This window comes from Misgurnus anguillicaudatus, chromosome 23 (genome assembly GCF_027580225.2).
Source record: "Misgurnus anguillicaudatus chromosome 23, ASM2758022v2, whole genome shotgun sequence".
Taxonomy (NCBI): Eukaryota; Metazoa; Chordata; class Actinopteri; order Cypriniformes; family Cobitidae; genus Misgurnus; species Misgurnus anguillicaudatus.
In genome coordinates this window covers 30,329,337-30,617,694 of record NC_073359.2, presented here as the reverse complement: position 1 = coordinate 30,617,694, position 288,358 = coordinate 30,329,337, and the positions used below count along the sequence as shown (strand labels likewise).

At 39.8% G+C, this 288,358-nt stretch overlaps 4 protein-coding genes and 5 long non-coding RNA genes across 14 annotated transcripts; 4 read left to right on the top strand and 5 right to left on the bottom strand.

Moving 5' to 3' along the window:
• The first annotated feature begins 40,592 nt into the window (after window positions 1–40,592).
• On the top strand, window positions 40,593–55,811 carry LOC129453499 (receptor-type tyrosine-protein phosphatase S). Of its 2 annotated transcripts, none has more exons than XM_073861393.1 (12): window positions 40,593–40,736; window positions 41,264–41,405; window positions 43,884–44,072; window positions 45,038–45,160; window positions 46,028–46,297; window positions 46,767–47,348; window positions 47,435–47,571; window positions 47,653–47,797; window positions 48,424–48,741; window positions 50,758–51,075; window positions 52,854–52,940; window positions 55,124–55,811. In XM_073861393.1, coding segments are annotated over exons 1-12 (2,427 nt in total). In that variant the 5' UTR covers window positions 40,593–40,622; the 3' UTR covers window positions 55,126–55,811. The 2 variants fall into 2 exon arrangements, with proteins under 2 accessions (XP_073717494.1, XP_073717493.1); XM_073861392.1 differs by having other exon boundaries at window positions 46,028–46,321.
• A 44,535-nt stretch (window positions 55,812–100,346) lies between these two features.
• Window positions 100,347–102,075, top strand: LOC129454093 (SLAM family member 9-like). The gene is made up of 3 exons (XM_055218583.2): window positions 100,347–100,695; window positions 101,157–101,432; window positions 101,915–102,075. The coding sequence occupies exons 1-3, from the start codon at window positions 100,347–100,349 to the stop codon at window positions 102,073–102,075; spliced, it is 786 nt and encodes a 261-aa protein (XP_055074558.2).
• A 17,823-nt stretch (window positions 102,076–119,898) lies between these two features.
• LOC141359438 (uncharacterized) lies at window positions 119,899–121,030 on the bottom strand. The gene is made up of 3 exons (XR_012365877.1): window positions 120,837–121,030; window positions 120,432–120,578; window positions 119,899–120,257 (listed from the first exon to the last, which is right to left on the bottom strand). It is a non-coding gene; the product is annotated as an uncharacterized lncRNA (long non-coding RNA).
• Window positions 121,031–127,217: 6,187 nt separating this feature from the next.
• LOC129453464 (uncharacterized) lies at window positions 127,218–254,970 on the top strand. Its single transcript, XM_073862359.1, has 15 exons — window positions 127,218–127,227; window positions 129,209–129,529; window positions 143,890–144,216; window positions 146,929–147,231; window positions 169,865–169,981; window positions 178,623–178,928; window positions 247,666–247,927; window positions 248,011–248,150; window positions 248,273–248,534; window positions 248,618–248,757; window positions 248,880–249,141; window positions 249,225–249,364; window positions 249,487–249,748; window positions 249,832–249,971; window positions 252,651–254,970. The coding sequence occupies exons 1-15, from the start codon at window positions 127,218–127,220 to the stop codon at window positions 252,782–252,784; spliced, it is 3,126 nt and encodes a 1,041-aa protein (XP_073718460.1). The 3' UTR covers window positions 252,785–254,970.
• On the bottom strand, window positions 195,169–196,215 carry LOC129426011 (uncharacterized). The gene is made up of 3 exons (XR_012366067.1): window positions 195,974–196,215; window positions 195,676–195,824; window positions 195,169–195,306 (listed from the first exon to the last, which is right to left on the bottom strand). It is a non-coding gene; the product is annotated as an uncharacterized lncRNA (long non-coding RNA).
• LOC129414971 (uncharacterized) lies at window positions 201,573–202,674 on the bottom strand. 2 transcript variants are annotated; one of them, XR_012365647.1, is made up of 3 exons: window positions 202,412–202,674; window positions 202,114–202,294; window positions 201,573–201,710 (listed from the first exon to the last, which is right to left on the bottom strand). It is a non-coding gene; the product is annotated as an uncharacterized lncRNA (long non-coding RNA). The 2 variants fall into 2 exon arrangements; XR_012365646.1 differs by having other exon boundaries at window positions 202,114–202,262; window positions 202,412–202,672.
• Window positions 225,880–227,758, bottom strand: LOC129438639 (uncharacterized). Its single transcript, XR_012365882.1, has 3 exons — window positions 227,578–227,758; window positions 226,995–227,138; window positions 225,880–226,695 (listed from the first exon to the last, which is right to left on the bottom strand). It is a non-coding gene; the product is annotated as an uncharacterized lncRNA (long non-coding RNA).
• Window positions 254,971–259,155: 4,185 nt separating the features above from the next.
• LOC129453471 (uncharacterized) lies at window positions 259,156–286,554 on the top strand. 2 transcript variants are annotated; one of them, XR_012365669.1, is made up of 4 exons: window positions 259,156–259,570; window positions 259,711–259,774; window positions 276,145–276,213; window positions 285,858–286,554. It is a non-coding gene; the product is annotated as an uncharacterized lncRNA (long non-coding RNA). The 2 variants fall into 2 exon arrangements; XR_012365668.1 differs by lacking the exons at window positions 259,156–259,570; window positions 259,711–259,774; window positions 276,145–276,213 and adding an exon at window positions 283,629–283,903.
• On the bottom strand, window positions 270,385–279,270 carry LOC129453470 (uncharacterized). Of its 3 annotated transcripts, XM_073861378.1 has the most exons (6): window positions 277,923–279,270; window positions 277,140–277,472; window positions 276,723–276,998; window positions 276,113–276,220; window positions 273,638–273,705; window positions 270,385–270,699 (listed from the first exon to the last, which is right to left on the bottom strand). In XM_073861378.1, exons 1-5 carry the CDS (start codon window positions 277,969–277,971, stop codon window positions 273,641–273,643), a joined length of 831 nt encoding a protein of 276 aa, XP_073717479.1. In that variant the 5' UTR covers window positions 277,972–279,270; the 3' UTR covers window positions 270,385–270,699; window positions 273,638–273,640. The 3 variants fall into 3 exon arrangements, with proteins under 3 accessions (XP_073717479.1, XP_055073715.2, XP_073717481.1); XM_055217740.2 differs by lacking the exon at window positions 273,638–273,705 and having other exon boundaries at window positions 270,385–270,733; XM_073861380.1 differs by lacking the exon at window positions 273,638–273,705.
• Window positions 286,555–288,358: the final 1,804 nt, after the last annotated feature.

The window sequence follows — 288,358 nt, the reverse complement described above, 5'->3', positions numbered from 1 at the left end:
CTGCACCACTAGTTGGCCTCATAATTGAACAAAACCTTTGACATTGAGTAAGCCCAATGGTCATACAACTGTTACTTTACTAAACTAAAGTGAATAGCCGTGATTCTAGCTACAAGTAACACAGTCATGACCTGAGGTTGCATGCACAAGTCTGTCATAGCGCCACCTAGTGGTTATTTGTTTTTTTCACTTAAAAATACTGCAACCTTACATCTAAAATCATGAGTCATCATGGATAATGTCTTTCATGGCTTTGAGTATAATCATTGGTGGATTGCAATTCAGTCACTAGCAACCAATGAGAATACCCTAGCAACCATTTAACAAGAGCTGTATCTCTGTATCAGAACATCGTAGAGACATGGGGTTCGGCTCTTTTGACTCATTAACACTATTTTAACATTTTGTGACCCAAGTTTTACCACTGCAAGCACCACAAAGAGGGAGACATTTCACTGAATGATAACACCTTTTTTTGCTGACAACTTTGAACACGTGAGTCTGGTAGCTGCGAATGACTTCACATTAAGGACGTGACATGTTTGTCCTATAGGTGCACGCGTGTTTAAGCATACATAGTCTGTATGAACCGTTTCTGACCACCTCTTTTGTTTTTGTGGATGCTGGATCAGCCTGGTCGACGATGTCTGACGTCTTTGACGTGCTTCAATGCTCGAAACCCGGTAAATGCTGCTTGCAGCTTTAATTATTATTATTTTTCCGCCATAAAACGCGTCGCCCAGCACAAACCGTAAGTCGTAGAAACTTGCCACTTGGTCAACTGGTTGTATATCAGCTCGCTACTCAGATACAGTGAATCAGCCAAATCGGCCCATAGGTGGCGCTATAGCAATGCCCGACGCATTGGGGCTCATAACTCCTAAACCGGACATCAGACACTCAAGTATTTGGTACCATTGTAATCCCTGGCTCCAAACTTAAAAAATGTATATCTCCGATTTCATTTCCGGTATGCAAATTTTTCGCTAATTTGCATAATATGCATTTCTAGCCAAAATGAACTAGTCCTAGGTTTTTCGCCCGATCGGAATCGTTCCAACGCAGGAGAAATCTGTGGAGTGAGTAGGTAAATAATTATCGAACAGAATTTGAAATTTTGCTTCAGGGTCACTAAGGGGCGCCAAAACTCCATACAGGAAGTAGCCTATCGTCACGTAAATGGATATAACTCGTGAACGGTTTGAGATATCTTAACGAGGTTTGGTACACATGTGTACCAGCTAACTCCGGTGTGACAGTAAAAAAGATGCAGATTTTGGCCACTAGGTGGCGCTATAACAGGCTTTAGCTCGGGAATGGCTATTACTACACAACCGTTAGCCCGATACACTTAATATTTGCTATGGTGTGTCTTTGTGCAATGTACCATGAGGGTCTGGAAGGACATTGGCGTATCTCCAAAAACATGGCCATCATCGGCCAATGAAATTTGAGGACTGATTTGACAGGGTTAACGAAGGTCGATCGGAACGAAACGCACTGTGCTTCTTCGTGTACTGCTCATGAAGGTCTGTAAGAATTACGGTGTCATTTGGCCACTAGGGGGCGTAATACCATATTTCGGTGCCTGTATCACGTGACGTTTGACATACACACACAAACATGACATCATATGATAGATCTGCCCATGGTGAACAACTTTGCCTCTTAAAGCATTGCTGTCAATCAAACGGTTCGTGAGTTATTGGTGATAACCTTCAAATCCTACTTTTGCGAACTACTCCTAGGTTTTTTGCCCGATCGGAATCGTTCCAATGCAGGAGAAATCTGTGGAGTGAGTAGGTAAATAATTATCGAACAGATTTTGAAATTTCGCTTCAGGGTCACTAAGGGGCGCCAAAGCTCCATACAGGAAGTAGCCTATCGTCCCTAAAATGGATATAACTCGTGAACCGTTTGAGATATCCTAACGAGGTTTTGTACACATATGTACCAGCTCACTCCGGGATCACAGTAAAAAAGATGCGGATTTTGGCCACTAGGTGGCGCTGTAACAGGCTTGAGATCGGGAATGGCTATTACTACACAACCGTTAGCCCGATACACTTAATATTTTGTATTGTATGTCTTTGTGCAATGTACCATGAGGGTCTAGAAGGACATTGGCGTATCTTCAAAAACATGTCCGTCATCAGCCAATGAAGGTTGAGGACTAATTTGACAGGGTTAACAAAGGTCGATCGGAACGAAACGCACTGTGCTTCTTTGTGTACTGCTCCTGAAGGTCTGTAAGAATTAAGGTGTCATTTGGCCACTAGGGGGCGTAATAACATATTTCGGTGCCTGTATCACGTGACGTTTGACATACAAACACAAACATGACATCATATGATAGATCTGCCCATGGTGAACAACTTTCCTCTTGAAGCGTTGCTGTCAATCAAACGGTTCGTGAGTTATTGGTGATAACTCCTATAGGTCCTATAGGTGCACGTGTGTTTAAGCATACATAGTCTGTATGAACCGTTTCTTACCATCTCTTTCGTTTTTGTGGATGCTGGATCAGCCTGGTCGACGACGTGTGACATCTTTGACGTGCCTTAATGCTCGAAACCCGGCAAATGCTGCTTGCAGCTTTAATTATTAGGGTTTCGAGCACGAAGTGCTGAAAACCTATTGTATTTGTCTGTTTTATTATTAGGGGTTCAAGCCCGAAGGGCTGAAACCCTATTGTATTTGTATGGATTTTTATTATTATTATTAGGGGTTCAAGCCCGTAGGGCTGAAACCCTATTGTATTTGTACTGATTTTTATTATTATTTTTCTTCTGCCGTAAAACGGATCGTGCAGACCAAACCGTAAGGCCTAGAGACTTGAGACTTGGCCAAATGATAGGTCTCATTCGTGCGCGAACTTGACAGAGTATGAACCCAATCGGCCTATGGGGGGCGCTACAGCGATGTCAAACACGTTTATGCTCATAACTCCCACAATTCTTGTCCAAATGTCAAGTGTCTTATTTCCCTGGATTCCTTGCGTCAAGACGAAAAAAATGTATATCTCCGATTTTATTTCCGTCATTAAAAATTTTCCGCTATTTTCGATTTTGTCGAAAAAAATAAAAACAAACTAGTCCTAGGTTTTTCGCTCAATCGGAATCATTCCAGTGCTAAAATGTTCCTTGGAGTTCGAATATCAATAATTATTGAAAAAAAGTTGAACTTTCGACTCACGGTCGACATACCACGCCCAAACGTCTGAAGTGTGCGCAGCCTCTTGGACTTTATTGGCTATAACTGGGGACAGAAATGAAGTATCAACACGATACTTGGTACTTGTGATGAGAGTCATGGCCTAAGGTTGCGTGCCTCGTTTCGTCACAGTGCCACCTAGTGGTCAGACGAATCATTTAAATGCTTATAACTTAGGCTGAGTTTGACGTATTTTCATGGGACTTTTTTCCTAAGAGTTTTGAATTGTTGCCGAGTCCAACGATACCAAACATGCCAGGTTTCGCCTTACGGTTAGCCCTGCGCAGCAAATTAGCGCTTAAAAAACATGCGCGAATAACTCCGCGAGGGTTATTCCGATCGACTCGAAACAACCATAGGAAGAAATTAACTTTACCTTCTGAACAAAAAACTCTATTGGCGTTATGTTAAAATTTCCATCAGAAATGGCCGAAAATTGCAAAAAACGAAAAATTACATTCATTTTTTGTGTTTTTTAGATATAAATGCTTATAATTCTACATCAAAATGACATTTTTTCACCAAATTTGATACGCTGATGTCTGAGCAGAGTCTGAGGCAATACAAAAAAAATGTATGCCTGCACCACTAGTTGGCCTCATAATTGAACAAAACCTTTGACATTGAGTGAGCCCAATAGTCATACAACTGTTTCTTCACTATACTAAAGTGAATAGCCGTGATACTAGCTACAAGTAACACAGTCATGACCTGAGGTTGCATGCACGATTTTGTCATAGCGCCACCTAGTGGTTATTTGTTATTTTCACTTAAAATTACTGCAACCTTACATCTAAAATCATGAGTCATCATGGATTATGCCTTTCATGGCTTTGAGTATAATAATTTATGATTTGCAATTCACTTCCTAGCAACTAATGAGAATACCCTAGCAACCATTTATCAAGAGCTGTATCTCTGTATCAGAACATCTTAGAGACATGGGGTTCGGCTCTTTTGACTCATTAACACGATTTTAACATTTTGTGACCCGAGTTTTGCCACTGCAAGCACCACAAACATTTCCTTCAGTGTTCTGTTTGTCAATGTTCTGTGAGAAGAGAGGGAGACATTTCACTGAATGATAGCCCCTTTTTGCTGATAACTTTGAACATGTGTGTCTGGCAGCTTATTTTTCATCATTTATTTTGTACAATGCAGCAAATCTACACAGGCATGCCCTTAAAGGTCTTAATGTCCCAAATCGCTTGAACCCCGGTAATCGCTGCTTGCAGCTATATTTATTATTATTTTTATTATTTTTCTTCTGCCGTAAAACGGATCGTGCAGACCAAACCGTAAGGCCTAGAGACTTGAGACTTGGCCAAATGGTAGGTCTCATTCGTGCGCGAAGTTGACAGAGTGTCACTCCAATCGGCCTATGGGGGGCGCTACAGCGATGGCAAACGCGTTGATGCTCATAACTTCCAGAATTCTTGTCCAAATGTCAAGTTTCTTATATCACTGGATTCCTTGCGTCAAGACGAACAAAATGTATATCTCCGATTTCATTTCCGTCATTAAAAATTTTCCGCTATTTTCGATTTTGTCGAAAAAAATAAAAACGAACTAGTCCTAGGTTTTTCGCTCGATCGGAATCGTTCCAGTGCTAAAATGTTCCTTGGAGTTCGAATATCAATAATCATTGAAAAAAAGTTGAACTTTCGACTCACGGTCGACATGCCACGCCCAAACGTCTGAAGTGTGCGCAGCCACTTGGACTTTATTGGCTATAACTGGGGACAGAAATTAAGTATCAACACGATACTTCGTAATTGTGATGAGAGTCATGGCATGAGGTTGCGTGCCTCGTCTCGTCACAGCGCCACCTAGTGGTCAGACGAATCATTTAAATGCTTATAACTTAGGCTGAGTTTGACGTATTTTCATGGGACTTTTTTCCATAGAGTTTTGAATTGTTGCCGAGTCCAACGATACCAAACATGCCAGGTTTCGCCTTACGGTTAGCCCTGCGCAGCAAAATAGCGCTTAAAAAACACGCGCGAATAACTCCGCGAGGGTTATTCCAATCGACTCGAAACAACCATAGGAAGAAATTAACTTTACCTTCTGAACAAAAAACTCTATTAGCGTTATGTTAAAATTTCCATCAGAAATGGCCGAAAATTGCAAAAAACGAAAAATTACCTCCAAATTTTGTGTTTTTTACACATAAATGGTTATAACTCTGCAACGAAATGACATTTTTTCACCAAATTTGATACGCTGATGTCTAAGCAGAGTCTGAGGCAATACAAAAAAAATGGTATGCCTGCACCACTAGTTGGCCTCATAATTGAACAAAACCTTTGACATCGAGTAAGCCCAATGGTCATACAACTGGTTCTTCACTATACTAAAGTGAATAGCCGTTATACTAGCTAGATGTAACACAGTCATGACCTGAGGTTGCATGCACGAGTTTGTCATAGCGCCACCTAGTGGTTATTTGTTATTTTCACTTAAAAATACTGCAACCTTACATCTAAAATCATGGGTCATCATGGATTATGCCTTTCATGGCTTTGAGTATAATAATTGGTGAATTGCAATTCACTTCCTAGCAACCAATGAGAATACCCTAGCAACCATTTATCAAGAGCTGTATCTCTGTATCAGAACATCGCAGAGATGTGGGGTTCGGCTCTTTTGACTCATTAACATGATTTTAACATTTTGTGACCCGAGTTTTGCCACTGCAAGCACCACAAACATTTCCTTCAGTGTTCTGTTTGTCAATGTTCCGTGAGAAGAGAGGGAGACATTTCACTGAATGATAGTAACTTTTTTGCTGATACTTTTGAACACGTGTGTCTGGTAGCTTAATTTTCATCATTTATTTTGTACAATGCAGCAAATCTACACAGGCATGCCCTTAAAGGTCTTAATGTCCCAAATCGCTTGAACCCCGGTAATCGCTGCTTGCAGCTATATTACCGATTGTTTTTGTTAGGATATTTATTTTTCTGCCATAAAACGGATCGTGCAGAACAAACGGTAAGGCCTAGAGACTTGAAATTTGGCCAAATGGTAGGTCCCAATTTGGGGTGAGGTTGACAGAGTATGACCCCAATCGGCCTATAGGTGGCGCTATAGTGATAACAAACGCGTTGATGCCCATAACTCCCACAATTCTTATCTAAATCTCAAGTGTCTTATATCAATGGAATCCTTGCGTCAAGACGAACAAAACGTATATCTCCGATTTCATTTCCGCCATGAATTTTTTTTCGCTATTTTCGATTTTGTCGAAAAAAATAAAAATGAACTAGTCCTAGGTTTTTCGTCTGATCGGAACCGTTCCAGTGCTGTAATATTCCTTGGAGTGGGAATATGAAAAGTTATCAAAAAAAATTTGAACTTTCGACTCACGGTCGCTATGCCACGCCCAAACGTCTGAAGTGTGAGCAGTCACTTGGACTTTATTGGCTATAACTGGGGACAGAAATGAAGTATCAACACGACACTTGGTATTTGTGATGAGAGTCATGTCCTGAGGTTGCATGCCTCGTTGCGTCACAGCGCCACCTTGTGGTCAGCCGAATCATTTAAATGCTTATAACTTAGGCTGAGTTTGACGTATTTTCATGGGACTTTTTTCCTTAGAGTTTTGAATTGTTGCCGAGTCCAACGATACCAAACATGCCAGGTTTCGCTTTACGGTTAGCCCTGCGCAGCAAAATAGCGCTTAAAAAACACGCGCGAATAACTCCGCGAGGGTTATTCCAATCGACTCGAAAAGACCATAGGAAGAAATTAACTTTACCTTCTGAACAAAAAACTCTATTGGCGTTATGTTAAAATTTCCATTAGAAATGGCCGAAAATTTCAAAAAACGAAAAATTACCTCCAAATTTTGTGTTTTTTACACATAAATGGTTATAACTCTGCAACGAAATGACATTTTTTCACCAAATTTGATACGCTGATGTCTGAGCAGAGTCTGAGGCAATACAATAAAAATTGTATGCCTGCACCACTAGTTGGCCTCAAATTGAACAAAACCTTTGACATCGAGTAAGCCCAAAGGACATACAACTGGTTCTTCACTATACTAAAGTGAATAGCCGTGATACTAGCTAGATGTAACACAGTCATGACCTGAGGTTGCATGCACGAGTTTGTCATAGCGCCACCTAGTGGTTATTTGTTATTTTCACTTAAAAATACTGCAACCTTACATCTAAAATCATGAGTCATCATGGATTATGCCTTTCATGGCTTTGAGTATAATAATTAGTGAATTGCAATTCACTTCCTAGCAACCAATGAGAATACCATAGCAACCATTTATCAAGAGATGTATCTCTGTATCAGAACATCGCAGAGATATGGGGTTCGGCTCTTTTGACTCATTAACACGATTTTAACATTTTGTGACCCAAGTTTTGCCACTGCAAGCACCACAAACATTTCCTTCAGTGTTCTGTTTGTCAATGTTCCGTGAGAAGAGAGGGAGACATTTCACTGAATGATAGCAACTTTTTTGCTGATAACTTTGAACACGTGTGTCTGGTAGCTGCGAATGACTTCACATTAAGGACGTGACATGTTTGTCCTATAGGTGCACGTGTGTTTAAGCATACATAGTCTGTATGAACCGTTTCTGACAATCTCTTTCGTTTTTGTGGATGCTGGATCAGCCTGGTCGACGACGTGTGACGTCTTTGACGCGTCGCCACGTAAGTCGTAGAAACTTGCTTGAAACAGCTCGGACATGAATCAGCTCGGCTAGGTGCAGCTTTAATCCTAGGGCTTTCGAGCACGAAGATTTCATTTCCGGTATGCATGCGCTAAAGCATAATATGCTCTATGAACTATTTGTCTGTCGTTTATTATTATTATTATTATTACTATATTATTATTATTTTTCCGCCATAAGCTCACGCGTCGCCAGCACAAACCGTAAGTCATAGAAACTTGCCACTTGGTCAACTGGTTGTATATCAGCTCGCTACTCAGATACAGTGAATCAGCCAAATCGGCCCATAGGTGGCGCTATAGCAATGCCCGACGCGTTGGGGTTTATAACTCTTGAACCGGACATCAGACACTCAAGTGTTTGGTATCATTGTAATCCCTGGCTCCAAACTTAAAAAATGTATATCTCCGATTTCATTTCCGGTATGCAAATGTTTCGCTAATTTGCATAATATGCATTTCTAGCCAAAATGAACTAGTCCTAGGTTTTTCGCCCGATCGGAATCGTTCCAACGCAGGAGAAATCTGTGGAGTGAGTAGGTAAATAATTATCGAACAGATTTTGAAATTTCGCTTCAGGGTCACTAAGGGGCGCCAAAACTCCATACAGAAAGTAGCCTATCGTCAGTAAAATGGCTATAACTCGTGAACGGTTTGAGATATCTAAACGAGGTTCGGTACACATATGTACCAGCTCACTCCGGGGTCAAAGTAAAAAAGATGCGGATTTTGGCAACTAGGTGGCGCTATAACAGGCTTGAGCTCGGGAATGGCTATTACTACACAACCGTTAGCCCGATACACTTAATATTTGGTATGGTGTGTCTTTGTGCAATGTACCATGAGGGTCTGGAAGGACATTGGCATATCTCCAAAAACATGGCCGTCATCGGCCAATGAAGGTTGAGGACTGATTTGACAGGGTTAACGAAGGTCGATCGGAACGAAACGCACTGTGCTTCTTTGTGTACTGCTCCTGAAGGTCTGTAAGAATTACGGTGTCATTTGGCCACTAGGGGGCGTAATACTATATTTCGGTGCGTGTATCACGTGACATTTGACATACACACACAAACATGACATCATATGATAGATCTGCCCATGGTGAACAACTTTGCCTCTTGAAGCGTTGCTGTCAATCAAACGGTTCGTGAGTTATTGGTGATAACCTTCAAAACCTACTTTTGCGAACTAGTCCTAGGTTTTTCGCCCCGATCGGAATCGTTCCAACGCAGGAGAAATCTCTGGAGTGAGTAGGTAAATAATTATCGAACAGATTTTGAAATTTCGCTTCAGTGTCACTAAGGGGCGCCAAAGCTCCATACAGGAAGTAGCCTATGGTCACTGAAATGGCTATAACTCGTGAACGGTTTGAGATATCTTAACGAGGTTTTGTACAGATATGTACCAGTTCACTCCGGGGACACAGTAAAAAAGATGCGGATTTTGGCCACTAGGTGGCGCTATAACAGGCTTGAGCTTGGGAATGGCTATTACTACACAACCGTTTGCCCGATACTCTCAATATTTGGTATGGTGTGTCTTTTTGCAATGTACCATGAGGGTCTGGAAGGACATTGGCGTATCTCCAAAAACATGGCCGTCATTGGCCAATGAAGGTTGAGGACTGATTTGACAGGGTTAACGAAGGTCGATCGGAACGAAACACACTGTGCTTCTTCGTGTACTGCTCCTGAAGGTCTGTAAGAATTACGGTGTCATTTGGCCACTAGGGGGCGTAATAACATATTTCGGTGCCTGTATCACGTGATGTTTGACATACACACACAAACATGACATCATATGAATAGATCTGCCCATGGTGAACAACTTTCCTCTTGAAGCGTTGCTGTCAATCAAACGGTTCGTGAGTTATTGGTGATAACTCCTATAGGTCCTATAGGTGCACATGTGTTTAAGCATACATAGTCTGTATGAACCGTTTCTGACCATCTCTTTCGTTTTTGTGGATGCTGGATCAGCCTGGTTGACGACGTGTGACGTCTTTGACGTGCCTTAATGCTCGAAACCCGGCAAATGCTGCTTGCAGCTTTAATTATTATTAGGGGTTCAAGCCCGAAGGGCTGAAACCCTATTGTATTTGTATGGATTTTTATTATTATTATTATTATTATTTTTATTATTTTTCTTCTGCCGTAAAACGGATCGTGCAGACCAAACCGTAAGGCCTAGAGACTTGAGACTTGGCCAAATGGTAGGTCTCATTCGTGCGCGAAGTTGACAGAGTGTCACCCCAATCGGCCTATGGGGGGCGCTACAGCGATGGCAAACGCGTTGATGCTCATAACTTCCAGAATTCTTGTCCAAACGTCAAGTGTCTTATATCCCTGGATTCCTTGCGTCAAGACGAACAAAATGTATATCTCCGATTTCATTTCCGTCATTAAAAATTTTCCGCTATTTTCGATTTTGTCGAAAAAAATAAAAATGAACTAGTCCTAGGTTTTTCGCTCGCTCGGAATCGTTCCAGTGCTAAAATGTTCCTTGGAGTTTGAATATCAATAATCATTGAAAAAAAGTTGAACTTTCGACTCACGGTCGACATGCCACGCCCAAACGTCTGAAGTGTGCGCAGCCACTTGGACTTTATTGGCTATAACTGGGGACAGAAATTAAGTATCAACACGATACTTCGTACTTGTGATGAGAGTCACGGCATGAGGTTGCGTGCTTCGTCTCGTCACAGCGCCACCTAGTGGTCAGACGAATCATTTAAATGCTTATAACTTAGGCTGAGTTTGACGTATTTTCATGGGACTTTTTTCCTTAGAGTTTTGAATTGTTGCCGAGTCCAACGATACCAAACATGCCAGGTTTCGCCTTACGGTTAGCCCTGCGCAGCAAAATAGCGCTTAAAAAACACGCGCGAATAACTCCGCGAGGGTTATTCCAATCGACTCGAAAAGACCATAGGAAGAAATTAACTTTACCTTCTGAACAAAAATCTCTATTGGCATTATGTTAAAATTTCCATCAGAAATGGCCGAAAATTGCAAAAAACAAAAAATTACCTCCAAATTTTGTGTTTTTTACACATAAATGGTTATAACTCTGCAACGAAATGACATTTTTTCACCAAATTTGATACGCTGATGTCTGAGCAGAGTCTGAGGCAATACAAAAAAAATGGTATGCCTGCACCACTAGTTGGCCTCATAATTGAACAAAACCTTTGACATCGAGTAAGCCCAATGGTCATACAACTGTTCTTCACTATACTAAAGTGAATAGCCGTGATACTAGCTAGATGTAACACAGTCATGACCTGAGGTTGCATGCACGAGTTTGTCATAGCGCCACCTAGTGGTTATTTGTTATTTTCACTTAAAAATACTGCAACCTTACATCTAAAATCATGAGTCATCATGGATTATGCCTTTCATGGCTTTGAGTATAATAATTGGTGAATTGCAATTCACTTCCTAGCAACCAATGAGAATACCCTAGCAACCATTTATCAAGAGCTGTATCTCTGTATCAGAACATCGCAGAGACATGGGGTTCGGCTCTTTTGACTCATTAACACGATTTTAACATTTTGTGACCCGAGTTTTGCCACTGCAAGCACCACAAACATTTCCTTAATTGTTCTGTTTGTCAATGTTCCGTGAGAAGAGAGGGAGACATTTCACTGAATGATAGCAACTTTTTTGCTGATAACTTTGAACACGTGTGTCTGGTAGCTTATTTTTCATCATTTATTTTGTACAATGCAGCAAATCTACACAGGCATGCCCTTAAATGTCTTAATGTCCCAAATCGCTTGAACCCCGGCAATCGCTGCTTGCAGCTATATTTATTATTATTATTTTTCCGCCATAAAACGCGTCGCCCAGCACAAACCGTAAGTCGTAGAAACTTGCCACTTGGTCAACTGGTTGTATATCAGCTCGCTACTCAGATACAGTGAATCAGCCAAATCGGCCCATAGGTGGCGCTATAGCAATGCCCGACGCGTTGGGGCTCATAACTCTTAAACCGGACATCAGACACTCAAGTGTTTGGTATCATTGTAATCCCTGGCTCCAAACTTAAAAAATGTATATCTCCGATTTCATTTCCGGTATGCAAATGTTTCGCTAATTTGCATAATATGCATTTCTAGCCAAAATGAACTAGTCCTAGGTTTTTCGCCCGATCGGAATCGTTCCAACGCAGGAGAAATCTGTGGAGTGAGTAGGTAAATAATTATCGAACAGATTTTGAAATTTCGCTTCAGGGTCACTAAGGGGCGCCAAAACTCCATACAGGAAGTAGCCTATCGTCAGTGAAATGGCTATAACTCGTGAACGGTTTGAGATATCTTAACGAGGTTCGGTACACATATGTACCAGCTCACTCCGGGGTCACAGTAAAAAAGATGCGGATTTTGGCCACTAGGTGGCGCTAAAACAGGCTTGAGCTCGGGAATGGCTATTACTACACAACCGTTAGCCTGATACACTTAATATTTGGTATGGTGTGTCTTTGTGCAATGTACCATGAGGGTCTGGAAGGACATTGGCGTATCTCCAAAAACATGGCCGTCATCGGCCAATGAAGGTTGAGGACCGATTTGACAGGGTTAACGAAGGTCGATCGGAACGAAACGCACTGTGCTTCTTTGTGTACTGCTCCTGAAGGTCTGTAAGAATTACGGTGTCATTTGGCCACTAGGGGGCGTAATACCATATTTCGGTGCGTGTATCACGTGACGTTTGAAATACACACACAAACATGACATCATATGATAGATCTGCCCCTGGTGAACAACTTTGCCTATTGAAGCGTTGCTGTCAATCAAACGGTTCGTGAGTTATTGGCGATAACCTTCAAAACCTACTTTTGCGAACTAGTCATAGGTTTTTCGCCCGATCCGAACCTAACCAAGGCTGATTGATTCTGTGGAGTGTGAATATGAATAATTATCAAAAAAAAGTTGACATTTGTATTCAAACACGCAAGGAGTGGCCAAGAACCGAACTGGGCGGAGCTTAAAACATTTAAACGGCCATAACTCGAGAGGCGTTTGAGATATCATCATGGGGCTTGAATCATATGTGTAGGCCATCGGTCTAAGGTCGTGATATAAAAAGCTCGCCGATCAGACACTAGATGGCGCTATAACTGGGAAAATGGCACTAAATACTGTGATTATGCAATGGTTACAACTTTCTTGCCTATAACTTTATCTGTGGTGAAGAGATTTTCATGGGAGTTGTTTTTTTAGCATCCTGAATTGTTTCCGAGTCCTACGATACCAATCATGCCAGATTTCGCCTTACCGTTAGTTCTGCACAGCAAAAATAGCGCTTACAAAACACGCGCGAATAACTCCGCGAGGGTTATTCCGATCGACTCGAAACGACCATAGGAAGAAATTAACTTTACCTTCTGAACAAAAAACTCTATTGGCGTTATGTTAAAATTTCCATCAGAAATGGCCAAAAATTGCAAAAAACGAAAAATTATCTCCAAATTATGTTTTTTACACATAAATGGTTATAACTCCGCAACGAAATGACATTTTTTTACCAGATTTGATACGCTGATGTCTGAGCAGAGTCTGAGGCAATACAAAAAAAATGTGTTTGCCTACACCACTAGTTGGCCTCATAATTGAACAAAACCTTTGACATTGAGTGAGCCCAATGGTCATACAATTGCTTCTTTACTAAAATAAAGTGAATAGCCATGATTCTAGCTACATGTAACACAGTCATGACCCGAGGTTGCATGCACGAGTTTGTCATAGCGCCACCTAGTGGTTATTTGTTATTTTCACTTAAAAATAGTGCAACCTTACATCTAAAATCATGAGTCATCATAGATTGTGCCTTTCATGGCTTTTGAGTATAATCATTGGTGGATTGCAGTTCACTCCCTAGCAACCAAAGAGAATACCCTAGCAACCATTTAGCAAGAGCTGTATCCCTGTATCAGAACATCTTAGAGACATGGGGTTCGGCTCTTTTGACTCATTAACACTATTTTAACATTTTGTGACCCGAGTTTTGCCACTGCAAGCACCACAAACATTTCCTTCAGTGTTCTGTTTGTCAATGTTCCGTGAGAAGAGAGGGAGACATTTCACTGAATGATAGCACCTTTTTTGCTGACAACTATGAACACGTGTGTCTGGTAGCTTACTTTTCATCATTTATTTTGTACAATGCAGCAAATCTACACACGCATGCCCTTAAAGCTCTTAAGGTCCCAAATCGCTTGAACCCAAGCGAATGACTTCACATTACGCAAGTGACATGTTTGTCCTATAGGTGCACGTGTGTTTAAGCATACATAGTCTGTATGAACTGTTTCTGACCATCTCTTTCGTTTTTGTGGATGCTGGATCAGCCTGGTCGACGACGTGTGACGTCTTTGACGTGCCTTAATGCTCGAAACCCGGCAAATGCTGCTTGCAGCTTTAATTATTATTATTATTATTATTATTATTATTATTATTATTATTTTTCCGCCATAAAACGCGTCGCCCAGCACAAACCGTAAGTCGTAGAAACTTGCCACTTGGTCAACTGGTTGTATATCAGCTCGCTACTCAGATACAGTGAATCAGCCAAATCGGCCCATAGGTGGCGCTATAGCAATGCCCGACGCGTTGGGGCTCATAACTCCTAAACCGGACATCAGACACTCAAGTATTTGGTACCATTGTAATCCCTGGCTCCAAACTTAAAAAATGTATATCTCCGATTTCATTTCCGGTATGCAAATTTTTCGCTAATTTGCATAATATGCATTTCTAGCCAAAATGAACTAGTCCTAGGTTTTTCGCCCGATCGGAATCGTTCCAACGCAGGAGAAATCTGTGGAGTGAGTAGGTAAATAATTATCGAACAGAATTTGAAATTTTGCTTCAGGGTCACTAAGGGGCGCCAAAACTCCATACAGGAAGTAGCCTATCGTCACTAAAATGGATATAACTCGTGAACGGTTTGAGATATCTTAACGAGGTTTGGTACACATGTGTACCAGCTCACTCCGGTGTGACAGTAAAAAAGATGCAGATTTTGGCCACTAGGTGGCGCTATAACAGGCTTTAGCTCGGGAATGGCTATTACTACACAACCGTTAGCCCGATACACTTAATATTTGCTATGGTGTGTCTTTGTGCAATGTACCATGAGGGTCTGGAAGGACATTGGCGTATCTCCAAAAACATGGCCGTCATCGGCCAATGAAAGTTGAGGACTGATTTGACAGGGTTAACGAAGGTCGATCGGAACGAAACGCACTGTGCTTCTTCGTGTACTGCTCATGAAGGTCTGTAAGAATTACGGTGTCATTTGGCCACTAGGGGGCGTAATACCATACTTCGGTGCCTGTATCACGTGACGTTTGACATACACACACAAACATGACATCATATGATAGATCTGCCCATGGTGAACAACTTTGCCTCTTGAAGCATTGCTGTCAATCAAACGGTTCGTGAGTTATTGGTGATAACCTTCAAATCCTACTTTTGCGAACTACTCCTAGGTTTTTTGCCCGATCGGAATCGTTCCAATGCAGGAGAAATCTGTGGAGTGAGGAGGTAAATAATTATCGAACAGATTTTGAAATTTCGCTTCAGGGTCACTAAGGGGCGCCAAAGCTCCATACAGGAAGTAGCCTATCGTCACTAAAATGGATATAACTCGTGAACCGTTTGAGATATCTTAACGAGGTTTTGTACACATATGTACCAGCTCACTCCGAGATCACAGTAAAAAAGATGCGGATTTTGGCCACTAGGTGGCGCTGTAACAGGCTTGAGATCGGGAATGGCTATTACTACACAACCGTTAGCCCGATAAACTTAATATTTTGTATTGTATGTCTTTGTGCAATGTACCATGAGGGTCTAGAAGGACATTGGCGTATCTTCAAAAACATGTCTGTCATCAGCCAATGAATGTTGAGGACTAATTTGACAGGGTTAACAAAGGTCGATCGGAACGAAACGCACTGTGCTTCTTCGGGTACTGCTCCTGAAGGTCTGTAAGAATTAAGGTGTCATTTGGCCACTAGGGGGCGTAATAACATATTTCGGTGCCTGTATCACGTGACGTTTGACATACACACACAAACATGACATCATATGATAGATCTGCCCATGGTGAACAACTTTCCTCTTGAAGCGTTGCTGTCAATCAAACGGTTCGTGAGTTATTGGCGATAACTCCTATAGGTCCTATCGGTGCACGTGTGTTTAAGCATACATAGTCTGTATGAACCGTTTCTTACCATCTCTTTCGTTTTTGTGGATGCTGGATCAGCCTGGTCGACGGCGTGTGACATCTTTGACGTGCCTTAATGCTCGAAACCCGGCAAATGCTGCTTGCAGCTTTAATTAGGGTTTCGAGCACGAAGTGCTGAAAACCTATTGTATTTGTCTGTTTTATTATTATTATTAGGGTTTCGAGCACGAAGTGCTGAAAACCTATTGTATTTGTCTGTTTTATTATTATTAGGGTTTCGAGCACGAAGTGCTGAAAACCTATTGTATTTGTCTGTTTTATTATTATTATTATTATTATTATTAGGGTTTCGAGCACGAAGTGCTGAAAACCTATTGTATTTGTCTGTTTTATTATTATTATTATTATTATTATTATTATTATTATTATTATTATTTTTCCGCCATAAAACACGTCGCCCAGCACAAACCGTAAGTCGTAGAAACTTGCCACTTGGTCAACTGGTTGTATATCAGCTCGCTACTCAGATACAGTGAATCAGCCAAATCGGCCCATAGGTGGCGCTATAGCAATGCCCGACGCGTTGGGGCTCATTACTCTTAAACCGGACATCAGACACTCAAGTGTTTGGTGTCATTGTAATCCTTAGCTCCACACTTAAAAAATGTATATCTCCGATTTCATTTCTGGTATGCAAATTTTTCGCTAATTTGCATATTATACATTTCAAGCCAAAATGAACTAGTCCTAGGTTTTTCACCCGATCGGAATCGTTCCAATGCAGGAGCAATCTGTGGAGTGAGTAGGTAAATAATTATCGAACAGATTTTGAAATTTCGCTTCAGGGTCACTAAGGGGCGCCAAAACTCCATACAGGAAGTAGCCTATCGTCAGTGAAATGGCTATAACTCGTGAACGGTTTGAGATATCTTAACGAGGTTCGGTACACATATGTACCAGCTCACTCCGGGGTCACAGTAAAAAAGATGCGGATTTTGGCCACTAGGTGGCGCTAAAACAGGCTTGAGCTCGGGAATGGCTATTACTACACAACCGTTAGCCTGATACACTTAATATTTGGTATGGTGTGTCTTTGTGCAATGTACCATGAGGGTCTGGAAGGACATTGGCGTATCTCCAAAAACATGGCCGTCATCGGCCAATGAAGGTTGAGGACCGATTTGACAGGGTTAACGAAGGTCGATCGGAACGAAACGCACTGTGCTTCTTTGTGTACTGCTCCTGAAGGTCTGTAAGAATTACGGTGTCATTTGGCCACTAGGGGGCGTAATACCATATTCCGGTGCGTGTATCACGTGACGTTTGAAATACACACACAAACATGACATCATATGATAGATCTGCCCCTGGTGAACAACTTTGCCTATTGAAGCGTTGCTGTCAATCAAACGGTTCGTGAGTTATTGGCGATAACCTTCAAAACCTACTTTTGCGAACTAGTCATAGGTTTTTCGCCCGATCCGAACCTAACCAAGGCTGATTGATTCTGTGGAGTGTGAATATGAATAATTATCAAAAAAAAGTTGACATTTGTATTCAAACACGCAAGGAGTGGCCAAGAACCGAACTGGGCGGAGCTTAAAACATTTAAACGGCCATAACTCGAGAGGCGTTTGAGATATCATCATGGGGCTTGAATCATATGTGTAGGCCATCGGTCTAAGGTCGTGATATAAAAAGCTCGCCGATCAGACACTAGATGGCGCTATAACTGGGAAAATGGCACTAAATACTGTGATTATGCAATGGTTACAACTTTCTTGCCTATAACTTTATCTGTGGTGAAGAGATTTTCATGGGAGTTGTTTTTTTAGCATCCTGAATTGTTTCCGAGTCCTACGATACCAATCATGCCAGATTTCGCCTTACCGTTACTTCTGCACAGCAAAAATAGCGCTTACAAAACACGCGCGAATAACTCCGCGAGGGTTATTCCGATCGACTCGAAACGACCATAGGAAGAAATTAACTTTACCTTCTGAACAAAAAACTCTATTGGCGTTATGTTAAAATTTCCATCAGAAATGGCCAAAAATTGCAAAAAACGAAAAATTATCTCCAAATTATATGCTTTTTACACATAAATGGTTATAACTCCGCAACGAAATGACATTTTTTTACCAGATTTGAAACGCTTATGTCTGAGCAGAGTCTGAGGCAATAAAAAAAATTGTTTGCCTACACCACTAGTTGGCCTCATAATTGAACAAAACCTTTGACATTGAGTGAGCCCAATGGTCATACAATTGCTTCTTTACTAAAATAAAGTGAATAGCCATGATTCTAGCTACATGTAACACAGTCATGACCCGAGGTTGCATGCACGAGTTTGTCATAGCGCCACCTAGTGGTTATTTGTTATTTTCACTTAAAAATAGTGCAACCTTACATCTAAAATCATGAGTCATCATAGATTGTGCCTTTCATGGCTTTTGAGTATAATCATTGGTGGATTGCAGTTCACTCCCTAGCAACCAAAGAGAATACCCTAGCAACCATTTAGCAAGAGCTGTATCCCTGTATCAGAACATCTTAGAGACATGGGGTTCGGCTATTTTGACTCATTAACACTATTTTAACATTTTGTGACCCGAGTTTTGCCACTGCAAGCACCACAAACATTTCCTTCAGTGTTCTGTTTGTCAATGTTCCGTGAGAAGAGAGGGAGACATTTCACTGAATGATAGCACCTTTTTTGCTGACAACTATGAACACGTGTGTCTGGTAGCTTACTTTTCATCATTTATTTTGTACAATGCAGCAAATCTACACACGCATGCCCTTAAAGCTCTTAAGGTCCCAAATCGCTTGAACCCAAGCGAATGACTTCACATTACGCAAGTGACATGTTTGTCCTATAGGTGCACGTGTGTTTAAGCATACATAGTCTGTATGAACTGTTTCTGACCATCTCTTTCGTTTTTGTGGATGCTGGATCAGCCTGGTCGACGACGTGTGACGTCTTTGACGTGCCTTAATGCTCGAAACCCGGCAAATGCTGCTTGCAGCTTTAATTAGGGTTTCGAGCACGAAGTGCTGAAAACCTATTGTATTTGTCTGTTTTATTATTATTATTATTATTATTATTATTATTATTATTATTTTTCCGCCATAAAACACGTCGCCCAGCACAAACCGTAAGTCGTAGAAACTTGCCACTTGGTCAACTGGTTGTATATCAGCTCGCTACTCAGATACAGTGAATCAGCCAAATCGGCCCATAGGTGGCGCTATAGCAATGCCCGACGCGTTGGGGCTCATTACTCTTAAACCGGACATCAGACACTCAAGTGTTTGGTGTCATTGTAATCCTTAGCTCCAAACTTAAAAAATGTATATCTCCGATTTCATTTCTGGTATGCAAATTTTTCGCTAATTTGCATACTATACATTTCAAGCCAAAATGAACTAGTCCTAGGTTTTTCACCTGATCGGAACCGTTCCAATGCAGGAGCAATCTGTGGAGTGAGTAGGTAAATAATTATCGAACAGAATTTGAAATTTCGCTTCAGGGTCACTAAGGGGAGCCAAAACTCTATACAGGAAGTAGCCTATCGTCAGTGAAATGGTTATAACTCGTGAACGGTTTGCGATATCTAAACGAGGTTCGGTACACATATGTACCAGCTCACTCCGGGGTCACAGTAAAAAAGATGTGGATTTTGGCCACTAGGTGGCGCTAAAACAGGCTTGAGCTCGGGAATGGCTATTACTATACAACCGTTAGCCTGATACACTTAATATTTGGTATGGTGTGTCTTTGTGCAATGTACCATGAGGGTCTGGAAGGACATTGGCGTATCTCCAAAAACATGGCCGTCATCGGCCAATGAAAGTTGAGGACTGATTTGACAGGGTTAACGAAGGTCGATCGGAATGAAACGCACTGTGCTTCCTCGTGTACTGCTCATGAAGGTCTGTAAGAATTATGGTGTCATTTGGCCACTAGGGGGCGTAATACCATATTTCGGTGCGTGTATCACGTGACGTTTGAAATACACACACAAACATGACATCATATTATAGATCTGCCCCTGGTGAACAACTTTGCCTATTGAAGCGTTGCTGTCAATCAAACAGTTTGTGAGTTATTGGCGATAACCTTCAAAACCTACTTTTGCGAACTAGTCCTAGGTTTTTCGCCCGATCCGAACCTAACCAAGGCTGATTGATTCTGTGGAGTGTGAATATGAATAATTATCAAAAAAAAGTTGACATTTGTATTCAAACACGCAAGGAGTGGCCAAGAACCGAACTGGGCGGAGCTTAAAACATTTAAACGGCCATAACTCGAGAGGCGTTTGAGATATCATCATGGGGCTTGAATCGTATGTGTAGGCAATCGGTCTAAGGTCGTGATATAAAAAGCTCGCCGATCAGACACTAGATGGCGCTATAACTTGCAAAATGGCACTAAATACTGTGATTATGCAATTGTTACAACTTTCATGCCTATAACTTTATCTGTGGTGAAGAGATTTTCATGGGAGTTGTTTTTTTAGCATCCTGAATTGTTTCCGAGTCCTACGATACCAATCATGCCAGATTTCGCCTTACTGTTAGTTCTGCACAGCAAAAATAGCGCTTACAAAACACGCGCGAATAACTCCGCGAGGGTTATTCCGATCGACTCGAAACGACCATAGGAAGAAATTAACTTTACCTTCTGAACAAAAAACTCTATTGGCGTTATGTAAAATTTCCATCAGAAATGGCCAAAAATTGCAAAAAACGAAAAATTATCTCCAAATTATATGTTTTTTACACATAAATGGTTATAACTCCGCAACGAAATGACATTTTTTTACCAGATTTGATACGCTGATGGCTGAGCAGAGTTTGAGGCAATACAAAAAAAATTGTATGCCTGCACCACTAGTTGGCCTCATAATTGAACAAAACCTTTGACATTGAGTAAGCCCAATGGTCATACAACTGTTGACTGTTGACAACTGTACTAAACTAAAGTGAATAGCCGTGATACTAGCTAGATGTAACACAGTCATGACCTGAGGTTGCATGCACGAGTCTGTCATAGCGCCACCTAGTGGTTATTTGTTTTTTCACTTAAAAATTCTGCAACCGTACATCTAAAATCATGAGTCATCATGGATTATGTCTTTCATGCCTTTGAGTATAATCATTGGTGGATTGCAATTCACTCCCTAGCACCCAATGAGAATACCCTAGCAACCATTTAACAAGAGCTGTATCTCTGTATCAGAACATTGTAGAGACATGGGGTTCGGCTCTTTTGACTCATTAACACTATTTTAACATTTTGTGACCCAAGTTTTGCCACTGCAAGCATCACAAACATATCCTTCAGTGTTCTGTTTGTCAATGTTCCGTGAGAAGAGAGGGAAACATTTCACTGAATGATAACACCTTTTTTGCTGAAAACTTTGAACACGTGTGTCTGGTAGCTGCGAATGACTTCACATTAAGGACGTGACATGTTTGTCTTATAGGCGCACGTGTGTTTAAGCATACATAGTCTGTGTGAACCGTTTCTGACCACCTCTTTTGTTTTTGTGGATGCTGGATCAGCCTGGTCGGCGATGTCTGACGTCTTTGACGTGCTTTAATGCTCGAAACCCGGTAAATGCTGCTTGCAGCTTTAATTATTATTATTATTATTATTATTATTATTTTTCCGCCATAAAACACGTCGCCCAGCACAAACCGTAAGTCGTAGAAACTTGCCACTTGGTCAACTGGTTGTATATCAGCTCGCTACTCAGATACAGTGAATCAGCCAAATCGGCCCATAGGTGGCGCTATAGCAATGCCCGACGCGTTGGGGCTCATTACTCTTAAACCGGACATCAGACACTCAAGTGTTTGGTGTCATTGTAATCCTTGGCTCCAAACTTAAACAATGTATATCTCCGATTTCATTTCTGGTATGCAAATTTTTTGCTAATTTGCATATTATACATTTCAAGCCAAAATGAACTAGTCCTAGGTTTTTCACCCGATCGGAACCGTTCCAATGCAGGAGAAATCTGTGGAGTGAGTAGGTAAATAATTATCGAACAGAATTTGAAATTTTGCTTCAGGGTCACTAAGGGGCGCCAAAACTCCATACAGGAAGTAGCCTATCGTCAGTGAAATGGCTATAACTCGTGAACGGTTTGAGATATCTTAACGAGGTTCGGTACACATATGTACCAGCTCACTCCGGGGTCACAGTAAAAAAGATGCGGATTTTGGCCACTAGGTGGCGCTAAAACAGGCTTGAGCTCGGGAATGGCTATTACTACACAACCGTTAGCCTGATACACTTAATATTTGGTATGGTGTGTCTTTGTGCAATGTACCATGAGGGTCTGGAAGGACATTGGCGTATCTCCAAAAACATGGCCGTCATCGGCCAATGAAGGTTGAGGACCGATTTGACAGGGTTAACGAAGGTCGATCGGAACGAAACGCACTGTGCTTCTTTGTGTACTGCTCCTGAAGGTCTGTAAGAATTACGGTGTCATTTGGCCACTAGGGGGCGTAATACCATATTTCGGTGCGTGTATCACGTGACGTTTGAAATACACACACAAACATGACATCATATGATAGATCTGCCCCTGGTGAACAACTTTGCCTATTGAAGCGTTGCTGTCAATCAAACGGTTCGTGAGTTATTGGCGATAACCTTCAAAACCTACTTTTGCGAACTAGTCATAGGTTTTTCGCCCGATCCGAACCTAACCAAGGCTGATTGATTCTGTGGAGTGTGAATATGAATAATTATCAAAAAAAAGTTGACATTTGTATTCAAACACGCAAGGAGTGGCCAAGAACCGAACTGGGCGGAGCTTAAAACATTTAAACGGCCATAACTCGAGAGGCGTTTGAGATATCATCATGGGGCTTGAATCATATGTGTAGGCCATCGGTCTAAGGTCGTGATATAAAAAGCTCGCCGATCAGACACTAGATGGCGCTATAACTGGGAAAATGGCACTAAATACTGTGATTATGCAATGGTTACAACTTTCTTGCCTATAACTTTATCTGTGGTGAAGAGATTTTCATGGGAGTTGTTTTTTTAGCATCCTGAATTGTTTCCGAGTCCTACGATACCAATCATGCCAGATTTCGCCTTACCGTTAGTTCTGCACAGCAAAAATAGCGCTTACAAAACACGCGCGAATAACTCCGCGAGGGTTATTCCGATCGACTCGAAACGACCATAGGAAGAAATTAACTTTACCTTCTGAACAAAAAACTCTATTGGCGTTATGTTAAAATTTCCATCAGAAATGGCCAAAAATTGCAAAAAACGAAAAATTATCTCCAAATTATATGTTTTTTACACATAAATGGTTATAACTCCGCAACGAAATGACATTTTTTTACCAGATTTGATACGCTGATGTCTGAGCAGAGTCTGAGGCAATAAAAAAAAATTTGTTTGCCTACACCACTAGTTGGCCTCATAATTGAACAAAACCTTTGACATTGAGTGAGCCCAATGGTCATACAATTGCTTCTTTACTAAAATAAAGTGAATAGCCATGATTCTAGCTACATGTAACACAGTCATGACCCGAGGTTGCATGCACGAGTTTGTCATAGCGCCACCTAGTGGTTATTTGTTATTTTCACTTAAAAATAGTGCAACCTTACATCTAAAATCATGAGTCATCATAGATTGTGCCTTTCATGGCTTTTGAGTATAATCATTGGTGGATTGCAGTTCACTCCCTAGCAACCAAAGAGAATACCCTAGCAACCATTTAGCAAGAGCTGTATCCCTGTATCAGAACATCTTAGAGACATGGGGTTCGGCTATTTTGACTCATTAACCCTATTTTAACATTTTGTGACCCGAGTTTTGCCACTGCAAGCACCACAAACATTTCCTTCAGTGTTCTGTTTGTCAATGTTCCGTGAGAAGAGAGGGAGACATTTCACTGAATGATAGCACCTTTTTTGCTGACAACTATGAACACGTGTGTCTGGTAGCTTACTTTTCATCATTTATTTTGTACAATGCAGCAAATCTACACACGCATGCCCTTAAAGCTCTTAAGGTCCCAAATCGCTTGAACCCAAGCGAATGACTTCACATTACGCAAGTGACATGTTTGTCCTATAGGTGCACGTGTGTTTAAGCATACATAGTCTGTATGAACTGTTTCTGACCATCTCTTTCGTTTTTGTGGATGCTGGATCAGCCTGGTCGACGACGTGTGACGTCTTTGACGTGCCTTAATGCTCGAAACCCGGCAAATGCTGCTTGCAGCTTTAATTATTATTATTATTATTTATTATTTTTCCGCCATAAAACGCGTCGCCCAGCACAAACCGTAAGTCGTAGAAACTTGCCACTTGGTCAACTGGTTGTATATCAGCTCGCTACTCAGATACAGTGAATCAGCCAAATCGGCCCATAGGTGGCGCTATAGCAATGCCCGACGCGTTTAGGCTCATAACTCCTAAACCGGACATCATACACTCAAGTGTTTGGTATCATTGTAATCTCTGGCTCCAAACTTAAAAAATGTATATCTCCGATTTCATTTCCGGTATGCAAATTTTTTCGCTAAATTGCATAATATGCATTTCAAGCCAAAATGAACTAGTCCTAGGTTTTTCGCCCAATCGGAATCGTTCCAACGCAGGAGAAATCTGTGGAGTGAGTAGGTAAATAATTATCGAACAGAATTTGAAATTCCGCTTCAGGGTCACTAAGGGGCGCCAAAACTCCATACAGGAAGTAGCCTATCGTCACTGAAATGGCTATAACTCGTGAACGGTTTGAGATATCTTAACGAGGTTTGGTACACATATGTACCAGCTCAGTCCGGAGTCACAGTAAAAAAGATGCGGATTTTGGGCACTAGGTGGCGCTATAACAGGCTTGAGCTCGGGAATGGCTATTACTACACAACCATTAGCCCGATACACTTAATATTTGGTATGGTGTGTCTTTGTGCAATGTACCATGAGGGTCTAGAAGGACATTGGCGTATCTTCAAAAACATGGCCGTCGTCGGCCAATGAAGGTTGAGTTCTGATTTGACAGGGTTAACGGAGGTCGATCGGAACGAAACGCATTGTGCTTCTTCGTGTACTGCTCCTGAAGGCCTGTAAGAATTATGGTGTCATTTGGCCTCTAGGGGGCGTAATACCGTATTTCGGTGCCTGTATCACGTGACGTTTGACGTACACAAACAAACATGACATCATATGATAGATCGGCTCATGACGAAAAACTTTGCCTCTGGAAGCGTTGCTGTCAATCAAACGGTTCGTGAGTTATTGGCGATAACGTTCAAACCTACTTTTGCGAACTAGTCCTTGGTTTTTCGCCCGATCTGAACCTAACCAAGGCTGATAGATTCTGTGGAGTGTGACTATAAATAATTATCAAAAAAAAATTGAAATTTACATTCAATCAGGCAAGGAGTGGCCAAAAACCGAACTGGGCGGAGCTTAAAACATTAAAACGGCCATAACTCGAGAGTCGTTTGAGATATCATCACGGGGCTTGAATCATATTTGTAGGCCATCGGTCTAAGGCCGTGATATAAAAAGCTCGCCGATCGGACACTAGATGGCGCTATAACGGGGAAAATGGCACTAAATACTGTGCTTATGCAATGGTTACAACTTTCACGCCTATAATTTTATCTGTGGTCAAGAGATTTTCATGGGAGTTGTTTTTTTTATCATCCTGAATTGTTTCCAAGTCCTACGATACCAAACATACCAGGTTTTGCCTTATGGTTAGTCCTGCACTGCAAAAACTGTGCTTACAAAACATGCGTGAATAACTCCGCGAGGGTTATTCCGATCGACTCGAAAACACCATAGGAAGAAATTAACTTTACCTTCTGAACAAAAAACTCTATTGGCGTTATGTTAAAATTTCCGTCAGAAATGGCCGAAAATTGCAAAAAACGAAAAATTACATTCATTTTTTGTGTTTTCTACACATAAATGGTTATAACTCCGCTATGAAATGACATTTTTCTACCAGATTTGATATGCTGATGTCTGAGCAGAGTCTGAGGCAATACAAAAAAAATTGTTTTCCTACACCAGTAGTTGGCCTCATAATTGAACAAAACCTTTGACATTGAGTAAGCCTTATGGTCATACAATTGTTTCTTCACTAAACTAAAGTGAATAGCCGTGATACTAGCTACATGTAACACAGTCATGACCCGAGGTTGCATGCACGAGTTTGACATAGCCCCACCTAGTGGTTATTTGTTATTTTCACTTAAAAATACTGCAACCTTACATCTAAAATCATGAGTCATCATAGATTGTGCCTTTCATGGCTTTGAGTATAATCATTGGTGGATTGCAGTTCACTCCCTAGCAACCAATGAGAATACCCTAGCAACCATTTAGCAGGAGCTGTTTCTCAGTATCAGAACATCTTAGAGACATGGGGTTCGGCTATGACAACCACTATGAACAAGTATGTCTGGTAGCTTACTTTTCATCATTTATTTTGTACAATGCAGCAAATCTACTCAGGCATGCCCTTAAAGGTCATAAGATCCCAAATCGCTTGAACCCAAGCGAATGACTTCACATTAAGCACGTGACATGTTTGTCCTATAGGTGCACGTGTGTTTAGGCATACATAGTCTGTATGAACTGTTTCTGACCATCTCTTTTGTTTTTGTGGATGCTGGATCAGCCTGGTCGACGACGTCTGACATCTTTGATGTGCTGTCCACTGTAAGTCTTTGCGGTCTGCTGCGCTGCTGTTTGTGTCGTATATGCACGTCCGCAGTCTGTTTGAACCATTGATGACCATACCACGACTCAATGGCCTTTTAGTTAAACTAAACACAGCCATTTCTGAATTGTATGTTTCCGTATAAATCTCAATAACTTATTCTCGTTAACAAATTATCCTTATAACTTCAAATTAAGGACATTACATGTTTGTCTTATAGGTGCACATGTGTGTAAGCATAAATAGTCTTTATGATCCGTTTTTGACCATCTCTTTCGTATTTCTGGAGCGAGGTGGTCTATCATTCATTGTGTCTGTATTCGGGTGCAACTCCTCAGCCTGGTAATCGACGTCTGACGTTTTTGACGTGCTTTAATGCTCGAAACCCGGCAATTGCTGCTTGCAGCTATATTTATTATTATTAGGGTTTCGAGCACGAAGTGCTGAAAACCTATTGTATTTGTCTGTTTTATTATTATTATTATTATTATTATTATTATTATTATTATTTTTCCGCCATAAAACGCGTCGCCCAGCACAAACCGTAAGTCGTAGAAACTTGCCACTTGGTCAACTGGTTGTATATCAGCTCGCTACTCAGATACAGTGAATCAGCCAAATCGGCCCATAGGTGGCGCTATAGCAATGCCCGACGCGTTGGGGTTTATAACTCTTAAACCGGACATCAGACACTCAAGTGTTTGGTATCATTGTAATCCCTGGCTCCAAACTTAAAAAATGTATATCTCCGATTTCATTTCCGGTATGCAAATGTTTCGCTAATTTGCATAATATGCATTTCTAGCCAAAATGAACTAGTCCTAGGTTTTTCGCCCGATCGGAATCGTTCCAAAGCAGGAGAAATCTGTGGAGTGAGTAGGTAAATAATTATCGAACAGATTTTGAAATTTCGCTTCAGGGTCACTAAGGGGCGCCAAAACTCCATACAGGAAGTAGCCTATCGTCAGTAAAATGGCTATAACTCGTGAACGGTTTGAGATATCTAAACGAGGTTCGGTACACATATGTACCAGCTCACTCCGGGGTCAAAGTAAAAAAGATGCGGATTTTGGCAACTAGGTGGCGCTATAACAGGCTTGAGCTCGGGAATGGCTATTACTACACAACCGTTAGCCCGATACACTTAATATTTGGTATGGTGTGTCTTTGTGCAATGTACCATGAGGGTCTGGAAGGACATTGGCATATCTCCAAAAACATGGCCGTCATCGGCCAATGAAGGTTGAGGACTGATTTGACAGGGTTAACGAAGGTCGATCGGAACGAAACGCACTGTGCTTCTTTGTGTACTGCTCCTGAAGGTCTGTAAGAATTACGGTGTCATTTGGCCACTAGGGGGCGTAATACTATATTTCGGTGCGTGTATCACGTGACGTTTGACATACACACACAAACATGACATCATATGATAGATCTGCCCATGGTGAACAACTTTATCTCTTGAAGCGTTGCTGTCAATAAAACGGTTCGTGAGTTATTGGTGATAACCTTCAAAACCTACTTTTGCGAACTAGTCCTAGGTTTTTCGCCCGATCGGAATCGTTCCAACGCAGGAGAAATCTCTGGAGTGAGTAGGTAAATAATTATCGAACAGATTTTGAAATTTCGCTTCAGGGTCACTAAGGGGTGCCAAAGCTCCATACAGGAAGTAGCCTATGGTCACTGAAATGGCTATAACTCGTGAACGGTTTGAGATATCTTAACGAGGTTTTGTACAGATATGTACCAGTTCACTCCGGGGACACAGTAAAAAAGATGCGGATTTTGGCCACTAGGTGGCGCTATAACAGGCTTGAGCTTGGGAATGGCTATTACTACACAACCGTTTGCCCGATACTCTCAATATTTGGTATGGTGTGTCTTTTTGCAATGTACCATGAGGGTCTGGAAGGACATTGGCGTATCTCCAAAAACATGGCCGTCATTGGCCAATGAAGGTTGAGGACTGATTTGACAGGGTTAACGAAGGTCGATCGGAACGAAACGCACTGTGCTTCTTCGTGTACTGCTCCTGAAGGTCTGTAAGAATTACGGTGTCATTTGGCCACTAGGGGGCGTAATAACATATTTCGGTGCCTGTACCACGTGATGTTTGACATACACACACAAACATGACATCATATGATAGATCTGCCCATGGTGAACAACTTTCCTCTTGAAGCGTTGCTGTCAATCAAACGGTTCGTGAGTTATTGGGGATAACTCCTATAGGTCCTATAGGTGCACGTGTGTTTAAGCATACATAGTCTGTATGAACCGTTTCTTACCATCTCTTTCGTTTTTGGGGATGCTGGATCAGCCTGGTCGACGACGTGTGACATCTTTGACGTGCCTTAATGCTCGAAACCCGGCAAATGCTGCTTGCAGCTTTAATTATTATTATTATTATTATTATTATTATTATTATTTTTCCGCCATAAAACACGTCGCCCAGCACAAACCGTAAGTCGTAGAAACTTGCCACTTGGTCAACTGGTTGTATATCAGCTCGCTACTCAGATACAGTGAATCAGCCCAATCGGCCCATAGGTGGCGCTATAGCAATGCCCGACGCGTTGGGGTTTATAACTCTTAAACCGGACATCAGACACTCAAGTGTTTGGTATCATTGTAATCCCTGGCTCCAAACTTAAAAAATGTATATCTCCGATTTCATTTCCGGTATGCAAATTTTTCGCTAATTTGCATAATATGCATTTCTAGCCAAAATGAACTAGTCCTAGGTTTTTCGCCCGATCGGAATCGTTCCAACGCAGGAGAAATCTGTGGAGTGAGTAGGTAAATAATTATCGAACAGAATTTGAAATTTCGCTTCAGGGTCACTAAGGGGCGCCAAAACTCAATACAGGAAGTAGCCTATCGTCACTGAAATGGCTATAACTCGTAAACGGTTTGAGATATCTTAACGAGGTTTTGTACAAATATGTACTAGCTCACTCCAGGGACACAGTAAAATAGATGCGGATGTTGGCCACTAGGTGGCACTAAAACAGGCTTGAGCTCGGGAATGGCTATTACTACACAACCGTTTGCCCAATACTCTCAATATTTGGTATGGTGTGTCTTTTTGCAATGTACCATGAGGGTCTGGAAGGACATTGGCATATCTCCAAAAACATGGCCGTCATTGGCCAATGAAGGTTGAGGACTGATTTGACAGGGTTAACGAAGGTCGATCGGCACGAAACGCACTGTGCTTCTTCGTGTACTGCTCCTGAAGGTCTGTAAGAATTAAGGTGTCATTTGGCCACTAGGGGGCGTAATAACATATTTCGGTGCCTGTATCACGTGACGTTTGACATACACACACAAACATGACATCATATGATAGATCTGCCCATGATGAACAACTTTCCTCTTGAAGCGTTGCTGTCAATCAAACGGTTCGTAAGTTATTGGTGATAACTCCTATAGGTCCTATAGGTGCACGTGTGTTTAAGCATACATAGTCTGTATGAACCGTTTCTTACCATCTCTTTCGTTTTTGTGGATGCTGGATCAGCCTGGTCGACGACGTGTGACATCTTTGACGTGCCTTAATGCTCGAAACCCGGCAAATGCTGCTTGCAGCTTTAATTATTATTATTTTTCCACGGTAAAACGCGTTGCCCAGCCCAAACCGTAAGTCATAGCAACTTGCCACTTGGTCAACTGGTTGTATATTAGCAGGCTACTCAGATACAGTGAATCAGCCAAATCGGCCCATAGGTGGCGCTATAGCAATGCCCGACGCGTTATGGCTCATAACTCCTAAACCGGACATCAGACACTCAAGTGTTTGGTATCATTGTAATCCCTGGCTTCAAACTTAAAATATGTATCACCTCTATTTCATTTCCGGTATGCAAATTTTTCCGCTAATTTGCATAATATACATTTCAAGCCAAAATGAACTAGTCCTAGGTTTTTCGCCCGATCGGAATCGTTCCAACGCAGGAGAAATCTGTGGAGTGAGTAGGTAAATAATTATCGAACAGAATTTGAAATTTCGCTTTAGGGTCACTAGGGGGCGCCAAAACTCCATACAGGAAGTAGCCTGTCGTCACTGAAATGGCTATAACTGGTGAACGGTTTTAGATATCTTAACAAGGTTTGGTACACATGTGTACAAGCTCACTCCGGGGTCACAGTACAAAAGATGCCGATTTTAACCACTAGGTGGCGCTATAATAGGCTTGAGTTCGGGAATGGCTATTATTACACAACCGTTAGCCTGATACACTTCATATTTGGTATGGTGTGTCTTTGTGCAATGTACCATGAGGGTCCAGAAGGACATTGGCATATCTCCAAAAACATGGTCGTCATCGGCCAAGGAAGGTTGAGGACTGATTTGACAGGGTTACCGGAGGTCGATCGGAACGAAACGCACTGTGCTTCTTTGTGTACTGCCCTTGAAGGCTTGTAAGAATTATGGTGTCATTTGACCACTAGGGGGGCGTTATATCGTATTTTGGTGCCTGTATCACGTGATGTTTGACATACACACACAAACATGACATCATATGATAGATCGTCTCATGACGAAAAACTTTTCCTCTTGAAGCATTGCTGTCAATCAAACGGTTCGTTAGTTATTGGCGATAACGTCCAAACATACTTTTGCGAACTAGTCCTAGGTTTTTCGCCCGATCCGAACCTAACCAAGGCTGATTGATTCTGTGGAGTGTGAATATGAATAATTATCAAAAAAAAGTTGACATTTGTATTGAAACACGCAAGGAGTGGCCAAAAACCCAACTGGGCGGAGCTTAAAACATTTAAACGGCCATAACTCAAGAGGCGTTTGAGATATCATCATGGGGCTTGAATCATATGTGTAGCCCTTCGATCTAAGGCCGTGATATAAAAAGCTTGCCGATCGGACACTAGATGGCGCTATAACGGGGAAAATGGCACTAAATACTGTGATTATGCAATGGTTACAGCTTTCACACATATAACTTTATCTGTGGTCAAGAGATTTTCATGGGAGTTGTTTTTTTTGCATCCTGAATTGTTTCCGAGTCCTACGATACCAAACATACCAGGTTTTGCCTTACGGTTAGTTCTGCACTGCAAAAACAGTGCTTTCAAAACATGCGTGAATAACTCCGCAAGGGTTATTCCGATCGACTCGAAAACACCATAGGAAGAACATTACATTACCTTCTGAACAAAAAACTCCATTAGCGTTATGTTAAAATTTCCATCAGAAATGGAAGAAAATTGCAAAAAACAAAAAATTACATTCAATTTTTGTGTTTTCTACACATAAATGGTTATAACTCCGCAATGAAATGAAATTTTTTCACCAGATTTGATACGCTGATGTCTGATCAGCGTCTGAGGCAATACCCAAAAAATAATATGCCTGCACCACTAGTTGGCCTCATAATTGAACAAAACCTGTGACATTGACTGTTTTTTCAATAAACTAAAGTGTTTAGCCATGATACTAGCTAAATGTAACAAAGTCATGACCTGACGTTGCATGCACAATTTTTTCGTAGCGCCACGCTGTGGTTATTTGTTATTTTCACTTAAAAGTGAGTAGAGAGCGGAGAGATTTCAGTGAATGAGAGCCGCTTTTTGCAGATAACTAATGTATTTAAGGTTGTATCTTCGCCAAACGTATGCGTAATGACATGGTACTTGACAATTTTGATGGCAGTCAGGACCTGAGGGAGCCTGCAGTTTCGTCGCAGTGCCACCTAGTGGTTGGACACATATTTTACACGCCTACAACTTTGGCTGCAGTCACCATATTTTCATGGGACTTTTTTCACAGGAGTCCTGAATTGTTGCAGAGTCCAAAGATACAAAACATGCCAGGTTTTGCCTTATGCTTAGTCCTGGGGTTATCAGAACACAATTCAGAAGGACATTAAATAAGTCAAGCATAATCTTTCCAGCTGTGTTTGCTGTCCACTGTAGGTCCTTGCGGTCTGCTGTGCTGCTGTGTGTGTGTGTGTGTGTTATGTGCACGTGTGCAGTCTGTTTGCACCATTGCACCATACCACGACTCAATGGCCTTGTAGTTCAACTAAACACGGCCATTTCTGAATTGTATGTTACGGTATAAATCTGAACATGTTTGTCCTATAGGTGCACCTGTGTGTAAGCATACATAGTCTGTATGATCCGTTTTGACCATCTCTTTCGTTTTTCTGGAGCGAGGTGGTCTCTCATTCATTGTGGCTGTGTTTGGGTGTAACTCCTCAGCCTGGTCAGCGACGTCTTGCGTTTTTGATGTGCTTTTATGCTCGAAACCCGGCAATTGCTGCTTGCAGCTATATTTATAACATTATAATTCATACATGTATCACAGTAACACTGCAAAAATAAAGACAGAAAAACAGATCCAACTAAAATCAAGTCTTATTTATATACAAACAATAAAGAACGCTTCAATAATTAAGGTTGTTGCAGTAGCAGATCAGCTCACCAATCGGGCTTTCTGCCCCCTGGATGCGCGCGCACCCTGCAATGTTTGTAAACTTGCAACCCCTCTATAGATAAAAACACAACATGGAATGTACTAATAGACGTGCCGTACTTCACCGCAGCTGGAGTTGAGCTCTGGAGCTCTGCGCGCTCTTGCAGTGCGTGCACGGATTTTGCTCCATGTCAACTGTGCATACTCCCAGCAAAAAAAAAAAAAGTACATCTAAGGGGTTTCTTAGCTATTATGCAATGGCCACTGATCTGTGACAGAACTTTTATGAAGACAAACTTTGTTTTAGTTTTCATATTAAACTAAATTGCTAGTCGGGATAGGGACCACAATATAAAAAAAATCATAATATACTTTAAGAAATGTTTTAAACTGAGGTCAGAGAGTTTGTTTTGCCGGTTGTTGATGAATAACGGCTGAGTTATCACAACGCAGTTAAAAGAAGTTACGTCACAGGAAAATAAGTGTATGTCATCTTCATCATCAGTGCCCGAACCTGCAAACACGAAATAGGCTACGGATTCACGAGCTCAGGATTGCGACACAACCATTCACATGAGGATTAATGCAGCTGCATCGATCCGGGCTACAATAACTTGGACGTGCGCTTGAAAAAGTATCGTAAGTGAATACAATCACATTTTTTTTTATCGTAAGATTTATTTTCGTGTATTCATATGGATGACTCGTTGTTTTGCCTTTAAACAAAAAACTTGTTGATGTATATTACCGAAGTAAAGGGACGTTTTTGGCTCATGCACATACCTTGACAGACTATGGTAACTTTTACGTGTGATATTCCTCTGATATTAAAATTCAAACCCATAAACTCTCTGTGCATTCCACGTTTTGAGCCCAAACTGGCAAAACCCCAGCTAACAATTTTTGGTTTCCATCCAAGACATTCTGGAAACGTTAGCGTTTGGTTCCCAGAACAGCTGGTTCTCCAGAAAAGTTTATTTTCCCTCTAGGTTTAGAGAACCTCGCCGTATTGTGCGAACGTTAGGAGAACGTTGCTTTAACGTTCTGATAACGTTGTTCCCCTTACCTCTATATTGTGATATGCCTTAATGCAAATAATCAGACAAAAATTATTTGTCAAACAGTGTTCATTTTTCAGAGAACACGAACTGGAGCTTATTTTTAAATAAAAAATTACTTTAGCATCACATATTGTATTTAGATTAAATTGTATTTTATAAAATATATAAATAATGACATTAACACATTATATAATAGTTCAAACAGACATTTATTGACAGATGAATAAACACTTTTTCTTACTGCAGTTTTAGATACCGTTAGATACCCTTACATCATATTCTCTTGTTGCAACCCAGTATCACGAAATTGCGTGACACTGACTACGTTTACATGCTGTCAATATTCGGGTTATGGTCGAGTTAAGGTCGGGTTTCGGGTTTCTGAAACATTCGGAATAACCCGTTTACATGCGTGAGCAGAGAGAGTTACCCCTGTATACATGGAATTGGCAATATCCCGATGTAAACTGTGATTGAAAGGTAAATGCGGTGATTTTGCGTGGCTCACTAGTGCGCTTTGCGGCTTTACTGCCTTCATTTACTAAAATAAAAGTATTATTTAAATCCAGAACAAGCTGCACCGATGTAGAAGCAGGGTAGGCTAAGTTACATGTCTTTCCTTTTTTTTATAAAAAGATTAACAAGCTATATACTACCCAGCTAGAAATAAAAAGTGCTAAGAACGTTCCCTGATAGTTCCCAATGTTCCCAAAAACATTCTGCCAACGTTAAAAGCGGCTAGCTTTTTTCAAGTTCTAGGAACGTTTCTGTTGTCTGAACGTTAGAGTAATGTTACATTTTACCATTTTTAAACGTTATGACAATGTCATGTTTTAATGTTCACACAATGTTTAAAACAACAGCTGTTTATTATATTGACTTGTTTGATTGTTATGTAAATGATATAGAAACATTGCATTTTATTATTTTAGAAAACATTATTTCTGAATGTTCAGTAAATATATTGCTGTAGAAAACTCAATTCACTTACTAGGTTTAGATGTTGATGTTTTGTTTCATTTTAAGTCACCCTTATTGTGATTCGTGTTTGTTTTAGTTGGTCTCTTGACACTTAACCCTCTAGGCGCCACGGTCGACTTTTGTCGACAAGATGCGTCACTGAATGTAACTGCCGATTTTGTCACATAGGGTGTCAAATTTCGTTCATCCCCCCCTCCACTAGATGGCAGACATGTCATACTTTATACCCGACTCAGAAAAACATCATGCTTCTATACAAACTATTAGAGCAAGAGCGCATTGAAGTGCGCAACAGCAAAGCTAGTGTGCAAGTGAGTCATTTTATCAGAGCGATAACCTCAGCGAGTTTTTTCAATACATGATCATATAATGGCATCAAAAAAGCTTACCTGCAATGAAGTATTGGGTCTTATATTCGCTGACAATGATTATGAAGGGGAATATCTGCCTTCAGAAGATGCTGGTGATTCATTTAGTGACCACGATTCAGACGCGCCCCTGCTTTGCAATCGTGCGGCTGGACAAAGTGAAAGTGTAGCTAAGTTATACACAAAGCACATGATGAATCCTTTGCCCAATGTCAGTGGTGGGAATGTTACACGGGGTCGGAGAATTCATCGGGTTAGCGGGCGTGTTACAGGTGTGGGGAATGAGGCTGGAGGTAATATGCGCGTCCAGTCTTTTTACCGTGCAAGCAATGTAGAGCGAGCTGCGTCTTCCCGACGGGCCCTGGGAGTCTGTCCGGCGAGCGGACGACTTCCAGTGCTCCGTCCCGTGCACACAATCACGGCGACAGTAAAGGCAATAGTCCAAGCTGTGCAAATTCTCTCCACTCGGGGCGCATGCGAGGAAGATCTGGCCATTAGTGATGGGTCGTTCGCGAACGAGCGGCTCTAAGAGCTGATTCTTTGTAGCGAACGAGCAGAGCCGAATCTTCAGACGCATGCAGGGGAGCCGGCTCTTCTAAGGGAGCCGAGCCAGAAGAGCCGAATCTATGAAAAGAGCCGGACTGCCATCACTAAAATGTAGAGCCAGTGCTTGAGCCGAAAGAGCCGAATCAAAGAACCGGACTGCCCATCACTACTGGCCATGCGGCTCGTAGCAGGAGCAGAGGCGGAGTTACATTACACGGGGCAGAGGAGCCATTATGCATAACGTTAGTCTATCGGCGCGCAGATCAGTTTGTTTACTACCTACTATTTACCTGAGCATTCAGTATTGTGCAATATAGCATACAGAAGGTGAGGGACATTTTGGGGGGAAAGAAGTGCTGCATTTTATCATTCAAACATGTGACTTTTCATGAAAATTCAAGATGGCTGCCACATATGACGTCATAATATGCAAATTTAATGATTAAATTTAATTAATTTTTATTTCCCTCCATAAAGTGTTTCATCCTTAATATTTCTCTTATTTACAGAAAGTCTCTATCTCTTATCACGTTTAAGATATAGCCTTTTGAAAGTAACATGTAAAAATTAAATGTTTTAGGAATAAACCTCTGGCGCCTAAAGGGTTAACTTTTTGCCTACTAGTTTTTTTTCTGGTTGTGTTAACTTTGTGGTAATGCACCACATTTGTTATGAAAAGTTAATAGTGTATTTCTGTGGTTGTTGGTACATAATGGTAAAGAACATCACCTAACTCATTTACTAATCAAAAGTTTATTTTCTGCCAATATTGTATATTAGATCCAGCACTTTCACAGCAGTTTGTCATTAAGGAGTTTTAGAAACTTTGGACAAAAAATATCCGCTGTATAGTTGGGATGCTTAAACACCAAGAATCAGACTATGAATCTCAACCATGGTGACAATTAAAATTGTTAAAAAAAATCCTTATTTATCCATGCCGCAGTGCATGCTGGGAGTCCTGAATGAGGTTTGTAATTTGTTAATACCCAGCATGCATTGCAGCATGAAGTTTTTCATTTGATTGTCACCATGATTGAGATTCATAGTCTGATTCTTGATGTTTGTGCATTCCAGTTATACAGCAGATATTTTTTGTCCAAAGTTTCTAAAACTCCTTAATGACAAACTGCTGTGAAAGTGCTGGATCTCATTTACATTATTGGCAGAAAATAAACTTTTGATTAGTAAATTAATTAGGTAATGATCTTTACCATTACATACCAACAACCGCTGAATTACACTATTAACTTGGCATGTTCATAACAAATGTGGTGCATTAACACAAAGTTATCACAACCAGGAAAAAAATAGCAAGCAAAAAGTCAAGTGTCAAGAGACCAACTAAAACAAACACTAATCACAATAAGGGTGACTTAACATGAAACAAACATCAACATATAAACCTAATAAGTGAATTTAGTTTTCTACAGCAATATATTTACTGCATACAGAAATAATGTTTTATAAAATAATAAAATGCAATGTTTCTCTATCATTTACATAACAATTAAACAAGTCAATATAATAAACAGCTGTTGTTTTAAACATTGTTTGAACATTAAAACATGACATTGTCATAACGTTTAAAATGGTAAAATGTAACATTACTCTAACGTTCAGACAACAGAAACGTTCCTAGAACTTAAAAAAAACTAGCCGCTTTTAACGTTGGCAGAATGTTTTTGGGAACATTCGGGAACTTTCAGGGAACGTTCTTAGAACTTTTTATTTCTAGCTGGGTAGCCTTCAGCTAAATATATTTTTGAAAAAAAAATTAATTGAAGAACAATTTTCTAACAAGAAGGTTTTTAAGTGCAAATTTACAGAGCATCGGTAAATAGAGAACACAACCGTCTTAAAGAAATTTAAATTAGACAGTATTTATGCACCTATAAATGTACAAAACGAATGCAATAGCTTACAGAAGGCAATGAATATTTTTTATGGCATTTTCAATAATGTATTAGTAGATAAATTAACATATATAAAGTATGAAAACGAATAAATCATTATTTTGGCTAAATTAAGCTGGAAAGATCGTTTTTATAATTGTCATCCTTTCAGAACAAGCTTTTATGCTATCTATAATAACTTACGTTATATCCTGAGTGTTACTTGGCCGAAAATATGTAGAAATACATGCAAGTAAAAAAGTACAGAACAAAAATGTTTAGCTCACGCGGATAGAACGAAAACCCGTTAATTAAGCGGACTGAGGACGTGCAGAAACAGTCGAGTCGGCAGATGATCATCAATGTTTAATGTTTCGCGCAAGTACTGTTGATGGTAAACTTTCATATCTAAATGTCAGGTATTCAGTCAAGAGTCAAGTATTCAGTCAGTTAATAATAAAGCCACCGGCGTTATTGCAACATCCTAATCCACAGAGCGGACTCTGCATACAAAGAAAAAACCTAAGGTTTTTATTTTAAGTGGTTTTAATGCTGGTAAGCAATCAGTTATATTATGCCGCTTTGTATTTGGGTGGATCAGTTAAATTAAAGTAATTTTAATCTTAGAAACTGCATCTATGCAGACGACGCTATGCAGTTATTCTGTCATCTTTCACTTTTTTCACACATTCACTGTATTTAACGAAATATGAATAGCATAGTATTACATTTTGAATTCAAATTCACAAAAAAAAAAACAGGTTACTCTCATAACTATTGACAATCTATTTGAACTTTATTATACATGTATGATGTGGAAAAACAAGAAGGGCATAGCAATATATTAATTTAACGTGCAAAGCGCGGTTGTTGCTATTGGTTTCCTCCTCGCTCTAAAAGTGTATAAAAGAAGTTCCTCTACTCAAAAGACCAAGATTCCTTGCGAATAGAACATGCGCAGAACACAAATCAATGTTCCTTTTGATGGGAATATCCCGATGCGCGTTTACATGACCAAAATTTCGGGCTAGAAAAGAGGTAACCCAGGGGTAATATTCGGGATTTTAAAAACAGGAATATTAGCATATTCGGGTTTTTGCCGGTGTTTACATGGACGTGCGCGACCGGGTTATTGCTAATATTCCGGATTTGAACGGGTTATTGGCTGCATGTAAACGCAGTCTATTTCACGCGCATGGACCAGCGTGACAATGTCACGCTTGGCCGCGTTTGAGCGTGAGCATGTCACGCTTTCTGTTTGTGTCGCTGTCACGTATTGGTTACTCAACTTTTTTGTCCTAATTTCTTACCATTGTCGCTTCGGTTTAGGGTTAGATTTACATAAAATGACACCCTTACCGAAACAAACTCTAACCCCAACGTCAGGTGACAATTGGTTAAAGTTTAGAAAATATAAAAGAATAAGTATTGTATCTTTTTATTTTATAAACCAATACTTAAAGTGACAAATACTTAAAGTGACATATAACACAAGCACCAAATCTAACCCTAAACCGAAGCGACAATGGTTTGAAAAAAAAGTTGAGTAACCAATACGTGACAGCGACACAAACAGAAAAGCGTGACATGCTCACGCTCAAACGCGGCCAAGCGTGACATTGTCACGCTGGTTAAAACAAAGAGACACCGTCTGAAATATTGATAAGTGTCTTCTTAATTACAAGATGGGCGGATAAGTGAATGACGAGATCCAGCAATAAAGCCTGATTAATTATGAGTTGTGTAAAATAGTTAATTACGAGTCGAGTCTGCAGGCAGGCTAAACTCGGGGGATGTGACGTGAGCGAAACCAGCAACGGAAAGACTTGAGAAGCGTTTCTGGAAAAATGTGTGAATGTACTTGATGGTTGACTGGGAAGCAATGTAAACATACAAGATTTTTTGCCTTGTCTATTGTTGAACCCAACGTGAACACTTTACTCAACGTGGTTTCTTTAGTTTTTCTAGATTGCCAAACGTCCAGCGTGCAGAACCCTCATCTCCAGCTTGCAAGGCCGCGACTGTCCAGTCAGGTCAATGGTCATCTGCAAAATGATGCCAGCCGGCCACCTGCCCTACGTGCCAACCCTGCTCTCCCTGAGCGCCCTGCTGCTGTCCCCGCTGCTCACCGGCACTATGGCCTTATGTAAGCTTGAACTTAGCCTAAACTTAAGCTTAAGGTTTAATGTACTTAACACCCCGAAAGACGTGGAGAGAGATTGCAGTATATTGGAATATTTACTCTCCTCAAGTGTATATCTCTTCATCAAACAGGAGTGCAGACATCCTCCAAAGTTTAGTGTCATTTACTGAAATGAACTAACCTTGTAACATAACCTGTTAATCGATTCAAACAATTATTGTGCCAATTATTGTGTGTGTGTGGCATTACATTTCATGACATATACAGTAAGTGGGGAATACTAACATGGCTTTGCTTGTTTTATCTTGTTTATCTCCACCAAAGTTTACGAAAGTACCTGTAGACATGATTGCCGTCTCTGGAGATGTCGTGTCCTTCGTATGCCAAGCCACAGGTGACCCTAAACCAAGAGTAACATGGGGCGAGAAAGGGAAGAGGGTCAACTCTCAGCGGACCGAGGTGAGACTTGACACTCAAAGGGCAAACGTATCATCAAATGTATTAATATTATTGGTTGTAAATGGAATTTCTCAAATAAACTCTTGAATTGCTGTTTACACAACAATGAGGAGCTTCTGGCTTCTAGCTTCTGTACCACTAAAATATCTGTGTTTTATTTAGCCTGGCTTGTCTTTAATATGTCTTAACACAGCTGGCAGCTAAGCACTCCTTAATTAAAACTAGTTTAATGTTAACCACTATTCAAATTCCCTAGTGTAACCTAGTGTAATTTCATCAGTGGCTTACAAGAACCTGTTCCTCTTTGTCATGCCCTATTAATTGCCCTGAACTGTTTCGCTACAATGACATCATCTGCGATGCCACAGCGGGAGCTTGATTAACTAGATATTACAGCCAGAAGGGTGGAAATGTCGAAGCTTAAAAGGGGCATGACAGTTTTTATAAACAAATAATTGTTGTCTGTACCCATCTAGCTGGTTGCTGGAATATTAAAGTTTGTAAATGCTGTTTGTCTTTTAACACAGACGATAGAGTTTGATGAAGGAGCAGGTGCAGTTTTGAGGATCCAGCCAATCGGAGTGCCTCGAGACGAGACCATCTACGAATGCGTGGCAGAGAACAGCGAGGGGAAAATCAGTGCCCAAGCTAAGCTGTCAATAATTACAGGTAATAAACATTAATTGGTGGATGTAATTTTCATTAAAAATGTAAATATTTCAAAATGTAATAACTGGAATTTTCAGCTGATGTCACGGGTTCCCTATTACCTGGCTCCAGTGTATAAGGGAGCATGTACACCAAAGCTAAGCGCTTTGGATGCTATGATACCTCTGTTTTGTTTATCAGTCTTGGTACGATGCACCGGTTAGTTTTTGTGCTTTTTGTCTCGCCCCTCTTCCACTGTGATTGAACAACTAAGTGAAAAGTGACATTGAAGAGCTGAACGTTTTTTTCAACTCTGGGTGCTAAATGCATAAAAAAGAGCTGAGCTCACAAAAAACATTCCATTCTGTTTCTTATAGAAAAAAATACCATGAATGGGTATTATGAGCCTTTCAGAATGGATTTGTTGGGTTTTCATATTGACTTCATTCAAATACTGCAAAAATAACCTTGCATGGCTGACACCGCTGTCGGTGTATTAATGAGTGAGCGAATGGGTGAATGTGAGGCAACTTGTAAAGCGCTTTTGATGGCCATGGATCTGTTTAAAGGGCTATATAAATGCAGTCCACCCTGCAAGTAAGCCTACGATGGCCCTTTATGGGCCCACTTAGGGCTAGTCTAAGGGCCCCGCGCAGGTTTGCTCATTGGTGAAACGGGCAGCCCTCACTTAGCCCCCAGGAAGCCCTCATACAGAAAAATCCCCACAGTTAAATGAACACCGCTGGATGTATACACCGTCCCATCCCACAGAGTGCCAAAAAGCAACAATGAAGCAGAATTAAAAGCTCTGTTATCCTCTTTCTCAACATCTCTGTCTGAAACCTAAAATTTCATTTCACATCTTACGTGTAGAGTCATTTTCTTAACCTATGTTAAGATGTTGGCTGTTTCATTTAAAGTCACCATCATTGTGATCAGTGGTTGCTTCAATCGGACTTTGACTCTTGACCGTTGGCTTGTTAGTGTTTTCTGGCTGCTATTTCTAAGTGTGTTTAAAACACATGTTATAGCAAAGAAAAGGCAATAGTAATTGAATATTGATGGTTGATACATAAACAATATCAAACATAATCATTTACTGAACAGATTTATTAATATAGTTTTCCCCCCCTCATCAGAAGCATCATTTTCTGTTTATAATGAAATACTCAGTGTAAGGTCCAGAACTCTCACAGCAGTTTATCATTCTGAAGGACTTTGATAGTTTGCACACAAACATTAACCATTGCACAATGTAGATGCACAGACATCAAGAATCAGAGTATGAATCTCAACAATGGTGACAAAGAAAATGGTAAAAAAAGGTCATTATTTATTCATGCCGCAGTGCATTCTGGGAGTTCTGGATGAGATTTGTAATTTGTTGATACCCAGCATGCATTGCAGCATGAAGCTTTTCATTTTATTGTCACCATCGTTGTGATTCATGCTCTGATTCTTGATGTTTGTGTGTCTACACTATACAGCGGTTGATTTTTTAATGTCAGTGTTTTAAAATTCTTCAGAAAGACAAACGGCTAAAAGAGAGCTGGATCTCACACCAGCATCACATTATTGTCAGAGAAAGATGCTTCTGATAAATGTGCAAACAATAAATTAATACATAAGTTTTTACATGATGATGTTTAGACTTTATTTACTGAACTGACCACCATCAAAGTATCGCACTTTGCTATAACAAAAATGTCTTAAACACACAAAGTTACAGCAATCAAACGATTGAACAAGGCAAGAGTCAAGAGTCAAGTTTAACTAAATCAAACACTGATCACAATAGTGGTGACTTTAAATGAAACAAAATCTCAACCTAAAGTAAGAAAATGACTCTACAAGTAAGATGTTAAATGCAATTTTAGATTTCAGACAGAGATGTTGAGAAAGAGGATAACAGAGCTTTTAATTCTGCTTCATTGTTACTTTTTAACACTCTGTAAGATGGGACAATATATACATCCAGCAGTGTTCATTTAACTCTGGGGATTTTTCTGTATGAGGGCTTCCTGGGGGCTAAGTGAGGGCTGCCCATGCAGGGCCAGCGCTAAAGGGCCAACGTTTCGCCAGTGAGCAAACCTGAGCGGGGCCCTTAGACTATGCCCATACAGGGCCATCGTAAGCTTACTTGCAGGGCATTTACCATTTACCAAATATGGCTCTGTGTAGTAAACGCCGCTCCATCTGAAAGCAGCTGATGCCGATTTACTACTGATCAATGAACTGGCTTTACTAATGAAACACGCATGAGAATCGAGGGTGTGGCTGGTCAGCGAGCCTAGAGCATTGCAGGATTCCAAGACTTAAGTCCCGCTTCCTGTCTTGGGTTTCCGGATCTCCGGCACTGTCTTGCCCTGTGGACTTTTTCCTTGTTATGCCTTGTCTTGTGTTGTGTACTCTTACCTGGGGACAGTTATATAATTATTAAATATAAATTATAAATCAATGTAAATTATAGCATAAACATCTGTGTGCTTGTCCTTACAGAGGACGTGCTTCCGGCAGGCTTCCCCAAAATCCACAAAGGTCCACAGCTCAAGGTAGTGCAGCTGACTGATATGGCCATTATGTGGTGCACCGCCAGCGGGAACCCAAAACCAGAAATCACCTGGTTTAAAGACTTCCTTCCCATCGACCTCAACACGAGCAACGGCCGGATCAAACAGCTTAAATCAGGTAAGACAAACTCATTGGCTTCCTGACAGTCTCTGGTTTCCCCCTACTGCTTTAATCAAATGTTTCTGAGGTAACGTTTCACCACAGGTAAAGCACACCTGTCACGTTAGCTCTACATGCAAAAGGTACTAGGAATGTTATAATAAGCTATGCTATTATAATAAAAATGGGTGTTGGGTTTCTTCCATTGAGGTCCATTCTATTCCAATGTCCACTTAGTTTCAAATTTCTGGCCGCGCCACTGATGTACAGATTATTGAAAAAGTGAGGGGAGGCCACTTGTTATGCTGCGTTCAGACCAACCACGGTAGAGGCGTCAAGCGCAAGTCATTTCAATGTTAAGTCAAGAATGAGGGCGAATGGAGCGAATTGCAGGAGTTAAAAAATTTGACATTTGGTGGAAAAACGTGCGGCGTTAACCAATCAGGAGCATGCTCTAGTAGTGAAGTGATTACAGGAAGCGAGCGGAGTCGCAGAAGCCTATGGAAGGCCCTCCCATGACACGAATTTCCGCATGAATGTCTCGATGACTAGAATTTCACGCGCGAATGAAACGAGTAAATTCAAAACGTTCAAGTGGCAAACTAGACGCGGTAGACACGAATTTGATGCCTCAAACGCGGCTGGTGTGAACCCACGGTTACAGCTTTCCACATTTATTAACACATTTAATAAAACATTGTTTCGGTTTCTAGTAAATTGCTTTCATTGTTAATTTGTAATCTAAAAATTACCCATCAGAATTAAATAATTATAACGTCTTGTATTTTTTAGTATATGTGTTATTGTGTGGATTTTGTTTTTGCATGGGGGGTATTGAGTTCCTTCCTTTTTTTGTCCTTGGCCAATCACATGCCTGAGACAGTCCAGTTACTTTTATATGTCTAACTGTTTGTCCTCTCTTTCTTTCTCTCACCCTCTCTCTCATCCCAAATATTGGGGTGTATTTTTGTTTTCTTTACCAGGTTTCCTTCAGATAAAAAATGCAGAAGAAACCGACCAGGGAAAGTACGAATGCGTGGCGTCTAACGTAGAAGGTGTCCAATACTCTAAAGCTTCCAACCTGTATGTGGCACCTCTGACCTTTGGTAAAAATTTGAAGTTCTCTTAACTCATGTTGTCATCCATGTATATAATTATGTTTGGACAGTTTACTGCATTGTTTAGCTAAAACGACAGAGATATATACTGAAGCGGCTGTGAGAAGCTGGCAGAGAGTTGTGAGGGTGCATCATTCGCAGTGTTGCCAGATCCAAATATTAAAATCCTCTTAAGATGTAGTGTTTAGTGTTTTAGCAATTAATGTGACACTTGGGGAAATGTATAAAGTGAAGAGATGAAGGATAGTGTTAGTGATGTCTTCGGTTTATTTCTGAAAGACAAGGTTTGAACTTGTTCTATTTTTTTTCCGTAACAATATCTGGCAACACAGGGTGAGCAGCACCTAAACTGCCAGTAATCAAATAAGGCACATCATTCAATGCAAGTTATTGCTGGATAAAATACTACATTCGGTAAGACAAACACAATAATCATCATAAGGTAACTTAGTGCAGAACTTTTTACATCATGTCTTACCTCAAGGGAGGGGTACCAATATTTAATATTTAATTTTATTTACTTTAGTCACAAAAAGTTGACATCTACAGTATGCTCAAAAAATGAGAAACTCGTAATAGATTTTTGTGTAATTAATTGTGCTGTGATGGCACAAATATTGATCAATTGAACCAAGTTGTTATGAATTTGTTGCTTTAATGTCAATCTATATTGGTAAGCAATCTGTTAATTTAGTCATTACTTTTACTTTCTATAGACGTTTGTGAAGTTTGTTTGTTTAGTTCATTTTTATAATTTGTTATCCTCTCTTTAGACATTTGCATTCTAAAGAAAGGCTCATTTTCATTGTCATTACCTTTCTTTCTTTATATTTACCATTCCTCCACTATCCGCAGCTCGCAATGTGCCACCTCGTTTCTCCATCCTGCCCACCAGCCACGAGATCATGCCAGGAGGAAGTGTCAACATCACTTGCGTTGCAGTGGGCTCGCCAATGCCCTACGTCAAGTGGATGCTAAGCTCGGAGGACCTGACGCCCGAGGAAGAGATGCCAGTGGGCAGGAATGTCCTAGAGCTACACGACGTCCAAAAGTCAGCCAACTATACCTGTGTGGCCATGAGCGGCTTGGCCATCATCGAAGCTGTGGCCCAGATCATTGTCATGTGTAAGACTCAATCAAGCCCTCAAGGTTACTCAAGGTTTTGTCTCCTAGAGGACCTTTTTGGATGTCTTATTAATTTAACATAAATAATGTCTTATTTATGATAGTGACATAAGGCATCTAAAATGTGTTTGTGTCTAAGCTAAAGTTTCCTTACAATATTTTGAACAAAAACCTGAGATAATTTCATTTTTGTAAAAGAAAATTGGTTAGAGATCAGATTCAGAACGATTATCAAAACATACACAGTTTTTAGTGTTTTTGAATAAGTGGATGCTTAAGAGTTTTATAATTTGGGTAAGATCCTCACCTACTGTATAATAGCAGAAATATAGATTGCCGTAAAAACTCGTCATTGGCAAGGTTTTCTCTTAATTGACAGGATAACTCTTCAATGGCGGGGAAAGAGTTATAAATCTAGCTTTAGTGCATGTAAGTTTAGTTGAATATTGAATGTTTGTATGCTCCGCAGCCTTGCCAAAACCTCCAGGTACACCTGTCGTAACGGAAACCACCTCAACCAGTATCACTATCACTTGGGACCGTGGCAACCCTGAGACAGTTTCCTATTACATGATCCAATATCGTGCCAAGTCTCCAGAGAGCAAATTTGAGACTGTGGAGTCCATCACCACCACTCGCTACAGTATCGGAGGACTTTCTCCAAACACAGACTATGAGATCCGTGTGTCAGCCTTCAACACCATTGGCCAAGGGCCACCCAGTGAACCAGTTGAGGCTAGAACTGGCGAGCAAGCTCCTGCTAGTCCCCCAAGAAATATCCAGGCCCGCATTATCTCGCAGAACACCATGATGGTGCGTTGGGATGAACCGGAGAAGCCCAACGGGCAGATTAAGGGTTATCGGGTGTACTACACCATGGACCCGTCAGAAGTTAAGAGCATGTGGCAAATCCATAATGTTCAGGACAGTGTGATCACCACCATACAGAGTCTGGAGCCCTTGAGGACTTGCACCATCAGAGTACTGGCCTTCACATCTGTTGGAGATGGACCCTTCTCGGATCCCATCCACGTCAAGGTGCTTCAAGGAGGTTAGTTGATCGATTCCAGTTGTTTTCCTTGACATTTTCATCACATAAACTGTGTTTAATCTATACATTGTCTTGCTCTCTTTTAGTTCCTGGACAGCCAAGCAACTTTCAGGTTGGGGAGGTGTCGGACACCAGCGTTCAGCTTACATGGGAACCTGCCTTTGAGAAAGAAGGGATCATCAGTTATGAACTTTATTACAAAGAGGGGATACAAGGACCTGAGGTGCCAGACCTTCTTTGACATTGTCCAGACCACAACATTTTTGTTCTACATGGTTGTCAGTCATTATTTTTCATCAAACAGGTAAAGACAACTTTCGGCCCACCCTCTTCCCACGTGGTGGAGGGCTTACGTGCGAATACAGAGTACTACTTCTCCCTGGCCGCTGTCTCCAACAAGGGGATCGGTGCCTTCACCAACGAAATATCCCAAAGGACATCCCAAGCCAGTGTGTAGTCCATTTACTTTCCCTATGGATGTGAGCAAAGGGTTGGGGGTCGGGTGTTGTATTTTGATTGAAAAACAGCAAGAAATCATATCTACTTTAAGCTTCAGATAGGGTCAAGACACTTTTTGGAAGGGTAGCTACAGTATTAAACTGTCTCCATGTATAGACAATTTGTCTAACTGTCGACTAGTGGATGTCTAAAAATGTTGTTTTGTATACCTTTTCAGCCTTATGGATTGCAGCAACTGTTTAGAGAGCTCCTTCTTGAGACATGGTTCATAAGAGCTGATGTTTCTTAAGGACAGCAATCTTAAAAGTGTCTTTTTATCAATCAAAGTATCACTAAACCACATCTTTAAACTCATTTTATTTCTGACACAAATTAACTTTCATTAAAGTAATTAGTCTATTGCTTTACTTAAATTTTCCTCCAGCTCCTTGAATGTTTAATGGGTGTTTTCAAAAAAGACACAAGAAACAAGAATTATTTGTGTGTTGTCATGCACATTGTGTTTGTCTATTGAGAATCAGATCACATTTTATCACTGTAGAAAACCATTTTTTTTAGTCTTTGCACTGACATTGTTATAGATGTGGGTTCAATCTCTCACTGTTTGTGTGTGCAGGTGTGTTTGGTGATAAAGTAAAGTCAGTGTCAGTGATGGAGGGAGATTCTGTTATTCTACACACTTATACCGACATACTGAGATATAATCTGATCGAGTGGTGGTTTGGAGATCAACAGTATCTCATAGCTAGAATCAACAGGGAAGCCAATTCACCCAGAATATATGATGATGTTCTTGATGGGAGATTCAAAGACAGACTGAAGCTGAACACTGAGACTGGAGATCTCACCATCAAAAACTTCAAAGCTCAACACATTGGAGATTATAAACTAGAGATGTTTAGCGAGAAGATTACAACAAAAACATTCAGCATTAGTGAGTATCTTAATCCTAACTTTAATAATTGTCTCATGTACATTAGGGCTGGGTATCGATCGATTCAGATGTTCCAGATCGATTCGATTTCGATTCAGAACTGACATTATGGTTTTTGATGCCGATTCTCGGGACGGTTATTTTACTCGATTCAACTCAATAAATATAGATTTAATACAAATACTATATTAATAAAAAGAACAGTGAACAGAAGTTTACAAGTGGGTAATTAATAAAAAGAAATTAAAAGCCACAATACTATCAGCGTCGTTGTGCTTGCGAGATCTAAAATAATTTCAACCCTGACTTTTTGTGTGAAGGTGGCATCAACGTCGACGAAGCACCTGAAACCACCATTTTAAGCACTGAATGAATGAATGACAGGCTCGCATCTCGCTCCTTGGTAACATTGCGCAAGGCAAAAAAGAGGGTGACATCTAGTCGAGAAGATTAACGTTAATCTTAAATTCAATGTTTGCGGTAATAAATATTACAACAAAATTGATTTGTGGCCTTTGAGAATCGATTTTGAATCGACCACGTAAAAAAAAGATTAATCGAAAAATCTATTTTTTGGCCCAGCCCTAATGTACATCATTATTTAACACTTTAAATGAAATTAACAATAATAGATGTTTGTAAATGTGATATTAACTCTTTCGCCGCCATTGACGAGATATCTCGTCAATCAAGAGAAAACGCTTCCCTGCCAATGACGAGATTTTCCGTATTTCCGCAATACCTTCCGCAACTTTTAAAACCCGGAAGTATTGCCCTATGGCAAGCGGCTGCATGTCCGTGTCTGTTTTAAAGATCGCTCTGAATGGGATCTCTATGAAAAGTCCGTCACAAAAATGGAATTATCTCTGCTTTTTGCTCAAAGTGTGGTGTTTTTGCAAAAACCCACCCATATTCAAAAGCTGATTACAAAAGAACCACTGAAGGTAGGATGAAACGTTTTTTTTGTTTGAAAGCAGAGAGTCTGTTCTTTCATTTGCTATATTGTATGTTTATATATTTAAAGAAAAACATTTTCTGAAAGGCATTAAACTTTGGTGAAAATCATGAAAAACGCTGGCGCTGGCTGGCAACTTTTTAAAAAAACGCTGGCGGTGGAAGAGTTAATGTTTGTCATCAGTACAGATAATGTGGAAATGAAGCAGTCAGACAAATTAAAACATTTTTGGTAAATGGACAAGGGGTTTTCCAGACTTAGGCTTTACATATTTGAATCAGAATTGTCAAATCTTGATATAGTCGAATCATCTATAAACATGTGTGCATTAGGGCTTTAGGATAAATCGATGTGTCTGTGATAATTAATGCAAAATTTCCCCAGTAAAACTACAGCTTTGAGTAGTAAATGCTGCTCCATCTGAAAGCAGGCAATGGCGATTTACTACTAATCAAGGAACCGGCTTTACTGATGAGATGAGCATGACAATCACATGCGATTTATGGTGCAGCCCTAGTGTGCATGGGTTGGTAGGGCGACCAGACCAGGCAGACAAAAAATTAACTTTTATATTCTTTCACAAGCAGCACACAAAAACAAATTTCTGATTAAGTGACCACAAGGGAATGTACAGTAACAATCACAAATGATATGTTGTTTGTATTTTTGGTCATGTGTGCGCTAAATCTCAAAATGAAATAAGGTGGGCCGACCTCCGTTCGCGAGAACTTTGCGAACCGGAAGCGTGCGTGCCTTACATGGGCAGGGCTTATATAAGGGGTTGGCATTCCTGGTCCTGGAGAACCACTGTCCTGCAACCCTAATCAAACACACCTGAATGTCATTTCCAAATCATGCTGAAGCTGTTGATTGGGATTTTAAGGTGTGTTTGATAGGGTTGGAGCTAAACTTTGCAGGACAGTGGCCCTCCATTAATGCCCACCCCTGGCTTATATGTCGATTGAGGATCAGATCACATTTTATGTAGATAAACCAGCTTTTAGTTTTTGCATTGACAGTGTTATAGATGTGAGTTTAATCTCTCTCTGTTTGTGTTTCAGGTGTGTTTGGTGATGAAGTGAAGTCAGTGTCAGTGATGGAGGGAGATTCTCTTACTCTACACACTGATACTAAAATACAGACAGATGATCTGATACTATGGAGGTTTGGAGATCAACAGGATCGCATAGTTAAACTCAACAAGGAGGCCAATACAATCAGAATATACGCTGATGTTCTTGATGGGAGATTCAGAAGCAGACTGAAGCTGAACACTGACACTGGAGATCTCACCATCATAAACATCACAACTCAACACACTGGGGATTATAAACTAGAGATCAACGGAGAGAAGATTATAAAAAAGACATTCAGTGTTCGTGAGTATCTCAAGCCTCATCTACATCATAATTTAACATTCTAAATGAAATGTACAGTATGAAGTAATAGATGTTTGTAAATGTGATATCAATGTTTTGTGTGATGTTAAAACATTCAGTGGTAAAATGATCACATCAGTACAGAGTTTACATACATTCTAAATCCAAAACATCTTGCAGACGTGTTCAATGTATATATGATTTTTTTTTGTAAATAAATGTATTATAAATGTAAATGTAAGAGGGCCCGTTGCTCTTAAAGAGCTCCAATTCAATTATCCAATGTAACATTTCCTTTGGTGTGTAAGTGTGAATTAGTATATTATGTTAACGATATGCAAAAGGTACAAATCACAAAGTAAACGATGATGCAAGTTATCCTTTCCAACTTGAATCTTTTTTCTTGGACTACAATAAACACAGATTATAGGCAACAGTTTACTTGGACATGTTGATGTGGACATGACAATTATTATCATAATTCCTCCTGCTTTTGATTCACAGCCTGTAAGTAGTCGATGTTTCATATTTAAAGAATTAACTAAATCATGATTCAAACAGGAGTTTTGTGCAGTGCAGAGTAGCGCTTGTTGTTTGTCGTTTCTATGATCACAAATGCAGACATGGTTTTAGTATCCTTATCTTACCAATCTGTTACGTTCTGCTCAAGCCGCGCCGGCAAAGTTGATCGATCAGCTTGTTCATCTGCATTTTTGGATCAGATTTGGATCAGATAGTAAAGACGATATTAACTCCTGTCAGTATTGCATTGGAAGCAAATTTCCAAACATGGTAAGGAGCGTCACATTTCCAGGTGACGACAAAGGTATTCAGGCCAATCACAACGTTTTGGTTAGCTGACCAATTGGAGGACACTGCGCTTATCAGAATGATGAGCTTTGTACAAAATCAATGCATTTTAGGGAGGCTGGCATAGAGGAGCATCAATAATATATATATTTTTTTTATTTATTTATTTATCAAGGACAATGCACAGACTAACATTAATCTCAGATAGAGAAAAGATGCTCTGCACCAGATTTAGCTACTAGCTAATTTCCATCTGTAGTCCTTGGGCAGGTCACTAAATAAACAATTTCTCCAAAAAAATCTAACATACATGAGCACTTCAGTTAAACACTAACTACAACAATTAATCAACTTATTCCATCAGTAAGACTCCCCACTATAAAAACAAAATTTTCAATTCAACGATAACATTAGACGCTAAAATATAAAATTAGCAATAAATAAATCTGTAAATAAAATTACACATATTATTTCATAAGCTTCATTCATCATAAAAATATAAACCATAATCACTTAATTTCAACAACAGGACTCTCTTCTACACATACCCAATTTCAATTCATCAATTTCAGTAGTCACTAGAAAAATAAATGTTAAATTACCATTATTACAATTATCTGTCCTCACTTTAAATGTACGCTTTGTGGAAAATGTGTTTTTCGAACCATAAAACATGCAAACACATTGTATTACACCAAATACACAAAATAACATTCTCGTAAATTCTAATAGATTCCCGTAAATTCCCATTGATTACCCTAAATTTCCATAAATTCAGTTTAAGTTTCCAATTTGTAATATTTCCTACATTTTCCAGATTAAGGTTCCATGGAAAGTTTCCAGAAATGTAATGGAAACTTTCCACCCCTTTGCAAACCTACCTTTTAATATTGAATGTGACATCTCTGTTCATCTTTCTATTGTTTGTTTACATCTATAGAGTTTTACTCGTTCTGTTTGTTTCTTAGGTGTGTCTGTAGATACAGATAAACGGAAGGCAGTGATGTTGGGAGATTCTGTCACTGCACACGATGTTGCCAATATAAAAGCCAATTGTGAGTAGATTGCTTCAATATAATAAAGATCATTTGATCAAAGTTGCATTGTAATTTACATGAAACATACTAAAAAAGATTTATGTCAAGTAAATCTGTCACAGTGATGATAAAAGTGCAGTCAGCGGGCACCACTTGACATTTAACAATCTAACGTAGAACACATATAGACCGCTAGTAGGCAGTATCCACACTTGTAACTTGTAAACTGGAATTTGTTTTTGGATGAGAGCAGATTTTTTTCAAGTTTTTTTCTGAGCCCAAATATAATTTTTTCACCACTGTTATCCTCATTGTGCTTTTAGACAATATAGACACGTTGTGTCTTCCTCCAGGCAGACTTGCATCTTAATTATTGCTCTAATGAGATATATATATATTAGGGGTGGAACGGTACACAGAAGTCCCGGTTCGTTTAGTACCTCGGTTCAGGGGATTCACTTTTGGTACAATGGAGGGAAAAGCAAAACAAAAATGAATAATCTTAAAAACATAGGTGTCCTTATCAGTGTTATTTTGAGATGTCATGAATATGAACTGAAATGCATTTAACATACTATCTTGTATTACAAAAATGTATACCACTTTAAGTAATCTTGTACTCATCTTTCATACAAATATGGGTTCAAATGTATTACAAGTGTTACCTAAATACATTTTAAAATTACATTTTGGCCTTATTTCATATTAATGTACGAAAGAACAAAAAAATAGGCTTGTAGGATGAATTAATAGGTGTGTACGACTTCACGAGGCGCTGCAAGAAACGACAAGTGATGACGTCAGAGTAATGCGAGAGCGATTTGAAATCAGCCTCCTCCGCAAGATTTCTGATGGCGCTGCGTAAAGTTGAGCACTTTAAAAAAGCAGCTGAACTCGACAGAACTGCGCCTCGTCCATTAATTGTATATTAGCAGGACAATTTATCTCCTACTTCTCAGCATGAGAAATACAAAGTGTGGCGTGTGAACTGACTGAAATGCGTGTGTGTCAAGGTGAATGCGTGAGACTTGAGAGCCCCGATTAGATGTATTTCCACTCAAATACATAACAACTGCTGAACAACGCCGACGCACAGTCCTTGTCTTTTCCACCACTCTCTCGCCTGTACTATTGTAACTGACTGGAAAACTGAAGTTTTGCCAAACTTGCGATCTTAACTCATTCACCGCCATTGACGAGTTATCTCGTCATTTATGAGTTCATATTTAACTAATAAGTATGCCTTTCTGGACGAATTTTAAAGTGAAAGTGTAATACCGCTTTTATCGATACCAAAACGAATTTATCAAAAACGGAAGTTAAAAAAATATACCGTTTTATTTTAACTCTCTTTATGTTTGATAGTCATTCTGAGTCTGATCGCTAACATAAATTTCTTTACAAAAACGCAATTTTTTAATCTTTTTGCTCAAAATGTTGTATTTTTGAAGAGAAATATCCATATTTCAGTGGTTAAATTAAGTAGAAAAAGTAAATATATAATGAAACGTTTTTCCCCCATTTTGTTTGTTTGTTTGTTTGTTTATTGCTTGTTTGAAAGCAGAGGGTGTGTTCTTTAATTTGATATAATTTGTATGTTTATATATTTATAGAAAATAATTTTTCCTGCAAGGAATTTTGTGAAAATTTTGTTAAAATCACAAAAATGCAGGTGGGCAACTTTTCTCAAAAAGGCTGGGGGTGAATGAGTTAAAGAGGCTGGCGGAGCGTCTAAGTCTTGTGGAACACCACTTGCCATCCTCGCTATCGCTGCTCACTAACTGACTGGACCGGCGTCGACCTGACAAAAAACTGCAGAGTGCCAGAATGTAGACGGGCTCTAATATAGCGCATACATAGGCGGAGCTCGGCTGCATTGGCGCCAATCAGAGCTTCAGAGCTAAAGCGGGGCAACAGATTAGCTGTCCCTAAAGAACCCGCGTATTTTAACAGTAGTTTCGCAATACATTAATTATTTTGCAACCAAGTTTTTTTATTTTCATACCGTGTATTCTCCGTTTAAATTCATGCACCGAACCGTGACCCCGTACTGATTCGGTTCGAAACGAATACATGTACCGTTCCACCCCTAATATATATATATATATATATATATATATATATATATGCGTTAAATGCATTTGTAGATGTTTGTCTTCTGTTCATCTTCTGATTTTATCTCTCATCTGTGTCCAACACAGGAAAAGAGTCAGAAGAGATGAACAAACCTTTGAGGACTTGAAGCCCTGCAGCAGTGATATTTCTTAAATGTTATGATCAACATTACAAACACATCAACATTATTAGCCACATTATAAAATGTATAGGTGATATGATTCACCATATAGAGTTTACAGCTTACTGTATTTATAAGCTATACAGTATATTACCCAAAAATGCCAATAGTATTATCATGTTGAGATCAAATCCAAGTTTTCTAAAGCAGTGATTCCCAACCTCTTTTAACCCTAAGTACCCCCACAGCCCTATCAGAAAGCTCAATGACTAAACTAAAGATGAATAATTAGCAATAATCAATTTGAAGCATTAAATTAAATTATCACTGACTGATGAAGCATGTTTATTTGTTTTGAGGTTTAAATCAATGATAGACCTTAAATAGATCAGAGCTCAGTCTGTGATGCGACAATGTTGAGAAAGTTGAATTTTATGCAAATCATAAGTGAAGCAGTGGACTTCACGTCATCCGTCTCTCATCATTTAAAGGTTATGACAGGTTTTGTCCTAAAATGCTGTTATGAGTGAGTAGCACTATTGTCTTACGCCTTTTTACAATAAGACGTAGAGAGAGAGAGCAAGCGGGAGGAATAAAGAGAGATTGTGAATAAAGAGACAATATTCACTTGTGCATGTTTTGATGTAAAGTGTGTCAAGGGCCTATCAATATTTCTATATTATTTTTACTTCAGTATTGATGTAGTTTTATATTATCAGTTTGTTGTATTCATGTTATATTTGCTAAATAAAAGCCTCTGCTAAAAGTCACCGTTTGGTTTATTTTCATGAGCCAATGAGTCGCTACAGGCCCGGAGTGGGTAATCGGGAGAACCGGGAGAATTCCCGGTGGGCCGCTTTACTTTTGGGCCGGTCGAGTTTTTTTTTTTTTACATTTGTCACGTTAAGTGAGTCTATCTTTTCTTAAATGACACTTCACACGTTTCGCATTGACACTGCAGCGCGCAGCCTCTGCATGGGTTGTACCATGTGAAGGAGTTTTCCCCTCCCCTCCCATAGAGTTGGTTCGGTCCATAGGACGTCTTTTTCAAAACTTTTCTCCGAGTCCGGTAGGCTGGGCCGGCCCTACCGTAACAATACGCGTCTGAGAGGAGGGGGTAAAAAAACAGGTTGAAGAAAAAAGCCCTTGGAGGATGATGCTGCCAAATGTGCCAAACTCACAGATTTAGTTTCAAGAGGACAAACAAAAGTGACAACAGGTAACTTAAAGAGAAATAAGCCTAGTAATGGTTAGCATTAGCAACGTAATTATTCGGCTAATACCGTTTTCAAACTATTTACAAGCCAACATTTTTTTTAGTTAAAATATTAGCCTTTTGTGTATACATCCGATTCATAGACTTTGCAAATATTATGCAAGCAGCTTCTGAGCTGCAGATAAGCAATGTAAAACGAGAAGGCAATGAGTAAACAATATGAATTAAAGTTATTTAACCCTCAGGTTGTGTTCAGAACCCTATAACACATTTTGTGTTCCCAGTCAAAAATGACCAGTCTAAAAAAAAGCTTATAAATCACTTTTTATGCTATATATTTACCCAATATTGGATTCAATATTTTTTGTCAAACTGTTTTCTTTTTTAATTAGGACTGGCTTTTATATTTCTATGTGCACCTGATTAATCATAGCCCTCATAGCATTAGCAATGCTAATAATGTATCAACCTTTTCTTGTGGAATAGACTCTAAAAAGGGCGGGGTTATTTTTGACCCATAGTGGGTGAATGTTGGACAGAACACACTGCTGGGTTGGGATTGACCCAATGCTGGGTTGTTTTAACCCGATTGTTGGGTTATTATAATCCATGGTTCCATAACAACAACCCAACATTGGGTTATTTTTGGCCCAGCATGTTTTCTGTCCAATATTATTTTTAACCCAGCATGTGTTCTGTCCAATATTTACCCATTATGACTAAAAAATAACCCAGCCTTTTTTAGAGTGTAGAGGAATATTTTTGTTAACTTCTCATCTTAAGTGAAATATTATTTAACTTTTACCTTATTTGTTGAACCATGATATTAATAAAAGCTATAGTAAGAGCTGAACTCAACTGTTGCTTTATTTATCCAATTTGAAAAAAGTGCTAATTTGGAATAACACTATGGAAAAAGTGGGCCGGTCTTGGGCCTGAAACTCCCGGGCTGAAAAGAGGTCCCACTCCGGCCCTGAGTCGCTATTAACATTTACTGTAGGACAGGAAAAGGAAACCATATTGCATCTGTTTTATCATTGTATCTACTCAAACAATTTCTACATAAAAGTAAATTTTCAAGTATTTCTATTTTATCAGTGTTTTTCTTTGGAAAACATACATTCCAAAGAATATTATCATAATTTTTACTCCACTACATTTCATAATTTCAGGTTTTTTTGTTTATATTTAATATTTAAGTACATTAAACATCTAGTACATTTGTTTTTACTTTTACTTAAATAAAAAGTACTTTTGTACTTTTACTCAAGAAAGTAATAGTACACAATATTTATGTAATTAGGTATTTCACGAGTTCGCATTAACATGTAATCGATAGGGAATGAGATAAAGCATATTTGGCGTGCTGTCCGAGGAGAGGGCTCCGAGCTCGGAATTTTAGCCCGAACCCAGAGTACTCCCCAAAAATGCCACATAAATGACAGACAGCAGCCAGAAAAAACATCCCCAAAAAGTGTAAGCGTAAAGACCTATAGAAAGCGGTGGGAAAACTAGTGGTTTGACTGGGAGGGCTCTCGCAGCATCCGACGGGGGCATTGTCTGAGATGCTCGCAGCATCGGACGGGAAAGCCCCGCCAGCAGTCAAACGGGGAGCGCATTTGCGAACTAGAACAAGGTGCGGAATTAAACGAGTTAAGGCCAATTCACTGGAAGGCCGCTGCAGTGTCCAACGAGAGCTTTGGTTGAGATGCTAGCAGCATCGAACGAGACGTCTCCACATGCAGAGGGGAAATGCTGGTGAGGACGGTGAGAAATTTAATAAGCGAGACAAGCAAAATTCGAATTAGGCGTTTGACCGGGAAGACCCTCGCAGCATCTGACGGGGGCTTTGGCTGAGGTGCTCACGGCATCAGACGGGAAGTTCCTGCCAGCAGTCAAACGGGAATGCTTTAAGATACATTTTTTAAATAAGCAAAATTAAGCGTCCAACCGGGAGGACCCTCGCTGCATCCGAAGGGAGCTTGAGCGAAGATGCTCGCTGCATCGGATGGGTAGGTCCCGCCTGTATTAAAAAGGAAATGCTTGATATAAGGTTTAAAAAGCAAAAATTTTGGTGTTCGACCGGGAGAACCCTCGCAGCGTCCGAAGGGAGCTTTAACGGAGATACTCACAGAATCGAACGGGTAGGTTCCGCCTGCAGTCAAACAGGAAGGCTCTAGAATAGGGTTAAAAAGGCAAAAAATTTGGTGTCCGACCAGGAGGACCCTCGCAGCATCCAAATGGAGCTTTTGCGGAGATGCTCACAGCATTGGATGGGTTGCAAATTCATCATGAAAATATAAAGGTAAGAAAATTATGAGTGATGAGTGATGGGGCTCGACCAGCGATTTGAAGGGGCGAAACTTAAATTGGTGAAAGAAAATCCCGCACTGCCTACAAACGGGGAGCCCATACAACGACGTGCACGGTAGAGTGCAACTGTGTGTGAAAAAATGCTGGGGAAAAATATATACGAATACTGTATACATACAGTGTATTCTCACAAGTATAAACGCACGCAGATAAATATACATATAATTATTTATTCATTTTAATGAATGTGCAGGTGAAGCAAACAAAACAAACTAGGCGTACACGAGATTTTCTGATATGCAAGTGGTTGAATCTAATGTAGAATTTGAATGATTGACATCCGGCAACTGAGGGCCTAAGTTTGTTGATTAGAGAGGCCGTTTGGAGCGGGAGTGGTTGGGGCACTGATGCTGAATGAATTAGCTGAATGAAAATTTAATTGCTTGGATATCAGACTGGATTAAAACAAATTTTACCAAAATCTCGTAGCGAATTAAATTCGGTTGTCGATGAAAAGAGGATCAAAACAAGTTTCGACCAGGATCGTCTGTACTGCAGGTAATTTATTAGCGAATTATATAATTGGATGGGGTTCGGTAAACTGAAAATAGAAAGTGCCCCTTCTTAAATTTGAAAGTCTTACTTTGTTTGAAGAAAAACGAGATTGTATCAAGGTTTTAGAACTTTTTAATCAGAAGTTGTAGGGTAGATGACTGGACTGAAATTTTAGATGACTGCAAATCCTGAACAGTGAAAAAAACAAAAAGCAAAAAACACAAAATGAACACTGCGTCCAGTGTGCGGGCAGTATGGATGGAGTGGTAGAGGGAGTGGTGACCCAGCCGAAAGGCGGAAAGGCACCTAGACATTAAGTCAATTGTAATGGGCGGCATGGAGTTTGGGCGAATGGGCTTATTTCTAAATATAGTTTTGATGACGGGTGAGAGTTTTAGAGTTGTTTATAGCTGATGAAGGTTTGCCGAAGATTAGATTATAAAAATTAATGCCACTTAATTAGCCTGAATGACTTAACTGTTGAATAAATGAGATGCCCAACAAAGAAAAATCCGGAAACGGAGCTGAAATGCCCATGGCATCGGAGAGGTAGACCCCATATGCAGTCGAAACAAGAGTGCATATATTAAAAGGCGTGAATTTTTTGGAGCAAAACTGGGCATCGAATTTAAGTGTTTGACAGGGAGGACCCTCGCAGCGTCTGCGGGAGCTTTAGCTGGAATGCTCACAGCACCAGACGGGTAGGTCCCACCTGCGGTCAAATGGGGCTCACCCAGCACTTTGAAGGGGCAAGACGAATAAACAGAAGAAAGAAACTTTGCATAGTTTCTGATTGGGGGAAATGTGCAGTAATGCAAATAGCAGAGCTTAAAAAGAAAACTATTGTTATTTAATGACAATATAATGAGGTTTAGACAAGCAGCAAATGCTGATAGAAATTTACGTGAAATAAGAGCTGATATGCAAGCGCTGAGCAATTAGAAAAAAAAAAAACACGATTGAATTGGCATGTGAACATGCGAATGTGATTGGTAACAGCGGAATGCTCAGGTGTTGGAAACGAGCAAATTAATTAGTTCCAGGTGTGGTTTCCTTACACTGTAAAAATCCAATTAATGAAATGTTGGACGGGCAAAATATATATATATAATAAGTTAAACCAATTTTCTTAGTTACTAAAAAATAATAAATTGGGCCAACAATTTGATTTTTTACAGTGTAGAGAAAAAAGAGTTCATGGTTAAATGATTTACCGTTGAATAATACCTTTGGAGGATAGGGTAAATGTCTCTGAATATAAATCGAGGTATCAAGATTTTACCTGGTGACTTTGTAAAAACGGTTTTGTATGATGACTTACTAGGGATGGACTTGCATCCAGTTCTGATGCCGGCAGGCTAACTACCGGTGATGGAAAAAAAAAAATTAATACGATTTTGCTCCCTGGCACATGCGTGGCAGTTAAATTTGATTCCGAAGACCATCGTAAAAGCATAGCGAGGGGGCGCGGTGTTTCGTTGACAAATTTAGAAAATTTGAGCGTTTTCAATTTTATTTAGAATGCTACCAGAGCAGCATGTAGGACAGAACAAAATTTTAGGTGAGAGGAGTTTACATTTAAAACAAAACTGGCTAAAGAGATTAAATACGACAACGCTATATGACCGAAATATAGCTTAAAACCCAGAAACCCGAAGGAGGTGGATGGGTCCCATGATTTGCACGCAGCGATGCCAAAATGCCAGGATCTTTAAAACTTTTTGAACTGTGAGGGAGATCTGCTGGAAAAGCATCGGGTGGTTAGATTGAGATTTTTCAGCGAATATGGGAATTGCATAGTTACATTAAATAAAACCGAAAACCCAACTTTTTTTGCGACTGATTTCCCCACAAGGTAAATAAACCGTGATGCGGAATTGAATGCGGTAGCCTATATTACGCCAGCGGGCGTTAAATGAATGCTGCGAATCAGGGTATTAGACTAACGTCAACTTTCCCATGGTCTATACTTGCAGGTTTTTATTTTACGGGCTGGTTAAAAATAGGAAAAAACGCTTAAAGGAAGATTAAGAGATTACCTTGTGCGGCATATGATTTAAACAGCTCGGGATCTGCAGAGGCAGATTGGAATAATATATTTCGAGTATGCAGGGATCCTGGGACAGAATTAAGCAATGATTAATGTCAGACATCATTTAAATGGTAAAATCAGTGTCATAGCTCCACCATCGACTACAAAAGAACGAATCGACTGGCAGGTGACAAATATAGAGATAGATTTTGAAATAAATAACCCCCTAACGTGAAGGAAACATGCGGAGCGCGCTGCTGCGGGTGCTGAAAAACCCTGGTAAGCTGTATATCCATCAGGGTATGACGCGAACAAGGAACAGCTTTTAACGTCGGCGGCAAGGATGGAGCTAGTACTTCTTAGGGAACAAAACACCGTCCTGTAGAAGGACATACGAGCCGACACTTTAACGCTGGGCACGATAGAGGCACGGTGTCGGCAGTAAATGATCGTCTTAATAGCGGGAAAAACCATTAAAGTAAGTTCGTATTGGGGGTCTGTGACGAGAAAACGCAATATATTCTAAAATAGTGTGTAATAAGCGAGTTAGGTCCGTATGGTAGCGTATCACCAGCAGCTGGAGACGCTGCCTCTAGATAACTTACATAATGGCAAATGTGAGATCGCACGACTTGAAAAACTACAGAACTGACTGACAGATTTGATTTAAAAGTATGATTCGGGCCGGTGGTGATAGCGCAAAAGTCTGCCGTTGTGATGAAAGCGTGAGCGGTTGCTTATTAGGTTTGCAACTAGAGGGAAAAGCAGAGCAAATTATTTCTGTACAGTAGCTAAATCAATACAAAACGAAGGTATAAGTACAATACTTTAAGAGTAACGTGGAAAGAAAAATCAACACGGTCTACATTGAGATCAAGAAGTCCGAGTTGCGGAGGAAAATATCGATAAAAAAGGGAAGCATATATTATATCGATTAAAAACCAATGACTATTTTGGGTCCCTGTGTTAATAATCCGTGCGTTTCAAAACGATTGCATGGGGAGGTACTGAATGAATAAGGATCGGTGGTCTGCGGAGGCAATCTCCCGTTATATTTAGTGATATTTAGAACAGGTTGAACTAAAAACAGAGGAATGAGAGATAATAGCGTCAGTGCTTGAGCCGCTAGCGGAGGCAGCCTCACGCTATGAAGCACCTGAAGTTAACATCCTATGGACAAAAATACAGATGAGGAAAACGGATTGCGACGCTGGCGAATATAACAGAAATATTTGGTGAAATGGAAGCGGGAGCCACTGTTATGCGGGCGAGGGAACTGATTGAAACCGGCGCTCTAGGACGCGGCCCGGACCTGCCGAGCGCCTGCCACCGGTGGTGAGAGGCATTAGGAAAAAACCCGGTACTCGGCGGAGTAGGGTGGAAGTTGGAGGGCGGGAAATTTGGGCCCGGTGGCCTTGCTTGCTAGATGAGTACGAGAGGCTCAATGGGAAATGGTTAGTAGTCTGAAAGGAGACATTTAGTCATAGCGTTAAACCTGCGCGAAAGATATAGTTCAATAGTGATCGTTTCGAGGCTTTTATCAGTCCCTGTGTAATGATTCGGCTCGATTGGGCCGGATAGGAACCGAGGCGAAAAAAATGGCGGACGTCTCGCTGGCAGGGGCGAGAGTAGGATTCGGCGTCCTGGTGTGAAGTGGAAAGTGTCGGTTAATATCCCCAAATTTTCAGGTAGAAAGAAATTAATCCTTGCTGAGTAAGTAGTGGCGGGCCGAGAAAGCATGTCGTCGCACAACAACGCTCGAAACCGGATGTGACGACACATGGACGGGGCCAAATGCTGCAAAAAATCTGTCACGGGACAGAGGTGAGGGACTGCCATTTATAGGCACCTCTTTGCACTGATTGGTTGGATCACATGACCATGCTCCTCCCGAACTTAGTTAAATAAACTTCATAAAGTGAGTTGTTTTTCACTAGTATTACTTTTCATTTAATGCAGAGTCATTAAATTCAAATCTTAAAACGCAGGCACGCCCACAGAAATATCCCTACCTTGCCTCCTTATTTGTTTTTGTTTCATCTAATCGTTCTAGGTCTGCTCAGCCGAATCTCCAAGACTGCCAGAGAGTCCTCCGTGTATCACAGACAGACATGCTGGACATCCACAGGAGGCTCTTGGATCAGCAGCATGTGGAAGAAGACCAGAGGACACTATTCCGGTACTTCTGTGAAGCCATCCTAGTCCTGAGATACTTCCAGCGACCAGAAGCAGTGATTGCATTGACATTAAGTACTTTTACTTTACAGTCTTACCTCAGTGTCTATAAAGTCAGTCAATCACTGTGTTCCTCATTTGTTTTGCAGGCTTCAGACTGGCTCAACAAGATAAATGTTGATGGACAAATCCACGTGGGGGTCAGTGAACTGAAAGAATCAACATCCACAAAGCAGAGAGCAACATTTTCCCTCACAGAGGAGGACTCTGTTGTAATTTCTCTAACAGTCTGATTATGATTGAAATACCCCAACAGCAAGCTATTCCTTGCATGTGTAGGAACCAGGGACATTGTTGTCTTAACATGTATGAATTACTGTAGCATCAGAATCAATCATTTCTCAAGTATCAACTTCCTATTCGATCTCCGCAGATGCTGGACACATACTTCCAGCAGATTCGTCCAGGATGTCTGCAGGACGGCGTGGATGACCAGGGCAGATTTTTCCTGTCCAAACAAGGAAAACCAGTTCGCAACGTCACGAGCGACCTCAGGCGTCTGCATGAACAGTAAGTTTTAGCAGCATCATGTATAATATTAAACGATTAAGTTGATAGTTTGACTTACGTAGTACATAAAGTTCAAATAATATTATTTTCTGTAATAAAAATACACTGGAAGAATTGAAGATTAATCTGTTTTGTTCTTCGTTGCAGGTACAACTTACCAAGCTTTTCGAGTCAACAAGCCATAAGTGCCCAAAGCACTATGCCATGGTATGTGTCATCATCCAAAACACACAACATTCATATATTTTCTGTTTGTCAGCTGCCTCCAAGGCCTAACTTTTTGAACAGAAAATCTTTCCAATTTTCAGCTCTTATTCTGATGAGCCTGCCGATGAGAGGAGACGTCAGAAAAAGAGGAGAGGCAGAGGCGAAGCTGACCAGGATGACAGGGACTTTGGAGCATTTCTCCTGCGCTTTCCGGTGACGTTGAGTAGTTCCCCACCCAGCAAACAACAGCGGATCGCTGCAGGGTTTCCATCTGACAGGGTATTTTATGACAGGTGGAGGGCTCTGCAGTTTGCCAAGTGTGAGGAGCACCTCTTGTGTAAGTTGATTTGCTTTACTATAAAAATGAATACACGTCTTTGTGTTCCAGAAAACATCCTAGGGGATTAGGCCAAAACTATTTCTAACATCAAAGTAACATAATTCCAACTTTGGACAATAATATTAATTTAACACTTGTCTTTGACAGCCCAGTGTTCAAGACGGCCCCCGTCTGTCAACAAGGTGTCACGGCAAATTGAAAGAGAGGGTTGGACCAGCAACTGTCCTCGACCTGAGGACATAGTGGCAAAATGGAGACCCGCCAGTAAGGTGCAGGTGGAGATGGATCCGTGGATCCTCACTTCGATCCAAAACCAAAAGTGGACAGGCTTGGCATTCAAGGACTTTGGCACGAAAGGACAAGGTATGTTAATGTGTCTTGTGGGCAGAAATGTGTATTCCTGGAGTGAAAACTAATTCCACCTTTTTTTGACCACAGGAGTTGTTGCTACCAAAGCCTTTGCCAAAGGTTCCATCATTTGTGATTACCATGGCAAGGTAATCACAGGAGCAGAGGGCCGGAAGATGATTGAGTCCATCCAGGGCGACATGGGCTACCTTTTCTTTTTTCGGGATGGTGAACAGGATCTCTGTGTGGACGCTGAGACTTTCCCTTGCGAGTGTCACCCAACAGAAAATGTCACAAGCCAGGGGCTGGCCGCTAAGGGTTAAGCCACGCCCCTTCTAACTTCCACCTCGAGGAGGTCCCCAAAACCAACCCAATGACCAGACAACAACGAGTACAGGTAAGTATAAAAATATTCTTTATTGATTTAAATATTTAAAATATATGGGGACTTGGGGAAAGGGGATTTAAAACTAAGATCAGGATCTGTCCTCCAGGGGGGGGGGGGTTTACGTCGGGGAACGGGCTCCCGCCTCTGGTTCCCTCTGCCCGTGGCGCGCTCCTCTTCCTTCCTGGAGGCAGAATAAAATCACAATGAATATGGGCATGTACTGTTTCCTGTCCGTGTACCTGCGTGCAGTTCGCGGCACTCCGCCGTCTTCCCACGCAGCTCCTTAGTTGTCGACTCACTCTCCTTCCCTGTTTCTCTTCCTCTCTACAGGCTACCACTGGGGCACGAAGACACAGCGGATCGTCCTCACGAGGGTCTCCACCGACTACAGCTGCTGGGTAAGTATGAATCTTCCTCCTCGACTCGTCACTTTAGTACTCACACTGTTCCTCTCTCTCTTCCTCCACAGACGACAGCTGGGACACAAAGGCACAGTGAATCGCTCTCAGCTCGTTCTCTCACCTCGTCGCTGATTACAACCTCTGGTACGTATGGTTCTCCTTCACAACGGGTCTCCTTAGAGCTCGCACTGTTTCTCTCTCTCTTCCTCCACAGACGACAGCTGGGACACAAAGGCACAGTGAATCGTTCTCAGTTAGTTCTCTCACCTCGTCGCTGATTACAGCTTCTGGTACGTATGGTTCTCCTTCACAACGGGTCTCCTTGGAGCTCACACTGTTTCTCTCTCTCTTCCTCCACAGACGACAGCTGGGACACAAAGGCACAGTGAATCGTTCTCAGTTAATTCTCTCACCTCGTCGCTGATTACAGCTTCTGGTACGTATGGTTCTCCTTCACAACGGGTCTCCTTGGAGCTCACACTGTTTCTCTCTCTCTTCCTCCACAGACGACAGCTGGGACACAAAGGCACAATGAATCGTTCTCAGTTGGTTTTCTCACCTCGTCGCTGATTACAGCTTCTGGTACGTATGGTTCTCCTTCACAACGGTCTCCTTAGAGCTCACACTGTTTCTCTCTCTCTTCCTCCACAGACGACAGCTGGGACACAAAGGCACAGTGAATCGTTCTCAGTTGGTTCTCTCACCTCGTCGCTGATTTCGGCTTCTGGTACGTATGGTTCTCCTTCACAACGGGTCTCCTTAGAGCTCACACTGTTTCTCTCTCTCTTCCTCCACAGACGACAGCTGGGACCCAAAGGCACAGTGGATCGTTCTCAGTTAGGTTTCTCACCTCGTCGCTGATTACAGCTTCTGGTACGTATGGTTCTCCTTCACAACGGTCTCCTTAGAGCTCACACTGTTTCTCTCTCTCTTCCTCCACAGACGACAGCTTTCTTCCCTGTTGATGGACAGACTGAACAGGTTATGTTATATTCTCTCAGGGTAGCGGACTCACGATAACGGCTAGGCGTACTGCATCGACCGGCAGTGGGTTCCAAGATAGCGCCGGGGACCAAACCCTCTCGGCTGACTCGTTGATTCAACAGAGGGGCGGAAGTGTCACGCCGTCACACCCGGGTCGAGCGCTGCCCTTTCCTCGACGCCTGTTGGCAATCGACAACCGGACCGGGGCGCCCCTTTGTAGAGACCTCGGGGCAGCGGATCTCCTTCGCCTCTGACTCTGTGATGATAGACAGCACACAGGTAAAGTAGCAATGTAACTGGTAATACTCACACCGCCAGCCGTACAGGTCTTCACCGCCACTCCTAACACAAGTCCGCCAAGCGTCTGGCTACGAAAATACTTCAGGAACTACTCCGCCATTTCCAATGCCGAAACACACTCACAGCATAATCATACACAGGATTATTCTAGGATCCGTCTTCCTCTTCAGCGCCCCTAGCGAGTGACTGGAGGCGGGGTACGTCTGACACGACACAGCAATCTCACTGCAATATACACAGCACCACTTCAAAGTGAAATTTCTACATCCAAGACTCACCCACCACGCTCAGTGCACACAATAGACGCCCGTCTTCCTTCGCCTCGCTCTGGGCAAGAATGTGGAGATGGTAACACGGCCTAGCAGTTGGTTTCCGTCGCTGTGGCTGTCTCACACAAAGATCCTGTGGCTCACCCACCACGCTGACTCAGGGGCGGGGCCACTCACTCTCGCTGGAAAGCACTTAAAAGATATCCAGGTAAAATACATGCAAGGTATATTCAATGAATGAGTTCGTTTACTCACAACTGCGGTGCTTCTGTCATCTCACGCTTCCTTAAGTTAGCTTCTCCTGCGATAATTCCAGCTACACAGATGGGTACTCACAATAGCACGTTCCTTCTTTCTTCACTTCGTTTATACAAAGTCAGTCTCCACTTACTTTCCAACCCGTAGGGTCTTCAATATCTGCATCCGCCGAAATCCCACAATGCACAAAGAGAGAGAGAGAGAGTCCAATAATCCGACTGGCGTACCCGGTGAGTTTAACTCAGCGCTACAGCACACACCAACACTGGTCATAACAACAACACAAACTGTGATTTAAACTGCTCTTAAGTATTCGCCCGGGTGTTGCCTTCGTCCAATCACCCGGCGTTCTTGTTAATTACCCGCAGCTGTCCGTAGTTTGGCTGATTACAGCCCTCGCGGTGCTACCGGATGTCCGGTGTTTTCTCTTCCCGGTCCGGGCGGAAACATCCGGGCGGAACCAAACTTTCCCAACTTTTGGTTCCGCCCAAAAGATCGTCACTCCTGTGACATCCTCCCCCGCCAATGCATTCTAGTCCCTAGAATGCCTCGGTGTCGTCCACTCACCGTACCGGGCCGGGGGGCGTCCTCGGTTCTCCCGTTGGGAGCGTCTCACGGGTGAATCGGGTTCAACGGGCTCGGGTGCTACCTCTGGTTGCATCTGGGCAGCTGGAGGTTCAGCCGGTTCGGGTGCTAGCTCTGGCTGCATCTGGGCAGCTGGAGGTTCGGCCGGTTCGGGTGCCAGCGCTGGTTGCATCTGGGCAGCTGGGGGCAGCGTCACCGCAGGTCGACCCGGTACCACAGCCCATCCCTCCGTCCAGGGGGCCGCCGGTACTGGTTCCATGGGCCTTTCCTTCACAGCCTCGGGGTAGTTCGGACAGGGGCGAAGCATGTTTCGGTGTACCACCCGTTCGGGGCCAGGTTTTCCCTCGGGCCGGATGGTGTACACTGGTTGTCCCGGCCTCTGCTGCTTACAGATCACATACGGGATAGCCTCCCAGCGGTCGCTCAGCTTTCCTTTTCCCTGTCGCCGGTTATCCCTCGCCAGGACCCTCTCACCTGGTAACAGGGGGGCATCTCGAGCAGTCCGATCGTACAACCGTTTGTTCCTTTCTCCCGCTGTCTGTATTTTCTTTGACACTTGCTCATATGCAAAATGTAAACGCTGGTGGTGGCGCCCCACCCACTCCGTCACACTCACTTCTTCCCGGTCTGCGGCCACTCCCAGGACCAGGTCAGTGGGCATCCGTACGTGCCTGCCGAACATCAGGTAAGTAGGGGCATACCCCGTTGTGCTATGGACACTGTTATTGTATGCTTGCAGAAGATTTGGTAAAGTACTCACCCAGTCGCTCTGCTGTCGTTGATCCAACGTCCCCAGTAGTCCCAATAGGGTCTGATTAAACCTCTCACAGCTCCCATTTCCCTGGGGATGATATGATGTCGTATGGGTTTTAGTGCATCAATACAACTGGCATAACTCACGGATTACTTTTGATTCGAAATTGGCCCCTTGGTCGGAGTGCAGAAACTCGGGACATCCAAATGTCTGGAACACATTTCGCCATAGAGCTGTGGCGGTGGTGTTGGCCGTCTGATCAAGCGTCGGGACCGCCCAGGCGTACTTAGTAAACAGGTCTGTGATCACCAGGATGTTCTGATAACGGTCCTGGGGGCGGCCCAGCGTCAGGAAATCCATTGCCATTATATGGAGGGGGGCCTTTGCATGGATGGGTACCATCGGCGCTCGGGCCTCTCGTCTAGATTTAAACAGTGTGCACCGGGGGCAGGCTTGAATTGAATCATGCACAGACGCCTCCAGCCCAGGCCAGTAAAAGAATCTCCGTAGTAGGGATACGGTCCTCTCCTGTCCCTGGTGTCCCAACTGGTCATGATAGGCTGTGACTAATGCGTTTACCTGGTCGGCGGGTACCACGATCTGGCTCACTTCCTCACCCGACTTCGGGTCGCGGGTCTTCCTACAAAGCACCCCTTCCTGCAGCTCCAACTTCTCCCACTGCCCCAGTAATCTTCTCCCAGTCTCCGTCTGGGCCAATCTTTCCGCCGACGTTGGCCGTGTCCTCTGCTCTACCCACATTTTCACCTGGCACACGTCCCGGTCCTGGGCCTGCCTCTCTATCCAGCGGCGGGGGTCCCACCCCCAGTTTCCTGGCACGGCCTCCCGCTGGCCTCCTGGCGCCTCCACGGCCCCGATCATGTAGCCTTCCTCCTGGCTATCTTCCTTCCAATACCCCCAGCGTCTGGGGCTCTTTCCCTCCGGTAGTCTCGAGAGAACATCTGCGTTCGTATGCTCTCGCCCGGGCCGATACTGCAGTTGATAATCGAAGTTAGCCAGCTGAGCCACCCACCGCTGTTCCACGGCCCCCAACTTCGCCGTCTGTAAATGCACCAGAGGGTTGTTATCTGTAATGACCGTTACCTTGGCTCCCCAAAGATAGTCTTTGAACTTCTCGCTCAAGGCCCACTTTAGGGCCAGCAGTTCCAGTTTAAAGGAGCTGTAGTTGGCATCATTCCTCTCTGCCGGGTGGAGGCTTCGGCTCGCATAAGCGATTACGCGCTCTGTTCCTTGTTGCCGTTGGGCCAGTACTGCTCCCAGTCCCAGGTTGCTCGCGTCTGTATACAAGACAAAAGGTTTAGAACAGTCGGCGTACGCCAAGATGGGAGCCTGTAGCAATTCCTGCTTCAGCCTCTGAAAAGCCAACTCACAATCATTATCCCAGTTAATAGATGGTGACCCTCGGCCCCGGCTTCGGCCCGTGCCAACCAGCATTTGGTTTAGGGGCTTGGCGATCTTCGAGATGTATTTAATGAATCGCCGATAATACCCCACGAACCCCAGAAAGGATCGTACTTGCCTTACAGTCTTCGGTGCGGCCCAATCCTTTACCGCAGAGACCTTCTCGGGGTCCACGGCCACCCCTGCTGCGCTGACCACATGTCCCAGGAACCTCACTTCTCGCCGCAGCAGATGGCATTTGTCCGGCTGTAGCTTCAGCCCATATCTCTCCATAGCTCGAAAGACTTCCTCTAGGTGTCGGAGGTGTGAGTCGAAATCTGGGGAATACACAATCACATCATCCAAATATACCAATACTGACTCCATCAACTGACCTCCAAGGCAGCGTTGCATCAAGCGTTGGAACGTGGCCGGAGCGTTGCAGAGCCCGAAAGGCATCCGGTCCCATTCAAATAGTCCGAACGGGGTCGTAAAGGCGGTCTTCTCCCTGTCTGCCTCGGCCACCTGCACCTGCCAATATCCGCTGGCCAGATCTAAGGTCGAGTACCAGGCTGACTGCGTGAGACTAGCAAGGGAGTCTTCAATTCGTGGTAGGGGGAATGCGTCCTTCTTTGTCACCAGGTTCAGCTTACGATAGTCTACACAGAACCTCCAGGCTCCCGTCTTCTTCTGCACGAGCACGATGGGGGCCGCCCAGGGGCTACTACTCTCCCTGACGATGCCCCTGCCCAACAGGCCCTGCAGAAGCGTGCGTACCTCCGCATACAAGGTGGGTGGGATGGGTCGGTACCTCTCCCTACTTGGCCCTGCGTCCCCAGTGGGGATGTGGTGCTCCACCACCCCGGTGCATCCGTAGTCCTCATCGTGCCTTGCAAACACATGTTGCCACGTCCGGAGGAGCGCCTGCAATTTCTGTGCCTGTACCTGTCCCAAGTCGTCCCCTTGTAATGACTCACCCGCTAGGTGGTTTGGCACACCTCTTCCGAGATTATTCGACGGGGCATCCATTTGAGTCAGGGCCACCTCGATCACAGTGGGGCACACCTGACGAAAGCTGACGTCCCTTTCCTCCCTCACCTGGTGGGGCGTGACCATCGTTAGCCGGGCCAGTCGTTGATGTCGGTATAGCTGTACTGCGTAGGGGTGCTCATTTCGTACCCTCACAGGAATCCTCCCCCGGCGGATCGCCGCTAGTCCCCGTGCTACCTCCACCTGCGGGCAGTCCGTGTGTGGTTCGACCAATACCCACTCCTCTGGGTTCGCTTCCCGAAGGGGCACTCTTGCCCACACGATAGCCTCACTCCTAGGGGGAATAGACAAAGCAAAACGACACGTTACTCTCCCCACTTCCTCCCGATCTCTACGCACCTGGTTCATTTGGACCCGGCGGCAGTCAGCCACTACGCGCTCCCACTTGGGCCTCTCAGCAGGTGAGATCCTTGGGCCAGGCCTAGCCTGGAATATTTCTTCCCAGCACTCGGAGAGGACATTCATGCCCAATAGGGCTCGGTGGGTGCCCAAACACTTATCTTCGACGATAATCACCCCTTTTTGGGGGACAACGACTCCATGTACTTCCAGATCCGTCAGGCGATAGCCAATGTAGGGGATTTCCAGGCCATTAGCGCCCTTCAACGTCAGCCAGGGGGCCTCCGCTCCTTGTGTTCCTCCTCGTCCGAATATCTCCTTGGAGAGGCTTTCTGCAAACATCGTTACCTGTGAGCCCGTATCTACCAGGCACCGAATCCACTTGCCACACACTTTTACCTCTGCCACCGGGCTGTGCCCGATCATCTGTTGCCTTGAACTATCCCTTCTTCCCGGGTCTTCTCGAGGGGCCCCGGCCACACGACCCACTGTGGCCGGTCGTCCTAAAAAACCCCTTCCGATGCCCTGCGGGGCCCACACTGACGGCTAATATGTCCTGGCTCACCACAACGGTTGCAAATCGGTCGCCCCTGGTCATCCCATTCGAACCGGGGCCGATTATAATGGTTTGGTCGTCCCGGCGGCTCTCGGCTCCTCTCCGAGTACACTCGCTCTCGGGGTGCCGGCCTTGGTTCCTCCCGCGCCCTACCTTGGCGCAGCTCTCCCAGGAGGGTTTTAGACATTTCTGACATCTGTTCTCGGACGTCTTTCAAGAGTTCTGCCTTCAGAGCCTGTTTCCAATCCGTGCGCTCAGGTGGTGGTGGCACGCTTTCGTTCACAGCCGCACACACTGGAGTCTCACTCACCTCAACCTCATCGCCCTCCAACGCTAGCGCCTCCTTCCTTAGATCTTCAAATGTGAGGTCGGGGTCTCTCCGAAACTGGACCCTCAGACTCTGTCTCACGGGGCCCTCTTTCATCCCCAAAAGGAATTGGTCGCGCAGCAAAGTCTCTCCATCTCCCAATCCATGATCACGGCGGGTCTGTAACCGGGTGAACTGCTCTCGCAGTCTCAGGGCAAAAGCTCTAATGGGTTGTCGGGGGCCTTGCTTACTATTAAAAAATTGGGAACGGAGGACGGCTACGGGGGTGTGATCACCATATTGCTCGGTGAGAAACTGGAATATAGTTTGGGCGCTGGTTCGGACAGCTTCAGGGGCGGCCTGTACCTCTCGCCGCGCTTCTCCCTCTAGGGAGTTCAGTACGAACTGGAGCCGCTGGGCTGCACTAAGGCCCTGCAGGTCGGCCAGATACTCCAACTGGGCTTTCCATTCTGTAAGTCGTACTCCCGACTCTGTCCCTCCATACTTTTGGACCCAAGGGCTGCCCATAAAGACAGGCACCGCACGGGGTTGGGCTGCGGGTCCCGCGTTGTCGGTCATTGGGCTAGTCTGGTTACTCAACTCGAGGTGGAACCCTGCCGACTACGCCAAAATCTGTCACAAGCCAGGGGCTGGCCGCTAAGGGTTAAGCCACGCCCCTTCTAACTTCCACCTCGAGGAGGTCCCCAAAACCAACCCAATGACCAGACAACAACGAGTACAGGTAAGTATAAAAATATTCTTTATTGATTTAAATATTTAAAATATATGGGGACTTGGGGAAAGGGGATTTAAAACTAAGATCAGGATCTGTCCTCCAGGGGGGGGGGGGTTTACGTCGGGGAACGGGCTCCCGCCTCTGGTTCCCTCTGCCCGTGGCGCGCTCCTCTTCCTTCCTGGAGGCAGAATAAAATCACAATGAATATGGGCATGTACTGTTTCCTGTCCGTGTACCTGCGTGCAGTTCGCGGCACTCCGCCGTCTTCCCACGCAGCTCCTTAGTTGTCGACTCACTCTCCTTCCCTGTTTCTCTTCCTCTCTACAGGCTACCACTGGGGCACGAAGACACAGCGGATCGTCCTCACGAGGGTCTCCACCGACTACAGCTGCTGGGTAAGTATGAATCTTCCTCCTCGACTCGTCACTTTAGTACTCACACTGTTCCTCTCTCTCTTCCTCCACAGACGACAGCTGGGACACAAAGGCACAGTGAATCGCTCTCAGCTCGTTCTCTCACCTCGTCGCTGATTACAACCTCTGGTACGTATGGTTCTCCTTCACAACGGGTCTCCTTAGAGCTCGCACTGTTTCTCTCTCTCTTTCTCCACAGACGACAGCTGGGACACAAAGGCACAGTGAATCGTTCTCAGTTAGTTCTCTCACCTCGTCGCTGATTACAGCTTCTGGTACGTATGGTTCTCCTTCACAACGGGTCTCCTTAGAGCTCACACTGTTTCTCTCTCTCTTCCTCCACAGACGACAGCTGGGACACAAAGGCACAGTGAAACGTTCTCAGTTAATTCTCTCACCTCGTCCCTGATTACAGCTTCTGGTACGTATGGTTCTCCTTCACAACGGGTCTCCTTGGAGCTCACACTGTTTCTCTCTCTCTTCCTCCACAGACGACAGCTGGGACACAAAGGCACAGTGAATCGTTCTCAGTTGGTTTTCTCACCTCGTCGCTGATTACAGCTTCTGGTACGTATGGTTCTCCTTCACAACGGTCTCCTTAGAGCTCACACTGTTTCTCTCTCTCTTCCTCCACAGACGACAGCTGGGACACAAAGGCACAGTGAATCGTTCTCAGTTGGTTCTCTCACCTCGTCGCTGATTTCGGCTTCTGGTACGTATGGTTCTCCTTCACAACGGGTCTCCTTAGAGCTCACACTGTTTCTCTCTCTCTTCCTCCACAGACGACAGCTGGGACCCAAAGGCACAGTGGATCGTTCTCAGTTAGGTTTCTCACCTCGTCGCTGATTACAGCTTCTGGTACGTATGGTTCTCCTTCACAACGGTCTCCTTAGAGCTCACACTGTTTCTCTCTCTCTTCCTCCACAGACGACAGCTTTCTTCCCTGTTGATGGACAGACTGAACAGGTTATGCTATATTCTCTCAGGGTAGCGGACTCACGATAACGGCTAGGCGTACTGCATCGACCGGCAGTGGTTTCCAAGATAGCGCCGGGGACCAAACCCTCTCGGCTGACTCGTTGATTCAACAGAGGGGCGGAAGTGTCACGCCGTCACACCCGGGTCGAGCGCTGCCCTTTCCTCGACGCCTGTTGGCAATCGACAACCGGACCGGAGCGTCCCTTTGTAGAGACCTCGGGGCAGCGGATCTCCTTCGCCTCTGACTCTGTGATGATAGACAGCACACAGGTAAAGTAGCAATGTAACTGGTAATACTCACACCGCCAGCCGTACAGGTCTTCACCGCCACTCCTAACACAAGTCCGCCAAGCGTCTGGCTACAAAAATACTTCAGGAACTACTCCGCCATTTCCAATGCCGAAACACACTCACAGCATAATCATACACAGGATTATTCTAGGATCCGTCTTCCTCTTCAGCGCCCCTAGCGAGTGACTGGAGGCGGGGTACGTCTGACACGACACAGCAATCTCACTGCAATATACACAGCACCACTTCAAAGTGAAATTTCTACATCCAAGACTCACCCACCACGCTCAGTGCACACAATAGACGCCCGTCTTCCTTCGCCTCGCTCTGGGTAAGAATGTGGAGATGGTAACACGGCCTAGCAGTTGGTTTCCGTCGCTGTGGCTGTCTCACACAAAGATCCTGTGGCTCACCCACCACGCTGACTCAGGGGCGGGGCCACTCACTCTCGCTGGAAAGCACTTAAAAGATATCCAGGTAAAATACATGCAAGGTATATTCAATGAATGAGTTCGTTTACTCACAACTGCGGTGCTTCTGTTATCTCACGCTTCCTTAGGTTAACTTCTCCTGCGATAATTCCAGCTACACAGATGGGTACTCACAATAGCACGTTCCTTCTTCCTTCACTTCGTTTATACAAAGTCAGTCTCCACTTACTTTCCAACCCGTAAGGTCTTCAATATCTGCATCCGCCGAAATCCCACGATACACAAAGAGAGAGAGAGAGAGTCCAATAATCCGACTGGCGTACCCGGTGAGTTTAACTCAGCGCTACAGCACACACCAACACTGGTCATAACAACAACACAAACTGTGATTTAAACTGCTCTTAAGTATTCGCCCGGGTGTTGCCTTCGTCCAATCACCCGGCGTTCTTGTTAATTACCCGCAGCTGTCCGTAGTTTGGCTGATTACAGCCCTCGCGGTGCTACCGGATGTCCGGTGTTTTCTCTTCCCGGTCCGGGCGGAAACATCCGGGCGGAACCAAACTTTCCCAACTTTTGGTTCCGCCCAAAAGATCGTCACTCCTGTGACAAAAACACCATGGGCCGAAGGATCAATCATTCCTCCAAGAGAGCAAACCTGATGCCAGTCCACTGCAGGATCAACTTCCCTGAAGGAAGGAAGTATGTCATCCTATTCAAGGCTATTAGAGACATTCGTATATGTGAGGAGCTGCTGTTTGATTACGGCGTCAAGCGCAGCTCTTTTCGAGGAGAAGGTCTGAACCTCGACTGGCTAGATGAGTGAACACATAATTTAATCTGCTACATCACATCAAGGCCAAGACTGTAAAGGAGCCATGCTGACCACAAACACCACTAGCCATATTGACCAAGTTCATTTCTTATGTAAATAGTTGTTGTGTTGTAGTGTTGATTTGTGTGAATCGTGTTTGAGTGTTCCTGTTAAAATTAACGTTCTTTTCGTGTCAAGTTCAATTGTAGTTAAATTATAGGCAAGGCAAGGCAAGGCAAGTTTATTTGTATAGCACATTTCATACACAGAAGTCATTCAAAGTGCTTTACATAGAAATGAGAAAACAAAAAATCATACATGAATTTTAAATATCAATTAAAAAAGAAAATAAATGTGATTTTAATAAAAACTGTTTAAATGTATGAAAAAGAATAAAACAGAAATACAAGTATAAAACTGTTAAAAATAAAAATAAGAATAAAAACAAGAGAAATAAAAACAATTAAAATTTATATATTCTAAACTGTTATGAGGCTTGTGTGTGTGTGTTTGTGTGAATAAACCAAGTTTTTGTTCCAAGTTTGGGCTTGTTCTTTAAATGTCATCTTTTCTTACATACGTGTAAATAAACGTATGTTTTCTGGCATAGGCATCATAAACTCAATTTATGGGGACAAAACAGGTAATTGCTTTATTGTAGGTTGATTTTTTATTTAAAAATATTTCTTGCCGAAATGGCTCGTCACGTCCCGGGACATCAAATGGCATGTTACACTGTGCCGAAATGGCTCGTCACGTCCCGGGACATTAAATGGCAGTTTACACCGTGTCGAAATGGCTCGTCACGTCCCGGGACATTAAATGGCATGTTACACCTTGCCGAAATGGCTCGTCACGTCCCGGAACATTTGCCGAAATGGCTCGTCACGTCCCTGAACGTTTAACAGTTGAAAAGGCTGCCCTTCGACTATTCCTATTAGATTAGACTAGGGTCATATCAAGATAAAATTCTCCACAGGTGTGAAGAATGGCTCCCAAGCGGTAATTTAAGATGACTTCATATACCTGACATAATGAACTGTAAATATTTGATTTTATCCTATGAATGTAATGTGACTTTTGTTTGTATTTTGTTTTGTCAAGCGGTACTCCGATGAGGCTTCCAGGCAGGCTCTTCTGGAAGACATTCGTAAAAGGCATTTTTAATCCTAAATGACCCCGTGGATGCACGAACATAAAAAATATATACACTGCATGTTGTTTGTTCATTTAGTTAACTTTTTTCAATTTTATTATGTACAATAAAGATTATATTCTAAAACCGTGGATCATTTCTTGGAAGCCTCTCGGGCTGAGACTGAAATGAAGCATTCTGCAATAAAAAGGGTGAAGGTCTGTCATGTTGCTTTTAATAGTTTGACTTTTTGTTTTTAGATATATTTGCAACATAAACAGTATACAGTAAAAGTCCATGGTCTTTCGGTTTAAACTTTAAATAATTCATAATAACTAATGCATTTTTTGGTTTGTACACATGCATGAAGATGTGTCTGATGTCATAAGGTAATTGGCATTTGTTTTAAAAGTTGAAAAGGCTGCCTTTCTACTATTCCTCTTAGATTAGACCAAGGTGAGATCAGGATAAAATTCTCCACATGGGATGCATCTTTACCCTGGTCTCACCTAATTTGAGTGAGATCAGGATAAAATTCTCCACAGGGGATGCATCTTTACCCTGGTATCACATAATTTGGGCGAGATCCCCCGGGTGTACGGTCGGTCTGAAATAGCACACATAGGTGTGACACGTTCCCCTGGGTCACATTTTTTATCATTTTTAATGTATAGTTCCGCCTGGCCATTCACTTCAATGGCAGACACTCAGAAACAGGCCCATTTTCATCCTAAAGCCCATTCACCTTTAAGAGCCTTAAAACGCATCCAGAGCCACCAAACGCGGGCGCCCGGGTCGGGGCCCGCAAAGTTACCACCTGCAAAGTTTTGGCATCCCGGGCCATTCTGATCCTGTTTTCTGGACGTTCCACCTGTAATTTATCCAATGTTTTTTAAAACTGGTTTCGTGGTCGGTCTCAAAAAAAGGGGTCAGAAAGTGCCCGCGACCCAAAGGCAACGTCTGTGGACGCTCGGGGCCCCCGGGAACGGGGTGTCAAAGTCCGGATGTCGTCGGTGTTCGGGAAGTGCCCGAAATAAAAACCTAAATGACATATTCCTGAAAAATAAAGTTTTGACCATTTTCTGACCATTTGACCCCCGAACAAAGGCGCAGGGTGGCGAAACTTCTCCGTCCGCCCGAGGGGCCACCGACGAGAGGATCACGACGTCCGCGGGTCGTTCGGGCCTTTCTGTGCCTCTTCCACGAATCCGCTAGGAAAATTCCATTCATATAAATTGAGGGTGGAATTTTTCAGGAAGGTGGGAGAGGCCCCAAATTCTATATTCTGGCCCTTCGGGGGGCCCCAGACAACATACCGAGACCGCGTGTCTCTAGAGCCCCGTGAAATTTTTTTCCCTCCTGGGGCCCCTGGAGGTGCGTGTACTTGCCTCACAGCACACAGAGTGCTTAAACCGGTTAAAACACTTGCGTCCACGAACACACTACACGTCGTCCACAAAATAGATTACAGGTGGTCACTTCCTGTATGACAGGATGATCGCGTCCACCAACAGCCTATTTTAGTCGCGTCGAATAAGTTGCAGCCGGACACGGGCAGGTGATCCACCTCCATGATTTAGGGTGCTCGACCCACCCAGCCCTTCCTAGCAGGGAGCCCCACGATCGTGTCAGACAACAGCATCCCATTCGTAACTTGTTTACATTGTCAAAATAAGCTGATACTGGGATTGACCAACGCTCCAAAACCTAAGTCGATTCGGGTGGAACAACCGCTGGAGATACGAGGGCTCCAAAACCTAAGTCGATTCGGGTTGACCAACCGCTGGAGATACGAGCGCTCCAAAACCTAAGTCGATTCGGGTTGACCAACCGCTGGAGAAACGAGCGCTCCAAAACCTAAGTCCAAAACAGCATCCCATTTGTAACTTTTTTACATTGTCAAAATAAGCTGATACTGGGATCGACCAACGCTCCAAAACCTAAGTCGATTTGGGTTGACCAACGGTTGTGGATCTTTTCGGGTTGACCAACGGTTTGGTTCTCCGTAAGGGCCGGGAGGACGGTGCTTAGCCCGGGGGGCGAGTGCTTAAGTTTGGGATGCCCGGGCCCAAATGGAGAGCCGGGTATGGTATCTCTGGAGCTCCAGGGTGTCCATGTCAGGGTCCAGGGTACCCCATGGTCGGGTACAATGGTGTCCATCAACAGCCTAGTCTGGTCCCTTCAAATAAATTGCAGGTGGGACACTATCAGAATATGTACCTCCATGATTCAGGGTGCTCGGCCCACCCGGCCCTTCCGACCAGGAAGCCCCATGGTCGGGTACAATGGTGTCCATCGACAGCCTAGTCTGGTCCCTTCAAATAAATTGCAGGTGGAACACGGGCAGGAGATGCACCTCCACGATTCAGGGTGCTCGTCCCACCCAGCCCTTCCTAGCAGGGAGCCCCACGATCGTGTCAGACAACAGCATCCCATTTGTAACTTTTTTACATTGCCAAAATAAGCTGATACTGGGATCGACCAACGCTCCAAAACCTAAGTCGATTTGGGTTGACCAACGGTTGTGGATCTTTTCGGGTTGACCAACGGTTTGGTTCTCCGTAAGGGCCGGGAGGACGGTGCTTAGCCCGGGGGGCGAGTGCTTAAGTTTGGGATGCCCGGGCCCAAATGGAGAGCCGGGTATGGTATCTCTGGAGCTCCAGGGTGTCCATGTCAGGGTCCAGGGTACCCCATGGTCGGGTACAATGGTGTCCATCAACAGCCTAGTCTGGTCCCTTCAAATAAATTGCAGGTGGGACACGATCAGAATATGTACCTCCATGATTCAGGGTGCTCGTCCCACTCGGCCCTTCCGACCAGGGTACCTCATGGTCGGGTACAATGGTGTCCATCGACAGCCTAGTCTGGTCCCTTCAAATAAATTGCAGGTGGAACACGGGCAGGAGATGCACCTCCATGATTCAGGGTGCTCGTCCCACCCGGCCCTTCCGACCAGGAAGCCCCATGGTCGGGTACAATGGTGTCCGTCGACAGCCTAGTCTGGTCCCTTCAAATAAATTGCAGGTGGAACACGGGCAGGAGATGCACCTCCATGATTCAGGGTGCTCGTCCCACCCGGCCCTTCCGACCAGGAAGCCCCATGGTCGGGTACAATGGTGTCCGTCGACAGCCTAGTCTGGTCCCTTCAAATAAATTGCAGGTGGAACACGGGCAGGAGATGCACCTCCATGATTCAGGGTGCTCGTGCCACCCGGCCCTTCCGACCAGGAAGCCCCATGGTCGGATGCGATCGTGTCCGACAACAGGTTACGCCGAGTCCGTCGAATAAGTTACAACCGGACAGGGTCAGCACCAACCCACTATTTGTCCTCCTAAACACTACGATGCCGGATTGGCTCCCCGGGCACAGGGGGTGGTCCTGGTCACGCCCCCAGGTCCATAAACCTCCTATCTGTCCTCCTAAACACTATGATCCCGGATTGTCTCCCCGGTCACAGGGGGTGGTCCTGGTCACGCCCCCAGGTCCATCAACCTACTAACTGTCCGCCTAAACACTACGATGCCGGATTGGCTCCCCGGGCACAGGGGGCGGTCCTGGTCATGCACCTTTAACCCGGTCTCACCTGGTTTGGGTGAGATCAGGATAAAATTCTCCACAGGGTATGCACCTTTAACCCAGTCGCACCTAATTCGGGTGAGATCAGGATAAAATTCTCCACAGGGGATGCGCCTTTAACCCGGTCTCACCTAATTTGGTTGAGACCAGGATAAAGTTCTCCACAGGGGATGCGTCTTTACCCCGGTCTCACCTGATTTGGGTGAGATCAGGATAAAATTCTCCACAGGGGTTACGTCTTTACCCTGGTCTCACCTAACACGCCCCCTGCCCATTAAACCAATGTAATCCTTATTAAAGGTTTTGAGGACACCCTCTCTTTTCGACCTTTTGACCATCGGACGAAGCCGCAGGGCCACGAAACCTCTCCGTCGGTCCCGGGGGCCAGCGACAAGAGCATCGGGACGTTCGCGGGTCGTTCGTGTCATTCTGAGCATTTTCCACGAATCCGCTAGGAAAATTCAATTCATTTAAATTGCCTGTGGAATTTTTTAAGAAGGTGGGAGGGGCCCCAAATTCTAGAATCCGGCCCTTCGGGGGGCCCCAGACGACATACCGAGGCCGCGTGTCTCTAGAACCCCGTGGAATTTTTTTCCTTCCTGGGGCCCCTGGAGGTGCATGTACTCGCCTCACAGCACCTAGAGGGCTTAAATGGTTCGAAACAAGCGTGTCCACGAACATACTACACGTGGTCCATCGAATAGATTGCAGGCGGTCACTTCCTGTATAACAGGAACCGTCCACCTGCAATTTATTCGGTGGACCGCATGTATGTTTTCCAAGGACACCATGTTACAGGATGACTCCCCGGCCTTAGAACGGTCATTTTTTACAAAGCTTGATGCATGTCACCCGGCATACCCTGTCGAGCACTCTCGTGTTGACAATTGGTGAGAAATCGCAAAAAAAAGCTGCACAAACACGTCCGTCCACGAACATGATACACATGGTCCACGAAACCGACTGGGGGTGGACGGTTTTTACGATGACCCTTGCGCCCTTTCCGTACGGCCCCCGCGTGTCCGGGTGGTCTGAAATCGCACGCAGGGTTGCGATGCGCCCCCCTGGGCGACGTACTCGAAGGGCCGAGGCCCAGGGCCGAGATAAATATTTTTTATCATTTTTAATGTGTGGCTCTGCCTGCCCATTCACTTCAATGGCAGACACTCAGAAACAGGCCCGATTTCATCCTAAAACCCATTCACCTTTAAGACCCTTAAAATGCATCCAGGGCCACCAAACACAGGTGCCCGGTTCGGGGGCCCGCCAAGGTGCCACCTGCAAAGTTTTGGCGTCCCCGGACCATTCTGACCGCATTTTCTGGATGTTCCACCTGCAATTTATCCAATGTTTTTTAATACTGGTTTCGTGGTCGGCCTCAAAAAAAGGGGTCAGAGAGGGCCCGCGAGCTAGGGGCCTCATCTGTGGACACTCGGGGACCCCAGCAACGGGGTGTCAAAGCCCGGATGCCGTCGGTGTTCGGGAAGTGCCCTAAATAAAACCTAAATGACATATTCCTGAAAAATAAAGTTTTGACCATTTTCTGACCATTTGACCCCCGAACAAAGGCGCAGGGTCGCGAAACTCCTCCGTCAGCCCGAGGGGCCACCGACGAGAGGATCGCCACGTCCGCGGGTCGTTCTGGCCTTTCTGAGCCCTTTCCACGAATCCGCTAGGAAAATTCCATTCATATAAATTGAGGGTGGAATTTTCCAGGAAGGTGGGAGGGGCCCCAAATTCTAAATTCTGGCCCTTCGGGGGGGCCCGGACGACATACCGAGACCGCGCGTCTCTAGAGCCTTGGAAATTTTTTTCACTCTCCTTCAAAGAAATGCCACACACTGTCCTCTCTGTCTGAAAGCTTCCAAGAGCTCTGTCAGCATCTGGGTGGTGAAAGAGGGTCACGTGTTTGAAAACTTCCAGGGGCGTCCACGTCACGAGGGCAGACAGACGGGGCCCTAGTGACCCGGGGCCTCGATCGTCGAGGTCCTACGCCGTGCCGTTTCCGTACGGAAGCCGTTCCTCCTGCCCATTAAACCAATGTAATTCTTATTAAAGGTTTCGAGGAATCCCTCTCTTTTTTGAACTTTTGACCACCGAACAAAGCCGCAGGGTCGCGAAACTTCTCCGTCTTTCCCAGGGGCCGGTGACGAGAGCACAGCGACGTTTGCGGGTAGTTCGGGGCATCCTGAGCATGTTCCACGAATCCGTTAGGAAAATCCCATTCATTTAAATTGCAGGTGGAATTTTCTAGGAAGGGGGGAGGGGCACCAAATTTCAGATTCCGACCCTTCGGGGGGCCCCGGACGACATACAGGGATGAGGGGGTGCTTTTGAAAAAATAGTGTTTAAATGGACAAATAGCTGGCTTGTGGGCCTAGGGGCTTGGGCGGGACCGTCCCCTGTGCCCGGGGAGCAAAATCCAGCAACGTAGTGTTTAGGCGGACAGATAGTGGGTCTATGGGCCTGGGGGCGTGGCCAGGACCCCCAATTGCCTGGGGGGCCGATCCGACGTAATAGTGTTTAGGAGGACTAATAGTGGGTTGATGGGCCTGGGGGCGTGGCCAGGACCCCCCCAATTGGCTGGGGGGCCAATCCGGCGTGATAGTGTTTAAGAGGACATATAGTGGGTTGGTGGACCTGGGGGGCACGGCCAGGACGCCCCCACCCAGGGGTGACCCCCCCAGCCTGATCCCAATGCACATAATGGACAGGGCACACTTTTAGAGGGTCAGCGGTCACGCAAGCAATGAGATCGATCAGCTGTGGACGACTAACGGCTTCGTGGAAACCTCCGTGGAACGAGGGCGCCCCCGGTGGCGTCCACACAGGGCATATGGTGGGGGGGTGCATTAACAGGGCGACTTACCCCGGGTAAGCTCTAGGTGCCATCCTGTAGATTATCCTACTGACAGGAGGGATCCAAATCGGTAGTACAATCCCTCGCACCAACTATCCGTCCTATGGCACTTTTTTTGAATGGGCAAATTTCCACCAACCCTTTAAAGTTACTTCCTCTCAATAGAATATTTTTAGTTCGACTGTTAGGGGTAGGAAAGAGGTTAAGGCTAGTAGAAGTTGACATGTTGTTGCTAAGTTACTTTTAGTAAGTCAGTTAAATGTCTGTTGGGGTAACAACAGCAATAAAGTGTTAGTAGATGTTACGCAGACAATCTACTAATAATGAAAAATTCCTTATAATGAGTACATTTTATAAGGTGTAACCATGAAATATATTTTGTTCTGTTTACGCCAGGACCTATTCAATGTATTCAATGACATGTGATTTACAGCTGCTGTCATACTACTATATAATCAAGTTAACAGCATCACTACTGAAAAATTAAGCAATAACCATGTTGCACGGTGCTAAAAATATTACAACTTGCAGAGTGTTTTTCTGTGAAAGGGTATAGGACAGCACAGAACGTGTGGTTGAGGTGTGATTTCAAGAAAAATTTTCGTATCTCTTGGTAAAGCTGAAATTAACATTGCGTACTTGCAAGATCAAATGCATTACATTTATTCACTATCCAAATAGTCTTACAGTGCATTACATTGCTGTACCTTTTATCAGTATGTGTGTTACCTGGGATCAGACCCATGACCTTTGCAATGTTAACAAAATCCCCACTAGTTTTAGGAAATGAATTAAAGACTATAACTATAAAGAGCAGTGCAACTCAACCTTCAGATGACTGAAGACATTAACCAAAGGCCCTGTATTTTAATTTTTTATTACAACTCTATTTTCACAAATAGAACCATAGTTTAACTGTTATATTTGTAGTAAGCAGTACTGTATGTCTCTCAATGTGTGTTTCTTTTTTTGTTGATAATTTTGTAGGCTTATTTTGAGGGAAGACGTTTATGTATGTATGTATATATAAACAAATAGTTTGAAAAGCATAGATATACAACATAAATCATATGCATGTCTTTGAATATGAGTCTTAACGTAATACATCAAAGTAATATCACTTTGATTGAAGTATTTATTTATCAAACTTTATTATTGATTGGTTCAATAGTTTATTTTGGTGTAAAGCTGTTTTGTGTAGTGCCAGGAAAAGAAGAACCACACGATATTCACACAATCACGCAAACCAACACACACTTATCACACCCTTCACTTACACACACACACTGATCACACATCTCACATACACACGCTGATCACACCTCTCTCTCCCTCACACAAGTTCACACCTAAACATATATACACAATAACCACAAACAGCCTCTAATAGTCTAACACAAGCACATCTCTCATGTCCACCAACAGAACAAAACCACATTTCTTTCCACACCAAGTTTAAAGTCAACTCAGAAATGAAGCTGTTAAAGTGTTGCATGCATTCAGTGACAAAAATAAAAAATAGATATACAGGTGCTGGTCATGTAATTAGAGTATCATCAAAAATTGATTTATTTAACTAATTCCATTCAAAAAGTGAAACTTGTATATTATATTCATTCATTACACACAGACAGATATATTTCAAATGTTTATTTCTTTAATTTTGATTATTACAACTGACAACTAAGCATGACCTGTTGACTCTGTTACCTCACCTCCTAATATAAGACTTGCCATCTTTCTCTTTTCCTTTATTTTTTCTTGATCTACATCTGTACATTCTTACAAAAAATACTAACCCTTGGCTATGCATACTGTGTTAGATTTGATGAGACTATTTCCAGACTATTGCTGTTCTTGTGTTGCCATAACTGCTTCTATTGTTTAGCTCATTTGTACGTCGCTTTGGACAAAAGCGTTTGCTAAATGACTAAATGTAAATGTTATGAGAGCCCAGGTTGCTCTGATAGTGGCCTTCAGTTCTTCTGCATTGTTGGGTTTGGCATATCACATCTTCCTCTTCACAATACCCCATAGATTTTCTATGAGGTTAATGTCAGGCGAGTTTGCTGGCCAATTAAGAACAGGGATACCGTGGTCCTTAAACCAGGTACTAGTAGCTTTGGCACTTTGTTTTCAAGTCCTGTCGAAAAATGAAATCTGCATCTCCATAAAGTTGGTCAGCAGCAGGAAGCATGAAGTGCTCTAAAACTTTCTGGTATATGGCTGCGTTGATCTTGGACCTCAGAAAACAAGGTGGACCAACACCAGCAGATGACATGGCACCCCAAACCATCACTGACTGTTGAAACTTTACACTGGACCTCAAGCAATGAACATAAATTTGGACCACATAGCAGCAGTCCAGTCCTTTTTGTCTTAAGCCCAGGCGAGCCGCTTCTGACGATGTCTGTTGTTCAAGAGTGGCTTGACACAAGGACCAACTTTATGGAGAGGCAGATTTCATTGTCCAACAGGACTTGGCACCTGCACACAGTGCATAGAAAATCTATGGGATATTGTGAAGAGGAAGATGTGATATGATTGACCCAACAATGGAGAAGAGCTGAAGACCACTATCAGAGCAACCTGGGCTCTCATAACACCTGAGCAGTGTCACAGACTGATCGACTCCATGACACGCCGCATTGCTGCAGTAATTCAAGCAAAAGGAGCCCCAACTAAGTATTGAGTGCTGTACATGCTCATACTTATCATGTTCATGCTTTTTAGTTGGCCCAGATTTCTAAAAATCCTTTCTTTGGATTGGTCTTAAGTAATATTCTAATTCTCTGAGATACTGAATTTGGGATGTAGTTAAAGTTATCAAAAGTTAAAGAAATAAACATTTGAAATGTATCAGTCTTTGTGTAATGAATTAATATAATATACAAGTTTCACCTTTTTAATGAAATTAGTGAATCAAAACCAACTTTTTGATGATATTTTAATTATATGACCAGCACCTGTATATTACTTTTTGGTCATACCCACTCAGTTAATAATTTATAATTTGATTACACTGTTTCTGATAATGTTTTACAGTTCAATCTTTCTTTAAACTGCTGTCTATCAATGGTATTTAATTGTCCTATAGTTATAGTCCGTACATTTTACGGCTGTTAAAATAAGGTTTATGATTGTGAATGTGATGGTAACAATTCTTTGAGAAAGACAGAAAACATACGTCTCAAATGTAATAAGCGCTTCATGTGATTTTATGCACAAACTTTGTTCAGGACAAACATTAAATTCACAAACACTGAGAATCTGAAGTTATAACAGAGACTGAAGATGATTACAGAGCTGAATGTTGATCTTAGAATCACAGAGAGTTTGTTTATCGTCTCTTGACTCCTGCATACACCACATCATCCTTTACTGAAGATCCCTGTAAACATAAACACACACACACACACACACACACACACACACACACACACACACACACACACACACACACACACACACACACACACACACACACACACACACACACACACACACACAACACACATTTAAAGACAATTAAAGACAATGTATTGGGTCGTAGATAACCAGTGGCCAGTTGCATAAAACTTTAAGACTAGTCTTAAAAGTTAGTCATGAATTTTTTTTTTCAAGACTGATCATAACTCTTTTAAGTATGTTACATAGAAAGCTAGATTGGTCTAATTTAAATCCAAATAATAAGACTGATTAGCCCTAACTAATTGCTAGTTAGTCAGCTAGCTAGTCAGAATCATACTTAAGACACAGTCTTGTCACGGCTATGTTTATGCAACCGGCCACTGAAATCAGTTTATATTTATAAGTCAGGCTTAGTTATAAGTAGGTTTGTTTCTCACTTTTCTCAAACACACTAACAAATTTAAAGCAAAAGCCTCTCAACTTTGTCTCACTTTTGGTTCCAGAAAGCATTTGAAGGCCTCAGGTTGATTTAACACTGACTTTTCCAGTGTACAAAAACTGTGTGCATTCTGAATTGCTTAAACACTAAACCCAATTCTCTGAAGCAGGGGGCTCATTTATAAAGCATGCATATGCACCAAAGTATGTGAGCGGAGCGAGGAGTGGAGTGGCGATTTTGCCAGGAGCGAGGAGCAGATTTTTGAATGTCGGAGCGTCGTGATTTTCTCTCGCTCCAAAAATGCTCCACTATCACTCAATCACGAGCAAGAACCAAAAACACTGTGAGACAAGGGAGGGGAGTTATTATTAAATGCTTTGAGCACGGAGCGCAAATTCTTTCCACTCCGCTTACATACTCTGATATGCACAGATTTGATCGTAAAGTGTGCCTACACAAAAATCCATGGCAATTTCCATATTTAGGGCTGAAACCCTATTGTAATTGTTAAGATTTTTAGTATTTTTTTATTCTGCCGTAAAACGGAACGTGCAGACCAAACCGTAAGGCCTAGAGACTTGAAACTTGGCCAAATGGTAGGACCCAATTTGGGGAGAGGTTGACAGAGTATCAACCCGATTGGCCTATAGGTGGCGCAATAATGATGGCAAACGTGTTGATGCTCATAACTCCCTCAATTCTTGTCTAAATGTCAAGTGTCTTATATCCCTCGAATCCTTGCGTCAAGACGAACAAAACGTTTATCTCCGATTTTATTTGCGCCAGGACAATTTTTTCGGTATTTTTCAATTTTGTCTGAAAAAATAAAAACGAACTAGTCCTATGTTTTTCGTCCGATCGGAACCGTTCCAGTGCTGTAATATTCCCTGGAGTGTGAATATCAAAAGTTATCAAAAAATTGAACTTTCGACTCACGGTCGACATGCCACGCCCAAACGTCTGAAGTGTGCGCAGCCACTTGGACTTTATTGGCTATAACTGGGGAAAGAAATGAAGTATCAACACGAAACTTGGTACTTGTGATGAGAGTCATGGCCTGAGGTTGCGTGCCTCGTTTCGTCACAGCGCCAACTAGTGGTCAGACGAATCATTTGAATGCTTATAACTTAGGCTGAGTTTGGTGTATTTTCATGTGACTTTTTTCCTTAGATTTTTTAATTGTTGCCGAGTCCAACGATACCAAACATGCCAGGTTTTGCCGTACGGTTAGCCCTGCGCAGCAAAATAGCGTTTAAAAAACACGCGCAAATAACTCCGCATGTGCTGGATGAATATGATGAAGAGGGGGTGGATGAGGAGTACAGTAAGTTTATGTTCTCGTTTATGTGTGGCATGGTGAAGCACATGAAAGGAATTTTGATCCCCACACAGCAAAATCCCCGGTGTTAAATTAACACCGGCTTGGTGTTTATATGGGTACCACCAGCAGGGTGTTAAAAGTAACACCGAAGCAGTGTTACAGTTAATTAGATAATTAAGCAATCATTTGAGTGATTATTTGATTATTGAAGACACCTGATGATAATGAGCAGAACTACAACTTCAACTTCCAGTCACTGCCTTAGATAAAATCAACTGAAAAGACATCACTCTTATTACAAACCAGACTGACTTTTGTCTACTTTGAAATTGTTTGGTCACCATTATGGTGATCAGTGGTGCCTTTAATTGGGTGGGTTGACTCTTGTTTCTGTCTTCGAGGTCTTTGCAACAGTGTTTACTGAACACATTATTTGTTGTAAAGGTTGTTAAAACAAAGTTTATGCAGCTTTTATAATGGTGATTATAGATTTAAGCAAGTTGTTTACACAGTCAAAAAATTCAGCGCTCCTAGAAAATTAGACGCCGATCATATGTATATTATTCTCTATTGGACTTCAGTAACAGCTTTCCTCGGATCAAGCTTTTCAAATTTTATTATCAAACACTTGCTGGAAATACTTTTTTGCCTCACGTGCAGACATCACGAACCACCCCACCAATCGGAATCATGGCGACAAACATAATGTTGCAAAGCATGCTGGGATCCACCATGGTATAAAACTCATGACTCCCATCATGCATTGCAACATAAATTATGTCACCCTTGTTGCGATTAATGGGGTGATTCATGATATCTGCACATGAGGCACAATACAAACTTTCCGGGAAGTATTGTTAACAATAAAATTTGAAAAGCTCTAAGTTAAAACCATTAGAGCACATATATTTGGTCAACATTTTATTTTCCATGAATACTGAATTTTTTGACTGTGTAAACAATTTACTTCAATCTACAATCTCTGTTATAAAAACTTTATAAACTTTGCTTTAACAACCTTTACAACAAATAATGTGTTCAGTAAACACTGTTGCAAAGACATCAAAAGGAAAACAAGAGTCAAACTGCCCAACTAAAGGAACCACAGATCACCATAATGGTGACCAAACAATTTCAAAGTAGATAAAAGTCAGTCTGGTGTGTAATAAGAGTGATGTCTTTTCAGTTGATTTTATATAAGGCAGTGACTGGAAGTTGTAGTTGTAGTTCTGCTCATTATCACCAGGTGTCTTCAATAATCAAATAATCACTCAAATGATTGCTAAAGTATCTAATTAACTCTAACACTGCTTTGGTGTTACTTTTAACACCCTGCTGGTGGTACCCATATAAACACCGAGCCGGTGTTAATTTAACACCGGGGATTTTGCAGTGCAGACAACGTATCCCACTTTACCACAATAAAACAAAATACAATCAAAACAAGCTAACGAATATCATAAAAAAGGCAATAATAACTAAAACAAAAGAAACAAAATAATGATCAAGACGATTTAGTAAAATGGCAAACAACTATAAACGGACAACTGAAGTTCAGTTCATGTGCACCCCCAGAGCGACCAGAGAGAAAATACTTACACTTTAACAGCAGTGGGCATAAAAATCAATTCAGACCCTCATAATCACAGTCCCATAGTCGAATGAAGTGAAGACATAGTCAATGCCGTCAGAACCCCACTTCAATCCTAGAGACATGCAGCAGCCTAATTAAATGCCAATATAGACCATGGTCGCAGATTTGTGAATGTCGAACTACCAACTGTAGGAAATGAAACCCAAGCAAGGCAGCAGTGCAGTCATCTCAGACGATTAACATTCTGTCCCATTTAATTTGGTTACGGGCACCGTGAAGGGGTAGGCTATGTGTCACCAAGGGGGATTCATCCCAGAGGTTACAAACATATACTCAGTGATGAGAAACCCGATGGAACGACTATTATCTGTTCATTCATAAAACCTGTGTCCGCCAAGTGGGCGGTACCACTGGGTGACGTATGTCGCTCACTAACCTATCAGAGCTTTTATACCCTCTGAAGTATCCTCTAATTAGTCCGTAGGTTTACCCCACATCAACCAATAACTTATACGTCATCCTGCTACATTTGTTTTTTTTTTGTTTTTGTTTTTTTCTATTCATTCATAACTTTTTTTTTTTTTTTTGCAAACAGAAAAAAACAATATTTACAGATGAGAAAAAAAAAATACAAGTACAAAGACCAACAAAACACATAACATAACAGTCAGTAGAGTGTGTGTGTGTGTGTGTGTGTGTGTGTGTGTGTGTGTGTGTGTGTGTGTGTGTGTGTGTGTGTGTGTGTGTGTGTGTAACTATAATAGATATGACAGTTGAAATTGTTGAATAAAGGAGCAGAAGTATAACAGACATAATTAGGAGTAAATAAATAAATAAATAAACAAAATGGATAAGGAAAGTGATAATAGCAATAATAACAATAATAATAATAATAATAGTATCAATATTAATAATAATGACAAATCTATTAATATGAAATGGCAGATAGTAGTAATAGTAATAATAAACAAATTAATTAATAAATATACAAATTTCATCTGGACTTAGAGGGAGGATCAGGAAGAGGATTATAAATAATAGTAGAGATAATAACAATAATAATACAAAAAAAAAAAAAAAAAAAAAAAATAATAACCAAAATAATAGTAATATTGATACATCCAATAGTAGTAATGATAATAGTAGTTATAATATATGATGATAGTTATAATAATATCAATAATAGTAATAATGATAATATTTGATAAGGATATTAATAATGATATATTAATGATAATATTGATACAGATATTAATAATAAGGTGTTATAAAACTTTACATTTGTTTTTCTATTTATCTGATTTGATTTCAGCTGCATTTGTCTTGTCATGAATATCTTTGTGTCTTATCTTTGTAGGCTATACTAGCAGCTTGTTTAAGGACTCAGTACAGTACTACACACAACTATACAACAAGTAAAACACATTTATTTTATGCGCTTGTGTATGTGCACAATAAAATAAAATAAATTAAATCAGTGAGATTTCAGGTAGTCATGTAAAAAGTCATAAATGATCTTACCGGTTTATGTGCTGCTCTTTTACAAAATGTTGGATCTGCATAAATGATTTCAGCTTCTCTGGTTTGAACTGTATCAGAAACAATAAAAATGTCATTATTGGTTAATAATAGTTATTTTTGTACAGCTATATTAGTACTAGTTGACATTTACCCTGTTGTTTTGTGTTTTTGTGTTTCCTGTGGATCCGGAAAATTAGAACTACAGCTACAATTATCAGAGATCCAACAACAACAACAACACCAAAACAGATCTGAATGATGGTGAGATCTGTAATGAATAATAACATACATCAATGAATCTGATAACGCAGTGCTTCTCAATCTTAAAATTTAAATTAAACAAAACATATTAAATGATACAATGTAGTGCTCGCCAGGGGAGCCTAACATATGTTTTCAAGAATTCAGCTAAAGAAGGGTTACATCAGACGCTTGGACATGTCTGACTGCCGAGGACATTGGAGGAAGTGTCAAATTCTAAAATAAACGATTTTTGGCGCTGATGTAGTGCTATAATGGCGCTGCAAGCCAACAAACAAGCCACCAGACATCTTGACATCTTGAAAAAGACGCAGACACACCTGTGAACATGGGAGAAATATTGTCTTTAAAAAGACACAAATCAGCTTGTGCAAACACACCTGCACACACAAACAGATTCTCGGTCACACCAAAGTTTATTAAAGTTTTTGCGTAAGGCTTATTTGGTCATTTCTATCTTTAACAAAAGCACAAAGATAAACTTGGAAAGACAGACATATTTCCAGTAAAGCAGACAACTGCTCTGCACCGAAACAAAAAGCTACTGATTCAGCGCACCTGCTGCCTGAATTTATACTCGCCCCACCAGACGTCGCCAACAGATGCAAATACTGCATGCCAATATTTATTGTCTCTTTCTAGATACACACATAGCAGATTATCTCTAAGCGAATTCCTAATTTGTTGATTTTCCTCGGATGTCGAACTGACCGACTGAAAGGGAACCACTGCTGTAACTAAACCTGTTGGTTCAACTCACTGAATAAGCAGTAATAATCACAGCTGTTGTACCTGAACGCGTTTGACAGAGATCCTTGATGTTGTAGAGATGTTGAGTTTGGTTTGTGATGGTATTGTTGAGTACACATCTGTATGTGTCTGTATCCTGATATTCAACCTCCAGAGGTAGAGAGAGTCTGATGTTGAGATCAGACACACTGATGCTGGACAATAAACTGTTTCCTTTGTACCAGGACAGACTCACATCTCTCATATTCAACACTGAACACAATAACACACATTTTGAGCTTGATGAAAATATAGAGTATTGTGTACAGTCTCTGTTGATATCAGGATCAGGCAGACGACCTGAAAAATATTTGAGAACAGAAACAAAAATATAAATCATATCAGTATAAAGCAAGAGACACTTTTGCAAGTAATTATGAAAGTTAATATTTCAAACGCTAATATATGTAATAGAGAAGACAAACATAAATATTTACTCACCATAGACAGTAACACTGAATCTGTATGAGATCTCTGTAGTGCTGCTGATGATTATTTGATAAAGTCCAGTGTGTTGAGTTGTGATGTTTGTGATGGTGAGATCTCCAGTCTGATTATTCACCTGCAGTCTGTCTCTGAATCTCCCATCAAGAACATCAGCATAGATTGAGATCTTATCAGCAGCTGCTTTATTGAATCTAACAAGAGACTCATTAGTTACACCAAACATCCACTGTATCACATCATCTCTCTGTAGTTCACTAATATTACTGTGTAGAGTAACATTATCTCCATCCGTCACTGACACTGACTTCACTTCATCACCAAACACACCTGAAGAACACAAACACATTCACTGTCACACCAAAATCATTTTTGAATGATTTTCATTTGATCTTTTCAATCTTTAACAGAAGCACAAAGACAAACTTGAAAAGAGTTTTGGAAATATAAGCTTTGGAAGAAACTATAGAAAGTGACAAAAAAGATTTAAATAGCAAAAAAAGGGATCTCTAAATTAGTAAAACAGGTTCATATTTTTATCCTCATGCTTTGGTTTGGTAAATATTTATTTATGTATTAAAACAAAAGATTTTTATTGACATTTTTATTAGTACTAAACTTTACTTACAGAATTAAAGTTAATTTGACTTTTACCTAAATAATAACAAATCTTAGGAGACAAAAAACATTTTACCTTCAAATATAAAGAAATTAAGGTTCTTATTTGAACTTTAAATCTATAAAAAATTCAATAGAGAATAAAATGAATATTTAGATTATGTAAGTTTATAGACATCCAAATTAGATTTCAAGGGGTGTATTACAGAAACGTATCTTAGGTCTTAATTTAAGGTATGATGTGTTAAATTAATATTGTTCGCAAATTCATATTACAGAGGCAAAGCTTAAGTTGATTTAGGATTCTCCTCTTTTCTCACCAAATCTTATCTCATCAACTCTCAGGTCTGTTAAGAAGCAACCAACAATGCCTGAGCAGCTGCTGTACATTTAACAAAATAATTGTCCTTTATATTTCAATGAGGCAGAAAATTATTTTTTAAATTCATTGTAATCATAGTCTTTTTATTGTTCATTTAGTGCCAATGCGCTGCACACCATCTGTGAGTTACCTTACAATCAAACATTTAGCAAATGTAACTTACAAAAATGAGAATCTAGGATACTGTATTTCAACATTTGATAGAGACATTAGAAGAAATAGATGCTGAATCAAGTGTATACTGTATTCATCATGAAAATGATCCCATCAAGATAACTGTTTTTAATAATGAAGGATGCTTCTGAAATATCCATGATTAACAAACAGTTAAGATTTGAAAGTTACAATCTTTCTGTAATACGCCCACTGGATAATACCTGTTTTTATGAAAATCAAATTAAGTGCATCTTCAGACAAAAATAAATATTTTAAAAACATTTATAACTTACCAACCAGAGAAGTGAAGCAGAAAGAGAGAAAAACAAACATGAGAAACATTTTCTTCAACAGTTCAGATGTCTGAAATAACAACACAACAACAATCTGACAGTGTTGTGATGTCTAGTAAAGTTGTATAGAGATGAACACAACATCAGTTTGTGAGGTCTGTCTGAGCATGCGTGTTGACTTCCAGGTTTAAAGCAGGGCTGGTTTTCAATATAATGATCTGTTTGAATGTCAGTGGGTTTGAAATATCTCTGTAGGTAACATGGTCTCATAGTTTACATGTATTGATATGTAGTCATATTAAAGCAATAAACAAATAAGTTTGCTTAGTATCCAAACAAGACTTTAAAAACCATCTTTTTGCATTTAACAACTACAACTATTCTCCCTATTTTCTCTTTATGAAGCTCTTTGAATAAGCATGTATATAATATGCTATATAAATAAACATGGCTTGTGTTTTGCGGATAGAGATCAGTAAAACATTTTTAAGGGTGGGGTTAAGAGAGCTTGTGGTTAATTCATCTGGTGGGAGTCTATGAGACGACTGCTTTAACATCATATACAATATTAACAGAGTTTCGGTACCTGACTTTACATCACAACACTGTCAGATTGTTGTTGTGTTGTTATTTCATTTAATTTGTTGAAGAAAATGTTTCTCATGTTTGTTTTTCTCTCTTTCTGCTTCACTTCTCTGGTCGGTAAGTTATAAAAGATTCACTTGATTTAATTCTCATATAAATACAGGTATTATCCTGAGGGCGTATTACAGAAAGATTGTAACTTTAAAATCTTTTTTTATTACAGTTATATGAGTTATGATGTTTTATTTTAGTCTCAAGGTGCACTGAAAACACTTACAATGTTGTATTTGTCAATATTATTAAATTGATTAATTAACTTAAATATAATAATGAGCAATATTTGTAGCATTTATTTTTATTTTTTGTAGTGTTAATTAATGTCAACACGGTTATTCATGTTAGTTTATCATGCATTAACTAATGTGAACAGTTAACATTTAATTTTTAAAATGTATAAAATGTTAAATTAGTAAATGCAGAAATTAACATAATGTAAGATTAATAAATGCTGTAGAAATATTGTTCATTGACAGTTCATGTTAGCTATACTAATTGTTAACAAATTGTAAAGTGTTACAGATGACCTTGATTTAATTCTCATGTAAAAACTCAGATATTATCATGAAATCCAGTTTGGATATCTATGATCTTACACTCAGTGCCGTGCATAGGGGGTTGGCCCGGTGGCTAGAGCCACTGCCCCTCTGCCCTAATAGGCTGAGGTGCCCCTCTCACCAACCGTCAACCCCAGTCAAATTCTGTTACCGGTTGTCTAAAGAAACACTGTTTCTTGTAATCCCAGGGGTGCAAACTCATCAGAGGTGAAAAAGGTGACAAGACACAAGCGCTCTTATATAAGCGGATACGCGGCTTGCACGCTCCTCTTAAACAGAAACAGATATATAGCGCATATAGCACTGTTGTCAACGGCTTAAAATAACTTAACTTAAAACTGCGGTTGAACAAATGTTAAGCTTTATGACCACGCGCACAGCAACGTGACGTGGGCGCGTAACCTCAAATGAGAAAATACTACGAGTTAAGTATGTGCACTCAATCTGCAGACTGCTTAAACTTCGGCAGCAAATGAGGTGGCTATAAATTGTAAAACCTAACCCGCCAAACTGGCTAGTAATTTGACATCGTTACCACAATAGCTGGACATGATTTTCATAATTGAATTTACTGCTACCATGTCGCAGACCCCCCTCACCCCTCATTTTCAAGAACTCATCGGATCAAGACGAATCACAAGAATGACCTATTTTGTATCACAAAACGGCGAATTTCACCGAAAGGTGACAAGTTTGCACCCCTGAATCCACTTCGTGATTTCCCGCCAGCTCCCCAGCATCTCTCAATCTGTGTCCACTCTTTGAACAGTGGTGGAGACGACAGTTTATTAACAAGTAGATTCATTACATTTCCTCAGTTGTTGAGCTGCTGAATTAGTAATTTGGTAGTTTGAAGCCGTGAGAGTTTGTGTACTATATTTATTTTTGCTTGCTTGTGTTCTCGTGATCACGACTTAATTTTCTCGTTATCTCAAGATAACAACAGTTGTTTTCTTGTGATCGCGACATAACAAAAATTGTATTCTTGTGATGTGATTACAGTTTTTTACAATTGCTATGACACTTTTTTCAATACGTTTGGCACATTTTCTAAACTCTTAACACAGTTAGCACTACATCCACCTATGTAAGCTATACTATTAACACATTTCTTGTTGGTTTAACACAAAATGCATACAATTAACACAAATTTAAGATGCTTTAACTTCTTTTACAGACAAGCTCAAACAAGACCAAAACAGTAGATTTTAAATGTCAAATTTACAAATGCTTTCACACAGCATGTCAAAACAGATAACATCATGTGCTAAACCTCACTTATAGTCAAAGTAAACAGCTGTTTATATGATGAATTGAAACATAAATATATCCCCTGTATTTTATTCCATTGGGATTGAAAAACAATTTATTGTACCAATGCAAATATATAAATCACAGCTGATTCCCACCTTGGAAACACACTCAGGTTCTTTCAATTGCATGCCTATATGGTATACAATAGAGTAAAGGAGGGCCTCTATAGGTTGATCTTGTGTGGAAAAGGAACAATATGAGCAACACAAAAATAAGATATATGTCTGCACGAGCCAGAGGAAGACCACCAGGACAAGGGAGAGGTTTTTCTCTAGTCCCACCTGGATGCAATAGATGGTGCATTCCCAGACATCACACTTGAACACTGTCAGAGGTGGATAAGACATGGCAAAAGGTTCTTCACAAGATGCCTTGCCAGAGAAAAATCAGGTGTAATGTGAATGAGAACATGTGGCCAAATAGAAACACAATAGATTAGATGATGAGCTTTTCTTTTTTGCTTTATTCTTCAGTGGCTTTTTCTGTTTGTATTTGTTTGTTTTTACTTTTTTACTGTAAATGGAAGTAATATTGAATATCTTGCAGTAATGTCGTAAATAGCCTACTGTAAGTTCTTTACTGCAGCAATTATGTCTACTTTTTTTGTTAGGGTTAGGGTTAGGTAACGTACTCTAAGATGGATGATCTATTTTTGTCTTGAATTGCTGCAGCAAAACAATCATAATACATGCATTTACTAAACCCAACTAAACAAAAATATAAAAAAAGTTTTCAAAAAAACTATAATCTATAGTCTATAATCTACTACAGTCTATAAGGACAGATTTACACATAAACTTATGCAGTTTTTGTTTTTCCACCTTATGTTTGTGTTTTTCATGACATTGTGTTATGATTGACTAAATGTTTTTGTTGGAAGAGAACATGTGTTGGTGATCTGGTATAGTAGTTGATTCTGAAACATGTTTACAGTGTTTTTGTAAAAAGTGTGAGAGTTTAGTTTACAATGTGTGATTTTGAGGATAAAATTAACTATTTTGCCAGTTGTGTGTTTTAGGTGTGTTGGTGCGTTAAGAGTTTAGAAAACTTGCCAAAAGTATTGAAAAAAGTGTCATAGCAAACGTAAAAAACTGTAAAGCTTACGTGTACTCAATAGAATGTGTTGTTTTGTTTGTAGACAGCAAAATCATATTTTGCTAAATTAGCATGGATGAACAAATGAGATTTTACTTGGATCAGGGATTCGCTCAAGATGAAATAGATTTGTCAATAATTGACAATTTGATAGTGGTGAATTTACGGACTGTGTTTAAAGTAACTAATATATACGTTTCTACTTTAACATGCATTTAAATTGAATGACTTAAAGTCAACAATCAGTCACAAAACCAACTGTAAAGTGTTCATGTGGTTGTCAACTAATGAACACTTTTTAGATTTTTGATAGTTATTAAAATAAACTGTTAAATACTATTGAATATAGAAACGTGACGTGTACATTATTACTTTAGAGATGGTCCCTAAATTCACGAACATCAAACATCCAACTTCATTTATTTATTAGGTTTATCAGCAATTAGCTACACGTGTGGAAACGGCAAAGACCCCAACTCATAGGCTCATCAGCAGTCTACTTCAAAATAAACTAAATATTATGGAAAGGACGTTACATTATGTCATTTGATTTATCATGTCAGGATAACGAGAAAACAACTGTTGTTATCTCGAGATCATGAGAAAATTAAGTCGTAATCATAAGAAAACAACTTTTGTTATGTTGAGATCACAAGAAATTAGTCGTGATCACAAGAAAACAAGCAAGCAAAAATAAAAATATGGATGACCTCTCGGCTTCCGTAGCCTATGTTTTTGTAATTCTGTCGGTAATGATTTGCTCTCGGTCTTCTAAAAGTGCTAACAACTTAGCAAGTAAGTAACGACAAAATATGCACATTCTTAGAATTACAGTGATTGTCTAACCAAAGGAATGTACCCGATGAAAGCTAATATAAATAACACCAAAGCTGTTGTTGGCACACTTTGTAGACAAAAATATATATAAAAAAACATGTTTTCAAAAAAAAGAAGACAGAGTTGAAAGGGAGGCTGAAAAGACAGTTCAACATTGCAAACATGAATTCAAAGCTCTAGCATATAAATCCTATAGAATATTAAGCAGTTTGTCACACTTAAATTCTTGTTATTAACTATATTTTCCATTATAATCACTTCTCTTATTTGATACTAATCTATAACACATCATTTATAATATTTTGTTAAAACCATATAAATTGTGTCCCATTTTTGGTTTGGGCCACTGCCCTTCAAAATGTCTGTGCACTGCCCTGTCTTACACAATCTAAAGTATGTCACAAAAGTGAGCACTTTTGAGACATACTGTAAATATTCATCAAATATTATTTGTTTTAATACTCTGTTATGAGTAAATGGATTTATAGTTAAAACAAGCAGCTTTTTATATTTGACAGGTAGAAAAGATTCGTTTTTCTGTCGGTTTCTGTTTGTATTATGTCAGTACACATGTAAGTGTGAATTCAAAGATTTCTTCTTTTTAATGCTGTTAAAGCTTTTTGTAATTTTCTGTAGTTAATTTTGTGTACCTTTGTAGTTTGTGTTCTTATTTTTCATATTTTGTAGGCTGCTATTGTTTTCACAGAGTAAGGATTTTATTGTATTGTGCAACATAATGTATCCTGTGACAATAAAACTCTTGAATCTTAATCACGAAAGCACTTAAAGTCACTTTAAATAAAGGTTTCTGTAAGATGATCAGATGTAATGTAGATGTAAAAAACATTTCCTCCAAAGCTCACATTTCCCAATTTGTTAAAAAATGAAAAGATCAAACTTTATTTAAAAACTTTGATAAGCTTTGGTGTGACAGTGAATGTGTTTGTGTTCTTCGGGTGTGTTTGGTGATGAAGTGAAGTCAGTGTCAGTGATGGAGGGAGATTCTGTTACTCTACCCAGTAATATTACTGAAATACTGAGAGATGATGTGATACAGTGGATGTTTGTTGTAACTAATGAGTCTCTTGTTAGATTCAATAAAGCAGCTAATAAGACAACAATATATGCTAATGTTTTTGATGGGAGATTCAGAGACAGACTGCAGGTGAATAATCTGACTGGAGATCTCATCATCACAAACATCACAACTCAACACACTGGACTTTATCGAGTAATCATCACCAGCGCTACAGAGATCTCATACAGATTCAATGTTATTGTTTATGGTGAGTAAAGATTTATTGTTTGCCCTTTCGATTATATATTTTAGTATATAAAACTGATAGTTTTTAGATTATGATTGGTGGTTTTTGTAAATGATTGTAGTGATCTCATGATATTAGTAATAATGCATTGTTTTTCAGTCATTCTCCCTCTGACGATCTACACTGCTTATATGTTTATGAATATCTTTACATTGTTATTGCTGTGGTGCTTTAATGAATCATTGTCAGCTATATGATAAACCATATAATAAAATCAATAATCTCTGTGAAGCTGCTCTGTGTTGTGTTTAACATCATCTCTTATTTGTTTTATATTCACTGTAATCCTTAAATCCCTTCTTAGGGCTTATTGCTTTAGTTGATATATTAACTATCATACAGTCATTCATATTAATAATGTCTCTTGCTTTATATTGATAATAAACTCTCTTAATTTTTGTTTATTCTTAAATGTTTTCCAGCTCGTCTGCCCGTTCCTGTTATCACCACACAAAACTCTTCATCATCAGAAAGAGCATCTTGTGTCTTTGAGTGTTCAGTAATGAATGTGACAGATGTGAGTCTGTCCTGGTACAAAGGAAACAGTTTATTGTCCAGCATCAGTGTGTCTGATCTCAACATCAGCAGCATCTCTCTTCATCTGAAGTGTCTGGATGATTCTTACAGCTGTGTGGTGAACAATCCCATCAGTAATCAAACTCAACATCTCAATACTGATCTCTGTCAGACGTGTTCAGGTACGGTGTGAGTTTTTTATGAGTTAATTTGTTCCCACTTATTAAAATATTATGACTTATGAATTCGGACTAATGTAAATAATATCATATGTTTTAATGTGATACGGTAAATAATGTATTTCATGAATGTTAATTTAAATAATGTGCTTGTCACAGTAATATCAAAAAAGAAACTTTGATGGTCTGAAGTTTGAAACAGTTTTGAAAGGGTCTGCCCGCAGAAGTGTCAGAAGAGTCAGTCTTACACATGCCTTCATGGGTTTTTATTATTTGTAGTATTGTGGTGCAGAGATATAGCAGTGTTTGTTTCACCTGCAGTCATGTTGTGGGTTAATAAGACAGACAGATTCATGTTTTGTTCTGATAGGTTGAGTAGTCACTATGGTTGGATATTTGGCCAAGATGATCTGGACAAGATTGTTTTTTTTTCTTTTCACATAAAACGCTGGTAAATCATGTTCTTGTTAATTTTATTTCCTCAGGTTGTGTTTGCTGTTGTAATGGACCTGAAGCTGTGATCCGATTGGTCATCTCTACTCTGGTGGGTGTGGCTACTGTTACTGTTCTGGTTTATGACATTTACAGCAACTCTGGTGGAGATGCGCAGAAGAAAAGATCAAAGACACCATCAGACCATCACTAAGAAATTGTAGTTTAATAATAAACATAATTTAAAAAGAAATTTCCACTATCTTTGACTTTTCACTGTAATATATTTTAATATATTGCATATGTTGTAGCAATCAATAATGTAATGTAGCACATAATGTAATAAGTATTACATTATTAATGTAATTAAATTATCATAATTGTGGCGATACAAAAAGACCAAATATGGGAGGTCAGTTTTAAAGAGAACCTACCCCAAGAACACTTACTACACCACCCTGGGACTTTCACCCAGAGAATACTTTTAGTTATTTTCTAATTGTGATATTCTTAATACATATAAGGGCATCCAGGTACAAGTTCAATTTAAGAGAAAGACAACACTTTATTTCAATAATAAAAACACACTTTAGAACAGTGGTTCCCAAACTTTTTCAGTGTGCGGCCCCCCTTGTGTACGGTGCATTCCTTCGCGGCCCCCCAAAGAAAATTTGTGACAAAAAACTGTTCTAAAACTCAACATTTTAATAAAAAACACATTGAATTATACAAAAGTAGTGCTTTTGGTTAGTAGCCTTATTTTTTTAGGTTTAAATACACAAACTTCATGATAAATTAATGTATTTCATAAAATGTCATAAAACTGGGGGGCCCCCTGGCACCATCTCGCGGCCCCCCAGTTTGAAAACCACTGCTTTAGAACACATTCATACTAGGGAAGGGGAGCAAGTTATAATTGCTGCTGAGGCTTACTGGTGGAGGAGAAAGGAGTCACAAGAGCGGAGGGAAATCCATACAAAAGAAATCATCCACGTGAACACACACACGGGGCAAAACAAAACAGTGAATATGGATAAAACGGGGTAAATGCCACAGCACGCAGGCAAGGGACACCACCACCCGGGACACCAACACCACCACCTTCGTTCACATAAAGACAGAATGACCCGGTCCGTGTATCTTTTGGTCATTTGAAATCTAATCTGAAATCAAATAACGAGAAAGGAAAAATGGCTCGTGTTTTATTTTTCCGTTTTATTTAACAAACGAAAAACTAGATTACGGCTCAATTTTTCATTTTTTATTTGTGGTATAAAAGTCAGTTCATGGTTTCTATATTTAATTTACAGCAGTGGTCGGCACTAAAACGCCCCTTTCATCTGATTGGCCAAACCACGGCCTGGATTTTTTCTGTCAGGCAGAATAAGAGTCTGCAGGGTGCTGTTAAAGTTTCTGACGTGAAGCAGCAGTTAATGTTTACCCCGCATGATAAGTGATGCAGAAATATTTCTGAACACATAGTGCTGCGAAGCTTCGCCTCTGCGACATTTGAGAGATCAGAAGCAGTGGCGGTTCTACACGGAGGCCAAGGGTGGCCCGTGCCTCTGTAGACATGTCCCTGGCCACCCTGTTTTGACCAAATAAAAAAGTATAAATTTATTTAGATTTAACACGCGAGCGCCAAAAGTGGAACTAATGCGACGCATCGTTCTACACGGGCAAATTAGAGGGGCGCACCCAATCACTGTAACCGGCTGCGGGTGATGCTCGGCGAATTTGTTCCCAATCTCCCGATGTTGAGAATGACTGTTTCTTAATATGCGTTCTTCAGCGATCTTGCGTTCTCGTGTCCTTGCTCTACGTCATCATTAACAGTCGAAGTTCATTCCAATTCTCAAGAACGCAAGTACAGAGGACGCATGAAAATACACGGATGTGTTCTTGATATTGAGGATGCATCGAATGCAGACTTGGGTCCTGTCCCAAATGGCACACTCCGGACTTGTGGTCCTCCTCAGAGTCCACACTTTGATGACATCACGTAGTCCAGACTTTAGGGACCCTTAATGAGAGTCCACGTGGATGCAATGGACTCGAGCGTCACACTGGAAATAGGTAGAGAAGTTGCCCGTCAGTGTGAGCTCCTCCCTACCGTCGTCTGATTGGTCTTATTGCTCTTTCGCAAGGACTTATGGGTTGGTAAAGTGTGCGAAGCCTGCTGCAGTGCGGGCTTCGCCACATCAAGGGGGCAAAGGAGGCGCTGATGAGCACACTTCAAAGCGTAAAAATGACAGATGGGACACCCTACGTACTCGTAGACTAAGCGAGCACGCGCAATTTAAAGGCACACAAGGCAAGTCTGAGTATTATTTCTCTACTAGCTCCCCCTAGTGTCTGGGAGTAAATGCGTTCTATATCTGAGACTATACGAGACTGAAGGACACCGGGTCGGATACAGCAAACTTGCAAGTGGGGTATTCTTCCTACAGACGGTAGGGGCGGGCGAGAGAGTCTTCATTCGTCATGTAATGAGTCATTTAACCATATACCGACGTACGAAGATGATTTATTAACATAAAAATGCTGCCTTGTATCCCTTTAAGGCCACGAGACCGAAAGTCCACATGAAGTGCGCCATTTGGGACAGGGCCTTGCGCGCTGAAATCGCTTCACGCCCCAGAAGTCATTGCGGCAAAACAATGGCGGAGGTCAGGTGACCAACAGGAAGATCGCACACATCTCAATTCTCATAAGTGCGTTCTTTGTTCTCGCAACCTTCTGAGTTCGTTCTTCCGAGGTCGCCCGGCAACTTTGATCTCCACGAGGACGCAAGTCCGTTCTTTGCGTTCTTGGAATTGAGAAACCTATGTGTATGCAGGTTTGGGCACTGGTAAGGACTCTAGCTGACTTGACATTGGGACACTGTTCACTTGTTCTCCTGTGACGTGACTGCTTAAGTACGTTGTGATCATTCACAGCTGTTACTCATCAACAACCGGTAAAACCAACATCTCGCTAACTTTTTAAAGTTTACACATTGTAAAAAGCGCTGTTATTATGCTCTTACATATACGTGCATACAATTGGAGAAATATAATTAAATGTTACTTATAAAAATGTTTACAATTTAAAATAAATATTATTTTAAATACTAATTAGATTGTAACTGTCTAGCAATGTGTGTTTATATGTAAACTAAAACAAACGTTTGTCTTTATAAAAGTTTGCATTTCATAAAGTTTATTGAGTAGGCTCGCATGATTATCGGTTGGGGGGCTTTAGAAAAGAGCCAAGCTCCCCTCACTCTTGTATTAAATAAATATTTATATGATTGTAAAGTAAAATAACGTTTACAGGGCAGTTTCCCGAAAAGGGATTATTCCTAGACTAAAATAAATGTAAGAGCTGTCCAAACTGAAAACAACTTTTAATGCCATATCTTAAAATACACCAGTGGCTTTTGTTTTGCTTCAAAATGCACACAAGTAATGTTTTTAGTAAGGCATGTTTGTTAAAACTAGTTATATTTCCTAATTAAACTATAAGGCCTCGTCCTGTCTTAAACTAATTCCTGTAACCACCCCTATTATCTTTAAATATAATTTCTTGCCATTTTTTATGTGCCCCTCTGGTAAAACACTGGCCCCTCCTTGGCCCCCCTAGTGAAATTTGTCTAGAACTGCCACTGTTAGCAAGGTTCAATTAATCTTCTAGAAATCACAAAGGGCTCTGGCATATTTATGTGTAGAAAAGTTTGTGTTTTCCAATTCCTGCAGTATTTTTGTATGAGCATCATTAACATCTTTGTGAGGTCAAATTAAGCTCAGTTATGTGCATGCATTTTTGTGAAATTGAAATAAATCATCAGATTATGTTTCTTTTTATGTTATGCCTATTTTTCTTTATATGTGATAGCCTATTTGTTATTTAAAATGTGTTATTAGTTGTATATTTGTTCAACAGTGGTTATGTTAAAGCGATAAAATTATCAGGTAAATGGCCCAGAACAAAATCAGTTGAAAATCTAAATAAAACATTAAACAATTTATGTAATATTCTCAATGTTTTTTAATTATTACGTTATGCGACGATCGGCAGGATCATGCCGCTTCTGGACGGTAACTACTCAATTTTTTCTAATTTTTAAACCATTGTCGCTTGGGGTTGGTGTTAGACTTGGGGTTTGGATGTCAGTTTAAGTATTGATTTATACTTTTTGTCTTCTGATTTTTAAGCCATTGTTGCTTGGGGTTGGGGTTAGATAAGGGGAATGAAGGCCTTTTCAGGCAGCACTGGCACAGATATACTTAAAAACATTCACTCTGGGAAAATTAAAATACCTAACAACATACAGATAATGTGTCAAACTGTCAAAGGTGGTTCAGTCCAAAGTTATAAAGTTTTTTTCCAATGTGTGTAATAAAAAATAAAAAACAATCTAAAACCTGGAGAGGATGTTATTTAAATAAAAAACAATCTAAAACCAGGAGAGGATGTTATTTAAATGAAAAGAATGTTTTTAACAGAGGAACACAGAAAACAGAATTGCCAATAATACACATTTTAGAATTAGGTTTAGAATAATAAAAAATATGTAAAATGAACAAAGACAATTAAGAGAGGAGAAAAAAAAACTGGGTTTTGGAAATACTAGGGTTACTTAGTTACTTAGTCATTCCTCTCTCCAGCATCCCCACTTTTGACCTTCTCCGGAAAAATGGAGGAACTGGTTTATGCTGGAACTAAACTATCCCACTCTATTGCTGCGAGCCCCCAGCTTTCGACCAGAAAACGGCAAGCCCCACAACCACCAAAACCAGTGGGCCCAGCTCCCCCTCCTCGTCCTGTGAGAGCTCTTCGGTTTCAGACACAACGCCAAGACACACACCCTCCTCCATCTGCTGTAGGTGAACCAAAAACAACTGATAACGGCTCTCAGTGATGTGTGTCGAGTTTCTGCTATGAAAATACTAATACTTTCAATTGTATACATAAAAAGCAGGAACTCAGTGTACCTATATATTTCTCTATTTCTGTTTTAGTACATGATAGAAAGCCTAAGGCTGTATCAAACCGTGTGGCAAATCAATCTAATCTGCTGCCTGTGATATATCAAACTAAGATCTCTGTTAGGGAAAAAAATAGTACTGTTAAGTTAGCACTTTTAAACATCTGTTCACTTAAAAATAAATCACTTCTAGTCAGCGACCTAATAACCACAAACAACCTGGATTTTATGTTTCTAAATGAAACATGGCTAGAAGAAAGCTACAGTGCAACAGTCCTTAATGAAACAGCCCCTCCTAACTTTACTTTTATGAATGTCTGCAGAAATGCTAGGAGAGGGGGAGGCGTAGCTTCTCTTTTTAAAGATGTCTATCAATGTAAGCAAGTGTCATTTGGGAATTACCCGTCTTTTGAATATCTAGGTATTGTGTTGAAAGGTACCCCACGCATTCTACTGATCATTATTTACAGGTCCCCAAAATACTCTCCAGCATTTGTTGAGGACTTTACAGAACTGTTATCAATGATTTCCTCAGAGTTTGACTGTTTTGCTATTGCTGGAGATTTTAACATTCACATAGATAAGCCAGACAGTATTATGGCAAAAGATGTCACAGCTGTTTTAAATACTTTTGATTTGACTCAACATGTACATGGACCCACACACAATCGTGGACACACTCTAGATTTAATTATCAGTAAGGGTGTAAACATTTCATCAGTTGTTATTAAGGATGTAGCACTGTCTGATCATTTCTGTATTTTCTTTGATTTATTAATCTCTCCTACTATTGAAACTAAATCTGTGTCTGTCAAAAAGAGATGCTTAAATGAGAACACCAGTGTGCTATTTATGAAGGCTATATCTTTAACACCAAGCATATCTGCAGACTCTGTTGATTTTCTCCTTGATTCCTTTAATTCGAAAGTTAAGAGTGCAATTGATGATATTTCTCCTGTGAAAGTCAGGAAGAAGAATGGCAGGCAAAAATCACCTTGGAGAAACTCAACAGAGGTGCAGAATATGAAGAGACAATGCAGAAAAGCTGAGCGCATGTGGCGGAAGACAAAACTTGTAGTCCATTATCATATCTATAAAGACAGCCTTCATGCTTTCAGTGTGGAACTAGGCAAAGCTAGACAGACTTTCTTTTCAAATATAATAAACAACAACATAAATAACACACGCACTCTTTTTGCTACTATAGAGAGACTAACAACCCCACCAAGTCACATTCCAAGTGAAATGCTCTCAGACAGCAAATGTAGTGAGTTTGCTAACTTCTTCTCTGAGAAAATCAATAATATCAGAAAGGTGATCAGCACATCCTTGAGCTGCGCCGGGGTCGGACAAGTCAGATCACAACATCAGAAAGTAGTTACGATGTCTGATTTCGAAGCAGTTGATGGTAAAATTCTGGAAGAAACAGTACAGCATCTTAAAACATCAACCTGCGCCCTTGACACAATCCCAACAACTTTTTTCAAAAGTGTCTTTAACTGTTTAGAAGCAGATTTCCTAGAAGTGGTAAATTCATCACTTATCTCTGGGACTTTTCCAAGGTCCCTTAAAACTGCAGTTGTTAAGCCCCTCCTGAAAAAGAGCAACCTAGATAACACTGTATTGAGCAACTACAGACCAATCTCAAATCTTCCTTTCCGTGTGTTTGATCAGGGTTGGAGCTAAACTCTGCAGTGCTCTGGCCCTCCAGGGTAAGATTTGAATAGTCCTGGGCTAGTATAATGTTCAAAGCACACGTGTGCACTGTGCACAAGGAGCAATCCAGGGCGAGCGTGCGGCAGTCACATAAAGCGATTAGTAAAATGTTCACAGCACGAACATGCACGCACGACAATCCAGAGCAAGCGTGCAACAATCGAATAAAGTGGCAAGTAAAATGTTCAAAGGGTGCACATTTACACAACCAGCTATCCAGGACAGATGTGCAACCATCGAATAGAACAGCTAACGTTATTATAACATTCAAAGTATGCACGTTACACAGACAATAATCCAGGCAAAACAGCAGTTAGTGAATAAATGCTCTGCAGCTGAAGTCAATCTCCAGTTGAACCAGCCTGGTCCTTGTTATTTATAACAAAAAAAATAATAATAATAATTAACGCCAATTCAACCATAAATAAATCTGGCACCAGGTGCCTACATACCGATCAGGCAATGTTTTGCATCACCCAGGAGAAGGCAGCTCAAAGGGTACAAACAGTAGCTTTCAGTAACATCCGCTTTTTATTGCGTTGAGCGTGTAGATTAGCCAGCCAACTGGTGATCTACGAATTTTCAATACATAGTAAACATAATGGCTGATAACAGCGAGATACATACAGAGACAGCAGAGCCGCTACCCTACCTGTTGTGCAGCAGCGAAACAACACGGAGCAAGTGACCCGGAAGTATGACACACTTTCTTCACCAGTGAGCAACAGAGCAGTCCGAAGGACTACGACGTGTATTTATGGGGGAAGCCAGGGACAGTGATTGGCCAAAAAACGCAAAGTAATTACGAGTTCAACTCGTACTGCCACATAATGTATATGTCAGATTCCCAGTCTGTCTGCCTGCTTGGTTTTCCTTTTGTTTTCTCCCGTCATCTCCCCATGGACTCCAGTTCTAAGAACCCCTCACTCTCCCGCACTTGTTCCTCATCTTGTCATCATCATCTTCACCTGCCAGCCATTACCCTCGTCAACTCCAATGTATAGAGGGTATGCATTGATGTCACTTTTCCATGTGACCACACCAGAGCTTGCCCTAAACCATTCAACAAAATGGCTGGTTTTCGTAGCGCCGTCTGCGAAAAACGCTGGTAAAACGGACTATTATCAGCTTAAATTGAATTTAGTTGGACTTAACAGTGACCCTAACAACTTTCCAAACAACCGGACATTGGCATATGGTCAGACATTGCTTTTCCTGACATATTGTATATTTAACACTATTAAACCATCCCACCTTTGTAGAACCAAGGCTCATCATAATGGATGTTTTTTAATGAAGGCTCACTGAAAAAAAAACTTTGCAATTACACAGAATAAGAGTATTCATTTATGTGTATTTCATGTATTTTTTATCCCACATTTTTACATACCTGACATATGGCTACTGCTACTGATTTACTTCTCCTTTGAGGGGCAAGACATTCAACAAAATGGCTGGCTGTTCTAGCGGCGGCCGCGAAAATGTCAGTATAACTGACAATTATCAGCAAAAATTAAATTTAGTTGCACTTGATAGTGACCTTAGTAACTTGTCAACCTACCTGTGGTCAGTGGACGTTGGCATGGATGATCCATTTATACTTCTCCTTTTAGGTTTCTTCTGTAAAAAGATAGCTCTGAATTCTTGTTAAATCTGTTAGTACAGTCTATCACACAACAGCTTTTTCCAATTTATACATGTTTTCCCGGTGTTTTCGCTGATTTTACGACGTACACAATTTCTGCCGCTCTGTCTTTTGCAACTCTGTGAGCGTAACTGCAGTCACTTTCACCGAAGGTGATGTCGTGTGCATACCCTCTATAAGTTCTCCTGTTTCCCCCTGACCTTTGTCTGGTTTTGTTTATTGTCGACTGTGGTGTGTTGTTTCTGTGTTTATAGTAAATAAATGTTCTTTGTATCTGATTCTCCTGGTTCCCTCATCTCCTTCCAGCACACAGCATGACTGAATACCTGACCCAAAAAAGGATTATCCAGAGGACTTCAGGCTCCTCTTTCTAAAACAGAATGGGTGGCCTCTGGGGAACTACACTAAGGAGTTTGTGGAACTGATACACAAGGTGAGCTGGGATGACACTAAGCTGAATACATGCTTTTGGTTGGGACTGGATAATCCTTTGCTTCACCTCACTACACATGAGATGTTTGTTTGCCCCTTGTGGATTTTTTAATTCTGTCCTCCAGTTTTCTGGCTCTAATTTTGAAGACAATGTTGTCAAGGAGTTAATTAGTAGTAATTCAACACAAAACCTGTTCAGTTCCCCTGCTCACCCTAAGACTGTCCCTGTGTCTTTCACCTCTCCTGATCGTCACGAGTGCCACGCTCACTCTCTGGATTTTTCAGATTTTACATAATCACCAGGTTCCCAGCGCACTCTCCCACAAGGATCACAATCACCAGACTACTGAAACCTGTCCCTCATTACCACTCCTTACTATATGCAGAACTCAACCTTTGTCTGATCTTGTTTAAACATATCGCTCTCATGTGTGTTTGTTTCTACTCACATGACCATAATTACCTGTTATCACTATTCATCCTCTTTAGTATTCATCATTACTGCCTCCTATAGACCGTTTCAGCAGTAACAACATAAACAAGCGGCTGTCGCGGTCCGCCCGTAACTTCTGGTAAACTCCGCTAAGAATAAATAACAACAAAGTTATTTAAACGTAGTTTATTAATATAACAAGCAAAAAAACAACACATAGATTACCTAGGAAACCAAAACATTTGTTATTTTCGACGATGCATTTGTTCAAGAGATCAGTTTAGCAACTAGTCAGACCATTAAAAAAACGAAACCGGAAGTAAGGTTCGGATCCAGACGTGTATCACGTGCGTTCACGTCACAGGCACTTCCCACTGCCCATGTTGGGGTCAGAAACGTCATTACAGCAGATTGAGTTGCGTGTTACTCTGTTTCGTTGCGTGGTGGGCAGAGGTGGAAAGTAACGAATAACATTCGTTCGGAATCACAAGTAGAGAAAGACGCAGGGGTGTCGCGACGGTCACATTTCGATCCTCTGTTGTACTCAGCGCCCAACGAATCCCAGGATGAGTCCCAGTCAGCCGTGGTTGTGACCTTATTTCACTTACGAGTGTGTGGAGTGCAGTGGGTGAGTCCTTGTCCTTGCCGTGAGTGTGTACACTTGAAAACTTGCAGTGTTATGCTCTGCTTGTGTCGTCAGTAGCCACCTCTAGGCTGGATGAGTCTTGGTGAAGCAAGTGGACGTCTAGGCTGGTGAGGTGACATCTTTATTCACATGCCATTCGCGACATCCTGTATGGATACCCTGCATCGACACCCTGCATCGATATCCTGGATCTTCCTGTCGCTGTGGAGGCGGTGGTGAAGTAACCAAGCAAGAAAGACCAGTGTGAGTAAAACGGAAAGTAGATATATATGCAAGGAGAAAGCTTGGCTACTGTGAGAGGAAAACTAGCTGTGTGTATAACATTACCTGTTGTGGAGCCCCTTCAAAGGTTCGCCCCTGTCTAGATCTCTTGTCCCGCCAGCTGGAGGAGAGGAGAGGGAAGCGTTTGGCTCAGCACAGCAGTTTCCAGCTTCAACCGCCGTCCTTTGGAGCCTCAACGTAGGCCAGTGTCAAGATGTTTTTGCCGCTAAAGGTCTGTAAGCTCCATCTAATTACTGTTTCGCAGTCTACTTATCATAAGTCCACCGCCCGGGAAGAGTTATGTTATGTGAAGTACCCGCCTGCTGTTGAGAAGTCATAGAGCAGAAGTAGAGCCCCAGTCGTCTGTAAAATACGTACCTTCTGCCTAAAGCTAAGAGCCAGCAGATTAAGTTGTACATTACCTGAAGCAACAGTAAAGCCCCAGTCATCTGTACATTACTTACCTTCTGCCTAAAGCTAAGCGCCAGCAGATTGAGTTGTACATTACCTGAAGCAATAGTAAAGTCCCAGTCACCTGTAAAATACTAACCTCCTGCCTAAAAGCTGAGAGCCAACAGATTGAGTTGTGCGCTATCTGAAGCAACAGAAAAGCCCCACTCGTTGGTGTTATACTTACCTTCTGCCTAAAGCTAAGAGCCAGCCGCTTGGGCTGTACGCCGCCCGAGGGGAAAGCAAAGCCCCAGTTACCTGTGAAGTGCTTACTTACCTGTGTTTCCACCGCAGATAGAGTGACCTTCCTCTGCAGTACTTACCTGTGCCACCATCCAGGGAAATGGCGAAACAGTCACATAAGCAACCTCTCACATTTCCACCTGACAGGCGGAGCTGAGCCCGGCAGCAGGAGTGCTGCTCCCCTGGGTGTAGGGTGAGTAGGAACACCCCTACTGGACCGACTTGGAGTTGGGAATATACAAACTCGGGTATCGATCCACCATCCTTTAAATACTCACCCTCTGTTTCTCCTAACACCCAGGAAGAGGAGAGTGCCCCGGACCAGTTTGCTGAAAGCAGAACAGAGAGAAGTCCAGTGAATAAACTGTTTGTTGTCGCAAGGAATCAGAAGATAAGGAAAGGAAGGACCCACCTGGGATTGGCCTGCTACGTAGTCAAGTAGACTCGAGACTGTGCTTCTCCAACCGGAGATTTGGATTTTAGCCTCCCCTTTCCCTTCCCCATACCCTTTTTAAATAATTTAATAAAGTTTGTTTTAATATTTACTTACGCTCTCTGTGTGTCTGGTCATTGGGGTGCTCTTGGGACCTCCTTGAGGTGGAAACTAGGAAGGGGCGAGACCCACGACATCTGTGGTCCGCTCCGACCTGTGACATCAGCATTGGAAGAATGTAAAGGTTTAAGTAGAGAAAATAATAAAGCATGAAGTTATGGCAGTATTTGTAAATCAGCAGATCAAAGCATAAAACGAACCAGCAGTTACTTAATTTGAATGCACCTTAGTTAAAAGGGAATAATGATGCGTGATGCATCAGTGGAGAAGACTAAGTATGATACTTGCATGTCTTGCCCATTAAAAGAAAGTGTCCTGATGTAGTTTGGTGAGGCTTCCGTTGATCTCGGCTGAAAGGATTGATGAGATGATCCTTGGTAAAATGAAAAAGACAAGGCCGAAGGCCTGGCACAAACATTGAGGTAAGCTGGAAACGTCTAGTTTCGCATCCTTATCCTGATGAGAGTCCTGAAAGGACTCAAATGTATCCAGAAATAAAACTTAAGAGATAAACACAACTCAGATAAGAACTCAGATAACAACTCCCACTTCAGAACTCCATCTCGCATAAGACCTCAGAACTCAACTCAAAACTCGGCAGAACCCATGACTCCTGGTGTTATAGCGATTCAGCGGAAGGAGGGGAATAATGTTATTTCAAACACTATGAACCTCCGACCGACACACTACGGGGATTCCCGAGGGAATCTTAGATCTTAGCTCAAAAGGGAATATTATGTATAATTAACTGTAATTAACTATACAAATTAATCAGGTTTTACCTGGCGTAGCAGAATTAATAATAACAATTAATTAATATGTTCGTCCACCGAAGACATATATCCATAATCGTATATTAACGTTAAGAAATTTTAATTTCATGGCCTTTAAAATTAACCTTCTCACTGATATAAAGTACTACTCGCAGCTTGACTTTAATTTCATGAGCATTGAACACAGAAACAATTCAATATTGAAAATGCAAAACCGGTTTATTAACTACAAACGAAGTATACACAACTACTAACTAAACATACACACATACAATAACATAAAACATAGATGAGAAAGAAAAGATTGGAAAAGCGGAGAGAGATTAAAAGATTGGCAATAGCACTATTGCTTAACATCTGCACAAACCATCGGAAAATCTCTAAGGATCGCCTTAATTTTCCATAAGGGGTAAAGCTTAAACATCAGCGAGTAAAACGAGCGTATACTTGCATTTGGCTCTCTTTGTGCGAAGTTTCTGGTGCGCGCGGATGCGAGCAGGGAGAGAGAGAGAGAGAGTCCGTGGGGTTCGTAAGATGAAGGAGTCCGTTAAGTTGTTTCGTAGGGCGGATTGGTCCGCGTGGTTTTCCGAACTCTAGCGCAAAGCCAGGAAAGACTGTCCCGAAGAGTAAGACAGGGCTCAGAGAAAAGATGCTGAATCCGAGGGACTCCGGGTGAGTCTCAGCGAGTTTCCAAACTGCCCTAACGGGTTACCTGAGTAACCGAGCGACTGAGCGCTCCTGAGCTACTGAGCAATGATGGCTTGGGCGATAGGCCGTTTGGACCTTTCACACGCCCAGCCCATTTTAGGTGAATGACCAATGTGCGAAGTGTTTGATTGCGCGCTGTGATGTTATGAGTACGTTATGTTAAGAACTCCATTACCCAGCATGCCACAGCAGTTGTGAGCATGGGCAGAAGCCTCGGGATGGGAGGGGTTTGTTGTGCTTATGCAGTTGTGAAGTAAAGATGAAAAAGCAGCTATCACGCCTTGTCTGATTATTAAAAGTTAAATAAAACAACACACGCGGGAAACAAGCCTTTGTTCTTTAAGACTTCACATTTGCGTAATTGCATAATGATAAAAGTTTGTTTCCATAACTCTTCAAATCAATATTAAATGAAATTGATGCGGCTTATGGTAATATGATACATAGCAATGATTAGGAAATAAAAAGTAGATTAATTTGATACTAGACAAGACATGGGTTTACGATCACGTTGAATAATAATTTCATACCTAAGATATGAACCACGCTACAGTGAACAAAACTAAAGTGTTAACACACAGTTGCGTCACATATACACCATCATGCAGTAAAGAGATATAATATATATATACATTTAAACAGCTCATTGTGATCTTTAAATGTGGTTTCATCAGAGACCTATAGTCTGTGCCCCCTGCTGTGTCTCTGGCGATTGTCGTTCGATCGGGTCTCAGTTTTCTCTGGTGGAATTCCTTTAAACCTCCTTTGAAGACTGCATTTGTTTTAATTGTCGTCCATTTTACAACCTTGATAGGTGATAGAGATCTCGACAATTGTCACAAAAGGAGACAGGGTTATCTAATTATCACAATTTTAGGGCTGTTACGATCCAGACGCCAAATGGCCTCAATCTGACTCCGAGCCATTTGCCACAGTGTTCTTAGGTAGGGATTTTTAAGCTGTGAAGAGGTCACACCTTTAAGATGTGTCTGACCCAATCAGAGGTCACACTTTCAGAGGGAAAGTTAACTGTCTTTGTCTTCCAACATGCTGTTTTGCATATGGAATTTGATTTGAAGTTAAGGTGGAAATGTTATAGAGTTTCATAATATTATTATGAAGAAGAGTTTCCTAAACATAAAGAATATTATCATTCAGGAAATCAAAAATGTAACACATAGATACCAAACAAGGTCTAGATATGATTTGGATTAAGCAAGTAATACTAAACATTAATTTAAACTAGTTTGGGTTAATATACTGATATAACATAAACACCAAGAACATAATCCATGATGAGATTAGAAATAGTTAAGACAATTCCCTTATACATTTATAAGTGAAAACATGTGTAAAGTTTAGAAGTGAATTTCATATTTCATATTTATAATGCTTATTTAATATGAGGCATATTTGAGTTAATTTAATGAAAGTATATTTACAATGTTTAGTTAATTATTTACATATGTTTAAGTATTTAATGCAGTTAGGATATTCTGCCGAATCTGCCTCTCTGATTCCTTTACTGATTTATATCAGTCTACGTTCTAGCCTCTGATTGGTTAGTGGGGGTGATGTAAGGGGTTGAGGAGGAAGTGTTGTTGTTGTGATGGTGTTCAGTAAAGAGGTACCGTTTGAGAAAGTTTTCCGTCTCCATTCTGCTGTTTATTATCATAAAGAGTGATCTACCACCACATACCGAACCCTCATGTTACACATGCATGACTAATTAGAAAGTTTCTCTGTCTGTTACAAAATCTCCCACATTCTTTTGTGGTCGTAAAACTTTAATCTTGATGTGTTGGCATAGTCACGAGAGATCTGTTCTGCTTTGAAGTGTTAAAGCAGTTTGGGGGGGTAGTGTTACGGACCCCTGGGCTTAGCCTGCTTTTTGAGTGAGGGTCTGCACTTATATTTATGAAATATAAGAAGTTATTGTGTGTCTGATCTGGCTCAGTTTTTACATTGCTGACCCAAGGGCGACATCTTGTGGCCTGAATATGTCACTAGTTTACATCTGGATTTTTTCATGCCATTTCTGTCGATTTTCAATGCACCCAGTTCTTGCACTGAAATTACATTACAGTCTGCACCTGTGTCTAACTTAACAATCAGTTTCTGGTTGTTTACCTTAAGGGTTTCAGTCCACTGTTTTACAACAGTTTGCAGTTCTTTTTCACTTGATCCTTTTCATTGATTTGGTACAGTTCAGTCTCCTTCACTTCAATTGTTCCAAGAAACATTTCATCATCTTGATCGATTCCATGAATTCTTCGTTGTTTCTCTGTTTGTGTGCGACTCATGCCCTTCTTTGCATAATGATTCTTTTTGTGACGGGCTTTGTATTTCTGTCCGTATGCAGAATATTTCTTTGGTTCATGCTTGTAGCCACATCTTGTGCATTCTTTGGCTGAACATATTCTTTTTCCCTTTTTCCAATCTTTTGCTTGTGAATTTTTTGCATAAGAATTTCTGTTTCCTCTTGCAGTGATTTTAACTGGTTTTGACTCACACCTCACTGGCACGGCAAATATCCACTGCCCATCGTAGGGTTAAATCAGGTTCCCGCAACAGCCTGCCTCTGATCTGGTTATTTGTGATGACACAAATTATTCGGTTTCTTATCAGTGACTGGGTAAGTTCTCCGAATTCACAGTCCTTCGCTTTGTTCTTTAAATCTGTAGCATAAGCATCAATAGACTCTGCTTGGCCTTGTGCTCTAATAAAGAACAAATGTCTTATGTATTTCAGGTTCTTTTGTGGTTCGCAGTATTTGGCAAACAACTCTTTTAATGTCTCGAAGTCGTCAACATCGTCATCAAACGTAAACGTGTTGAATACCTTGATTGCATCGTCTCCTGCAACGTGCAGAAAAGTGGCATATTTCTTACGACTTCTCTGAGATTTCACTCGCGATAAGATAAAGTTCAAATCGCTGGATCCAACCTCTCCAGGGGCCTCATTTATCAACATTGCGTAGAAAATGTTCTATATTTGTACCTACGAATGAAATTTAGAATGTGCCTAAGTACAAAAAAATCGGGATTTATCAAACGTGCGCACGTGGTTCGTACGCACATCAGTAAGTAATCCTTGATGATAAATCCCATTTGTTCTTAAGGACCATGCTCGTGCACGTTCATAGTCATTTGCATTCCGAAACGCCTTCAATGAACCATATATGGTGACAACACCTCCCGTTATATGTCACATGGTTGTGCTTTTTCCCTCACCGCAAAAATGGCAAAGAGCGAAAAAGAGGAACTTTACAGACACAGAAATTGAGTTACTGGTGGATGAGTTTGAATCCAAATAACACATACTGTTTGGTTCACTTAGTGCGGGAGGAATGACTAACAAAAGAAAACAAATCTGCATGGGAATATGTTACCAGTTAGTTTAATTCCGTTGTGTATAAGAACACTTCTAGAAATAAAAAGTGGTTTGACATTAAAGAGCAATTTGAAAGTTAAACCACCCATTCACTCAAAGTACAGAAAAATACTGTAGGAAATAGATTTAAAAAAAAATATTTTTCTAAATGCACTAATTAGGCTTCTGGGGTCAATTTTGTAAGAAAATTTTAGACCCGCCTCTAAAAATCGCCAAACCGGAAGTGACATCACGAGAGGCGCACGATGGATTGCAATGACAGTTCTTCGGATGCTGAGGAACGAGTAAATGTTTATTCATACTCGTATGGCGAACTACAGCCATACAATTATGAGTTTGCTATGCAGCCAAGAGTGCAGGGACTGGTCAGGATTAAACAGAACGGTCAGAAGAGACAAATTGAAGTGTTATGTGAGGAGAAAAGGACAGATGTGTGGGTGAGATCAGTGATCTGGCGAGATGTAATACTGTGCTCAGATCACAAGATTGTACAGATTATTATCATATATCATGCAATAGCAAAGATAGTATTGATACTTTATGTCTTTTTAATGCTTATAAGTTATGTTAATATCCATCCACACTTACGTTACGTGATACAGATGTTGCTCATAACCGCAGGAGAGGTGAGCTGTCTGAACCCATATGTGCTACAGGCCAGGCCAGTAGAAATAGAGTATGTTTATGGCAGAGATTATTTATTACTAATTTATTTAATATCCATGTATAAATGAACAGTAAACTAAAGATTTGAATGTTAAAACAATCTTAATAAATTTGTTTTTAAACAATCTTAATGAATTTGTTTTATTTACAAGTTGCCTATAGGTCATGACTAAGTTACAATTTTTGCTGGCACTAGTCAATATTCAAATTAACAATATTAATAGTTTTCCCATCTCCAAACAATACCACTAAATACAGCATAGACAAGTTATCCGCTGGGCGTCTAAGGAACTCTGTGCAGGCGCCCTTACCTGCATGTGTCAGCCATTCGAGGACAGGTTCCAGAGGAAGGAGGACTTTATAAATGGTTTGAATACCCCCATTTTGTGACAATCAATAAACAATAATCACAAATTGTCTTACCGTATAAAAACTGGTTTATAAAGTTTAGATCAGATATATACCAAGTAGATCTGCATTTGTAATTCGATTTAGTTTTATTTATGTAGCACCGAAAAAAAGATATACAATCTGACCCATTTAAAAACATTTAACAATCTTTCCCATCATATGTGCGGGTATTATAATAATGTGTTGAAGTGTGTTAAATTGTGAATGATGTGATTAATAGATCCCAACAGCTTCATCCTTGTTGATCCTCTGGATGGATCTGGAGAGGGGAGCAGGTGTAGTGGAAGACAGGACAGTGGTGCATTCTCGTAGAGCCTGTGGTGAACTGGAGTATTCCAGAACAGAATATTTAAATAGATTAAATTTATTTGTCCCTGTTAACAGTGTGCACCAAAGTAATACAGTTCTGATAAAAAAATTATAGTCAAAGTGGTTTTGATGGTTTTGGTGATGAGTCAGCTTTATATTATTTTTTGAAAGTGATATAAAATGCTATTGTTCAAACATTCACAATCTTTTAACAAAAAACAACCGCTTACTGCAAATCTCTCATTCTGCCACGATGGTAGAAATTGTGTACATGGTGGAAGAAGGTGCTGACAAGATGCTCTGAAGCCCAAACAGCTTTAACATCTTGATGATCTGGGTCAGTGTCGGCCGGTGACTTCTTTTTCGAGGGTGCACGTTGCGAAGCTGGTCACATGCATTGAGCTCGTCATGTGCATGGCTCGTCGTTTCAAAATATGTGTTCAGCGCGTCATGTAAACTTATGTGCATCACACGTGATGTCAAAATCTGCTGCATACGCATGTAAAGGGCTCATGACAAATGATATGCTCACGTTTGCCTGATACTCACTTAATCTCCTGTGTAATTACAGTTTAGTGTCAAGTTAGTGTCTTGCGAGTATTTTGTGAACATGAGTGCTTCCTTTATCATAAACCCCCCCAACGCGTGTGCAGCAGGCACGTATTGTGACAAGAGGCATGATGCACATGGTTCACACACGTCACAACAAACACACATTTGGAATTCACGTCCCTCAGAAGAGAAGTCACTGGTCACCAAAAATGCTGATACATGCATGCTGCACAGACCTAAGAGATGTATATAAAAAGCAGAAAATTACTATACCATAGCATATAAAACAAAAAATACAGGTTATGGTACAACAGACATCAGCTGGCTTTAGCAAACAATGAACTTGCCAACAGCCCTGAATAAAAAGAAAAACATTATTTTTGACTTTGACAGACATGAATAAGTCTTACTTGTGTGAACAGGATGAGATTCTTGCAGTGGTTTCTCATCAGATGAGTCTTTTTTGTTTTTTCCTCCTCCATAACACATCGCCAGGTTCGTCCATGACAACAGAGGATGATTCATCATACTAAGCATCTTCATCTGTAGCTGGACAACTAGAATTAAAACAGATTCACCTTTATATAATTGTATAACAGCATGTCACTTCTTAGGTACATACATGAACACACCACATGACAAAAAACGAATTACGAATTAGCTATGCAAACAAAGTAAATAAGATGTAACTCGATTTGATGGTTATACTATTTGCAGGTTATCAGTTAGTTGATTTCCATATTTATAAGAAACTTGAATGAAATCATTATGTTAAATGATTTGGTAGTAGCAATTGTTTAAAAAACAAGACTTACTGTGCATAGTTCACGTTATCTTCGAGCTGCATCTCAGACGGACCGTGATCGATTCATGTTTTCTCGTGGCGGCAAAAACACAGGCCTCACGTGGTTCTTGCTTCGGCATCCAATGTTTAACTCCATCATATTGCCGGGATGATAATCCTCCGATCTAACGTGAACGCTATACACCACCACGTTTTTCTGAAGCACATGCTGAACTGAAGTCGCGTCTCTTTCCTCGTGCTGCGCTAAACACACACAGACACGGAAGATAGCGCGGTCTTTATTCTTCAAAAGAAACCTGTGGACTCATTGTCCTGACAGGCTGGAGTTTGTAAAACCTCCACTAACACAGTTATTAACCATGACGATGCTAAATTGAAACTACGGAGAATCACATCAATTTGCGACTGCTTTTGCTGAATACAACCGCAGCACTGCCAATGTAGAGCCTGTCAGACGAGCGCCTCTGACTACGTAATATGACGCGTTGTTAAAAAAAACAGGGATTTTGAGAGCGGTCTTAGAAAATTTCAGCTTTTTTACTAAATTTATGCGCTTAGAGTTTTGTAAATGTTTTTTGCTTTCGCATTTAATTTTCATATGGTACTTTCATACAAGGTTATATATTTATCTCACAAAAAAATGTAACCTGAAAGTTGCACTTTAAATTATCAGCCAAAAAAATAAAAAAAATAACGCGTCACAGCACACCGACGTGAAATCGGTGCAACTGGAGGAGGACAGACAACTTTCCACCTTGGACAGCAGCATATATAACCAGCATCATTGGCGCGATCTTTGAAAACGCGCTACTGGCGGAATGGATTATTTGCCAAGTCTTCCAATAACGCAAGGATAAGCCATTGCACTGTGTCAAGCATTTGTCGGAGACTTCATTTATACAAATCACATGTAGAGCTTTCACAGATACAGATACATATCACAAATAAATCATTATACTTATTTGCTGTTACCATACTGACATTAATCATTTTTAACACCTGCTTGTGGATAAAAAATAGACACTTCTTTACTCACTGGAACAGGGTCGTGTAGTATCGCTATTCTACCACTAGATGCTCTGCGTACGCATACTCAGAGGTGTGCGTATATTTACACACATTTCTACGTATAAGTGCAATTTGATAAATTCCATACTTTGCGTAAAACTGTTCCTACGCACACTTTACACACACTTCTGTGCGTACACACATTTGATAAATAAGGCCCCAGTTCTCGGCTAGGTTTCCTTCCAAGCACAGATCGAGCTCCCGGGGGCTTTAGCTGATCCATAATTTATCATAGACTTTCTGACACCATGTAATGTATTGATGACAAGAGACCGCATGTGGTTGAACTGAACATTGTTTACTCATGTCTGGATCTATATACAAGATGGTAACTCAATAGCGCACACTCATAATATACAACATGTACACATACATGACAAAGATAACCGTCTTATTTGCAAGTGTGAGCTCGTAAAATGGACATTATAAGTGTTCTTGAATAAGTGATGCTTAATGTGTAAATGACAAATGAAAATTATGTTTTGATATTGCTTGATGAGTGATAATGCTTGAAGAAATGCATACATCAAATGTAAACTTGCTATACAGTAATCAATTCCGCGTAACGCAATACTCCAATACAACCCATGAGGGCACGCCACGCAGCACGATTTTAAACCTTTGAATCAGATAACGAAGCAGTCACGTGGGTGTGTGTGAAACGACGTCATTGGTCACGCGATTTTGCCAGAACGAATAAAGCTTCGATACAAAGCTTCAATGAAAATTGGTTCATTTTTTTCACACACGCCTCGGAGCTTCGGTGTCATTGGTAATTTCACTAGTAAGAGTAATGTACAATTGAAAACAAAATGGATAACACAAGAGTTATGAGAGATTTTTAGATAGGGGAGACCGGGGTTGGTTGTCACAATTTTTACTCATCCATGAATTGCTCATCTTCAAAAAAATCTTTCAGCAGTAATTCCAATATGAAATGAAAGCTTGGGGTCTTGGCTTTAAATGTGTATACTTTTTACTTTTAGAATGTATTGTAACAGGAAGTAATTAACCATCAAAGACACTCTGACACAATGTGACAACCAACCCCATCACGGGGGTTGGTTGTCACAGGGTATGGGGTTGGTTGTCCCTATAGGTGTTCAATAGGATTTCGGTGATAAATTGGGATCTGAAAAGATAACGTGTAACTTTTTCAAACTGCAAATAAGTTTTAATATGAATACCACCCTTATAATAGTTGTCATTAATGCCCATTATGTTTAAACAATGGGATTAAAGTGGGTGATAAGTTACTTGAATTGTCTACTGTGTTGACCCAGCTAGAAGAAAAAAGTTCTAAGAACGTTCCCTGAAAGTTCCCAATGTTCACAAAAACATTCTGCCAACATTAAAAGCGGCCAGTTTTTTTTAAGTTCTAGGAACGTTTCTGTTGTCTGAACGTTAGAGTAATGTTACATTTTACCATTTTTAAACGTTATGACAATGTCATGTTTTAATGTTCACACAATGTTTAAAACAACAACTGTTTATTATATTGACTTGTTTAATTGTTATGTAAATGATAGAGAAACATTGCATTTTATTATTTTAGAAAACATTATTTCTGTATGCAGTAAATACATTGCTGTAGAAAACTCAATTCACTTACTAGGTTTAGATGTTGATGTTTGTTTCATTTTAAGTCACCCTTATTGTGATTAGTGTTTGTTTTAGTTGGTCTCTTGACACTTGACTTTTTGCTTGTTATTTTTTTCCTGGTTGTGTTAACTTTGTGTTAAAGGGGTCATATGATGAAAGTGTTAGCATTGCCATTTTGTAGGTGTGAGCAAAAATAGGTCATTGAACTTTGGCTTTCATTATGATGTCATAAGGATATCTTATTAGAATAATACCGCCTCCTTAATCTGAACTCTCCAACCACTGCACTGCCGTTTAGTGCAGAGAGAAAGAGAGAGAAAAGAAGGACTTGACAGCACAATTGAGTTTGAATTACAACAAACCACCATCATTGTGATCAGTGTTTGCACTTTATCCGCTCATTTGCATTTTAAAAAACACACCCAAAACAACAAATTTTTGGACTTGACAGCACAATAGAGTTTCAATTACAACAAACCACCATCATTGTGATCAGTGTTTGCACTTCATCCGCTCATTTGCATTTTAAAAAACACACCCAAAACGACACATTTTTGCTCAAACCTACAGAGTGGCAATGCTAACATTTTCATCATATGACCCCTTTAATGCACCACATTTGTTATGAACATGCAAAGTTATTAGTGTATTTCTGCGGTTGTTGGTACATAATGGTAAAGATCATCACCTAATTCATTTACTAATCAAAACTTTATTTTCTGTCAAAAATGTAAATGAGATCCAGCACTTTCACAGCAGTTTGTCATTAAGGAGTTTTAGAAACTTTGGACAAAAAATATCTGCTGTATAACTGGGATGCACAAACATCAAGAATCAGAGTATGAATCTCAATCATGGTGACAATTAAATGATAAACTTCATGCTGCAATGCATGCTGGGTATTAACAAATTACAAATCTCATTCAGGACTCCCAGCATGCACTGCAGCATGGATAAATAAGGATTTTTTAACAATTTTATTTGTCACCATGGTTGAGATTCATAGTCTGATTCTTGATGTTTGTGCATCCCAACTATACAGCGGATATTTTTGTCCAAAGTTTATAATTCTCCTTAATGACAAACTGCTGTGAAAGAGCTGGATCTAATATACATTATTGACAGTAAGTAAACTTTTGATTAGTAAATGAATTAGGTGATGATCTTTACCATTATGTACCAACAACCACAGAAATACACTAATAACTTTTCATAACAAATGTGGTGCATTACCACAAAGTTAACACAACCAGGAAAAAACTAGTAGGCAAAAAGTCAAGTGTCAAGAGACCAACTAAAACAAACACTAATCACAATAAGGGTGACTTAAAATGAAACAAAACATCAACATCTAAACCTAGTAAATGAATTGTGTTTTCTACAGCAGTGTATTTGCTGAACATTCAGAAATGTTGTTTTATAAAATAATAAAATGCAATGTTTCTCTATCATTTACATAACAATCAAACAAGTCAATATAATTAACAGCTGTTGTTTTAAACGTTGTGTGAACATTAAAACATGACATTGTCATAACGTTTAAAAATGGTAAAATGTAACATTACTCTAACGTTCAGACAACAGAAACGTTCCTAGAACTTAAAAAAAACTGGACGCTTTTAACGTTGGCAGAATGTTTTTGGGAACATTCGGGAACTTTCAGGGAACGTTCTTAGAACTTTTTATTTCTAGCTGGGCTGTCTCATATCTGCTTGGAGTTTGAAAGACTCTTCTGATGCTTTTCTATTAAGTTTATTTACATATTTGACATTGAAGTAGTCTTAAGGTAAGTCTTGATTACCCACTAAACATGAGACGTCCGCTCGACGTGCAGATCATGTCTATATTGGGTCGGTTGGTCCAGGACCTTATCTGTATGACTATACAATATGCAAATCTGGTACAGTATCTGGATGTCTGACAATGACCCCTCTTGGACGTCAGGTAGACGTCCAAAAGGGGTTCGGGAAATCAAAACAAAAATATTTTATACAAATAAGGTCTATGAGTCTAAGTCAAAAACTATAAACATCATGTGCATTTTTTGTGAGAAATTTTGTTAAGGTGTTAAAATAATGTTATCTTTATATATGAATGACTGTTCAAAAACATAGCACTGCTCATAGATAAAGTTCCACCTTAAATGCTGTCTCTCTCTCTCTCTCTCTCTCTCTGTCTCTCTCTCTCTCTCTCTTTAATTAACAGAGATGTATATGCTGATGTTTTATTGGAAATGTTTTGTCACCATTATGATGATCAGTGTTTCCTTAAATTGGGTAGTTTGACTCTTTAATTTCTTTATGTAGAGTGTGGTCTTTGTAAGAGTGTTTGTTAAAACACATTATTTGTGGCAGAGAAAGTTTGTTACAAACATAACTCACATGTGGATCTTACAACTTCATTCAAATTTTACTTAGAGTAATACCACATATGTAAAGTCTGTAAATTATTTTTGTAAACCATGTAGTATTGTCTCAATTTCTCAGTTGATTTGAGGTGTCACATCCAACTTATTATTTAGGTTTATACCACCACTGGGAAGCATTTATATAAAATTAAAAGTCCAGATGTTATTGTCACACATGCAGACATCAAGAATCAGCCCATGAATCACAACAGTGGCGACACTCTCTGGACTCATGAGTTTTTATAATACGCTGGTGCAATGCATTGCAACATTTAGAAAACTCACCATCATTGTGATTCATGAGCTGATTCTTGATGTCTGCATCTGTGTCAAAAACTCTGGACTATAGATTTCTGATTACAGCCACGAGGTTCCATGTTTTGTTACAGTAGGCAGCAGTATGCACAGAAGTATGTTTATTGCAGCTCCAAACAAAACTGAGATAGAAGTCTCCTTAAAAAAATTATAATATTTTATTTGTGTTGTTAGTTCAGTTGTATCATACCACCATTTCTGACCATCAATGTAATTAAAGTGAAGCCACAAGTAAGTTGCATTGGTAACAAACACTAGGTGCAATAATAATGTGCTTTAAAAAACACCATCATCAAGCACACACTACAATAAAGAAAACAAAGTGTCAAACTACCCAACTAAAGGAAACACTGATCATCATGAGGGTGACAAAACATGTTCAATAAAACATCAGAATCTTGTAAATTCTCAAAAACGAGCCGTATAAATGACAAAAAATAAAATGAATTTGGTTTGTTTAGTCAGTATGGGCCTACTTCAAAACAATGCTTTGTTTAAACAACTTTTTGTAATGGTGATGACATTGTTTTAGAGAATGTACATTTAACAATTATTCAGCGAGAGCAAGCGTGCGAGGAAGAGTAAAGTTCACGTCACTTCACTTCAATTATTAAACGAGAGAGCGCGAGAGAGAGAGAGAGAGAGATAGTGAGAGAGAGAGAGAGAGAGAGAGAGAGAGAGAGAGAGAGAGAGAGAGATTGCAGACACGATAGTTAAGGTGGAACTGGAATATTTGGGAATTATCTATAAGCAATATTTTTGAACATTTATTCATATATAAAGATTATATATACACATCTGATGTCTAAAATGGCCACATTTTAAATAGTTTTAATTTGCGTGGAGGTCTCCTTGACATCAATATTGGATGTTCAGAACACGTCATAAAAAGACGTCATAAAAACTTTCATTCTGGCTCCTCATGGGACGTCGAAATGACGTCTTTTTAAGACGCATTGCTCAGTGGGTAGCTGAACTAGCTTTAAGTGCAATCCGATCATGATGGCAGGTAGTCCAAAGACTTCATACGTAGAACATCATAATGTGTGTGTGTGTTCACAAATGATGCAGATGTGCATCTGCTTGAGCATACATTCCATTTACTTTTATAATCTTGATATTAACCAATTGTTATTAACATAACATAACATTAACATAATTAGATTACCTGTGGTTAATTAGTGTTTAAAGAAATTTTTCTTGCAATATTAATCATCCTCTACTGTTTATAAGAATTGTGTGACACTACTGTGTCATCATTTAACACCTCTATTTTTAAGAATATAATTCTTTCCATAGGCAGGTACTTTTGCCTAATTCACAAAGCTAACAAAATTATTTATAACAAAATTAAATTATACTATAATTGTTATATATAGTCCAAGCTGTAAACTATTTATGATCATTATTCACTGTTTAAAAATATATATTTAGGATAAAATACTTCAATTTACAATCCTATCTATCTGTCCGTTCTGTGTATTTAGGTCAGATTCGCCACACCACTAGATGGTGGTAAAACTCCATGTCCATGATTTCTAACGCGTTAACACGTGATTTACGTGTTAACACGTGATTTACGCGTTAACACGTAGTGCGTGTTAACGCGTATTTTAACACGTTTTTGCCCGGTTGGCCTTCCATACTATGTGAGTGTCGTAACTCTCTTTTTATACGACTCTGTGTAGAACGTTACATGAATCACGTGACCTCGCGGCGGCGAGATCAAAGCGTGTCGTTTATACGACTCTGGCTTTAACCATTTAAACCCTTAAAAAATCCCATTTGTATTGTGTTTTGGGACAGATTTAATGGTCCCACAAACACATACCACAGAGGTTTCCATTATTCCCATTAAAACCATTACATCCAATTTCTGTGATGTTTTCTATTGTTTTTAGCAGGTGATTCCGAAGTAAAGATGTGCTCATCTTTGAAGGTTATAGACAAAATAACGTATGTCAGTGTTGTTATTTAAAATGGAATTACTGTAAATTTTCTGATAATCTACTTTTTACAGCCGAGAGTCTTTTATTTTGGAAAGTATTTGTTGTGTGTATTTGTCAGCAGGTGTCGCTGTGTCTAACGTTGGCCGTTTCTCAAATGGAAGGCTGCAGTCTCCGGAGGTCGCATTTGCAGGCTGCATACGTCATCAAGACGGTCTTATTTCATAATATTAACCATTTTTAAGGTGACTATTATTCTTAGTTAATCGTAAATTGTTGTAGTATGTTTATTACTTGCGAATGAAATGCTCAGTGAATTTAAATAATACAGTCTTGATGACGTATGCAGCCTGCACATGCGACCTTCGGAGGCTGCAGCCTTCGGATTGAAAAACGGTCCCTCCCTACCACATTACACACCGGACACAAGGGCGAGAAGGCCCTCGTTTAAGATGTTTTATTGCACGTTCTAAATATTAGTCTTTTAGAGTCGTAGAAATAATCATAAAAATCACAAGTTAATCTTTATCATTGCTGTCTGTTTGTAGGTTTATTTTGGTGTTTGCCGCTCTTTGTTTGTCGGTCAGTGAGGTTATGGGTGTGACGGATGGAACACTCAAGGATCAAGAATTAAACCCATGAAAAATCTCAATGATTTCATCTTAATTAACTCTACAGCAACATGAAAACGATCTCTTTGCTCTTCGTTATCTCGTTATTTGTTAACGGTAAGTTAATGTATCAACATTTCTGCAACACTTTCGCTTTCACTTCATACACGGATATAATATTTTGCTGATAGCAATAAACTCAACTACAAGTTTTGATTGGACCCATAATTCGCGCGGAGCCTGTTGTTATATCTACATCTAACTACATCTATATTTATATAATGTCCAACCACCCAGCATCATGAAGTGCTTTAATACGGACATTTTGCTTTTCAGAGAATTCTCATTTTCCCACCATTTTGAACAGGAGTGGTCTTTTTTCTCACAGTTTCTGTATCTCTCTCTCAGTAATTGTCTTTGTTTGTATCTGCAGGTGTGTTTGGAAATGAAGTGTCAGTGTATGAGGGAGATTCAGTTACTCTACACACTGATATTACTGAAACACAGGCAGATGATCTGATAGTAGTATGGACAGTTGGGGATAAAAAAACACGTATAGCTCAAATCAATAGAGAAGCCAATAAAGTCTCAATATATGATGATGTTCTTTACGGGAGATTCCGAGACAGACTGCAGCTGAATGATCAGACTGGAGATCTCACCATCACAAACATCACAACTCAACACACTGGAGATTATGAAGTACAGATCACTGTCGGAATTAAGAATATCCGAAAGAGTTTCAATGTTCAAGGTGAGTAATGGAGATATTTTAATAAGTAGGGTTGAGTGGGGCACAAACTAACCCAGGGTTAATTGTAACATGGTCGGCTACTTTACATATTTCTACAGGGCCGAGCAATCTGTGCTTTTGGTCTTTTTCTCTTACTGTCAGAAGATCTCTTGTAAATTTGTGAATTTAATTTGTGTTTAAAGGAACACGCTGACTTCTGGGGATTTTAGCTTATTCACCGTATCCCCCAGAGTTTGATACGTCCATACATACCCTTTCATCTCTATACGCCCCATAACTGTCTGACGCACCCACATCTCAACGGAAACAAATGTGCACATGCAGAACTGTGATCTTTCAGGTTTTGACGGTCACATATGGTCATAATTAAATGTCCATTGGCATATATAAATGTATATAAAAAGGTTACCGGTATCGATGGGAAAAGTGGTTTAGGATGTATCCATTACTTTAGGTTTTTAAAGTGACAGCTGTAACATGTTAATCATAAAACAATCTGTAACTTAATATAATATTTATTTGTCCATTTTTTTTTGCATTTGTTTCTTTGTTATTATTTTCTCATTTACTGTTTACTTGATTATTGAATTACTTCACATTTTACTATTCATTTATAGGCCTGGGGGTATCGATTCAGATGTTCTAGATCAATTCGATTTCGATTCACAAGCTATCAAAGCGATTCGATTCTCGTTTCAATTTTCGATTGTCGGGTCGATTTTCATACTTGATTCAACTCAATCAGTGTTGTAATGTAACGAAGTAAAAATACTTCGTTACTGTACTTAAGTAGAAATTTCACGTATCTACTTTACTTCGCTATTTAAATTTATGTCAACTTTCACTTTTACTCCACTACATTTTCTAGATAAAATGTATACTTTTACTCCGATATATTTCCACTAAGCATATTCCTTACTCGTTACTATAAAATCTGAAGAAATGTGTGCGACCTCAATAAGGAAGGTTTTGGCGAATCAGTGCTTCTAGATTGCATTATGCACGCGCCACACACTCAATAAGGGAGGTTTTGGTGAATCAGTGCTTCTAGATTGCATTACGCACGCTCTGCACACTCTATTTCACGCACACTCTATTTTAGCGTAGTGTTGCCAAATGAAGAGGAAGCACAACTGTAACTGCAATGAAACACCTACTGGAGGACCTCCTGTTATCGTAATCGACCACCCCGATGATGAACAGGGTGAGAAAGCTAACGTTATACACCCGTTGCCGTATTTGTAATAAATGTTTTTGTACATTGGAATTAAAGATTCCCGATTACCGAATAAAGTGCCTCTTATGCTACCAAAAATCACTTACATTTTGTCATTTAAAAACTCCCCTTCCAACCTGAAGAATCACATCAAGGTAGGTTATTAAGTAAAGCCACAATGTCAATGTGATTAAACCTTAGTTATCATAAGCCATATTAGATAATTATCTGTCTAATGTGATAACGTCTAAACGTCAACGTTAACATTACACCGCTGATTTTCCCATGGATTTATTTAATTCACAGAGAACTCTGAACTAAAAAACACGCTTAACTGTTTATGGTAACATTATAGCATAACTGCCGGCCGAATATTCCCTCCGGTAGGCTAATGTTAGATTGAGAAATATTTTTTAAAAACTGCTATGTTAATCAGTGGCAGGTTAGAAAGAAATTTGTTAAGGACTGTATTCACGTCTTCAAAAGCATTATACGTTTTGTCAAACGTGAGATTTCCTTTTATGTTAATTAACTCAAAACTCAGTGGCTTTAGGATAATGTTATGCTAATGTTATACATTGAATGTACGCTTGCATTGTTGATCAAAGTCACATTGCTTTCATTGCCACACAACGAGTTGGCATTTTTTTCTTAGTAGAGCAGCTAACTTAAAGGGATACTCCACTTTTTTCAAAAATATGCTCATGTTTTGAAAGAAATAAGTTATAATGTATTTTTCATTTTTACCTGAAGTTCATACAAAAGTGAAATTTCTGCTTTTTTATTTGATGTCAGCTCTAAAAATATGCTGTTTGCTCTTTGAACTTAAGAGAATTGTGCCTGAAAAGTCCTGGAAAAGACGATTGAGATGATTGAGATTAAGAAGATAATGGGAACCCTGAATATGCTTTACTATAAGAAAGCCACAATAAAGTTCACAATCAAAGTTCTAACCGCTTGCTTTAAAAGAAAAACTTTTTACTTTTACTTCAAATACTTAAGTACATTAAATATCAGAAAATTACTTTTGATACTTAAATACAGTATATATCAGATACTTTAAGACTTTTACTTGAATAATATTTTAAAAGACAACTTTCACTTCTACCAAAGTTTTTTTCTAGTATGCTTTCTAGTACTTTATACAACACTGAACCCAATGGATATAGATTTAATATTACTACAGCATTTCACCTCTGCATTACAAATCACGCATATAGCTTTGTTCTTATTCACAACATTGTCATCGTCTTGCTTGCGAAATCTAAAATGCTTCCATACCTCTGACTTTTTATGTGAAGGTGGCATCAACGTCGACGAAGCACCTGAAACGGCCATTTTAAGCACTGAATAAATGAATGACAGGCTTGCCTCTCGCTCTTTGGTAACATCACGCAAGCCAAAAAGAGGGTGACATCTAGTGAAGAAGACTAGTAATTGCGTTAACGTTAATCTTACGTTCATTGTTTGCAGAAATAAATTTGAAAAAAAAAAAAAAACGATAAGTTGCCTTTGAGAATCAATTTTGAATCAACCACATTTAAAAAAATGATTAATCAAAAAATCTATTTTTTTGCCCAGCCCTATTCATTTAATATTAGGCAAGCATGTATGTTATACTTAGTGGTCACTTCTGATTGAAGGCAATCCTTTATTCTGCCGATCTAACTCATTTGTAATAGAATAAAATTGTAGTTCGGGGTTTCTCTGACGACTGTTGTTACATCCAACAACACAACATATCCCGGGCATATTGTAATCTTGTTGTGAACCTCCTGGAGGTGTTTTATTCATCTGCCTCTTGTAGTTGTGGCTGCTGTGACCATAGACTAAAGCAGGGCGCACAGACAGTGGCGCCCCCAGGATTGTTTTCATGCGGGGGCACAAAGGGGCCAGTACAAATCTTAGGATGGCACAATTTAAAAATGTATTATGCCTGAATCTAATGGTCAACAGTTTTCCCTTTGCTTTTAATGCTACTTGGAGTATTACTAGTATATGATTTACTAGAGACAAATAAAAATTGCAAATAATTTAAAGATCAGATGGTGGAATAGTATTAATCTATCAAAGATGAGTATCGACCGATCCTCGTTTGATTTGAGTATTTAAAATACATTATTTTATTAAACTATACAATGAGTTATATCCAGTGTTATCCAGTTAACATACTGTAATTAAATGAGTGACATACTTTAGTCCTTAACACATTTCTAGTCTTCTATTAAGTTTTCTCGTCGTGGGCACCAATCTTACCTCTCTCTCTCTCTCTCTCTCTCACTCTCTCTCTCTCACTCTCTCACACACACACACACACACACAAACCTCTACAATGTCAAATGATGCTGCGTGCGCATTCTTGAAGTTCTGAGTCTTTGTTTGACTTGCATATTTTCAACTTGCGTGAAGACGCGTTTAAAGGGAAAAGCGTGTGTTTTCGCCAATTGCGCAGCGGGTAGACGGGCAAGAGTAGAGCGAGACCTTCAGCCTATGTGCTGGGCAGGGGCGTCATGCACCAATTTTTTTTAAGGGGGCACAGTGTGCACAGCTCACGGAAATATTATAGAGCTTTCAGTCTTTTCCATGGCATTTCTAACAATCTGAGCAAAAAAACCTCCAAAATAAAAGTGTTGACTAACTTTTATATCAAATACTATTTAATTGGAATAATGACATATTGGCATATTTACATCTGAAACGGCATGTTTTGTTTAACGTTAATTGTGTCATTAATGCATTTTGCACAACAACTGCATTATCTTATGAAATTAATGTAATTTTAAATCCATAAAGTACATAAACAACGAAAATGACATAAACTATAGCCACGTGATTGATTTTAATTTTCAATAACGATTTAAAAAATATGTTTAGATAAAATTATGTGAGGAACGGACTTTTGCATTAAATGTTACCTCGTATGTGAGCATGTGTAATTCCGCGCCCCCATGAACTTTGCCGTTGGACCAAGAAGATGAATCTAGAAATATCTACTAATATAACGTTGAGACAGTCACATTTTAAACCATACATTTTCTACACAAGAGGAGGTTAACTGTACATTGCTGTACTGGGGTTTGGAAATGTTGTGAGCGTTTCTTAGACGTTTTAATTCCTCAGATAGCCAAATGGAGCAGCAACAGCAAAGCTTGTGAGTGCGCTCAGATGCTGATGACGCCAGAATAAATTAATGTAATACGATCAAAACGGCGAAAATCTCAGAAAAGTGACAAGGATGCAGCAAAGAATTGATAATATTGCGCATAATAAACAGATTAAAAGACAAGTAACAGATTAATGGATGCTTCTTTGATTTTAAGGTTGCCTGCAAAATCCAGATGGCTCAAAAACCGAGGGTCAGTTTGAATGGGCATGACGTCTCTGGTGCCGGGGTTTAGCCCCGGACAGCCCCAGCCAAATTTAAACCCTGACGGTGATTATCTAAGCTTAAAACAATATGCTTTATATAACTATTATTTAACTGAGTTTTACTTACTAGTTTGTGAGTTTCATCTCCAACTTTCTACTTCTTTAATGCATGCAATGCTGAACAGGAGCGAACAGGATGTCAGGTGCAAGCACATCACATGATGGTAGTGCGGCTGCGCGTAATCGCTGCTTTGCGGGTAAAGGAGAGGGGAGGGGTTAAGATTGTATTCTATTTAACACATTATACAAATGTATTTTATTTTTTACATAGTGCTTTTAATGAATACATATTACTATTATTATTTAAATATAAAAATCTAATTTCATAAAAAATAAAAATCTCATTCTGTTTTGGGGGGGCCACTGGGCGGGCCAACACCCATTTTCTCTGTCAAATAGGCACAAAATTCGAAATGTATTTTACATTTCGACTACAAATATGACGCACTTTCAATAAAGATTAATGTTTATACGGGTGAAATGCTCCTTTAATGTTTCACTTATCTTGACTTTCTATGTAGATGGATAAAGCTTTATTGTCATTGTTAGAAAGAAGATTTTAAAGGTTACATCCCCCAGGATCAGAAACAACAAATAATAAACAACAACCTGATAAAGACACCTTACATACCTGATGATGGGGAGAATATATGAAAGCAATTTTTATGAAAGTTAAATAATGTGAAATAAATAAATATAGTAAAAAGGACATTCTGAAATGTAACTCATGCATGGTGAGAAAATTGGCAAAATAATAAAAAAGGAAAATTAAAAAAATACTTCTGGAACCATTAGTCTTATGTATAAAATTAATTCACGCACACATGATTCATATTTAACAAGCAGGTAATAAATTAAACTCTTTTTTTGTAATCCAGTACAATATCGTCTTTTTGGTGGTGCCAAACCCTGACAAAAGACCAGCATCAAATGGCTGAATCCACAGGGAACGTTTTCTTTCTGTGTTTTTGAAGCTTTGATTGTGTTTATAGTGGACAATATAACATGTGTTCATGTTTCATGTGTAAAAAACATGGTATTGTTGACGCAATTGACTTATCTCTATTGCGCTGTTTTCACTGTCCTCAAAACGGCTGTTGTATTCCTTGTTCTAAGCACCTCCTTCAGAAATACATAACAAGTTATGTTTGTATAGTTGTTTAGTGTGTTTTTATTTGATAGGAGCTTAGCTTGCTGTTAGCTTAGCTCAGTGCTTCTCAATTATTTTCTGTCACGCCCCCCCTAGGAAACAGTAAACATTTTGTGCCCCCCCAACTCTCCGCTGCGACTGTAAATAGTATCCTTTGTCTATAAAATTACACACCTGCAAAACATTCTATCCTTATTAACATTAAAGAAAACACAAAAAAAGAAATATCAATCAACTTACAACAAAGAATAACTTGTTTTTAGTCTGTAACAGAAAAGACTTAAAAATGCATCAATTTGCCTGAAATAAAAAATAAATTCTTATTTAAAGTATAATATTTTTTGACCATTTGATACTGAAAAATTTTATTAAATATAATCAATAAATAATAATAAAAAACTCAACCGGCTTATCAGCGTGATTGGGGTGTAATGTCTTTAAGTGACGGTGCAAAAAAAATCACTTCCCGAAAAAGTATTTTCCTTGGGGTCTCGCGCGCCCCCCCTGGTGTCGCTTCAAGCCCCCCCTGGGGGTCCCGCCCCACTATTTGAGAAGCACTGGCTTAGCTGATGATTGACGTATAGACAGTATGCACGTGACGTCACCTTTGGCGAAATTGACTGCAGTTACGCACACTGAGTGGTAAAAGACAAAGTGGCAGAATTGGTGTACAGTGTGTAATCAGCGAAAAACAGGGTGAAAACGCGTCTAAATGGGAAAAAGCTGTTGTGCAATAGACTGTACTAACAGATTAACAAGAATTCTGAGCTATCGTTTTACAGACTGACAAAAAACACAAAGGAGAAGTAAATTGATTGTTCATTCCAACGTTCACAGACCACAGGTGGGTTGATAAGTTGCTAGGGTCACTATCAAGCAGAGCTTTTATTTTCTACTTAAAAGTTTTTTTTCCAGTATTTGTATTTTATCAGTGTATTTCTTTGGAAAACATACATTCCAAAGCATATTATGATAATTTGTACTCTATTACATTTCATAAATAATACATTTTTGTTTTACATTTAATATTTAAAGGGATAGTTCACCCAATGTCATTGTTTACTCATGTTGTTTCAAACCTGTATAAATTTTGTTGTTTTGATGAACACAAAGGAAGATATTTTTAGAAATGTTTGTAACCAAAGCATTCGTGGACCCCATCCACTTCCACAGTATTCTTTTTTCCTACTATGGAAGCGAATGGGGTCCAAAAACAGTTTGGTTACAAATATTTCTCAAAATATCATCAGAACAAAGAAATGTATACAGGTTTGTAACAACATTAGGGTGAGTTAAAGGAATAGTCTACTCATTTTCAATATTAAAATATGTTATTACCTTAACTAAGAACTAGAGGTCTACACGGGTCCAAAAATTCCTACCCGAACCCGATCAGACCCGTAAATGTGCTACACTGAACCGACCCGGACCCGTCTGTTGATTTGAAAGCTGGACCCGGAACCGACCCAGACCCGTCTATTATTTAAAAGCTGGACCCGGATCCGACGCGGACCCGTCTATTATTTAAAATATGGACCCGAACCCGTCCGGGAAGACACAGACCCGACCGGCAAATATTCTTTAGCTAAATGTTATTAATAAGTCAATAAACAAGTAGCGAAAACTAAACTTTTTGTCTTACCCATAACGTTAGAAGTTAGTCTTCTCCCTCCTTGTACCTGACTGTGTGTGATGCACAATCCTTATTTCCAAGAAAGTTCCATCCATGTTATTCCTCTCTTGACGATTGAAATGTTTAATGCTTATTCCAGCTTTAAAAGTCCACTTTGTTGTGTATCGGGTCAACTTGCTTAATAATGTTTGCCCATTTGGATTATAATAACGATTGCTCGTTCAGTGTCATAGCTGCTTTCGTTAGCTTTACTTTGCTATCATCTCTGTGCTCTTTTAGCAGAGTCGCGAAAACTTTAGATATAACAGCAAGACGGTCAATTTATAATATTATTATAAAAATTATAGAAGTCACGTCAGTGCAAAATGCGCGGTACAGCTGAATTGGTCCCGCCTTCTAAAAAAAATAGCCAATTGTCAAAGGTAAAGTCATTGCGTCTCACTGCAGAAGCTCCTGACTGGTAGCCAGAGAAACATTACAAGAGCGCATGCGCGTTAGCTGCCTGGTTAGAGCAACCAAATATAAACTTTTTAACGCAACTTAAGCGTCATAGAAAAAATGTATGCGACAGTTCATCTAAGTTTTTGTTGCTGGAGAAATATTTTATTTAAATGTGAGTGTGTGTTCTCCGAGTCCGATCGACCTCGGGTATTACCACAATGTTAAACAGACCCGGACCCGAAGTAATAGATTGAGACCCGACCCGGACCCGGCTGATCATTTAAAATATAGACCCGAACCCGTACGGGTCCCGGGTCGGGTCCCGGGTCTTCGGGTCTCGGGTCTTCCGTGTAGACCTCTACTAAGAACTGTTGAATCATCCCTCCACCATCTGTGCGCGTGCACGCAAGCGCTGGAGCGCGCCGCGACGCCACGACAGCATCCAGCCCAGCCCCACCCACTCAATGGCACCACCCAGAGACAAAGCCAGAAGTGACCAAACACATCAACGTTTTATAACAACGAGTAGTTATACGAGCAAGTTTGGTGGTACAAAATAAAACGTAGCGCTTTTCTAAGCGGATTTAAAAGAGTAACTATATTTTATGGCGTAATAGCACTTTTGGGAGTACTTCGACTCGCCTGAAAAGTCCGCTCCCCTTCTCACTCTCATAATGGGAGAGGGAGGGTGTTATTGCGCCGAGTCGAAGTACTCCCAAAAGTGCTATTACGCCATAAAATATAGTTACTCTTTTAAATCCGCTTAGAAAAGCACTACGTTTTATTTTGTACCACCAAACTTGCTCGTATAACTACTCATCTTAAATAGGAAAAACGTTGATGTGTTTGGTCACTTCTAACTTTATCTCTAAATGGTACCATTGAATGAATGGGGCTAAGCTAAATGCTATCATAGCGTCGCAGCGCGCTCCAGAGCTTACGTGCACACACACAGATGATAGAGGGCTGATTCAACAGTTCTTTGTTAAGGTAATAACATATTTTAATATTGAAAATGAGTAGACTATTCCTTTAATGATGACAGAATTTTCATTTTTGGGTGAACTATCCCTTTAAGTACATTAACATACTTTTAATCAAGTAAAACTTACATTTTAATGCAATTAGGTATTAAATTATAATATGCAACACTCTAAAAAATGATGTGTTGGATTTACTTGAAGTATGTATGCACCATTTTTGCATCGCGCTTTTTGAGTATTCCCAACTTTGATAGTTTTACTTAAAATTAACAAGAAAACCTGTGTTTTATGTACTTAAATTTTTAAGTAAAGAATGATGATGAACTCAAATATTTAAGTTCATGTGATACATATTTTCTTGTTTATTTTAAGTAAAACTATTCCAAGTTGGGATTACTTAAAAAGTGTGCTGCAAAAATGGTGCATATATATTTTGGGTAAATCCAACACATATTTTAGAGTGAAGTTGGAGCAATTTAGTATACCCAATTAAGCTAATCTGCATGTTTTGGACTGCGAGAGTGTACACAGAAAGGTCTCCTGAACAAAGTCTTTGTATGACTTAGCTCTTGCTTGAATCAGAGACCTTTTTGCTGTGAGGAAACAATGATGCGCGCTAACCCACTGTGTTGCCCTCTACACTGAGCACACACTTCTCAATCATGGTAACAATGAACAAACATCATTTTTTTTCAAAATAACGCTAAATACAACATATAACTAACATTAACAACATATCAACATAAATAAACCCAGCAAACATTAAAACAGTCATCTTTTTCAGTAAATATTAACCAAAGAAGTGAATGTGTCGCAATGCTTGCTGGGAACTATTCAGACCATTTTTTTTTTTTAATTGCTTGTTCAGATTACTCAATTTGGCAAGTTTGTTAAACAAATTGGACAAAAACTTAAAACTCCAGTCAACAAATGATATTTGTTAGCAGGATGATTATGCTTATTTCATTTAGTGAACACAAATTAATGAACTGATGCCCTTCAACAAGAAAAACTTTGTTTTTTGTTAAAAGAACATTTTGAAGTTGGATTTTTTACAGGGCATGTGCTTCACAAAATGGCTACGACAGATGTCATAATTTTTGGATGGAAAGGCATCATGGGAAATCACGTGGCTCTATAGTTACTTAAAATGTTATGCTAGGTTTACTTTATTTTGATGAAATTGTTATAGTAGTTAGCATTACTTATGTTTTTTCATTTTATTTTTGGATACATTTAAGTTCACCTGGTAACTTACATTTTTGTGTTACACATACAAAATATGTTAAGTAGAGGTTGAAAAGTTATAAATACTACGTTTTTTGTGTTTAATCCAATTACTTTCATAAGTTATGGTTGTTCAGCCAACGAATCGTTTTTTAGAGTGAATATTAGAGAATACACAGTAGGATTCTATGCTTTAGAATGTAGTGAAGTAAAATTTTTCCCAATACAAACATCCTAATAAAGCACAGATGCTTGGAAAATGTAACTTATGTAACTAAGTATTGTCTACCTCTCCTAAAAAGTCTAACTAAATTTTATTTAACTCTTTCACCGCCAGCATTTTTCATGATTTTCACAAAAGTTTAATGCCTTCCAGAAAATGCTCCTTTTTAAATATATAAACATATAATATATAAAATAAAAGAACAGACCCTCTGCTTTCAAACAAAAAAATCTGTTTCATCCTACCTTCATGTGTTCTGTTTTTATCACCTCTCAAATATGTGTAGGTTACATCAAAAACAGCTTAATTTGAGCAAAAAGCTGATATAATTCCATTTTTGTGAAGGAATTTGAATAGAGATCAGATGCAGAGCGATCTTTAAAACATACACGGACTTACAGCTATTTGCCCTAGGGCAATACTTCCGGTTTTTATAAGTTGCGGAAGAGCGCCACCTGGTGGATAATAGCGGTATTGCAGATTGACGAGATCTCGTCAATGGCGGGGAAAGAGTTAAGCTGATAATAGTCAGTTTTACTGGCATTTTTGCAGTAGCCCCTATGAAAACCAGCCATTTTGTTGAACGTTTGCCACTCAACATACATCCGTGTGTGATAAGCAAACGCATTGTTGTCTCATTTATAGGCGCATATAACGTAGGGCTGCACGATAAATCGCGTGCGATACCACGCACATCACATCAGTAATGCCGGTTCCTTGATTAGTATTAAATCGCCATCAGCTGTTTTCAGATGGCGCGACATTACGGCACAGAGCCGTAGTTCCCTGACAAGCTGGGCCATATCGCATACATATCGCAGGCGATACGTCCGCGATTATTCATGCAAAATTGCCCCGATTGTCAGTGAACTACGGCTCTGTGTAGTTAAACCTGCTCCATCTGAAAACAGCTGATGGCGATTTAATACTAATCAAGGAACCGGCATTACTGACGAGATGCGCGTGACAAATACATGCGATTTATCGTGCAGCCCTAATTAGGGTTTAATCCCGAGAAACGGGATTCCCGGGAAATCTTATCAAGACTATTTCCCGATTCCCGGGAAAAGTTATGACGGGAAACGGGAAATTTATATATATATTTTTTTATATAAACGTGCGCTAGATTAGATTTGCAGCTGGCTTTTTCAATGACCACTAAGCCAGCCTCAGAGGAAATGAAAGACGGTGACTTCATGAGCATTCTAAACAAAGAGTTTTCCCTCTTCGAAGCCACCAAAAGGAGACCAACCCACCTGCAACAGCTGTTTGATGCTCTTAGCACTATTCAGGCTACATCTGTGGAGGTGGAGAGAGCGTTCTCTATTTGCGGCCAATTTGTTACAAAAATACGAAACCGCCTGAGTCCATCGACGCTCTCTGCTTTTTAAAAGCACATTTCCAAAAAAATTAAATAAATGAAGGGCAAGGTGAGAAATAAAAATGGTTTGAAATGCAATGCTGATAATGTGAGTGACACTTTCGCTTGTAATTGCCCTATTGCGGCAGTTTTACTGTTTATGCGTTTGTTTTAGTTTTTAAATTATTATTTTAATTCTGTTTTACCGTAGGCATGGCTCTGTCTTTAATCTTTCCGTGCACATTTACACATTTCTGAGGGTCGTTTACTTTTATTCAGTTAAAATTGTTTTATGTTTAAAAGAAAAATATACCTGCCCTAATAAAGAAATTGTTGCTTAACTTGTAAGTGACAGTTTTGTGCGAAATTGCCCTATTGCGACAGTGTTACTGTTTGTGTTTATGCTTTTGTTTTAGTTTTTTAAATTATTATTTAAATTCAGTTTTAGTCTACATAGGCCTGGCCCTGTCTTTAATTATTGCCGTGCACAGTTGCACATTTCTGTGGGTCGTTTGCTTTTATTTAGTTTAAATTTATGTTTAAAAGAAAAATATATGAAGAGTTTCGTTGCAAAACGAGATAACCACCGTTTTTTTAATTGTTCAGAAATCACGTTTTTTGGTTGAGCATTCCAATTAATTTCAATTCAACTGCAGTTGGTTTGTTTTGATTTAAACCTTCATAACTTAAAAAATACGGCTAAGTAGCACCATAAAACAAAATAATAACATGATAACATAATATTAAACATGTTTTGACAAAAATGTTAAAAATGGATTTATCTCGTTTTGCAACGAAACTCTTCATATCTGCCCTAATAAAGAAATTGTTGCTTAACTTGTGAGTGACAGTTTTGCGCGAAATTGCCCTATTGCGACAGTGTTACTGTTTGTGTTTATGCTTTTGTTTTAGTTTTTAAATTATCATTTCAATTCAGTTTTAGTCTACATGGCCCTGTCTTTAATTATTGCCGTGCACAGTTGCATTTTTCTGTGGGTCGTTTGCTTTTATTCAGTTAAAATTGTTTTATGTTTAAAATAAAAATATACCTGCCGTAATAAAGAAATTGTTGCTTAACTTGTAAGTGACAGTTTTGCGCGAAATTGCCCTATTGCGGCAGTGTTACTGTTTGTGTTTATGCTTTTGTTGTAGTTTTTTAAATTATTATTTAAATTCAGTTTTAGTCTTCATAGGCATGGCCCTTTCTTTAATTATTGCCGTGCACAGTTGCATTTTTCTGTGTTGGTCGTTTGCTTTATTTAGGGTAGTCAAAACTTGTAGCCTATATTTATTTAAAAGAGAAATATACCTGCCCTTATAAAGAAATTGTTGCTTAACTTCGAGTGATTATTCCTCAGTTATTCTAAATTATAGTTTTATAATTTTAAAGATTTTCAGAAGTCACAGACAATCCACCTGGCATTTCGCTACGGCAGGCTGTCACGCACGCAGCTCACTTGATCCGCAGCAGAATTGATCATTGCAAAAAAACGTTGTTGATATGGACATAAACTGTGTTTCTTGCCCTAATAATGATACAAATAATATAAAACATGTTGGGAACGCATATTTGAATGATATTATTGATAAATTACTTACAAAAAAACAGCTATTTCTCGGGATTCCCGGGAAATGGGTCGTCTTTTCCCGGGATTTGATTTGATCTAATTTTCGGGAAAATATTAAACCCTAGCCCTAATATAACGTGCTATTTTAGTTTCATCAAAATAGCAATGCACCTGAACCATAGACCGTAAAAAAATATGGACGTAGTGTCCATGACGTCAACCATTGGTTTCTGAAGATCGTTTTTGAAGCTTAAAGTAGGCGTTGCCTGCCGTAGCCATCTTGGTCACGGATCACCGCGAATCACTCGTAGAAAACCGAAAATGGGTAAAGAGGCGGGACATGAGTGAAGCTCAGGTGGCTGGATGCTGAAACCGCGCCCGCCTAGCATGACTCTAATGACAGCAGTGGCTGTTCATCCCTCACTCAAGCGGCCACACCCTTAATTATGCAGAGGTTTAAGGCTTAACATAATTTAATTGGAGGAGTTACAAAAAAATTTACCCCCCTCACAGTTGTCATGAAGAGCAAACTTAGCTATATAGACCAGACACACTTTTTGAACCAGGCTGTAAACATTAATTTCTACTGTAAAGTTGGACATTTTAACATGGGAGTCTATGGGAATTGACTCCCTTTTGGAGCAAGCCTCTAGCGGCCAGTCGATGAATTGGAGTTTAAGTCACTTCCGTATTGGCTTCATTAGAGAGATCTTAAGGTTGCCCCTCGGCCTGAAAACACCTTGTTTTCAGACCAGAACGCCCATGGTTGCAAATGCATTTGCTTTTTAAACAACATGCTGCTAAATGCGAAAATGACCTTTAAAATTATTTCACACATGAATATAAAATTGCAATCTCAGAACAAAATGTACATAAGGTCAAATATTTACAGCAGATACCAAATTATGTAAGTCTGAATGCTCAGAGGGAGGTTAAGGGTGAGAGAATTTGAGTTGAAGAGATCTAAGGGGTTGAATGTATGTCAACAGCCCCACCTGAGGGTCAAATTTTATTGATTTACAATGTCTCCATAAACAAACTACAAACTGATTGTTTAACCTCTTGTCTTACTCCTTAGATCCTTGAAGAATTAGTAAAAACTAATTAACTGTCTCTGTTTGTGTCTGCAGATGTGAGTAACCCAGAATCAGATCAACTAAAGTCAGTGTCAGTAAAGGATGGTGATTCTGTTACTCTACTGGCTGATAATCGTGATATCAAGAAATATGATTTGATACAGTGGAGATTTCAAGGTAGTCGTATAGCTCATTTCAATAAATCAGCCAGTGAAATATCAAAAGATGAGAGATTCAGAGACAAACTGCAGCTGGATGTACAGACCGGATCTCTTAAAATCAAGAACATCAAAATGGATCTCTCTGGACTTTATGAAGTAGATCTCACCAGCAGCAGCAGCAGTTATACCATACATCAGTCATTCACAGTTACTGTCAGTGGTGAGTAAATCAAATCTTACACTATAATACAAATCTTATTATGATTATAACTCCTTGAACAATTCTAATGTAAACTTTAAAAAGTAATGTACTGTTTAATATAATAAATAAAAATGGTAAATTCTAACCATTCTAACATCATGTACTAAATTTGATAAACTTTTGAGCATACAGGTATTTTTCGCATTCTGTTTATTAAAGAGTATTGGTTACGCATACTGATTTTTACCTACTATATTGTATGTAATAGGTCTGCATGATACACTGAAAATTGTTGGTATCTTGATAACGGTATATGCTAGTGGTGTAACGGTATGCACAAATCACAGTTCGGTGCGTTCCTTGGTTTTGAGGGCGCGGTTCGGTTCCTTTTCGGTAGAGTGCGGGAAAAATGCAAACATTAAACTGCAGGTTGTTAATTACTATAAACTTTTTTTTTAACAATTTTACACATTTTTTTTTAACTTTTTATTGAAATATAATAAACAAAATATATATAAAATAAAAAAGAATAATAAATAAAATACTGCTGCAAAGTTCTCCACTTAATAACATACTTTTTTACATTATTTTATAACAGTAGGTTAACCTTCTCTTAAACTTTTTCTACTAAAACCTTGCACTAAACTAACATATTCAATTCCTGAATACTTTTATGAACTATTAGCCTACATTTTTGCAACTGTTTTGGTTATGTACCATCTCTGTATAAAAATAATATAACTGCTCCATGTGTAACTGCATAGCATTGCAAGCACTGCAATCAACATGATGATATACTTCTTATACACTAATATTGAGACGAGGGAGTTGCCTACATAGCCTTCTTTTATCTTTTGCACGTTTCTCCTAATCTTTGCTTGTGTCGTCAATGTAAGCTGTGACTTAAACGAACCCCTCCGCAGCTGAGTAACAGCTGAGTAAGCCCGGTTTACAGCTCTTCTCTGTCCCGACCAGATTAACTGATCGCATTGTGACAATGACAGGGCTCCAGACTGCTACCAAATGGTCGCATTTTGCCACCAAAATTTGAGAGTGTGCCACTAAATTTTACATCCAGTCGCACATATGCGACCAGTAAATTTGACCTTTTTTGTGATGTGACACTGAATTTAAAATCTATCTATCATCAAAGCATTTATTAGTAATACAGTGTATTAGTTAGTAGAAATGTGAATATTTGGTTAGCATGTTGATTTACGGTATGTGCCCCTAAATTTTCTGGTTGCGCCCCTAAAATTTTCAGTTGGGGGCCACTGTGCTCCTAGGGAAAAAAGTTAGTCTGGAGCCCTGAATGATATGATTGACGTGAGGTGCAGATGAAAAATCTGATCACGCATTCCTTATTCTCGCTGTCAGAGAAAGCACGTCTCATGATTGCGTAGCAACGAAAGATGCGTAACCTCTCATGCACTTATGAAAGAACATAACAGCGCGTTGACGTGCGTTTAACACATGCTTATAGATGTTGAGTCTTTTAGTTCAATTACTGCTCTTGTCAAAGAAAATTAGTGCACAATAAAGATATAAATATAGTTGTTACAGAAATATTAAAAGTGCAGTGAGTCAGTGTTTCTGTTGCAATGGCTCTTAGATAAACTGAACTTATCAATGTTAGATATTTGACATTTATAACTTCATACCCTAAAAAAATTATTCATTGAATTTAATCAATTTTTTTAAGGTAAGTGGTTGCAATTAATTTATTTAAGCTACATTTAAACAAAAGTTTTATATTTTACTTTACTAATCTTTTTTGTTTAAATGTAGCTTAAATAAATTGATTGCAACCACTTACCTTAAAAAATTTATTAAATTTAGTGAATCATTTTTTTCAGTGTACTAGAGTTAAAGGAACACGCCCAGATTTTGGGAATTTAGCTAATTCAACGTATTCTCCAGAGTTAGATAAGTCCATACATACCTTTCTCATCTCTGTGCATGCTGTAACTCTGTCTGACGCAGCCCCCGCTAGCTTAGCTTAGCACAAAGACTGCAAGTGAATGGCTCCAGCTAGCAAACTGATCCCAATAATTGACAAAATAACGCAAAAATTTTCCTATTTATGTGTTGTGGTTTCTATAGTCACACCGTGTACAAATAACAAGGTCATATGAGACACAGTCATCTTTTAACAGTATATATAATGGGAACTATATTCTCAGAAGGCGAAGCACTGCTACTGGGCAGAGTGATTTGCTCACAGCACCCAAGAAGCCCCCTGGTGAGGAGCAGAGAGTTTGGTCAAGTGCTTCGCCTTCTGAAAATATAGTTCCCAGTATGTATACTGTTAAAAGATGGCTGTGTCTCATATGACCTTGTTATTTGTACACGGTGTTACTATACAAATCACAACACATAAACAGGAAAATATTTCCGTTATTTTGTCACTTATTGGGAGCTGTTTGCAAGATGGAGCCATTCACTTTCAGTCTTTGTGCTAAGCTAAGCTAGCGGGGGCTGCGTCAGACAGAGTTACAGCACGCACGGAGATGAGAAAGGTATGTATGGACTTATCTAACTCTGGGGGATACGCTGAATAAGCTAAATTCCCAAAATCTGGGCGTGTTCCTTTAAGCATTAGATATTAATTACTAGATATTAAGCAGTAAAGTTTTAAATGGGGTGTATTATATATCAGTAATCTCAGTTAATGATTATATTAAAATGACTGACAGTGTTATAATTGTTTAATCTCTGTGTTTAATACAGGTGAAGTGAAGTCAGTGTCAGTGATGAAGGGTGATCCTCTCACAATATACACTGATGTTCCTGACATTAAAACCTATGGTAAGATACTGTTGAACTTTGGGTGTGATGACAGGATTGCTGAAGTAAATAAACAGAATAAAAAGTTCACTCTAGATAAGCGATTCAGAGAAGGACTGACGCTGAATGATCAGACTGGAGATCTCACCATCACAAAAATCACAAATGAAGATGCTGGAGATTATGAACTGAAGATGAGCAGCAGAAGACGAACCATTCAGAGGAGATTCAGAGTTAATGTCAGTGGTGAGTAACTTTCGTCTTTTAGTATAATCAAGAATTTGGATCAGAACTCATTTATATCAGAGCATTATTAACATTTCTACATTGAACACTTTTACACTGATATAACATGTTAAACACACACAGGGTTTCCTAGTTAGTACCACTGATCTATATAAATGACTGGATTGTGCATGACGTCACAACTGTGAAGCCACCGTGCCGCCATGTTGGTATACCCAAACATTCTATTAAATCAATGGACGCGGTCAGATTTTAATGATAAAACATCACTTTACTAGTCTTCGTTTTTATATCTGAAATTACCCTGTACATTATTACAACACAAACGTCCTAAGCATGTACATAGTTATTTGCTGAAAGTTGTACATTTTAGTTTTTAATCAGTTATTATACATTGGTGTTTCCTCTAGGATTTTTTTCAGCTGTGGCGGCAGGGGGCGCCCATGATGATTATAAATGTACATTATTTTTTTTAAAGTAGAATACAGGCTACAGTAAACTAACATCTATTTTTTATCATTTTCATGCTGTCATTTACTTTTCCTTATATTTATAGCATATTGCTTTTCTATGTTTGATCTAAAATGTATTTTATTAAAAACGTTACATTGCTACGTACGTAGTTCGGATATTTCATTGTAGTTTTAATGTAGTGTGCATTGCAAGTTCTGCTCGTGTTTAGCGTTACAGTGCTGTTGCAAACTCACGCACAGTCCTGTTTGATAATCCGCACCGCTGTGATTGACCGAACATCCATCAGCAGCAATTTTATTTCACACCAGGACCATAAAGACCCCGAGCCGGTCACACCGCAAATCGCGCAGTTGAATAGAAACCTTTAACGGTCTTCAGACAGATCTTAAACACAAAGCACGGGGCCATTTAAAAACGAATTTTGGTCTTGGATGTTAGACCCGCATTTTACTCTTGTCTATTGAGTACCGACCTGCATCTACAACGCAAATGACACGCGAAAAGCCTATTATTACACCCGTTAGATCAAATCACGCGGGTACCCCGACCCTGCTGTTTCGTCTGAAAACAGATAAAACAGTCTCACCGTCTGCCTCAAGTTTCTATTACCAACGTTCTTCTCTTCCACGGGAATAATGTAAGTTTCCTTACAAACAGATTCGACTATTAATGTCTTGCAGTCGCATATAAGTAGTATTCAGTATTTAGCCTTTTGTTTTTGGACAAATATCATATCATTTAATGTGAAACTTTGTGAGTGTCGATCTAAAGCACAGAAGATTGATTGACAGCTGAGCGGTCAGCAGCGCGCTACTGCGCTTATAGCCTATATTCTGAATAACTAATGACCAGATAAGTTGATAATATGAGTACAGTGATTACAAATGAATGTCCAAAAAACTCGTAATATGTTAAATCGAAAGTTTAATAATGCCTTTTCTCGCAGCCCTGCGCTGCGTCCGTGTATATGCGCCGGTGAACATAAAATGAGTGATGACCTTGCAGCTTAAATTACCCTAAATTTATAGTCATAAAGATAAAAGTAAAACAATATTTGAAACTTCAAATTATGTATTTTTATTTGTGTAAACTCACAATAAGGAGAAAACTTTGTGCTTATTTAAAATCATTAAAAACATGACGTGCTTTCTGCTGCTTTGGTCAGCGCGTCACAAAAAAACAGAAACTCAAATACTTTTTTATTTGTTTTGTCAATTTAATTATTATTTAAGTGTAACATATTTCGTATAGGCTTATTTATTTTATTATTATTTCTCAAAACAGAGACGTAGCTTAATCATCCTCTGTTGATTTAAATCTATTTGTTCATTAAACTAAACCCACGGAAGAAATTATGATACTTTAGGAGATTTATTTATAAATGAGTTAACAACGCGAATCCAGAAAGGAATTTATTTCTAAGACAGCCAGTCTGGCAGGGCGGACATTTCTGTAGCTTTTTTGCGAGCTGCCGCCGTGGGTTTTGTCTAGAAGGGATACAGCAAATGCCGAAAAGTTAAGGATTAGATTTGGAGGTAGGATTATTAGGATGAAAACAGCGGCTCTGGCTAAATGAGATACAAATACATCCTACAATCGTGTGAAATTTTCTGTTTAGAGTTGGGTTTGGTTGAAGGATTAGGATAAAACAGTGGTCATCCAGCGAGATTTTATTGCTGTATCCCTTCTATCCACAACCGCAGGCGTGGCGGGGATGTTTTAGGCATGGCGGGCCGCCACTGTAGAATGTATATAGCGGAAACACTGTCTTCATTACAGTATCAGATCAGCAGACATACCGCAGCATATTTAGTATTAATGACAATAAACGTGGTCATTCTGAAATCTAAATAAATAATCATGCTTTGTACCGTATGTGTATGCAATAATTTGCTGGTTTTGTAATTATGTTATCTAAACTTACAAGTTACCTAAACTTATTTAGAGAAATAACGCTGACCGTGTAGCTGAATGTCAAAAATGTTTTTATTTATACCCGTGTCATTAACAAAATGCAGCACACACACTCACCTTAACGGTTTTTTATAAATCCATTTTCCTGCCCGATTAAAACATAAACATTGCAAATAACACCAGAATTAACAGTTAATTTACGTACACATATCCTAAAAGTAATCTTGCGTGACTGATAGGCTGTAAAGCGGGTCAATTTAAAACATGATTTTGAATGGAAGTCAATGACGCTCTCTGTCGGTTGGGTATACCAAGATGGCGGCTCGAACTCTTCACTGGCTTCACCTCACGCTGTTACGTTAAGCGTTCTATGCGCAATCCAGTCATTTATATAGATCAGTGGTTAGTACCTAAATTTCCAGTCACGGAAAACACTTGGAAAATAAAAGAAAGCTTATGTCCTGGAAAGTCTTGTTTTTCTGGATTTTTAAAATATATTCTTCTTCTTTGTACAACATACAATACAATTTACATCTGGCCCAAAAGAATGACTAGTTTACATGCACACCAATAATGCGATTCATTCCAAAAATCAGAGTAAGGAATTAATCGCAGTAAGATGTTTATATTACTGGAGCTACAGTAACCTCTTCACTCTTGTTTATATTTAAATTTTTATTTTCTGATTATTGGCTAATAATTGTGCTTATTCACACACAGCCCAATGCAGAGAACAAATGATGAACTTCTATATACTTTCCACTATTTTAATTTACTTATGTTAAATCACAAACACACTCTTATGTATGTATTTCGTTATACTGCAATTAAAAAATAAAAACGCTGTACGGCACCTATATTAATATGATTTTACTTGCTGCGATTATGAGCCTAATTGCATTATTTTTATGGAAGTATATTTTGTTTACATGAGGCAAAGTATAATCGCAATATTGCCAAAAGCCCACTATCTCACACACGACGTAATGCAGCGCAAAGTGCAATGCAAATGTTTATTGCTAGTTTAAGCCAGTGGGGCAGAATTTTGCTCATGCTGCCAGTACAAATTTAACCTCCTAAGACCTGAGCTTTGGTTTGGCTTGCATTTTAGATTTCTTCCAGCTATTTTGGGTTGGAAAAAATAAAAAAATATAATAACATAATATTTTTCTTTGAACATATAGCAGTGTAACTGTCCACGTTTGTGTACAACAGGTTCCAGTTACACAGAATTAACTATTATGGTGCAAATAACAAAAAACGTGATATCCATGTACAGTATTGTTCAAAATAATAGCAGTACAATGTGACTAACCAGAATAATCAAGGTTTTTAGTATATTTTTTTATTGCTACGTGGCAAACAAGTTACCAGTAGGTTCAGTAGATTCTCAGAAAACAAATGAGACCCAGCATTCATGATATGCACGCTCTTAAGGCTGTGCAATTGGGCAATTAGTTGAATTAGTTGAAAGGGGTGTGTTCAAAAAAATAGCAGTGTGGCATTCAATCACTGAGGTCATCAATTTTGTGAAGAAACAGGTGTGAATCAGGTGGCTCCTATTTAAGGATGAAGCCAACACTTGTTGAACATGCATTTGAAAGCTGAGGAAAATGGGTCGTTCAAGACATTGTTCAGAAGAACAGCGTACTTTGATTAAAAAGTTGATTGGAGAGGGGAAAACCTATAAAGAGGTGCGAAAAATGATAGGCTGTTCAGCTAAAATGATCTCCAATGCCTTAAAATGGAGAGCAAAACCAGAGAGACGTGGAAGAAAACGGAAGACAACCATCAAAATGGATAGAAGAATAACCAGAATGGCAAAGGCTCAGCCAATGATCACCTCCAGGATCACCCATGCGTTACCTGTAAGTACTGTGACAGTTAGAAGACGTCTGTGTGAAGCTAATCTATTTTCAAGAATCCCCCGCAAAGTCCCTCTGTTAAAAAAAGGCATGTGCAGAAGAGGTTGCAATTTGCCAAAGAACACATCAACTGGCCTAAAGAGAAATGGAGGAACATTTTGTGGACTGATGAGAGTAAAATTGTTCTTTTTGGGTCCAAGGGCCACAGGCAGTTTGTGAAACGACCCCCTAGTTTCTCATACTATGGTGTTGGGCCTATTTATCGCATACCAGGGATCATGGATCAGTTTGCATATGTTAAAATACTTGAAGAGGTCATGTTGCCCTATGCTGAAGAGGACATGCCCTTGAAATGGTTGTTTCAACAAGACAATGACCCAAAACACACTAGTAAACGGGCAAAGTCTTGGTTCCAAACCAACAAAATTAATGTTATGGAGTGGCCAGCCCAATCTCCAGACCTTAATCCAATTGAGAACTTGTGGGGTGATATCAAAAATGCTGTTTCTGAAGCAAAACCAAGAAATGTGAATGAATTGTGGAATGTTGTTAAAGAATCATGGAGTGGAATAACAGCTGAGAGGTGCCACAAGTTGGTTGACTCCATGCCACACAGATGTCAAGCAGTTTTAAAAAACTGTGGTCATACAACTAAATATTAGTTTAGTGATTCACAGGATTGCTAAATCCCAGAAAAAAAATGTTTGTACAAAATAGTTTTGAGTTTGTACAGTCAAAGGTAGACACTGCTATTTTTTCTAACACACCCCCCTCAACTAATTGCCCAACTGCACAGCCCCAAGAGCGTGCATATCAGGTCTTGTTTGTTTTCTGAGAATCTACTGAACCTACTGGTAACTTGTTTGCCACGTAGCAATAAAAAATATACTAAAAACCTTGATTATTCTGGTTAGTCACATTGTACTGCTATTATTTTGAACAAAACTGTATGTGAACATCCAGGTCTTAGGAGGGGATAGGAATAGATAGGAATTGCTGATAAAGCCAAGAAAGTTCAGTGCATGAAGGAACGAGAACATGCAGAACTGTCTGTTTCACTGCGTGTGCATTGCTTCTGCTGCGTGCATCGCATCTCAATTTGCTGAACAACTGGGACTGATGCAAGTGCAATGATATAAGAGAAGAATGAAATGATCATTCAAATAATATTAAAATAATAACACAATTTTATTCATTTTAATTGGCCTCACAAATAAACTGAGATGATTTGGCGGTTTGATGGTCTCTGGATGCATCATGTTGCAAATTAAAATAATTTTTATAGATTTGACTTTAACACTTTTGACATGCGTCTTAACCTATATCTTTTTGTCAATTTTAAAGATTATTTCAACTGGAATATTTTAACAGCCCCAAAAAGCTTGGGCCATGTAAATGCAAAGGGCAGCCTGTTGAATGCCTTGGTTCATGCAAGTAGATTCATGCTAAGATAATGGTCCATTTACTTAGTCATGAAGATTGAGATAGAAACAAAAAGATGATAGACAATGATAAACCAAACAAACTAAACAGGCAGAAATTAACAAGCCACACATGATATTATTATTGCCATCTGAACTGCATAAAAGTATCAAGTATAAATAAAACACAATGTGCTTAGTATAACAACATACAAACAGTTATAATCTTTTATGTCTTTATTAAACACATCCCATTTAACATTCACAGTGCTCATGTTTAATGAATCTCAACATCATACAGTCCATAGAAAGGGTTAAAATATGCTGAAGATGTTGGAAAAGCAAAGACTGTGCAGCAGGACCTGAAAGATTTTTCTGAAGACCAATGGGTAGTTTAATTGCTCAGATCAGACAAGAGCGTCATGAACAACTATCACAAAACATGTTCATCCAGGGATTGTTCGCATGCTTCCGTTGTTAGCTTAAGAACATTGTGTTTGTGTAGACATTATTGAAATATTAATGGCATTTGTTAAATATATTCACATCATCAAATCACATTTTGTGACCAATTAATGTAGAAAAGAAACTAATTCCAAAGGGTTGACATTTTTTCTCTTACAACTTTGCAGTGTGCATACTACAGAATATATTATGTATATGGCTGGTGTTGGAGCACGATGAACATCCGCGTTGTGTTGCTGGCACCTAACAGCTCCCTGTATGGTGTTTAATTGTTTGGCTATACTGAAGGTTTTTGTGGTCCATCACGGTGACGGGAGGACGAGCACCTTCGAGCCAGTCTGTCCACTCTTTGAGTGCCAGCTTTATGGCGAGGGGTTCACAGTTCCAGATATCATAATTGGTTTCTGCCAGGTTAAACTTATAGGAGAAGGTGGCGCATTGATGGAGGTTGGATGTCTTCCCTTGCTGCTGTGAAAGTACGGCTCATACAATGGTTGATGAAAGATCGACCTCCAAAATGAAAGGCCTATCTGGATGAACCAACACAGGTGCCTTACAGAAAGCTCTCTTCAGATGTTGAAAAGGATGTTAAGCCTCTAGGGTCAAGATTTGGGTCAATGGGTTTACCTCTCGGAGTGTAAGTGAGGGAGAGACAATGCCACTATTTGTGGATGAAACAAAGGTAGAAATTAGCAAATCCAAGAAACTTTTGCAGCTCTTTGATGGTCGTTGGAGTCGGCCAGTTCGTAATCGTGTCAACTTTCATACACACCCCTTGCTCTGAGACGTATCCCAGAAATTGATTGCTGGTTTGATGGAACTCACATTTTTACACTTTAGGGGTCACAAAAGGTTTTTTCCACTCATCTCGTTTGTGGATCTGTATCAGATTGTATGCACTGCGTAAATAAAGCTTTGTGAAGTTCTTGGTGCCTCTTAGCTGTTTAAGCCCTGATGGAACAAGAGGAAGGGGATAGCGAAGTGTCTTGGTGATCTGATTTAATGCTCTTTAGTAGGGTTGTGACAATTAATCGGGCAAATGCGCGTTTTCTCAATGAATACATTTAGTGATGCACCGATGTGAAAATTTTGGCCGATACCGATAACCGATATGACCCTTGTCTGTTATGGCCGATACCGATATTTGCCAATGCCGATATCTCTGTATAGAAAACACATTTTAATGATAATCAAATAAAGAGCTATTTTCCAAAACATTTTTTTTTTACTTTTGTAATTTATTCCCAGAAATGACTGATTGGGCACCTTTACCCATGTCATCAATTAGCTGATTGATATAAGCTTATTCTTTGTAAGCTTCGGGATGCTTATTTTTTAAGTGGGTGATCAAATTGGTTGTGTTGAACAATTTGTCCCGAACTCCCCCTCGTATCACCCGGCCCTCACTCTCATTGCATACAGCAGCAGGGGTGTCCAGACTTTTTTGTGTGGTGATCAACTTTTAAAATGATAAAGCCGACAAGATACATGCTAAAAAACACTTTAAATGCGTGGACTATACTGCATATATCTCTACATTAGATTTAGGGCTGTCACCATTACTCTATTTTTTTGAGAAGTTAAAAAATCCTGGAGTTCATGTCGAGTACTGTTTAAAATAGCGGAGATACGGTTTAGTAAAACAATCTAGAAAGAAAATGACAACAGTATCAGAAGCATATAAATCAGCACAATGCTGCAGCTCTCTCTCTCTCTTCCTCCCTCGTTCGCTCGGGCGCGCGTACACACACCGGGCGCGTGCATCAGCTGGTAAATTTCGGAAGTTTACACGACTAAGCTGCAGCGGGCAGGCATAAGATTTATAAAAACACATTTGAGAAGAAAAGCACAGCAGACTTGTGTGTTTCACAATTGCTCTAAGACAGTGGTGTCCAGACTTTTAGCCGACAAGTTCTACATGCTAAAAACACTTTAAATGCGTGGACTATACTGCATATATCTCTACATTGGATTTAGGGCTGTCACTCAGAGCATGTGAGTGAAGCAGAGCGGTGTGACGCTCTGCTAAATATTCCGCTCTACTGTTCAAGCGCTCACCGCCCAAGCAAGCGCTCCGTTAACTTTCCGCTCACTCTCGCAAATAAACCAATTCCCGCTCAGATATAATTTTTTTTTTAGTAAGCCTAATTGTTTTCTTGGATAACTGCATTTAATTAAAGTATTAGCTGATAAATCGCAGTTATGTACAGTTGTGTGTTGGCTATTATAGTTTAACTGATACGGAGCTCCGGATATAATTAAAATTAACAAATTGTTTCCACGACATCCACATGTTTTACTAATTTTAAGTAATAATAAATGTAATAAGTAATTACGAAATATTATAATAATTCGTTCCCCTTATGAGAAAGATTAACAAACTATACTGTTATATAAATATATTATTTGAAAAAACTAAAATAAATTGAAGAACAATTTCTTAACAAGAAGGTTTTTTAAGTGCAAATTTACAGGGCAGCAGTAAATACAGAACACAGCTCTGTCTTAAAGAAATTAAAATTAGACAGTATTTATGAACCTGTAAATGTACAAAACGAATGCAATACAGAAGGCCATGAGTATTTATTTATGGCATTTTCAATAGTATATTGGTAGATAAATTAACGTGTATCTATATAGTATGAAAACGAATAAATCATTATTTTGGCTAAATTCATCTGGATATATCATTTTAGTCAGACTAATTTTTCATCATTTCAGAAGCTTAAATGCTATCTAAAACAACTTACATTTTATCCCGAGTGTTACTTGGTCAAAAATATTTAGAAATATAGCCTACGCGAGAGCAAATTATAGAACAAAAATGTTTAACGTACACGGACCGAACGAAAAGCCGTTAATTAAGCGGACTCTCTGTAAAATAGAGGACGTGCTGAATCAGTCGAGTTGGCAGATTATCATCAATGTTTATAATGTTCCACGCATGCTGTTGATGAAAAAAAATAATATCTAAATGTCCAGGGAAGAGTCAAGTGTTCAGTCAGTTAATATTAAAGGCGTTTTGGCTGAAGCTTTCTCATCCACGGAGCGGAGAATTATAAAGGTTCTTATTTTAAGTGGTTTTAATGCTGGTAAGCAATCAGTTAGCCTATATTATGGCCCTTTGTATTTGTGTTGATCAGTTAGATTAAAGTAGACTAATTTTAATCTTTAAAACTGCATCTAGATGCAGACGACACTACAGTTATTCTGTCATCTTAGTTTCATTTCTTTTATTTCTATGTAAGGCTGGCGACTTCATTAAAACAATATTTGAACTCCATAACTTATTGCTAGCCATTTTTACAGATTCTCGAACTAGCAAATTACCAAAGGGCATTCTGGGATGAGCGAGCGGTGCTGAGCTTAGCTTATTGAGCGAGCGGAACGGAAATTTCGGAAATGCGCTCTGATGGAAATATTACCACACCGCTCCCGCTCCGCACCGCTCACATGCTCTGGGGCAGGCATAAGATTTATAAAAACACATTTGAGAAGAAAGGCACAGCAACTCAAAAGACTTACGTGCGTCACAATTACTCTTGGAGGCATGGAGCAGCATAAGGATACACAGTTAACTTATGTGCGATCTAACGGCATTGCCTTTGCGATCGCGATCGACATATTTGACACCCCTGTCACACAGCATAGCGAGGATCTTCTTCAGGCACTTTGAAGAACGACCAGGCAAACGACAGAACCTGCTTCAGCACATGTGTAACTTATGCTCTTGTGCAAAAACAAACATACTCGCTCCCACACTCACGTCTCCTACACACACGTCAAATACACAGGAATGATTATAGGCCTGTTCACATCGGCCCTATTTTGACATCGGAACGATGCCGATGTGTAAAAAAATGACCATATCGGCCGATATTATATCGGCGGCCGATATATCGTGCACCACTAAATACATTTGAATGAAATACGGTGAAATGCTGCTACATTCAAAAGCCAGAGGACGCTTTCGTGCAGAAACTCCATTTGTGCCACAGAAGAAGTATCATTACAAACGCTATTCCAGGAAATATCTAGAGGCATATTTATATTGCTGTTCTTCAGATTGTTTCAGGTATTTTCATGATAATAGAGAATATTTTGAATGATTGTGTTTGATGAGTGTTGCTTTTTTAAATGCACGTTATAAACGAGTCAAACTCGTAGTGATTTCAGATTGATAAGGACTTCCTACTGATCACGGAGCCGTAGTACATGCACAAGCTGTGCATGAAACACTGAATCGGAGCCTTACGATTCAGAATCGATTAAACAGGTCTTTTTAATGGGAACGCGATGCATCGATGCACATCCCTACTCTGTAGTTAATGTAGGGGCAGAGACATCATCTTTCTTTGCTACGATGCAGCAGTGGAAGTGGATGGTTGAATATATCCTTGCTCTTTTGCTTCCTGTATGTATTTCTCCATGGCCTCCTGTTCGGGAAGTGTCAGTGAATAGGTCTTTCCTTAAGGCACTGGTTCACCTGGCAGGAGGGCAATCGTACAGTTTCATGGCCGATGAAGTGGTAGCTTGGTTGGCTCTCTTGGGACAAAACACATCCTTGAATGCAGAATACGCTAAGGGAATAGATCTCTCAATAAAATCACTCTATGCTCTTGACTAAGGAACTGTTATACTTCATACGAATGCGTGTATATTTAATTCATACAGTACAGACTGTAAAGTGTTTAATTTTCATTACTTTTAAGTAGGGGTGGGAATCGCTTGGCTCATGAATCGATTCAGAATAGATTCTTATGGTCCCGATTCGATTCAGAATCGATTCTTGACATACTAATTTGCATATCTGTGATGCCATTACGTCACATTTGCTCTCAAAGCCAAGTTAATGTTTGTAATTTTGCTACTAGTCTCTGAACTGTCATATACTGTACTTTAATGCAACTAAAGGATAAATAATGTCATTCTTATCTACATATATGTCCTATTTCTGTTGTAAGACATTAAAACCAGAAAAAAATAGTAATTAAACGTGACATATTCATTCTATATGTTAACCGTCATTAACTTCCACGAACTGACGTGCGTCTAGCATCATCATTATACACAGTGATCGGCAGTATTACTGTATTTATATAATGCAGCGCATCCAGCGACTGAATAACAAACTATGTGCATATTTTTCCAGAAGTATATTCATGTTACATCTAAACAGTCAGCGGATGGTTTAGGGAAACGCTATTAGCACAGTCAGAGTCATTAAATTAAAGGCGCCGTTTCTCCCTGCTGCTCACTGAACAGAGAAAAGGCAGAGAAAGACTATCCCAAAGTGTATCTTGTTTTCTTGCTGTTTAGAATGAGTCAAACAGGGCTGTTCTACATTTTATTTCTTTATCTTCTGCTCTTGTAAGCTCCGCTATGTGCTCGTGCAGTGCGCACTCTCTTAAGTTGTCTGTGTGCAGCACCGCTCCCCCAGTTGAGTTCCGCCTTTTGGTTATGATAACGTCACATTATAATTTTGTAAACTAACATTTAAGAATCGATTCTTGACATTTGTGAATCGATTCAGAATCGTCCCACGTCTGAATCACGATTCATCTAAGAATCGTTTTTTTTGTCCCACCCCTACTTTTAAGAGACATAAGCCTTTTTAAAGAGATATATAAAATCTCTTTGCAGGAGAAATATTTGTTGTGCTTATTTATTTGAGTTTCTATTAAAAATTGTTAACAGTTACAGTCATCAAAGAGCTTGCATATCAGCTAAAAAAAATTTGTTATCGGTATATAGGCACATCACGAAGATAACATCGGTATCGGCCATAAAAATTGATTGGAGCATCCCTAGTGGTAATGAGGGCTCGTTCATCCCAACAGCTAGCAGCCGCTACACTGTAAAAAACAACCTATAGAATTTACTCAAAAAAATTGTTGTAACAATTTGCACTCACTTTGTTTGAGTAAATTATATCCTATATATTTGATTAAAGAGTACCTAAATTTAATTACTATGATAAAGTAAAAAAAATTAGGTAAGGTCTACCTATTTTTTTCATAACTAATTACTTATAAAAAATGAATAACATTAACCCTATTGGTATTAAGGCACAGATCTATTAAATTATTATTAATAATGATAAGCCATTAAGAAACATTACATATTACTTATTCAGAGAGGGTTGAATAAGAAAATAGTCATACACAAGATTGCATAATTGCTTGCTTTATTGACCAAATAACATTCTGTAAACATTTAAAACTAATTATTGGAAGTACAAAATAACCCCAATACATTTCAAGTGAAATACAACATATCATAGTTTTACATAAAGCTTCTTGAACATATTATTTCATAAAAAAAAAGTCTTCATCATGAGATGTTAAAAAACCATTAAAAGCAAGATTCCTAAATACTGTTCTTCACGTTATCATTAGAAAATTAAAGAAGACAATAATATGAGAAGAAAAACTGATCTCATTTACCTCAGTAGACTAGCATGCTACATCGATACAAACAAACATTTCAACTTCATTTAAAACTTATTAAGTGCAAAAATACAACTTCATTATGCTATAACTCACAGTACACGTGCATAAAACATTGAACACTAACAAGAAGTACTTACATTCAATTTTAAGTGATTCAACTTCATATACAAGTCACAAATATAACATATGAACTCCGAAATACTTTTTTGTACAGACATTAAAAAGCGAAAGGCAATGTTAAGTATATATCCGTAAATAATAATAATAATAATAAAATGGCTTCATTAATGGATCCCTTCTAAAACAAAACTCAATATATTAAAGGCGGAGTCCACGATGTTTGAAAAACGCGTTGGAAAAGGAGACGGGCCGACTACCAAAACACACTTATAGCCAATCAAATCAAATCAAATGCCGGGTTGCGTATGTGTGGGGCGGGTCTATCAACAGAAGGTCCAGATTCTATTGGGGTAGGGGCGTGTTTATTTGGGTGATTTCAAATATCAACACTGGCTTTCAAACATCGTGGACTCCGCCTTTAACAGATAAATGCAAGAAAACGTTTACAGTAATTATCTAGCATCGACAGCTTTACCGTTGTTTGTCTGCTCGACGCCCTCCTGTCTGTATCATACATCAACCGTCCGCTGCTCTCTCTCCTCACGTGGCTTGCTCAAGTTCAACCACTCATATTGAGCAGCTCCGCTGTTCACGAGATTCAGACATGTAAATAATAATAATGGAAGTTAATATTTTAATCATAAATATGGATTTTTATTCGTATTTGCAGGTGCAAGAACTGGGCGATGTTTCATTCAAAGCTAACCTGACGGACATATTCTAACCTATCTGTCAACAACAGAGACAGAGAAGCACGCAAATGACTAAACTTCTGGTAGATTTTACAGTTAACCAACTTAACATTTCCATTCATGATGATATCAACAAGTAAATAAAAACTTACATGTCAACAAACCGCACTTCTCCCGCCAATATGATATGAAAAATGGTGACTCGAGTCCCGCCTGGATGTTGATTCATGCGCACTTTGCGGTGCTAAGGCCAATATTTTGGGGTATATGTTACTTATTTTTTTAATATTGCAGTTATTACTGTTAAAAATTGGATAGTGAAGGTAGAATATACCCATTATTTTTTATTTTACTTGCTAGCTTATATACTTAATTAAATTATAACTAATTTTCATGTGTTAAATTTAACACCCTCCAGAGTAATTTTTTACAGTGTAGCATTTGAAACCGCAGGGAGTATTCCACTGCCGAAGATTATCACAAACAGGTGGAATTCAAAATACCTCTTCAAAGTGAAACATGTCCTTGATGGAATATAGGGATGCTTTATACTGATGCCAGATGTATTCGGCACAGTGCAGTGATTCACCTGTGAGTAAAAAGATAATGACACAAATCTTACTGCGATCTGTTGGGAAAAGGTTGGGTTGCATTTCAAAGGTCAATGAACATTGCAATATGAATGTTGCAATATGACTACGGTAGCATTGTCTGTTGCTGTGACTTGTGTGTGCGAGAGGTGAAGTAGCTCTTGAAAAGACATGTCATTAGTAGATGTACACAAAAGAGTTCTTTATTTAGCAGTCAATAACAGGAGATGCTTGTGAAAATTGTATTCTTCTGATGATAGTCCCAACAACACACACACACTGTCCAGTATAACAGATAGTCCCAAGTACTTTCCTTTATTCCAATGAGGGTTTCACAGACAACGACGAGGTTAGTTAACACAGCATGTATGGAAGCAGCTTGCATAAACAAAACTGGACGAAGAGTGTGTGTGATCTGTAACTTAAATAGTTATGTGGTGATGAATGGTGACCGCAATTAAAACTCAGGTGACAGTGATCAAGAAACAAACTCCTATTAGCCTAGGTGCCTTTTCGAATGTAATGCAAGTGTCATACCGTAATGCAAGTGTCATAAGCTAACTATTGTGACACAAGTATATTTACAAGATGTTATGTAAATGCTTTGTTAAAGAGAAATGTCTTTTAGTTTAGACCAGGGGCGTCATTAGGGCATTTTTAGGGGGGCTTTAGGGATTGTACAGGGATTCGTGATCGCTTCATTCCCCTTTAAATTTCATTTGAAAAAAGCAGCAGGGCTAGGGTGACCACCCGTCCCGCGTAGCGCGTGCGCGCACAGCATTTGAAGCCCAATTCATGCGTCCCGCAAATTGAGACCGTGTCACGCATATTCAATGCGTGCTCAAAAAAAGGTTGGTCGCTCTATTTCCTTGAGCCCCAGGCAGCCAAAGGAACATTACTAGACAGTTCAGGCTCGCTCGCCACTCGCTACTCGCACGCTATTGTTGCCCTTAAGTTGAACTGCTGACTAGGTTGTTGTCAACTTTTCGTTGTTGTCAAGACAGCGCAGTCCGCACGCAGCCACGCACGTGCATAACTTTTAGATCTGCGCTTTCCAATTCGAAAAATGGAGAAAGAGACTGAATTTGCACCGTCATCATCAATTATAAAGAGAAGGTGTGGGTACAAGAAAGACGGGGAAAATAAATATTTGTGGCTGAAAGTCTTAAGGTGTCTCCAGAACACTGAACAGTTTTTTTTTCTGCGCCTGCCTTTACTAACATGCAAGTTCACCATCCTTCCTTGCCCTTCTCGTTCCGTGAACCTCTTGTGAGTTAAGCCTTTTTTTAAAGGAATAGTCTACTCATTTTCAATATTAAAATATGTTATTACCTTAACTAAGAATTGTTGATACATCCCTCTATCATCTGTGTGCGTGCACATAAGCGCTGGAGCGCGCTGCGACGCTTCGATAGCATTTAGCTTAGCCCCATTCATTTAATGCTGCCATTTAGAGATAAAGTTAGAAGTGACCAAACACATCAACGTTTTTCCTATTTAAGACGAGTAGTTATACGAGCAAGTTTGGTGATACAAAATAAAACGTAGCGCTTTTCTAAGCGGATTTAAAAGAGGAACTATATTTTATGACCTAATAGCACTTTTGGGAGTACTTCGACTCGCCTGAAAAGTCCGCTCCCCTTCTCACTCTCATAATGGGAGAGGGAGGGTGTTACTGCGCCGAGTCGAAGTACTCCCAAAAAGTGCTATTACGCCATAAAATGTAGCTCCTCTTTTAAATCCGCTTAGAAAAGTGCTTACGTGCACGCACACAGATGATAGACTAAAGCAGGGCTCCAAACAAAAAAATCAATTAAGGAGCCATTGACTCCTATAGGGGAAAAAACAGGTGCCAAATAATTTTTTTAAGAGCCACATAACAATGCACTTACTTTTAGCAGGCATGAAAATGGTCAGGGGTAAAAAGGGTGCTCGAGTGGCGACGTGGCCTCTGATGGGGCCGGGAGGTGGGGGACTCCCCCAGAATAAATATTACGGCCTCATAAGGGGTAACTTAAAGGCGGAGTCCACGATGTTTGAAAGCCAATGTTGATATTTGAAATCACCCAAACAAACACGCCCCTACCCCAATAGAATCTGGACTTTCTGTTGATAGACCCGCCCCACACATACGCAACCCGGCATTTGATTTGATTTGATTGGCTATAAGTGTGTTTTGGTAGTCGGCCCGTCTCCTTTTCCAATGCGTTTTTCAAACATCGTGGACTCCGCCTTTAACTTGTTTATTCTTAAGGCATGTGATTGGCCAAGGACAAAAAAGGAGGAAGGCACCCAACATCCCCCCACACCCCTGCACATGCGCAGAAACAAAATACACACCATAACAAACGCAAAAAATACATTATAACCATTATTTCAATTATTTAATTATGACGGACAATTTAGATTGTAAATTAAAAATGTAAACATTTGACTAGTAGGTTATCCAAAACCATGTTTAATTAAATGGGTTAATACATGTGGAAAGCTGTAACAAGTAGCATTCCCTTACCATTTGACATCTGCAATAATTTTATTTTGCCATAATCTGACCATCAGTCACAAGGCCATACAAATTTAAGTTAGCAATAGGGTGGATCTGAATGCCTAGAGTACATGTATTTTAAAATTACTTAATTTTACAATATAGTACTGGTTAAATGAATTGCATTATGGTTTTTGAGTCATGGGTTGAATAATTTTCAGATAAGCAAAAAAGTGATGTTGGAAAATAAAATAAGAACAAATCAAGAAATTACAAACATATAAAATAGAAAAGAATACATTTATAAATAAAGTAAGATCTAACAGTATTGATTAGGTAGAGAAACAGTATCAAATTAATATAGCACTGTTTTCATTCTATAAATGAAATATAATTGATCTATTTAAAGCTATAAAAGTGATTTTCCTTTTGTCTTCTGTAGTCTGATTTACATAACGACTCAAACATAAGCTAAGATGAACTGTCCCTTTAAGAACGGAGAAGCGCTGATCTATACACTGACACATCTGATCAACTGCTCACTTATAAATGTCTGTTTTTATGAGTATACTTGCAGAGACTGTGGCATTGCAAGATCATTTGTGCGTATATCTCCTGTCAAGCCCAAAGAAATCATGTGTTTGCGTGATTTTTAAAACGCGCATTGGGCTTGACTGTGTGCACGTATGTACTCAGAAAACCGCTCCGTTTAGCATCTTTGTCGTTCAAATAGTCTAAAATCCAGGACGTTTTGAAATGTCTTTCGGCGCGGTGTTCATTGACTGATGCGGAAAGATGAATACCTGTGTCTCTGCCGTTCTCTCCCGCGCTCGTTCTGGCACAGCTGCTGGAGCCTGATTTTTGTTAGCAGGAGTGTCATCCGCTTTGCCTTTTACCCGTTCATATTTTGGCGCTTTCACTCAGTGACGTTCACACAACGCATCTCATTTCATGACGTTAACAAAACAAATGAAGCGATAGGCTACTGGTTATAAAACATGCACGTAGAATGCAAATTTTACAATCAAGGCGAGTAAATTTGTATTGTCGCCAATGGCGACCTTGACAGAAATTTCACTCGCAAATAAATATATTTGGTCGCCAATGCGACCATTTTAGTCGCAGTTTGGAGCCCTGCTAAAGATTTAGTTTTTGACCTTTATTTTATTCTGAAAATCCTATAGTGACAGGAATTTCTTCATTTTTGTCAGGAGTTATGAAAATAAAAAACGGTACATACCTTTAATTTGAAATATGACCTCAGCCGCGCTCATTGATAAAAATACTCCTCCGTGATCGTCATAAAAGCACTCGATAAAACAACATCCATCTGGGCTTTTAATTCAAAGTATGCATATTTGGAGAAAAATTAGTTTAATTTGATACGTTTACTTAAAATTTCTGCAGGGGGGGGTAATATTTCATCCATTTTTATTCCAAACACGGCGATATGAGTCTCTACAGTCAGTCACACCCAGTTTGTTTCATTCATACGTGAAGCCGGAGGGCGCTAAAGTCAGACAGTCTTGTTATGAGTATGACACTCATGAAGAAGACAGAGATCAGCTGTCAGTCAGACGTAAACTTGAACAGTGACGTGCAACGAGCGATCGCTGTTTTTATAATAACATGCAAATAAAGCTGTTTTGATGTTTTGAAACATGGAGACAATAAACACGATTAAGATTATATATGGTTTATCTGTATTTTTGACGCTATGTCTGGTATTTTCATAACAGTACTGTATATTATAATGCTATGCTAATCGAGCAAAGCTAACAGCATAAATAGCAAAAAATTGTTTATTTTCTATCTCATTTTATGATCCAAATCGACATCAGATCACGCATGATTGTTTAAGCACTCGACTTTTGATGTTATAAAGTGAGTTTTATTATAAATCCCTTTATTAGTCGTGTTTTGATGGTATGCTAAGCTAACGTATTAGCAGTTTCATTTAGTTTTTCATAGCAATATTTCATATATGTTTGGTGGAGTTAATAAAAAAGTATAATTTAAGCTCTCTATAACAACTTTTTTCATTATGACAGTAACTCATTTTCACCTCTTAATAAACTTCCAAGTGTCTGCTTTCAAATGAGACCAAACTTATGCTTTTAGTGCAAAGACTTCATAAACTGTATCTATTTTAGTTTGGCTATGACATTTTTTGTGGGGGGGTTCAGAAAATGGAAAAAGGTTAGGTGTATCATGGAGTTAGATTTTACAAAAGTTACTGCAGTTACCGTGAAATCTTTTGTTTCATTAACAGACAGTAAATCAGATGGGACATAGGATAAATAAAAAAGGTTTAAAATTCATCCTTACATTATGTTTACGTGCCAGTAATCCATGCACTCAGTGCAGTAGCCTATAGGAATATTTTTCTAATGTGGGGTAATATGAAGTAATCGGCAATCACGAGATTCATTCATGCTTTTTTGTTGCTTTTTGCACATTGTCTTCTTTCATGGACTATGGACCCCGTAAAGTAGCCTTGGTCACCCCCTGGCAACCCCATTTATTTTTACCTCTGCCATTCTTTGTATATAGACCTTAACCATGCGCTGTATAATATTTATTTATTTATTTAAATGTATGCTGTCTTTAACTGGTAACCAGTGTGTTAAGATGCCAAAATTGAGCTTATGTGGTCATACTTCTTAGGTCGATTAAGCACTCTTGCAGCGGCGTTTTGCTGAAGCTTGTTTACCTAATTTGTGTGACATCACCCAAGTAACAAAAGTCTATTCTAGAGGTCATAAAAGTGTGGATAATCAGACAAAATATGGGGTATTCTTTGAGATATTTCTAAGATGGAAGAATACTGTGTGGCAGGCGTTGGAGATAAAGATATTGCAGTAGAAAACCAATCACAGCGAAACTCACTGGACAAAAAAATGAATAAATGATGACAGAATAAACATTGCTTAGTGAACTGTATCTTTTAAAGGAAAGATAAATAGTAATTTAAAGAAAGTAATTTAAAGGGATACTTCACCGATTTAGCATTCAGCTTTGTATCTGTAGAAACCCGGCAGTATTACTGAATGACCATGTTTCCCTCCATCATTTCCCCCTGAGAGGAGAGATATCTGCATTTTGGTTCTGCAAAAAAGTCCTCCGATGATGCAAAAATCGTCATATTACATCATCGGAGGACTTTTTTGCAGAACCAAAATGCAGATATCTCTCCTCTCAGGGGGAAATGATGGAGGGAAACATGGTCATTCAGTAATACTGCCGGGTTTCTACAGATACAAAGCTGAATGCTAAATCGGTGAAGTATCCCTTTAAGTAATTTTCTGGAAAACTATTTCTTATATACACAAAATATTAAAGGGGTCATGGCATGAAAATCTGACTTTTTTCATGTTTAAGTGCTATAATTGGGTCCCCAGTGCTTCTATCAACCTAGAAAATGTGAAAAAGATCAACCCAGTAACTTAGTTTTGGTAAACCATTCTCTCCAAGCGCATGAAAAAAATAGGTAATTGAAATTTGTCTCTCCTTATGATGTCATAAGTAGCTCTTATTATAATAATACCACCCCTTAACCCTCTGGGGTCCGACCATTTTGGGACACTCTCAGAGGTTCTGACATGCTCTTACATTTGGTCTTTTTTCAGTTGCTTTAAAACATAATAATGGCAAGTGTCTCATACCACTGCATTCAGGAAACTGTTCTAAAATATTATATGAGCTACATGTATGTACATGTTTGTATTTTTGAGAGAATAATGTTTATGCGTGGTTTTTAAAAAAGCTAAATTTTTAAGTCAATGATATAAGTCCACAAAACCCATACTAAACATGTTTTAACAAGACTTTCCTAAACAGAATCTAGTAGTCTAGAGTTTTTTCTTTAAAATGATGTGAAAATCACCCTGCCTACTTATTCACATAAAACAATGTATTGATTTAGAAATTGTAAGACACTTTTTGTTTAGAGGGGCCGTATGCGAGAAGGATTGATTGACAGCTAGCAAACAAAGGCTCGCATATTGAGCTGCATAATAAGGCAGGAATGTGAGAATGAACTACAGTAAAGAATGTGAGGACAAATGTATACATGTTTGTTTGAGGTTTATTAAGTTAACAATATAATCAAAATAGAAATGATGGTCAGTAGGACATTTTAAGTTTATTTGGAAACAAACCCTATTCAAAAACTTTGTATAAACTAAGAAACTGATACACAACAGAGCTGTAAACTTCATGTGGCTCATGTTACCATATAACTTTATGTCCAAAAAGTGTTTTTCCACTTCATAGTTTTGTACTGATAAGAGAGATGCATACCTCTAAGAGAGTTATACACAGCTGTTAGCATAAATTGTCCACAGAAATACCCTTACATACATAACTGATGGGTAAATATCACTGATACTACATTCATATAAACTATCTTGTACATAAGCTTAATCTCAGATAAACATCTGCAGCTGTTAGTTATATAAAAATCTGTTTTCAGATGCCCATCCCCTTATCGTCTATCGTCGAAAGTGAATAACTGTGTCTAACACTGTACAGCATGTAACAGATATCCGCCATTACGGGAAGTCACACGGATTTGTTTGTAAATAAGCATGTAAACATGGAATCATATTACAGCACACACTTAAAAGATACAGCAGTGCTGCCTTACTGAAAGTTGCATGAAGGATATAAGTAAATAACTGTGTTTGACACTGTACAGCATGCAACAGTGAACTCCGCCATTACCTGAGATTGCGTCCGTTTGTAAACAATGCGAAAGTTTTTCAATCCGAAGCGTGTAGTCTGCTAAGGTTGCTTAACGTTACTGTATGTAGGCTGAACTGCACAAGCCATGAGCATATTAAGTTACATGATAGCAAATATAAATGGTATAAATTAACTGTTAACGTTACTTACTTCTAATCCAGCAGTGCGTTCTCCATTGTTCTTCTAAGGTAACGTTAAAGCAAAATGCTTCTCTTCCTCAATGTCCAGACATAAATGAAGATATTCCTCACGTGTGTGTAAAGTTTATCTCCCAAATATGCGGTAAAGTCTTTATATCTGATCAAACTTTACGCTTTGCATGTTATGGTTTGAACAGCTTGTGTCTTCATTACCATGTCAACAGCTGTGGGCGTGACCGAATTAAAGATAATGAAGTCAGCCAGGAAAAACTTCAATGCAGATTACATAAACAGGCATTATTTGTTTTCGATTATATTTAGCTTGTTTAAAAGTAGACATTTCAGGCTTTCTTTGGATATGTGTATCATGCTTGTGTGACGAGTATTTGCAGAGTTTCAATTGATTTTTGTAACGTGTTTTGAGAGACAGCTGGCGGAGACAGAAATGTCTGGATGCACACCCTGTTTATTTTCTTTATTTGACAAAAACACAAAGATCTGTTGTTATTGTGAATGAACACATATTAAAGAAGACCCTTTACCGTTTCAAATGATGTCAAACACGTAAGTGTATGATTATTTATGATGGAGTATTTTAAGTTGATTCTGCCACGATGAGGAAAAAACACGTCAAAACGCGGCGCCGCGTTTTTGGACCCCAGGGGGTTAATCTGCACTATCCAACCACAGCACTGCCATTTAGTGCAGAGAAAAGCACAATTGAGTTTTAATTGCAACAAATCACAATCATTGTAATCAGTGTTTGATTTTCATCAGCTCATTTGCATTTTAAAGGACACACCCAAAACGGCACATTATTGCACACACCTACAAAGTGGCAATTTTACAATGCTATAATAATTTATTTATATGGTATTTTGAGCTAAAACTTCACATATGTGCTCTGGGGACACCAATTTTTTTTGACATTTTAAAAAAGTCTTGTGCCATGGCCCCTTTAAAAGTTCTAAACGTATTTCTTAAAGTTTTTTTATAAATTTGTTTGTGATCTGTGTGAACGTGTCTATGTGATACTTTGCAGCTTTGTTACTTTTTCTTAAATTATCACATGACATTTACACATCCGGTAAACATAACAATCATTCAGTCATTACACTTGAGGTTAGAGGTTTTTATTATTGACTTTAAATAGAATCAATTTAACATTTATTCTGTTTAAATCAGATCTGCTCCTGGATTCTGATATTTGTTTAGGATCAGATTAACAGATTCAGTTACAGTAATGATTATGAGTTTTTATCATTACAGAGCGAGGTCTGTCTCCAAGTGCTGTAGCAGGAATATCTATTTTCTTAATTCTGCTTATTGCTGCTGCTGCTGCTGGTGGTGTGATTTACTATCGCCGTAAGATCGCTGAATTATTGGGTAAGAATCATCTTCAGCTGATATAGCAGGAGGAATATAATAATCTCTATTCTGCGTTAATATATAAATGACAGGCACTTCAACCGAGTTTTCATCCCTGTGTGTCAAAAAAGCTGATTTAAGTCTGTATTTTTTCTCTTCTAAAGTTCGGTAAAAACACACATTGGCCTTAAAATCTTGTTTAAGAATCTGTTTTATAATGAGAATCTCTCTTTCAGCGTGCCTATGTGTGTGTGCGCGCTGCGCGACAGCTGATTTGAATCTGACAGAGTTCGTCACTGTACATTAAAAATCCCACACGAACATTACAGCGTAAATGCTAGGTTTAAGATTGATTTGATTTATAACAGATAATCTAGATACATTTACCCTAATAAGTTTTTTAAAACATGTTAGGCTAATGTTTTAATGTTTTGCTTTAGTGTTTTAATGTCAGACAATCATTGAAATGTGGGAAAAATGAAGAGAAAGGCAGCAGATATAGCATCCTTCTTCAGAAAGAGTAGCAAGAAGCAGCCAAATGAATCTTAGTAAAATACATTTCATCACATGATTTTCTGGTCTTTTTTTTTCAACAATGGTAGATATAAATCCTGGTAATCCTGGTCAAAGTACATTTAAAAAGTTTTTGATTAAATAGTTAAAGGCAGGATAGGCAGGAATTATCTAAAAAAACTTTTTTACAAATTAGTTTAAACTGTCTTTATATATCAATACATAAGTAAAATGTAAGTACTCTGAAAAAGAGAGTATAAAAATCGAGTGTCTGTAGACCTCTCAGCTCATTTTTTCCATTCACTCCACCCCCTCCCTTCTGGGTTTCTTCTAAAGCCACGCCCCCAAAACACATGACCGCGAGACACCGACAGCTTTGCTGGGAGAAGGATTTACCTCAGACAAGCGGAAAGGAAGGAGCGCGGTGCATGTAATAACATCATGTCACAATCACATGTAATAATACACCTAACTTTATCACTAGGAATATAAACAGATAGGATGCCTTGTAGTACTCACTATTAAGCCAGTGTTTTGCATGGAAGAGTTTCCGTGATGAAAGCATTGTTGACTCAGATGAGGACTACACTCCGCAGACAATACCGCTACGTCGCATCGTCGACTCGAGGAAAAGCCACGTGATATTTACTCTCGTTTGATTGCTTCGTTTATTCCCTTTTTGCCTTGTTTGCCTTCGCTGACTGGATATGCAGGTACTGTGAGTTCTGAATTCACTTTCTGAGAGTTCTGAATGCAATTTCTCTGCCGTACTTTTGCTCTTCCTAGAGTGCCTCGTGCACGTTCAAATCAATCGGGTGTGCGCATGTCTGGGCAGATCCCATAACAACGGGTGGTGCCATGGTCGCGAAAGAGAGTGATATTCGCGCAAGCTAATCATTTGTTTCGTCCCGAATGGAAATAATTAACTGTGTTTAAAACAGTCGTGAGGGGTCTGCAGACACTCGAGTTTTGTACTCTCTTTTTCAGAGTACTTGCATTTTAAATATGTATTTGTATATAAACAGTTTAAACAAATTTGTAAAAAAGTTTTTTAGATAATTCCTGCCTACCCTGCCTTTAAAAAAACATGAGGTTGAATTATGACTATAAATTGTATGTTAATCTCAATTCATTTGAATTAAAATTAAAGTATTGTAGCAATTGTATCAGGGGTGTGATTCTAATTCCGTCTTTTCCGTCCTGAAAATGAGGCTTTCGTGAATCATGCAAATCCAATTTTTTGTGTGTGCGTGTGGGTGGGGGGTTGCAAGGCACCGTTATAAATAACCGCATATCACTACGCATTAGTCTAATTATTTGTTACGATGGAACTTCATTCAAAGCAGAACTCACCAAAGAGCTTGCAGTCAGATCTCCGGCGTGTGTTGTTGGCTGCGAAAAAAAAAAACATGCGTTTGCCAACAAATAGTATGAGAGAAACACATCTTTCACTCTCAACCAAACTAACAAACTAGCCAATCAGAAGTAGAATGGGGAGGGGTCTTTGAGGTGTGGCTGAGGTCCAGCTACAGATGCCGCGCGGCCGCGGTGAAGTCGTAACAAGTTAACGTTGTCAGCAGGATGAAGAGTATGTATATGAAGCCTAGGCTAGGTAAGACAACCTAATTGATAAAGGACCTAAATCAGTGGCGCTGGCATGGATAGAAGGAATAGGCAGACAAACAGCATTTTAGTAGTAAGAAAATTAAGAGAACCCGCCAGGTGTTTGCTGCTTTGACAAAACTGTCCGTTTCAAATCAGGCTATGCCAGTAATGTAAATATCAGATTTCTCGTCGAGGTTAAATGCTGTCTCGCTATATCAATATAAAGTTGCGTTTGTGTCAAAACGTTTGCTTGCATTATTATTCTGTAATCACTTGCGTTAACGTACGCATATAAGTTACGCGAATCACATCCAACGTCATCCTGACGAACACACGCATACGTTTGCTCCTCTTAATGGTTTGTGAATCTGGCAGTAATGCTTGTGATTACAGAATAATATAATGACAAACACACACATTCATGGATCTGGTTTGCCTGTGTGTGTGTGTGTGTGTCTGTGTGTGTGTGTCTGTGTGTGTGTGTGTGTGTGTGTGTGTGTGTGAGAAACGCGTAGCTCGACTGTGCCAAAAGAACTATGCAAAAGACAAATGCAATTGACTGCCTTTCCAGAAAGTCATAACATTTGAATTAGTAACAAATGTTGTAATCAATAATTAATCTGTATTAAATGCCCCCACTAATTATTCTATAAACTAGGGGTGGAACAATACATGTATTCGTTTCGAACCGAATCGGTACGAGGGTCACGGTTCGGTGCATGAATTTAAACGGAGAATACACGGTATGAAAATAAAAAAACTTGCGTGCAAAATAATTAATGTAATGCGGAACTACTGTTAGATCCGCGGGTTCTTTATGGACAGCTAATCTGTTGCCCCGCTTTAGCTCTGAAGCTCTGATTGGCGCCGATGCCGCCTATGTATGCGCTCTATCAGAGCCCGTCTACATTCTGGCACTCTGCAGTTTTTTGTCAGGTTCACGGTCCAGTGAGTGAGATAGCAGCGACAGTGAGTATGGCAAATGGTGGTGAGGATCCGCCGGCCCCTTTAAGATCGCAAGTTTGGCAAAACTTCAGTTTTCCAGTCAGTTACAATAGTACAGGCGAGAGAGTGGTGGAAAAGACGAGGACTTTGCGTCGGCGTTGTTCAGCAGTTGTTAGGTATGTGAGTGGAAATACATCTAATCAGGGCTCTCAAGTCTCACGCATTCACCTTGACAAACACGCATTTCAGTCAGTTCAAACGCCACACTTTGTATTTCTCACGCTGAGAAGTAGGAGATAAATTGTCCTGCTATATACAACAGGCATACGCAGGGCAGTTCTGTCGAGTTCAGCTGCTTTCAGTTTTTTAAGTGTGCTAAACTTTACGCAGCGCCATCAGCGTCAGAGTACCGCGAGAAATCTTGCGGAGGAGGCTGATTTCAAATCGCTCTCGCGTTACTCTGACGTCATCCACTTGTCGTTTCTTGCAGCGCCTCGTGAAGTCGTACACACCTATTAATTCATCCTACAAGCCTATTTTTTGTTCTTTAGTACATTAATATGAAATAAGGCCAAAAATGTAATTTAAAAATGTATTTAGGTAACACTTGTAATACATTTGAACCCCTATTTGTATGAAAGATGAGTACAAGATAAATTAAAGTGGTATATATTTTTGAAATACGAGATAGTATGTTAAATGCATTTCAGTTCATATTCATGACATCTCAAAATAACACTGATAAGGACACCTATGTTTTTAAGATTAGCTTAAAAAAATGCCTTCTTCATTTTTGTTTTGCTTTTTTCCTCCATTGTACCGAAAGTGAATCGAACCGTGAAGCCTGAACCGAGGTACGAACCGAACCGGGACTTGTGTGTACCGTTCCACCCCTACTATAAACGTTAAACATGTTTTGACCAATAGCGAATCCCATTTATCAAATTGTGTATGTCTTGTGTGCCTTATTATTACCATATGCAACCAAAGATTTTACTAAAAGGGCATACAGTTGTTTAGAAGAACATAAAAGTCCTCATAGATCTAGTCACTTAGTTTTACTGTCAAAATGCACCACATTGATGTATTTACTTTTAAATGCACAAAATGATTTTGTTCAGACTGACGCAGTGGCAAGGCTACATAATGGTCAGGGTGGCAATTGCCCACGCATTGACGATTGGCCACTCAGATCGATCAACTTTGAGCCCAAATTATATTTCAACTGTATTTCATTTTATATAAATGTGTGTGTGTGTGTGTGTGTGTGTGTGTGTGTGTGTGTGTGTGTGTGTGTGTGTGTGTGTGTGTGTGTGTGTGTGTGTGTGTGTGTGTGTGTGTGTGTGTGTGTGCGTGCGTGCGCGCGTGCGTGCATGTGTGCATATGTATGTCGCTACGTCATGGTAGGTGTGCCGTATATTTTCCTGCTTTTTTGTCCTTTGCCAATCACACCTATGATTGTATGTTATACATCATTGTGATTAATGCACCTATAATACTTAAAAGTATTTTAAGGTTGGATGATAGAGATTTTATGTCATCAGAGTAACTGCTGGCCCCTACCTGGCCACTATGAAAAATCCCTTGCTCTGCCACTGATTAGCAAAACACAAAAAATACATTATATTATAAATCTTTACCCGGACAAGTGACTTTTGTGCATGGACAAGTGAAACACAAATTTACTTGTCCAAAGGACAAGTTCCTCAAAAAGTTAATGTCAAGCCCTGCTGTACTACTGATGGAGCCAATAAAAAGTTCAGGGTGTGTTAATTTTTACACATTGCTTTGTGTTAAACTATTTAACACATTATGTGTTAATTTTAACACATTATGTGTCATTTCGTGCTGATTTAGAGTTCATATAAATAAAAGGGACAACACAAGATGTGTTAAAACAACACAAAGTGTGTTGTTCTAAAAATAACACAGAGATGTGTTAAATTAAGGACAACACACTAGATGTGTTGTCCTTAACTAGACACAAGATGTGTTAATTTAACACATTCGTTTTAAGAGTGTAGGCCACAAACTGCTCATAAGTAAAGAATTTAATTTACTTAATTGAATAAGTCCCCTTTAATGAACATATACACAGTAATAAATAAAACCACTAATTTTGAACACTAATTAGTACAGTCATTTAGCTAAAGCAAGTGTATAATTTTGATTTTGACATTGGTGGGGATGTAAATAATGTTATTATCTTAATCTTAGGTGTCATTTATTAATTTTACATGTCAAAAACAACAAATATAAAATAGGCATATTTTATTTGTATTTTATTTTGTACTTTTTTTGTTATGCCAATGAAGATTCTGACTGGGCAAATACAATACTGCACCATCAGATTTCCTCCCAATTTGCTCCAGCAGAAAAAATATATAAAACATTATACTTATTCAACGGCCATCACAAAAAACACAAACCAAAAATAATAATTAATAACTACTGTAGTTAGCAATTATTTTATTTTTGGTGCTTTCTTTAGTTAAACTACATGCAGACAGCTCAGTGTGCACTATAGTGTTACAACTTGTTTGCAACTCCTCAGGTTAATATGGGATTGCCATGAAAAACACTGTCCCTGAATCATTATGTGTCCTGTATTGTGTGCATAAAACTGTTAATATAAGAATGTTTTTTCCTTACTCATTTACCGGTAGCCTGCATGCATAATCATTCACATCATGTCAGACTGGCGCTTTGTTTCAAACGAATGGAGCTTACGTCACGTTTAGCAAGTAAAGACAAACCAATCATATAGCGACGGAGGTTGGGGGGCGGGACTGAGAAAAGGAAAGCCAATACTATTAGCGATTAATCTCATTTAGTGATTCTTGGATAAATTCATGTTAAATAAAATAAGTAATAAGTAAAAAACACATGAAACAGACGGACATCAAGATCTTTTGAAGAAAATTATTGTTGACATTCAGTGTTGTTACCTGAATATTGGTATATGTTCCTAGCTTGCGTTTTCTATTCAAAGCAGCTTTTATGGCGACAAGATTTAATTGTTATTTAAATATCTTTACTGATTCATCAGTCTTTTCTTTTTTGGTAGTTCTATTTATAGTTTCATATTTATACCTGCGTGCATCACATTGTGATAATTAATGATAAACATATCATTCGTCTGCTGACTTGAAAGAAAGAAACGTCCTTTCTTCCTGAAATGTCCGCTTGTCAAGTTCAACTGTTTGTTTATTTTTTCTAAATGTTCAAGATCGAATGGGCCATAATGAAATAACACTAAGTAACATTGGCTGATACAAACTCTCACCTGACAATGGCATAAACGCCCTGACTTTTTCTGGCTGACTGACCACGTTTTTGGTTAAAAAAAGAACAGTGATGCTGCTGTAACCGTTTCAGGAATGCTGGAATCCTGTCAGTGCACTGCTGGACTAGCTGTCTCGTGCTAGATGCGGAGATCACATGTTTGGCGCGCAGTGCGTCCTGGGAATTGTAGTGCAATGCTCCATTCTGAATTGAAGCGGGCCAAGATTAATTAAAAACTTGTATCATTGCGCAGGCCGAATGAAAATGTGCCCCGGGCCTGATTTGGCTCGCGGGCCTTGTATTTGACACATGTGCACTAGAGCAATGTTTGTGGTAACCATGGTATGAGAGGAACAATTGAGTCCTTTGAATTATTTGAAAAAGTACACACCTGCGGTGTAACTTCACTTCAGGTTGTGCCGCATTACCATCTTAGGTGTGCATTATTTTTTAATATTTTAAAGTGAATGGCACATGACTGGAGATAACCTCTTCACCCCCCAATACTTACAGTTTTTATTTTCTGATTATTCACACATAGCCCAATGCAGAGTACAAATGATGAACTAACATATACTGTCCTGTTTTAATTTATTTACGGTAAATGACAAACACGTTCTTATGCACACATTTCATTATTCTATGCCGTGATGAAGACAGAAATATTATGACAGTGTTTGTAGCGGTTATATACGCTGCTGTCGTGTTATTTGAGCTGTTTCTGGATGAAGGCAGACTGCACACAACTTGGCCTGTGACAATTGTCATAACCACCGCACAACCGTGATGGTGTGCACGTCACAAACTATAAAAAAAATATGAAGTACAATGTAGCCCAGCAAGATGACTTCAAGTTTGTGTGAATGCAAACGTTAAGCAGAGTTTGTGCGCTATTTGCATGGAGAGGCAAATGATATCAGTGATGACCCGCTGGATTGGGGATGGAACAATGAGACAAGATATTGGTCGTTTCTCAATCCGAAGGCTGCAGCCTCCGGGGGAAGCATTTGTAAACTGAATGTCATCAAAGACTTATTTCAGAATATTAACAATTATAAAGTTGAATATTATTCTTTGTTAATGGTAAATTGTTGTAATATGCTAATGACTTGCAAATGTAATGCTTAGTTTACTGAAATAAACCAGGCTTGATGTAATATGCATCCTGCATATGCGGCCTTTGGAGGGTACAGCCTTCGGATTGAGAAATGGCCGTTCTCTCTTGGTCACTCAATGTTGCGAAAAAGTATCAATATGCGCTACCAGTACACCACCAGAACGTGTTTTCAAAAATGTTCCTCACTTGTTGATTTTACGGATCGGCATGGCTCGACCACCCACCGAAATGGTCAAGCACATATGCTCATCTGCTTCACATTTCACATCTAAAACCACACAAAAAACGTGACTGCGCCGCTTTCCTCCTTTTCAAAGTAACCTAAGCATTGCTTGACATTGTGACGAGCACCCACCGGCGAAAAAAGAAACCGGTGTCTATGAACACACACGTTTGTTAGAAACATATATCTGATTCTCGTTTACATTTTTATATTTCAAAATATATTTATGCATTATATATAAGCCTTAAAGCCTATATGCGTCAATGCGCACGTGCACATACACGCATGCATGCGTGCACATGCACACACACACACATATTATAACCACCACAGTGAATTAGTGCATTTCCACCGTGGTGGTAAAATACTGCGAGTTGTGTTGACAGAGTTCAGAGAAAACTTAAACTTTTGCCTAAGGTGCCGGACAAAACACGCATGCACTTCAGTTAGTGCAGTATAGATGCGATTAAAGTGTTCACATGGACGCATCCTGCTATTAAAAATGGCGTACGGCACCTCTTTTAATACGATAATACTTACAGCAATTATGAGCTTAATCACATTATTTTTACTGTAGGTATTGTGTTTACATGAGGTAAACTATAATCACAGTATTGCCAAAATCCCATTTTAATTGCATTGTGCATGTAAACGTGGTCACTGATGACATCACCAGTTCCACGTTAAATGAGATATATTGATGAAATAACAGATGATCAAACACATGACCAAACATCCCAAGTGTGTGCACTGTTAGTAGAGTTATGATATTTCATACACATAATAGATGTTATACTTGTAGTTAGATTTATATACTGATAGAGAATCTGAAAGGTTGAGTTAATAAACAAAAATTCATTTATGAGAATATGAGCTGATGTTTATAATCAGTAAATAAGACACTTAATAAATGAAAATCACCTGAATAGATTTCATTTCTGTCTTTCTGTTTCTGTCTGCTGCTGTTACAGGTGAAACAAAAATACTGGAAGTGGATGAGGGAGAATCTGTTGATCTGAAGACTGAAGTTACTGACATAAAGAGAGATGATGTGATAGAGTGGAGATTTGGAGAAACTCTCATAGCTGAAATCAATCCTGCCAACAATATCTCCAGTACATATGATGATGATCTATTCAGAGATAAACTGAAGCTGAATCATCAGACTGGAGATCTCATCATCAGTGACTTCAGAGAGGAACACATTGGAGGTTATGAACTGAAGATCACCAGAGGTGGAAAAACATCATACAAGAGATTTATTGTGTCTGTCAGAGGTAAGTACATCAAATCTTTCAGTGTAATAATGATTTTATTATCATCTGTACAACTAATTCAATGTGTCTTAAAAGATTTTAACTATAATACTTAGCAATTATGTTAATTCTAAATGACAACTTTATTGTCAGTTGACAATCATTTCAGATAAACATTTTAACTACATGGCTTTAAAATCTGTAACAAACAAGGCCTAGAGAACTAGTAAATTAGTAGCCTAGAGAATATTCTCATTTCACCCTTGTAGAACAAATGTATTAATTAAGCAATATCACTCGAGTAAGAGTGTGATATAGCTCTATATCATCACGGCTGTGATTAGGCCAATCACAGCCGTGATGATATAGAGCTATATCACACGACTCCGAGAGCGATATTGCTTTTATACAACAGTTCAACGGCACACGTTTGAAAAACAAAAACTAGAAAACAACAACAGAGTAATTTTAAAAGCCTCTTTGTTTGAGAACTACTTCTTCCGCCACGGATTTGAGGGCGGCCAGAATGACAGGTAACCCTTTCGGCTGCTTTGAATCTCATATTAACTCAATGGACGGATTTGCCGTTTTTAAATATTACAATTTCTTGGTCACAAAGTGTAGTTTTAAGATTAGTTCAGTCGAGAATGTATATGTATTATATTTAAATCTGCAGTCGATTAGTAAAGATAGCGCCTGTTTGAACGTTTGCTTACTGGGATTCGGTACGTATGAGAACCAAAGCATGAGCGGACGTCAGTGTTCACTTGCCCCGCTGACCACCGCCCTCTCTGGGCTACATCTCTGACAGGGATTCCCTGGCTCTCATGTTGGCCTGATGGTCAAAAATGAGATCAAATCAGCAGTATTTGGTGTCATGATCAAACTATTACTTGTTTTCTTATTCATATTTAGTGTCTGTTGTGTTGTTATTGTTTTGGCGCGAGGTAAAAGTTAATAAACTTATACTTCTATAATGTTACTATTGGTTTACCATTTCATCTTAACGCGATACGAGCACTTGGTTATTATTAGACTTCGTTCTTGTCAGTACTATATAAAACTGTTTTTTATAAGTGTCAGAGAGATGTTTTTGCATGCTGCTTATAAATATATCAGTGGCAATATCTCATAACATGTTTTAATAGTCACGTCGCGATTAAATAAATGAGGTGCTTACCTGCAGTTCCACGGTGTTTTCGCGTTCTGAGAAGAGATATAGCGCTTAACGTCCGACCAGGGGTGCCGGTAGGGGAGGTTCAGAGTATGCCAGGCGTATGGGCCCATGAGTATGCTAGGGGGCCCCACCGTCATCATTTTTCTGTTTTTTTATTGTTTTTAGAATGAGGCTGCAATTGTCCGTGATAGATATGTGGTGTATTCACCGTTTGATGGGGATGTGAAGACGCCTCGCGCTATTGACCACGTCCTCATAGAAAATACACATATCTCTGTAAAGGCAAAGAGAGAAATCCAAATCTGGATGTCGCACATGAGCATTGGGTTATAAAAATGCTTACACTACATAAAAATGCTCTCTAACTGCAGCCGCATTCAGGATCCCTATTATGACAAGTAAACGGAAAGATTGGTTCATGAGATCAGCAAATTTAGCGAGTACAGATCGAGTCATTTAATGCCATTATCGGCCGATACCGATCTGCAGACGATCGATTGGAGCATTCCTAGTTGATATATACGCAACAGTCGCAGTGTTGTTGGTGCGAACTAATACATCTTTTTCTTGAAGCTCGTTGCTGAGATGAACGAGATATGCAGCCCACAACTCAAGGCAGTTTATGTGCAGGTGCAGCTGGGGTGCCGTCCACACCCCTGAGACTGCAAGCCCATTGTAATAGCACGCCTGGATACCTGTTTCAGATGTACAATGGGTCTGACCAAGGAGTGAAATTGAGACGGCACGCAGGTGTAATGGTATATTTGAACTGACCTTAATACATGATACGGTGCCCTCACATTTCTATTTTAGAAATGGTTTGTATTTCTGCGACATTGCGGCAGACAGCAGAGATCACATTTGATGAAAGTTCTGCACATTATAAATGTTAATCATGAAACATAGATTAGGGAAGACTAATTATAGACATTTAAAAGCACAAATATATAATAAATCCCTCAAGTTTCACAAGGAAAGCCATAAGAAGCGGAGGGATGAGTCTAGGGCTGCACGATAAATCACATGCGTAGGACTGGGTACCAAACATCAATACTTTTATGGTATCGAACAAAAAACTCAGATACTATGAGTATCGAAAAATTATTTATCTTTCGGTGCCAAATTTCGGTTCCAAAAGCCAAGCGGCTGTGTCTGTGTGAGCTTGTGTTTGCATGTAAGGACCTAAAGTGCCAGCGATTGGCTGTCCACCACCACGTGACAGGGAGGATTTCTGAAGATACCTAGCAGTCACCCAACACAAGTGTAGAAAAGATGCTAGGGGTGTCACGATTCTCCAAATCCTCGATTCGATTACATTTTCGATTCCAAGATCACGATTCGATTCTCGATTCAAAAAATTGCTATGCCATTATTAATTATTATTATTATTATTATTATTATTATTATTATAGTTTCACATTAACATGTACATTGCGTGCTTTTCATCGCATGGGTGTTTGTGTAGTATGGAGATCAGTATTAATCTCATTAATAATTCACGCAAAAAACATAATTCACACATGCGTAGACAATTTCAGATGCATGAAATCTAATTCACATACACAAAAATATATATATTTGCAAAAAAAACGATGTACATACACAAAATAAAAATACATATTCATAAAATACGTTTCACAAAAAAAAAAAACTATTTACAAATGTAGAACTGTGTACGAAAAGTTTTACATTTTAAGTTTATCATGACTGTGAATGTACGAATCGTCTTTTTTGTTTGTGAATTGCTTTGAATTTGTGTGTGTGTTTTTTGAGACTTTGGTGGCAGCGCGCTTCTTCAACGTGGGCCACTCGTACTCTTTAGCCAATCAGATGCAAGCTTACCATTCAACCAATCATAACCCGCCAAGAGCGCAGCACTCAAGGAGCTCAGCAATGCACACCTTTTGCGCAATCTGGCTCTCCTGACGTATTTCCGGAAGAATCTTCCAGCGCATTTCGTATCTGAGTGTTCTAGCAGCAAAATGCTTTCATATAATTCATTTGAGAGCGATTTATAACTAAAGTATATTTATAGCATTATGTAGTTAACCATTATAGTAATGGCTTCCAGAAAGTTTAAAATCTACAGCGGAAAGAAATTAGTTAAGCTGAACATTGCTGTGTCCAGTTATGTGAGGACTCCTCAAAGTTCAACTCTGTATGAGTTTCCAAATGTTTTTTTGTGGAGGAAAAACATGCAGAAAATGGATTCACAACATTCGACGTGAGCGATTTAACATCACATATCATACAAGGATCTGCAGTCATTTTAAAAGTGATGATTTGATCGTGCTATTGTCCCTTAAACGGCGTCGCTGGCTGAGAAAGGACGCTGCCTTATCCAGTGAACCAAGTATTGCATTTAGTTTTGTTCAGGTATAATTAATATTGACATGTATATAATTAATAGGGATGCACCGAATCCAGGATTCGGATTCGGCCGAATACTGGGCTTTTTGACGGGGTTCGGCCGAATCCTAGATTTTTTTTCCACCGAACCGAACCCTAGGCTTGCGCTACACTGGTCGACGTCACGCGGCCGTTGATTACACACATCGGGTGCTGACGTGGAGATGAGCTTTTTCTTTCGGTGAGCCTTATGGGCTGGACACACCAAAACTTTTAAACACGGCTGAAAACGCCTTGAGGACGCCAAATGCCAGCTGTTTTTCAGCCGAGCGCTTGGAAGCTGTGATGCTTCAGCTGTGAGCCAGTTAGTTGCTGTGGTAATGTCCCGCCCCTCCTCCACTGTAATTGGACGGCCGTGTGAAAACTGACATTGACGAGCGGAGCTTCTCACTCAAAGTTAAATATAGTTTTCAGCGCGGAGATGCTTGCTTAATGGAAAAACGAGCGTGTCGCAACGCATTGCTTTCATTATGCATATGCTTATGGTAATTGTCAAAATAGTTTTCCAACTTGTCATCCTGGCATAATGTACAGTTAAAATAAATAAAATGAAAAATACACTGCGGTGGACGTTGTTTACTTCATTACTGTGCTTTACTGTGTTAATGGAATAAGGATGCGAGTAGGATTCGGTATTCGGTTTCGGATTCGGCCGAATCTTAAACGGTGGATTCGGGATTCGGCCGAACCTAAAAAATCTGGATTCGGTGCATCCCTAATAATTAACTTTTATTCAGTGTTGCCTGCACTGCAGGAATGTAAATATAAATGACTTTACACATTTGCAATGAAGTAATGTATTTAAATATACTGTTAATTACTTTCATTCAGTGTTGCCTGCACTGCAGGAATGGAAATATGAATGACTTTACACATTTGCAATGCAGTAATGTATATGAATATACTGTAAATAACTGCCTACACTTCAGAAATGTAAACATGTAAATATAAATATCTAACAAGCAAACAGATGTGTCAAGGCTGTAGCCAAGTAGTTGCAGAGGTTGTAGTTATGGGGCATCTTGATAGCGATTAAAGGAATAGTCTACTCATTTTCAATATTAAAATATGTTATTACCTTAACTAAGAACCGTTGATGCATCCCTCTATCATCTGTGTGTGTGCACGTAAACGCTGGAGCGCGCTGCGACGCTTCGATGGCATTTACCTTGGCCCCATTCATTCGGTGGTGCCATTTGGAGGTGAAGTTGGAGGTGGCCAGGCGCGTCAACGTTTTTCCTATTTAAGACGAGTGGTTGTGCGAGCAGGTTTGGTGGTACAAAATAAAACGTAGCGCTTTTCTAAGCAGATTTAAAAGAGGAACTATATTTTATGGCGTAATAGCACTTTTGGGAGTACTTTGACTCGCCTGAAAAGTCCGCTCCCCTTCTCACTCTCATAATGGGAGAGGGAGGGTGTTACTGCGCCGAGTCGAAGTCGAAGTAGAAAATACCACATGAGGGGTGTTCATGTGCATTTTCCAAGTGGGATTTTGGTATTTACCATAATTACGATAGCACGTGAACGCAGCATTATGCTGCCTTCACGTGCTATGGTAATTATGGTAAATACCAAAAGCCGACATGGAAAATGCACATGAACACCCCTCATGTGGTATTTTCTACTGGGCAACTCGTAGAATATTTTGATGCACGAGTTGTCAAGATGAGATAACCTTTGACCTTTGAAAATGGTGGAGAGCAACAGAAGAGCAGTGAATGATAAACATTGTACACTACTAAATGTTTTTTGCTACTGTTAGCACATAGTTTTTGAAGCCTATACAATGTTGTGTCATTGACAATTGTAATATAATGCGTTAACACTCAGTGTCAGTTTTAAAAATACTGTTTTGGTTTTGTGTTACCTACCAGCTAGCAGATGCTAGCTAGCAGTCAATAGGAGCGTCCTAGTAATGAGCGATCAGGCAATTTACTCACGTGAATGTATTTTCCCTAAAGTACTACAACAAAAGCACTTGAACACAACACGCTTGTAAATACCAGTTTACAACTGGAAAATAATTTTTTCCCACAGCACGTGAAGGCAGCATTAATGCACGCGTCTTGGACTCCTAGCATCTGAAATAAATCCAGCGCGCCATAAGCAGCTGCGCTTCTCTCTGTCTTACGTGCACGCGTTCTCGCATCTGTCCGAAGTCTACACATAAACTAAAGTAGTAATCCTTTTGTATTTGTTCAGTTTTATGTGTTTCATGTGAGCCGAGGCAAACTATCCCTTTTGTTTAAAATATAACCCGCTGCATTGGTGCCTCTCTTAGGACGTGCAAAGAGCTGCGCTCTGTCCGAAGTCAGATCACTAGTAATCCTTTTTATGATATGCATTTCAAGGAGTTGTAGCAATACATCCCTCGTGTTTAACATATAAATCGCTTTCCGCTGGACTGGTGTTTTTAAAGGAACCTCTGACAGTTTTTCCCCGCTTGGCAAGCCGACCGGACGTGACTTCTTGGCGTGGTAGCATCGACGATCCCATTGTTTAATTCGAAGTTCGAGGATGTGACTTAATTTCGATCGATTTCAATTTAAAATCAAAGTCGCGACACCCTTAAAGAATGCAATATGAGAAATATACAGAAAGGCTTTGTGACGGTCTAACCAATTGAGTGAGCGCAAGTATGGCCGTGCTGTCTCTGTGAAAGTCACTTCAACCAAAATGGCGCTTCACCAAAACTGACAAGGGGTTTCAATTTAAAGCACGCGTGCAGCCTGTGTCTCTCAATGCTTAAAGCCCAAAACTTGCGCCTGGTTCTGCAGCCTTGCAAGATTTCACATGCGCGTCTCCCACAACACTCTCAGACAAGGTGTTAAATTGGACCCACGCGTGTAGCTCTCAATGCTTATGAAATACTCGCGCCTGTCTCTCCACATCGCAAGACTTTATGCCCTCGTCTCCCAAAATGGACGAAGCGTTTAAAACTATTTTTTACAGTTTATGGTTTAAACTTGACACACACGCGCAGCCCAACACTGCTTACAAGCCTGGCTCGTTATTTAAAACAAACTAGAATTCCATTTAACTGGTTTGCTAATTTCACTTGAATGAAATGACATTGAATGCATTTTCTAATCATTTTAAAAATCCCAAATGTATTTAATATTTTGATAGTTATGAAGTTGAGTATTACAGTTTTTTGTTTACAAAAACACTATCTGTTTCTAAAATGTCTCTCTGCTCTCTCTCTCTCTCTCTCTCCTTTGCGCATACTCTTAAAAACAAAACTGACACAATCTCGAAAGGTCGGAAGCCCAAATCATATCCAGCGAAGAAATGTTTTCCGTGTTGTACAGTTTTGCAATGCCCAGCAGGGATTAGCACACAACGTGTTCCATTCGCCAAGTGATTTTTTTTAACCGGTTCTTTTGAACAAATGGTTGAAACAACAGATCTTTCTCCAACACACAAGACGTCACTGTCAGAACAATCAGTCATCAGAAATGAGAATGTAAATGTGCTTTGAGAGTATTTAGAAAGATTTGCCCCTAAATAACAGTCTAAACTAAAAATATACACATTTACGGTGTTAACTTTATGATGATTAAATTATTTATCAGGTATACCAAAGAAGGATCTTATCCTACAAAGGAATAAAAGCCATGGTTAAAAAAAATAAGCAAGGAGCAAGAAATGATAACAACAGAGTGTCAGATAATATCTTTGTCTGATAAATGCCTGGTGTAGAGGAGGTTGTAAAACCTTTCAGAAAGACCATTCATAATTTTTTTTAAAGTCTTTGGCTTAAATAGTGACATTTTTACATTTAAAATATCTGCTCATGATAAGGACATTTTGATTATTATGCCAGTCTCCCGATACGGCGCTGATATCTTGGGTCTTGAATCTGCGCAGTAGCGATTTCGGGACCAGTCCTGCGCAGTAGTGAGCAGGAATTAAAGCCGTGAAATCAAGGCCCCGCCCTCGCTCTTGCAGAATGCGCATATCACAGCTGTCAATCATGACGTGACACAACTGTTTTTATAGCATTAAATAACTAAAAACAAACTTATTTTAAAGCAACACTATGTAGTTTCCATGTAAAAATGACTTACAGCTCCACCATGTGGTTGAAAAGCGCAACAGTGCCTGGTATCAGACACTCTTCTGCAGGCAGGGGGAGGGGCGGAGCTGTGTGCTCTACCCTCCACCGCCACTTTCAGAGTGTGCTTGTAGCAGCTAGGAGGTGGGGATAGACCCCTTGCACGTGACGTCACGCTCTACTCGCGCGAATTATGGACGCCATGACGGACGGCGGAAGTGCTATGTTGTAGACGGACGGCAAGCCGAACAAGTCCGTGTTTGTGTTCGTTAGGGTCATAAAATGGTTATTTCGTGTTGCTATGATGCACCTACCATTACAGAAAAGTGGCATAAATACATTATTTTTACACGCATGTTATTGTTTAATGCTGCAGTGACACCATACATTTCATAGCTGCCAACTCTTACGCATTCACCGTGAGACCCACGCAATTGACCCCATTCTCACGCCACACATCCATTTTCACGATGTAAGTAGCTAAACCAGTGCTCGCAGTACTGACACTTTTATATTTTAGCGTACCTTCACTGTCTTTTGCATGCCACCACTTCTCATGTTGCTGGTACTTTGCTGCAAAGAGTCAAAGAGCATTTCACTTTATGTGGCGCTGCGCAGGAAATTCGGCAGCGAGGACATCAGAGTACCGCGAGAGCAAGTCGAAATGTTACAAAAGGGTCCGCCTTTACCTTTGCTCTCGCGTTACTCTGATGTCATACGCCGATCAGTCAGCTCCGCACCAGTCGAACACACAAAGCGTCAAGGTCTGGATGAAAAGCAGAGACCTGCCCGGATTCCACGCACGCAGATACCCTCAGAAAACAGTAATTTTAAATCACCATCACTCGCGTGTGCATGTTTGCAAGCAGTACAAGCCTGCGTGATGTTTGCTGTGACAGGTTTTAATAAAAGAGAAAAGTGTCAATTGATATTTGACATCTATAAACAATAATATATACGAAATATAATTATATGGTCTTGACATACACATTATCTGTTGCTTTAGTTTAATATAAATTACTCATTTGGTTTATTTCATTGTGACAGTCCCTCTATCACCAATCACAAATCATCACTTTACGCTTCTCTTTCTCAGTGGATAAACTGAATCAAAGCTGCTGTTATCTGCAGTTATACATTTTACAGAGACCAGTAGCCTATTCATTAGATTTTAACTGAACTTTTTTGGAACTTTTATCAGAAGGAAAGCATAATAGAAGTGTATAAAATAATAGTAAAGACTCGAATCTCAGGCATTTAAAGTCAGTAAAAGCTTTTATTTCAATTTAATTTCTAAAATATGATTTGATTTGTATTGTGAACCATTTTAACGCAGTCTTTTCCAAATATTTAACACAGAAATAGCTCAAATCCACACTATTATCAATTGGCAAATGGTTAGGACTTATATAAAAAATTATTACCACAAACCCCCACCCCCCCAAAAAAATCTCACTCCAAGCTGAACTCAGAAGTTGGCAGCTCTGCAGACTTTTAAAAGCCTTAAGATCAGCACCAGTGTATGGGGATATCCCGTTTACCACATAGTGGTACAAATCATGCGGGCTGAAGTCGGGCAGACTCGGCGTTTAATGAGGTCCGTGAAAATTGAAGGAGGAAGAAGGTAAGGGTCGGTATCCAGTCCCGCTATCTCTAACTTCTCTAAATAGCGCTTTTTGTGAGGACCTACCAAATGCCCTACCTCGACCGATAACGGCACAGCAACTTCCTTAATATAAGAATCCATGTATTTTAGTGTAATATATATTTAAACTGTTTAAAACTAATCAAAAATCCCACTCGTCTATTACTAATCAACCTAGTGCGTCAGTGATTTTGCCGTCCAGCATAGCGTCGTCACGTGGTCTAGGTCACGTGTTTGCAAAGGGTCTATATGCCGATATGCGCTTACATGACCAAATTTCGGGTTAGAAAAGAGGTAACCCAGGGATCATATTCAAGTTTTTAAAAACAGGAATATGAGCATATTCATGTTTTTGTCTGTGTTTACATGGCCATGAGCAACCGGGTTATTGCTAATATTCCGGTTTTGAATTTAGGGTTTATGCAGAGTTTTTCAGTGAATAAATAATATGTTTGATGGGTCTAAAGCAAATGATTGATCTTATTTGTGTTCTGTGTTTCTATGTTCTGCTGTCATAGAGAGAATTGTAGTATATGAGGGAGAATCTGTCCCTCTGAAGACTGGAGTTAATGACATACAGAGAGTTGAGGTGATAGAGTGGAGATTTGGAGATAAAGAAACTCTCATAGCTGAAATCAATCCTGCCAACAATATCTCCAGTACATATGATGGTGATGATGATCTATTCAGAGATAAACTGAAGCTGAATCATCAGACTGGAGATCTCAACATCAATGACATCAGACAGAAACACGCTGGAGATTATAGACTGAAGATCATCAGAGATGGAGAAACCTCATACAAGAGATTCAGTGTGTTTGTCATAGGTGAGTAACTGAAATGTTTGAGTATAATAATGATTTTATGATCATCTGTACTCTGTTGACAGTATACTGTAGATGTAAGAGTGATTTATGACTATTAACTTACAGTGGAGATTTTCACACTGTGTTTAACTCTGACTTATCTTCTGTTTAAACCAAAGATAACTGCAGAAACAACAGATTTTAGCACAAATTTATTTATGTAGCAAGAACATGAGAGTTGCCCAAAGTGCTTCACTGTGATTACTTAATTCAGAGTCATTAATATAATAGTTTACCCCCAAAATTAAAAAAAACTGATTATTTACCCACTCCATGTCATGCAAGATATTTATGTCTTCTTTCTTCAGAGTTATATTAAAGCAATGTAGCTCTGTAGTTTTTGTGATGTAGCTCTATATCAGCACAGTTGTGATTAAGCCAGAAGCACAAGGCCATAGAGGAGGCAATCACAGCTGTGATGATATAGAGCTTTATCACTTGACTCAGAGAGCGATATAATTATATTATTATTCAGGGCTTCAGACTAACTTTTTTCACTAGGAGCACAGTGGCCCCCAACTGAAAATTTTAGGGGCACAACCAGAAAATTTAGGGGCGCACAACGTAAACCAACATGCTAACCAAATCTACTAATTTCCACTGTATTACTAATACATTCTTTAATAATAGATGCAGAAATTACAAATGTGATGTTTCAAATTCAGTGTCACATTTTATTCTGCACTTTTGAAGATGCAACAACAAGGTAAACTGACAGCACCATCACTGCCATGACAGTACAAATAGTAAACAAAATACCATACATTCAGAATAAAAAAGTGCTTAGTAACAAAGTGCTTAGTAACCTTTCGGTCATTTCACAGCTACAAACAATACTTAAATGTATGTAACTCTGCATCATCATCCGACGGTGACACTGTAGAACAGGGGTCTCCAACCTTTTTTCATTGAAGAGCTACTTTCTAAAAAATAAAAGTGGTCGAGAGCTACTTGTGTCACGTTATACCTAAATCTTTTAGATAATGTATCATACCTCTCAAATTCAGTTTGAGTTTTTGTGTACACATGTATCAGAAGAATTTATTTTAATAGAAAACACTTTGCATATTATACAGTTCTTTACACATATTAATGAAATCAACACTGTAACAGTATTTAAATAAGTAGGTTCATTATAGCTGCAACTTTAACAACAAGTTAAAATATTTAAATGGGTGACTGAGTTTAACTGGAAAGATTTGAATGCATGTTTGTTTTTTTGTAAATAAAGAACTGTAATACTCAACTTCATAACTATCAAAATATTAAATAGCTACATTTGGAATTTTTAAAATGAATATAAAATACAAATGCGTTAAATGTCATGTCATTTCATTCAAGTGACATTAACAACCAAGTTATATGGTATTTCAGTTTGTTTTAAATAAGGAGCCAGGCTTGTAAGCATTGTTGGGCGTGTGTGTGTAAAGTTTTAACGCATCATCCGTTTTGGGAGACGCGGGTGTGAACTCTTGCGATGCGGACTTGCGGAGACAGGCGGGAGTATTTAATAAGCATAGAGACACAGGCTGCGCGTGTGCGTCAAGTTTAAACACCTGTCTGTTTAGACGCGCGCGCAAAGTCTTGCAATGCGGAAACGGGCGCGGGTATTTAACAAGCATTGAGAGAGACAGGCTGCGCGCACGGCACGCTTTAAATTGAAACCCCTCGTCAGTAGAGCCCGACCGATATGCATTTTTTGGGGCCGATGCCGATACAGATATTAGAGAGTAAAAAAAGACCGATAACGATATATCGGCCGATATTAATTATGTGCATATTATAGTACAGTACACATATACTACAGTATATTATACTACTACAGTACTATACATAGAATACACTATACACATTAACAGAATATACTATATATAAATACTTTTTGCAATGATCACTCTATGATCACACCACAAATGTGGTGATCAAACACTTAAAATGACGTGACAAAGATATGTAATATAGGCAGGTGTGTTTTACAAGTTAACAATAAACTTTATTATCCAAAATGATTCTGATATAAGTGCACAAAACAGTAAATTTGACTTATTATAAATAACTTTAAAACACAAACAAAACAAAATACATATAACTTAAACCATTGTCAGTTTTAACGAGAATAATGTTATATTGGGCTTATTTTAAAAAATGGAAACTTATAAAGTCATTGTTATATTGGGCTTAGCTTTAGAGTAAGTTATAGACTTCACAAATTAATTAAAAACTTACCGTTAAGACGACAATGCTTGAATTACTTACAACATACTGATGTAGGCTAATGTTTAATGTACTGCACAACTTTTTTACAACACGAACCCACAGTGTTCTGCCGGGACTTTAAACTTTTATAAAACTAAAGCGTCTGCTCTCCGCCTCTTTTATTTAAGAAAGGGTGTAAAGTTGCGCGAGCTTATTTAATCAATTGCTTTGAAATGAGCATGTAACAGCACAAGCAGCTGTACTCCCACAGACTGCGCATCAGTTTAAGCGCGTCCTTTCTCCGCCTCGCGTCATTTCTTCCGCTTGCGTTTGAAACAACTCGCAAGTGGACAAAAAAGACTGATTAAAACCACCAAATGTAAACAGGAATGTGTCTCTCTCGTCCACTTATAATCCAATCAACCAAAGCGCGTCTTAATACCAGGTGTAAAATGTTTTGAAGAAACCGTGTGACTGCCGCGCCCGCCACCTGAACTGAGAGACTGACTGAAGTGAAGGGGGATTGGCTGATGTCACTACAGCGAGTGACCTGAGTCGCCATTAGCAACCAATAGGGCGCACTCTGCTGGACAAACAAGTACTTACATCTTTCAAAAGCATTTAATGTGTTCTGTAAGGAACGTTCATATCGGCTTCATATCTGCGGCTTATACGCCGATACAGATATATCTGCGACATGCTCATATCGGCCGATAAAATCGGCAAAACGATAAATCGGTCGGGCTCTACTCGTCAGTTTAGGAGAAGCACTGTTTTTGAATCATACATGTTAAATTACTGATGTCGTACACCAGTCTACACAGCTCAACGCGACGTCAAACACGCACCCAGTCTTTACTACCACAGGCGCTTGTAACACTAACCAGACATCCAAATGCCGCCATAACCACAGAAAATAAATAAATAAACCCACGAGCGAGCTACCTGCAATTAACTTACCGGTAGATCGCGAGCGACGTGTTGGAGCCTCCTGCTGTGTGGGTATTTGCATGCGCTCGCGTCTCATTGATTATTTCATTGCTCATTTCATTGATCATTGACGTGCCCCTTCCACGTTTAATGTATAAAAAAAATGCCACTACTGGATGTAAAATTCAGTCGCACACTCTCAAATTTTGGTCGCAAAATGCGACCATTTGGTCGCAGTCTGGAGCCCTGTTATTAATATTACAACAGTTGATGGCACAAGTTTGAATAAAGAAAACTAGAAAACAAAAACTAAGTTATTTTTAAAGCCTCTTTGTTAGGGAACTACGTTCCTCCCACACAGATTGAAGGCCAGAATTAAAGATAACACTTTCAGATGCTTGTTTTGAATGCCCTAATAACTCAATAGATGTAATAGCCATTTCTCAATATTACTCTTACTGGGTCACAAAGTGTAGTTTTATGGTTATTTCAGGTGAGAATATATATGTCTTATATTCAAATTTGCAAAGTTAGTGCCTACTTTACATTCTACTTTTTACAATTCTGTCATGTGAGTTCCAGGAGCGACCAGCGAGAGCCAGCGCTCATTTAACCCGCTGAACACAGCCTGATCTTGGCTACTTCTATAATTTGCCACTGGCTCTGATGTGTCTGGTGATAAAAATCTGATTAAATTTGTTTTGGGTATATCTAACCAACAGTCTTTAGTCTCATGAATAGTGGGCCGGTCTGGATGAAGTCCAGGGCAGATTTTTTTGTCCCAGTCCAGCCCTGGACTTCATCAGGCCCACAATGCATGTAAACAATTCAATTCAATTCAATTTTATTTATATAGCGCTTTTCACAAATGTTAATTGTTGCAAAGCAGCTTTACATGAGTAGATTTAAAGGAGAACACAGAAAATCAATAGATAATATAAGCAGTAGAATATAGCGGCTAAGGTTAAACTGTACAAGCGAGCATATTAATAGTGTTACATATACAGTAAAGTGCTAAGATAAGCCAAAGTTGGCTGACTCTCCCTGGGACTAAAAACCCCCTAGGAAAAAAACCCGGTGGGAAAAATCCTAGAAGGACAAAAACCCTTGGGAGAGATTAATATGTATATTAATTACATTAAGCGGGGGTTGTGGACAAATGTGAAGCGAAGAGAGAACAAAAGTGAGAGAGAGAGAGAGAGAGAGAGAGAGAGAGAGAGAGAGAGAATGTGCGAGAAAGGGCGATTGTGCACGAAAGAAGGAAACTTAAATACATTGAAACACCTTTTACCTATTACCATTATATCGACTAATATTTCATTAATTCTGAATTCTCTATCTCCATATCAGTTAAATTAATCTGAATTATCTGAACATTCATGTCCTTGTACTCCTGCTACAGCCAAAATAATTTTGAGACGCCCTTTAGCTTAAACATTTGAAATAATATAAACAATATTATATTCAAACTTTTGACTGTTTTCTTTAATAACTACATTACACAATACTTTTTTAAAAAACCTACTTGCAATACTTAAGTACAAAACATGTTTAATACTTTAGTACTTCCACTCAAGTGCTGTGCTTAAAGAGCACTTCAACTACTACTCAAGTCACTTTTTTGATAGAGCACTTGTACTTTTACTCAAGTCTGGGTCCCTAGTACTTTATACATCTCTGCTAAAATGTGACTGTTTTCATTTCAAGCAATGTGTGCTTTGATTTCATGTGAAGTCAAAATGTTAAATAAATAACCTTCACACAAAATACTTTCCTCTTCACTTAATTTTTTTAAAATCACAAAGATAACAACAAATGCCCTTTCAATAGAAAAATACACCCCACATTTAAAATCTGAGCATATACAAACCGTGCCAGAGAACTAGCAGCCAAAAAATAATAATACGCGCTCATTCATCTTAACCGTTGTTAATTTAACCGATGTTTTGTTTTTAGGTCAAATCCTTCAGCCCTATTCCTGAGAATGTAAATTTCTCACTGTATCAGTAGTGTCTTTTACAGTAAAACTATTATCTTTAATCCTGTTGCTTACAACTTTAAACTTGCATATAAGGGGTTTTTAATATATTTTTTTTATTAAATGTGTGGCTAAATCATCAGAAACAGACACTGCACTGCTTATTCAAAGATACGTTTATTATATTGTCTCAACAGAGTGAGTTTGGCAGCTCAAAAAAATTAGTTTATTAACAGCACCGGTGACAGCTACCAATGCTCGTATGCGTTTCTTTTCTGTCACGCGCTCCAGTCAGAAACCAAAGTGCTGTGAATAAACAGACACACGAAGGCGAATGACAAATGCGTCGGCACATCTTGTTCATTATGTGACAATATCTGAGCTTCGCAATATTTCCTGCCACATTGCTCCGTTAATCAATAAAATAGATTGTTTTAAAAGATCGTAAAATGTTTTTATTTGTATCAGCCCTTTAAACTCTCTGGTTTTGACTGTGTTCCTATTTGCGCGGATCCACCTCACGTGGTATAAAAACAACAAAACACAATATACTATATATATATATATATATATACTAAAAATTATACAGGGTTGAGGTAATTTGTAAGAAGCCCCCCACCCAAAGCATTTGCGGATGCAGCGGAGAAAAAGATTCTGATTGGCTGGAAGGTGTGCATTAAAACTGTTTAATGCACAGGTAGTTCCAGTCAGTTTGATTACAGTTCGAAATGAATCTGCTACTATAAACATTGGTAACCAACATAGAAACACAGTTACACTTGCAAACTGAATAAGAGACACACATGAAAACGTTTATTTAGGTTTGCATATCGTTTAATTTGTATGGTGAATATGGCATTTTTGAGAAATGGGCCCAGGCACAAGACGAAATAGAAGACTTGGAGAAGACGTTGAATGACAAAAAGCGGCACAAAGAATTAACACCGGCAGAGATAGAACTTTTTTTTATTATTGGAACAGAGATAGGAAATCATACCATTATGTTGACTGTCAGCTTTCTTCAATAAATGTCTGATGTCCATTTTCTTCTCTAAAGAAGCTTTTTCCCTGAGTTTCTCAATAATTGTCACATTCCCATTTCTTCTTTCCCATCGGTAAGTCTGGAAAACTTGATGTCCCCCTTCAGTGAATTTAAAAAGAAATATTAATATTGGAATTATGAAACACTTTGTGTAAAGTTATCTCCAGTTAAAGGCGGAGTGCACAATGTTTGAAAAACGCTTTGGAAAAGGAGACGGGCCGACTACCAAAACACATTTATAGCCAATCAGCAGTAAGGAGCGTGTCTACTAACCGACATCCTTGCCGTGTTGCGTATGTGTGGGGCGGGTCTTTTAAAAGAAGGTCCAGATTCTATTGGGGTAGGGGCGTGTTTGTTTAGGTGATTTCAAATATCAACATTGGCTTTCAAACATTGTGCACTCCGCCTTTAAGTATATTACAAACACTGGCATGTCCAGAAATTGGGGATATTCCTTAAAGATTTCACCAATAATTGGTGATTTTGTCATTACCTGTATCCATCTTCTTTGATGACTGAAGGTTTGGTCAATGGCATTCTTTATTGATGATGTCCTCTCACTTCAACTCTGTTGAAGCTACCGTCTGATGTTCTGTAATCTCATTTTTATAAATCCACTGTGTGATGGCCCATTAAAAAAAAAATGCTCCTATCATGATCAATGCAAAAATAGCACTTAGTTAGAGTCAAGTACAGTTTTTATACACATTGTCAAGTAAGAAATTTCATACACATAAATGAAGTACGTAAAAGCATCCTTACTTACGGTACATGTCCCTCTTTTTGACCAAATGAGACCATAATCCAACAATACAATCTCCTTTGAGAGTGCCAACTTTTCTTTTTCAGATGGATAGCTGAAAAGATTACAAACAAACATTGACACAAGAATTGTGATTTACATCTAGTTAAGTATTACTGGGCAGTATTTATAACTCAATAGTGCAAAAACACTTTACAGCTAGTAGCACAAAACTACACCCATCTTATTCACGTAGCACTTTAGCCTTACTGCAAGCAGTGAAAGGTTTGTGAAGTTTGACTCCTTTAGACCACTACTCTCCCAGTAATTAATTGCGTCTTGTCTCACTTTATATTGAACGCGAGCGGCGCGACACAAAAATAAAAACAGTATTATAAAATGTGGCTGTGCATCATCCAGAATGTACAGCATCACCGATTAATAATGAGTTTTACCGTCTTTTGTCTCGTCATGCCGCTCACAGGTGTACAGTGCGTTAGGTACAGTGATGTGCATACTGTTCCACCATGTGCTTTACCCAGTGTTGGGGGTAACGAGTTACAAAGTAACGGATTACAGTAACTACATTACTTTTTTGGGTAACGAAGTAAAGTAACGCATTACACTAATAATATTGGTAACTACACTACTTTACTAGACTATAGGAACGCGCTTTCCTGCGTTACCCAAGCAGTGTTTGCCTGGGTTTAAAGTTCTGTCTATTTAAGTGGTGCGTGCATGCGTGTCCCTGTACGTGTGCCGTTGCCATAGAGATTGATTTGACGCAGCTGCTGGTGCAAAGGGGAGCGGGAAATAAAGACGGAGGGTTTCAGCCACTGGGGCGATATTCACATTACTTTCAGCGTATTGCTCAAAGGACAAAAATATTCGTGTGAAATGCACACTATGCCCACACGACAAGTGTCTTTCAACTGCTGACAACGCGATGAGCAACCTGTCTGAGCATTTGTAAGCCCAGCATGGCAATACAACACTTGTGGCGAAAGATCCTGCTTAACTTACCGGTCAGGGATCGAGAGGTCCGAACCCGAAGACGGAATTAGGTAATGAACCTCAATCGAGTCAGAGCCAGAGCATAATTCTTTTAAAGAAATTATTTGAACGTAACCCGAACAGCAATGTCGCGTGCGCTCAATTTATAGAAAAAAGCCAGGAGTCAGGACCGCTGTTTTCTTCATAATCTTACTTCCAAAATCCAAATCTAATCCTATAAACTTTTCGATGTTTGATGTATCACTGTTACCGCCCTGCCAGACTGTCTTAAATAGAGAAATAAGTTAATTCCTTGATTTGCGTTGTTGATTCATTTATAAATAATTCCCCCAAGGGTTTAGTTTATGCGCAAAAAGTATTAAAATGAATAGAACGTGATGATTACGTCTTTCTTTGGTGAAAAAATAATAAAATAAATAAGCCTATATGAAATGTGTTTCCCTTAAATAATTAGCAAATTAACAAAACGAATTCAAAAGTAGCCTATATGAGTTTATTTATTGTGTGACGCACTCCCAAACCGATGCAGCACAAAACCCTTTTTACCTATTTAAAAAAGCACAATGTTTTGTTATTATTGCGAGTGTAACTTTACATAAATAAATTTACACATTACAGTTTTGAATGTTGTTTTACTTTTATTTGTATGACCATAATTTAAGGTAATTTAAGGTAATGCAAAATGCAAGCTCCTCACGCGTTTCATGCCATCACCCGCGTGGGTTTACACAGGGCAGCGAGAAAGAGACATTAAACTTTAAACATTTAACATTCTACTTGAGTTTTTTTGGACATCCCTTTGGAATCACTGCAATCATATCATCAATTTATAAGGTAATAATAAATATAAGTGCAGCGCTTATGAGTGTTCAAACACTGCTGACCGCTCAGCTGTCACTCAGCCGACCCTCACAAAGTTTCACATTAAATGATAATATATTTGAACAGTCATGGTCCTGTGCTTATTTCTGTCAATGTTCTGCATGAAGATCTTTAAAGGTTTCTACTTACATCACGATTTGCGGTGCGGCCGGTCGCAGTCTTTATGTAAAACGGGTATGAAATAAATTGATGCTGATGTCGGATAACGGGTCAACTGTTATTTTAATCACGCGGATGCGGGTTATCAAACAGGACTGTGCATGACTCGTATAAGGAAAATGGAATGACAACATGAAAATTATAAAATAGCCTACATGTTTATATTCTGTATGAAACCACCATGGGCGCTAAACTTGCGGTGTTAAAGGGACAGTTCACCCAAAAATAAATTATAAATTTTGTTACAAACCTGTATAAATATCTTTGTTGTGATAAACACGAAGCAACATATTTTGAGAAATGTTAATAACCAAACCAAGCATGAGCCCCATTCACTTCTATAGTAGGAAAAAAGAATACTATGGAAGTGAATGGGGCTCATGAATGGTTTGGTTACAAACATTCCTTAAAATATTTTCATTCATGTTCACCAGAACAAAGACATTTATACAGGTTTGTAACAACATAAGAGTTACAAACCTGATTTACAAATAAATTATACAGAATTTTAATTTTTGGGCGAACTATAAATCCGATGGGGTCAAAAATTAGGGTGCACCAGTGCAACCAGTGCAAAAAGTTAGTCTAGAGCCCTGGCCGGTCATTTAAAGTAGTCACTCATCATCAGCCGACCCCGCCTAAACCATGTCCATGTATCTATGTGGTAAATTAAGAAAAAGGAAAGTAAAGTAATAAGTAGTGAAGTTACTTTTCAAATGCAGTAACTAGTAAAGTAATCTCATTACAATTTTAAGAAGTAACTAGTAACTAATAACTAATTACATTTTTTGAGTAACTACCCCAACACTGGCTTTACCACACGCGACAAGGTGTTGCGATAATCAAAGGCATAATTTATAATGACCCGTCCTATAACGTAAAGACATAAACTGAAAAGAAACCCGTTACCGCGTGACACGTCTATTTAGGACACGGTGTTAACGATTTACGTTACAGTGCTGCAAGCAAGTGTCACACATATTACTAACCCGTAGTCCAATGTGCCTTTCATGAAACCAGTGTTTCTCAAACTTTTTCTGCCATTCCCCACTTTGGAGGTAGGGAAGAGTTCCAAGCCACACCTGTCCCAATCGCCCAAACAAAATCATAATCAGCTAGGCTTTAAGTTACCGCGTGACATTTTCTACAGTCTGATTTATTTAAGTTTTAAGCTAGGTTTATGTTTAAATGTGCCGTTTTGAGTGTATGGTCAATAAATAATTGAATTAATAGATTTTCTCCCATTTGTCACGCCCCACTTGCAATGTTCCTATTCCCCACCAGTGGGGCCCGCCCCACACTTTGAGAAACCCTGCATTAAACAATGACTGTTAACATGAATCTCCAAACGTAACTTTGCAAAACGAGCGAGCATTTAATGTTACCATAATAAAGTTTAAATTAACAGTCTCCTGCACAATTAATACGAAAGTTTCTTACACTATATGAAAAATAGATATCATATTATAACTGTAATTTTTAATTTAATTTCTTACCTGATGCAGACAGGAACATTCTTGACCTCTTGACTGGAAAGGCGGTTGGAAAAGAACGTCACTGCGCAGGCGCAACACAAAATATGCAAATTCAAAACAGACTGCCAGCCAAGGCTCAATAATAATGATCATGATTTTCATAATAATGAAATAAAAAAAAACACACGCAAAAAATACAATTAAAAATACAATAATGCGTAGTTGTCTGTCCATGTGAAACGTCATCAGCAGATTCGTGTGAACTTACGACAGCCCCCAATGGAAGAGAATGCCTGCATAATGTTTGAAATATTACTCTTATTGTGTCACAAAGTGTATGTTCAAAAGCTTTTTAGGAGAGAATGTATGTATAAAAAGTTCAAATTTGCGGTCGGTTTATAAAGAGAGCGTTTATTAAAAAATCTGCCCCGACTTTTTCGGAGTTCTGATCCAGACAACCAACGGGTACTTAGCGCTCATGTACCTCGCCCAATCTCGGCAAGTCCTTCTGAAAATCACCGCTGGCCGCTGGGTGTTATGTGTTAATAGTGGTTAACACAGTGTTATATATATTTTATTTTCGGTACTGTCTTATGGACAATCCTTGGTCTCATAAATATATTATCTGTTCCTGGGCAAATCGTTTTGACTAAGGACAAAGTTGCATTGTAAAACTTTATATTTTTTATTTAACTTTGTGGTGAAGTGCAGACTTATCTATCTATCTATCTAAAGTAATTTGCCAATTAGATTAATTCTCACGGTTAGGCAGGTTTCACACTGCGTGAGCAGTGCGTAAGCAGTGTTTTTTTCGGCGCCCATGTTAACAAGTTAGAGCATGCACACCGCACGCGTGAGCAGCGCGTGCTCGCGTGGCAGGAGCGTCGCTGAAGCAGCAGTGCTGCGATTGTTTCGGCGTCGGCTCTATTTTTGCTGCGCTGCTCACGCTCAATTGAAGTGACAGTGCATTGTGTATGGTTTACATGGTCGTGGATTGACGCGAAAAAGTGTAATTTTACAGTAAAATCACGAATGTGACGCCAAGTTTGTTTTAAACAATCATGACTTTGAGCAATTTAAAAAAAGCAATGAAATATTTAAAAACACACTGTTGCAAGAAGACTGCGCTGTCATTCACTGTCTGCCCAGCAAATGAGTCCTCATCTATCATAATAATCTTCAGAGAAACAGATACATCTATAGCTTTAAATCTAAATCTTAAGCTTAAACTGTTGAAGGGAAACGCGATCGACTGCTTCATGCTGTCAATCACTGAGTGAATTTTTTTATTTTATCGTAAAACTTCAGAGAAACAGATTTAATAATGTGCCATGGGCTTTTTATGTCTATAATTGTGTTTTGTGTCTATGGGGCGGTTTCACAGACAGGGATTAGACTAGTCCTAGACTAAAATAAATGTAAGAGCTGTCCAAACTGAAAACAACTTGCACTGACATATCTTAAAATACATCAGTGCCATTTGTTTTCCCTCAAAATGCACACAAGTAATGTTTTTAGTAAGGCATGCTTGTTAAAACTAGTTATATTTTCTAATTAAACTAAGGACTAGTCCTGGCTTAAGCTAATCCCTGTCCGGGAAACCACCCCTATATCTGTCATTAAACGGACCAGAACAGCACGAAACAATGTGGATTAAACAAATCACAGTTATATAAATTACACTGACCGTCAAAAAGTGTCTTGAAGAGGTTTTGCTCATAAATGCATGTAAAATAATGTAATGTGAACTTGAGATTTTTATACTGTTATTAAACTGCACAGTATGTGCTGCAAACGCAGCCAGTGTAAAAGCACAATGGCCACGCGTAGCAAACGCTCTCCTCACGCACTGCTCATGCTTGCGGTGTGAAACCGGTGTTAGGAGCAGGGCTTGACATTAACTTTTTTTGCTCACCAGCCAAAGTAGTTAGTTGTTTTCCAAAGTTACGAGCCACTGACCACTGTGTTGTTAGCAAAATACATTTTATATGATTAGACTTGAATTACTTTTATATCGTACTTTGAATGTCACATTTTAAACGTTATTTTCCAAATTAAACATTTGGAACAGAGATAGGAAATCATACCATTATGTTGACTGTCAGCTTTCTTCAATAAATGTCTGATGTCCATTTTCTTCTCTAAAGAAGCTTTTTCCCTGAGTTTCTCAATAATTGTCACATTCCCATTTCTTCTTTCCCATCGGTAAGTCTGGAAAACTTGATGTCCCCCTTCAGTGAATTTAAAAAGAAATATTAATATTGGAATTATGAAACACTTTGTGTAAAGTTATCTCCAGTTAAAGGCGTAGTGCACAATGTTTGAAAAACGATTTGGAAAAGGAGACGGGCCGACTACCAAAACACATTTATAGCCAATCAGCAGTAAGGAGCGTGCCTACTAACCGACATCCTTGCCGTGTTGCGTATGTGTGGGGCGGGTCTTTTAAAAGAAGGTCCAGATTCTATTGGGGTAGGGGCGTGTTTGTTTAGGTCAGTGGTCTTCAATTCCAGTCCTCGGGTTTAGGTGATTTCAAATATCAACATTGGCTTTCAAACATTGTGCACTCCGCCTTTAAGTATATTACAAACACTGGCATGTCCAGAAATTGGGGATATTCCTTAAAGATTTCACCAATAATTGGTGATTTTGTCATTACCTGTATCCATCTTCTTTGATGACTGAAGGTTTGGTCAATGGCATTCTTTATTGATGATGTCCTCTCACTTCAACTCTGTTGAAGCTACCGTCTGATGTTCTGTAATCTCATTTTTATAAATCCACTGTGTGATGGCCCATTAAAAAAAAAATGCTCCTATCATGATCAATGCAAAAATAGCACTTAGTTAGAGTCAAGTACAGTTTTTATACACATTGTCAAGTAAGAAATTTCATACACATAAATGAAGTACGTAAAAGCATCCTTACTTACGGTACATGTCCCTCTTTTTGACCAAATGAGACCATAATCCAACAATACAATCTCCTTTGAGAGTGCCAACTTTTCTTTTTCAGATGGATAGCTGAAAAGATTACAAACAAACATTGACACAAGAATTGTGATTTACATCTAGTTAAGTATTACTGGGCAGTATTTATAACTCAATAGTGCAAAAACACTTTACAGCTAGTAGCACAAAACTACACCCATCTTATTCACGTAGCACTTTAGCCTTACTGCAAGCAGTGAAAGGTTTGTGAAGTTTGACTCCTTTAGACCACTACTCTCCCAGTAATTAATTGCGTCTTGTCTCACTTTATATTGAACGCGAGCGGCGCGACACAAAAATAAAAACAGTATTATAAAATGTGGCTGTGCATCATCCAGAATGTACAGCATCACCGATTAATAATGAGTTTTACCGTCTTTTGTCTCGTCATGCCGCTCACAGGTGTACAGTGCGTTAGGTACAGTGATGTGCATACTGTTCCACCATGTGCTTTACCACACGCGACAAGGTGTTGCGATAATCAAAGGCATAATTTATAATGACCCGTCCTATAACGTAAAGACATAAACTGAAAAGAAACCCGTTACCGCGTGACACGTCTATTTAGGACACGGTGTTAACGATTTACGTTACAGTGCTGCAAGCAAGTGTCACACATATTACTAACCCGTAGTCCAATGTGCCTTTCATGAAACCAGTGTTTCTCAAACTTTTTCTGCCATTCCCCACTTTGGAGGTAGGGAAGAGTTCCAAGCCCCACCTGTCCCAATCGCCCAAACAAAATCGTAATCGGCTAGGCTTTAAGTTACCGCGTGACATTTTCTACAGTCTGATTTATTTAAGTTTTAAGCTAGGTTTATGTTTAAATGTGCCGTTTTGAGTGTATGGTCAATAAATAATTGAATTAATAGATTTTCTCCCATTTGTCACGCCCCACTTGCAATGTTCCTATTCCCCACCAGTGGGGCCCGCCCCACACTTTGAGAAACCCTGCATTAAACAATGACTGTTAACATGAATCTCCAAACGTAACTTTGCAAAACGAGCGAGCATTTAATGTTACCATAATAAAGTTTAAATTAACAGTCTCCTGCACAATTAATACGAAAGTTTCTTACACTATATGAAAAATAGATATCATATTATAACTGTAATTTTTAATTTAATTTCTTACCTGATGCAGACAGGAACATTCTTGACCTCTTGACTGGAAAGGCGGTTGGAAAAGAACGTCACTGCGCAGGCGCAACACAAAATATGCAAATTCAAAACAGACTGCCAGCCAAGGCTCAATAATAATGATCATGATTTTCATAATAATGAAATAAAAAAAAACACACGCAAAAAATACAATTAAAAATACAATAATGCGTAGTTGTCTGTCCATGTGAAACGTCATCAGCAGATTCGTGTGAACTTACGACAGCCCCCAATGGAAGAGAATGCCTGCATAATGTTTGAAATATTACTCTTATTGTGTCACAAAGTGTATGTTCAAAAGCTTTTTAGGAGAGAATGTATGTATAAAAAGTTCAAATTTGCGGTCGGTTTATAAAGAGAGCGTTTATTAAAAAATCTGCCCCGACTTTTTCGGAGTTCTGATCCAGACAACCAACGGGTACTTAGCGCTCATGTACCTCGCCCAATCTCGGCAAGTCCTTCTGAAAATCACCGCTGGCTGCTGGGTGTTATGTGTTAATAGTGGTTAACACAGTGTTATATATATTTTATTTTCGGTACTGTCTTATGGACAATCCTTGGTCTCATAAATATATTATCTGTTCCTGGGCAAATCGTTTTGACTAAGGACAAAGTTGCATTGTAAAACTTTATATTTTTTATTTAACTTTGTGGTGAAGTGCAGACTTATTTGTGCTTTTGACCAAACTTGCTTGTATATTTCCTGTTGCACAAACATCTTATACTTGATAAAGGAATGTGTTATATATGATATTTGGTTTTTATAACAAACAAAAGTACAGGATAATCAGTGTCAGTGCATGCTGCCTAAATCACTTTTTTTATGAAAACGACAGGATATAGTGTTTTATATCACATTTTTTCATGTTACTTAGTTTAAATATAAATCGTCATTAAACTACAATAATTATGCATTTCATTTTATTGTGTACTGGTTAACGTGTTTAACAGACTCATTAGTCCCTTTCACACATACTGTCTTTACTGGTAATTTACTGGTAAATTGCAGTTAACATGTCATGTGTGAACAGCACCTTTCCGGTAAATCAGTGCTCCCAATTTACCAGTAAGACAGGTTGTAAGATTACCACTAATTTACCGGTAAGCGCTATGTGTAAATGAAAAATATAGGATTACCGGCATTTAGAACAAACGACGACAGACCGCGCTGACAGATCGGGCCAATCAGAAAGTTTTTTATACAGGTGACGCGTTTACCCCCGAACTGTTTACGGATGTTTCCACACACATGCTGCTTAAAAGTCGAGCACACCTGAAGTTAACATCCACATTTCTTCACCAAAGTTGTTTAAAACAGCTTACCGTCTGCCATATTGCCGACGTCCTTAGCACACCATCTGTGAAGCCTAATGTGCAAACGCAGGTTGACGCCGCCTCACGCAATTTGTTTGGTCACAAGCAACTTCGCGACTGTTTGCCACAGATATGAAAACAACAAAATACTGACCGTGGATATTAAGTCATAACCCGCCGTTTACAAATACGACACGGAGCTCGCCGGCTGCGTGCCACAGGTAACTTCCGCTTTCTTTCCGAGTTTACCGTTATTTTGATACTGATGTGTGAATGATGTCTTACTGGTAAAAAGACGGAACGTCACTGCATGTGTGAACAGCACATTTTTGTATTTACTGGTAAATTCATTCTGGTAAATTCACGGTAATTTAATAGAATTACTGTGTGAAATAGGCTATTGTGTAAGCAGTTAAGCATAATATTTACACATTATGTGTCAGTTCCAACACAAAAATGTGTTAGAATCCTTTTACACATATTTTGTGTAAATTTTTAACACATCAATTTTAAGAGTGTAAACAGTGCGGGGGTAAACGCGTCATCTGTATTAAAGCGCTATGATTGGCCCGAAGCTGTCAGCACGGTCTGACGTCGTCCGTTCTAAATGCCGGTGTTGTGTCGAGGTCTGTTCCCCCTATGTTTCCCTTTAGTGTAGTGCTTTAATAGCGTTTTCATCACGTTACATTTAGAAAGATTAAAGATTTGAATTGGTTACACTAAAAAGGCATAATATCATGTATTTTATAATACAATTTATTAAATATTTCATACATTTTACAGTTTTCTATTAGGGTATTTCTTTTAAAATATAGCCTGTCTTTTTCTTTTTTTCCTTTACTGGTTGTTTTAAAAATGTAATGTTTGCATACATAATTAAATAAATATTATACATATAATATGATTCATACTGTAAAAATAATTGACTTACCATTAAGAACAATACAGATACATTACAGAAATACACACATATACATCTAAGTAGCCATTAAAACTTTAAATATATAAATAATAAAACCTATAACGTGATAAAAACGCCATAAAAACACTACACTGAAGGGAAAATAGGGGGAACATAGGGGGAACAGACTTCGACACAACACCGGTAATCCTATAATTTTCGTTCACACACAGCGCTTACCGGTAAATTACTGGTAATCTTACAACCTGTCTTACTGGTAAATTGGGAGCACTGATTTACCGGAAAGGTTCTGTTCTGATCTGTTAACTGCAATTTACGAGTAAATTACCAGTAAAGACTGTATGTGTGAAAGGGACTAATGTCAAGCCCTGGTTAGGAGATTCATAAAATTCATATCTAGATGTTATAGTTCTGTTTATATTTATATACTGATAGAGAATCTGAAAGATTGAGTTAATAAACAGAAATTCATTTATGAGAATATGAGCTGATGTTTATAATCAGTAAATAAAACATGTAATAGATGAAAATCACCTGAATTGATTTCATTTCTGTGTTTTTGTCTGCTGCTGTCATAGGTAGAACAGAAGAACTGCTAGTACAAGAAGACACTGCCGATCTGAAGACTAAAGTTAAAGACATAAAGAGAGTTGATGTGATAGAGTGGAGATTTAGAGAAACTCTCATAGCTGAAATCAATTTTGCCAACAATATCTTCAGTACATATGATGATGATCTATTCAGAGATAAACTGAAGCTGAATCATCAGACTGGAGATCTCAACATCAATGACTTCAGAGAGGGACATGCTGGAGTTTATGAACTCAAGATCATCAGAGATGGAAAAACCACAATCAGGAAATTAATTGTGTTTGTCAGAGATGAGTAACTCAAATGTTTCAGTGTAATAATGATTATATTAACATCTGTACTCTGGTGACAGTATACTGTAGATGTGTTGTTCATAACTAGTAGGGATGTGCAAGATTGTTTGCGAAAATATTTTAATTGTTATTTTAACAATGGGCAAAATCCTAGTAAAGCAATATCACTGTGTTAGTCTTGCGATATAGCTCTATTTCGTCATGTGATTAGGCCAGAGGCACAAGGAGGCACTCCATTGAAGCTGAGGGGACATGTGCTCCCTAGGATTTTTGAGCCAAGTGGATTTTGCATACAACCTCAAAATAAATTAAGCATCTTTTCATATGTTACTTGGTTTCATTGCCAAAATATAATAAAATTGATTTGATCATAAATGACAACTACATCACTGATATCTTGTATATATATAAACAATTAAACACACTGACTGAATATATGAAGAGTTTGTTTACAAAACGAGAGAACTTCATGAACATCATGGCAGAAGGATCGTCGCACGTTCGGTCTTTTCCTGTGCTTGCTGATAGCGATTTAATGTTACGCAACTTGGGTAGATTTATCTGACTCCAAAAGATAAACATTTTGTTTGTAATTATGAATCAAATTGATGTAATTGTAGAATTTGGATAAACGTTTGATCATTCTATTTACTCATGTTTATATTGAACTCATTCATTTGATTACCGATGTCGTATCAGCCCACACCGGCCGTTGTGCGGATTCTGAAACATAAACTCAACCACACCAGAGGTCTGGCAAAACCGACCACTGTAACCATCTATATACAACTTGATACAAACCCATACGATGATCAGAGGTCCAAACTAGCATCGTCTAACCTGGTATAGCGAATCATATGCCAACAACAACTTAAACAAGGTAAGGGCTATGATCAGAGGTCCAGCCTTATCTCCTTATAGCCTGCCTGTAGTAATGTAATTGGTGGACATCTTTGTTCAGCGGTATAGACGATTAACATGAATTTATACCTCGGTCGTAGATTTATGGTGTCAAAGGATATTGTAATACTTTATAGTAACTTAGAAGAGTCAATAATACAGAGCAGATTAGAATGAATGCAAATTTATTAATTTATTAACCAGGTAGGTAAAACATAATTCAGAAGCCAATTTACTATCCGATTCAAATACGAAACAATCAAATGAAAAAACATTGCATACCTGGTAAGGATGAAGATCTGGTTACAGATTCCTTAAAATTAGGGATCGACCGATATGGATTTTTCAGTGCCGATGCCGATACCGATTTTTGTTTCATCAGCCTTAGCCGATGACCGATAGAGGCTGCCGATTTTCTTGAGCCGATATTTGGAGCCGATACTGGTTTTGCTCACTCAATTTACATCATAAAAATTATGTAAAAAATGGCATGTTGTTAAAAAAAGATGTTATTAGTTTGCACAGTTCTTACATTTATTGTAGTCTAGGACTAGCCTAATCCCTGTCCAGGAAAACGCCCCATAGAGATGAAAAAAAAACCACTTTGTTCAGCTATGATCAGCTGTTAAGCCGAGCTTTCAATGTTGTCGTGAAAAGGTTGGTTGTTTTTAGTCACATGACCTGCAATCGCTTACTGGTTCCAGCACTCTGTCTGTAAATTATGCCGGAAAAATCGGCAAACAAGGCAGCCATGTATCGGCCGATGCCGATACACATAAAACTCGCAAATATCGGCCCGATATATCGGCCGGCCGATATATCGGTCTATCACTACTTAAAATGAAATAAAAATGCATGATGTTGTGGCAGGACAGCATCATGGGGGTGCATTTCTAGATATAGAAAGTCCCACCTGAATCTTTTACCATTTTCCTTAAATATCCAGAGAACAAAGCATTGTGATAATGATATACTGATTGGTTCTTGTAAGCCCAGGGGTGTTGCCTAATATACATACAGTGGGTGATTGGTCAACATGTCTAAGGTAGGAGGTGTCTCCCAACATTAGGTAAAGTTAAGTTATTTTATTTTATTATTATATTATAATAATATTGTGAGACGGTCCTCTGATTTCTGTAAAAGCATAGCAGGAATGTTGCTCTCCTGATGCATGATGTGATTGCTATCGCACATCTGACAAACCAAGGAGCACCTCAGACAGTACTCGACAACAAATAGTGTATTTGGTTTAATCTTGTAGGTACTTTTGGATTAGCTTTGTTTCAACTCTAAAACTTTCATTGATGAACACGGATTTGGAGCTACCTCCGCCATTGTTTAAGGTCAACACAGCCAGAGCAACTCTGCCAAGAGACCTGACCTCCCTTTGACCTGACTGTATTAAACAAACTAATCAAATTGATGATGGCTGTGAGCATTACTCAATCAGAGGAAGAATAGCACAAGTAATAATGCGTCTGGGAATGAATCGCCTAAATGAATGCTCAGAAATGTTTGGGAAATTGTAGCTTGTGTGAAAGCTAACAGACTACTTGGTTAAAAAAAGAGCTTCGCTACTGAAAAGCTATTTGATTTAGAAACTAGCGAAGCTACCACCAAGCTATTGAAAAATTGAATTGAACTAGTAGCTTCAATACTTGTAGCAATGCTACTCCCCAATGCTGGCCATATTTATACATTACAAAAATTGGAAAAGCTAGAACATTTTTTAAAAATTACTAAAAATGTGATCGTCTGAAAAATTGGACATAATCATCTCGGATGTGTAAATCATGAGTTTGTGTAAATCATGGGTTTATTATTTTTTTTGCCAAACTATACTTTAATAAATGAAAATCATCTGAATTGTTTACATTTCTGTGTTTCTGTTTCTGTGTGTTTCTGTCATAGATGATGGAATAGAAGAACTGCATGCGAATGAGGGAGACTATTACACTCTGAAGACTAAAGTTACTGCCATAAAGAGAGGTGATGTGATCAAATGGGAATATGGAGATGGACATACTCTTATAGCTGAAATCAATCCTGCCAACAATATCTTCAGGACATCTGATGATTGTTGGGAATTCATAAATAAACTGGAGCTGAATCATCAGACTGGAGATCTCAACATTATTGACATCAGTGGAGAGGAACACACTGGAGAGTATACACTGAAGATCATCAGAAATGGAAAAACCACATTCAGGAGATTCTATGTGACGGTCAGAGGTGAGGAACTGAAATGTTTGAGTGTAATAATGATTTTATTAACATATGTACTCTGTTGACAGTATACTGTAGATGTAAGAGTTGTTCATGCGGATTTAGGAGGGGTGTCAGCTGTATTGTTAATAGCTTGTTTGCAGTCACGTGATTCACACTAAATTTAGATGGAGAGTGGGAAGTAAAAAGCAGAATGGATAAGACATGTTCTACATAAAACATAATAATTAAAGTGTTTATCATACTTTACTTTAAACAGTTTTTTATAATACAGTTATTTACATTTCTTGGTTGCTTAAACATTTCTTGAAACAATGCCTCATATTCTCAAAACAGTAAACACAAAGACATCACTTTAGCCATCACACACAAGCTTTCAAAAACACACACACACACACTACAACAGCTGATGGCATTTATCCTTCAATAAATGATTACTATACTTTAAATTTCTCACAGGCGGTTAAATTATTAGCAATGACGATGATAACAAGCTTCCTCTCTTGCTCCTCCGACAAAAGCCTTAGGGCTCAGTCACACCAAAAGCGTTTATGGCAGTTGCAGGCGCCTTTTTTGAATGATATTCTATGGGCAGGGCGCGTTTGCGCGCTGTTTATGCGCGCCGAGCGCCTTGCGGTTTTCTGCCGCCTGCCGCGCACGCGTTTTTGAAGGAGCGCTGAGCGCCTGATGTCATTCGCGTCTTCCATTGTCCAATCGAATGAGGGGAGAGGCGGGCCTTACGTTGTGGTGAGGGAAGTTTACAGTTGCTTTGAAGAACCGGACTCCACTCGCTCACTCTCTCCTGCGTGTTTGTGCACCTCTCACCCTCAAACAAGGTCAGAGCAAGCGTCCTCTTTTTAAAGTTTCTGCTAATATGACAGTTAACAGCAAAAGAGCGCTCACACTTCAATATTTGATTGACAAGACAGCTGACTCGGTGGTTGCTTAGCAATATGAAAAGCCGCGCCGCACTGCTCTTTTTTAAAAAAGGCAGTGAGTCGCGCCTTGCGTTTGCAAGCGTTTAAAGCGCTTTTGGTGTGACTGGCCCCTAAGTCTGCCTCCACCATGTGGTCGTCTCTGTGTCCTACAGAAATAGAAGCACTTATTACTGTAAATAATTTCTGCTTGTCACCTTGCCCTTCTTCTCCCTCCTCTTTCACCACGTCCTACTCCGCTTCCTACTCTTTCACCAAGTCCTCTTCCTTCTTCACCTCCTCCTCCCCCTCCTCCTCCTCCTCTTCCTCCTCTTCTTCTTCTTCCTTCTTCCTCTTCTTCTTCCTCCTTATCTTCCTCCTAGTCTCCCTCTTCCTCCTCCTTGACCTAGTCCTTCATTTCTCTATGGATCCATTGTACCAAAGATCAGTGAACTGATTCAGGCCCTTTCATCTATCTATTGAAGGATCTGATTGATGTGTTCAATTTTGACCCTTAGTGTTTCCACCTTGATAATTGTTTACTAATTGAGCCTAAGCTGTGCTGACTTGCGTGAACAGTATTGAATGCTAGTGTTTTCCATATGACCACATGGTGTAAGCACTGAGAAATTAAGGGATTTATTTGTGTGTAGAGCAGGGGTGTCCAGACTTTTTTGTGTGATGATCTACTTATAAAATGATAAAGCCGACAAGATCTATGGCTGCAGGATGTAAGGAAAAGTTGTGATGTGCGGTGACATTGTTTAATGTTGCGATGACGATGCTAGTTGCGATAAATATTTTATATTTTTTCATGTTTTAGGGGCCATTCACATGTCTGGCCTAAAAACGTGTGGAAAACGCTAGACACGTAGGTTATTGTCACATGACCTGCACGCTGCGATTGTGTCAATCTGAAAAGTTAAAATGTTTTTGAAAAGCCTGGAAAAAACTAGCGTGTCGCACCGCGTGCGAGCCGCGGCACTTCCAGAGCGCACATACTGTGCGCCTACATTTGAAATAATGAACTTGAGCGCACAATAGACGCAATATGTGAATCACCACTTCCACAGTGCCTGTGTTTGCGGCGTCATCTCTCCTAAATCCAAAATAATTCCATGATATAGCTTAAGTGCTGTTCCTTTTCACCACAAGGTCTTCGTCTTACAACACATTTTCCTCACTCTTCTCTCCTTCCTCTGCCATCGTTTTTGCTAACAGGCACAGCATTGCAACTGACACCTCACAAATCAATCTGAGCGTAGCTGACTTGGGGGTTCCCCTGATTGGCCTAATAGCATGAACGCGCAAATCATCACTGCGTCCCAAACCGCCTACTTCCATTCTATATAGTAGGCAAAGAGTACGAGAAGTAATGCTTTTCGCCTACTATATAGTATGGAAGTATGCGGTTTGGGACGCAGCACATGTCTTCAGGACTAAACGTGATAGGTCAAACGTTTATTACATGCGCTTACCGTTTTCCCTTCATTCATCGTGTCAAGGCTGACTGTTGCGATGTATTCATCCCGTGAGTTCATATCGCGATGACGATGAAAATTCAATGTATCTTTCAGCCCTAACGAGTTCTACCTGCTAAAAACAGTTAAATGTTTTAATAACACTTTAAATGTGTGTTAGGACTTTACTGCATATATCTCTACGTTGAATTTAGGGCTGTCACCATTACTCTATTTTTTTGAGGAGTTAAAAAAATCCTGGAGTACATGTCGAGCACTTCTTAAAATAGTGTAGATGCGGTTTTGTGAAACAAACTAGAAAATGACAACAAGCATATCACTCTCTCTGTCTCTCTCTCTTTCTCTCTCTCTCTCTCTCTCTCTCTCTCTCTCTCTCTCTCTCGTACGCGCGCACACACAGTGACCGTGCGCGTGGATCAACTCCTGCATGAAGGCAAAAATGCGCATCCTGGTAAATTTCAAAAGTTAGACGACTGAGCTGCAGTGGACAGCGTAAGATTTATCAAAACACATTTGAGAAGAAAGGCACAGCAACTCAAAGAAACTTGCATGTTCCAATTTCGCGCTCTGTTTTCCGAAGCTCGTGGAGGCGTGGAGTAGCATACACAGTTAATGTATATGCGATCTACCGGCATTGCCTTTGCGATCGACTGGTCGCGATCAACGTATTGGACACCCCTGGTGTGGAGTTTTGCAGTAAAGTCAGAGATGTCTTTTCTGTATGTTGCTTATAAATATCAGTGGTGGTGTCTCACAGCGTGTTTTAATAGTCATGTCACCGGACCAGTGCCCTTGTACACATTATACTGATGTACAACCTAGGGAGCTAGGGAACTGATTGAGACACACAGCTTTTACAAAAAGGTATCACCTTGTAGCGATTCAACTTGTAGCGATTAATAAGCTTAAACACAAACAAGAAACAAGTGGATACTTGCATTTGGCTCTTTGTGATGCGGTGCGAAGTTTCTGATCCGCGCGGGTGCGAGCAGGGAGGGAGAGAGAGAATCCAGGTGTGTTCATAAGATGACAGAGTCTGTTAGGTTGTTCCGTAGGGCGGATTGTTCCACGTAGATTGTCCAAACTCGGCTGAAATGCAGAAGCCAGGAAAACTGTCCCAAAGAGAGTGAGACAGGGCTCAGAGTAAAGATGAAGAATTTGAGGGACTCTGTGTGAGTCTCAGCGAGTTTCCAAACTGCACTGACGGGTTACCTGAGTAACTACGCAACTGAGTGACTGAGCAAAGATGAATTTGGGCGATAGGCCGTTTTGACCTTTCACGCGCCGAGCCTATTTTAGGTGAATGACCAATGTGCGAAGTGATCGATTACGCGGGAAAACAAACCTTTGTTCTTTCCAGACACCACATTTGTGTGGTTGCATAATGATAAAAGTTTGTTTCAATATTTCTTCGAATCAATATTAAATGAAATTGATGCTGCTTATGGTAATATGATACATAACAATGATTAGGAAATGAAAAGTAGATTAATTTAATACTAGACAAGACATGGGTTTAAGATCACATTGCATAATAATTTCATACCTAAGATATGAACCATGCTACAGTAAACAAAACCTAACTAAAGTGTTAACACACAGTTATATATATATATATATATACATTTAAAGGCACACAAGGGGTGCTAGACATGTATTTTTCAAATCTAGCGCCACTAAAGCCCACAAGCACTGCAGCACTGTCGCAAAGGAACAGAAGACAACTCTTTAGGTCACAAAGTGTGCCTTCCAGCATGTAATGTGTCATATATAATATAATTTCATCAAAAAATTTATTTTCATCAAACGCCAAAAAAATCGTGTAGCTCACGTTTACAAGCCAGTTGAAATGGTGGTTGTTTGGTTAAAGTTTATATTTAAAAAAAATATATTGAAAAATAATACTCAGCGTTGCGCGTCTCCGTTCAGCTTCCATACCATACTCATGCATGATTGTGAAAAGGCATTGGCTCTCGTGTGGCTCTTGTGACCGATTACGTCATGCTGGTTTATGTTTGAATGAGATCTGACTGTGCGTTTTGATCACAGAGTTGTAAGGAACGACAGAGTCAGGATCCCAATGCAAAAGGTACTTTTATTTGACAACAAAATAGAAGAAAAAGGGGGCTGCCGTTGGAGAAAAGAGAGAGAGAGAGAATCCCTGGCTCTGGACACTGGCACGGGAAACCCCGGCTCTAGACGCGGGCGCAGGATGAACTGGGAAAGCCCCAATGTGGGGTGAGGCACGTAGGCCACTCCTGTGCGCGCCGCAGCATAGAAGCCTGAACGATCGGGCACTCTCTACCCTACCACCGGGGAGAGACCAACCGAATTACCAAGCCTCTGCAGCGGGAAACCACAGGTGGAGAGACAGGTGGGCTGATGGCTGAGCCAGACGGGCTTTCAACAGGCTCCACGGCAATCTATAGACATACAGAGAAACAGTCATTAGAAACCCGCAACCGGGCAAATCCTTAAGGCCAAAAACTCTGCTGCTTGCCGTGAGTTCCAAAACAGATGGAAAAAGTCTCTGGGGGAATATAGTCTTTATAAATCCAATAGCAGGTTGTAAATCCACAGCGGAGAACTAAACATCCACAGGAGATCAAACAGCAGCTGAATCTCTGAAATAGCGAACAGCAAATAACAATGACCTATATATATATATATATAAGAAAACTTGACAAGACAAGATACGGCGACATTCATCAAAAGACATCAGACACTGAAAACACTGAAGGGAAGAGAGAGTAGTGCTGGTTAAAAATATCGATTAATCAATGCATTGCAATTATTTTTTCCTCAATTCAATATCGATTCATCAAATCCTATGAATCGATTCAGCCTACCGGCCAGTGGCGGCGCTGTGGGTGGGCAACACTCTAGCGCCCGCCCCCCGAGGTAATTTGATCCGGCCCTTTATGTAGTCTGTGAAAAAGACATCTCTAGAATAAATAAATGTAGAATTAAAATAAATGTAGTTGGACAACGGGCCCTACAGTTACGAGTTGATGAGCGTGCATCTGTTACAGTGACGCGAGTCACGTGACTGGCGCGAGCAGCTGTGTCACGTGTTTATATTTGCGCTTTGGTCCAACGCGAGCCGCTCGCGCCCGCATATCAAGACGTGATGACTGACAGTGGTGAAACCACTGACTCTATGCCTGTTTTAACTTCTTGTATTTACAAAACCGCCTTTTCCGACAGTTGTTGTTTGATATGTCGGCTCGATGATGACTTGCTTATCCACAATGACATTAGATGTCTTAATAAAGGAAACGCATTGAAATGATTAGTAACAATTAATCACCCATCGCGCCCAACACCTGCACCACTGAACGCGTATCTACTGACAAACATACACCTGATTTTACTGCTCTAGCGAAATCTAAAAGTATAATTTCTCTTATTAGAAGCTAGACTAATGTTTGCCAATTATTAAGATGGCTGGTGTAGTTTAAATATGGGTAGTGAAATAATTAGCTTTGACAAAAACAGCATAAAACAATGTTATGTTGCATATTGTAAACTTTGTACTAAAGTGAGTAAATAAGTTAAATTCTCAATGAGTGTGATATGGCTCTTATTTACCCCTTTAAATGTAAATTAAAGCTTTCTCTGGCATCTTACAGTGCACTTATGTTGTTATGCAGTTTTAAAATACAACATATGAACATGTCTGGATGTAGAAAAAGCCTACTTGGACATCTTACAATGCACTAATTTTGTTGTATGCAGTTTGAAAATACATGTTTGTAGAAAAAGCCTACTGTACAATGCACTGATTTTGTTGTTATGCAGTTTAAATATAGGAAAATGTAGTCATAATCACTGATATATCTTCGGCCCCTCATATGAGATGCTTTTCATGAACTGGCCCCCATGACAAACTTACTGAATAGCCCTGCTCTAGTGAGAGCGTTCAGCGTTGTACAAGACACGCTTTACCAAAACATGCTTTACCAAAACAGCAAGATGGCAAACAGCAGCTGCATTCCGTTCAAGTCTGCACCAAAAGCTAAAATTAAAATATAGGCTACTCAGGTACTTAATTACTTGTGTATCTACTTATTATTGAATCGATATTGAAGCAAACAAATCAATATCGTATTGAATCGAATTGAATCGAAGCCCCAAGAATCCGAATCGAATTGTGAAATTCCTAACAATACCCAGCCCTAAGAGAGAGACTTTATACTACTGCCGATTGGAGAATTACAAGCGGTGAGGATGACGCAGAGAGGGAATCACACAGAACAGGAACACCTGTGAGAGGCACGCACATGAATCTGTGAACTAAACACAAAACAACAAGGAAAAACAGAGCAGGGACAAGACAAGATAAATCCATAAATAAATAAATATAAACACATATATTCATCTATATTAATAAATACATATATATGTGAACAACAACAAAAACCAGATCACACTAGACACTAACACTAAAACAAAGACAAGAGGCTGCAAGGGAGCGGGGGGAAATGACGACTACACAATGACAAGAGAATACAAGGGAGCGGGGAAAAAGTCACAAGACACGGGAAAAACGTGGTCTAATATAACAAAACTAAGACCACGCTTTCCCACACAAAACATGGTACTGTCAGAATCCTGCCACAATGAACTAGATATTAATACTAAACAAGATTCCTGCAGAATCCTGACAAGAGTTCTTCATATAAAGTAATCGTATGGCTTCAGTTCGCAAGGTTTGCAACGCGAATGGTTTGTAATACTTTTATACTGTTTTATGCAATAAATACCTGACTGTACTTTTACTTGTGTGTTGTGTATATATGGCTGAGAAGTGGTTGGGTTTAGGGTAAGGGTGGGGGTGGGGGAAGATGATCCAAAATATTTTTAAAACCATAAATGTTTATGAAACCGTTTCTACATTTACAAATTCCTAAAATTAAATGTGTCTAATCTGATGTATAAGGCAAAAACCTTAAAACGTAAAAACAGGTTGTATTAGGGCTGTGCAATTAATCGTTTTTCGATTTCAATTTCGATTTTTGCACATTTCGATTGCAAAAACAAGATAATCGAGGGAGATCGATTAGTGTGCCGCATTTCTGTTATTTCGTTTTGAGTCATTAATCCGACGCGTCATAAGCAGCTGCGCCTCGCACACAAAGTAGAAATCCTCATGTATTTGTTCAGTTTTATGCTTTTCAAGCGAGCGGAGGCAAACTATCCCTCACGTTTAAAATATCAGCTGGATCGTGGCGCCGCTCTCCGTGCAGAGAGCTGCGCGCTCAGTCATCTGTTTAAAGTCAGGTCACTAATAATCCTGTTTATGTTTGTAAAGTTATATGCATTTCAAGCGATCGTGTTTAAAATGTGAATCGCGATCTGCTGGCACTTAAACACTACTGCTTTGACACGTGTAGCCTTCTGCAGCAACACTAAACAATGCATTGAATGTATGCAGGGCTTGACATTAACACCCGCCAAATGCGGGTAGATTTCGGCTGCGACCGTTTGTGGAGACGTGCGCGCGTTCATCGGAGCGCTGCGGACCAAAGCGCCACCTCCCAGAGAGCGCGCGAGATGGATTTGCGAATGCACAAGAGGACGCAGTCTGAGCGCATACACACTTCGGGAAAGATACAACAATTGCATGGAAGTGATTGGAGAGATATATATTGCGTGCACATTCTCAGGGCAAGAGCGGAGAGAAATTCAGCGCATTCCTGAATGCACACGAAATCAAATGAAACCCGCCAGCTGAGAGGTTCGCGCATCATTTTAATGTAAGCTACTTTGGGCAACAATAATGCCCTCTCGACAGTTGACATTAACCCATAATTTGCGTCAGCTGCAGCACGCCCACCGCGCCTGTCAGCAGGACACAGCTGAGACGTTTCTGACTTATTAAAATGATAATTTATTTTAAAAAATATGACACGAGACAGTACACAATTTTAACACATTGTATATTTTCAATGTAAACACACAGAATATTTGTCTAAATGATATACATAAATAAACTAAGCTTAAATATTAAGATAATTTCTAACAAAAATATTCAAAGGTTCAATCTAAAGCAAAATAGGCTCCTACAGTATGTGATATATTAGAGTCTTACGTGTAAAATAACCCATCCATATCATGTTATTGTTTGACTGTTCAGTACTGTTCATATTTTCATTTAAAAAGCAGACATAAAAGTAACTTAAAAGTTACTTTCCCTAGTAACTAATTACTTTTGATATACAGTAACTGGTAGAGTAATTCAATTACTTTTAAAAGAAGTAACTAGTAACTGTAACTAATTACTAATTTTCAGTAACTTGCACAACACTGGTAACAATATAATGGATTTGTGCATTTATAGGGAGCGGCGCTACTGTATCAACCACACCTCTGTTATCTGGGATCATTTGGAATGCAGCGACATGTGGCTGTATATACTTGTGCTGCTCAAATCTGAGTGCTTTACAGTGACAGCTGAAGTTCTGCATTCTGGCGTGCATACCTCGCACCCAAATCAAGTGAACCGTACCCAAGACAACCTATGTAAAGTATACCTGGTTATGCTTGGGTACGCTTAAGCATTCCATACCCTGTATAGTACAGAGCGATCACACTAGCCAAACGAAGTGTTTATTGGGGTCAAACTTAGCTGGTTACAGTATGGTTCACATAATGCGAGTACACCTTTTGTTTGCGGAGGAAATGAAGAAGCTGTTGTGCTTTCTTAACCAAGGATGTAGTGTTGGTGTTCTAAGAAAGATCTACCACAGTTGTACCATCCTCAGACTTTATAAAGAGGTTGGTGCTGTGCATTGGTATGCAGTCGTGAGTTACTAGGGTGAAGATCTAGGGGCTGAGAACATATCCTTGAGTGGCCCCTGTGTTCAATGTTATAAAGCTGGATATTTTGTTGCAGATCAGAACTGCCTGTGGTGTTCCAGTGAGAACGTCCATCAGCCAATTGCACAGGAAGGTATTGATGCTGATTCGGGCTATCCCAACCAAACCGTGCCCCAGCACGATTGCGCCCCACTCCCCTAAAAGCATGCACTCACACTGTACTTTGATCGTCATTAGGATGCGATTGTTTTGAAGAAATCAGGAAGTAAAGCGCTCTCTTAACACTGGAGCCCATTGTAATGTTAAGTCTGTGTTTTTTTTATTTTGAGTTCTTTAGTGTGCGATGACACACAGCCCTCTCACATGCCTAACATATTGCTTAGTCAGTCTGTCATGTGTGTCTGTCTGCAAGCCGGCCAGGGCGTGATTAACCAAATGCGGTTTGGTTTGGATAGTGTGAGTGCGCCCCAAAATTTTCAGATGACACCACTGTGGTGGGATTAATATCAAATGGTAATGAGTAGAGCCCGACCGATTTATCGTTTTGCCGATTTTATCGGCCGATATGAGCATGTCGCAGATATATCTGTATCGACGTATAAGCCGCAGATATGAAGCCGATATGAACGTCCCTTTCAAAAAACATTAAATGCTTTTGAAAGATGTAAGTACTTGTTTGGCCAGCAGAGCGCGCCCTATTGGTTGCTAATGGCGACCCAGGTCACTCACTGGAGTGACACCAGCCAATCCCCAACCCCTTTCACTTCAGTCAGTCTCTCAGTTCAGGTGGCGGCAGTCACGCGGTTTCTTCACAACATTTTACACCTGGTATTAAGACGCGCTTTGGTCGATTGGATTATAAGTGGGCGAGAGAGACACATTCCCGTTTAGTTTTGGTGTTTTTAATCCGTCTCTTTTGTCCACTTGCGAGTTGTTTAAAACGCAAGCGGGAGAAATGACACGAGGCGGAGAAAGGACGCGCTTAAACTGACGCGCAGTCTGTGGGAGTACAGCTGCTTGTGTTGTTAATTTAGCGAGGGTGTAGACGCTTTAGTTTTATAAAAGTTTAAAGTCCCGACAGAACACTGTGGGTTCGTGTTATAAAAACGTTGTGCAGTACATTAAACATAAGCCTACATCATTATATTGTCAGTAAGTCAAGCATTGTCGTCTGAACGGTAAGTTTCTATTTAATTTTGTGAAGTATAACTTACTGTAAAGCTAATAAACAATGACTTTATAAGTTTCTATTTTTTAAAATAAGCCCAATATAACATTATTCTCATTAAAACTGACAATGATTTAAGTTATATGTATTTTGTTTTGTTTGTGTTTTAAAGTTATTTATAATAAGTCAAGTTTACTGTTTTGTGCACTTATATCAGAATCATTTTGGATAATATAGTTTATTGTTAACTTGTAAAACACACCTGCCTATATTACATATCTTTATCACGTCATTTTAAGTGTTTGTTCACCACATTTGTGAGTGATGTGATCATTACAAAAAAGTATTTATATATAGTATATTCTGTTAATGTATAGTGTATTCTATGTACAGTACTGTAGTAGTATAATATACTGTAGTATATGTGTACTGTACTATAATATGCACCTAAAGAATATCGGCCGATATATCGTTATCGGTCTTTTTTTACTCCCTAATATCTGTATCGGCATCGGCCCCAAAAAATGCATATCGGTCGGGCTCTAGTAATGAGTCTGAGAGGAGGTGGCTGAACTCTCAGAATGGTGCATCAACAACAATCTGGTGATGACAATGTGATGAGGAGGGACTTGTATCACACTTGAAAGGGCTTATTTTGCGATAACAACCTGCTGTCTTTACATTATCCTGCTGATTATGTTGTGGTTTTCCTTTTCCTCAAATGAAACACTCTTCAGTCTTAGGTTTTGATTTTAAGAGATAGACTTTTATTATCCGGATTAATATAAAGCCGAGGCCATCCTGGTGAGTCTTCCAAATGGTCCTGGGAAGATCCTGCAAGATCAGTCTGACCCTCTGAGCCATAGCTTGGTAAATACAGTTGAAAGAAAAAGTATGTGAACCCTTTGGGCTTACTTGGATTTCTTCATAAATTGGTCATAAAATGTGTTCTGATCTTCATCTAAGTCACAAAAATAGAGAAACACAGTCAGCTTAAACTAATACTGCACAAACGTTATACGTTTTCATGTTTTTATTGAACACAACATGTAAACATTCATAGTGCAGGGTGGAAAAAGTATGTGAACCTTTGGGTTTAATAACTGGTTGACCCTCCTTTGGCAGCAATAACCTCAACCAAACCTTTCCTATAGTTGCAGATCAGAACTGCACAACGGTCAGGAGAAATTTTGGACCATTCCTCTTTACAAAAGTGTTTCAGTTCAGCAATATTCTTGGGATGTCTGGTGTGAATCGCTCTATTGAGGTCATGCCACAGGATCTCAATCGGGTTGAGGTCAGGACTCTCAGTAGTGCTGTGGAACATCCAGGTGCTCTTTTGCAAACTTCAAACGTGCTGCAATGTTTTTTTTGGACAGCAGTGGCTTCCTCGTGGTGTCCTCCTATGAACTCCATTCTTGTTTAATGTTTTCCTTATTGTAGATTTGTCAACAAAAATGTTAGCATGTGCCAGAGATTTCTGTAAGTCTTTAGCTGACACTCTAGGATTCTTCTTCACCTCATTGAACATTCTACGTTATGCTCTTGCAGTCATCTTTACAGGACGACCACGCCTAGGGAGTGTAGCAACAGTGCTGAACTTTCTTAATTTGTAGACAATCTGTCTTACCGTGGACACATGGACATCAAGGCTTTAAGATATACTTTTGTAGCCCTTTCCAGCTTTATGTAAGTCAACAATTCTTGATTGTAGGTCTTCTGAGAGCTCTTTTGTGTGAGGCATGGATCACATCAGACAATGCTTCTTCAGAACAGCAAACTCAAAACTGGTGTGTGTTTTTTATTGGACAGGGCAGCTTTAATCAACACATCCAATCTCATCACATTGATTGGACCCCAGGTTGGCTGACTCCTGGCTCCAATTAGCTCTTGGAGAAGTCATTAGCCTAGGGTTTCACAGTCAGACATGTATTAAGCATTGAGTCGAAAAATAAATTATTAAAGTTTTGATAAAATGAAAATCTACTTTTTCTAACTACAATGCATAGTGCTGGTAGGCCTAACATCCATACGCAGCACAAAAGTCCGGCATCGTCCATGAATTCAAATTACAGGCGGAGATAGCAGCATTACCTAGCTACTTCCTATGGCAAGACCCCTGTTTCAAGATGGCGGCGGTTTTAACGCATGCTTAGAACCCCAAGGCGACATCTAGTGTACATATCTATGACCAAATAGAAAGTGGGGATGATTGACAAGTCGTATGGCCAATCAGTAACAAGAGTCTGCTATCAACGGAACCACAAAATCCCGTGTGATCTCCTTCCTCCACCCGCAGTTTCTGACAATTTTTTTAAACGGGAAGTCAAGACGTCTGACCCCTAAGTTAAACTGGTCAGGGTGGATGTGCAAAGGTGAAATAATAAATTAGCTTAATCCTATGAAGTAGACGATCTCGCAGGCTCCGTTTCATAACATGCACTTGACCGCAAGATGCGCTAACATTACTTCTAATTTGTAAATGAGCATCATTTATAAATGAGCGCTTACAAAAAAGTACCATGATTTTACCATGGGGGAGAGCATCCAGTTTTAGCCAAATAAAAACGGAAAGTTAAGTGAAGAGAATCCAATTGACAGTGAAGAGAATCCAATTGACATTTGTGTGAAGCAGATTAAATGCGCTCTGCAATAACGCGCTCTTGATAATTGTCAATAAAATAAAACTTCATATAGACCTTTTGCGTGTTTGCAAACAACGATGACGTTTTTTGTGGGTGGAGCTCAACTGGTGTCAGAAAGTGACAGCTCTGCAATAGCGATGTGAAGTGTTTTAGCGTTAAACTGTGATTTTTATGGATCCGGTGTTCTGTCGAAGTCTCTTTCCCCTATGTTTCTCTTTAGTGTAATGTTTCTTAGCGTTTTCACCACGTTACGTTTATTTTTTTAGATAAATTAAATGTTTAAATGATATGTGGGCATGCATGTATATGTATTGTTCTTTATTGGTAAATCAATTATTTTTACAGTATGAATCGCTAAAGTACATATAAAAGCAATACTCTCATGTGTATATATATATATATATATATATATGATATATATAATATATATTATAAAATTATATATAATATCATTTATTAAATATTTCATTATTTTCCTGTTTTCTATTATTTCTATTATGTTTGCTCTAAAACTATTATAAAACTATTATGTTTACATACAAATAAATTTGTATAGGCCTGTTTATATGTTATTAACACTTTACATCATGTGTGTGTGTGCTATGTTTATATATTTATTAGTAAACATCATAATTTAGAACAAACAGGAAGAAGACATAGGCTAAGATATAAGGTAAAAAGAAGTAATAGAAAACGAAAAAATATGAAAACTTTAATAAATGGTGATATTATTGATATTATGAACTAATTCAAATATTTAATCTTTCTAAATAAATTATAAACGTAACATGAGGGAACAGACTTCGACAGAACTCTGGATATCTTCTCTATTATTTTCTATTCTAATTATTAAAAGATTTTCAGATGATTTCATTACTACAGTCTGTCTTTTTTAAGGGCTTGTTGCCACCATAAACACCTACGTTTATCTTCAAATGGTGTCTTCGACGACGGTATACTATAAAAATGAAGGTCATCTTTATTTTGCCATGCCACACTCAACAGCACAACAAGACATTTACTAGTGAGTTAGGGGCCAGTCACACCAAAAGCGTTTATGGCAGTTGCAGGCGCCTTTTTTGAATGATATTCTATGGGCAGGGCGCGTTTGCGCGCTGTTTATGCGCGCCGAGCGCCTTGCGGTTTTCTGTTGCCTGCCGCGCACGTGTTTTTGAAGGAGCGCTGAGAGCGGAGAAGCGCCTGACGTCATTCGCGTCTTCCATTGTCCAATCGAATGAGGGGAGAGGTGGGCCTTACGTTGTGGTGAGTGAAGTTTACAGTTGCTTTGAAGAACCGGACTCCACTCGCTCACTCTCTCCTGCGTGTTTGTGCACCTCTCACCCTCAAACAAGGTCAGAGCAAGCGTCCTCTTTTTAAAGTTTCTGCTAATATGACAGTTAACAGCAAAAGAGCGCACGCTTCAATATTTGATTGACAAGACAGCTGACTCGGTGGTTGCTTAGCAATATGAAAAGCCGCGCCGCACTGCTCTTTTTTAAAAAAGGCAGTGCGTCGCGCCTTGCATTTGCAAGCGTTTAAATCGCTTTTGGTGTGACTGCGCCCTTATACTGTTCGTTTCACTCGTGTCTAATTCATTTCCACTGTTTTTCTGCCACATTGCGCGCACAGTTTGCAGTGATGTAACTGTAACGTCTACTCGCAAAAGGTCTATACAAACCACATCAAATAAAGTTTTATAGATGGAATATATCTCGTGTCTCAAGCACCCACGTGATAGTGGTTTAATGGTATTTCAAGCATTCTGACTTATTAACAAGTTATAGAGTTGTTTCCTCATGCTAAACGTAGGCAAAGTGTCAAAACCGCAGTTGGGCGTGTTTCAGAGTATTTCTGTGCCGAATGCACTTCAGGGTTCGTACAAGTTTCGGCTAGTTTTTTCGATTACAGTTCTAACTGACGTTTCAGGGGTTTTCGATACGTATCACTTCTTTATATGGGCTTCTGCTGGAAAACTTCCCCCGAAAAAACCAAGAAGTCCTCGCTGCAGCTTGCAGCGCGATGACGTGGTGGATTAATCCAGTACGTAGTGGATGTTCAAACACGCATGCGCAGTGAATATAAATCCAAATCCAGTGCTCGGTTGTGTATTTAAACACAAACATTAACACGCTTGCCGTCAAATGCCGATAAACGTGCTGTTGTCCTAGATTAGTTAATAAGTTTACGTGGATACCCACGTGCAAAATAAAACAATTTTCGCGTGTTCAGTGCAGTTATTTTCACATAATTTATCCATAAAAGCTGATCGTATTGAATGAGTAGGCTAACGTTACCCCTTACGAAAATTAACCATGGTTTTACTACAGTTAAAACAAAAAAAAAAACATGGTACTGTAGTAAAACCATGGTAACTACAAAATAACAATAGTTTTGATAACCGTGGTTTTCAAAAACAATAGTTGGTGTAGTAAAACCATGGTTTTGCTGATAATCACACCAAAAACTATGGTTACTACACTTTTACCACAATAAAACCATGGTTAATTTTCGTAAGGGACTGTAAACTCATTTTACATTTTTAGCATTGTGTAATGTATTATCTTAACATGTGGTAATGTTAAGATGTATTAAACAATCATCTTTAAACAACAAGATAAGGTATATTAGCAATGATACATGTAACGTTTTAATCAATCATTTATTTGAGTGTTGTATTGAAGTTATTTAAAAAATATTCTATTATATATATATCTATTCAAGTTACTGTTAAATGGAAACAAAAATAACTTGTCATTTATTTAAGTTGTTTGTTTATTTAACTTTTACCCCACAGCTTGTTCAATTCACTGATGATCAGTGACTGCAAATATTAAAACATTTTAACAATAAACATTAGGCCTAAACATGAACTTAGTGAAAACTCAGCTAGTCATCTTTCTGTGATTTACTGTTTTCTACATTAACTCATTCTACATAATGTAAACAACATTCTGTAAAAAAAACATTGATATCTTTAATATTGAATCAGAATCAGCTTTATTGCCAAGTATGTTTTTGTCACATACAAGGAATTTGTCTTGGTGACATGTTACGGACATAAATAGAATGACTAAGTTAAATTAAAGACAATAACACACTAGTAATATAAAAACAAAAATAATTTAAATAAGCAGCATGGTACAGTAAGTATATATAAGTATATGTATATATATATTCTCCTTTTTTACAATTGTGTGTAGTGATGCCTGTATGGATGTTCAGATGCTGTTGTTGTACAGATAGATAATAGGTGATATTTACAGTAGCATAGTTTAGAATGGTAGTTTCAGATGTACAGTATGTGGTGAATATACAGTTATGACAGGTGTGGAAGTTATGGGTGCTTTAATTGTTTAGGTATATAACCTGAGGAACAAACTGTTGTTTATAGTGTTCAGTGCTTTGTAGCGCCGGCCAAAGGGCAAAAGTTCAAAGAAAAAGTTGGCTGGGTGTGTGGGGTTGACTGAGTAAAATCATGTCAAATGTCAAAATCAATGTGAAAGTAATGAAAATAACACTTTGATGCTCATTATATCATAATTACATTTCAAGACTTATCCTGTTTTTTCACAGGCAGGGTCACATATAACTGACTGCAGTCAGCACAGGTAAAGCTTTTGTCACAGTTTGATCTTAAATAGTTTAAAGTCAGTGCCACGCCACCACTGCTTTACTGATGCAGAATAGATGAACAATTCATCCCTGGGACACCCTTCCTCCAACTCGACCTGGTGGACAGTTTGTAAATAAATCTCTACACCCCGGAGAATGTGTTCCAGTTGACAACACCTATTTTAAGAAAGAGAAGTAAATATTAAAAATTAACAAATGTATAGTCTAAATCTAGGGATACTTTATATGAAATTAGAATAAAAACACTGTTACTATAAGCACACACACACACACACACAGACACACACAGACACACACACACACACACACTTACATTTACACGTTTGGCAGATGCTTTTATCCAAAGTGACTTACAGTGACATGTTTTAATTAGTATGTGTGTTACCTGATGATATTTGCTAATAGTGTAATGCTCTAATTGAGCTATGGAATTTTTTTTAAATTAAATAACTTACTGTCAAGCCAGACTACATGAGCCTTTTCTCTGAAAGATGCTTTACTAACAACATAGTGAAAAAGCTGGCATGTCAACAGTCTGATAAAAGCCACATCTCCATCTTCTTTAATGAGCAAGGGCATCTTGCCAAATCCAGTCAAATCTACAAAAAAACAGTCAAATCTCAGTAAGTTGAACTTTTCAAATAAAAATGCAAAGGATTGTTAACATACAAGTACTAAGTCTCTTTTATAAAAAATCCAATCCAGATGTATTAATTTAAGATTAAGTGGCACTGGTTACAGTATGTGCACCTATTACTGGGCAACTGTCCTTTAAAAAACATTCATCTAGAACAATGCAATAGCATTAGTTAGCCTAAAAAAAGCATTAGTTAGCCTAGCAAAATCAGGTTAGTTTTACATTAGACCTACAGTCTGTCCACGCGTGGCATTATGTTCTGAAGTAACGTTATGATTAAAATGAGAATCGCTGTTAGCATATTAAGTCACCTTTATACCGCTTCGGACACATAACACTAACGTTACACAAGACTATACATGTTGAAACAACAAATCAGTAAATAAAGATTAATTACCTACCTTTATACAATCACTGTTGTTAAATAATCCTTCGTTTTTCGGCAGATTCTTCTTGAAATACCAAAGCACGTGCGATTGTTCATCAACAACAACATAGCACCGCGCATGCGCGTAATATTATATTCACTGCGCATGCGTGTTTGAACATCCACTACGTATTGGATTAATCCACTACGTCATCGCGCTGCAGGCTGCAGCGAGGGGTGTCTCGAAAAAACCCCGCCCAGCCGTCAGTCAGCGGGAGACGCTAGAGCTTGCTAACAGCTTATCACGCCACTCAGCTTTGTTTAATTTCAAAAGTCAACAATGGCACAAGAAGAAGTGTGTTTTTGGATGTAAGGAGAAAACATCCAGCCTCATGGAAACAATGGAGATAGTTTATTATCCGGATGAGCAGCGGAGTTTTGCGTGTGTGTTTGATGCTGTGGATTTTCAAAACCGGGTCATGACGAGTTACACGTGGTAAGTAAGACTTCTGTCTTATGTTGGAAATAGGCGTGTGTATATTATATAAATGACACGAACATGTAGTGAATCATAAGTTAAAACAGTGTTGTATAGTGTTGCATGACTCGTGCTCGCTCCTCCTGCGGTAGTGGCTCTTCCTTCTTCATTTTTTCGTACGTTATCAGAAAGATTCTGTAGAGCTGGTCTTTCTTTTGTAGATCTGGTTGAACTAGGGACTCTTCGGAGATATAAAGGATGTCGTGCTGCTCTATAGGTACTCCAGATTAACATCAGAAATGCAGAAACAGCGTGTGTTACGTGAGCTTTAATGTAAATAAAGCAACAATAAATTGAAGACAGACATACAGTAAACAGGGTGAACGTTAAAGTTGTTAAGTTGTGGGTGAACTATCACCCACTATTTAACAGGAATATCACTTTACCAGTGTTTGTGCAGAAATGCTAAACTTTGGAGAATACAGTATTTAACATTTATAATGTTATTAATATTAATCACCATGTATGGCAAATTTTGTTAAACATGATTTTATTCACATTTATTATTATTTTTAAAGCAGATAATGGCAGGATGGGAAAAAAGTGCAATGTACAGCATGTTACCTTGATAGTTACCAAGAGGTCTGCGTGCGTGTGCATTCAGAGCGATATAGAGTAGCTATATTAAAGCAACAAGCCATTGTGTGACGCTGGGCTTCACTTCTTTTGCTGTTTGACAGACGTTTGCATTTGCTGACTTGTATTAGTGTTATATTTTTGCTTCATGTATGCTTGCATGGTTTACTGTTTAGTAGTAGAGCAATGTTTTATAATGTTTTTATTTGAATGATTCTGTTTTAAATGATAAAAACATTTCCCTTTTGTTTCCATAAATAACATCAACATTAACCCCTGTAACATTTGTTGTATTATCATGTAAGTGGGAGCTTTCACAAACACATTTTTACCAACATTTTTGTGATGTTAATAAAAACATTGACATGGAGACCATTAAACACATATCTACTTGTGAAGACAATATAGCACCAACATAAATGAAAAGTATTGCAGAATAAAACAATAGGAAGAATAAAATAAATATATAACTAATAAACTTAATATATAAAACTAGTAAAAAAAATTGAAATAAACACAGGTGTATGTATAGTTGTGTTTAGATTTTAATACTGATAGAGAATCTGAAAGGTTGAGTTAATAAACAGAAATTAATTTATGAGCATATGAGCTGATGTTTATATTCAGTAAATAAAACACTTAATAGAGGAAAATCACAGTGTTTCCCCTAGGTTTACAGCTTTGGGGGGGATGGGGTTGGTTGGTTGGGTATTTATATACAGGGGTTAAATTGTGATTTGTTATGTGGGGGCTCTGTGGGGAGGGGTACTTTGAGGGTTAACATGTTTAATACTGATGACAGCAAAGCCACTGGTGTGTTTCAATGACATTCTGGACCTCTGATAGGATTTTATAAGTTTCAGCTTTAAATCTGTGCCAGAGGTTGACCCAAAATATTTTAAAAAGAGCGTCTGAACTTTTAATGATGCAAGTCTATGAGTTTTGACACCCTATATCCATTTGTTGCACATGGCATCATTATGCACAATTGATCAAACTTTGAAAGGAAGTTAAAAGAATCCACCTCCTTGAATAATTCTAGACGTAGATGCTACCGTAAAAGACTTAATTAACAAGAAAAGGTACAACACACAGTACTGTATCAGCAAATTAGCCATAAAGATTCCTATGCTGGTCAGCAGCACTATAGGTTTGATTTGTGTAATCGAAATACATTATTATTTTATTAAACTAAACAATGAGTTATATCCAGTGTTACCCAGTTAACATACTGTAATTAGATGAGTGACATACTTTAGTCTTCTATGAAGTATTCTCGACATGGGCACCATTCTTACCACCATCTCTCTCCCTCTCCTCTACAATGTTAAATGATCCTGCGTGCGCGCAGAGGCGATTCTAGGGTCTATGGGGGCCCCAAGCAGAAAATTCCCTGTGTGCAAGAAGTGTGCAAAACTTCTATTAAATGTCCTTTGCTTAACCCACTATTCTACAGTGCAACAGTTACTGCGAAAGATACATAATAATGTAATCATCATCATACCTAACATTATTAACATGTTTAGATGCATAAATGGCATAACATGTTTGGAAATAATGACAGCAGAGAAATATTTTCTACATTATACAATGATATCAATGATAAATAACTTATTTTTACAAGAATATTTTAAGAAACCAGTCATTTTATGACTGCTATACTAAATAATCTCAGTCATAGTTACTGCTAACTGTAAGTTAGTGTCCAGAGTTAAATATTAGTAAACTAAATATTAATTTCATATCTGAAAATACAGAACAGTAACACACACATCTGTTAATTTTCTCAACAACAATGCAATTCTATAGACTTGACAAAAGGTTTTCCTGAGATTTTTCCTCTAATGTTTGAGACCTGACAGGGTGAGGATGTAATTTGTCTTACCTCCCTTAAACTCATCATCTCTCCTTTCTTCTTCCCTTCCCCTGCTTTGCACAAAACATTTCTGATGTACAGCTACAGAAGCCAATAGTGATCGAGTCAAAATAGGATTAGCATTGTTATTTAGAAACTTTCTTTAGTCTCATCATGTTTTCGTAAGCTAACTAACTCGCGTGGCGTCTTTTGATTGCGGTTGTGCGCGAATGAACGCAAAGACACGCGTGGACATGGATACGTGTGTGCACGCGACAATGCGACGGCGTCGTCGCTTTTACAAGCGTAAATTGGGTAACTACTACACTGCATATAGATCCGTTTTTGCCGCGATTGTCTTTGTAAAGGATTGCACTAGGTAACTGCTTAAATTTAAACTTGATATTTACACTTGGGCACGTGCCTGACTGGAGCTGGACCGGACACATTAAACCACATGTGCGTACAGAGGGCTGCTCACTTTAGCGCCTTTTTGCGGTTAAATTGTTTTAAATCAATTCAGTGTTAACATTTGCAAGCCTTTGAAACACGTGCAAAATTTGCATATTAATCCGCGAATCAAATGCGAGCCAAACTGTGGGGGTTGTGATCTGTACGGATCCACTGCGACAGCACTACTGAATGATACAACGTCACCCATTCGCTACGTTCATTTTCGAAACTGGCAAGTTATCCACTTGGGTTGGATTTTGACTGGGCTAAGCCAATGTCAATCAACATTCCATCCAATCTAAATTTTGATATGCAGTCATGTTGAGTATTTATGTTCATCTACCTGAATAGCTGGCTATCCGAGAAACAAACTCGGGGGCCCTCTAGTTGCTCGGGGCTCCAAGCAGTTGCCTGCCTTGCCTGTTGACAAGGTGCACCTCTGCGTGCACGTTCTTGAAGCTGCTCTGAGTTTTTTCGCTTGAGTTGCATATTTTCAACTTGCGCGAAGACGTGTTTAAAGGGAAAAGTGTGTGTTTTCGCGACAATTGCGCCGCCCAATTCGCGTCATTCGCATCGCCTTGTGCGAGGACGCGTCTGATTGCGTCTGTGCATTGACTTTGTATGTAATCTACTCGCGCAAATTGTTGAACTTGCGTTTGATGGGTATGCCCCATAATGAATGGAAACACATTATTGCCTTCGCGTAAGTGCATGCACCACCGCAGCGAGTGTACACGCACAAGCGCAGCAGTACTGGCAAGAGCAGAGCCTACACAAATACATTGCTCATTCATTGTTCGTCAATGTCAGTTAATACATTTATATGATAAACAAATTTTTAATTTTGCATTTGTTGGAGAGAATAATCCTGTTTTTTTTTTACATATAATCTGTTGTCAGACATAAAACGAAATATAACTCTGCTGAAATCCTGATATATAAACACGATTTATAATCGTCTGACCAAATTAACATACATTTATATTGAAGCCTTACTGATGTTGCTACAGCATGATAGAGTTGTAAGAGAGCACATAGCGTGCGCAGTTAATTAAGCCGAACAGTAAAATATAAATGTGCGCACTCAATTGGATAATTGTAAACGGGCAAACACAGACAGAAAAGACATGCCATTGTGAAAATAAGATAAATAACATATTACTTGAGGGCTATAGTTTATATAGTTTTTTAAATAAAATTACAAATTGTTCTCTGGCACTATAAAGAAAATCAAATCAAATTTACTTTACCTTCAAGGGGGGCGGGTCGAGCCATTAGGAGGGCGGGGCACCCCCCTTATATAATGGTAGGGGAAACGCTGAAATCAACTGAATTGATTTAATTTCTGTGTTTCTGTCTGCTGCTGTTACAGATACAACCGAAGAACTGGAAATATATGAGGGAGAATCTGTCGATCTGAAGACTAAAGTTACAGACATACAGGGAGCTGAGAAGATAGAGTGGAAATTTAGAGATGAATTTGGAGATGGAGATGAATTTGGAGATGGAGATGAATTTGGAGATGGAGATGAATTTGGAGATGGAGATGAATTTGGAGATGGAGAAATTCTCATAGCTCAAATCAATCCTGCCAACAATATGTTCAGTACATATGATGGGGATAAAGGTCGATTCAGAGATAAACTGAAGCTGAATCATCAGACTGGAGATCTCAACATCAATAACTTCAGAAAGAAACACACTGGAGAGTATATACTGAAGATCACCAGAGGTGGAAAAACCACATACAGGAGATTCAGAGTGTCTGTCAGATATGAGTAACTCAAATCTTTTAGTGTAACAATGATTATAACTTGATATACCACAGGCCTGTTAATTTCTTTATGATTTGGTTGAGAAATGTTCCACAGGTGTTGATTATTTTTCTTATCAATAATTGATAATTGAATTATTTGAAAATAACGCACCCATGGGTATAAAGGCACTCCGCTTTCCGTCATGCCACATTACCACCTTGGGTGTGCACAGGGTGGCTACATGTCCTTAAAAAGTCTTAACCCTCTGGGGTCCAACCATTTTGGGACACTGTCAGAGGTTGTGACACGTTCTTACATTTGATCTTTTATCAGTTGCTTTAAAACATAATAATGGCAAGTGTCTCATAACACTGCGTTCAGCACAAACTGGGCTACAATATTTTATGAGCAACATGTATGTACATGTTTGTATTTTTGAGAGAAAAAATGTTTATGCATGTTTTTTTAAAAAGCAAAATTTTTAAGTCACTGATATAAGTCCACAAAACCCATACTAAACATGTTTTAACAAGACTTTTCTAAACAGAATCTAGTAGTCGAGTTTTTTCTTTAAAATGATGTGAAAATCATTCTGCCTACTCATTCACATAAAACAATATATTGATTTAGAAATGGTAAGATTGTTTAGAGGGGCCGTATGCGACAAGGATTGATTGACAGCTGAGCAACAAAAGACTCACATAATGAGCTGCATAATGAGCCTTTAGGCACGAATGTGAGAGGGAACGTCTCGGTTACGGATGTAACCCTCGTTCCCTGAAGGAGGGAACGGAGACGTCACGTCGTGACCGACGAATTGGGAACTCGCTTAGAGAGACCAATCTGCTTCGAATACTACTAAAACGCCAATGAACTTGGCATTGAGATATTTGCATAATGCTGGCGCCGCCCCGCCAGGTGCGTATATAAGGCGCACGTGCAAATAGGGAAATCAGCTTCTGTTCGCTGAGAAAGCCGGAAGGTGACCGGCCTAAACAGCAGGTGGCAGCACCTGTGGCGACGGGACGTGACGTCTCCGTTCCCTCCTTCAGGGAACGAGGGTTACATCCGTAACCGAGACGTTCCCTTTCAGTCGGTCACTACGACGTCACGTCGTGACCGACGAAGTGGGAATCCCTACCAAAACGCCACTAGGGGCTGACCTCTTCCAGTGTTTGCAAAAAACTCTCCAAATCCCCCTTAAGGGAATGGAGAAATAAGGCAGAAGGCCGGGCACTAGATGTTCCTTTCACCCCACAGTAGTGCCAGCGACTGGGAAGCGCCCTACCAGAGCGGGATAGGACACTGCGGAAGCCACCGCCCCTTTTAAGGGCTAATGGTGGGCGAAAGTCAACCGTAGTTGAGGAAAATGACAGCCGTGGCTGTGTAAGCAAAGCAGTGCTCTGCTAAGGGAAACGTGGGCTAGTAGGATTAACCCCACGGAATAATACTCACAAAGGAACCCGTTGGGATGCAATGTGGGGCCCAAGCCAAACACGTAGGTTCGTAAGAATACAGCTAGTGAAAGGCTGACAGCCAATGCTCCGCAACAAAGGCTGTCAAGGCAGTGGAGAGAGCAAATCAAACCCTTACGCATTTTTGCTCTGTTATCCTTCCATACTGAAAACTCAATTTGGAGCCTCAGTCGGAGGCTGCAAGCCGACTTGCGAGTCTGCTCTCCGTGCCCTCCCTGGTGAGGAAAGAACACGAGAGGATACAGGCTCGATACGAACATTGTAAAATCTAATGAACGTATTAGGTGTCGCCCAACCCGCAGCTCTACAAATGTCTGTCAGCGAGGAACCACGAGCTAATGCCCAAGATGAGGCAACACTCCGTGTGGAATGCGCTCTCAAATTAAGGGGGCAAGGAATGCCCTGCAAATTGTAAGCTAGGGCGATAGTATCAACTATCCAATGAGACATCCTCTGCTTAGTGACAGCTTTCCCTTTCTGCTGACCACCATAACAAACAAAGAGCTGGTCCGAGGTCCTGAAGCTTTGCGTGCGGTCCACGTAGAATCGCAGTGCGCGTACGGGGCACAACAAAGCCTCTGTTGGGTTTGCCTGCTCCAAAGGCAATGCTTGCAAGCTTACCACCTGATCTCTGAAGGGAGTGGTGGGAACTTTGGGCACGTAGCCTGGTCTGGGTCTCAATGTCACGCTCGAGACAGCAGGACCAAACTGAAGGCACGAATCGTCAACAGAAAATGCATGTAAATCTCCTATTCTTTTCACTGTGGCCAATGCCAGTAGGGTCAGAGCCTTCATAGATAAAAGCTTCAGACTCACAGACTGCAAAGGCTCGAACGGAGGACTCTGAAGTGCTTTCAGCACCATGGACAAGTCCCAGGGAGGAATAGAAGGGGGGCGCGAGGGGTTTAGCCTGCGAGCGCCTCTTAGGAATCTGATAACCAAATCATGCTGGCCCACTGATCTGCCATTAATAAGTGAGTGATGGGCAGATATAGCGGCAATATCAACTTTAATAGTGGAGGGTGACAGCCTACCGTCTAACCTATGTTGAAGATATAAAAGCACGATGTTAATAGGGCATTCTCTGGGGTCCTCGCGTTGCGAAGAGCACCAAGTGACGAAAAGGTTCCATTTTAACGCGTAAGCCCGTCTCGTAGACGGAGCTCGTGCCGCGTCGATAGTGTTAGATACCGCCTGGGGTAAATCACTTAAACCTTGCGCGCGCTCAACGACCAAACGTGGAGATTCCACAGGTCGGGGCGCGGGTGCCATAATGTGCCCCCTCCTTGAGAAAGAAGGTCCTTCCTCAGGGGAATCCGCCAGGGAGGGGCTGTCGCAAGGAGCATTAGTTCCGGAAACCAATTCCTGGTCATCCAATATGGGGCGATCATTAAAAGGCTGTCCTCGTCCTGCCTGACTTTGCACAGAGTTTGTGCTATTAGACTCACTGGGGGGAAAGCGTATTTGCGCATCCCCCGCGGCCAGCTGTGTGCCAACGCATCCACGCCGAGGCTGCCCTCGGTTAGTGAATAAAACAGGCGACAGTGGGTATCGTCCGGTGACGCAAATAAGTCTATCTGTGCACGACCGAACTTCCTCCAAATCAGCTGAACCGTCTGGGGGTGGAGTCGCCATTCGCCGGGGCGCGCCGCTCGGGAAAGCGCGTCTGCCGCTGTATTGAGCGATCCCGGGATGTAAATGGCACGAAGGGACCTCAGATGCTTCTGACTCCAAAGGAGGAGATGACGAGCGAGATGCGACAGGTGATGGTTGATATACGCTACAGTCGCAGTGTTGTCTGAGCGCACTAGCACATCTTTCCCTCGCAGCTCCGTAGCGAAGCGTACGAGTCCCAGATATACTGCCCATAACTCGCGGCAATTGATATGCCAATGCAACTGGGGTGCTGTCCACACCCCCGAAGCCGTGAGCTCGTCGTACGTGGCTCCCCAGCCCGTGTCGGAGGCATCTGTGTGTACAACAGCATGCCGGGAGACCTGTCTCATGGAGACACCGGCTCTGAGAAACGCGGGGTCTGACCACGGGGGGAATGTTAGGCGACACGCAGGTGTAATGGTTACACGGTGGATGCCGGCGCGCCACGCTCTCCTCGGGACTCGATCGTGAAGCCAACGCTGAAGCGGTCTCATATGGAGCAGTCCGAGCGGTGTCACGGCAACTGCTGCTGCCATACGCCCCAGGAGTCTCTGAAACTGTTTCAGAGGGACCGCATTCTTCCCTCGGAATGACCCAAGGCAAGTCAGAATTGATTGAACGCGTTCTTCTGTCAAACGCGCCGATAAATCGATCGAGTCCAGTTCCATACCGAGAAAAGTGATCCTCTGCGTGGGGCAGAGTTTGCTCTTTTCCCAGTTGACCCGAAGACCCAAACGGGCGAGATGTTGAAGTGTTAGATCTCTGTGTTCGCACAGCGTCCGCCGAGAATGCGCTATTATAAGCCAATCGTCGAGGTAAGCCAAAATGCGAACACCGCTCTCTCTGAGGGGCTTTAACGCCGCCTCCACTACTTTCGTGAACACACGGGGAGAGAGAGACAGCCCGAACGGTAAAACTTTGTATTGATATGCCCGACCCTCGAACGCAAACCGGAGAAACGGTCTGTGACGAGGGAGAATGGACACATGAAAATACGCGTGTTTCAGGTCTATCGCTGCAAACCAATCGTGGGGCGTATTGCACTGAAAATTTGCTTCGGTGTAATCATCCTGAAAGACCTCTTCTGAAGAGACTTGTTCAGGACACGCAAATCCAAAATCGGTCGTAACCCGCCGCCTTTCTTGGGAACTATGAAATACGGGCTGTAAAAACCCGATCTCATCTCGGTAAGAGGGATCGGCTCGATCGCGTCCTTCGCCAACAGGACTTCGACCTCTGCACGCAGTACATGTGCATCGGACGCTTTCACCGTGGTGAAACGTACGCCCGCAAATTTGGGAGTGTGCCGATTGAATTGAATTTCGTAACCGAGGCGGATCGTGCGTAAAACCCAACGAGACGGGCTGGGAAGCTGAAGCCAAGCTCCCAGGGACCGTACGAGAGGAATTAACGGCACAACCGGTGAACCCGCGGCGGGGCAGCGAGGCGGGACTGCCGGTGCGTCTGCCGTGACAGCATAAGCATCTACAGTATGTGTGTGTGTGACACTGACCTGAGCCCGCTGAGGGAGACGGTCGTCCGGCCTCCTCAGCGGAGGACGCAGACTCCGAAGGGTATGCTGGTGGCCCGGTCTCCGCAGTGGAGAACTCGAACTCCCCAGAACACCCGCTGGCGATAGAGGAGAGGGAGGAAGAGCATCTGACTGCCCGCTCACATCTCTCTCGATCCTCTGGAGACCTGGAGAAGGAATAGGAATGCACTCTTTTTGTGGTTTTGTGGGTGCCGGCTGAGAAGCCGGCGGAACAGAAACAAAACGAAACCAAAGATTCTCCACCCGGCCCTCTACCGGTGGAAGGAGTGGTGCCATCACCGTCTCCCGCAGAGTGATCCCATCCAAATCCAGGTCGCCCGTCTCAGGGCCGCTTCGATTTCCGTTTACCACGGGAAGCGGGTGGGGCGGGCGGGGCGGGCTGCCGACGGCTGTTCCCCCTCCGTGGCCTGGAAGATGTTCTAGCGGGGGGGGCGGAGGCAGCCGCCGGAGGGCGCCCTCGGCGAGGAGCAGACGGGGCCGCCGGCGCTGGAGGGCGAGATGCAGGTCGCTTGCGCCGGGGCATGATCTGAGCGATCGCTTCTGTCTGCTTCTGGGCGGCGGAGAACTGCTGGGCGAAAGACTCCACCGACTCACCGAAAAGACCCGCCTGGGACACGGGGGCGTCCAAGAACTTATTCTTCTCTATCAGGGGTCAAAAGTATGGGATTTCTCTTGCAGTTCGGGCCTCGGCCATCGGGCGGCGCCCAGCCCGGGCGTCCACGGGACCACTAAACTGACAGTTGCAGTTTAGGAAGTGCGATTCATCGGGCGACGCCCCCGGACCCCCCCAGTATGTCCACGGACCAGTTATTCGTCCACCGCCCCATTATCTAAGTGGGGGGGCTGCCACGGACCCACTATCTGTCCGTTTGCCCATTATTTGCGTGGATTGACCCCCTGACCCCAACTGACCGCACCCCCGACCCCCCCCATGACACGAACCCACTATTTGTCCATTTGCCCATTATCTGCGCGGATTGACCCCTTGACCGCCACTGACCGCCCCCCCGCCCCCCCCCCAATGACACGGACCCACTATTTGTCCATTTGCCCATTAGTTGCGCGGATTGACCCCTTGACCGCAACTGACCACACCCCCGACCCCCCCCCCCATGACACGAACCCACTATTTGTCCATTTGCCCATTATTTGCGCAGATTGACCCGATCTTCACCAAATTTACACCACGCGTAGAGCGTGCCTAGATCAAGACGTTAAGGGGTTCCCCAGTCGTATATTCCCGACCGATCATTTTGACCTCGCCCGATCTTCACCAAATTCGCACCGCGCGTAGAGCGTGTCGAGACTAAGACAGTGGCGCTGGTCCCACCCTCCTAGCTCGTTCCTGTGCCGAGATAGAGGCCTGACACTTGCATGTAAATAGTCTGCCAATGGACGAATAATGGGTTCGTGTCATTTTTTCTCTTTAGAGGCTCTGGGATTTCGACCGCACCACCGCGACACGGACAAAGCGCGGATAGCGTTAAAGTCACGTGCGTGTACGTACGACATGTACTTGACCGCACGTTGGTCGTATGCGCACGCAAGTAACCTTAACGTTATCCGCGCTTCGTCCGTGTCGCAGTAATGCGGTCGAAATCGCTGAGGCTCTAAAGGAAAAAACTGACAAAAATCCATTATGCGTCCATTGGCAATCTATTTGCAGGCAAGTGTCAGGCCTATATCTCGGCACAGGAACGAGCTAGGAGGGTGGGACCTGCGCCACTGTCTTAGTCTCGGCACCCTCTACGCGTGGTGCGAGTTTGGCGACAATCCGGCGAGGTCGAAAATTTGGTAAAAAAAAAACGACAGGGGGTACCCCTTATGGTTTTTTTGACCAAATTTTTGACCTCGCCCTAAACATGAGTTTTGTCACATAATTTCAACATTCAAACGACCGTAGCTCCGCCCCTGATTAGGCCAAGGAGACCCGCGCGCGTCCCGGTCGAATCGGAGTTATGGCGACACCGTAATCCCGCCGCGAACGCCGGCCGGCGCTCGGGAAACGCCCCTACAGCTCCGCTTCCGAGCGTCTCGGGAGTCTGCGCTTCCGGGGTCCGTCGTCTGGGACCTCGACGTGCGTGCGTGCCGAGTTTCGACCCAATCCGACCTTGACACGAACCCGCGTGCCGAATCGCGGGAAACTGTCAGGGCTCCCGCAAGGACGGGAAAAGTCGTAAGCTCGCCAAATTTGGTGCGCGGGCTGATGGAGAGCTCTGGCCCGACATATCCGAAACCCGCGCTGCAACGCCGCACCGCGTGCGCGCAGGACCGGCGCAAAATCCCAGTTTTAGGGTTCGCAACACTGCTCGTGAGAGGTTCTCGGCCGCTTCCTTCGGTGTCTCTGGCAGGCCCCCCGGTGGGATGTCACGCCGAGTCGACACGTCGCGCGACGTTCGGGGACCGCACGGGGGTCGCGACACTTTTCCATTAAACCAATGTGTTTTTCCGTAATGGGTTTGTGGACGCGCTCCTCGTGACCCCGCGCGGTGTCAGATGACCTCTGGGGGGCCCCTGATCGACATATCCGAATCTGGAGAACGTAGCTCCAAAATAAGACCAAGTTGTCCAAATGTTCTCAAAATCACTCATCATGATCCTGTTGATGGCCCAGACCACCACCCCATGTTGTTTGCCTTTCGAGCTCCGTTTCGCTAACTTTTTTTCAGAAGGTCCCAGGGGCCTGCGCTTCGAGGGCCCGTACGGCGGGGGCCCCAAGCGTGCGCGTGCCGAATTTGGACCCGATCCGACTCCGTACGCGAACCTGTTAATTTAGTGTCCAAATTGAGCAAAAACGGACAGGGGCGTCATTTTCACGTCGAACTCTGCGCTACAGGGCATGTGTGGGGACGTAAGCAGGGCCCGTGACGTCCGTTTGAGGTTCGGACCGTTTCCCAAAAAAGTAGCCTGCAAATGTACAAATAATGGGTCCGTGTCATTGGGGGGGGTCGGGGGGGTGGTCTGGGTGGACGTTCCGATAACATAATGGGCAAATGGACAAATAGTGGGTCCGTGTCATGGGGGGGGGTCGGGGGTGTGGTCAGGTGCGGTCAAGGGGTCAATCCGCACAAATAATGGGCAAATGGACAAATAGTGGGTCCGTGTCATGGGGGGGGGGTCGGGGGTGTGGTCAGAGGCGTCCGATTGGCCATTATGCGTCCCTTCTGTCCTGGGGGGCCGAAAAAGCAAAAGTGCAGAATCATCATTGATTTGATTGTCCACGGCTGACAAATAAGCTGTACGGTCCCTCGCCCATGTATTTGCTCTTACGCTGTGACCTTCGTAGCACGGAGGGCCAGATCCGTAGCGGCCCGGAGCTCCGAAAGCACAGCCGAGTCGTGTCCTCCCTTGTGCAGATCTCTCAAGGCCTTAGCCTGATGGACCTGCAGCAACGCCATAGCGTGCAGGGCTGAAGCCGCCTCTCCGCATGCCTGGTGGGCAGCCCCCGTTAAACCGGAAGACTGTCTGCAAGCACGGGAGGGTAGGGTTGGGCGGTCCTTCCAGGAGGGAGCGGTGGCCGGACACAGCTGCATCGCGACCGCACGCTCCACGGGGGGATCCCCGTATAACCCTTAGCAGCTCCATCGGTGAGGGAGGTGAGGGGGGAGGGCTGAAAAGACCGTAATCGAGGAGAAAACGGTAACTTCCAGGTCCTAGTCAGCTCCTTGTGCACCTCGGGGAAGAATGGTACCGGCGGAGAGGGTTGTGAAACCCGGGCAGCTCCAAAGAACCAATCATCCAGGCGGGACGGTTCGGGCTGAGGGGGGTGAACCCACTCTAACCCTACGGTCTCCGCCGCTCGAGCGAGCACGGCCACCATCTCTGGATCAAACTCCGGCGTCACGAGCCGTCCGGAGGGGGGAAGGACGTCAGGGTCCTCAGAGGGAGAGGGCCCACCCTCGGATGCTGCGGTCTCCGTGGACCCGGAGGGAGGCACGACAGATCCTGCAGACATCGCAGAACACGACTCTGCAGTCTCCATCGGCACATCAACCGGCTGTGGATGAGGAGGCTGAGAGCCGGAGGACGAATCCCCCGACCGGCTCAGCACAGTGATGCGAAGATCATCCTTTGAGAGCCTCACGGCCGCTCCGTGGCGGCGTTCGGAACCTCGCTGGACGTGGGTTGCGTTTTTCCCGGAGGGAAGACAACCGTCTCCGCAAATCCACAAGGGACATGTTCTCGCAGTGAGAACACTTACCCCCAGCGAACGCTGCCTCCGCGTGCTCGATGCCCAAGCACGAAAGACAACGCTCGTGACCGTCCTTCGGACCCATATACTTCCCGCATCCAAGATCACACGGACGAAAAGCCATCCTGAAAAGGACGCTAATCTCCGAATATACGAGAGAGTGGCTGCCTTTAACAAGGCACAAAGCTCTCTTGTATCACTCTTTTAGGGAAATTCACTCAGATGCTCAGTTGATGATGCGCACAGGGAAAGGCAACGCACACACTAAACTCAAAACAAAAAGATGCAGAGCCTGTGGAATACTGCGAAGCGTCCGCTGTGGTACTGCCAGTCCAACCAACTTCCGCAATCGATCCCAACAGAGTAAAGTAGCTTCTCAGTAGCAGATACTGCCGGCTTTCGAAGCGATAAAAAGCTGATTTCCCTATTTGCACGTGCGCCTTATATACGCACCTGGCGGGGCGGCGCCAGCATTATGCAAATATCTCAATGCCAAGTTCATTGGCGTTTTAGTAGTATTCGAAGCAGATTGGTCTCTCTAAGCGAGTTCCCAATTCGTCGGTCACGACGTGACGTCGTAGTGACCGACTGAAAGGGAACTACAGTATGTATACAGTATACAAGAATGTGAGGACAAATTAATGTATACATGTTTGTTTGTGGTTTATTAAGAAGTTAACGGTATAATCAAAATAAAAATGAAGGTCAGTGGGACATTTTCAGTTTATTTGGAAACAAACCATATTCAAAAACTTAACTTGTATAAACTAAGAAACTGATACACAACATAGCTGTAAACTTCATGTGGTTACCATATAACTTTATGTCGAAAAAGTGTTTTTTTCCACTTCATAGTTTTTTACTAATGAGAGGGATGCAGACCTGTAAGAGAGTTATAAACAGCTGTTAGCATAAATTGTCCACAGAAATACCCTTACATACATGCATAACTGATGGGTAAATATCACTGATAACACTACATTCAGATAAACTATCATGTACATAAACTAAATTCAGAACATCTCAGATAAACAGATGTTCTGATTAATTATATAAAAAGCTGTTTTCAGATGCCCATCGACTGATTGTCTAGCTTCTGTTTTTAACAATGTTTTAATGCGTTTCTGTAAGCGCGTATGAACTTGAAAAACACATCACATATGGCGTCCATGTGCGTGAGTACTTGCGTCTCCTCGCGCGTAAACAATGCGGTGCTGCGTGTAAAGCGCAATGTATGGAATCATATTAAAGCACACACTTAAAATATCCTGTAGTGCAGCCTTACTGAAAGTTAAAGGGTACATGATAGTGAATTGCTGTGTCTAAACTGCATGGCATGTAGTGAATTATCCGCCATTACGTAAGTTAATGTTACACGCGTCTTTGTGTCCTCATTTGTAAACAATTGCCTATCTCAATCCGTAGCCAGCAGCAGACTGCTGAACTCATATATGCAAAAACATATGGCCAAATTAAACGGAGACAGTGTGAGAAATGTCAAAGTGTTTTCCAAAAACAAGTTAAAAATAATCCAAAAATAGCAACAAAAAAAACATGTCCAATAAAGAACAAAAATACAAGGAAATATATTCAAAAGTCTTCCAAAGTAAGTTCAAACCAATGTTACAAAATACCAATTCAAAAACAGGTTCAAAAAATTCCCAAAAATAAGTAAAGCAAAATACAAAAAAATGACAGAAAATACAAGAAAATACCTGCACCCTTCTGGCCACACTTCACAGCAGCAAAAAAAACTACTCCAAACACACACATTTATACTGGCGGCCAGCGCCATTTTCCCCATGGGGAGGACAACTCACAGAAAACACTAAACACAATTCCCATAGACATTAACTTTGTAAAAATGTATTTGATCACAATAAAACCATAGATATGTGAGTGCATGTGTTTATTGCTCTATGCAAACACATGTTTTAATCATTATCTTATGAGTATGGGATAATGATATGCCTAAAATAACTTTTATATAACCAGAGCGCTCAGAAATACATTTATTGTGTAATAAACACATATTCACAGTTGGTTTTAAGGTGTCATTAGATTAAAACAGACCCAGAATATGAGATGAAAATGTCTTTAATCGTTTAAAAGTTTCTTAATGGCCGATATGTGCACGCATCCGTGTATGTTCTATTGTAAACGCCGGAGCCCCTATCTTTAATGGCTTGAACAGAACCCTCTGCTTGAAAAGCTTCACAGATCTCGTGAAGCGAATCAGCTTTTATTTAGTTAAAATAAATAGGCTTTAGTCTAAAGAATTGTCGACCTACGGTGGGTTTGGTACAATTCATTGCTTAAATATAACCGTGCTGAATATTTCATTAAATAATTTTGTACTGTACAAACTTTTAGATCCTGCAGTGTCTCCCCTAAAATAGGGTCTGGTGCTCTAACTAAAATCTAAAATAAACCTTTTAGTTATTGTCAATGGGGCTGAATTACACTTATTTTACCAACACAGAGTTTTAGAAACAGTACGGTCCACTGAACACCACCGCTGTTCAGACACACTAGGGCCGCTGGGTGATAACGTATGGCGAGGAGAGACTCATAAAAACTGTCCGTCCAGAACCCGACCGCACAAAACAACAAACTTTTTTTTTCACATCAATAAATATGACGAGCACTCGCAAAACTAGAAACATACACTGGAATACCATGTTCAAGAAACCTTTTATTTGACAATGCGTACCGTGTTACATTATATCGTAAATACACATGTACACACTTGGATATTAGATGACATTAATGAATTCAAACCAGTAGAGGGGCTGAAATGTCTTAAAACGTTTAAAAGGTTCTTAACGCCATAAGAGCGCATCAGCGTACGTTCTCTGGCAACGGTGGTTCGCGCATTCATGTGTTTTAATCAGAGACTTGATTAAAGAATTCCCTAAATCTAAAATTAACCCTTATTTTGTCAGAGCGGACAGAATTACATTTATTGTGTAATAAACACATATTCACAGTTGGTTTTAAGATGTCATTAATTTAAAACAAACCCAGAAGATGATATGAAAATGTTTTTAATCGTTTAAAAGTTTCTTAACGGTAGATATGAACACGCATCCTCGTATGTTCTCTATTGTAAACGCCGGAGCGCGATCTAATGGTGTGATCAGAATAGTATGCCTGAAAAGATTAAACTTTTATTTAGTTTAAAATAAAAAGCCTTTAGTCTAAAGAATGTGTTATTGGCGGCCCCCGGTGGTTTTGGCACAGTTCATTGCTATACCCATGCTGAATATTTCATTAAATAATTTGTTACAAGCAAATGCTTTATTTTGACAGAGTGACCATATTACACATTACCACAGCGGTTTTAAAAGACACTAGTTTACAAGCAGCCCCCTAATGTGAATTATCTCAAACACCCAGACGCTCACAGAGCAGCTTCTGTTTGAGGCTGATCAGAAAAATATAGCTTATAGTTAAATAGATAATAGCAGATTTAAGTTTAACCAGTTACAACTAAACTATTTTATTCTTGTGTGACTTTAAAGAAGTCTCTTGACAAAACAAACGTATTATCAAGTTGTATTTATAAGATACACGCATTCAATTCACCTAAAATCTAAAATAATACTTTATTTTTGTCAGAGCAGACAATATAAGACTCTTTGTATAATATACACATATTCACACATGTTTTAAGAAGCCTTTAATTAAAATATAATATTAAAAATAAACCCCTAAAATGGGGTGAAGACGTCTTAAAAACATTTAAAAGTTTATTAACGTCAGATATAAATTCTCTGTCACCATCGGTGCACGTATACACATGTCTTAATCAGAGACTTGGTTAAAGAATCCCCTAAATCTAAGGCTATGTCCACATGAAGCCAGTGCATTCCCTATCCGATCATTTTTTTTCCTTGCTCTTAAAAAATAATCCGTAAAAACGAAACCACTGAAACCGGTGTAGTATATATGCCGGACCAGTATGGGGCGCTGTAATTCTGCCACAGATATACACTATACACGGAGAAGAAGACTTTGAGCATGCGCATAACCAACGTATGGTGTTGTCCATTATCGCTTGTTGGTCACCACCATTGCATAGAAGCAATAGATTTTGCTGTAATAAAGCTAGTAGGCTTTAGTAGCTTCTGTAGCACGAACACAATCACGTAATCCGCCGTTATTGTTGTTGCCGTTATGTGTGACGCTTCCGACACGTGATGTGATGACGTTTTCGCTTCACAAAATATACGGATTGGCTGTACAGACGAAACCGCAAGGGTGTCGGTTTCAGATTTATCCACTTTAGGACCCGGTTTCAAAAAATAGCGGATTCAGTCTCCCAAAACGCCGGATCCGTGTGGATGAAACGCCAATACGATAACAAATTTATACGTATACAGTGATTTGCGTCTCCGTGTGGACAGCACCTAAAATAAACTCCTATTTTGCCATAGTGGACAGAATTACATTTATTAAGTTTATTTTAAAATGGCAGATATGAACGCTCACCCGGCGTTTTGTCAGGCACCGCTGGAGAGTGATCTTTAATATGCGTGAAACTATAGAGCAGGTCATGAAAAGATTCACGGTCCTCATGAACCGTTTAAAATTTTATTTAGTTTAGACTTTCGTCTAAAGATTGTAGTATTGACGGTGCCGAAGGTTATGGCTTAGGTCAATGCTTAAACTATACACGTATACGGAATATTTAGTTAAATAACTTGTGATGTTACAACCAAAAGTTTTAATCAGAGCCTTGTTCATGATTTGTCTAAATCTAAAATAAACATTTACTTTTTGTCAGTGTAATGGTGAATTATTTTACCAACATAGAGTTTTAGAAATCTTTACTCGTTTACAACACGCACCCGCTGTGAGACACTCAGTGGTGAGACGCGCACGGGCTAGAAAGGAGGGAGGGATGGAGGGGGAGAGAGACGCTGGCGGCAACTGTCAAACACGACCTGTCAAAACACCATCTGTCAAGGGAGTCATAAAACACAATCTGTCAAAACACCATCTGTAAAGGGGTCATAAAACGCCATCTGTCAAGGGGTCATAAAACACGACCTGTCAAGAAACCATCTGTCAAGGGTGTCATAAAACACAAACTGTCAAAACACCATCTGTCAAGGGGTCATAAAACACAAACTGTCAAAACACCATCTGTCAAGGGGTCATGGAACGCCATCTGTCAAGGGGTGGTCATGGAACACGAACTGTCAGGACACCATCTGTCAAGGGTGTCATAAAACACAAACTGTCAAAACACCATCTGTCGAGGGGTCATAAAACACAAACTGTCAAAAAACCATCTGTCAAGGGTCATAAAACACGACCTGTCAAAACACGACCTGTCAAGGGGGTCATAAATCATTAGTTTGACTCAAACCAAAACACCCGTGAACTTCAGGCGCATGCAGGTACTGTGATTGACAGGCAGATTTTACACAGCCCTGCGCTGATTGGACCAAATGAACCGGGAGCGGTGGATTTTTGCAAAACAAATAACAGGCTCTAGGTGGAGCTAGAAGCGCGGGGTTTTTTCTTAAACAGTCTAATTTATGTTGTTCTATCGGAGCGTAGTGTTGGTTTCAGTGAATATGATAAAAAAAATAATCAAAAATGTTGCCGACCGCATCTTTAACTATTATACGCCTACTTAAATCTGTTGACTATATTCTGTTCCATTCTGAGATGTATAAATACTGTGCAGATTGTTTAATAAACCAGTATATGTTTTGAATCTGCACCTTGGTGTTCGATCATTTCATCTGCTCTCTGACCAGATTCCTGCGCTCTCTCGCTGCAAACTTTGATAACGGATTGTGATAACTGACATTGATAATTGATATCTTAGACCTTAAAAAACATACATCTAGGCTTAAGAATAATTACGTGCTAACAGTGACTATACGTAGTTTACATTAAATTAATCAAGTGTAAAAGTGTAATTTACTATTTGATTACTAAATGTTTAACACACCTCTTATACCCCGTCTTTATTTTAACCCCTAAGCCTGCACATCCCCACATGAGATCTATTAATGGTGTTGGTCTCATTCTCGTTTCATCTTTTCTAGATGATTTGGCATTAAGAGGACGGGCTGTACAGTCATCCACAGGATATGGTTGGGTAGCATCAAATGCCATTGACAATTCACCCTTCACCTGCACCCATACTGACACATCTGATAACCCCTGGTGGAGACTGGATCTTCTGGATTCTTACTACATCTCTAGAGTTGTCATCACTAACAGAAAAGACTGCTGTGCGGAGCGACTCAACGGAGCAGAAATTCGTATGGGAAACTCTTTGGAAAACAACGGCAACAATAATCCCAGGTGAATTTATTGATGCTGTTAAAATATGTCAGAGAAACCTCTCAATTTTACAGAGGATTATATAGTTGTTGTTTTTCTATTAGATATGCTGTGCTAAATGGTGTGGCAGCGGGTCAGTCTGTGTCTGTGTCCTGTCACAATACGAACGGACGATATGTGAACGTCATCATACCTGGAAGTTCAAAAATTCTTTCTCTTGCTAAAGTGGAGGTGTATCAGGCAGGTACGGTCGTTCCATTAGTATAAAGTCTAGTCAACTTTAAAGCTTATTAACTCCTAAGCCTGCACATCACCACATGAAATCTGTTAATAGTGTTGGTCTAATTCTCATTTTATCTTTTCTAGAGGATTTGGCATTAAGAGGACGGGCTGTGCAGTCATCCACAGCATATGGTTGGGAAGCATCAAATGCCATTGACAATTTACCCTTAACCTGCACCCATACTGACACATCTGATAACCCCTGGTGGAGACTGGATCTTCTGGATTCTTACTATATTTCTACAGTCGTCATCACTAACAGAAAAGACTGCTGTGCGGAGCGACTCAACGGAGCAGAAATACGTATCGGAAACTCTTTGGAAAACAACGGCAACAATAATCCCAGGTCAAGTTATTGATGTTTTTAAAACATGTGAGAGAAACCTCTCAATTTTACAGACAATTATATAGTTGTTGTTTTTCTATTAGATATGCTGTGCTAAATGGTGTGGCAGAGGGTCAGTCTGTGTCTGTGTCCTGTCACAATACGAACGGACGATATGTGAACGTCATCATACCTGGAAGTTCAAAAATTCTTTCTCTTGCTAAAGTGGAGGTGTATCAGGCAGGTACGGTCGTTCCATTAGTATAAAGTCTAGTCAACTTTAAAGCTTATTAACTCCTAAGCCTGCACATCACCACATGAGATCTATTAGTGGTGTTGGTCTAATTCTCATTTTATCTTTTCTAGAGGATTTGGCATTAAGAGGACGGGCTGTGCAGTCATCCACAGCATATGGTTGGGAAGCATCAAATGCCATTGACAATTTACCCTTAACCTGCACCCATACTGACACATCTGATAACCCCTGGTGGAGACTGGATCTTCTGGATTCTTACTACATCTCTACAGTCGTCATCACTAACAGAAAAGACTGCTGTGCGGAGCGACTCAACGGAGCAGAAATTCGTATGGGAAACTCTTTGGAAAACAACGGCAACAATAATCCCAGGTGAATTTATTGATGCTGTTAAAATATGTCAGAGAAACCTCTCAATTTTACAGAGGATTATATAGTTGTTGTTTTTCTATTAGATATGCTGTGCTAAATGGTGTGGCAGAGGGTCAGTCTGTGTCTGTGTCCTGTCACAATACGAACGGACGATATGTGAACGTCATCATACCTGGAAGTTCAAAAATTCTTTCTCTTGCTAAAGTGGAGGTGTATCAGGCAGGTACGGTCGTTCCATTAGTATAAAGTCTAGTCAACTTTAAAGCTTATTAACTCCTAAGCCTGCACATCACCACATGAAATCTGTTAATAGTGTTGGTCTAATTCTCATTTTATCTTTTCTAGAGGATTTGGCATTAAGAGGACGGGCTGTGCAGTCATCCACAGCATATGGTTGGGAAGCATCAAATGCCATTGACAATTTACCCTTAACCTGCACCCATACTGACACATCTGATAACCCCTGGTGGAGACTGGATCTTCTGGATTCTTACTATATTTCTACAGTCGTCATCACTAACAGAAAAGACTGCTGTGCGGAGCGACTCAACGGAGCAGAAATACGTATCGGAAACTCTTTGGAAAACAACGGCAACAATAATCCCAGGTAAAGTTATTGATGCTGTTAAAATATGTCAGAGAAACCTCTCAATTTTACAGAGGATTATATAGTTGTTGTTTTTCTATTAGATATGCTGTGCTAAATGGTGTGGCAGAGGGTCAGTCTGTGTCTGTGTCCTGTCACAATATGAACGGACGATATGTGAACGTCATCATACCTGGAAGTTCAAAAATTCTTTCTCTTGCTCAAGTGGAGGTCTATAAAGCAGGTACGGTGGTTCTTAGTCTTGCTGAACCATTAGCTTAAAGTCTGGTCAACTTTAAACCTTACTACAGAACAAAATGGCGGCACCCTGCTCGGCTGCGGCCACAGTGGCTCCCAATAGTATCAGACATATAAAAGGAAATAAGCCACTTAGACAAGTGAGTTCAGCAGTTTATATGCAGCATAGCAGAGCAAAACTAATATATGATCGTCATTTTTGTTAAAACTACATAAAGTATGCAGTTCAGGGATCACTCGGGACACTCTGAATAGCCTCAGACTTCTACGACAGCTAGACCCAGCCGCCTATGAAACAGCGGAGTCTCCCATAGGCCCCAGTCGCTGCCGGAGAAGATGGAGGCGGTGCGATAGGAAACGATTGCGTGGAAGCCGGGGAGGATTAACAGCTAAGCTAAAAGCTAACCCATGCAGAACCCCGCTTCCATCCATTCTGCTTGCAAATGTCCGCTCTGTGGACTATCTAAAGCTGGACCTTTCCACTAAACGGGAGATGAGAGAATGTTGTGCAATAGTTCTGACAGAAACATGGCTAAACCCTTCTGTTTCAGGTGACGCGAGTATAGAATGGCTAACAATGTTCAGGTCAGATAGAAGCTGTGTTCTCAGTGGAAAATCATGGTGTGGCGTTGTGTGTATTTACACAAACAACAACTGGTGTAATAGTGCCACATAGGGCTGGGCCGGTTTGGATTTTTTCTTACCGCAGTCGGTAATCAACAAATTCCCGCGGTTTTGCGGTTTATTGGCAAGACAACGAGTTAAATAACATGCATGACTTATTTATGTTCAATAAACAACATGTGCAAATTACTTAAGGAACATGTAAAGTGAATATTATTTCCTTCCACATTTCTTCAATTTCAACATTCAACAACTTGAACAATTAATATTATCAGTTAAAAAAAATTTAACCCATTGTGCGTGTCCACACGTACGTGCCTACAGACATTTCTCCACTTTTCTATCCTTAATTTATGAATGGCCTGTAAATGACGCAAATTATTGCTGCCCTGATGGTCTGGTAAAATAACCATTTGTATGAGAAATCACTTGTACTGCATATGTGTCCGTGCTTGAGTATAGATTGGAAGCTGCCGTCTCCGTGCGTGTGCGCAAAATGACATGGTCTGTCTCGCGCGCGCCCGGGCGGTCCGCGTCTGTCTCGCGTGCTCGGGACCGCTTCTGTTCTAGACACTTACCATAAACATCTGTCTTTTTCCACAAACGGAGAAAGAAGACGCAAAAGCAAAACTTGCTGTGTGTACTGTGAAATGTGTACTGCTGTAGAAATGGCCACTGTGGTAGGCTAGATGAAAAAGAGACAATCTAACCTCTTTGGATATTAATCCTCGGACTGATCGCGTGCTCTTTATGTTGCGCGACAATTTAATAATGCATGAAACCTGATTCTGTTGTTGATCTGTTGCAGCTGTTTGCACATTCAAATTAAATAAAATGTTTGTATTGCTTTTACTGAGTCACAGACAACGTCACCCGTATTTCTACTCAATGACAATTTAATATTAAAATCATATCAGTTAACATTTAATGTTCATAACAAGCTGCGGTTGTTTAAAAGCTGCGTGTATAACATCCCCACATAAACACACAAGTGCAGGCCAATGTTTCAAGTTTTTTTTTTTTTGCGGTTATGACGGTGAGGGGCTCAGTCCCGCGGCATGGGTCACGTGACCGCGGTATGGCGGTAATGCGGTTACCGCCCCAGGCCTAGTGCCACAGTGGTGTCAAGTCATTGTTCTCTGGATGTAGAGTTTCTGTCTATTAAATGCAGACCTTTCTACCTGCCTAGAGAATATACAACTATCATTATTACACCAGTGTATAGCAGTGTATATTACTACCGGTGGTAGGCTCTGTAAGAACATGGATCACAATGGGGTGTAAGAGGTGCCCAAAAGTGCCCAGTCTTTGTGCCATTCAACATGATCAGTCATCTTTATAAACTGAAAGCCCAGGTTCAGGTAAACATGGTATTGTCCATCTCACAGTAAAATGAAAATGTATTACACTGCAAATACCTTAAAATAATAATTTAACTAAACTTTAACACAAAAAACCCAGAAAATTATGCATGTACAAAACAGCATGCATAATAGTGCTCATTAGTACTTTACTCCACTTTTTGATATGAAAAAGCAGTATTTCGTACATTACTGCTTACTTAAATATCACTGTTTACACATTTAATATCGGGGGTCCCTGCTCCATGCATCTCTCATCCCAAGGGGTCCCTGCCCTGAAAAACGTTGAATACCCCTGCTGTAGATTATTTATTTTGTTTTTATTTGCTCTTTTTTGTTTCTATATTAAGAGTTATATGACTATTAGATGATGTCTGAGCTCTTGACTTCTTTTGTTGTTGTAGTTCAGTTATTATACACTTCAGTTTAAAAGACTAGCAGCTTTAGATTTATGAAACATCATTAAACCATTTATTTCTTGATCATATCCGTGATATTATTACAGGGGATTTTCTTATTATAGAGAGCTTCTGATTTAACAAACATTATAGCATTATAATCTCAATAAGATACTCAAAAACTACAATCATTGACTGAGATCATCCCTCAAAGATGTTTCTCACTGCTGCTTCCTCTCTAAACAACTACTGATTTGATCTCTCATCTCTGTTTTTTTACAGCTTCTGAGAGAGAAGATCCAGTGGAGACGAGAGCAGATCTAGTGGAGATGATGGGAGAAGATCCAGTGGAGACGAGAGGAGATGATCCAGTGGAGATAGAGATTCAGCCGTTGTTGAATAATAGCAGTCAGTAGCAAAACAACAGAATGATTGACTGAGATCATCCTTTATTTAAAAATGTTCAACACTGCTAATTCCTCTCTAAACAACTTTTGATTTTATCTCATCTCTGTTTCTTACAGCTTCCAAAGGAGAAGATCTAGTGGAGAAGAGAGGAGGAGATTCAGTGGCGATAGAGATGCAGCCATTGTTGAATAATAGCAGTCAGTAGCAGTGATGTGCCTTCACAGTAACATGAGTAACATTACAAACACATCAGCATCACATCACTTATAACATCACCCTTATATCATCGAGGTCAAAAATATGGGCTGATAGACCAGAGGAAAAGATTTCTTTTTGATTTGCCATTTACATCCTTTGGTGTGTATTAGTACATGTTTACGATATGCAAAAGGTATAAACCCCAAAGTAAACGATGACGCGAGTTATCTCCAATGTAAAACTCTTCTCTTGTACTACAACAAACACACGGATTGTAGGCAACAGTTTACTTCCTGGGCCGGTTGACGTGGACAAGACCGACATTATCATAATTCTTCCTGCTTTGACTCACACCCGTTTTCATATTTAAAGAATTGACTACTAACTAAATCATGATTCAAACATGAGTTTTGTGCAGTGTAGAGTAGCGCTTGTTGTTTGTCGTTTTAATGTTTTAGTATCCTTACCTTGACAATCTGTTACGTTCTGCTCAAGCCACGCTGGCAAATTTGAGCTTGGTCATCTGCATTTTCTGGATCAGATTCGACTCACATTGATAAGGTAGTAAAGACGATATTGACTCCGGTCAGTATTGCATTGGGAGTTGAACTTTAACAGTGTTATAAAAACAAAAGCCTAACTTCCTCATGTATATCCAGGGTGCACATAACTTGTGCGCATGCGCAATTTCTTAAAGGTGCTTTTGCGAACCAACATTGCTGGAATTTTGTTACGCAGTTACCTAATTTACTGCAACATAAGGGATTTCTCAGTGCTTCATTGGTAAGATAATTATTACAATGTGCTAAAATAAAATGTATTGGTAGCAGCGATGCAACAGTCACTGGCCCGATTTGCCAATTTAAATATTTAAGCACAAAAAGATGCGAAACAGACCTCAATACTTGATTCACTATAGCTTGAACCCAATCCGCATTTTAAGGCAGCATGCAAGTTAAAGCAAATAAGAAAGACAGCATGCAAATACCAACAGAGTTTATAATTTTAACAAAAAAAAGTCAGAATGCCATAATTATAGTAGTAAAAGTCTTTTAAATAAATAAATAAACATTAAATGAATATAAGAAGTTGAGAAATATAATGCGTGTGTAACATTATATTGGATCAGTGCACTTAAAAATGCTTGTTACCTAACCGAGTGTTACTGTACAATGAAGACCCAGCCTTGGGTTAAAAACAACTCAGCATTTTTAGATTGCATAAACCTGTAGCTGTTTTTAATGTTAATTAAACCACAAACAAAGAAAATCACAATTTCTTTGTCTTGACTGAATAACTTTTGTAACTTTTTAATAAGAATTTATTTAATTTACACCGTAAAGACTATGCAGTATTATCTGATTACTTTAGTTAGTTTCTGTATTAAACCTGAAAACATATGAACAGCACTCTTTATTTCATTTGTATGTTTGTTTCATTTGTATTTATTTGTGCTATTGCTCATAATTTTATATTTTTTTATTACGGACCATTAACATGCCTTTAACAATATTTTACATTTATACGAGTTACGCTAGTAGTTACATATGAAGGGTTAAATGAGTTAAAACAATAACCAGGCATTTTTTATGCATATCATCATCTACCATGTTTTAACCAAAGAGATATGGCGAAGAGATTAGTCAGTAGATTAGTGATGACAGCATGTAGGATGTCTATGCCATGAATAGTGTGATTACCAAGCAACATCTCCAGAGAACCAGGACAAAAAAGTTGTGCACCCCTGTGAATATCTATCATATGTACTACAGCAGTATTTCACTGACTGATTTTTGTCTTTGTTGATATTAGTTGTCATTAAATATCTCTGTCCCTGTGTCCTAGTATGCATACTTCACTCATATACAGTATGCAAAACAATAATTGGTTTAAATGAGTAAATGTTAATCTGCAGATTAAACGGTGTGTTGTTGTCACCCTGATGATCTTCACTTCTTTTCAATCCCATAATGCCACAGGGGCAGAGGAGCCATCATATTCAAAAAGTAAAACATATATAAATACCTGTGAACTGGACTCAGGTGACTGTTTTGTAGTTGTGTTATGTTCCTGTAGTTTAATTGATAGCTTGTGGCGCTAGCAGCAGCTTTAGGTTTAATTTCTCTCATTGGTTTATCAATATTAGCAAATATACCAAAGAATAAATGCTTTATTATTTTCAAAGGTAATAACGCACATTATTTCTGTGTTTAAATTGCATTTACAGCAAGTTTGTATTATTTTAGCCTTTTTAAGCTTTGCCAAATGTTTATATTCTAAACTCTGTGCCTTTTTTATTATTATTATTATGTATCCATAATTGCTATAGCAAATATCTACTAATATACATTTTGTTATATATTAGCCTGATATTTTTATATCTCAGACTTTGTCATTACATTTATACAATCTGTTTTGTTTTTTATTAGTGTGAACCTGTATGACACATTGATTTATAGCACTTAAAGGGACACAAGGCAGCATTTTTATGTTAATAAATCATTTTCGTAAGTCGGTATATGGTTAAATGACTCATTACATGACGAATGAAGACTCTCTCGCCCGCCCCTACCGTCTGTAGGAAGAATACCCCACTTGCAAGTTCGCTGTATCCGACCCGGTGTCCTTCAGTCTCGTAAAGTCTCAGATATAAAAAGCATTTACTCCCAGACACTAGGGGGAGCTAGAGAAATAATACTCGGACTTGCCTTGTGTCCCTTTAATTCAAAGCATTTCAATTCAAATTTACTTCAATCTCTTTTAGTTTGTTCTTCTCTGAACATTATGGGTCGGTTTCCCAGACAGGGATTAGATTAGTTCTAGACTAAAATGTATGTAAGAGCTGTCCAAACTGAAAACAACTTGCACTGACATATCTTGAAATACATCAGTGCCCTTTGTTTTTCCTCAAAATGCACAAAAGTAATGTTTTAAATAAGGCATGTTTGTTAAAACTAGTTATATTGGATAATTAAACTGAGGCCTAGTCCTGTTTTAAGATAATCCCTGTCTGGGAAACCGCCCCAAGTGTATTGTTACAATTTTAATATGATAATCTTTTGTTTTTATTGTAAGTGTTTGTTTAAATGATTTTTCTTTTTTTTTTGTTATTTTGTACTGGAAAGCGCTTTGTATAGCCCATGTTGTGTGAAAAGTGCTTAATAAATAAATTAAACAAATAAACAAATCCCTTCTGTTATAATCCTCATTTGCAATTTGTTGAATAATATCATCTAATTAAAGTCAGAGTGCTGTTTTATTTATGTGAGACATTTTATATTCAGTCTTAGTGATATTACACAATAATCATATTGGTGTAATTGTTTAGTTTTACCATTTAAATGTACAGAATATTAATTTGTATAGGCAGATTGTGAGTACAGTTAATGCAGAGTTATTTGAACTCCAGTGTAGTTTTGTTTTTGGAAAATATATTTATCTATTAAAAACTTTGTCTAATTTATTTAATTTATAATAGCTTCTTATACACGTGTATTGTTTTAATTGGCTTGTCAATAATATTATATTATTAATTTGTTTTGAACACTAGATGGCGCAAAAGTCATTTGTATTGCGTATTGACGTCAATTCAAAATATATTTGTTACTGCTGTTCGTTTATTTGACCACAACGAGGCGCTATAAACAAGGGTCTCCAACCTTTTTGTGAGCAATGGCTATCACAATGGATAAAATAATCTGGAGGACTACTTTTTTGATTTAGTCAAAACCTTTTTCTTTACTTTTTGGTAGTATTTTTTACTTGTTGATATGTTTTATCATTGTTTAAAATGTTAACATGCATAAAATAAGCAAATAGATGGTGTGCTTTGGTGGGCAACTTACAGACTCCGTGTGGGCAACCTGATGCCCATGGGGCACCATATTGGAGACCACTGACCTAAAGTAGTAAGCGAAGGCATTCATTTGCGTAGCATTCTATGCTTATTTCTCACATTTATTTAAGCTAATTGGTTTATTTTAGATGATTCGCTACATTTAAACATTTTGTTAAAAGCTACAGTTTAATTATATTTCTCTTAAAGTACACAAGTATAAGATGCCCTACATGAATGACAAGAACTAATATAGTCTATATTAAAATAGCTTTCCCTATATTTCAGTATGAACTCGCATGTTGCACCGTTTTGTGAATCATTAAAATAAGTAATTTCAAAGCTCGATTCAGGCACCACCAGTCACAGTTTTCACAAACTTCATCCACAATACATAGCGACAAAATCTGATAAAGTATGCATGATTATGAACAGTACCAGCAGCGGTGATGTGCCTCCATTGTAACATGATCATAATAACAAACACATCAGCATCATGTCACTAGCAGTATAACACTTTCATATCAATGAATTAAGATGTATCTGTATGTGCATGGTGGGACAGGTTTGCAGTTCACACTGACCTACAGACAAACTCTGATCTTTGTTTATGTAAATATCAGATTTTTTTTTTTGTTACTAAATACAGACAATGTGTACATATGTAATATTTGTAATATATGTAATATCTTTTACAGTCAAATAAGCTGAAATATGAATGCAAATAATCAGACTACAAATTGTGTGTTAAACAGTATTGTATGTAATTTTTTAATTTGGATAACATTGTATTTTATAAAATATATAAATAATGACTTTAACACGATATAGAGGAATTAAAACAGATTTTTAATCAAACACTTTACAGATCAATAAATGATGAGATCTAATAAAGTCTACATTAAAATTATTATGTTTCAGTATGAACTCTCATGTTGCACTGTTTTGTGAATTGTAACTTACCCTTACAATAAATTTACCATGATTTTACTACAGTTAAAACAAAAAAAACATGGTTACTTGTATGGTTAGTTTTGTGAATAGTAATCAATACACCAAAAAACATGCTTATTTTTCACAAGCTTCATCCACAATACATAGTGACGAGATCTGATAAAGTATGCATGATTGCATTAAAGGGTGCATCCCAATTTGAAGGTTGGATCCTTTAAAGGGTCCTATATCTCAAAAGAAAAGGTAGAAAATTGTCAAACGGGACAGTATACTATAAAAAAGTCATAATATGTACCATTTAGGTACAGAAATGTAGGCCTACAGTGGCGATCAAAAGTGAACACATTGCAGAATCTAATTTTTTTACAAAATTAAAATTTGTTTTTAATTTTGTCTCCCCCTTATAAGTTATTTTAAATGAGAAATGTTTACAAAAAGTTTGCAACACAGAATAATAACAGAATGACCTAGTTTCCATACACCAGTTTTTTAATATGGCACGATATCTGAAAACAATGACCGTTTTTATATTCAGGTATACAAAGATGCTAAAAAGCTCAAATTTTGCAGGACCTAGAGGATTTTTCTGAAGATCACTGGAAAGTTTTACAGCTCAGGCCAAACAAGAAACCTTTAGACAGCTATCACAAAACATACAAACTGTTGTTGAGTAACGTTGTGGAGTATTAAGAATATTTAATGAATCAACATTGACTTTATTACACACAAACATACAAGAATTTCTGTATGATGTAAACAACAAAATCAAGTGTATTAATAAAAAATGTGGTAAGATAAGTGTTGCTGACATATTTTATATATTCACTGCATATACATACAGGCAGCATCCTATCACTGGCAACAAATGAGCTTTTCTCTCTAATTATCGTGGTATTTGAAATTTTTTTGTTGGTTTCTCTGACAACAATGCAACATCTCTTTGGAAAATTAACAAATTGGTAAGACACAGGGTTAGTTAAACCATGACTAAAACCATGGTTTGTCAGTGGTAATTAATCAGTCCAATAAAACATGGTAACTACAAAACAGGGTTACTTTTTCTGTAAACTTCATGAAAGTATTGGTTACAATTTGTTCTTATAAGTGGTGATATCTGCTGTGGACACAAGATGGCGCTCTACTACTAGCCTACTGTTATATGTGTGACTGTGTATATAAACCCTACACGACTCTTTAAACTCTTTTACTTTACTGTCAAAACGCGCTCATGTGTTAATATGTTGTGAATGTTGTTTAATTTAAATAACTTGATATCAATGTCAAATTCATTTGTTGACGCGTCTCCACGAATAAGAGTTCTGGCTGGATGGGCTACAGCTACTGCCACATCTCTCGAGATTTTGGATTTAGGGTTAGGTTTGGGGGTAGGATTTTTTTGGATGAAAATAGCGGTTCTGGCTTAATGGAATACAGCAACGACAAATCCCATGACATGTTTTTTTCAAAACATCGCTCACATGCAAGATTTCACTACAGCTGTATGCCTTCTTACCACGAATCCAGGCGCATGTGCATATCGACGTAGTTTTATCATCATCGGGACAAGACACGCCCCCTCAGTCAGCACAACATCCTGCAGTATGACTTCTTTATTAGAGGAAACTGAGGTAAAACTGAGGAAAACAAACGATTATCTGCTGAAATTAAAGTCAACTGGAGTTCGACGGTGATCAGAATTACGGTTCAGCTTAAATTAACACAAAATAAGACATGATTCATAAAAAGAGCTGCTGTGAGACTGCGTAGCTATACAGATTTAACAAGACTGCAACCAATTTTGTGTCAGGTATGTTGAAATAAAAACACAAACCTGCTACATTTAAATCCTCTCTATTTAAAATCTCATTGCTTCAGAAAGATCGTTTTGTTCATCAGTAATTGATATTATATTGATTAGAGTTGTAATAAAAGCTTCATTTTCCTCAGGTGGTGGTTTCAGAGGTCAAATATCTTTATCAGTTTATGTCACCATCAAACATCTCTTAAAAAGGTGAGAGTTGTACTTTTGTGGTCACTTTAGACTTCACCTTTGACCTTTCCTCAGGTATTATCAGTTCAACCCATTAATAAGCACAAGAGTTACAGTTTGATGTTTACAGTAGAAGTGAAAGTGGCCGAGTAAATAAACATTAAAATATGTTTCAGAAGTAAATCTACTAGAGGTAAACACAATATGTGAAGTTTAGTGTAGTAAAATTGCTTATTTATCTTTGTAAAGTTATATCTTGGGCTGCACATATAATTTGCAGAATAAAAGTTTTTGTATTTATAAACACACACATGTGTATGTTTAAGTTTAAGGAAAATATTTATATATTAAGCATTTATATTAGAGCCCTGCATCTATATACACATTTTATATTTCTGTAAAATTGATATTATATATATAAATGCTTAATATATAAATATTTTTCTTAAATTTATACATACACGTGTGTGTTTATAGATACAAAAACTTTTATTCTGCCAATTATAGATGCAGCCCAAGATATAACTTTAAATATATGCAGCCCAAGATATAACTATAGACTAACATTTGAGAGGGTTGGCACTGGTTTTAAACATCCTTAATCCATATTAGTCTATCCAATAATATCTAAAGTTTATTTTGTGAAAAAAAACACAGAAACACAGCAGGCTACGTTACATTGATTATTGAGGAGGCGCTTTTCCACAGAAAGTGTCACCCACGTGATCATTTTATACACAGAAGCAGCGGTCGGCAACGCACTGCAAACAGAGTATGTGTGAAAGTACAACAGATGCTTGATGGATCTTACCGCATATATACTGAAATACGCACACCACAAATACACTGCACACGGAGTATGTGTGAAACGTCTCGGTTACGGATGTAACCCTCGTTCCCTGAAGAGGGAACGGAGACGTCACGTCGTGACCGACGAATTGGGAGCTCGCTTAGAGAGACCAATCTGCTTCGAATACTACTAAAACGCCAATGAACTTGGCATTGAGATATTTGCATAATGCTGGCGCCGCCCCGCCAGGTGCGCATATAAGGCGCACGTGCAAATAGGGAAATCAGCTTCTGTTCGCTGAGAAAGCCGGAAGGTGACCGGCCTAAACAGCAGGTGGCAGCACCTGTGGCGACGGGACGTGACGTCTCCGTTCCCTCTTCAGGGAACGAGGGTTACATCCGTAACCGAGACGTTCCCTTTCAGTCGGTCACTACGACGTCACGTCGTGACCGACGAATTGGGAAACCCTACTAAAACGCCACTAGGGGCTGACCTCTTCCAGTGTCTGCTTAAAGCCCTCCGGTTCCACTTAAGGATAGGAGAATTAGGTTTCAAGGCAGAAGGCCGGGCACTAGATGTTCCTTTAACCCCACAGTAGTGCCAGCGACTGGGAAGCGCCCTAACTGAGCGGTATAGGGACGCTGCGGAAGCCACCGCCCCGTTAAGGGCTAATGGTGGACGAAAGTCAACCGTAGTTGAGGTAAAAATGACAGCCGTGGCTGTGTAAGCAAAGCAGTGCTCTGCTAAGGGAAACGTGGGCTGGTAGGATTAACCCCACGGAATAATACTCACAAAGGAACCCGTTGGGACACAATGTGGGGCCCTGGCCAAACACGTAGGTTCGTAAGAATACAGCTAGTGAAAGGCTGACAGCCAATGCTCCGCAACAAAGGCTGTCAAGGCAGTGGAGAGAGCAAATCAAACCATTACGCATTTTTGCTCTGTTAGCCTTCCATACTGAAACTCAATTTGGAGCCTCAGTCGGAGGCTGCAAGCCGACTTGCGAGTCTGCTCTCCGTGTCCTCCCTGGTGAGGACAGAACACGAGAGGATACAGGCTCGATACGAACATTGTAGAATCTAATGAACGTATTAGGTGTCGCCCAACCAGCAGCTCTACAGATGTCTGTTAGCGAGGAACCACGAGCTAATGCCCAAGATGAGGCAACACTCCGAGTGGAGTGCGCTCTCAAATTAAAGGGGCAAGGAATGCCCTGCAAATTGTAAGCCAGGGCGATAGTATCAACTATCCAATGAGACATCCTCTGCTTAGTGACAGCTTTCCCTATCTGCTGGCCACCATAACAAACAAAGAGCTGGTCTGAGGTCCTGAAGCTTTGCGTGCGGTCCACGTAGAATCGCAGTGCGCGTACGGGGCACAACAAAGCCTCGGTTGGGTTTGCCTGCTCCAAAGGCAACGCTTGCAAGCTCACCACCTTATCTCTGAAGGGAGTGGTGGGAACTTTGGGCACGTAGCCTGGTCTGGGTCTTCAGTGAGACAGCAGGACCAAACTAAAAGCACGAATCGTCAACAGAGAATGCATGTAAATCCCCTACTCTCTTCATGGAGGCCAATGCTAGCAGGGTCAGAGCTTTCATTGATAAAAACTTCAGACTCGCACACTGCAAAGGCTAAATCGGAGACCTGAAGGCTTCAGCACCATGGACAGGTCTCAGGAGTAAAGAGGGAGGGCGCGAGGGGTTTAGCCTGCGAGCGCCTCTTTAAAGTGTAATAATTAAATCATGCTGGCCAACTGATCTGCCGTAGATAAGTGAGTGATGAGCAGAAATAGCGGCGATATCAATTTTAATGGCGGAGGGACAGCCTACCATCTAACCCATGTTAAAGATATAAAGCATAATGTTAAAGGGCATTCTCTGGGTCCTCGCGTTGCGAAGAGCACCGGGTGACGAAAAGGTTTCATTAAGCGCGTAAGCCCGTCCTGTGGACGGTGCTCGAACCGCGTCGATGGTGTTAGATACCGCTTGCGATAAATCACCTAAACCTTGCGCGCGCTCAACGACCGTACATGGATATCCACAGGTCGGGGCGCGAGTGCCAAATGTGCCCCTTCCTAAGAAAGAAAGTCCTTCCTCAGGGGACTCCGCCAGGGAGGGCTGTCGCGAGGAGCATTAACTATGAAAACCAATTCTTGGTCGTCCAGTACGGACGATTAATAAAAAGGCTCTCCTCGTCCTGCCTGACTTTGCACAGTGTCTGCGCAATAAAGCTCACTGGAAGGAATGCGTATTTACGCCCCCCCCCCGCGGTCAGCTGTGTGCCAACTCATCCACGCCGAGGCTGCCCTCGGTTAGTGAATAAAATAGGCGACAGTGGGTATCGTCCGGCGACGCAAACAGATCTATCTACGCACAACCGAACTTCTTCCAAATTAGCTGGACCGTCTGGGGGTGGAGTCGCCATTCGCCGGGGGCGCAGCTCGGAAGCGCGTACCACTGTATTGAGCGATCCCGGGATGTAAATGGCACGAAGGGACCTCAGATGCTTCTGACTCCAAAAGAGGAGATGACGAGCGAGATGCGACAGGTGACGAGAGCGCAAAAACCGCCTTAACGGTAAATAACGCAACAGTCGCAAAGTTATCGGTGTCGACAAATACATCCTTCCCTCGCATCTCCATAGCGGAGCGTACAAGTCCCAGATATACAGCGCACCGCTCGCGGCAGTTGGGGTGCTATGCACACCCCAGACTGCAGGCCCGTCATACGTGGCTGAACATCCCGTGCTTAGGGCATCGCATGCTACAGAATGCCAGGAGACCCCTCAGAGGCATATCTTGCTATCAGAAATGCTGGGTCTACTACGGGGAAATTTAAATGACACGCAGGTGAAGTGTTTACACAATGTATGCCGGTGCGCCACGCTCTCCTCGAGACTCGATCGTAAAGCCAACGCTGAAGCGGTCTCATATGACGCAGCTCGCAGTGTCACGGCTGCAGCATGCTGTCATATGTCCAGGAGCTTCTGAAGTTGTATCAGAGGGACCGCGTACTTCCCTCGAATTAAACCGAGGCAAGTCAGAACTGACTAGTTGCGCGCTCTTGTAAAACACGCCAATTAGTTGATCGAGTCTAATTCCATACTGAGAAAAAGGATCCTCTGCACGGGGCAAAGTTGCTCTTTCCCAGTCGACCTGATGACTTAAACGAGCGAGATGCCGAAGCATTAACTCTCTGTGTTCGCGCACGTCTGCCAAGAACGGGCTATTATAAGTCAACGTAAATAAAGCAGAATGCGAACAACGCTCTCTCTCTGATATTTTAATGCCGTGACTAACACTTTCATGGAGACACGGAGAGAGAGAGACAGCTCGAATGGTGTACTTAATATTAATATGCCCACCCCACGACGCAGAGCGAAAAAACGGTCTAAGGCGAGGGGAGATGGACACAATAGTACACGTCTTACAGGTCTAAAGCTGCAACCGATCTGAATATTGAAATACGAGCCTCGGCGTTATCATCCAAAAAGACCACCTCCGTAGAGCCGGGCGTAAATCAAATCGATCGTAACCCACCGCGTATTTCGGGTACTATGAGATAAAGGCTGGAAAACCCTATCATCATATCATCATCTCGGTAAGAGGGACCGGCTCGATAATCCTTCGCCAGCAGGACATCGACTTATGCACGCAGTACATGTGTATCGGATACTTTCACTATAGTGAAACGAAAGCCCGAGAATTTCGGGGTTGTGCCGGTAATTGTACCGAGGCGGATCGTGCGTAAAACCCAACGAAACGGGCTGGGAACTGAAGCCAAGCACCCAGGCACCGTACGAGGAGAATTAACGACACTACCAAAGTACCCGCGGTGGGGCAGCGAAGCGAGACAGGTGAGACTGCCGGTGCGTCTGCCGTGACAGCATAAGCATCACAGTATGTGTGTGTGTGACACTGACCTGAGCCCGCTGAGGGAAACGGTCGTCCGGTCTCCTCAGCTGAGGACGCAGACACCGAAGGGGTTGCTGGTGGTCCGGTCTCCTGAGTGGAGGGCTCGGACTCCTCAGAACACCCGCTGGCGATAGAGGAGAGGTAGGGTGAGCTGGTGTGTGCCCGCTCACGGCTCTCTCGATCCTCTGGAGACCTGGAGAGGGAAGAGGAATGCACTCTGTGTGTGGTTAGTGGGCACCGGCTAAACAGCCGGTGGAACATATGTAAACCAAGAATTTTCCACCCGACCCTCTATCGGGGGAAGGAGCGAATACCGTCTCCTGAAGAGTGATCCTCTGCCAATCCAGGTCGCCCGCTTACTGGCCACTTAAACTCCCGATCCACGGGAAGCGGCTAAGCGGGCGGGGCGAGCTGCTGACGACCGGTTCCCCCGCGCTGCCGAGATGGAGTCCGAGGAGGGGAACGGAGGTGGTCGCCGCAGGACGCCGACGGCGAGAGGCAGACTGAGGAACCGGCGTGGTGGTTTTTACCAAGGGCAGCTCTCCTTCGCCGGGGCGTGACCACAGAGATCGCCTCAGTCTGCGCAGCGGAGCTGTACGACTCCACGGCCTCGCCGAAGAGGCCGGTCTGTGAGACAGGAGCATTCAAGAAGTTGTTCTCGCCTGCGTCCGTCAGCCAGACACAGCCAAAGGTGGCGATCTTGAACCACTGTCGTGAACATCGCACGACTGAAGGTCGCGGCCTCCCTCGTAAATCCTTGGTGAACCCGTAGCAACGTTATTGCGTGCAGGGCTGAAGCCGCCTCTCCGCATGCCTGACGGACAGCGCCCGTAACCGGACGACTATCTACAAACCCGGGAGGGAAGGGTTGGGTGGTCCCTCCAGGAACGCAGCTGCATCGCAACCCCCCGCTCCACTGAAGGGTCCCTGCCCTTAGCAGCTCCATTGGTGAGGGAGGTGAGGGGTGAAAGCTGAAGCTGAACGGCCGGATGGCCGCAAACCACGTCAGCTCTTCGTGCCGTCGGGAAGAAAGGCACAGGAGCAGAGGACCGAGAGGCCCGAGCAGCTCCGAAATACCAATCACGTGGGCGGTACGGTTCGGGCGGAGAGGGGTTAACCCCTCCAACTCTACCGTTACCGCCGCTCGAGCGGGCACGGCCGCCATCTCCGGAACGACTCCACTCCGGAGGAAATTTGGACACCCCTCTGATGCTGCAGAAGTGAACGGGACCAGAAGGAGGTCCAATGGATTCGGCAGACATCGTAGAACACGACTCTGCCGTCTCCACCGGAACCTCAACCGGCTGAGGATGAAAGGCCGGTAGGTGGAGGACGCGCCCTCCGTCCTCCTCAGCGTAGTGATGCGAAGAGCGTCATGCGAGCGCTTGACAGCCGCACCATGGCGGTGTCAGCACTGCAAAGACGCGGACAGCATTCCCGTAGAAACGTCAGTCGTCTCCGCAATCCAAGAGGGTTATGCTCTCACAGAGAGAACAAAAACTCTCCACGAGCGCAGCCTCAGAGTGCTTGATGCCCAAGCATGAAGACAGCGCTCGTGACCGTAACTGGAACCCTTATACCTCTCACATCCAAGATCGCACGGACGAAAAGCAATCCTGAAAAGGACGATGATCTCCGAATATACGAGAGAGTGGCTGTCTTTAAAAAGACACAGAGCTCTCACGTATCACTCTTTCAGGGAAATCACTCTTTAGGTGCTCAGCTGATGATGCGCACAGGGAAAGGCAACGCACACACTAAACTCAAAACAAAAAATATGCAGAGCAGTGGAATACTGCGAGCGTCCGCTGTGTTAGTACTGCTTGTCAATCAACTTCAGCAACCGTTCCCCGAAGAGCAGATAGTAGCTTCTCAGTCAGATAAAGCCGGCTTTCGAAGCGAAAAAAGCTGATTTCCCTATTTGCACGTGCGCCTTATATGCGCACCTGGCGGGGCGGCGCCAGCATTATGCAAATATCTCAATGCCAAGTTCATTGGCGTTTTAGTAGTATTCGAAGCAGATTGGTCTCTCTAAGCGAGCTCCCAATTCGTCGGTCACGACGTGACGTCGTAGTGACCGACTGAAAGGGAACAGGTGTTACACCTAAAACAAGAACAAAAGAAGAGGTTGCCTCCCTTTTACCCCACATACACCATTTCAAACGTATAACATCAAAGTCACACAAGTTTAATCACAGAACATCAAACATCAGTAATGTTTTAAAACATTTCTTCTAAATATATTTACATATCAATCACATTAAAACATTTTTCGTGAATTACCATGTATCAGCCCCCCACATTTTTTCCCTAAAATGTGCTACTATCATAAAACAGTTCGCTAGTTCACATCAACATCTGCTTGTGACTGAGTTACAGTCATGTTGTTCACACAGTAATGTGTCTGGCAAGGTGTGAATGTGTTCTTTTTTCTTTCCGTTTAACAGTGCTAACAGTGCCTAATAAATCACGAAAGCCAATTTTTCTTTTGTGTGAAAGTGACACTATATTGTGTCCTGTCTTTCCACATCTACAGCAAACAACTTCCTTATCTTTCCATCTTTTCTCCGAACAATGCCTTGCAATGACCATCCTTTCCACATTCATTGCAGACAAAGTTTTGATGTCTCTCATTCTCTTGACAATATCTAGCAATGTGACCAGCGTTTCCACATGCATAGCAAAGAATAACACCTTCCAAATTTACTCCTGCAAATCTCATTTATCTATTTCTTACATTTTATAGCATTTTTGTTGGTTAAATTAAGGTTTTTGATGATGACCAAGCGGTTAGCGGGCGACAGCTAACGACATGTTGATGACTTGTTTGATCAATTGAGCCTCTCAAATTAACACTTCACTTGCCTACAATAACATCTATATAAAATATATATTTTCAGCATATCACAATGCTAGTTTAAAGGGGTCATATAATGAAAATGTTTGCATTGCCACTTTGTAGGTTTGAGCAAAAATGTGTCGTTTTGGATGTGTTTTTTAAAATGCAAATGAGCGGATGAAGTGCAAACACTGATCACAATGATGGTGATTTGTTGTAATTGAAACTCAATTGTGCTGTCAAGTCCTTCTTTTCTCTCTCTTTCTCGCTGCACTAAATGGCAGTGCAGTGGTTGGATAGTGCAGATTAAGGGGGCGGTATTATTCTAATAAGATATCCTTATGACATCATAATGAAAGCCAAATTTCAATGACCTATTTTTGCTCACACCTACAAAGTGGCAATGCTAACATTTTCATGCAATGGCCCCTTTAAATGATCATCAACACACACTATTTTTAAAATGCGGAGGGAGGCTGATCTGTTGCTCGAAGTGGTGGCAAGGTTCCGGAAAATAATGAAAAGGGCTATGCAATTAAAACAAAACAAAATAAACATGCAGGTTGGCTTACCTTACACATTCGCTATGCATCAATTAAAATTTAAGGCTTTACCATAGAACATGGCTATTCGTGTATCAAACAGTTAAACTAAGAAAAAAGTCTAATCTAAAAATGACACCACATTCTTACATGACTACAGGAAGAAGTCTTTTATAGATTATGCGCAGTATTTAAGGTTTTAATCCAGTTCTCCATTTTTCCCGATGCGCTGAAAGTCCTTATTGTGGGGCATGCATATCGTTATCATGATAAAAATACGATTAATCATGCAGCTCTATCTCGGACTAAATATAAAACATCTTAATCTGTGTTCTGAAGATGAACGGACGTCTTATGAGTTTGGAATGATATGAGGGTGAGAATCCAGTTTCTTAATAATTTATACGATTTTATAAGAATTAAACTTTTTTAGCAATTTACATAATTCACAAGGAATCTATTGTAAAAGCAAACACAAACAACTCTCTTATCTAGCATTTTAACAGCATCTATTTAATGGGTACCTGCTTACTGGTGTAATCTTAGATTGCTTGTACTGAACAAAAATTGTGCAGTGATATAAACAAATTCTTAAAAATGTTAAATTACATTTTTCTGGATTTTGAAGTCATATGATGTTTTCGAAATGTCCCTAACCAGTTCAGATAGCAGGGAAAGTTCAGAAAGACATTTTTGTGTCATTGTTGTCGATCATACAGAACTTGTTTATGGCAGTGGGCGGTTGAAAGTTGAAAAAAGTCAACTCTGAGCAGAAAAGTGGCCGAAGGCAGACCTTTCTTGGTGGTGACAGAAGTTTACAGCTGCATGGAACATCCGGAGACTGCACCCACTCACTGTTTCGTGCGTGTTTGTGCACCTCTCACCCTTGAGCAAGGTCAGAGCAAGCATCCTCTTTTTAAAGTTTCTGCTGGTATGACAGTTAACCGCAAACCAAAGTTTCATTGTTTGCCTAGCAACATAAAATAAATCCAGCGCTTTGCGCTTTTCTGAAGTCAATGGAATAAAGACAGTGCGGTCCACCTTACATTTTCAATCATTTAAACCACATTCTACGTGATCCGCCCCTAAAGAACAAGTGCTTTCGTAATTATATGAAAATTACGTTTTATTTTGCTTGTTTTAGTTGGTGCCCCTAAGGTCTTGGTGCCCCGGGCACACACAATTTCCCATATAGTCAATCCATCTATGCTTATGCATATTGGATCGAACCGGATGGGCCAGCTTTCGCACCCCATCAATGAGCCTATTTCACAACCTGACCCATAGTTTAACAAAGATATTTGTAGTAAAGCAGTACTATGTTTGTGGCACTTTCGTTTCTCAGTGTGTGGCTCTCTACACTTTGTTTTGGTAATTTTGTGGTCTCATTTTTCGAGAATAGCTCTAAAAGTGATGTGATACAGTACGTGATGCATATTTTTTAATTCAGGTGACAGCCCCACTGCAACACAACTGTGATCCACAGGGAGCCCAAGCCCACAGTTTGTGAAGCACTGATATACAACATAAATCATATGCATGTGATTGAATAGAAGTCTTTAAGTTATACATCACAGTAATATTACTGTTTGATTGAATCTTTTATTTATCACAGTTTAGTATTGATGGGTAAAGCTGCTTTGTGTAATGTGAAAGGAAAAAAGAACTACATAATATTTACACAAACCTACACACACTGAACTCACCTTTCACATACACACACCAATCTCTCTCTCTCGCACGCAAGTTCAGACCTTATAAACACACACACACAGAGATCACACATACACAACAGTAACGACTTGTCGAACCAATAGTCAGACACAAACACACCTCTCAAGTGGCCACCAACAGTACAAAACCACATTTCTTTCCACATCAAGTTTAACATCAACTCAGAAATGAAGCTGTTAAACTGTCACATTTATTCAGTGACAAAAATTAAAAAATAGACTTTTACAATAATTTGTGTTTTAAAACCACTATGACACTTTGGTCAAATCCACACTATTATTAATATATTTTAATCACAGTGTTTCTAATAATGATTTGCAGTTCAATCTTTCTTTAAACTATGGCCTAACGTTATTTAATTTTCCTATAGTTACATTGATACAGTAGTTGCATGAAATTTATGCTTGTGCATGTGATAGAGCAACATATTTTGAAGCAAGAGAGAAAACATACGTCTCAAATTCAATAAACTTAATGCAAAATAAAAACTCAGGAGAAACTGTAGACAGTGTTTTCCACAGAAATTTGTGAGACTGTGCTCAATGTAGTTTCCTCAAGCGAGGTCTGGGGGTATGGCCCTCATAAGAAAATTTTAAATGTGTATATAGTCATAACTATGGATTAATCGAAATAAAAAAAGGACATAAATGCACATCCCTATCACTATGAGTGAAGTTTTAGTCTCATATGCAAATTATTGACTTACATTGTGGAGGAAGGGTTGTTTTACTTGTCTCAAACGATGTTGTAATTTAAAGTGACGTCTCAAATACTGTCTGTCTCTGCATTTCAACCACGAAAGCTGAGACGAAAGCTGAGACAGAAGCGAGCGTGTATTCGCACAGTTGTGTGTTTTGGCACATAGCGTTGAAGCAACAAAGACGGGGATGCTTTTCATCTAGCTGTAAACGGTGACAAAATAACAAACCGCGATACAGAATTCAACATTAGAAATATTTTTTTTGGCTCGTTTTAAGACTGTGGCAGAACAAAATAGACTATGTGGGGCCGCCATAGTCTGGTCGATGAATGGGAAACACTTGTAGACTCATAAACAGTCAAAATCAGATGATCACGCAGCTGAATGTTGATCCGAGAATCACAGAGTTTTTTATCGTCTCATGACTCCTGCATACAACATATCATCCTCTACTGCAGATCTCTGTACACAAAAACACACAACATACAAAACATTAATAACAATCAGATCAATTCATTATTCGTGTAAAAATTCCTGTCCGAATTACCTACTGTTTTGGACATTCACCAAGGTCGTGTGGTAATTTAATTGCTTTCTGAATCCAGATCTCTGAGTTTATAAAAAGGGGATCAATGCAAAAGTCATTCTGCACTTACTTTTAGACCACTGTAAAGGATATGGTTTCGCACTTCACGTTTATTCTGCAGTGAAGCATCTTTCTTTGCAAACATTTTAAACATATTCATAACTAAAATGATGTGAAGTATTGGCACACTCGTTCATCACTCTTCTACAGCGAGTGGGAGCTGATATCAGAGGCGTTGCTCCAAATCAAAGAAGCGTCAATTAATCTGTTACTTGTATTTTTATCAATACAGTATTATCAATTATGTGCTGCATCATTGTCACTTCTCGGAGATTTTCGCTGTTTTGATAAGGTTTTGATCTTGTTTATGGATGGAAATTATCGATTCATTCATTAATCGTTAGTTGATTGAACATATAAAGACAAGATTAAAATAATAACTTACAAAAATTAAATTAATAATGTATTACTTATCAGTAATCAAAAGTGTTTTTTTTAAGATTCAAGTGTTACTAATACAGTTAAACCAAAATGATTAATCATTTTCACCTCACACACAGTTTGTAATTGGAATACAATGAAATACAATACTTCCAGTTGGCATATTGCATGCGGTTTATGTCGCACAAGTTAACACGCATCCGCAGATGGTCGGCACCTCACTTAACCCCTTTGCGACTCTCCATAGGAAATGAATGACTTCCGGCTTGTGCAGTGGAAAGGCGGCTTAAGGCTGGTTTTTGAAAAGTAAGTGAGACTCACTGCATATTTCGGCATTCGGTAGCATGGTGGTGTATTTGTTAAGCTTTTAAAGTTCTTATTCATTTATATTCACAAAACCTATCAACAAAACATCGATTATAAATAAGAGACAAATTATATAAAACGAAATTAGTTTTAAAGCAGCACAGAAAACTTAAATTAATTTAGAAAATTATTTCTTGCCGCCGGCGTTGTTCAATTACCCGACAATTAATTTAATTTAATCTAGTAAATTCTTGTCAACAATTAACCAATAATCGATTAACTGTTTGCATCCCTAATATTGTTACATTACTCTATTTAGGCGCCAGATGCAACAATATCTGAGCGTGGTGGCAGGCTTCTTGCTGCTGCGTTTTACTATCTGAAGAATTAAGACGTTGTCGGAAACACTCACAACAGTTCCAAACCCCAGTATGGTAATGTGCAGTTAATTTCCGCTGTTTAGAAAATGAATGGTTTAAAATGTGACAGTCTCTACGTGTTGTCTAGATTCAACTTGGTACAGCAGAGTTCACGGGGGTGCATGCTCACATATGAACGTTGCTGCGGGAAACGCGTGAGTTGAAAAATCTGAACTTTGGCGGAAAAACACGGCACGTTAACCAATCAGGAGTTTGCTCTAGTGACGTGATTACAGAAAGCCAGCGGAGTCGCAGAAGCCCCTCCCATGACGTGAATTTCCACGTGAATGTCTCGATGACTAGAGTTTCATGTGCGGCTTTCCCGCGCGAATGAAGCGAGTAAACTCAAAATGTTCAAGCGGCAAACTAGACGTGGTAGATGCGAATTTGATGTCTCTAATGCAGCTGGTGTGAACCCACGGTAATGGCACTCTTGGCTCTGCTGTGACTTCATTGTAGCATTTATCAGGTCTCAGTGTTATCATAAGGTGGTCAGAATGGTGAGTTTACACATTGTGCACACTGGCTAAAACAATTAGCAGATTTTTAAAAAACCTTCAAAAGCATTTTAACTAACAGTACTTGCATTATATGATTTTAATGTCAAGTGTCAGCACTTATACTTCTCTACTAAATCATTATAAGGTTGCACAAAGATGGGTGGTATTTTTGATCCTATGTAGTGGGTCGTCTGGGCCAAAATGCCAGGGCCGATTTTTTTGTCCCGGTTCAGCCCTGCATATAAGGGAAAAATGTAATTTAAAAATGCGTTCCTCCTAATCATTGTCGAACATTAAAATCAATTTAGGGCTTATGTCATTTTGTCATGATCAAATCGACTTTATGGATTTAAAATTACATTAATTTTATAGCATAAAGCAGTTGTTGTGCAAATGCGTTAATGGCACAATTAAACAGAACTTTAACATTTTTTTTTTCAGATGTAAATATGCAATATGTCATTATTGTGATTGATTTAATTGATATAAGTATTTGATATGAAAATTAGTCAACACAATTTATTTTAATGGTTTTTACATGAAGGCAGGTGGCTCAGATTATTAGAAAAGTTATTGAAAGTGCCATGGAAAAGCTGTGAAAGCTCTGTATAATACGCCCCTGGCTTATATAAATAAAGAGAAGAAAATCACGAAAACATTTAAAAATGACTATTATCCGCAGCAAATAGTCCCAAATACAATGTTAAAATGTATTTAATAACGCAACAATATTTCATATACATATTATTAAGTACTTGGGTTATGTGAATGATCATGTAATTAACCACACATGCAGCACATTTCCAGGTGTTTCGAAATATAAACTCACATATCCACCGGGAATTTATCTTTATCCAATTGCACAAGTTTTATCGCAGAGGAGGCATGCAAATATATTTTAACAGACATCATTATGAGAAACAATTACCGTCCCAATAGGGCTTTGTATGTATACATGGTTGCTAGCAGCTTTTTAGGACCCAGTACAGTACTACACATAACTATACAACAAGTAAAACACATTTATTGTGCGCCCTTGTGTGTGTACGCATGTGTAATAAAATAAATGTGTCAGATTTCAGGTAATCATATAAACATTCATAAATGATCTTACCGGTTAGTGTGCTGCTATTGTACAAAATGTTGGATCTGCGTAAATGAGTTCCGCTTGTCTGGTTTGAACTGTATGAGTAAAAATTTAAGTAATACTGTCATTGTTTGTTGTAATAGTTATTTTGGTAACACTTTACAATAAGGGTCATTAGAGGATACTTCCACGATTATGAATGCGATTTTGCCTAGCTTTCGGTGAAATACGGCTCTGTGCAGTAAATGCAGCTCCAACTGAAAGCAGGTGATAGCGGTTTACTACTAATCACCGAACCGGCTTTACTGACGAGACACGTGTGAGAATCGAAGACGATTTTTTTCGCCAGCTCTAAGGTTCATTAGTTAAAGGCAGGGTAGGCTAGCCTAGTGCAACCACACTCTCGTACATTCATTTCATTTATACAGAGAGTCTGGCCACGCACCGTTGCAAAGCGTTACTTCCATTAAGGAGGGTCCTCTGTTGAAGTTTAAAACTATTGGATCGCCCAGAGTCACTATGAATCTGCCATAACCAATCGCTAACGTTTGGTCGTGACGTATGTCACTCAGTCTGGCGCACGACCTCAACGTCTGCGTTCTTAGCCACTCCCCGCTGTTTGCTGATTGGACCTGCAGATTTTTGCCGGAGAAAACAAAACTCTACACAGGAGTCCCAGACGTTGTTCTGAAGCGAAATGAAAATTAAGCGGAAGAACGTAGGACGGCGGAGCCAGGCTAAGGGTAGGCAGGTTTAAGTCTAAAATGGTCTAAAACACTTTTTTACAAATTTGTTTAAACTGTCTTTATATACTAATACATAATTAAAATGTAAGTACTCTGAAAAAGAGAGTATAAAAATCGAGTGTCTGTAGACCCCTCACACAATTCTGGCTTTCTTCTAAAGCCACGCCCCCAAAACACATAAACGCGCTACGCTGCCTGCTCTGCTGGGAGCAGCATTTACCTCAGACGTGCGGAGAGGAAGGAACGCGGTGCATGTAGTAACATCATGTCAGAATCACATGTAATAATAAACCTTACTTTATCACTATGAATATAAACAAATAGGATGGCTTTTAGTACTCACTATTAAGCTAGCATATCGATACTGGTAAAGTTTAAAATATATTTTGTTTGATTGGGTAACAAACGAGCTAGTTATATTTATAAGACAAAGCTAAAAACAAGTTGCATTGATACAAGTTTTTTCATTACCATCAGTTACACTGTGATGAAGGTGAATTTCGTGGAAGATTTATAACATATACAGGGTTTTGCATGTAAGAGTTTCCGTGATGAAAGCATTGTTGACTCTGATGAGGACTACACACCGGAGACAATACCGCTACCGCATCGTCGACTCGAAGAAAATCCACGCAATATTAACTCTCGTTTGATTTCTTCGTTTATTCCTTTTTTTTGCCTCGTTTGCCTTCGCTGACTGGATATGCAGGTACTGTTAGTTCTAACTGCTCTTTCTCTGCCGTATTTTTGCTCTTCTTAGAGTGCCTTGTGCACGTTCAAATCAATCCGGTGTGCACATGTGTGGGCAGATCCCGTAGCAACAGGGGTGGTGCCATGGTGGCGAGAGAGAGTGATAGTCGCGCAAGCCAATTATTTGTTTCGTCCCGAATGGAAATAATTAGCTGTGTTTAAAACAGTCGTGAGAGGTCTACAGACACTCGAGTTTTATACTCTCTTTTTCAGAGTACTTACATTTTAATTATGTATTGGTATATAAAGACAGTTTAAACAAATTTGGAAAAACGTTTTTTAGATAATTCCTGCCTATCCTGCCTTTAACATAAGTTAACTACATTAGTTAACATGAACTAATAATGAACTGCACTTATACAGCATTTATTATTATTTGATAATCCTAATTTTAACAATTAGTAATACTTTATTTAAATCTTGTTTATGTTAGTTAATGCACTGTAAACTAACATGAACAAACAATTCAAAGCTTTATTTCTATTAACTAACATTAACAATGATTAATAAATATTGTAACGAATGTATTGCTCATGGTTTGTTCATGTTAGTTAATACATTAACTAATGTTAACTAATGAACCTTATTGTAAAGTGTTACCGTTATTTTATTAAAACTTTACAGTAATGTACCTTTATGAAAGTTAACCATGTTTTTTTGAAAAAAAAAGTGTAGTAATGTTTTCTTGGGTTATTGATTACTATTAGCAAAACCATGGTTTTACTACAGTAACCATGTTTTTTTACTGTAGTAAAACCATGGTTAATTTTCCTAAGGGTTGTATAAGTTAACATAAGAAAATTCATTAACTTACATGAACAAACAATGAACAATATAGGTTTTCAGCATGTATTAATCATTGGTGCGTTTAATGGTAACAGTTTCTACGCTTGCTTTTATAAATACTGAAATTATCATTAACTAAGATTAATAAATGCTGTAGTATTGTTCATTGATACTTGATGTTATTTATTGCTATTAATGTTATTGTGTTATTGACATTTACCCTGTTGATGTGTATTTTTGTGTTTCCTGTAGATGCAGAAGATCAAAACTGAAGTGACAATCATCAGACATCCAACAGCAGAACAACAGATCAAAATAAAGGTGAAATCTGTAATGAATGATAAAAGACATTCACTGAACCAGCTAATATCATTCATGTTGGTTAGTAGTCTTTTTTCAGAGGTTTAATTATACAGAATTTATAATAGATTATACCATGAGGCTGTTGAATGCTTTATTCTGATTGGTTGATAAATGTTCCATGAGTGTTGATTATTTTTCTGTAAATCGCACACCTGACCTGTCAAATGTCTTAAATATAGGCACCAGAGCAATGTTTGTGGTAACCGTGGTATAAGCGGAATAATTGACTCTGTTCCTTTGAATTATTCAAGAATAACACACACCCACATCGTGCCGCATTACCACCTTGGGCGTGCACTGTTTTCAAACAATTCAAAGGACCAGAGTCAATTATTCCTTACTTAATGTATTTTATAAAATGACATATTGCCCCCCCCCCAGTTTGAGAATCACTGCTGTAACTTAACCTGTCGTACTGACCTCAGAAGAGCTTATTGACTGAATGCAAATAATCACAGCTTTTGTACCTGAACATGGCTGACAGAGTTGAGTGATGTTGAGATGTTGAGTTTGGTTTGTGATGGTATTGTTGAGTACACATCTGTATGTGTTTGTATCCTGATATTCAACCTCCAGAGATAGAGAGAGTCTGATGTTGAGATCAGACACACTGATGATGGACAATAAACTGTTTCCTTTATACCAGGACAGACTCACATCTCTCACATTCATCACTGAACACAACAACACACATGGTGAACATTGTGAAGAGTCTCTGGTGATGATAGGAACGTGCAGAGGAGCTGAAAAACATGAAAGAACAGAATAGAAAATCGTAGCATAACATAAAGCAAAGAGACACTATTGAGAGTAATTACATTATGATAGATATGCCAAATGCTAAAATATGTGATAGAGAAGACTAACAGTAAATATTTACTCACCAAAGACAGTAACATTGAATCTGTATGACAACTTCTGCTCACTGTTGATGTTTATTTGATAAAGTCCAGTGTGTTGAGTTGTGATGTTTGTGATGGTGAGATCTCCAGTCTGATTATTCACCTGCAGTCTGTCTCTGAATCTCCCATCAAGAACATCATCATATATTGATGTCTTATTAGCTGCTCCATTGATTTTAACTATAATAAACTCTTGAGCTACAACAAACCTCCACATAATCAGATCACGTTTCTTAATTTCAGTAATATGAGTGTGTAGAGTAAGAGAATCTCCCTCCATCACTGACACTGACTTCACTTCATCACCAAACACACCTGAAGAACACAAACACATTCTCTGTCACACCAAAATTCATTAAAGTTTTGGAACAAAGTTAATTTGAACATTTCCATCTTTAACAGAAGCACAAAGACAAATTATGAAAGAGATGTGAGATTTGTGAAGAAATGTGTTCACACAGCTTCAAAATATTTAATCTTCAGGCTTTGGTTTGGAAAATATTCATTCATGTATTTAAACAAAAGATTCATGACATTTACATTTAAACGAGTCCCAAAGTTTACAGACAGAATTAAAGTTTATTTGACTTTTACACAAACAACAACAAATATTAGTAGAAAAACACAAGCTTCTTATATTAACTTTAAATCCATAAACATTTAACAGAGTATTCACATAAATAATATTGGATGAATATCAGATATTGAGATCAAAGACATTAGAATTAGAAAAAAGTGCATTAAAACAGCACATTTATAACTTACCATCCAGAGAAGTGAAGCAGAAACAGAGAAAAACAAACATGAGAAACATTTTCTTCAGCAGCAGGGTCGACTTTTAGGTTATCTTAAAATCACAGAAAAATCCAAGAATATCACTTTAGTTCTCAGGTCCTTACACTGGTAATCTCACTTTAATAAATGATTACTCTTTATTTCATCTTATTCAAGTTTTTTAGGTTTACTTCTTGATATCAGATAAAGACTGAGTGATGATCTCCTATGAAGCACTTTGATTTAGCATGCATGTAATGATTTATGAATATACTTGTCTTCCAATTTGAGGAGAGATGTCAGTATAATGTTTCTTTAAGGGTGGGGTTCAATAGAGCTTGTGGTTAAATTCATCTGGTGGGAGTAAGTGAAACTGCTTTTACATCATAAACAATTTTAACAGTGCTTCTTTACCTGACTACCTTTATATTACAAGACTGTCAGATTGTCGTTGTGTTGTTATTTCAGACATCTAAAAATGTTTCTCATGTTTGTTTTTCTTTCTCTGTGCTTTACGTCTCTGGTTGGTAAGTTATAAATGTGTTTTAATGATTTATTACAGCTGTTAGTACAGAGTTTTGATGTTTTATTTTACTTTAGTCTAAAGATGCACTTGATTTAGTTCTTATATAAATTTCAAAAACGTATTATTTTAAATATTGTCTTGGAATCTAATTTGGATGTCTATGATCTTACATAATCTAAAGGTGACCCGTGCTGGCAAAATGAGTCTGAGTTAGCAAATTTTAAAAAATTATTGAGTTATAATTAGTTATTTATATGTTGACATTTTCTATTACATTTTTTTAAAACAATGTATGGTTTGTTGGAATCTGACAAAATATGACAGAGCTACTCGTGTTTGAAGTTGAAAGAGTCAGCAAAGTGAATTTTGAAAATAATCGAGTTAAATATTCAAAAGTAAAGTTTAAAAGTAAAACCACTGCATCCATACCTTAAAATTAACGGTAAAACTTATAGATTTGGGACACACAAAGCTAAAAACAATATAAATTTATGTTAAACTTTTTTGTTTCTTTTATAGTTTGATTGACGTGAACACAGACAGCTTTAAGATCTAATGCAAGGATATAATATAATGTGGTAACAAAACATATTCACTTAAGACATAACAGATTATAGGTCCTACTTGCGTGAATTCTTGTCAAATCGATATTTTTAAAACTGTACTTCTGTGTTTATAAATGTATATATTTGGGGTTGTACGCTTGTGCGTCTGTGAATGCCTGGATCTGTAAAAGGTCTTCAGTATAATTTCACTTTGAACATGAGTAGGGCATTGTTATTTTTGACCCTGACCACAGGAACAAAAGTAACACACAGGTGGGTAAAAAGTAAAACATCACAAGAAGATAAATTTTTGTGTTACACTTGTTTTTAGTAAATATACTTGACTATGGCCTTGTGAATATTCAGTTTTGTCAAATGTTTCAAAAGCAACCTGACAGTACAAACTTGAATTGTTGAGAGTTTTTTTTTTCAACAGTACACTCTAAAAAAAATCAGTAAAAAACGGACAAAGTACCGTGTAAATATGAAGGAATTTTCCGTATTTATGTTTTACAGGCGTTTTACCTGTTTTTTTATAACATGCTGCATTACGGGTGCAATAACCCCTGCTGCAATCTTTCACTTTTGCCTCTCTATCACCATCTCTGTTTGAAACCTAAAATTACAACTTGCTTGCAGAGTTATTTTCTAACATGGATGATGTTTAACTTCTAAACAAATGCTGTCAGAACAAGATACAAGTGTTCAACTATTCCAGCATCAACACATGTGATTTAGTAGACAAATCTTCTTTCTGACGTGACGTGTAAGTCAAATGCATATTTACCACAACATTTATCACATTAAATCTCCAGTTTGTGTTTGTTTCATTTGAAGTCACCACTATGGTGATTAGTGTTTCCTTTAGTTAGGCTTTTGTCCCTTGACCTTCCAGAACTAACTCTGCTCTTTTAACATTGCAACAGTGTTTTTGCTTGTAGCAATTACAACTTGTTTGTTACTTGAAGAAGGAGAATTGTCTATGATGTCATAGAAGCTTACTTGTTTTTATGTTGTGCTGCCTAACATTTAAATATGAAATGATAAAATAAAATTAAAGAACTGAAATGTATAAGAGTGACACTCTATGCTGATCTAAAGACACACTGTATTTAATAAGATTGCTGCAAATGTGTCAGCTGTGGTTTTTGCTTCAGAGATATCAACACTTTGGATACAAATCTCAACAATGGTGAGAGTAAATGTCAAGAGAGTTTTCTACAATCCTGGTACCCAGCATGCACCGCGGCACGAAGCTCCGTTGCCGACCGTCACCATTGCTGTGCCTCACAGGCAGATTGAAGTGTCCCTAAAGGTTACGGACAATGTTCTGTAAATCTACGGACAGTGTTCTATAAATCTACAGAATGTTCAGTTTTTGAATAAACGGAAATGTCTGTAAACATAACGGAAAAAGTACCGGTAATTCTCTGCCAGGACTTTATCTATTTTTTTACGGATTATTTTTTTAGAGTGTAGACATTTTTTTAGTATATTAAAGGGGACTTTCCAGAAGACGTTTTTAAGATATTAAATAAATCTTTGATGTCCCCAGAGTACATATGTGAAGTTTTAGCTCAAAATACCCTATAGGTAATTTATTGTGGCATGTTAAAATAGGCACTTTATGGGGCTGAGCAAAAATGCGCCGTTTTTGTGTGTATCCCTTTAAATCCAAACGAGCTGCTCAGGTGGGCGGAGTCTCAAGCGCTCGCGCTGTAGAGAAGACAGAGCATCGAGGAAGATTCTCTCACGAAAGAAGTTAGTGAGCGTTGCGATACTTTTTTGCCAAACCACACGAGCACATTTAAATGATCTGTAATAAAACAACACGTTTAATGCTTAAACTTCAGAGAAACAGATCAAATGACATGTTTAAGTTTATTGTGATTGAACACATTCGCGTTTCTGTCAGTCTCTCACGCTCTGTCTACCCAGCTAGAAATAAAAAGTTCTAAGAACGTTCCCCAATGTTCCCAAAAACATTCTGCCAACGTTAAAAGTGTCCAATTTTTTAAAAGTTTTTTTTAAGTTCTAGGAACGTTTCTGTTGTCTGAAAGTTAGAGGAATGTTACATTTTACCATTTTTAAACGTTATGACAATGTCCTGTTTTAATGTTCACACAATGTTTAAAACAACAACTGTTTTTATATTGACTTGTTTGACTGTTATATAAATGACATAGAAACATTGCACTTTACTATTCTAAAAAACACTACTTCTGAATGTTCAGTAAACATATTGCTGTAAAAAACTCAATTCACTTATTAGGTTTAGATGTTGATGTTTTGTTTAATTTAAAGTCACCCTTGTTGTGATTAGTGTTTGTTTTAGTTGGTCTCTTGACACTTGACTTTTTGCTTGCAAATTTTTTCCCTGGTTGTGTTAACCTTGTGCCAATGCACCACATTTGTTATGAACATGCAAAGTTAATAGAGCAATTCTGTGGTTGTTGGCACACAATGGCAAAGATCCTCACCTAATTCATTTACAAATTAAAAGTTTATTTTCTGTCAAAAATGTAAATGAGTTCCAGTGCTTTCACAGCAGTTTGTCATTAAGGAGTTTTAGAAACTTTGGACAAAAATATCCGCTGTATAATTGGGATTCACAAACATCAAGAATCAGAGTATTAAAAACTACAATAGTATTAATAATATTAATAATAATAATAATAATAATAGTATTAATAATAGTAATAGTATTAAAACTACAAGTTATAAGATTTTAGGCTCCTGTTTGTGTTTAAGGGAATACAAACGCGTCGCGCTGTCACGCCGCATTCAGATAGCCAGCGATGTTATCGCTGTGTGTCGTCCGTCTCTTTCAATGAGGCGTTTCTAAATCTGCTTGTCATAAACAAATGAGTATCATCCATGCCAGTAACTGACGAGAGAATGATGACGTGAACTCCACTGCTTCATTCTCATTGGTAGTCGCTCCCGAAAGTCGCTCGACATTTGCATAAAGTTAAACTTTTCTTAACTTTCTCGCGTCGGTGGATACGCCCATACGGTCGCCAAAGGTCACTTTCGCTCGTCTCGCCGGAAGTCGCCCAGTTTCTATTGAAATGAATGAGATCGCGTCGCTCTGCTTCTGCTGGTTGCTGGCTGTCGGAATGGGGGGAGTCACCCTTATTGTGATTAGTGTTTGTTTTAGTTGGACTCTTGACACTTGACTTTTTGCTTATGCAAATGTCGAGTGTATAAATGTATATTTACCAAACAATATCCTGAAGAATAAAGCATTTGAAGCTTTGTGCATTCAGAGACCTCCTCTTCTTCATGCTCTTTTGTATTTTCTACATTTAAATAAAAGTTTCTTCATAAAGCTCACATTTCCAAATCTCTTTTCAAGTTTGTCTTTGTGCTTCTGTTAAAGATGGAAATGTTCAAATTAACTTTGTTCCAAAACTTTAATGAATTTTGGTGTGACAGAGAATGTGTTTGTGTTCTTCAGGTGTGTTTGGTGATGAAGTGAAGTTAGTGTCAGTGATGGAGGGAGATTCTCTTACTCTACACACTCATATTACTGAAATTAAGAAACGTGATCTGATTATGTGGAGGTTTGTTGTAGCTCAAGAGTTTATTATAGTTAAAATCAATGGAGCAGCTAATAAGACATCAATATATGATGATGTTCTTGATGGGAGATTCAGAGACAGACTGCAGGTGAATAATCAGACTGGAGATCTCACCATCACAAACATCACAACTCAACACACTGGACTTTATCAAATAAACATCAACAGTGAGCAGAAGTTGTCATACAGATTCAATGTTACTGTCTATGGTGAGTAAAGATTTACTGTTTGTCTTCTCTATATTTTATTATATAAAACTGATAGTTTAGGTGTTTCATTATGATTGGTGGTTGTTGTAAATTACTTGAGTGACAAGTAATTGCATGACATTAATATTACTGCATTGTTTGTCAATCATTCTGCTTCTGATCTACACTTGGTTATAGAATTTGTATAAATATCTATACATTGTTCTTGCTGTGTGCTTTAAAGAATCATTTTCAGGTATATGAAAAACCATTTAACAAAATAAATTATCTAGCTGCTCTGTTTCATCAAACCCCTTCTTAGGACGTAATGCTTTAGTTGAGATATTAACTATCATACAGTAATTCGTCTCAATAGTAGGGATGCACGATATATCGGCCGACATATCGTTATCAGCCGATAACTGCTTATTTTTAATATTATCGGTTATTGGTCTGATAGCAAAATTAGGCCGATAAATGAAAGCAGAGAAATTATGGATTATTTTTGGTTTGTTGAACCACTTCGCTTGCTCATTGCTGGCCATGTGGAGTTTTGATTGGTGCTTTCTGTGACATACCACGAAGATGAAACGTGTTACGGGCTTAAGAAGAGTATGCTAGTCTAGCGCAAAGACAAGATGTCCGCGGTCTGCGAGTTTTTCATTGTGAAAATAATCGAAATATTTATCGGCCTATAGATATCGGTTATCGGCCCCCAAATTTAATGAGTTATCGGTTATCGGTAACGGCCAAAATTTCCATATCGGTGCATCCCTACTCAATAGTGTCTCTTGCTTTATATTGATAAACTTATAAACTTTTTTGGGTTTTGTATCTGTATGTTTTCCAGCTCGTCTTCCCGTTCCTGTCATCAGCACACAAAACTCTTCATCATCAGAAACATCATCATGTGTGTTGTTGTGTTCAGTGTTGAATGTGAGAGATGTGAGTCTGTCCTGGTACAAAGGAAGCAGTTTATTGTCCATCATCAGTGTGTCTGATTTCAACATCAACATCATCTCTCTTCATCTGAAGTGTCTGGATGATTCTTACAGCTGTGTGGTGAACAATTCATTCAGTAATCGGACTCAACATCTCAACACCACTGATCTCTGTCAGCCGTGTTCAGGTACAGTTCTAATTTATTGAGTTTATTTGTTTCAACAAATGAAGGGCTTAGAGGCAAAGTGCATCTGCAGCCAATCTACATTGAATAAATAGCACACAGTGTGAAAAGTCATGCAATACATATGCCAAATCCATTTTTACCAAAAGCAAAAAGCTGAGATAATTCCATTTTTGTGACTTTTAATCGAGATCAGATTCAGTGCGATCCCGGAAATACTTGTCATTGGCAGACAAGCATTATCTCTTTATTGATGAGTTAACTCATCTATATTGGCATTTAATATAGACATATTGTTTATGAGGGCCGGAAACGGTGATGTAGTCTAAATGAAAGGCGTAAACGTGGCAGAAGTAATTAGTTTTAAAGGCAAACGCTTTAATGTAAACATGGCCTAAAACAGTGTCTGAAGTATTTACGAACGACTCCGTTTATGGGGGTCGAAAACGCTGGAGTAGTCTAAATGAAAGGCGTAAACGTGGCAAAGTTAAAGGCGCTCTATGCATTTTCTGCGTTTTTGTCAAACAGCGACCCCTAGAGTCGCTGGACAATACTTGCAACTGTCGTAATTTCCCACTCTAGTACACCTCCCAAGATAATGACCAGGTAATGTTTCACAATTTCATACAAATATTAGGCTACTGCATAGTCTACTAAACTACAGATGATGGTAATAGGATAATAAGAAGTTTATTCAGTGCATATAATAATAAAGTACCGCGTTTGCTGGCTTATAACGTTTTTACATGATTGCAGCTAAATCACAAGTAAACAGTCTATAGTCTATGTCTACTGTATCATTTCATTTGTGTTCTTGTAAACATTACAAAATGCCAGGACAAAGTTAATTGTGTACGTTGTATTATTTCATAACATTGTTTGTTATAATGTCACTATACATGATTATTGCTATTTATCATAATAGTTTGCAAATTGTGCATGTTTACACTATTTACAACCTCTAGGCTTATTTATGTCCTGATAATTATGTGAGATATTGACAACTGTTGTCTTGATAATCGCATGACATACTACAAGCAAGCGCAACAACATACAACATAGACCACAAACAAGTTTACAAATGAGAGATTTACATACTAGTCCATCAACAAGATTGCCAGATCAGCATCTCTGTTGCATCCAGTGCTGTCTTTTAGCTCACGCCAACGAGTAAAAACCTGACCGAGTGGGACTCTTTTCCGGTTCCTAACGCGGTCAGATTCTCTTTTCCTACTCTCTTCCGAAAGCGCTTTCTTAACTTTTAAATCAATTAGCATCACGTCTCAAATTTGCGCGTGCAGTTGTTGTTATAGGCTTGATCGACTTCATGCAGCGCTGCAAGAACCGACAGCCGGATGATGTCAAAGTACCGCGAGAATGATTCGAGACGGTTCTTGCAGTGCCGCACGAAGTCGAAGAAGCCTAACGTGTGTAACGTCGTTGCCGTAAAGCAAGTTGTGATTCTCGCGAGATTTATCAGGGGCGCTTCTCTCAAGCTTGCATTGCTGGTTTTGCTAGCGGCGTCCTCCCCGAGCTTCAACAGGAGGATGATTCGCCCTACTATGACTTTGTTTACCACCGAAATAACTTTGAAGCTGTTATATTAAGGTAAATTAACTGCATTGTGTGTCTTTAATGAGATTTAAAACGTAAAAGCATTAATGTAAACAGGGCCTTAGGGTTTTCAATATTTGTTGTATTCTGATGCAGAGATATGGCCGTGGTTATTGCATCTGCAGGCTTGCTGTGGATTGATAATGACAGACAGATTCATGTTTTGTTGTAATAAGGTTGAGTCACTAGCTGCAGATTTGGCCCAGATGGTCTGGATAGGGTTCAGCAGATAAGGATCAGACTGTAGAAAACATATTTCTTAATTTCTTTTCACATTAAATGCTGGTAAATTGTGTTTTTGTTGAAACACACTGATCTGTTTCATGGTCCTTTGTTTCCTCAGACTGTTTTTGCTGTTGTTATGGTCCTGAATCTGTGATCCGATTGGTTATCTCTGCTCTGGTGGTCGTGGCTACTGTTGTTCTTCTGGTTTATGACATTTACAGCAACTCTGGTGGAGATGAGCAGGAGAGAAGATCACGGACATCATCAGACCATCACTGAGAAATTGTAGTTTGTAGTTCTTCCAACTTTTAATATATACTTTAAAAAATAGATATTATCTTTGAGGTTTTTACAAGACATGGACTCTTCTGGACCTTTCTATCAGAACCAGCATTTTCACATTTTCAGAAATTTCAGCTACAGTAGTTTGTTTGTTGGATCGGACCACACAGATGCGATCTGATTCCTTGCATCACTTTTGATAGGTACTGATAACTGCAGACTGGGAGTACCCCAAGAGCTGCTGTGTTGGAGAAGATCCGACCCAGTCGTCCAGGCCCGGATTGGCCATTGGGAGGACCGGGGGGAATTGACCTATTGCTAAGCACGCCCCTCGAATGCAGATGAGCCAATGGCGGTTGAGTATCAGTTACACCCGGGACCAGAACACAGTCAACTGCAGGTTTCAGGGTTATAGAAAAGCATTGTATGATCTGAAGCTCACATTATTGTGTTTATGCTGCCAAAATGGTAAAACAATGTGTCTGGGGTACTATTTCAGGTATATTGGGAGGATGGGCAATAAAATTTATTTTATTCCATTTTCTAACCCCCCCCCCAAAAAAAAAAAAAACAGATCAAAATGTCACGTAATGTCCAGATTAACAAGAACGTATACATTAGTTCTAAAATGAGTCAAATATTTTTTTTATTTGTGCTAACGTCACCTTAACTTTTTTAATCACAATCATTAAGTTAGCATTAAGCTTGTGCCAACGTTAGCTAAAGTTCAGTTCCTCTCCATATTAATCTGGTTAAATGTAAGCTAATTTAATATTATGTGGTACATGAACAGTGTTAATCTTGATGTCATCTGCGATTGTGACGACCATAACAAGGCTTCTTCCGCTTGCATTGTGATCTGTAAACCCTTGCTTCCAAATTAATCTTGTTTTCCACTATATTTATATTCGGGGAACAATTCCCGCACACTATCTGCTTGCTGAGGTTTTTTTTTGATGAAGGTTGCGTTGCAACGTTTCGATCAACTGATCTTCATCCGGCAACCATCAGATCGGTTGATCGCAGCGTTGCAACGCAGCTTTCATTGAAAAAGGGTTCGGCAGGCGGATGGTGTGCGGGAGTTGTTCTTTGTATATTTTGAGACTTTTTGTCGTCTTATCCTACGCACCTATCTATTGACTTCAGGTGTGCGATGCTAATTTGTTTCACTATATTTATATTAAAATATTTTATGTCTCCATCTGTGGCTTATTTAAGTCCCATTTGGTGGTCCTTCAATGTCTAAAATATATCAAAAACATCCTAGGGCAAGGTTTTAAAATTGACAGCTCCCATTTTAAAACAGCTAGCAACCGTGTGTTTTTCTGAGGTGGGAACGGTAAGGGGGACAGGGCTTAGCGATAGGTCAATACTCAGTGGACCGGGCTGTTTTTTTTTTGCCACGAGGGCCAGTGTAGTCATGCCGCCGTGCGGCATTCCTCTCTCGCCTGCCACTTTTGCTTGTGCGAATACATTTGTTTTTGGCAGTCGTGGGGGCGGGATTACTTGTTATTTTACATGTAATCTCAAATGTCATTGGTTACTACCCTATTCTGGAAGCCAGTTGTGATTGGACAATCGTTGTTCTCAGATCAGAATAGATCTTTGCATTGACGTCACTTTTCCACATGACCACACCGGAGCTGTTAAGTGGCAAAACATTCAACAAAATGGCTGTTTTTTATAGCGTCTGCTGTGAAAACACCAGTAAAATTGACTATTATCAGCTTAAATTGAATTTAGTTAACCTTAACAGTGACCCTAACAACTTGCAAAAACAACCAGTCGTCTGTGGACACTGGCATATGGCCAGACATTGCTTTTCCTGACATATATATGTTTGTCTTGCCTAACACTATTAAACCATCCCACCTTTGTAGAACACAAGGCTCATCATAATGGATGTTTTTTTAATGAAGGCTCACTGACAAAAATTTGCAATTACACAGAATAAGAGTATTAATTTATGTGTATTTCATGTATTTTTATAGGATTTTCTTACCCCAAAATTTTAAATACCTGACATATGGCTACTTCTACTGATTTACTTCTCCTTTGAGTCGCAAAACATTCAACAAAATGGCTGGCTGTTGTAGCGGCGGCCGCAAAATGTCAGTGTAACTGACAATTATCAGCAAAAATTTAATTTAGTTGCACTTGATAGTGACCCTAGCAACTTGTCAACCCACCTGTTTGTCCGTGTATATGTAAGAGCTTTCTCTGATATTGCTGAAATAAGATCGCGCAGCTTTCACACACTTGTAAAATGAAACTAATAAAAGACGCGCAGATTAGCCGCTTTAGTTTTATCAATGAAAGGCTAAATATATCGCTGTA

What these genes read in the sequence shown, in the direction of transcription:
- LOC129454093 (XM_055218583.2), top strand. Translation starts at nt 100,347, where the DNA reads ATGTGTTTGTGTTCTTCGGGTGTGTTTGGTGATGAAGTGAAGTCAGTG. An exon ending in ATTCAATGTTATTGTTTATG is followed by an intron (nt 100,696 to 101,156) that starts GTGAGTAAAGAT and finishes AATGTTTTCCAG; the next exon opens with CTCGTCTGCCCGTTCCTGTT. An exon ending in TCTCTGTCAGACGTGTTCAG is followed by an intron (nt 101,433 to 101,914) that starts GTACGGTGTGAG and finishes TTATTTCCTCAG; the next exon opens with GTTGTGTTTGCTGTTGTAAT.
- LOC129453499 (XM_073861392.1), top strand. Translation starts at nt 40,623, where the DNA reads ATGATTGCCGTCTCTGGAGATGTCGTGTCCTTCGTATGCCAAGCCACA. An exon ending in TCAACTCTCAGCGGACCGAG is followed by an intron (nt 40,737 to 41,263) that starts GTGAGACTTGAC and finishes CTTTTAACACAG; the next exon opens with ACGATAGAGTTTGATGAAGG. An exon ending in CCAAAGGACATCCCAAGCCA is followed by an intron (nt 47,798 to 48,423) that starts GTGTGTAGTCCA and finishes TTGTGTGTGCAG; the next exon opens with GTGTGTTTGGTGATAAAGTA.
- LOC129453464 (XM_073862359.1), top strand. An exon ending in TAAGATCGCTGAATTATTGG is followed by an intron (nt 169,982 to 178,622) that starts GTAAGAATCATC and finishes CTGCTGTTACAG; the next exon opens with GTGAAACAAAAATACTGGAA. An exon ending in ATTTATTGTGTCTGTCAGAG is followed by an intron (nt 178,929 to 247,665) that starts GTAAGTACATCA and finishes CATCTTTTCTAG; the next exon opens with ATGATTTGGCATTAAGAGGA.
- LOC129453470 (XM_073861378.1), bottom strand. Translation starts at nt 277,971, where the DNA reads ATGTTTCTCATGTTTGTTTTTCTCTGTTTCTGCTTCACTTCTCTGGAT. An exon ending in ATTCAATGTTACTGTCTTTG is followed by an intron (nt 276,999 to 277,139) that starts GTGAGTAAATAT and finishes CATGTTTTTCAG; the next exon opens with CTCCTCTGCACGTTCCTATC. An exon ending in ACTCTGTCAGCCATGTTCAG is followed by an intron (nt 276,221 to 276,722) that starts GTACAAAAGCTG and finishes CATTCATTACAG; the next exon opens with ATTTCACCTTTATTTTGATC.